The sequence below is a fragment of the Diceros bicornis genome, chromosome 15 (genome assembly GCF_020826845.1).
Source record: "Diceros bicornis minor isolate mBicDic1 chromosome 15, mDicBic1.mat.cur, whole genome shotgun sequence".
Lineage (NCBI taxonomy): Eukaryota > Metazoa > Chordata > Mammalia > Perissodactyla > Rhinocerotidae > Diceros > Diceros bicornis.
Window position 1 is genome coordinate 12,043,327 of NC_080754.1, and position 288,358 is coordinate 12,331,684.

The 288,358-nt window shown below is 39.2% G+C and overlaps 2 protein-coding genes and 1 long non-coding RNA gene across 4 annotated transcripts; 1 reads left to right on the plus strand and 2 right to left on the minus strand.

The window, feature by feature from the left end:
* Positions 1-33,277: 33,277 nt before the first annotated feature.
* GUCA1C (guanylate cyclase activator 1C) lies at positions 33,278-65,040 on the minus strand. Of its 2 annotated transcripts, none has more exons than XM_058555528.1 (4): positions 64,837-65,040; positions 45,254-45,403; positions 40,819-40,906; positions 33,278-33,447 (listed from the first exon to the last, which is right to left on the minus strand). In XM_058555528.1, exons 1-4 carry the CDS (start codon positions 65,038-65,040, stop codon positions 33,278-33,280), a joined length of 612 nt encoding a protein of 203 aa, XP_058411511.1. The 2 variants fall into 2 exon arrangements, with proteins under 2 accessions (XP_058411511.1, XP_058411512.1); XM_058555529.1 differs by having other exon boundaries at positions 33,339-33,447; positions 40,779-40,906.
* Positions 65,041-69,507: 4,467 nt separating this feature from the next.
* Positions 69,508-232,304, minus strand: MORC1 (MORC family CW-type zinc finger 1). Its single transcript, XM_058556516.1, has 29 exons — positions 232,236-232,304; positions 228,174-228,352; positions 225,006-225,059; positions 221,316-221,350; positions 216,102-216,170; positions 212,936-213,026; positions 212,185-212,293; positions 201,657-201,816; positions 199,801-199,906; positions 182,796-182,921; positions 172,245-172,324; positions 171,485-171,558; positions 169,265-169,329; positions 167,001-167,144; positions 164,620-164,774; positions 147,463-147,591; positions 144,106-144,211; positions 139,297-139,435; positions 112,040-112,105; positions 110,800-111,049; positions 110,528-110,586; positions 106,690-106,794; positions 94,188-94,257; positions 92,007-92,073; positions 88,673-88,819; positions 81,246-81,333; positions 79,365-79,418; positions 72,397-72,591; positions 69,508-69,645 (listed from the first exon to the last, which is right to left on the minus strand). The coding sequence occupies exons 1-29, from the start codon at positions 232,302-232,304 to the stop codon at positions 69,508-69,510; spliced, it is 3,129 nt and encodes a 1,042-aa protein (XP_058412499.1).
* LOC131414519 (uncharacterized) lies at positions 114,370-119,089 on the plus strand. The gene is made up of 3 exons (XR_009222189.1): positions 114,370-114,495; positions 117,513-117,605; positions 118,457-119,089. It is a non-coding gene; the product is annotated as an uncharacterized LOC131414519 (long non-coding RNA).
* Positions 232,305-288,358: the final 56,054 nt, after the last annotated feature.

A 288,358-nucleotide genomic window follows, 5' to 3' on the forward strand; every position in this document is an offset into this window, starting at 1 on the left:
ATTGATTCTAGGCAAAGCACTGAACTTAATTATCATAGATAAAGCTCTATCCACATAATATTTCATTAGGACACATAACAATTAATTATCTTATGTAACTACAGTAACAAGTATAGCTAGTATAATCAAGTTTGGGTATGAACTCCACTGACTCCTGGGAAGCATACAACCCTGGTGGTGGAAGAAATTTAGTAAGTTATAAGAAAGTAGTCTACTGGCCTGACTGTTTCTCACGCTGTGGTCAGTAGTCAGCATGTTTACAGAAGGAAAGGAGAGTGGTTCACATATGACGAGGCCAGTTAAAAAATCCACTTTACAAATCCAAGTCAACGTTAACAGAATGAATTTTTAGAACACTGGATGGGTCTCCCACACCCACAAAATCTTTACCACGCAAGCAATAGTAGTACCTGAAATTCTAACAATAGAAAGATTAAGTTTTGAGCTAAACACTACTATATTTTTGTAGACTTTCTTCAAAGAACTGAGAGAGAGAAAACTATTAAGCCAACAGGGGCACATTGCCACTTGTCTCCAATTTCCATTCTCCCATTCTTCCCTAGCACGAAATCTTGATTTTTAACTGGTGACCAAGGGGACCTTAATGTTCCCCTCAGCTTGACAAATTTTAGACAGATTTGTTCCTGACTATAGGACCCTGACCTCCCTTTTCCTAGATTATTTATTTTTAAATACTTGTAATTGTGAAATATTTCTCTGTCCCCTTTGAAATGTATATAAATTTCCTTAAAAGCCTCTTGCCAGTTTGATGACCCAGGGAATGTCTTTCTCAAGGACCTGGGAAGCATCTCTCAGAAATGCAAACATCAAAGGAAGATAGTGCCACCATTTCCCAGTCTCCTTAGGAGGGTAGAAACCTAACTTCAGTGGGTACCTTGCTCCATGTAGTAAAACTACCTCTTGTCAAGGAGATGGGAGAAACTTTACTTTTCCTTGGGGTAAGGTCAATTTTCAAACACAGATGGCCTAAGATTACCTCCCAGCTCTTAAAACTCTCCAGTCCTTTGTTTCAGTGGAGTTCAGTCTCCCTCCTCTGTTGCAATAGTCTTGAATAAAGTCTTCTTTGCCTGTTTAACTTTGTCCAGTGCAATTGACACCAGATGCATAGCTGCTGGAACAATGTTCCCCCTGAAGCCATGTGTAGCCTTCTTTGGCCCTGGTTCCTTCTAGCTGGAATAAAGATATGATGACTGAATTTGAGCAGCCATATTAGATCACAGGATCGAAGCCTTGGGCTGAGGATGGCGGAGAAATGAGGTAAGAGGAGCCTGAGTCTCTAACCCAAGGACCATCACTCCAACCTTGGACTGGCTCTCTCCAGCTTCTTTAAAGGGAGAAAGAAATTTCTGTTCCATTTAAGCCATTGTTTTCTGGATTCTCCGCTACTTGTGGGGGGGCCTAATGGAATTAATACATCCGCAAATATCTTGGTTTCATTTTTTAGTTAACTTTTCTCCAAGAAGTAATAATGAGTGCTAAAACGGTGCCATTTGCGAATGAGGTAGGGTTGGTGGAGTGAGATCTATTGCTATTTTCTCATGGACTGAGTCTGTTCCATACCGCTCAGAATATTCTTAGAGAGAAAAGCCAATTTTCGCGAAGATGAATATTGAAATTCCTTACAAATGCATAAACTTTTTTCCTCTCCATTAAAATTTAGAATTTTTTGTATATGACTATGAAAACCAAATTTGCATACAGTTATCAGTTATTATATTTACAAGTTCAGAGGAAATACCATCAAAAGAAAAAAATTGGGCTTTAAGGAGATTACTTAAAAGAGAATATTTGGCAAGAAATTTACAGATATTTTAAATAATATTAATCTGTTTTTTAAAAGACCAACAATTTATCCCTTGGTTATTTACACCTCATCCACTCTCTAAATCTTACTATCAAATTGTTAGGGCAATATCACTTACAGTATTTTTGATTACCAAGTTGACGTCAGTCTGACCTAATTCGCTCAACCTAGCAGGCCCTCCAGCAAAGATGCAAGCCAAGTGGCTTGCAGAGTTCAACTGGGATACAGGTTAGAGGAAAGGAGTGGAGAGGTGAGGCCGTCAGATTCTAACCAGGGGGCCGTTCTGCAGCCTCTTGTTGTAGGGGACTTAGGAGAGCAAGGAAACTTGCTCTTCTGGCTAGTGTCCCTGCTCTGTAAGTCTCTAAACCTTCGGTTACCTTAAGAAAGGAATACCTGTGCCTGTGTCTGTTGAAATCTTTTTGTCAATTCTACCACTCTTGTGACAATAGCACATTCCTCATTTGCAAAGTGAGAATGTGAAAGATTAATATGCATCTTCTTTCACTGTTAATAAGTAAAATCTCATTCATCCTTTATCCCATTTTTGCAAACAAAAATGAGATCTTCTACTTGCTTTTTACTTTTTATGCTAAGTAATGAAGTTAACAGAGACTCGCCTTAAAAGAAGTACAAGTCTTCACAATTAACAAAAAGAGTCTAAAAGAGATGAAGAGATGTCCCCTCTCTCGAAGCTGAAGAGATATAGAGAGATTTCTGCATCATAAAACACACTCAAACAGTCCGATTTGATAAGGTATTAAATTGAGAACATTCACAAGAATATCAATCTTGTTTCTAGTGCAACAAGGAGACTTGTGTGACTATTCATAACTGTTGCCAACTTGTACTGTTCTATCTATTAATATAAATTTGTCCTTGGAAGTAACACTTGAAGAAAAGATTCATGTAAGACTTTGAAGACTTTAGAAATCATTGCCATGCCCTACAACAATAACCAAAATAAACTTGCAATTATGATTGGTTATCTTGCTTAATGTGGTAATATTACTGTAACTGACATCTCACTGTTTTTAAACAATATTCTGTAGATATTTGTGATATTAGTAGGTCATATCTACTAATATGGCATTTTCTAATTCCCTGAAAGGCATGATGGAAAAACTTAAAGCCTACAACTGCAACTTTTCTTGTTTTAACAAGGAAATTGAGTCTACTAACTTATCAGGAATAATGTTTCACAAATATTATGAAAATGGAGGAATAATCCACTTATATGCTTCCTACAAGTAATATATCCAAAACATAAAGATATGAAAGTTGAAAATGAAAAGATGAAAAAAATATAATAAGCAAATAACATAAAAGAAAGCTGACATAGCTATATTAATGTTAGGTAAAATTGACATGAAAACAGAAAGTAATACTAGAAATAAAGAACATCACTGCACTTAATAAAGTTAACATTTACTAGGGATATATAACAATTCTCATTTGTGTGTACCCAATACCATATATAAAGCCAAAATTTAAAGAAATACAAAGAGAAAATATAAAATTAAGAGACTTAAAACACAGGTTTCTCTATAATTAATAGATTAACATGCAAAGAAATTAATAAGGATTTGGAAAATTTGGAAAACACAGTTGATATTGACCCAATGCAAATTTTATAAGCTGCTGTGCTCTGGCCAACTGTAAAAGGGTTAGAAGTCAGCCCAGATCTTAATTCCCTTTATCCTCAGGAGAGCTGACAGTGGGCTGGGTATTTTGAGCCTCACAGATCAGTCTCATCTGACCTCAAGCAGCTTCGTTCATTTACCCCAGTAAGATGTAATATGAAAATGTTTGGGAAGAACTGAGATAATGGACTTGTATAGAAGACCATATTCAATAAATGGGCATTATTTTCAAGAACACATGGAACATTTATGAAAATTATTGACCACATTCTAAGCCTTACACTAAGTCTCAATATATGTCAAAGAATCAGAATAACACAGACACATTCCTTGACAATTAAATTAACGTAGAAATCCATTTTTAAAAAAATAAGTAAAAAATCCATAAGTTTGGAAATTATGAAACATGTTTTTAAATAACCAATGGATTAAAGAAATAATAAACTTAAAACAACTATAATTCCACCTACTTGTCGATTGTAGTTAAGCAATACTTAGAGGAATGCATAGTCTTAAATGCTTATGTTAGAAAAAACATAGGGTTAAAACTGAAGTGTTAATTATCAATTATAAACAGGTGGAAAATAAACATTAATAAGTCTAAACAGAGAAAGAAAACAAATAAGGTAAGAGTGGCAATTAATTAAGTAGAAAAAGAAAAAATAGAATTAACAAAGCCAAGGTTCATTCTTCGAAAAGGCATAATATGGGGCCGGCCTGTGGCTTGGCAGTTAGGTGCGCATGCTCCGCTGCTGGCGGCCCCCGGGTTCAGATCCTGGGCACGCACCGACGCACCGCTTCTCCGGCCATGCTGAGGCTGCGTCCCACATACAGCAACTAGAAGGATGTGCAACTATGACATACAACTATCTACTGTGGCTTTGGGGGAAAAAATAAATAAAATTATAAAAAAAAAAAAGAAAAGGCATAATACTGTCTAGATCAGCGGTCCACAACTGAGAGAAATTTTGCTCGCCTCCTCCCCCAGCCTTTCCCGGGGCACATTTATCTGGAGACATATTGTGATTGGAAATACAACCTGGGTTGTGGGGTGCTACTGGCATGTAAGTGGGTAGAGGCCAGGGATGCTGCTAAACATCCTACAATGCACATGACACCTCCCTCCATAACAAAGAATCATCTGACCCAAAATGTCAAGGTTGAGAAACCCTGTCTAGATAGATGAATCAAGAATAGAGAGAAGCCAGTCGTAAACAACGTTAGGAATGGAAAGGGGGTCATATTGACAAATACAGAAAGAGATTAAGAAAGGTAATAAGAATATTATTAGCAAATATATGCAAAAATTAGTAAACATTTAGATAAAGAGCATAAATTCCTAGAAAAATAAAAATTATCAGAAGTAACTCAAGATGAAACAGAAAAACTAAAAGGTTCTATAACTGTTGAAATTGACTCAATAGTTTACAATCCTCCTACTGAAAACAGACCCTCTCCTACACTGCTGGTAAAGAGCACAACATAGTACACGATGGAGGGCAATTTGGGAATGTTTATAAAAATTACATATTCATTTGCTCTTTGACACAGCACTCCCATTTTCAAGAATTCATTCTATAGATACATTAGTATATATATGAAATGATATTTCTACACAGCATATATTGCAGCATTATTTGCAATAGCAAAAGTCTGAAAACAATAGGAATCTTATTAAATGAATTCTGGTACAGACACTAAATGGAATACTATGAGGGTATAAAGAAGAACAAGGACACACTGTACGCTGATGTGGAAAGGTCTCCACGATATATGTTTAAAAAATTGAAAAAGCACAGTGTGTAACAGGGTATAATGTATACTGCCTTTTATGTAAGAAAGTCAGGGGTAGAGGAAGAAGAATATACATATATTTGTATTTACTTGTATTTGTATGAACATGAGTATGAAAGACTCCCTCTAGGGATGTGGAGGGGCCTCCAAAAACACACTCAGAATTGATGTTGTGTGAAATTCACTGACAAGTGAAGGCATGACGCCAGAATTCACTTGACTTACACAAATAAAGCAATGTACCTTTCAGGCTGGCCCCACGGCCTAGTGGTTATGTTCGGCACGCTCCGCTTTGGTGGGCTGGGTCTAGTTCCCGGGCACAGACCTACACCACTTGTCGGCAGCCATGCTGTGGTGGCGACCCACATACAAAATAGAGGAAGATTGGCACAGATGTTGGCTCAGGGATAATCTTCTTCAAGCAGAAAAAAAGAGGAAGATTGGTAACAAATGTTATCTCAGCGCAAATCTTCCTTAACAACAACAAAAAAACAACATACCTTTTCTTGTCCCAGAGTGTTGTAGAACAAATTCATACCATCTATATCACAATGGTGCACCAATATTTTCAATAAGTGATTGATTTTACATTATCTTATTTGAAGAGCAGCCCTCCTTTGGAGTGTGCAAAGCAGAAACTGAGGAGTGAGAGAGTTGGTGTTTTCTCCAGGATCATGTAGTTGTTACCTGTTATGCCTGCGAAGACCATCTGCTCTACTCAAAACCGGCAACCCAAATGAACAGGGCTTCTCCTGCAGAAATAAATCGCACCACGTACTTTCTTACCACTGCCCTACTTTCCAGCCCTCCAATTTTATTCTAGAGAATAGATATTAAGTAAACCTTTCTTGATGGAGGAAAGATGTCAGAAGAGAAGACTGAGTATTATAATGTGAAATGAGAAATAAAATTCCTTCCTACATGTATTCACTTTTGTCCAAGTTGAATTGTTTGCCTACAATGTGGCAGGTACAGTTGTAGGGACTGAGGTCATGAAGAGGAATGAATCACATTCTCTGCCCTCAAGAAGCTCTGATTCAGTGCAATACCATCTACTCTGCGCCACTGAATTACGTCCAAGAAGACTTGGGTCCTTCGTTAGCAGAAGTTGACAGAGCTGCACTCGTCTCCCATTCTGACTGCTGGGTATAACTTGGTGTTGCATTTCCCAAGAACTTATAGCCTCAAGGTGTTATTAGAGCCAGAGGGAAGGGGGACAAGTAAAAATAAGGAGCACAACGTCTTTCAAGGCTTTTGTTTAATGATTGTCCCGGATTCACCGTGCCTCAGATGGCTGACAGTAAATGCACTAAATATTAGCAAAACAATATAATAAAATTGACTTTTTAAATCTTGACATTGTTGTGTCCTGATTATTTTATTTGGCTGCTGTTTGTCAATATCAGCTGTACTAACATGATACAAATTTCTGTCTTGAAAATTTTATTGGCCTCATTTTCTATCCAGGATAATTAAACAAGTAAAGATAATTGGGTAAATGAAGATGGAAAAAGTATGGTAAATGCTTGTCGTTTCTATTCTCATCGGCTGGTAATTCATCTAGCTCAGTCATGCTCCGATTTAATCTACCTCCTTTCGATTTGGGTAATGCCATACTCTAATCAGGGGAATTAAAAGCTTACTCAATTATAAAGGAATGTTCCATAGGTAGGAGAACAGAAAAAGCTGAGCTGTCTGTATGTGCATTTTGCTTAAAAGCGTCTGCTCATGTGTCACCAAAAAAGGCACTCTTTGGCACTACTTTTGGAGGTATTCAATGAAAAGTAAATAAATATTTGCTTAATAATCAATACCTTCTGTTCAATAAGGAAAAGGAAATGATTCTGAAGAGAAGTGAAAAGACTCTGCTGAAATTTTAAATTGGTCCCATTTCTCCAAAATTAAATATACTTATATTAAATCATTCCACCTGTTCTTTAGGCTTTAATAATTTTATCACGGTTTACTCATAATAGCTTTTTCATTTTATCTCCAGATACGGGGAAAAAAGCCCACCAAACCACAAAATAACAAACAGCTGTTTGGTGTGATAGAAATTTCCTAGGGAATAAAATATGCTTAATATTATTTTTCTCATCTTTTTGTTGTGTTTTGAAAGCTGCTTGTCACAGAACAGTTTGCTTATAATGTATTTACTGTACTATATAAAAAGTGAGAGATTATACAATGAGCCAAATTATGCACTGTGTTCTGAAAACATTTTTTCACTGAGTAGGGCCAGAGAAGAATTCTTACCAAAATCCAAAATCCACACCAATTCCAAACTGCTGTCCCTTACCTGTCATGCTGGGCAGCAGTTGGTTTTGACAGTTTTGAAAGCTGCTTGTCACAGAACAGTTTGCTTATAATGTATTTACTGTACTATATAAAAAGTGAGAGATTATACAATGAGCCAAATTATGCACTGTGTTCTGAAAACATTTTTTCACTGAGTAGGGCCAGAGAAGAATTCTTACCAAAAATCCAAAATCCACACCAATTCCAAACTGCTGTCCCTTACCTGTCATGCTGGGCAGCAGTTGGTTTTGACAGTTTCCCTTTGTTTTGGCACACTTCCAAGAGAGCTCAGAAAAGCACAGTGGTGGAGCTGTAAGTTCTGAGACACAGCACTCCCCCACCTTCAAGAACTCTCAAGGGTTTTATGGGGCCCCTCCCTCCAGGATATCCTGCAAAGCAAAAGGTTGTGTCACTTCTCTGACAATGTATAAACTCAAGAGGAAAGCCTTTCCGTTTGTTCTGTATTGAAATTCACTTTCATTTCAAAAATAAAAGTTGAGTTAAATCAAACTCTTTGCTATTTATTGTACAGATTCTTAAGTTCTTCAAGTAGCTAAGTCCTCTATTGGACTGTCAGAAAGTTCAGGGATCCCTTTCATAACTGCTGAGTCATGATTTTGTTTCCATTTCTCTAAGGTGTGCATTGAGCAGCTTGCATACAGATGTGATACTTAAAGAAAGGATTTGAGAATTTTATTTTTAAATCTTTAGAAATTTTTGCAAGTCTACAGAGTTGCCTAGCTTATTGGAGAAGAATATATTACTCCGTGGGTGTCTGCCTTATCCACTTGCTGCTTTGGAGAGAACTGCCCTAGGCAATTTGCCCAGTGGAAGTGGTCATATAGTATACCACTTGACTCATGGCTGACCCAAGGTACTCCATGGCTGCTGGCCTATAATGTGATGTGTTATAAGAATTTTGCCAATCCAAAGCATGATGACAATTCACTTGACCAATCAGATTCAATCTTGTTATTTTTTTAGGCTGGAGATTATTGAGAAAACCATATAATTGGTAGTGAGTCTGGAATGGGAAAGGTAGAAAGAAGCTGAGGGAGAGATAGTATCTAAGAAATTTAGTGGCATAACACTAGAACAGAGGTCCACGTATAAATGCATCTAAAAGAATATCTGCTAGAGTTCATAACGGGTCACCAGAGCTGCTGTCAATCAGACCAGCAGAGCTATTGCTGTGTCAAGAAGATATTTCTGTCTCAACGAAGCCTGGATACGTAGGTCATTTATTCATTCAACACATATTTTTTGAGCACTTGGTATATGCCAGGTACTGTTCTTGATGTGGACAACACAGCAGCAAAATAGCTGCAAGACGCCGTGTTGCTCATGGCGCTTATATTGTAATGGAGAGAGGCAGAAAATACACAAAATAAATTGGTAAATTGTATGATATATTAGAAGGAAAATTACTATGGAGAAAATAAAGCAAGAAGGGGGACATGGTGGGTAGAGGGAGTGATGGATAGTTGCAGTTTTAAATGTGGTAGTCGGGGAAGGCCTGAGAAGGTAGCATTTGAGCAAAGATCTGCAGGAGGAGAAAGAGTTATCCATAGGGATATCTGGGGCAAGAATGTTCCAGACGAGGAAACAGCAACTGCAATGGTCCTGAGGTGGCAATGTGCCCAACATGTGAGAAGAACAGCTTCGAGGACACCTTGGCTGCGTCAGAGTGAGTGAGGGGAGATAGGAGGAAATGAGGTCAAAGAGGTAAGGTGGGGTGCAGAATGTGTGGGGCCTTGTAGGCCATTGTATGGATTTTGGCTTTGGTGATGAGGAGGCCTTGAAAGATTTTGAGCATAATGATCAGACTAATATTTTAATAGAGTCTCTCTGGCTGTTGTAGTGAATATAGATAGTAGGGGACCATGGGGGAAGCAATCATGTGATCACTGCAATAATTCAGATGGGAGATGATGGTAGTTTAGACCACAGTGGCAGCAGTGATGAAAGGGAAAACTGTTTGGATTCCAGGGACATATTTTGAGTGTCCATGTTCCCTTCTGAGTTATTTAGACTCTTGCTTACTGAACTCAAGAAGAGATCATTTGTTGAATAAAAATGCATTAATCAGTGGCCGGCCCTGTGGCGCAAGCGGTTAAGTGCGTGCGCTCCGCTGGGGCAGCCCGGGGTTCGCCGGTTCAGATCCCGGGCGCGCACCAACGCACCACTTGGCAAGCCATGCAGTGGCAGCGTATAAAGTGGAGGAAGATGGGCACGGATGTTAGCGCAGGGCCAGTCTTCCTCAGCAAAAAAAAAAAGAGGAAGATTGGCAGAAGTTAGCACAGGGCTGATCTTCCTCATACAGAAAAAAAGCATTAGTCAAAAAAAATTTATGGACTGACTTCAGCTTTCAGGAAGATGGAGTAGACGTACTTTTCCCTATTCCTCCACTAGATATAACTAAAACCCCTGGGTATTATATATAAGACAAACATAGGAAGATTTGAGAGGTGGAGACAAAAAGCAGATCAAATAGAAAGCTAGAGTTCTAAGAAATAACAAAGTAGTGAGCTCTCGAGGTTTTCTTTTTACCTCATATATCCCAGACTTGGAACTGAAGGAGATAGCAGCCTGAAAACACCAACAAGAACAGACAAAGAAGCCTGCTCTCTCTAGCCGAAGGAGCAGGAAAGGGGCAGCCTAGCAAGACAAAGCTTTTAGATGATAACTCCTCAATACCAGTCAAATACCATAGAGAAATCTGTGGCCCCACCTCCACTCATGCAAGCAAAGGAAGAGTAAAAAGCCTAGACTTCCACACCCATGAGGCTGTAAGAAGCACCCCAAAACCCCCACTAGAGTGACATCAAAGAAGGCCAGTAGTGAGCCAAGATTTTTATCCCCCACTACCCGAGCTGGTAATGAGGTCCTCCTCTCCATCCCATAGTGTCAGTGGAGATTCCATGGGGAACGTGGACTTCCACTTCTCACCAAGCCATAATGAGGCATCGCTTCCCCTCACCACTTGACCAGGGGGAGGCAGGGTGTCAGAGGAGGCCTAGTGGAGAGTCAGGACCCTCAGTATCACCCAGCAGTAATGAGACCACTCTCATCCTAGTGCCAGTGGTGACCCCTTGGGGAACCAAAACTGTCACCAATCCAGTAGTAATAAAGACTCCTCACTCACCCTCAGGTGTCCATGCAGGCAGAGTAGAGAACACAGACTTACCTCCACCTAGTGGAAACCAGGCAGTGTCCCCCGGCCCCACCCTTGCCAGAGCACTAAGAGAGAAAACCAGTTAAAACAGAGGGTTGAAATAAGATCCAATGTCTCATAACATAGTACAAAAATGTCCAGGTTTCACTAAAAGATCCCCATCATACCAAGAGCCAAGATTATCTCAACTGAATGAAATAAGACAATCAATAGATATCAACACTGAGATGACAGAGATGTTATAATGATCTGAAAAAGATTTTAAATCAGCCACTATAAGAAAAGCTTCAATGAGCAATTATGAACATGCTTGAAACAAATGAAAAAATAGAAAGCCTCAGCAAAGAAGTAGAAAATACAAAAATAACCAAAGAGAAGTTTTAGAACTTAAAAATACCTCAAAATGAAACCTAAGTGGATGGGGTCAACAACAGAATGGAGAGGACAGGAGAAAGAATCGGTGAACCAGAAGACTGAACGATAAAAATTACACAGTAATTTTTGAACAAAACAGAGAAAATAGACTAAAAAAATGAACAAAGCCTCAGGGATCTGTAGGATTATAACAGAAGATCGAACATTAGTGTCATTGGTGTTTCCAAAGGAGAGGAGGAAAATGTGGGGACTGAAAAAAGCACTTGAAGAAATAATGGCTAAAACTTCCCAAATTCAGCAAGAGATGTAAATCTATATATTCAAAAAGTTAACTGACCCTTGTCAAACAGGATAAACTCAAAGACATTCATGCCATGAATGGGTGTTGAATTTTGTCAAATGTCTCCTCTGAATTGATTGATATGATCATATGATGTTTCTTCTTTGGTTAATTAATATGGTGGATTACATTCATTGATTTTTTGAATCATTACACCCCTGGAATAACTCACCCTTGGTCATGGCTTATAATTCTTTTAACACATTGCTGAATTCTATTTGCTAATATTTTACTGATGTTTTTGCATGTATATTCATGAGGGAAATCAAGATCCCTGCAATATTTTTTTTAGATATAGACAAGTTCATTCTAAAATTTATATGGAAAAGCAAAGTAACTAGATATAGCTAAAACAATTTTGAAAAAGATGAATAAAGTGAGCATAATTAGGCTACCCAATTTCAAGGCCCTTTTATATTATATTATTATATTATATTATATTATATTACATTACATTATATTACATTACATTATATTATATTACATTACATTATATAGTTAAAGTAATCAAGATTGTGTGGTTTTGGCAGAAAGGTGGATACATATCAATAGAACAGAATAAGGAACCCAAAAATCACACAAATATGCCCAACTGATTTTTGACAAAGTTGCAAAAGTAATTCAATAAAGGAAAGACTGACTTTTCAACTAAAGGTGTTGGAACAATTAGACATCAGTAGGCAAAAAAACGAACCTTGACTTAAGTCTCATATCTTATATAAAAATTAACTCAAAATAGATCACAGATTTAAATGTAAAATATAAAACTATAAAACATTTATGAAAAAACAAAGAGAAAATCTTTGGGATCTATGGTTAGTCAAGGAGTTCTTAGGTGACACCAAAAGCACTGTTTATAAAAGGAAAAATTTATAAATAAGATTTCATCAAATTAAAAACTTTGGTCTGTGAAAGACCCTGTTAAGAGAATGAAAAGATAAGTTACAGACAGGGAGAAAGTATTTGTTAAGCACATATCTGACAAAAGACTAGTATCCAGAATACATAAAGAACTCTCAAGATTCAACTGTTAAAAAACAATTAGAGAATAAGCTAAAGACATTTCACTAAGCAGGATATGCAGAAGGCAAATAAGCACATGAAAAGATGTTCAATCATTAGCCATTGGGAAATGCAAATTAAAACTCTAATGAGATATCACTATATAACTATCAGAATGGCTAAAATAAAAAATAGTGTCACCACCAAATGCTAGTGAGGATGTGGGCAAACTTGATCACTCACACAGTGCTGGTGGGAATGTAAAATGGTATAGCTGCTCCAGAAAACACTATGGCCATTTCTTTAAAAACTAAACATGCAATTACCTTATAACCCAGCAATGGCTCCTGGGCATTATTCCCTGTGTGTGAATGTTTATAGCTAGCAGCTTTATTCATAATCACTCAAAACTGGGAACAACTTGAATGTCCTTCAATGGATGAATGGGTAAGCAAACTGTGGTACATCCATACCGTGGAATACTACTCTGCAACAAAAAAGAATCAACTATTGATACATGCAACAACCGGGATAAATCTCCAAAGAATTATGCTGAGTTTAAAAAGCCAGTTCCAACAGGTTACATATTGTATGATTCCATTTATGTAATATTCTTGTAATGGAGAACAGGTTAGTGGTTGCCAAGGGTTAAGGAGGGGATAGGGGCAGGTGGGAAGTGGGTGGGGCTATAAAAGTACAAGATGAGAGATCCTGTGGTGGTGCAAATACTCTGTAACTTGACAGTGTCAATGTCAATGTCCTGGTTGTGATGTTGTACTACAGAGTTTGCAAGAAGTTACCACTGGGGAAACTGGGTAAAGGGTACACAGGATCTGTCTATATTTCTCTTACAGCTGCATGTGAATCTATAATTATCTCAAAATAAAAAAGCTTAATTAACAAAAAGCAAGTGATCTGTGAAAATCAAGATGGAAAAAGAAATGAAGTGGTAGTATCCAATCTGATTCCAAGATTTGAGAGGTTGTGCTGTGCCCAACACTAGTAAGTAATCGTAATTAATTAAAAATGAAATTGAAATATTTTTTCTTTCCAAAAACTTTTATTTTCTTCCAGATAATAGCAAATCTACATAATTCCACCTCCTTGTGCTTTTGTACCAATTCAACCACACAGCCTTCACAGAAACAAGCAAAGGCAATGATATATACCCTTTCCAAGATCTCAAAATGTATTCTGAAAGTGGCCAATGTATTGCAGGTCCACCGAACTAGTAATTGAATTACCATTGTTTGCAAAACGCTGAGCTGAACTGGCCTTGCTCTCTGTCGTAGTGCCTGACAAGAGTCGCAGTTTTATACCCATAATGTAATTCATATGGTTAATAACTCCTACCGGCCTATAAACTCTAAGAGGTCATGGTCCATGTCTGGTTGTATTCACTTTGTCTCCTTAGTGTCTATCTCAGAGTCTGGCAGATAATAGGTCTACAGGAGATATTTTATGAATTAAAGAATAAGTTAATGTATGACTCTGTGTCTCTGCACACTTCATCAAGTCCACCCTCCTAGCAGCGTAAAGCCTCGTGGACTTGTCTTTCTACCTAGAGAAGTCACTGGGCAGTGGGCTCGAGGGGAGCTATGGTTAGATAGATGAGGATGCGTCTTTCTCACTTCATTTCAGCTCTTAAGTTTAAGGAGTCCCCAACTCTACCTGGGGTGGTGGCTGCTGCCACTACCTCCTATTCCTATTAGGAGTGGTTAAAAAAATGACACAAAGAGAAAAACCTTGGTATGCACTCGGTCGGAAATAATGCAATTGTGCAAAATAACTTTGTACCCTAGTTCATGGAATTAAGGTTTGGTTAGGGACTTTCTTTTCTTTGACCTATGAGGCCATTAGTCTGGTTTTTGTTACAACTTCTTCAGTCAAAAGGTCAGCCTAACAAATCACAGAGAAAATAATTGATATTCTACTACAGTACATGCATTTTAATGTTTCATGATCCAAAACAAGTCACACATTCTATTTTTCTCCCTTGTTCTGACCTAAGCACTTTAAATTGCTATCCAGTGAGTGTACAAGGTATTCTAGCTGTGACCACACTAGCTTTGTTGAAATGTATTTCTCCCTAAAAGAATGTAGTTGAAAATACTGAATAATTTTCAAAATTGAAAACAGAGAGTGTGTGTTAATGGACAATCTTGCCCTATACAGAAAAAATAATGCATTTTCTAACTTTAATCAGAACAGAGGGCATTGTAGAGAGCTACTTATTTTCATTTGTATAGACACCAATTATTTTACCCAGGGAGGTCATTGAACTATCTGTAATATGTTAATTATGTTGGGCATTCACTGCTAATGCACAAATTTCACACTTTTTCAAAACGGAATCTGGAAGCAACAATAGCAATTTAGTGTTTTTATGTAGGAATTGCATTTCTCATGCAACCACCTTGATGATCAATGTCCCCTCCAACCTTCCCACTGTCTCCCGCAAAAACTCACTCTCCTACTTCTAGTCTTAACCTTGATGGCCCGTTCTAACTTACCTCATAATACATTGGAAGACAGACAAAAAACAGATGCAGTACATTTAAGCCCTCAAAATTCATGGTTAGATCACAAACTACCTGTACAGTTTACTTCCAGAAAAATCCAAGTAACGGAACTAATATTTTGAAGTCAAACTGTTGTGCTTTCAACAGTATCCTCCTCAAATTATCACTGAATAAATTGCCATGTCTTCCTTGTACATATAATATTTCATATTTTTTTGCTTAACAAAAACATAAACCACCAAAGCCTTTCCTCCAAACAAACAATATTGGAAAAAAATTAAGGTGACCCATTCTTCAGACAGTGACTTTATATCTTTTGTTTTTTGTGTAATTGAATTATTTGCAGACAGTTTTCCATATTCATACTTGTATGAGGATTCTTGGTAATACAGATTATGTTATCATAAACACAATGTCTGCATCATAAATAAAATATCTGTCTCATTTATTTTTTTTGTTCAGTTTCAAATAAACTATTTTTTTAACTTACTGTAAGTCATCTTACTATAAGTGTATGTCCTACTCCTTAGTTTTATCAGCTTTAATTATAGCTGTAGGAGATAAAGTTTGGATTGGTTAGATAGAAAACTGTTGATATTCAAATTGCCATCGTTTTTCAGGCTTAAAGTGTTTTTTTGTTCTGTTTCTTTTTTGTGACCAATATAACCAGATTATCATTTAAAATTGTGCCAACAGAATGTCTAATAAAACCTTTCTAAAGAGGCAACTGGTCAGAAGAAATATACCCTGAATATTAGCTCTTGGTAGGGTTTCTAAATGTGTGGTTGAAAAGAAATTATACTGAGAAAACATCACCAGTTATAAAAATTTAATCAAGAATTTGTTTAGGCCTGCCTTAGATGTTCAAATTAACATATCTGATTTCCATGAAAAATGAAGATATATTTCAGTAATGTTTTATGTAATCTAGTGGGCTACATCTGAAGAGAAGTTGTATGTCAAAGGATTTTTAATGACATCTAATCTGAAGATATGCTACATTTCAGATAGAGGATGTGAATAAGAGTAGAGTTTGTCATTATAAACTTTTCGAGGACATTCTGCCATTTCCCCTATTAATTGGTGGAATTAATGACAAGATATACTGTAAATATTACAAAGCAGTATAAATGACATTTGCAAAAAGAATTGTCTCCGAGTTTCTCTCTCTCTTTTTTTTTTTTGCAATCCCTTTGCAATCTTTGACTCAAACCCTGGGAAACAGCATCTCCCTGCGGATTCATGCTGCTCAGTAAACAAGCTCTGAGTGACTCCACAGGATAATCATCTCCACAGCCTGTAATTGGCCTTTAGGGAAAAAAAAAAACCAAACCTATTTATCCATCTATTTGATTCTAGTGCTTGCTGGAAGCAGGCACTGCAATTAAAGAGGAAAAGGAAACGTGGAGAGAGAAAAAGAAGTAGGAAGGAGTGGAGAAAGACATGCTGAGTAAGTGGGCTCGGGTATAGCTTTACGTATAGGTATGACCTTCTCATTCATCCATTCAAAAACTATTTGTGCAGGGCCTATCATCTGCCAGCTCGATGATAAACCATAAGGATAGAATGGGGGAAATAAATAATCGTATTAAAAACTGTAAACCAGTGACTCTGAAAAAGAGAAATGAAGGATCTTGTTAGGGGATTGGGAGAAGCTTCCCAAGGACATATCATTTGAGCTAAAATCTGGAGGAGGGGAACACTGGGTAAATAGGAGAAGAAGAATCTTCTGAGAGTGGTTACAGCAGAGAAAAGGCCTTGTGTCAAGAGTAAGCACGGAGAAAGAAATTGAAAGGCCCATGTCCAGTGTGGAGAAAGCACAGAGGCAGTGCGGTGTGAGCTGAGGCTGGAGCTGTGGACAGAGCCTGACAACGTAGAGCCTTACCGCGCCTCATATGAAGGACCTGTGGAGGGTTTTGAATCCCAGTGACCAATGTATTAACTCCTGCAATGTGCCCCTGGGCTTGAAATCCTTTCATTGAAAGACAAGTCATGCTGACCAAGAGTTGGCTGCCCAGACTGCTAATTGGGAATCCTGGGAGTGAATTTGGATGGCAGAAGAGCTACGCAAAACACTGTGGTTCCAAAAAGTCAACTTTCCATTCTACATACAGGTGTGGGGTCTTGCTTTGGGGTTATTGAAGTGGTGAACAGGACCGGATATCTGAAGGGAGGCCTGGAGAGAAATGATAATACAGGAGTGACTGGTTGTTTTTTATTTTTATTTTTATTTTCATACTCTTAGCAAAGTTACGCAGAGATAGATTGCAGACAATTATAACTTCCATTAGATTGACCTAAGACTGAGCAGGCTTTCAAGGGCGAAGACTGTCCTCGTGCTTGAGATGTTTCATGTAGACTCGACAGATGGGTCAGATGCCTGAAGCAGATCTGGTGGGTTGATACTTAAATACACAGTAGCCAGTAAGTTTGCCCTTCCTGACATTATTTATTATGCTGTGAACATTCTCCTGTTTAATGGGAAACATTTGTTGCCTCAGTGGGTATAAAACAACAAAAGAGTAGGAAAATGACCCTTGATTATCAAAAGCCAAACCAAAAAGCCTTGAAGGACTTAAACCATAAAAATTTTGTCCTAAACAAAATTTGGGGAATATATATGAAGAGCCAGGCTACAGTGCCCCCTATTAAATACAGACTCCTTAGGAGGAGAGTTTAATGTAACATAATTAAGTTAGAAGCTGAAATTTCTGAAAATTATTTGTGCTCTGACCATTGCAGGTACCTGATCCCTATCTCTAACCTGGTCCTAACCCAACTTAAACTTTGATTAGGAAGGGGAAATCAGGAGCAAGATAGCCCTCTGACACCAACCCTCCTCCTCCAATTCTTGAGTAGAATCCAGGAAGATGCAAGGCCCATAATTTCCCACATGTCATAAGGAGCAGTACAGTAGAGAAGACACAGTTTCTATGGCCAAAAATGAGACAGGAGTAGTACAAAGTATTTAATGCTCCTGGAAAACACTTGGATATGGCACAGAAACTTGACAAGGATTTTCTGAGGACAAAAAGATGTAGCCATGGCTTGGGGGGTAAACCAACAGTTGAAGACCAGAAGGGCAAGGTCATCATTATGCGCTGTTCACTTGTACTGATTAGTTACTACAGACATCCATTTCGATTGTCTGTGCCTGTGCTGATTTTTAGATATTTTTAATGTATTTTATGATTATCCCTGATCACTACAAAAGTCAACTGGATATACGGTAACATATACCAGATCCCATCCTCCCGCATATTGGTACTCAATAAGTTCCCTAGATAGGCAAAAGAGAGAATGGAAAAGGGTTCCTAAATTGAGAGTATATTTCCATTACCCAGAAGAATAGTAATATCAAAATAGAATTTAAATGCAGTTACAGAAAAATGATGTTGCATTCCCTGCACACTCGACTGTGTGAACTGAGTCATATAGCATATTATATATATATAGACATTATACACTCACACACACATACACACACTCCCCAGAGTTTGTAGCAACGTGAAATAGTGGCTTTTCATGCAAATTCACTTTTTGTGACACCTATCAATATGAGACAGGTAGTGCTAAATCAGAACTTTGTTTATCTTCTAAAACAAAAATCTCTTCCCCTCGAAGAGAAGAAAAATTACTGATCTGAGAGCACATACATTCAAAATATACATACACAGAAAATAGTGACAACAAAACACTGAGCCCAATCAACTTAAGACTCCTCCTGGTGAATAGCATCTAGGTGTTAAGACTCAGCTGGGATGTAGCTTGCTTTATACAAAGTTTCCACGAAAGTCATAACCCACTTACCCACTTCTCAAAGGCAGCTCAAGCCTAATGAACAGCTCACTAGAGTAGAGCAGCCTAAATATGATCCTTTTCAAAATCCACCGTAGTCACTTTAAGTGAGAGAACATTGGCAAGCTGTCTGCTGCCTCCGAGCCTGGCTGTCAGAACCATTTCAGCTAAAACACATCACCAAAGCAGTTACAGACATCTCTTTGTCCACATCTGGTTGGTCCCTGGTGCCCACTTCTACCGTTTTTAATATTTATTGTCTTACTGTTAAGTAAGAACAGTACTTACTTACTTAACTTACTGTTAAGTAAGTTAACAGTACTTAACTTACTGTTAAGTAAGGAAAGAAGTGTGGGAACAAGCTATAGAAGCTAAAATAGGAAAATATTTGGTGACATTTCAGGAGAACAGGCTGGTCGGTGGTTGGGGGATCACAGACAGGTGCATTCATCAATCTTGCTCATTTCATATTCGTTAATTACTTCGTGCTTGAGGCCACATTGTAGGGGACAGAGTTAGGAAAAGAATCCAAGTCTCTGGCTTCAAATCAAGGTTATTTCTACTGCACCAAACTATCTTTAATCATGTTCTGCAATGTAGGATGCTGGAGCAATTTTGAGAAGCCCAATAAAATGAAATCCTCACTCTGCTTGGTACACAGTGTTTTACCAAATGAACTGAGAATACAAGAACAGTGGGTAAGACCAACTCAGTTGATGGCAGATCAGTAAACCTACAAATAACGATAAATGCATAGAGAACAATTCTAATTATAGAGATAAGCATCTAAAGAGGCACAAGAACCAGAAAAAATTGTGTTGTAATCTATTATGCCAAGTTTGTACCAAAGTATCATTCTTGTACTTAGTTTCCCTTTCTCCAGTGTTCCTCCTTCAAATAGATACATTTTAGAAATTTAATAGAGATAATATGTAAATAGTCTCCTTTTTCAAAATCCGCCACAGCCTTCTCTCTATCAAGTCTTGTATTTGTAATGAGAATCAGGGATTGACGTAAGGGTGACACAGAAGCTGCATCCCGAATTATAAATAAAACTAGAGACTCCCAACCCCCTCCACCACAATTAATCATTCTTTGGGTTCTGGGTGCATCCTTCCAGACTTTTCTCTACGTGTTAGTTTACTCTTTTTCCTGTGTCTGTGTGCATGTTTGTGAGCGTGTAAATGGCATTATATCATAGGTTTTGTTCCATAACTTTTTTTTTTTTTTTTTTGTGAGGAGATCAGCCCTGAACTAACATCCGCCAATCCTCCTCTTTTTTTTTTTTGCTGAGGAAGACGGCCCTGGGCTAACATCTGTGCCTATCTTCCTCCACTTTATATGGGACGCCGCCACAGCATGGCTTACCAAGCAGTGCGTCTGTGCGCGCCCGGGATCCAAACCAGCGAACCCCGGGCCGCCGCAGCAGAGCGCGCGCACTTAACGGCTTGCGCCACCAGGCCGGCCCCCGTTCCATAACTTTTTCATTCACCAATATGACTTGGAGTTCTACCTACTGTGGTTCTTCTGGATTGAGCACATCACAGCAATATTCCATTTCTGTGAGTATTGTTTAAGGGATTGATATTTGCCAATCCAGTATCTATTCCCCTCTTCCTCCTGATTTTATTTAGGGTGACAATGTACCCAGAAAAATGTTGCATTCTTCAGGCTCTCTTGTAGCTAGGGTACTATGTGCCATAGCGTTGGCCAATATATGGAAGTGGAGGTCACTACGTGTGGGCTCCTATCAAAGCTCTTCAAATGCTGTTAACTGCGCTGTCCCGCAGATTCCCTCCTTCCTTTTAGAACACAGTTGTGATGTCTAGGGAGAGGTGTCAGGAACCTCCTTGTGACCAAGTGGATGGGGGCAAGACTTAAGGATAACAAAGCAGAAAGACAGAAGGAGCCTGGTACAGGGACGATATTGTGGATCTGTTGCACCAGCCTTGGACCAATTACCTCCAAATTCTACAGGGTGAGAAAAAAATAATCTATTTGGTCAAAGCACTCTAAATTGAGCTATCTGTTATATGTACCAGGAACCAATCCCTAAGTAATGCAAGTATACCAGTTTATTTACCTATGCCAAATTGATACACAATTTGTTTTCGACTCTCCCTCTTACAAACAAAGCTGCAATCGACATCCATGTATATGTCTCCCTGTGCATGCGTGTCAATGTTTCCCTAGAATGGATTCAGAGAAGAGGAATTCCAGGTTGATAACGTATGAACATGTTCGGTTTTAACCAGAGTGACTCTAAAGACAATGCCATCTCCTCTACCAGCATTGAATGAGAACTCCACTTACCTTCATCCACCCTCAGCACCAACCTTGATATTATTACCTTGTATTTTTTCCTAATCTGATGACTAAAACCTTATTGTTTATTTTGCATTTTCTTCATTACTAGTGATCAATGTAATAGTAGTAAAAAATACTAGTTCAATGTAATAAACATCTATTGAATGTATACTGTGCAAGAGACCCTAGCAAGACTTGCAGTATGGATGGATCTTGAGGGCATTGTGCTGAGTGAAATACATCAGACAGAGAAAGGCACATAGTGCATGGTACCACTTACATGTGGAATCTAAAAAAGCCAAACTCGCAGAAACAAAGAGTAGAACGGCAGTTGCCAGAGGCTTGGGGGTGGGGAAACGGGAAGATGTTAATCAAAGAGTAAACCCTTTCAGTAATAAGATGCATAAGTTCTGGGGATAACATGTAGCATGGCTATAGTTACCAATACTGTATTATATACTTAAACTTTTTAAGACACTCGATCTTAAATGTTCTCACCACACACACAAAAAGGTAATTACGTAAGGTGGTGGAGGTGTTAATTAACCTATTGTAGTAATCATATTGCAATATATATGTGTATCAAATCATTACGTTGTATACCTTAAACTTACACAGCATATGTCAATCATATCTCAATAAAGCTGGAAAAAAAAAAGACTATGACAAGGAAACATAGAATAAGAAGTCAGTTGCTAAATTATTGAAAGGATGGCTAAAGTAATTATAAGAGCTAAAATTTATTGAGTTCTTACAACCTACCGTTGGCACTCGGTATCTGCAGCTTCTACACCTGCACATTCAACGAACTGCTGATTGAAAGGCCTGTGATGGGCGTCTGTACTGAACATGTACAGACTTTTTCTTTTGTCATTATTCGCTAAACAATACAGTCTAACAACTATTAACATAGCATTTACATTGAATTAGGTATTATAAGTAATGTAGAGATGATTTAAAGTATACAAGAGGATGTGCATAGGTTATATGCAAATACTATGCCGTTTTATATAAGGGACTTGAACATCCATAGATTTTCGTATCCATGGGGGGGCTCCTGGAACCAATCCCTGCAGGTACCAAGAGATGACTATGTATCCAAGCACAGCGCTAAGTAAGAAGAAAGCAGCTGTAAATCAGAAATTGTCAATCAAGATACATATTTATCCCTGAGTTAGAATTGATCTCTAAACCCTCTATATGAAATTTAAAAGTCAGATAATCAAAATATTTTGCCAATTTCCTCTCCAAATCTCCAGCAAATTCCATTTTACTCTATGCTTAGTAAATAGTTTTGGGTCATCCAAATTTGAAAGTGAACTTCAGTTTTGCAAGGATGAACTGTTTCATAAATTCTGGATAAGCAGAGTCCAAATTAATGTTTACTGTATCTACGCCACTCATTTGGCCCTCAGCCAAATTGATCCTGAGTTTGAGGTCCTGTTTTATGGAGGCCAGGCAATTGCAAAGGGTATCAGTTAGCGGTAGGAATGGTTTGAGGTGCCTCAGGCATATAATCAGCACCATAAGAGCCTCAAGTTCTCTAGCTCTATACCCATTGCAACTTTTCAACATACCTCTCTAACTGTTACTGTCTTTTGGGGAGTACAATGTGTTATGATTGAGAGTGTGAGATTTAGGGGCCGGCCCTGTGGCTTAGCGGTTAAGTGCGCGCGCTCTGCTGCTGGCGGCCCGGGTTCGGATCCCGGGCGCGCACCGATGCACCGCTTCTCCGGCCATGCTGAGGCCGCGTCCCACATACAGCAACTAGAAGGATGTGCAACTACGACATACAACTATCTACTGGGGCTTTGGGGGAAAAATAAATTTAAAAAAAAAAGAGAGTATGAGATTTAGGATAAAGAGCATATATTCAAGTCCTGATTTGGGGACTTAATGACCTAAGATGTCTTAAAATTATCTGAGCTTTAATTTCTTCATCTATAAAGTAGGAATTGTAACAAAGCCTTCCTCACATAGCTTCTATGAGGATCAAATAGATAACGAGTATGAAAGTTCTTTGTAAACTGGAACGTCCAGTACCAATGCTATTATTTTTGTTGCTGAATTAAATTGAATTGAGTTGATTTCCTTTCAAGGTATTAATTTTGCCTTGGTGGAGAACAGAAGCACTGAGATCTTGTTCAAGTCTTGTTAAAGGTGTGATACATCTATATCCACATCTACAAGCATCTACGCATCAATATGTCTCTAGATCCATATGGAACCTAGCATCTCTGTGACCTATTCTGACACCATCACTCGAGAGAGATTTCTGTCTAAGGGAAAAGATCAGGATAGTGAACACATCTTGTTACTGTGAGGTCTTTATCCCAATGGAGAACCCAATTCCAATGAATCAGGCTATATTATGTAGAGAATTCCTTTTGCCCAGGTTACAGGGAGGCTTAGCACCTAGAATTGACGGTAAACTCAGATGCCCAACAGATTATTTTAATTAGTGAAATTGGCTGGGCATATTAGTAGAGAGTAATAGAAACTGTGACAAACTGGAAAGCACATTTTTTATCCAAAAGAGGCAGCTGCTACTCAACAGCTGGCCCATATTTCCCCTATCTTCCAATTTTTCAAGAGAAGATAAAAATCTAGATTTTTATGTGATTTTCTTTCTAATTTTTAAAATATACTGTGGATACCATAAATGATTGGATCTGGCCCATGAACTTCTTTGGGATTCATGGCCTACAACCAACACAGGCAAAGCTACTTCCTTATCCGTTCCCTCTAGAGTCACAACTGAATCTTAAGTCCTTGGTGTTTTAACTCCCCCGTGGTGAAGCAAGGCATGTCTAGGAGGAGGCAGCACGCAGGCGGACGTCAACCCATCAGTGGTACCAACCTCGCTGCACACTGAAATCACCTTAAGAGCTTTAAAAAACGCTGATGCCTGGGTCCCAATCTGAGATTCTGATTCACCTGGCCCGGGTTACAGCCTGGGTATGGGAATTTTTAAAAGCTTCCCAGAAGATTCTAGTGGGCAGCCCAGTTGTGGTCACTGAAGCGATGAAGGGAGATTGAGAGTTTGCCCAACGCCTAGGGTATTGGTTGTTAGTACACTCAGCCAGCTGTAGGCAAGTGCTGAAGTCTTACAGGGTCACATCAGCGATGGAGATAGTCCTGACCACTTACAGATTAAAATCCTGAAGAGGAAAGAATTTCCACAGTGTTTTTAGAACAACTTTAAATTTGTTTTATATTCCAGACAATGCTTAAAATTTGAATAGATTCTGCAAGCTTTTGTTTCTACAATATTTAATAAAGGTGTTTTGCCTTACTTTGTCATCCTCTTAGCTCCCTAAAGGCCAAGTGGTTGAAGGCTACTACAGGTGGTGGGAAAGGAGGCCCAGTACTTGTGTCACTTCATGACATGTTCTATGCCATAACTTTCTCGTCTGTCCAGCTTTCCTTCCTTTCTTCTGAAAACAGAACTCCTCCCTACTGTGGGGAAGCTAGTCTTAAGATTCAGGTGAGGCTGACGATGGTTGCCCCCACTGCCTGCCCCTCAATATACACCAGGTCAGGGAGGGTGTGTGTATGTGATCAGGGCTAGCCGAGGCCTCCATCCTCCTGGCCACAGTGACTGATGCAGGAATGACCCGAGCAGGACAATCAGTCTTCCCTCAGATACGATATATGGGTGCTTGGGGGGAGACGGGAGAGGGAAAGAGAGAGGGGAAGGGGGCTCTCTTCCTTTGGAGCGGAGAATTGTAAGAATATTTTAGGTTAGATTCATTCGTGGCCATCTATCCCAGCCTCAGGGAACGTACAGGCCAATGTACAGAGACAAGCAGAGATGAGAGATCCAGGGAGCTGCTGACATCCTTGGATCCCCTGTATCCAGTTGTCTCAATGTGTGTTACACGAGTGAGTGGACTCCCTTTTCTACTTAAGCTATTTTGAACTAGGTTTCTGCTGTTAGCTACTGCATTGGGATTAATTCTCATCCTTCACTCCTAAGCTCCTAAACTAAACAGAATCATCAATTTACTCTAAACTGTGACACACACATCTGCTAAAATGTGACTTAGTTTAGAAAACTGGAAGGGCGAGCCTTATTTTCCATACCAGATTAAAATTTTATCAGAAAGGAATACTCCAAGTGGAAAAATAAGCTGTGCACCCACCAGACCAGACAGTAAATCTGGAGGGATCCAAGCTGTGATCAAGTCCAGCTTTATCCAACACCCAGGACCTGGGAGAGGAGCTCAGGGAGCATGAACAGAGGAAGATACACACAGTGGTTGTTACAGCCCGAATCTTTCACTGTTAATTCTCTCCAATCTGCCCTATAAATTCAATGTAATTCTAATGGAAAATTCCAGCAGTGAGTTTGTGGAAACTGACAAGCTGACTTTACATTTTATTTGGAAACGCCAAGAGTCAAGAATAGCTGAGACAATTGCAAAGAAGAAGAAAGCAGATTCCAGATATCAAGACTTATAACATGATAGTAATTAAGAGAGTTTGGAATTGACACAGGGTTAGACAAATAGAGCGACGGAACAGAACCAAGCATCCATTCTTTTTTTTAAGCTTTGTGAACTAATTTTAGACTGACAGAAAAGTTGCAAAAATAGTACAAAGAATTTTATTATATCTATTATCCTACTTCCCCTAATGTTACCATCCCATAATCGATTTTTAAAAGAAACTTTAAATTTGACATGTGAAATTATTTCTAAGTTTTGTTTAATTTGTGGTGGGTTTTTTTCCTATTACCTGTGACCTTGAAAACTTTTCTTTGTGTTTGTTAATCAGTAATTAGTTATATTTGCTCCTTTGCGAATTTTCTACCCTGATAAATTCCCCATCTTTGGAGTGTTTTCTTGTAAATTTGCTGAACTTTCACATTTTAAATGTGTTAGTTCTTTGTCACAATTTTACAAATGAATTCAGTTTATTATTTGTCTTTTAATTTTTGATCCAATAGTTTAAAAAATCTATTTAGTATTTAAAAATCTATTTATTTTTTGAGGACCATTTTGCTCTCAATGGTGGCACATCATTCTATTCTTTGAGAATATATTTTGAATTCTGGAAAGAGCTATAAACCATTCGAAGTCAAGTTAAGTAACCTGAGCACAGATAGAAATATCATTTTGGTAAGAAAACGGACAAACCAAAAAACAAAACCATCTGGCAGCTGTGATGATAATATGATGATAACGTTACGATTTTCTTATGTGATCAAAAAACTGCTTAAAAGCCAATTTCAAAAGAATTTTTTTTTTTTTTTTTGTGAGGAGATCAGCCCTGAGCTAACATCCGCCAATCCTCCTCTTTTTTTGCTGAGGAAGACCGGCTCTGGGCTAACATCGGTGCCTATCTTCCTCCACTTTATATGGGACGCCGCCACAGCATGGCTTACCAAGCAGTACTTCGGTGCGCGCCCGGGATCCGAACCAGCGAATCCCGGGCCGCCGCAGCGGAGCGCGCGCACTTAACCGCTTGCGCCACCGGGCCGGCCCCCAAAAGCATTTTTTAAATGGCAGCATCAGTTGGATTATATGAGCTCCCACAGAAACTAATTTGAAGGATAATAGAAAATATTATTTCCACATTATGACTTTCGTGACATAACGAAGGAACACATGGAGTGGAAGAAAGACTCTGGAAAGAGAATAAGAAGAGCTGTTAAGTCCATCACTATTAAGATGTATAATCACGGGCAAGTTTTGTAAGTCCTCTGTTCATTCAACAAATATTTGTCGAGTGCTTGCTGTGTGCCAGGCTCTGTCTGAAGTGCGGGAGATCTGTTAATAAACCCAAACCAAAAATCTTGGCCTTGTGGAATTTGTGTTCTAATGGGGAGAGGCAAAGAATAAACAAATAAGCAATGACATAGTAGGTTAGAAGAAAACCAGTTCTATGGAATAAATTTACACAGAGAAGGGGCATTGGGAGTGTGGTGGTGGAGGGAAAAGACATTTGCAATTGTAAATAGGTGGTCAGGGAAGACTTCGCTGAGAAGGCGACAACTGAGGAAAAGCTTGAAGGAGGTGGGAGAAGCAGCTACGCTGGTATCTGGGGAGAAGCATCGCAGGCAGAGAGCTCAGCGGGAAGAAAGTCCTTGAGGATGGCTGGTGCCTGGGGTGTTGTAGAAAGAGGAAAGTGGCCACTGTGGTTGAAGCAGGGTGAATAGGGGGAAGGAGCAGCAGATGAGGAGAGAAAGGTGAGGGAGAGGAGCGGGACAGATAGTAAAGGCCTGAGGCCATCCACAAACTTTGGCTTTTATCTTGAGTGAGAATAGAAGCCACTAGAGCGTTTGGAATGCCATGATCTGCCTTATGCTTTAGTTGGCTCGCTCTGCTGCTCTCCTGAGAGTAGACTGTGGAGGGACAAGGCTGGAGGCAGGGAGACCAGTTGAGGGGTTGCTGTAACAATCCGGGTGAGAGATAAGGGCAGAGGGAGCAGGTAGTAGTGTGGGAGGTGGTGACTTGGTAGAGAGAGGAGTCAAGTTCTGGAAATACTTTTGCTTCATAATCTCATATATATTGATCTAAATAATTTATATTAAATGATGATCATAATATCTAAATTATCTTAATGAATTGCTATTAGTTTTAATATCATATTTCCTAAAATGCTCATTAAAAGTATAGGATGTTACAGAAATATGGAGTTACAATCAGAAAGAATGAACATATGTGCTGGAGTGGAGACAAAGTATGCACTCTAATTATAAGACTTTTGCCTGAAAATGGATGAGGGCTCTTTCTCATTTTAAGAACATGGGGAAAATCTTAAAAGTCTGTATAACTGAGAGTTTGAGGGCCCATTCTCTGTTGGCATTTTAAAGGTTTTGCCCATCCAGAGATAATAGTGTATAGATGATTGTATTCTCAGACCTCATTAGAAGGGCCAATTAATGTGTCTTGAGAACCAAGAGATTAAAGTGTCTGGGGCGAGTATATAGCCTTCCTCTAGGCCAGCTTGGGAACTATTCCTAAGAAGTACCCTTAGCTCCAAGTATCTGAGGCCTTGAAAATTCTAAAAGTTAGAGGAACAAACATGTACTAAGCATGTAATATGCCAAGTACTCTGCTAGGAGCTTACATATGTTATCTCATGTCATCTTCACAACAACTCCATGAGGTATTTTTAATCTCACTTTATGGGTGTGGAAACTCAGACTTACTGAGGTAAAATGATTTATCCAGGGTATATAGTTAGTGAGGGATGGAGGCAGGATTTAAATTAGTCTGCACGCATGCAAGTCTGTGACGTTTTTGCTCTATCTTACAAATGAAGTGTGGAGAACACCATGGCTCCAAGGTACTTAAAAGGTCAATGCTAGGGATAGAGCATGGATGGAGTCTGGTCTTTTCCAAGATGGCCATGGGGTTGGGTCTCTCGTAGAGGCGATGTGAGCCGTGGTTTTCACACCTGGCCATGCATTAGAATCAGCAGGGGTATCAGGGATATAAAAACTTTTATTTTAAAAAAGACTTTCAGGTGACTTCTGGGTCGGCGGCCTATCACTGGCTTGCCATTCCATATGTGACAGAGAGCAACTCAGAATGAGGGGTAGGGACAAAAAGTAACAACTAGAGACATAGAGCCCCTAGGAAGCAACCTGAAACCCATTGGGCACAAGAGTCTAAAAAAATCTGGGCTTCATGCAATTTATGTCAAATACAAACAATTTTTCTTAAATTTTGTTTCTAAGCAACAAATCTTTTTGAGGTGCTAAGGTGTCATTCCGTGCATTGTGAAGGTCTACTGGAATCATAGAAAATTAGAGGTGGAAGGGACCTCAGAGATTGGTCCCCTCCCTTGAGAGCTGAAGAGACCAAGACTCAGAGGGGTAAGTGGCTTGTCAAAGGTCGTGAGAGTCCAGATGTGGGTGGTAGCCCAGCGCTCTTTCCACCGAGCAATTCTGCCTACTTGAGTAGTTTTCTCAATGTTGTCAGTCATCCTACCAATAAAACTCAATATTCCCTGGGTTTGATTTGAACGCTCAATTTTGCCTCCCTACAGCTGTCCCTAGGAACAAACTCTGAGTATTGAAAAAGCTATTTCCTGTCCACACAGTTTTAATGATTTAGATTTCTTCAGCAAGCATAAGACACTAGCTTGGTTTTAAATGTCAGGACTTTTCTGTATTTCATTTTCATTTTTAAAGGTTATTTTAATATAAATGGGGGGAGGGGGGTGAGCAAGCGGGCTGTCTCCGACACACATATAGTTTCTTTAGTGCACTAGCCCTTCTTTTAGGCCTCTTCATTTGCCTCTCAGTCATATATTTAATTTTAAACAAACCATGTTTTTGCATTTATTTCTCCATTACACTTATGCCAACATATTTTGGCAAGAAAAATGAAGGAAATATTTGCCCCACCTAAACCATTCTCCTGACCCCAAAGCCTACTCTTCTGTTTTAAACAGCAGTTCTGTGTCAATAGACACGTCTCCAGGTGGAATATGCTCTGTGCCAGAAAGAGCAGATGGCCAGCACCACTGACTTGAGAAGGAAGAGAAATAACATTAGAGCTCATTCTTGTCCTGGACCAGCTGCTACTCATCTGTTTTCCCTTTTTACTTCCTTTCTTTCTTGATATTTTGGGCCAAAGAAACAGGTCATCTCCTTCCTGGTGCCCCTTCAACTATAGAGAGAGATGTGAGAAATATGATTTTAGTCTTTTTTTTTAGGGATGGGGTCATTTTTATAAAGTAAAAATTATTAGACACTTTAATGTCCTCCTTTTCATCCATCTCTCTTTTTAAGATAGTGTCTTTCCTTCAAAGCATCAAGGAATTACAGGAAAAAAGAGGAAAATATGTTGGAAGAGCTAGGTTCTCATTAAATGGTTATGATTCTGGTTGGGCTCCTGCCCTTTGGTAAATGGGAGTGACAGTCTGAGAAATTCATTAAAGTTGTTGAGGTTCTTCAGACACCAGGCCCTACTTGTCCCGGGATCCCTTACTTGAAATTTCACTGAAAAACCATTAGGGGGAAAACACATGGAATTCCAATTAAATACAATAAAACTGCAAAATCAAAACAGCATCACTGGGCAGTAGGTTCTGCCTAAAGCTTATCATGTGAAGGAGCAAGAAATTTACTTTAAAATATCTAGTTGGTTAAAGGTTAACATGGCTTAACAGGGCTGTGAGGACTGTTAGGATTAGGACTATTCCATTGGACTCAGCATCACGATGCTAAGTTGCAGAGGAAAGCATGGAGAAGAACAGGATTTTGGGGAGATATGACCTTAACAGATGGAGACTTGAGGGGAAGAATATAGTTCTGTTTTTCCAGCCTCTTTTTTTTTCTATCCTACCTAACCATGAAAGAACGTAAATTCTTTTGTACCTGAATTTCATCTCCTTCTTAGGACCACCCTCAGCAAAACTATGAAGTAGATATTTATGACTTGTTTTCTTAGGACAAACAACTAGCATCTTCACATTCTCCGTACTCACCAACTCATTTCCTAAGAAGCTGACAGGGGTATGCTATGTGGGCCTACCTGCCCTTCTTACAGATAAGAACAAGCTGTTCTTTGGAAGGGGAAGGGAGTAGCTCTTTCACCTCTCCCCTATGAGCCGGGGGTCAACTTGGGAGGAGGTAGGTCTGGCGTGAGCAATGGGTACAGCACATGGAGCAGAGCTTAGAAATCTAAGAGGCAGCATCTAGGGAAAAACTGACACCAAATCTGGGTCAACTACACAAACCAGTCATGATTCCAAATGGGCTGACGGGTGGAGGAGGATCCAGGTAAGAGGCGACTTTTGAAGCATGAGGAAGTCAGACGAGAACTACGGGGTTCAAAGCATAAAGAGGGAGGTGGGGCCTGGGATAAAGCAGAGCTTGGATGCTCTTACTATGGGACTTATGGGTGGTGAGGTGTCCTCAAGGTGTCTACTGGGCTCACCCCACCTTTCCCATCTGTGCTGGTAATTAAGCCATAAACTCTCAGCTCTCAAATCGTTCTTCCATATTCTGCTCTGTGATGCTGGGCTGGGGTCCTACTGACTACACTGCTTCTTTCCCAGCTGTTTCCCTGTTAGGCTCAGCCCATCAGGGGTGTTGGAAGGAAACTACCAGGAAGTACTTGGGGGAAATGATGCCACTTCTTTGAGTCTCAGCTACCAGATAGAGTGGGGATAACCCACATCACTGGGCTATTAGGATTAAACAAGCCCACAGCACAATTCTAGAGTAAGCACTCAGTGCATGTGGGCAAAGGAGGAGGTGGGTTCCCCATCCTAAACAGGATTCCTCTTTCAGTTGGTCAGGGCTCAGCAACAGTCGGGATCATTCAGGGAAACAGAAGCCACACTAGATATTTTAGCAGAGGGAATTTAATATAAGGAATTAGTTAAAAAGACATTGGAGGACTGAAAAAGGAAAGGGAGGACACTGAGTACACAGAAATGGCAGGGAGCAGCTACTAACCTAGGCTGGGGGAAGAAAGGGAAGAGGTTGGGATGATTAGAACATAAAGTTTGCAAGGGGGAGCCGGGCGCCTGTTTTCTGTGGAGAGGACGCTGGGTGTCTCAGAGGAATGTGGGTAAAAAAATGAAACCAGGGCCAGCCCCGGGGCTTAGCGGTTAAGTGCTCGTGCTCCGCTGCTGGCGGCCCAGGTTCGATCCTGGGCGCACACCGACGCACCGCTTCTCCGGCCATGCTGAGGCCGCGTCCCACATACAGCAACTAGAAGGATGTGCAGCTATGACATACAACTATCTACTGGGGCTTTGGGGGAAAAAATAAATAAAAAAATTATAAAAAAAAAAAAATGAAACCAATTGCCACTGCCAGGATGGGGCTGTTGCTGGGGCAAGACTGTGATGATATCTTCTTTTTCACTTCTACTGCTAGGAAGCTCAGAGTCCAATGAGTAGCCCACCTTTGGCACATGAGTGGAACTTTGTGACATTACGACTGCAATGATTTTTCTCATCTTACTTTATGTCTGATAATTTTATTTCAACATATTTTATCTTATATTGTGTACTTCTTTGTAAATCTCCTCAATACCTTTTGGAAAACCCCAGAATATTTCTACCTTTATCTATATCTTCATCTATACTTTCATCTATAACTTCTTTACCTCCATTTATACCCTATTTCTATTGCTATTTATGCCTCATTTATACCTCTAGCTATACCTTTATCCACAGCTGTAACTATGAGGGAGACAGGTCAGTCCAACTCTGTCTTTGTAATTTCAGTTGTGTTTTTAACCCCAATTTGCATATGAAAGCATAATTAGGAAGCTTTTAACACAAAGACAACTCCATCTGCTCTTCAACCTCCACTGTGTTTCCATGAGAAAGCCTTGCATTGACAGATGTACTAATGGGCCTGTAATACAGCACCCCAAACTTAAAAAGTTCTAACCCATCAAGAAATCTCATTCATCATTTCATTTTTTGGAAAGGATATAAAAAATGAAATGTCAGAGCTATAATGTCAGGACCGTTTAAAATGTCAAGTGCTTGTTGTTGCATAGCCTGGCTGTCTGCTGTTCTGATCAAACCTCCAACTGGCATAATAATTACACATGATGCATCACATTTTCATGCACAACTGGACCCACATTTATGACAAATCAGATGGAAACATTCTCATTGCCCAGCCAGAAATTTTCTTCTCTTACTACATAACTTAAGACTTTTCCTTCAGAGCAGAACATTATTACTAACTCAAGACAGCATTCAGGGTAAGGAATAAAAAAGAAGGGCAGAAAAAAAGTTTCTTGATAGAAACAGAACACAGTCATTTATAATACACAGTTGCAACGAGAGCCAAGAGGCAGCAAACATATTTGCTGAATGAATGTTTAATCCAAGAAGAATGCTAAACTGAGCAGACACTGCCAGATAATCCAGTTCTATTTCAGGATGCAGATTAATTTAGGTGTGCAAGGAAACATACATGGGAGCCCTATTTTGAACTGATACAGAGACAATCCTTCAGTTTAATCATCATTTTCTAATCTGCAGAGAGAGGACTAATGCATAAACAGAAGAGCAACACTTCTGTCTCGGATCTTTATGGATGCATCTGTGGGACTTAAGTGATGTATTCATAAGTTGATACCAATTACAATAAAACTCTGAAATCAATAGCATGTACATGGGGAAAATTTCATTTCTTCTCAACTGAAAGTTTTGCGTCCACTGAAAGCTGGGAAAGGCATTCCCACAGCCACATCATTTTCGCCTTCCCTAGACCCGCCTTCTCCGACGGTTTGGAGGAAGCCTCCCTCCTGTGTCCAGCTGCTTCCCATTACAGATGACTTTCAGTACACTGGAAAAGTCGAAGCTCTTGGAAACAATCTCCAGAAGATCCTGATCGTTTTCTGTGCCACTGATAAATTCTTTTAAAGACAATTCTCCTAGAAAATAATAAATGAATAATTAACAAGAAGCTTTGTCCATACCACTCGCCAGCATATACAATATATTCACTGATATTTTTATTGGTATTCTTCTTTTGATATCCTTTCACCTCAACCAGACTCTAAATTCTTTGATTGTCCTTATATAGGAAAGCATTCAAAGGAAGGGTTGCCAGTGAAAATAAATATGATGGATACAATCTGTTTTTATTTTGAGTTGAGAACATCAGGTAATGCACCTGTGTTCACTACACAGGTTTACTATTTGACCTTTAACCTTGAAGATATGACCAAGTCATAGGAGCATGAAGATTTCAGATTTCTAAGATCAGGAGGAAATGTCTGTTTGCAAGACTGCTTTCAACATTCTTTTCTCTGAGGAAATAATTCTAGGGACTATCTACACCTGTGAGGAAGGTTAAACATTTATTCATTCCACATATAATTATTGGTATTAGCTCTCCTCTCCTTTTCTGATTTTGGTTCCTAATTTTATCTCCTTGACTTAAGCTTTTGGCCTGCACTAGCCAGTCCAGTGCTATAAAACTATCACCTTATACCCACGTGTACTGGCTGCCATGTTTTTCCACGACCCTCATCCCACAAGATAACCTTCAACATCTTTGGGTGAAAGTGTTGGGGTGGGCTTCTCTGTTGACTTAAATCATTTGGATTGTAATTATGGGTGTATTCCAGTTGAGGGGTACAGATGCAGTTCCTGAACTCAAAGAGATTGTACCTAGTAGGGTTTGTGGCTGGGTGGAGGGTCAGCCCCACACAAGTACATTCAGTAACTAGAGAATGTGCACCTGCTGCTGGCAGAGAGTCAGCAGGAACGGAAATCACGTGTTATACCGTACCTGAACCTTTAGTGGATAACGACAAACATGTAAAACACCACGATAGTGATTCAAATATAAATAAGCCTGAATCATCACATTTTCATAAGATATGCTTTTATTTTCAATGGCAAAACACTAAAATACAGGTTTTAGAGGGAAATCTAATCTTTGTTCCTGTTTCCTTATGCCAGAGAAGTCTATGGAAAACCCCAGCTAGCAGCAGGTGGGAATAGAGCCCCCTATGTATCCTAGGGAAAGTGCAACCTGGAATAAACCAAAATGAAGGAGAGAAAACTGAAAATAAGGAGGAGTGGCAAGTGCGGGGGTGGGGAGGGTCATATGGGGGCAGCGGGGGGAGGCAGGGGGACCACAGGTAACAAAAGAACTATCCTTTGCAAAAAGAAATCTCAGCTGCTAAATCCCCAGCCCAAAAGACTTCAAATTTCTAGGGGCTCAGCATGACTGCAGTGGAGATGGAGGAGGGGAGATAGGGGGGTGGGGAAGGAGACGGGGGAGGGAGATGGGGAGCTGAAGTCTGTTTTGAGTGCTCAGTTACGACGGTGTGTTATCACTGCTGACAGGGAAAGAGGCTGTTTCTCAAGGCACTGGGGTAGAGTGGCCGTGGGGGTGGAAAACCAACGCAGGTTACTGATGTGGAAAAGAGAGAGAAGATGGAATCCTTTTGTTTTTTTTTTGAAATTTTTTTGAGATATAATTGACATATAATATTGTATTAGTTTAAGGTGTGCAACATAATGATTTGATATATGTCTATATTGTGAAATGAGTTTAGTTAACTCAATAAGTTTAGTTAACATCCATCACCTCACATAGTTACAAGTTCCTTCCTTGTGATGAGAACTTTTAAGATCTACTCTCTTAGCAACTTTTTAAAAGATGGAATTCTTCACTGCTGTTTTTTCACTTTCTTCAAAACACCTGTCAACTCTGTATATCTTTTTTTTCACATTACCTAACCACTCACCATAGAAAATTCTCTCCTTTTCAAATTAAGCCAATTTCTACCTCTAGCAACTTATAACATTTACTATTTCTATCTAAAGTACTTATTTTGAAATTTTCCTCCCTCTTTTCCCTCTAGCACTTAGCATTCATTCATTTATTCATCAGACATTTATTGAGCCCTAACTACAATTGTCCTTTCCTCTACTGCACGGCTACCACCTGTGCAGCCGACTACAGTGTCGTGAATGTGGGAGGTGCTCAGAAAATGATGTTGATGGATCTCTTTCCTTTATCTGATGTTCTTAAACATTGCTTCCTAATCCTCTTTAATTCGCCTGTGGATTTATGTTCCCCAAAATTAAAAGGATGATTTCTAGGTCTCCTTAGAAATGATCGTCTATGCAGGTCCAGAAGCTTTCCATCAAAAAATCTACCAGCAAAGAGCCAAAGCCGGTAAGAGATGATTGAGCTGGAGATCACAAGACTCTGAAGGACCTGAAGTTTTATTATTTTGTTTTATGTTTAGAGACACACTTCAAATTTGGTAGGGCATAATTCAGGAATTGCACAATTTTATTTTTATGTGTTGAAATACACATATGCACAGAATTTATATCTACATTGCTCAGGGCTGTTTGTTGTGTCCGCGGACGTGTTCTCCACTCCTGGGGACTGTGAAGGTCAGTGTTACAGGTGCTCCTCCATCTCACTACCAATTTCAGCAGTTTCACTGGTGACAGGACAGCTACCTATGAATATTTTCTTTAGTCCTGCTTTTGCAGTCTGATTATCCTGTCGATAGTCCTGGATCATGTACTTCTTCCCATTAACGTCTTAAGTACCTTTTATAACAAAACAAAAGTCACCCCCCCTCCAAAAAAAAAGCCAAAATTTATGGTGTATACCCATGGTAGCATTTTTGTTCTAAAGAAGTCAGCGTAGTTTTTTTTTTGGTGAGGAAACTCAGCCCTGAGCTAGCATCCATGCCAATCCTCCTCTTTTTGCTGAGGAAGACTGGCCCTGGGCTAACATCCGTGCCCATCTTCCTCTACTTTACATGGGACGCCACCACAGCATGGCCTGACAGACAAGCGGTACGTTGGTGCGCCCGGGGTCTGAGCCATGGGCCGCCACAGCAGAGCGCACGCACTTAACGGCTACACTACCGGGCCGGCCCCTAGCCTAGTTTTAAAAGAAATAAGCCTGTGTAAAGAAAAATTTTTTTTAATTCTTTTCAATTAGAACTTCATGAAAAATTGTGCTGGGGCTGGGAAATTACCAAAGATGGGAAGGGGGAGACTCAGGAGACGAGAACGACTACGTCTTCAAGGAAGGATGGTGGTGAAGGTGCTCACGACACCAGTTCTGTATTCGTTAGCAAGGTGGCAGCAGAGGCATTTAGCAGCATCTTACAGCAGAGTTTCACGGGCAGCAGTTTCTCCTCTTATCTGAAGAAACTCCATTCCCTCTGATCTCCTGGTAGGTCCCAGTTTCCCAGTTTGATTCACCGTGACCCTCGTGGCTTTCCACAATGTTCTCCTCTAAAACACTGGTCTTTCTTGTTAGTCGCTCAATAAAATCTCTTCCTTTATGTTCTGTCCCTGTCCTCTTTTACTGAAAATATCTGTTCAATAATCACCCTCTTTCATTTCCTCTTTGGCCTCCTTCTGTCTCTTTTCACTTTCACGGTTTATTATTATGAGCCACTTAAGTCTCCGTGTCCCTGCGCTATTTGGCGCTATGTTAAACTTGCCTGGACCCTTTCTGCGCTTGAGGCTATGAACAGCACCTATGAATCTGCCTAAATCGTGCAGGGAATGACTCCTTAGAGGCACACGGTAGAACGCGGATTGCTACTCTTCCCGTAGGAAAGGCTGTAGAATTCCATGCTTAATCGTTTATCCTGACTGGTCCTGCTGTCCTCTCTATTTGCATCCTTCAATAATATTGCATGTTCAGCTTCAATTTTCTGTCTTTGTGATTCTCTTCAAGCTTTCCCTCCTGGGTGGTTTTATTCGTAATATAAAAATAAAACTAACTTGTTGAATTGTAACAACAATACATGCTCATGGTAAAAAATTCACACATTAGAGAAAGGTGTAATGAAAAAAAAAAGAACCCCCTTTAACCTCTCTCCGGCCCCCCAGTTCCGCTTTCCATTGGTAATTAATTCCTGCCAATAAATCCACGTTTATATTTTATGAAGTTTGCAATGCATATGCCTATATATATTAATTTCCAAAAGAGTCTCCTAGATGCCTTTCTTCCTACATATAGCATTGCATATTGTGCTTGTTTCTTCTTTATTTCCTCCTTTGCTTTTCATATGACATCTTATCAGAGACTCATTCATTTTACAACTATTTATAGAGCATGTGCCAGGAAGTGTGAGCACAGGAAATACTAAAGGACATAAAACAGAAATAGTTCTCGCCCTCATGGAGCTTATAGCTCTGCATCTTTTTATTTTCCCAGCATTAATCTTACACGTCTCTTTTGACTAATCTTCTAACTTGCTAACTACCATGATAATTACGTATAGAATACTTCATAGCTGTTGTATACTTTTCTGTCCCAACGGATTTGATATTGGTCATTCTTTTGCAAACAATTTGCAGTCAAATAGGATTTTCATGTATGTTCCTGAAGTTTTTTTGGTTGTCTCTTGCACTGTGATCTTCATCTTTAGTTTCAATATTTGTTGGATCATCAGGTACCAATGGTGTGCTTGCTTTTATTTTGAGAAATCAAAAACAATATATGTTAGCACGTAGTCAACACTGTTCTGGTACACTTGATGGAACATCTCTATTTCTACCAACACTGATATTTAATGATGATAAACAATTTAAAAATCAGATTTGAGGTATATATACTTAGGCTTGTATAAATGTGAACAGACATCCTCCTCTGTGGTGCTAACTTCCCTTTATGTGAGTGAAGCACTTTATTCTTCTCTGTCAAATACTGGCAAGATCTTTTCACCCTTCTGCAAATATCAACCTTCTATGTCTTCATTACCTTCTCCTCCTTGTCTTCTGGTGCACTGGGCTGTCTCTGTCCAATGGTACAATTTTTTTGTTGTTGTTTTTTGCTTTTTTGTGAGGAAGATTAGCCCTGAGCTAACATCCATGCCGATCCTCCTCTACTTTTATGTGGGACGCCGCCACAGCATGGCCTGACAAGCAGTGTGTTGGTGTGTGCCCAGGATCTGAAGCTGGGCCGCCAGCAGTGGAGCGCCAGCACCTACCTGCCACGCCACAGGGCGGGCCCCCAATGATACGATTTTAGCATCTTTTTCTTGATACATGGAATGACCTAGCTGTCTCTTGAGATAATATAACAGCCTCCAATAATTTACATATAAAAGCAAATTCCATCATTTTTAGCTCTGTTTATGCATTTGCCAAGAAACAGTGGTTCAGTGATATTCCAAAGTGCAACTACTTTATTTGATATCTTCACTTTCTGAAAGTCGATGATATTTTTTTTCTTAAAATACAAGTTTTTATAACAGAGGAAATGATTTGTGTAGTTAGTTCTCTAAGCTATTCCAGAAACCATAATGCATGCTCCCTCTTCTGACGTATTCTTCCAGGTCAAAGAGCCCGTTTCCCTAACTGCAGGCAACCTCCCTAAGCGAAGCACACCTTCACTCTTCCAGATTCGCATCCTTTTCCATCCCAGATATTTCTATTTCTAGGCCACTTCCAACCACATTCCCCATTTTATTGGTTTCTTATACTTTGTTCTTGAGGAAACTGCTTGGATAGCAAACAAAGAGCCCTGCCTTATTTTCTTGTTTTCTGGAACACATTAACCGTTCCCTCAAACTAATAGAAACTGAGCCTCTTGTTAAGGATACCACAATCCTCAGACTGCTCCAAGGTGCGTCATTTTCTTCTATGTGCCCACTCCCAAGACTAAAAGCAGGATCCGTAGATATTTTCAAACATTCTTGACCTGCCCTTTTGCAATTCACTGTATATACTAAGTCTTAGACGTTCCTGATGTCCCATCTACTTCCAGAATACTCGTCCTTCGATCAATGATTTCAGCCCGAGCTGAAACGGTTTATCCTCTCTACTCCAATCCCTGCCATCCCGCAGCACCTCTAAGACTAAAAATTAAAACAAAACAGAAGAAAACCTACAGCATTTCTCCTGTTCGAGGGTCATCATTTTTGCTTGCATATTCTAAAGAGGGTTTATTGGCCTCAGAAGATCTTCCACTTCTCATTTCTCTGGTCCTTTTCTAGCTTCACTTAGCTTCTTTATCAGCCCCAGGTAGTCTGAATCTGTTCCTTGCAAGCTTTCACATGAGCTGACTCATTTTATTCTCAATCCGTATAGACTCAAATATGAGTGATTACATCAAATGGCTTTCATGGTAAACTTCTAAGGGAGCATCCTGACTTGAGATTGAAGTGAGGCAGATCTGGTACTGGGTCCTCAAGAGGAAGATTGATGCTATTGATACACTTCCAAGCTGTTTTTCTCAGAATTATACGCTTGCGCAGTTGTTTGGCTTGTCCGTAATGGTGATTTCATTGGAACTCCCTCCCGGCCTCCTCACCATCGCATCCTGCTGACTGAGCGGCCACATTTGACTATTGCAAGCTGCCCCACTCAACACGGGGCTGTACTGCCCTCTAGTGTCCACTAGAAGAAGTGACCTATGGCGGGCAGATTGATTCTGTGGCAAAAGCTACTTTGAATTGAAGACAACCACGGCTGGAATCCCAATGCCTCATATCCCTCTTTTTTCGTTTTTTAATCTCTTACTAACATCATATTTTCCACAATGCCAAACTTTCTGTTTTTTTCAGGGACTATTCCTAGATATGCTGCCTCAATCTCAAGTCAATAAGCCCACCTACCAGTTTACTGAGATCAAAGCCATTTGGTATAAGCCCTCTCCCTTCTCTTGGAATGTCTGTGTCTCCCCTTTTCATGCCTGCCTCTGAAGAAGTGCCTTCTCTGAGCTAAAGAGGAGCCCCAATTTTAGGGTAGAAAAAGCAGATGAAGAAATGAGCAGAAAGAGTAGAAATGTAGTAAAGCTAGAAAGAGCAGAAATGGAGGCAAGCACAGGCAACTCTTTCCAGAAACGTCTAGTGAAAGGGAAGGAAAAAAATCTGATAGGAGAAGATGGCATAATTGAAGGAATGATTTTGACAGTAGGGAAAACTTAAGTTTATTCCTAAGTTGATGAGAAACCTCCAGTAGAAAGGAATTAATTACTAGAACATATCTCCAGAGCAAACAGCAGAGGGTCCTTCATCTCATATTCTGCCAGTTTTCTTTTCTTATGTCTCCCTTCACTCTTCTTCATAGCTCCCAAAGTGTCAAGCGTCATGCATTGAATGTAAATCAGTCAATAAATATTTACTCAATTGAGTTGCACCAACTGGAGAACATTGGACTGCTCAAATTATAAAGCCCAAATGATTTCACAGCTAGGGCTCTCTTGAAAGGTTCATGCTTTTGTCTAAATGGCACTCCCTCCACTACCTCCATCTACTTTGTAAGAAAAGCGAGCCCGAGGAAAGCAGCCTCCTTACCGTCATTGTTTACATCGATCTTATGAAACACCAAGTTGGTGAATTCTTCGGGACTCAGGGTTTGCTGGCCATTGAGGGCTTGGACAGCCTGCAGAGAGAAATTAAATCAGAAAGTTCAACTTCGCTGGAAGCAAATACATTTTGTGACATTTCTACCCCAATGTGACAGAATTTGGGGATGTGTTCATGTCAGTTTTACTATCCAACCTGTTCTAGTTGTTAAAAATAAATAAAAAGATTGCATATCAGTTTTGGGTAATGAGGTTTGGACATCAAATTAACAGAATACAGTCTGAAGTTTTATTTTATACAGCACAAAGGGATCCATTCAACATATCAGGTCACAGAAGATGCAAAGAGCTCACTGGAGAAAAACTGCAGTGGTCGCTGTCACAAATGTTTTGGATTCAGGAAACAGTGTTCTCAATTTCAGACGAATTATCTTCCATCTTATGGTTGAACATGAAATGATGTTTTGTGAGCATCTAAGGCTTCTTCTGGCTCTGCCACTGGCACCTCTGGTCCTTTGTGCCCTTTTGTAGAATGATCAACTGGGAAGCCAGATATACACGCCTTAGAAGGATCCCGAATCTCTCTCACACTTTGCCAGCACCTTTTCATCATAAAAGTTCTCAGGGAACCCAGAGAAAGTGATATTTCCAGCTTTCCTAGAGGGAAGATTTAACAACCCTCTCCCTTGCCCCCACCAGGTGATTAAATTTAATGACCCATATTTAAGGTAGAAATTCATAATAAAATGAAAGAGAGAAAGAGAGAGGGGGAATGAGTCATCTGGGATTTTGAACATAACTATCTCGATTGAACACGAAAGGATCTTCGGAAAACCTGCTGGCAACATATTTCCATCAGAGGGCATGGTCTTAAATATGACTATCTCTTTGGCTGCTTCCCAAGCATCGCTAGTACCAAATCCAGGATTATTCATAATAAACAGTGGTAAAGCACCACTCTTGGCCTCAGCAAGCCGAGATCTCTCAGTTAAATATAGGGTAATAGCTATATTAGAATACTAGATCATTAGTCTAATACCGTTAGACTAATGGTTATATACATGTAGCATCCTATTAGATGAAAGTTTTTAGGGTTTCTCAGTGTTTTAGTAGAGGCCCCAAAGCCTAGAAAATTTGGACTGGCATCCAGTATTCCTACATCCCGCAGTGATACTAGACCACATATATAAGTCATAATAAAAGATCATGAAATTTCTCAGATTTGTCCATCACCCATCTCCTGGCATTATAAGTGAGCATGAAGGACTGATCGGAGGCCTGAGGGGATATATTTGGAGGAAGTCCTCACTGTACCTATATTTTCCCTCTTCCTCTTACAGGAGAAGCATGGTGGGGGTGGGCAAGGAGGTGTGGTCTGTTTCCTTCTTTCCTTCCGCATTTAGCATATCTGCTCTTTCTCTTGCATTTTGCCAAGCCCTTCTCTGACCATTCTCCGAGAAGGAGCAGGAGGAGGGAGAGAGAGGGGAGCAGGAGAGCTCTGACCTGGCAGGTCACAATTATCTAGTTCCAGAGCTCTCTGGATGGCAGATGTTTGAAGTCCACTCTTTCTCTGAGACGCCCCCGCCCCCTCTGCCCCTCTTCTGCCCCTTTCCCTCCGCCGCTTTCATTACCGAGACTCGCTCTCCTGCAATTCCCGAGACAGAATCATGCATTTTGATTCCAGCTGATCCTTTGGGGCTCCTGCTACAGGCTCCAGATCTGGGTTTCTCAACATCTGCACAATCGACATTTTAGACTAGAGAATTCTTTCTTGTTCAAGATTGTTCTGTGCACTATCGAATGTTTAGCAGCATCCCTGGTCTCTAACCAATAGAGAACAGTAACACCACACCCTCCCCCACTCCCCAGTGGACAATCAAAATGTCTCCAGGCATTGCCAAATGTCCCCTGGGGGAGGGGGAGTGCAAAATCGCTCCTGGTTGAGAACCACTTTCCAGATCTCCCAACCTCCAGCTTTCCTCTTCTGAGATTCCCTTGCCCCTCCAGGTGGCTCAGCTGGACAACATCCAAGATAATTCTATACCAGCTTCCTCTCACAGCAGGCCACATCTGATCCATGGAAAACACCCTGGCATCCTTTGTTCCAGCAAATTCTAGGAATGCAGAGACTTCCTGAACTTCATCTCTCTACTTTGCTGCCATGCTCTGCTTCTTTAGATTTCTCAAGTGTGACTCAAACACTGGAACGTGGTGTTCTCCCATTTGCAGAGTGCATCCACATCTCAATGGTCTCCTCGAATCCCCAGGCTACTGACTTGAGGGCTCTTACCCGTGAAATCCTCTCCAATAATCCTTCCCCAAAACCCTCCTCTTGACCATTTTATATCTTGAAGTGAGATTAAAATGTAGCTACTTCCTTTGTAAATTCTGCCTGTATTCATTGTCGTGCGTCTTTCAGATCTCTCCATGCCCGGGCTGAACTCCATTTTAACATCCTGTTATCGTGTGTTGAGAGAACTTATACATTGTGTATTAGTCCTTACCTTGCTGTTTTTTTCACTGGCCGTTATATAGGAAGTATGTTCACAGAGCACTAATTTTTTAATAAGTACATATTCCATTGTGTTCATTTATTTAAACATTTCCCTTTTTTATTTTTACTATTTTAAGCAATTCTGTGATTGTAAATCATAGAACTTTTATCTTTGATGACATTAATGATTGTTTTTCCTAATGAAAAGTAATGTTGACTCTAAAATGAAGATAAACTTTTGCCTCTTGCTGCAGATTACCGATTTCCAGGAAACTGATGTCTGCTGATAACCCCTCCATGGTGGGTAAGAGTGTCTTATTGTTTTTAATCTTTATTAATTCAACTGGAGACAAATAGTATCCAATTATTAAATGAATTTCTGCTCTGTGCTTTTATTATTTCAGTTTCCCTTCTTTCTTTTTGTTCTCTTTCTAAACACCTTAAGGAAAAACTCTATTAGCTGCTTAATATTTCTCTTTCCTTTACTCACTAATTTAAGCTATATATTTTATTGAATGACAATCTATATAAATTTTCCCATACGATTTAGACAAAATCAATTTTATCCTTTTGTTCTTCCTTATCCTTTTGAGACTCTGGTGAATCCTCTCCCTTCCCAGAAATGGATAACATACAGGGAAAATGTTGTCCTCAGTCTCAAGGGCTTTAAGGATTCCTGAAGGCCATAGAGCCAAAAACCCCGGGATAAGAACCCCTGCTCTGAATACTGCTTTGGAGGCATCCCCTAATATTTGTATGCTGTGTTACATATTAAATATTTTAAAAATAAGCATTAGTATATTTATTTAAGAGACTATTTGAAATTTACATGGGGTTGGGCACTCTATGTAGAATATTTTAGATTCCTAATTTTATGTTGCAACACATAAAATGTATACAGAATTTCTGAATTTTAATGCTTACAAAGTTCAGTTACAAAGTACATCTTAGTACTTGTTTCTGTGAATGGTCTTTGTGAGATTAAGGTTGTAGCAATATGAATATTATCATACCCTTGAATTCTTTCCATATGTGGCTAAATTGTAGCAATATGAATATTATCATACCCTTGAATTCTTTCCATATGTGGCTAACTCCACATTTGCTAAACAGCTTTAAATTTTAACAGCTTTGTCCATTTATTGAGAGGTTTAATTATAATTGTAGCTCTACCCATTTATTTTTTTCTTGCATTTTGGCTAGTATTTCTACTATGTATTATGTTTGTAACTCAGCTCCTTCATCTATAAAAGAAAGAATTTGGACCAGATCATTTCTAAGACAACTGATTCTAACTCTCTTTGATTCTACCACAAATTCAGTGCATTGCATTCGTAATGTTTATTTTACTACTTATCTTCATTTAGGTGCATTGTCCCATTTAATCACATTTTTACTCTGGGATCCATTTTATCTCAACCGTGATACCTATCCCACTCCATTGGCAGGGGGTGGGAGGAGATTTAGAACGGCACTCATTGAACTTTGGAGATGGAAATGATCTAAGATCCCTGAGCTATCCATTAGAACTACTTTAGTCCAGCTCCCAGAAAAATGAGTCACTGGGTACCTTCATTCTTACTCCACATCTCTTGGAATATAAACCATCTTGTATTTTAGCTGCTCCCTGCAAGACTGTCTGCACCAAGGCAGAGAAAAAGTTGCTTAAGAACATCATGTTTATTTCATTTTTCATCTCAATACTCTGCTAAATTTGTGAACTTCAGAGTGGACTGCATTGAGGAGAAAATGCTGATTTGCAGCTGCACACTCACTAACCAATAGGCTACTGCAACTTATATTCTTCAGCAATTCCAAGTGTGCATGCCGAGAATAGCCAACCACATAGGAGCTGTCACCAACCCCATAGGGAGGAAAACTGAATTAACTATATAATGTCCTGCAAAGGATACTTTACTACTTCACTTACCATGAAGATGTTCAGTAGTTCCTTTCTGTCAATAGAACCATTTCCATCAGCATCATACAGCTTAAAATACCATTTTAATTTTTGCTCCACTTTTCCTCGTACAACTAGATTTATAGCAGCAATAAACTCTAAAAAGTCAATAAATCCGTCCTATGGAAAGCAAGGTGGAAAGGGAAATAAATATTTAAGAACAATTGTTTTATATTTGAAAAGTCATCACTCATGAGCAGGACCTTGAGGACAATTTAATGCAACCCAGAAGGTTTCAGCATAGAATTTTCCCTGGTACTTCGTTAAAAAACAATACATGGGCAATATGTATAGAAACGAGTAACTTTAAATATATAAGTGCCTTTTTAGAGAAAATATCTACTTTTTATGCCCCTCAAAATGGTTCTGAAATGCCATGATAGAAGGCTGAGTCTTCACCACTGAGCACCTCATAGTGGTTGTCTTTTCCTGAATATCTTCAGGTTTTGTCCTCCACTCAGGAAGAAGACCAGGTACCAAATTTTTAATAGAAGTGAAACATATCAAGTAGCTAAATTCTGTACTCCTTTTTAGAGAACCCGGTTGATATTTTTGGACTGCTAAACTCCAGGATTGCTTTTAAGAACATCATTTTCAGTATGAATAAAAATTTATGAGCCTTTTTTTCTATAAATATTTTGTCATATTGGTCAATCTTAGAAGAGATTGTTTAAGAGTTACAAGCTTAGGTAGTTCCCTTCAACCTGTTTTAAATCGGTGAAATATTCTCAGCTGAAACAGAAACAGTCTGTGTCATTCTTAAGAATCATACACTTCAAACCTGGCTCAGCCAAATGCTCGACTATCTTAAGAGAGGTGGTCAGCTCTAGGGAGGTGTGTGACCCGCTCTCTGCTATTTTCCCATATGAGGTCAGATGCTGGTGGTAGCGCATCCAGCCCAAGAAAACATACTGTCAGCTGCATTCTCTTTGGAATATTTGGGATGTCAAGTTCTATTTACAAAGCAGGATGTGACATAAAGTACCTTTTCCCTTGGAAATAAAGGGCTTTAGACTTATTGATCTGTAAAGTGATATGTGTTTGCTTTGGGTCTCAAGCTTTTGTGTCTAGTTCTATCAGTTCTATAAGAAAATCACCAGTCTATGAGACCGTCTATGAGAGAGGGCTATGAGAAATCACCAGTAATTCTGGATCTGAAGCAAAGCTTATTTGACTGGTTAAGGGCTTTTTTTTTTTTTTAAAGACACCTACAGCATGTCAGATATTGGAAGCCAATGTGCTAATCACCATAGCATTGTCTTCAAAATGTTTTACACTTTTTAATTTTCTACACTGTGGCTATTTTATCATTATAGTCAAAAAAAAAAAATAATAAGAAGGGGCAGGCCTGGCTGTGCAAGAGGTTAAGTGCGCACGCTCTGCTGCAGCGGCTCGAGGTTCACCAGTTCGGATCCCAGGCGCACACCAACGCACTCCTTGGCAAGCCATGCTGTGGCGGCGTCCCATATAAAGTGGAGGAAGATGGGCACGGATGTTAGCCTGGGGCCAGTCTTCCCCAGCAAAAAAAGAGGAAGATTGGCAGATGTTAGCTCAGGGCTGATCTCCTCACAAAAAATAAATAAATAAATAATAAGAAGAAAATATTTAAAAATCATTTCACCACATTTAAGTATTAGATTTTTACACTTTACAACTCAAGCATCTTTACCTCATCAATAACTTTAATACTTCTTATAAGAGATAAGATTTCTAACAGATGGGAGTCGGACTGAATGGGTCTCCTAAAGGAAGTTTGCTCAAGTATACAAAACGCAAGTGGTCTTACCTTTTCTCCATCTGCTTTTCCTATGGCTTGCTACTACTTCACCTTATTAATCCCTAGCAGAGCTATGGCTGAGACAAGGGAAAAATGTTATTATAGAGCTGAAATTTACTTAAGATGACATCAATACATGTATATCTCCATTTCTCAAAAAATTAAAAATAGAAATACCATACGTTCCAGCTATTCCACTTTTGGGTATTTATCCAAAGAACACGAAAAAATTAATTTGAAAAGATGTATGTACCCCTATGTTCATCACAGCATTATTCACAATAGCCAAGACTTGGAAGCAACCTGAATGTCCATGAATAGATGAATGGATAAAGAAGATGTGGTATATATATACACAACGGAATACTACTCAGCCACAAAAAAGATGAAATCATGCCATTTGCGATAACATGGATGAAGCTTGAGGGTATTACGCTAAGCAAAATAAGTCAAATGGAGAAAGACAACTACCATATTAATTCACTCACATGTGGAAGATAAACAAACAAACACATAGATAAGGATAATAGATCAGCGGTTACCAGAGGGGGTGGGGGGAGGGTGAAAGAGGTAAAGGGGCACATGTGTGCTGTGACGGATACTAGACTTTTGGTGGTGAACATGATGCAGTCTACGCAGAAGGTGAAATATAGTGATGTACACCTGAAATTTATATAATGTTATAAACCAATATGACCTCAATAAAATAAATTTAAAAAAACAAAAATGAAGAAAGGAAAAAAAAAAGACATGTATCTCCAGATTCAGTGGGACATGACAATTATTTTTCAATAACAGGACTGGCAGATGCAGAGGATACAAGCTGGGTGGACAGCATCCAACCAGGAGTACATCCACTCCCAGGTCTTCCTCCTGTGTCTCTAGGGCTGACCAATCAGTACAGCTGTTCCTGTGTGGTTACTATGCATGTTCACCAGCAGGTCACAGAAGCACCCTCCCTGTACTGACTCAGCTGGCTTGTCATAAAGCTGATCCTCCAAAATTTCCATAAAAACCTTACATTTCATGATGGTTTGTTTCACTTTACGAGTCCCACTTCAGTGATCACAGTTTTCAGTGTCACCTGCATGATGAATGGCAACAGGCTAGACTGAGCAATGCTGCCTTTACAACACTTGGTATGTTATGATGAGGCACAGTGGGTGGGTGGCCCTAACACCTTCCAATCCAGGTTCTGAGAGCTCTGGGCATAACCTACCAGGAGATGAGCAGAAATATTCTCATTGCATGGTTTTAAAATGGACAACCTGGTTAATCTACAGGCAAAGATGATTATGGGCGAGGAAACTTTCCTACTTAGACAAGTGCAGCCTCTTTGAAAAGCTCCTGCAAGTAAAACCTTTCCTGTCTTCATTGCAGCATTCTGTATGCAGTCAGGCAAATGAATCCTTCCATTCCACAGCCAACTCTCCTTTCCTATTATCTTTCTGTTGAGATTTTGTAGATATTTACATTGGTGAGACAACTTCAGCCAATGTGATTTAATAGCTTGGGTTAGTGTGGGGGAGGGTTTTAGATAAACGCTTATTCTGTAAGTCAGAAGAAAAAATTATTATTGTCTTTGGCTCATCTACTGATTTCAAGGACAGGAAAGGGGGATAAGAGTCACAGAGAAGGTGAAGAAATGTCCCTGCAAACGTCACTGGGAGGAGCGTAATAGTGAATGTCCAAAAGCACACTGTGAAGTCCATATTTCTGTAGTTGAGCTATAGGAGCCCCTGTGGACAAAGAACTGTCTGGAGATGTCTGACACCAATTGACCTTGAGCCAGAGTGGGGTTCACAACTTCCCTGAGTCAGAATCACATGGGAAGTCAATCAGCATCACAATGACATATAGCATCCAGTTTCCTAGACACCTCCACCAAACAACAGCATCAAAACCACTCAGGATGGAGTCCAAGAGTCTGCATTTTAATATATTCCCCAGGTGAGTCTGATATATCCTAAGATTTGGGAACCAAATCTAAGCTGTTTTTCTTATCCATGTCTTCCTTTGTAGGCAATGTTATCATGCAGCCACCTTTCCAAGTGGCTATTGTAGTTGTGAGTTATTCTCACCTGAAGTTATGTAATTTTATTAAGACTAGAAAAATTATGACCCACATGGTTCCGTTTCAGAATAAGGACATAGTCACACGAATACAGTACAGCAATCAAAACTTCATTCAAAATAATGCAAGGTCTGTACTTGCATTTCTGGAATTAAACACGAGTTGCAAGAAATTTATGGATTTCTTCACAACACCCCCTTCCTCTCTCATCTGCTCCTCCTCATCCACCCTGCAGCTCAATCTTCAGTAATCTCCATTGCCCAGCTCCTTCACTGGCAGCCTAGCACAGGAACAGTTCATGTTTTTACCTCACCAATTTTTCTCATAATTCTGCATCACAAAATTCTAAAAACTTAGTGTGGCAATGGCAGGATCCTCCTTTGAGGTTGAGGGAGGGGAGGAACACACAAAGCCATTCTAGTGAGCCTCAGGAAAGGGGAGTTTGGGAGCATGTATACAAATATAATTTTAATCCCAACATGTTTCTAGATTTATACATCATGTTCTTAGGATGGAGCGGATTATAGGGAAGATATGGGGAAGGTTATGGGGAAGATGGAGTGGATTAAACGTGGGTCAAGATATAGAAGAATAACAGTTTCTCAGGCTCCTGAGGGAGTTTGGCTCCATTAATATGTTATAAATCATTTTGTAGGGGCTGGCCCGGTGGCGCAAGCGGTTAAGTGCGCACGCTCTGCTGTGGACGCCCGGGGTTCGCCGGTTCGGATCCCGGGCGCGCACCGATGCACTGCTTGGCAAGCGATGCTGTGGCAGCATCCCATATAAAGTGGAGGAAGATGGGCACGGATGTTAGCCCAGGGCCAGTCTTCCTCAGCAAAAAGAGGAGGATTGGCAGATGTTAGCTCAGGGCTGATCTTCCTCACACACACACAAAAAAATCATTTTGTAGAGTGGTCAAAAAAGAGAGAGAGGAAAATATATGGAGACTTCAAATTTAAGCTTTCTCATGATCTGCAAAATATGTGGAAACTACAAGACATACTTGTTACATCTATAGAAAATATAAAAAGATTTAAAAAAAATATCACTTTTTTCCTTTCTAACACTAAAGAGATGAAACTTTAGAAGTCTAATATACTAAAAAATAAGGAAAACAAATTCTGCAGAGCTTCTGTCCAACAGAAAATCCATAGGTGGAATATATGGTCTCCAGACAATGTTCATGATCCGCTACAAGTCACAGTTGTTTTTAGGATATGATCAATTTACAATGCAGGTAGAAAGTTAAATTATAAAGCTTATATTCACATGCAAATAATTATTTTATTATTTATTACTAAGTATAAGAGCTACCGTTAATTGAAAAAAAAAAAAAGGAAAAAGCCTATGTCCCAAGCACTGTTGTAGTCACTTGCCACTCATCATCTCTAACCCCAACAGCAGCTTTGCAGGTAGCCTTATTATTCTTATTTATAGAGGAGAAAATGGATTTTCAGAGAGGTTAAATAAACTCGTTAAAGTAATAAAACCGGGATGTGCGTGAATCCAGGATTTAAAGCCAGTCAGCTTTGCTCTAAGACATTTGTTCTTCATACCTCCCATATTGCCCTCAAAGCATGTTATAACCAAATTCTCTTTCTGGAAGAGATGTCCATAGCCTCGGGTAGATGGACACATTCACTGCTGCAGTGTGTTGTTCTGGATTCTTGTGTGTGGCAGAATTTGGTAATAGAATTATATAAAGTAAGGTAACTCGGGTTTTCTGAAGATGCTGCTTCTTGGAGCCTATGCTCCCTTCACACCTGGTGCTGCCCAAAGTAGAGCTGGCCTGTGTGCTCTAAGCGGCTTAGCCTCAGGGAGACTTGTGGGCCCTGAGGGCTCTCAGGGCCACCAATTCCAGGCCCTCCCTCCCCCCGCCCCATAGCCCTCTGGCTCAGCAGGACGAAAAGTGTTCGCTCTCCTCCTCCCCTCTCCTGCTCCCTGGCATCTTTGATGAACATTTCTTCCACCCATCTGGGAATCCTTAGCCCCTTTCTCCCTGTCCATGGGTTTAGCCTCCAGCACCCTATAGACAACAGTCTCTCTCAGCCCACAGTTTCCCCAGGAAAGTTTCCCAGCTGCCCCTCCGGGACCTGAGCTTACGTCCTGGTCCTGCTTCAGCCCATCCTGTTGTTAGTCTTCACCACGCTCTTGGCTAGGAATCGAGAGCCTTTCTTTGCTGTGCAGCCCGTCCTTGCTTTGGCTAAATATGTGCCCCCTCTTCAGGGCCTCATACTTACATTAGAGCCCTAATCAATCCCTTCATTCTTCCCACCCTGTGCGATCTCTGGGTAAAATCTCACTGTACATATCATCTGATATGCCCCATACGGTCCCACCATCACTCTCTCTCTGTTTTTCTGAATGACCCTGAGAAACAGATATTTAAATGTCATCTCAGCATGTTTCAGAGACATCTGCTTTGGGTTTTTGTCCCAATGATGGAGCCATGAATTTATAAACTGGGTAATGTCATTAGGGGAATTTGGCTTCATTTCATTGACTCAAATTGTAGCATTTCAGCACTGGAAATAGTCCATTTTGCACATGAGAAATGGACTGTACTAGTAATAATGACAATTATAATAATAATCATGATGACAATGACAACTGCTGGTGTTGATGTAATACTTGCCGTGCATGTAATATTTGCTGTAATACTGGCCTTGTAAGGCCAGACATTGTGCTTAACACATATGAGCTCATTTAACCCTAACAAGGCCTTACGTGGTATTAACGAAGAACCACAGCATCTAGTGTTCTAGTAACACTAAGACCATAGAAATAGAAATGGTTGTTATTACAACAACTCGTGATAAAACCCCATTTATTCTAGAGTATCCTCTTATTCAGGAAAACAAATAATCCAAATCCAACAAAAATTCACCAAATTATAGCCCCAGATTAAAACTATTTCCTCCCACACCATTAACTTTCTGCTACTTTTCACAGAAGCACTATCTGTGAAAAATTCATGAATTGTCACAGCCCCTAACCTGACGACATTTGCATGTTTTCATTCTTTCATATGTGACACTTTTCAATGACATTTTACCAGCTGTGGCAGGTCAGTTGCAACTGAATTATGAATTGAATTGAAATTTCTGCCTGAAAATGGTTGCTCAGATGGTTAGAAGGAAGGAAACTCAGAGCTGGTGTAAGCGTGTCCTATGATTGATCAGCAATTGTCAGTGGTATTTAATTTGCATTTAGGAACTGCAAAGAAAGTAGGCAATACAAGGCCTCCTCTACCATGTTAAATACATGTGAATACTTTTTAAATACTTTTGTGAATTTTAAAGGGAAACGTTATGTTCAGGATTTATGACCTAGCTCATTTGTACCTGCAGACATTTATATTAACAGCAAACATAGCCTCTATCAGCCATGGAATTGCTGGAATGTCCTGAGGAGAGATTCACCTCTATAAGACGAGGAATATACTGCTGGCTTGGTAAATTGGTTCTATAATGTGATCTTTATGCAGATCAGACACGGTTGCTCTTGATTTGAGCATGACTGTACAAAATTCAAGGGTTCTGAGATGAAAGGCTTTTCATAATATTGACCAAACAAGCTCCTCATTATTAATAGGTTTTCCGGATGTCAAGACTCCCTGACCATCTGCCCCCAGAATGCAGCCAGCTCAGCAGGTCTCTGGCCCACTGTGAATCAGAAGCCAGTCTCATGTGTGTTTGGGGAAGACGAGACAGTTGTCTGAGTTTGCTCACTTCTGAATGAACCAACCACTGAAGACCCAGCTGGGACTATAGCAATGGCGGCCTTTTGCAAGGAACGTCCTCAGATAGCCAATGTGGAAGCTCCTGTCTCCCTGAACGGATATAGCAACAGATAAAATAAAACCCAGCCTCACTCTCATTCAGTCAGCCTGTCTCCTAAGCGAGTTTTATTTCCCATGGAATAGCCTGGATCCTGATCCTTTAATGAAGAGAAGAGGTGAATAAAGGATGTAGAAGATGGTGGAATGTATATACCTGTATTACTTGCTACAAGGCTGTGTTTTTTGACTGTAACTAAAAGAACAGTCAGAGGAACTGCCTCTGATTAATAGTTTTGTGCCCAGAATCCCCTTTTTATATGTATACGTATTTTATATATCCATGTATTTTTATGTATCCATGTATTTTTATATATCCATATGTATTTTTATAGCCATGGTATACAGCTCTTTGGTGGCAGAAATGAGCCTAGAACCCAGTTTTCTGCCACTCTGACTGTGGTCTTGTTGATGTAGCAGTCGTGCTCATATCTGGCTGCACAGTTAACCACCCGGCAAAACATTGCTTTGATTCAGTTGGACTGAGGTGGAGACTCAGCCACTGGTATTTTAATAACAAGCCCCGGTGCTTCTAACCTGTAGCCAGCATTGAGAACCACAATTCCAACAGATTTTGTTAAAATACATGAGTCACAACAGCTTGAATTTAAATGTATGTCACGAGGTACAGTGGATGTCTTTTACAGGTTAAATTCTGTGAGAGGCTCAGCTAAAATGTTGATAAGTGATGGTATATATGAAAATACTTAATAAATTACAAAGTGCTAGACAAATATGAGGCGATTTACTAACACCAACCAATGCTTCCTAAGAGCTTCTACGCTGGTAGTTCTGAAGTTAGAAGCCTTGTCTTTACCTTTATGAGACTGCAGCCTAATGGATTACAATCTAAGAGATGGTCATTTGTTTCTAGTAAATGTGTCTTATGAATAGCGGCAGTAATTGCGGTCACCTTGTAGGCCAGGCAGCCCGATGCAGTGTTATAGGCTGCAGGGCAGCTGGGAGGTTAATGAACAGCAGCAATTATGACACAAGTTAAAAGCTGGGTTGCCTGCTCCAATTTATAAGGGCTCTCACACAAAGAGAAGCTAAGGAACCAGATAACCAAAGGTCACTTCTGAATATCAAGTAGAGCTGGGGCTCCCATGCAGGTGTCCTGGGTTAGATTAAGAAGGCAATTGAAACTCTAAAATGATTCTCATTTAATTAATTTCGTTCTGTGACTGGCACCACTGCAAGGGGCCAGTGTTGCCCCAAACAGCACGAATTTGTGTCTAAAACACTTGGATCAATTACAGATGAGAAATGGCGAGAAAGCCACCCTTGCACCTGGAGGCACACCCTTTCTTTTGCACATATAATTTGAGCTTGATAAAAAGTAGAGTTAATCTTCACTGCCACCAAAGCTGTGGAGGCTGAGGTCAGAGTTATCTGCATTTTACAGACAAACAGACCATCCCTTTGTGCGCTGTATTACACATTTTTTTTCAGTCTTCTACGTTATTTCACATGAGCTCAGTGGTAACGTATGAAGGATAGCTCTTGTCTCAGTTTTGGAATTGAAGATTTTGACACAGAGAGGTTATGAGCCTTGTGCAAGATTACACAGCAATAGGGTCAGAGCCAGGACGGGAGCCCAGCAATCCCACTCTTCCCAAGTGACTGCCTCCACCGTCCCCGTGGTGGCCTGTGATTCACATTCTAAGAGATTCACCGAGGGGCTCATTTAAAAATGGCAAGGACTTCCGATACACTAAAGCTAAGATTTGTTCTGTGCACATATTTATAGGTAAACTATCAGATAGATTGCAGTAATCACATACTACACCCCACAGCTTGCCGCTTATCCTGACTCTGCTTTCTGTAACAGGTGAATCAGCCAGGTTTCTAAGAATCACCATGCTCTCACTCTTGAGTCCCAGGATTTGTCTGAGGCTGATTTAAACAACCTGAGAACTTGCTTTGGCTGTTTGTTTTATCCTAGTGTTTAGATGTGTCCTAGAGCTGACAACTGTTTTTCTGGCTTAAACCATCACTCCATTTATGGTTTGAGTTCCAAACCCATAAATTCAGAGAAACCATTTTACCTCCCTTGGAAGACCTCGGTAAGTCCTACAAGAGGCAAATCTTCTGACAAGTCTTTTCAGCCCATTTTTCCCCTCTATTTCTTCTGCATCTGTAATCAGGCTTTTATTACCCCATTTCTGCCCTTGAGAAATGGCCTCATCCCTGCTCTCCTGCATGGGCATATCTGACAAATGATGATTCTTAGAGCACTTTTTGATCCAATTTAAGAGCTAACAATGGCACTCTGGGTAAAACCCAGATCCTAGGTGTGGCCCTGAGGGCAACCCATGCACTTTCCCACTATCACAGCAGCAAGAATGTGGACCAGGAGCCAAAGGACTGAGGGCCTTCTGCTCTGAGATTCTCCAAGCCACTCACTCCTGGCATCTCAGTGTTCTGGGTGCCTTGTTTCTCAGCTATGACGGAGGGGAATAACTGTAGTCTCAAGAACAGGCTGGTCATCTGTCTGGAGCAAAGGTACAGGGAGGTGCCTAGAGTGCGTGGTCTCTAGTCAGGCTCTCGCAGTAACCTTCTGCCTTAGTCAGGTCTCCACAGACCCTTCTCTCTCCTGCCTCGTACTTTAATTTGAGCTGTTCTTTGTTGAAATTCTCAACCCCTTTGTCAAAGGTGGAAGACCATGGCAGTTTAGGCTGCAGCCCTTGACGTCAGACTGCCAGCATCCCAACTCTGCTGTGTAGTTTTAGGCAAGTTACTTAACCTCTCTGTGCCTCAGTTTCCTCATCTGTAAAATGGGGGTGATAAAAATAGTACCTACTCATATTATTGTTGTGAGGATTCTATGAGATAACAAACATAAAGCGCTTAAAACAGTGACTGGTACAGAAGTGTTCAGTAAGTGTTAGCTTTTATTAGTAATAATCCAAGTTCTTCACATCTTTCAGGATCCCAAAATGTCTCAACTTCTCCAGAAAGCCTTTCCTGACTAACCGCACAACTTTGTTTTCATCGCATCTTCTGATCCCAGTAAGTGTACCGTGGACAGCACAGTCCTGCTGTAGTCTGTTATATTATACTGCCTTATTTGATTCTTGGAGCATTTAATCTTGACATAACTTTTATCCTAACTAGATTGTAAACTCTCTGGGGGTGCAGAAATCATGATTTTTACCTACCTATTCACCCCTACCCCCTCTAAAATCAGAGTGTGATTTTTCTACCATTACTGCCCTCCTGGGATGCAACCGAAGAGTCTCCCTGGCCCTTCACGTCTAGGAAGTCTGTCTAGGAAGAGGCCAGACCATCAGTACCATCACTGGACGGTGTTTAAAAGAAGCCCTATAACTGGCCCGATGGCATACTGGTAAAGTTCATGGGCTCCACTTCACCAGCCCGGGGTTCACGGGTTCAGATCCCAGGCATGCACCTACACATCACTCATCAAGCCATGCTGTGGCAGTATCCCATATACAAAGTGGAGGAAGATTGGCAACAGATGTTATCTCAGGGCCAATCTTCCTCACCAAAAAACAAAAAAACCCCAGCCTTATAATACCAATGACTCATCTGGAAGCTTGAAACTAGAGAGTACTATGATGCTTTGCCCTTTCTCAATGTTTGATTCTTTATTACCTTTTACTTTTTGAAGATGCATTAGTCATCCCACTAGATCGTAAACTCCTTTGAGGACAGGGACCAATTCCTATTCACCTTTGTTCCGACCTTCCCTCCACCATGCCTCCAGGTGCTCAGTCAGCATTTGCAAATGCCGTGGGATGGTAACATGGCCTGTCAGGATGTGGCTTTGCTCCTGGTAATGTCTTCTATCATCCAGCCCTCCTACATTCGGTAAAGACATTATTGCCTGAGAGACAGTTATTGTAGCAGAAAAGCAGAAATCAAGACTTCATTCTTAGCTCTTGAGTTTCAATAGTTTAAGCCATTTAGGATTCAGAGCATAAAATTTATGCCATAAACAAAAGATTTGGAAGAATACATCATTAGAGCCAGTTTCTCTAGTTTCTCCTGGCTACTCCCAAACTAGATACAGATTTCATAGGCTGGGGAGGTGTGGAATAGAGAAGGAAGAGAGAGTTGTAAGACACTGGCGGAGCGGGGTGTGGTGGGTTAGGGAGAGGATACTGCTCTGTGAGGGGTGGGTGCTAGAAACTCCAGGGGGTGCTGACAGATGTGAGAGCAGAAGCACCTGTGATTCCCCAACTGGGTGGAAAGGTAGAAACTCACCAAGTTCCCCTGAAGCTAACACAGCTTGGGAGGAAAGGATGTAAGGAGTATCTGGCCAGACAATCCTGAGCCAGCCTGAGATGCTGCCAGGCCTAGGCGTATAAAGTAGCCGAGAGAGAATCTGACCGAGGAGGCCTAGTTGTGCAGAGACAGCAGACTTCTGAGTTGATGTAGGAGATGAGGAGAGATGCCATCTGAGCAAAGACCAGTGTGGCCAGATGCTCCTCCGACCCCTATTAATACCTTGAGGTTTAGATGCGCCCTTGGGGTTTACATGCAACCCTAGAAAGTGGAGGGAGAACTCTCCTTGGTAAAAGAGAGACTCAAAATATAAATTAACTTCATTATGGAAAACTAAAGTTACATTTCTTGAATGCCTGAATATTTGAGCTGAAATTCTTGCCAGCTACACAAATAAAAAAATAAATTTTAAAATTTCCTTTGAGATAGTTACTCCAATTGAGCACGAAGTTAGAATTGGGAAGACACAGTGGCCCTCCTTGGTATAAATATGGAGGAAAAAGAGAGGGAAGGAAAGAGAGAGGAATGGAAAGGAAAGAAATGCATACATAAAAATGAAGGTACTAAAGTTGTCACTTCCCTATGACTCACTCAGTAAAGATTTGTTCAGCATCTACTTTATGCCACTGTGCTAGGTGCCTGGTCTGGAGAAACATGCAGGATTTGAAGGAGATAATTAATTCTTCATTTTTATTCTTCATATTTCTGCACTATTGCTTCACCAGGATGAATTCATGCACTAATTGCACTTAAAAGAGAAAGGAGAAGCCGGGCCAGTGGCATAGTGGTTAAGTTTGTGCGCTCTGCTTTGGAGGCCTGGGGTTCGAGGGTTCGGATCCCGGGCACAGACCTACACACCGCTCATCAAGCCATGCTGTGGTGGCATCCCACATACAAAGTAGAGGAAGATTGGCACAGATGTTAGCTCAGGGCCAATTTTCCTCACCAAGGAAAAAAAAAGAGAGAGAGAAAGAAGACATGAAGAAGAGCAAATTGAGGATCTAGTGTGAAGAAAGCAGGGTGGCTGGAGTGCAAAGAGTACAGGATGAATAGCAGTGCTGGGTGCTCCTTCATCACCGGGCTCTGCCTGCACTTTGGCAGGCAGAAGTAAGCTCAACTTCATACACTCTGTATTCAAAGAGCCCAGAGTCCAGGTTCATGCCTAGAATAGGAAGCAGTTTCTAGGGAACCGGGCGTTTTGCATCAATCTCCAGGCAAAGCGTGTGGATGCTTAGGTAAGAATGGTGCAGACCCTGTCCACCGTCACTGACTTCTAGGAACCAATAGCGAGCAATAATGTCTACGTTTCCACAGTGTTTCTTGTTTTTGAAATATCTGGGGCCCCAGACCTAGCTCCAATGCTCACCAGCTTCTGCTTTGGTAGTGAGTCGTTGGCAATGACTCACTTTCCCTAGCAAATCAATGGCATAAATGGTCTTGGGGGGGTTTAGAAAACTATTATAGTGGTGGTGGCACTGGTCAGTCCTTGGACCCCACCTAACTTCAAGTCCCACTCTTCAAGTCCCCCTGTGTGGGTCTACTACTGACCACAAGAGCCACACTCTTCCATCTTGTACTTTCCAATGGAGACTTCATGTTTTGATGAGATTCCTCACTACCACGTCTGGGCCAGGACAGACCCTCAGCTTTCAAGTCAGTAGGATTTCCATAATGAAATGGACAATTCCTAGTTATAGAAACTAAGGAATCTATGTTGTCTCTTGTGCAGAGACAGAACTTAATTGTGAGGAGAGCAGTTTCCATCACTCACCTCGCCTACAAAGATTTGCTAGTCTTTTGTGTTTCATCTTTAAAAAAATTTTTTAATCAGTTTTTATTTTTTATCACGTACATTGTACATGTACACAGTTAAAATTAAATGAAAAGGCTTATAATTAAAAACTTTGAACATTTTGGTGATTTTTTTCTAGCCTTTATTTACACGTTCGTAATTGAGATGTTTATTCTGTTTACGTCTTGATTGATCAATTTTAGACATTACCTATTTAATTCCTTTTGGAGCAAATGAGAAGTATTCAGTTCAGTGACCCTCACACACATCCCAGTGGCATCCTGGAGCCTATTCTACCTGCTGGTGCAAGCTGACTGTGACATTTTCAGGAATTTTGCAAGCCAAGTATAAAATGATTGGTAGCTTGAAATTCGTCATGGTGGGAGTATTTGTTTTTACATTTTCAGGAATTTTGCAAGCCAAGTATAAAATGATTGGTAGCTTGAAATTGGTCATGGTGGGAGTATTTGTTTTTCCTCCATACTCCCACACCTGTAGGTTAATCTAAGAGTCAGAGTTTCATTTTAATGACTGTAATAAATTTTGTTCTCTGCCTAGCCAATTGGTATACCCAAATTATTGACTTCCTTATTTCACAGGGAGTTAATAATTGCCTCATCCTTAACAGACTGACACCTCCTGAACCTAACGGACAACCCACTAAAAGTGAGACAACTAATAATTACGTGCTTGTGATGTATTTTTGCCAAACAAATGAATCTGAATCTATTTAAGCTTCTGGAGCTAAATACCAGTTTACAGGTAATATGAAGAACAGAAGGCAAGTTAGATGACACAATAAGAAAGCAATCAACTAAATCTAGAATGCAGGATATGCCACAGAACCAATAACTCACTTTCCCTGGAAAATCAGTGGCATTAATGGGGCTGAGGGGAGGAGGTGGTTAGGGAACTGTTATAGGAAAAAACAGACTTAAGAGTCATAAGCCCCAGTTTCCGTGTGTGGACCTTGTTTGGATCCAAACTCAAATCAAGGAATAATAAAAATGTATTTTATTATTTTTTTTTTTTGTGAGGAAGATCAGCCCTGAGCTAACATCCATGCTAACCCCCCTCTTTTTGCTGAGGAAGACCGGCTCTGAGCTAACATCTATTGCCAATCCTCCTCCTTTTTTCCCCCAAAGCCCCAGTAGATAGTTGTATGTCATAGTTGCACATCCTTCTAGTTGCTGTATGTGGGACGCGGCCTCAGCATGGCCAGAGAAGCGGTGCATCAGTGCGCGCCCGGGATCCGAACCCCGGGCCGCCAGTAGCGGAGCGTGCGCACTTGAACCGCTAAGCCACGGGGCCAGCCCTAAAAATGTATTCTTGAGACAATCAGGAAAATTTGCCCAAAGAATGGGTGTTAGATGACATTAGAAATTGTTACCTTTGTTATGTATGATAATAGTATAGTAGTTATGTTTAAAAAGTGTCCTTAGTGGTTACAGATGAATAATGAAGAATTTTCAGGAGAAATCATATGTTTATTTTCTTTTTAAAAAATCCAGAAAAAACATAGGAAGGACAGATGAAATAAAAGTGGCAAAATTTTGATACTTGTTGACAACAGGTGATGGTTTTATGAGAGTTCATTAGATTATCCTCTCTACTTTCGTACATATGTAAAATTTTCGTAATAAAAATTTTTAACATTGCCTCACTTTAAATTTCAATAGTTTCCCTTGTACCTAGCCTTGTGAATTTTTTTCAAAATGCATCATCAGATTGCTTAAATATCAATTAATACATGAATATTGTTTTTGAAATCCTCAAGCACAGTAGATAATCCATCAATGTCATTCTGTCAGGTCTTCCTCCCCGAGTCTCTCTTCTTCCTTTTCAGTCTGGATTAGCAGCACATCGGGCTTTCTGCCTAGCTGTTGATCTGGACTTCCCCTGTCCAGGACCCTGGACTGCCCATATCTGTTCTATGTTGGATTCACTCCCTCCCTCTTTGTTGACAGATTCCCTCATTTTGCTGGAGCACCTGCTCCAGTAGATTCCTAAGAAGAAATAAATGTGAAGTAAATTTTTAGTCCTTGAATGTCTTCACTCTCTCCTGACATTGGATCTGGCTTGCTACTTTTCCCTGAGAATTTTGGAGGCATTTCTCCATTTACTTCTAGCCTCCAGTGTAGGTGGTAAGGAGGTCAATACCATTTGGATTTCCATTTTGTTTTTTTTTTTTCCTTTTTCAAGGATTTTAGGATCTTCTCTTTATCCCTGTTGTTACAAAATTTCTTAGCATATGTTGTAGGCTGATCTCTTTCTACTTACTGTGCTGGGCCCTTGTGAAATGAGGGTCTGATAGAGCTGGGAAAATTTTCTGGTTTGTTTTGTTATAATCTTACATTTTCTCTGGGCTTTTTTTTGAGACTCTTATTCACAGGATATTAGACCTATTAATCCCAATTTAAGGATTTTATTTGGAGAAATGCTGCATGGAGGAAATAGGAAGGAAGTCAGAGAAGGCTGGCGAGCTGTCAGACCAGGATGCTACCCTGACCCAGGTGAAGAAGAGAGGGAGAGAACGAGCGTTGGGTGGGAGTGTCTGAGACACTCCTGAAACCTTCAGTTCCGAAAAGCCACCAGAGAATCCTCAAACCAATGCCAGCTGACAAAGGAGTCCCCTTGTCTCATAGGAATGGGTTGGCCTTATGATTTCTGTTGCACCCCATCATTGGTGGTCATCTAAGCCCAGGTGTGGACTCAGCACAAGCGCAGTGATGGATTTCAAAGCGTGCATCTCCGGCCCTGGTCAATTACCCTCTTGGCAGTTCTGAGAGGCCAACATCCTGGCTGCTGCCTCAAAGCTAGTTCTATTATCCTTGTGCTGTTGAAGGCATTAGTCTATGTACTGGGCCTAGAACAGTGCCAGGCACATCATAAGCACGCAGAAAGCGTTGACTATTGGTACTGAGTGCCAAGGAGAAGCCTGCAAGAGTGTGTGATTGGCCAAAGGAAATGTTATAAATTTTATGCTCTAAACTTCAGGATTTATTTACTTTTACTTTAAGCGCTATTCTAATAGGCTTGGTTAGCTGAAGCTAGGTTAGAAATGGCGAAGTAAAAAGAGATCAGAAGCTTATTAGCATTATAACAATCAGAAAGCTGGGAAAGGTGCATTTGACAGCAGGGAAAGAGACAGAAAAACAAAAAGCAAACATGACGAAAGCACATATTTTCAGGATTGTTAACATTAGGAAACTTAGCCCCAGCAACTTCAACAGGAATGAGTGCTTCATGGTATTTCATAAATGTAACAACCGATGTTCACAACAATGACTCCGATATCAAGAAAATGTATGACCGGCACTTTGAGGAGGCAGGAAAGTATGAAACGCATTTTAGACGGATTTCCATCCAGAATAGTTGAAACTGCAGAGGAGCTCCACAGAAAGAGTAAATCCTCCGGGATTCTGGACAGCTGGCACTTTTATGGATCTAATTAAATATATGGCTTTTTTGTTTTCCTGTGCATAATTGCCTATCATTTCTTACTATCCCTTACAATGAACAATCCTTACTTTTCTCATTTTATGACCTGGTTTTATGCTGAGATCCCACACCTTTCGTAGCATTAGTCATCGCTGCCTAGGTTCCTAAGTAAACATAAAATCTCTATGACGAATCATGATAAACCAGCAGACCTTCCAAGTGATTTAAAGTAAGCTCCTAGATGGGCTTGGCGGTCCCATGACCGTCCCTCAGAGGATTCTCACTCCGGTGGCACACACGCCCCAGGCTGCCTGTTTGGACGTCGTCTGCCCTTGCTCCTCCACAGGGGCTTCATTGTGACAGCACTTCCTTGCGTCCACCCAGCACTCTTTTTCACATGTCCCTGTTCCTGTAGATGAACCACTGACATACACAGCGCTTTCACAAACATTGGGCTAACAACAGACTTGCTGGCATGCGACAAGACATCACCACCTTTGAAGCATAACTAAAGAACTTGATGACAACTCATCTGCTAACGTCTCAGGAATACAGTCAGAGCCTGAGAAGCTGCTGCCTAGAGCAACAGACCTCCATTGTGAAACTGGGCTGCTTATAGCAGGCACTGTGGGACAGCAGCCACACAGAGAGTGAAACATAGACAATGACAAGAGAGACAGAAAGAGAGAGAGAACTGAGAGACACGTACACAGGCAGAGAGAAAGAGAGACAATATGCCAACATGCACACAGTATCCTGTCCTCGTCAGTTCGGGCTGCCATAACAAAAATCACATAGACTGGGTCGTTTAAACAACAGAAATTTATTTCTCATACTTCTTTGGCTGGGAAGCCCAAGATCAAGGCACAGGCAGCTTCTGTGTCTGGTGAGGATCCACTTTCTGGTTTATAGACAACTGTCTTCTCATTGTGTCCTCACATGGAGGAAGGGGAGAGGGAGCTCTGGGGTCTCTTTATAAGGGCACTAATCCTATTCATGGTCTACCTCATGACCTAAACACCTCCCAAAGAACCCTACCTCGTAATGCCATCACATTGGGGTTTAGATTTCAACATATGAATCTGGGGCACAGTCTATAGCATATCCGGAACATATTTCAGAGTTAAGAACAAAAGCAGAATCTGCCTCATTTTCCCACTGATTTGTAAGCTCCTTGGGGGCAGAGCTCTGTTTCCTTGCATCTACACTAAGTAAAATTTATGAGGAGGAAAACCATCATGCTAAGCAGGCAGTGCTTAATTCATGCTTGAAAACAAAGGACAAAAGACAATAACGTCCTAAAACAAATCTGTTCCCAACATTGCTACAAGGATGAAAACAGCTGTCCATTTTGCACAGGTTTAATTTTCCCCTGTACCTGTCTGTCACTTCCTTTTAAGTCACCTGGTTTTGGGGCTTTGGAAAAGGGCTCAAAAGGCTGCCTTTAATTCCATACATCCTAATGGACAGACAGTGCTTTTAATTATATTGAATTAATTATCCCTTCTTTCTCTTTTATTATCACACACAGCCTTCTAAAATCATCTATTTTCCTATGAGTAGTATTCCCCCTTCCCTTTTATTCTAGATGGAATCAGCACATTTTGAAACATACAGATCTACAGGTAAAACAACTGAAATGCACAAGGAGAAGCAGACAGGAAGAACTTGAGCCTGGTATTATTTCAGATTGTTACTTTTTTGTCTTATTTTTTCTATTCTGTATTTTCTTTTCTCTTCTCATCTTTATATTTTTTCAAGACATGAAATTAAATGTACTGCAGCTCCTCAGGAATGAGTAAATTCAAGACAATAGTTGAGTAACAATCTTTAGAAACTAAAATTTATCTGAATTTCAAACTGTAAATTGTTTTGTTTTTCCCCAAACTAAATTGATCAGATATGAAAAAAAAAGTACTATGAAGCATTCCAACTTTTGATTTGAGTACGAACAACACATTGGCTATTGATTTTATCTGCCAATCTAGATGCAATCACACTTTTAAAAGCAGATTCTTGTAATTTGCTTTTCTATAAAATGTCACCAACACATTAAATACTTTGAAAATAGTCTTTGTAAACCAATCTGTACTTATTAGATTTGTTTAAACGATAGCATTAGAATTCCATGCCGAGATTTAATTTGGTTTTAAAATAACTCCCTACATGCAGAACATTTCCAAGGGCAGAGAGGCTAGTTCCCAATTATTTTCATGCCGTCAGTGCTAAGTGTGTTTAATGACTCACTTACCTACAAGCTGTGGGTTCTCTGAAGACGTCCCCGTTCAGTGGGATGCACACATTTTACCTCAGGCTATTTTACATTTTAAAAAAGAGCAAAATGCAGAAACATAGTCAAACGAAAAGTAAAAGGTCTTACCTTGTTCATGTCAAAGGTATTATAGACTTGATCAATATGTTGATTGGCCTTCTGATCCAGACCCTGCAGACCCAAGAGTGTCTTAAATTCATGCAGTGTTTGCAGGCCGGATGGGTATTCCATCATAAATTTTCTGTACCACATATAGGTGTCTTGAGCAAGAACTGCTGTCTGACCACTACCAATAGATTCGCTATTCCCCATCGTGACTCACAGCCTACAGTTTTTCTCAGGCTGTTTTCATGTAATGTCTCTCCGGATTTAGTCCCTCACACGTCACTAAAACTTGAGGCTAACACATGCCGTTAGAAAGCTACTCTAAACCTCTTACAGCTATAGGCTAAATAAGAATAGAAAGCCAGTGAGATTAACCCTTCTGTACAGTTTTAAGACTAGGTCATTTATAGCTAACCAATGGACTCGTGCTCACAATTTTCTGTGAAGGGTAGAGGCAATATTTTAGAGAGGCTAATCCTTGCCATACTTTTAGCCATTAATTGTGTCTACATTCTGCAGTGATACAGCAGGGTCTAATGGAAGGAACTCTGAGTTGCAATCAGGAAGCCTGGGTTCTAGCTTTTGTTCACCACTTATTAACTACATTAAAACATTACTTAGGTTCTCCAGTCTCAGTTTCCCCATCTGTAAAACAGTAACAGGAGTATCTGCCTTTTCACACCTGAATACTGTGAAGATAAATTAGATGAAGAACATGTTTTTAAACCACGGAAAAATGATACATTCTGAGTATTGTTGAATTAAAAGGAAGTCTATGTATAAGAGAGAGAAATGGGTAGAGACAAACATATTAGTAGTAGTAAAAAACACTGTAGATGTAGCAGCCAGAAAAGTGTAGTCTGCAGAGAAAGGAACATATTGGGCTGTGCCTTCAGGCATTGTTCTTGCCTTTTTTTTTCTTTTTTCGCTGTTCTTGTCTTTTCTCTCTCTCAAGTCTGCATCTACCAATGCCCTCTGCTTGCTAGTTTTATCCCACTCCAGTTCCCGAGCCAATCTTGTCCAAGCCAAGCCCAAGTACAATGGACTTGAGAACTGAGTGAATGGGCCTAAGAACTATGCCCACGGTCCAGGACTGGAAATGAATTGCCCCATGTGGTCTACAAGCCATCTTGTGAGTAACACATGGGGAACCATACATAGGAGTAACAGAATCACATTATTTCACCTAGGGTCATCTGGTCCCAAGTATGGTTCTCCCCTCCTAACCTTTCTCCATTTTTCCCCCAATTCTCGTATTGACTCAGTTCATAAATCTGGTCTCTGCCTTAGTCCCTATTCCCTAGTCCTATCTGATTACCTGTTTAAAACCCCAGGTTCTCCTAAAACTAGAGCCACTGTGGCCTCAACGAACTGCCCTGACAGAAAGTGGGGGTGGGTAGGGTGTATACGATTAATTTTGTTTCAAACATACCAATGTAGACTTTCAACAGAAAATTTCTATTTCATAATCAGAGTTAAATAAAAGATGTTCAATAAGGTAATAGAAATTTGGAACTCATTCATTTGGAAGTAGGACTTGAAACCATTAGAGTAGATGAGATTTCTTATGCAAAGTAAAAAGAAAGAAGACGAGATGATGAGGACTAGGCCTGTGGATTATTCAGTCAGGACATATGAGGAATACCCTGTTAGAATCTTCGAAAACCATTCTCTGGGGAAGTCCCTCTTCAGATTTTTTTCTAAATGTCAGAAGGATGCTCAGAGGCATTGACTTCTTATCACCAATGACATTTATTAATCACCAATTTTTAGATTAAAGGAAGAGTGGATACTGATGATGGCAGAGAAAGGTAATGAAAGCTTTCAAGAGGCCAAGAAAATCCCTTGTGGAAGGAAAACTTTGGATAGATCAAGAATATGAGAACCTGAGATCCAGAAATTGTTTTTCTTCATATAAATTATGCTTTTTAAAAAATCTCCATAATGATTACTTCCTGATACAGAAAAAACTTTAAAACTATTACAAATAGTATGAGAATTTTTATATTGGATATAGTATTGATATCCCAAAATCAGGAGTCTTGCTATATAAAACATTAACCAGTTAGAAGACAATAAGAGAAAGTCTTCATTTATAATAGGCCAAAGAATAAATCTAATTACAATAAATATAAATAGAATGTGCCAGATGTATTTGAAGAAAAATTTTAAATGCTAATATAAGACACCAGTGAAGATTTGAACATATGGAAAGGAATATTTTGGTCTTGGGTAGAGAAACTTCATATAAAAAAAGACACAATTCTATCTTAATCTATAATATCACCACAAACCCAACAGAATACAAATAAAATGTGAGGGGTAGGGGCTAATTCTAAGTTTGAATGAGAATTGAACATGCAAGGGTACACAGGAAAATTCTGAAATATAATGTTATTGACTAGCCCTACCAAAACAACATGGGTCCAACACGAGAAAAGATGGAACAATCAATGAAAACTGGAGTTTTTTTTTAGAACTCGGCTCAACTACAAATAGGAATTTAACATGCAATAAAGATGGCACTGCAGATCAGTGGGGAAAAGATTGATTATTGAATTAATAATTTTGGGACAATACTGTGGCTACCTGGAAACACACACACACACACACACACAAAGCAGGATTTTTAACTTATTCCCTACACTAAAATAAATTCTAGATGAATAAAAGATTTAACAGTATAACTACTAAAATCATTATAAGAAAACAGGTAAAATTTCTTTATACCTTTAGCATCAGAAAGTCCTCCCTAAATATGACTACAAAACCTAGAAACCATAGACTAAACCAAAAGAAAATTTTTTTGTGTGAGGAAGATTGGCCCTGGGTAACATCCATTGCCAATCCTCCTCCTTTTGCTGAGGAAGATTGGCCCTGGGCTAACATCCATGCCCATCTTCTTCTACTTTATATGGGACACCGCCACAGCATGGCGTGAGAAGCAGTGCGTCGGTGTACACCCAGATCTGAACCTGCAAACCCGGGGCTGCTGAAGTAGAGCGCGTGCACTTAACCACAATGCCACCAGGCCGGCCCCCCCTCCCCCCAATTTTTAATCCCATAACTCAAAATACCATAAAAAATTAAAAATAAAAAATTATGAGAAAATATTTGTAATACATACAATACAAAAAAGATAATTTCCCTAATATGAAAATAGTTCCTATAAATCAGTAAGAAAATACTTAACACCAAATAGAAAAATGGACAAAGACCAAATTTAAAAACTCAAATGAATTTTAAACATGAAAAGATGTTCAACCTTACTCGTAATATAGGAAATATATGTTAAAGCTACAAGGATATGCCACTTTTCACCTCTTTGATCAGCAAGATAAGGAAGTTTGATAATTCACTGAGTAGGTGAAGGTGTAAGGAAACAGTCGCTCATATACTGCTGTGGGAGTGTATATTAACAACATTTTTATGAAGTGCTATTAGGCAATCTCTACTAATAATAAAATGTGCATACTCTTTGACCCAGCAACTCATCTTCTGAGATTTATTTAACAGATATAATTATACATGTGTGAAATGAATACATTTACAAAGATATTCATGTGCATGTAAATCCAAAAGAATGGGAAAAAATCTAAATGTCCATTGATAAGAGAATAGTTAAATAAATTTTATTTATGTCCATAGAATGGAATAATAAGGAGCACTTAAAGATAATGAGAGAGCTCTACATGTACTGATCCTGACATGAAATGATCTTGAAGGGATATTAAGTGGAAAAACATCAGCATCTTTTGGATGCTGTTACATTCATGTCTATATCTATATAAGGATTTCTGAGGTTTATATACATGGATTGTTTTGGATGGATCACAAGTACCTGGTAAAAGCATGCCTCTTGAGAAGAGTAATGAAGTGGCTAAAGATAAACATGGGGTGAAGACTGTTCCTCATATTCTATTTCACGTGGTCTGAATTTTGTACTATGCGCATGTACATAAAATTAAAATTATACAATTCCACAAACAAATATTAAATGTTTTATTGTTTTTGTCCAAAGTTGCAGACATTTCTAAACAAACAAATAAAATAATCAGTTATCAAGGAAACTGTAAAAATACAATTCCTTATATATATGTAAATATAAAAACACGATTCTTACATATGTGTGATATGTGCTCACATTATAGTTAGAAGATTTGTTCTTTTACTATAACTCAATAACAAAATTATATAAACTGTATCTCAAAGTTGTTTGAGGATTTATATTTTCTGCTGTACTGACTATTGGCTGTAGTGGAGAAAGGGCATAATGTCTTGTCTGTCTTTTTCAACACAAGTTTTAAGAGGTGATTCTGTTGTCCTTTGTATACTGATTTTGAAAATCACTGTTTTCCAGTTTTTACAGTCTTTTAAGTGGAAATAAAATTTAAGCCTAGATGACATTTCCGTCTTTCTTAATGGCTCACAGGGGAACTGGAGAACTCTAAAAATAGTTTCTGAAAGAACAGGAACAGTTAGAGGACTGGGAAATACGTAAATTGTAAATCAGCCTCCATTTCTAAAGTATACAATTTTCTTAGTGTTAAACGGGATGAACTTTACAAGAACTAGTATAAGGGGAAATATTTTTTTGAAAAGAATCTTCCTTTTACTTATTAGCATTTTTTAAAAGGGAATATCTTTTCTGACTCTTAATTTTGAGAAGTACTTTCATTTTTTCTCTAAAGGGAGACTATGTCTTGCATCTGTAGTCTCTTTATTTAAAGTATTCTGAAAAAGGAGATTATCTTCTTTAAGCAAAGCTTCTAAATAACTGTCAATCTGCTCCAGGCCTCCTGCTGGACGCCCCTGGAAAAGAGAAGCGATGATCAGAGTAGAAGACGACGCTGCAGGGTTTCTTCCTGTAATGTGGGCGGTCCCGAGTCTTCCCTGTAATTCATGGAGCAAAAAAACCCACCTAGCATTGGAATAATGCGTTTAACCTTTCAAACTGTTTTCACATTTCATCTTATTTTATGCTCACAAGAGGTTAGGAATTTGGATCATTTTTTCCTTCTTTAGTGGAGAATAGTTCAACTGGTATTTTTCCTTCTACTTAATTACTTGTCATATTCCTAAAGCACCCCCTGCCTTCTCTGTTATAGGCGCTCATCTCCCATTCTAAAAATTCATGAATCTTTGGCCTTACAGGCAAAATTGATGAGTAGGCAAATTTTGGCTTCCCTGTTTCTCCTCTTTCCTCGGTAGCATCTTCTCCCACAGCCCTTGGATTGCTACTCTGATCTGTCTCCTTTGCTCTGTTTCCCTCAGTTCTCTATTTGGGTAACTTCACGCTCTCCTGCCCCAGGCTTTTTGATCCATGAACAGCTGGACAAATGCTCCCTCTTTACTGACCTAAATCTCACTCCCCTCAGGCCCAACCATGGGATCAACTCACTCTCCAACTGAGCCAATGGATAAGAGAATTTTTAGGAAGGACCTTTCAGAAATAATCTTAATTTTATTATTGTTGCCAATAAGTGTCCGGCACCACCATCCTAGTTTCTCCATCCCCTATCTGGTTCCACTGAATGTGCTTCTGCTTTGCTCCCTCTGCCCTAGATTTGCTCTGTCTTCCAACAAGGCTGAACCGTACTGAGTCCCAACTTTGTGACCGGGGCCCAGGTCCTGCAGATGAGTTTCCACGATATTGATATTCACCTAGATTTCTAAATGTTCACTGACGCTGAGGAACGCCCTGTGGGACCCTTTCTGACACTGACCACTCTCGGTCTGCTTGGTCTAGTCTAGTCCTTTTGCTGCTCTCTACCTGGCAGACTAGACTTCCTCCTAGGACCTCAGGTTGGATCTGCCCCCACTTCTCCAGGTGCCTGCCTCATCTGTCTGCTGTGGGGCCACCTCATCTCACGTCTCTGCTCACGGCCACTGCAGTTGCTCTGGCAATCAGAAACAGTGAAAATGGAAATTTCAAGTGGAGGATGAGAGTAAACATATTCGGGCAGGAGCCTCTTAAGTATCTCTCCAATAACGCTAGATAAGATCTTTCATACTCTGCAGGCTAAAGCCCTTCACCTCCTTACCAAACTCTGTGAATAAAACAAATTAAATTAGGATAATTACTCTGGCTACTGTGAGGGAACCCAGGGGTTTGGCATACAGAGAAGAGTAAATTATTATTCTTTCATTCTTTTTCCTAGCCAAACGTAGATCTGCTACTACAAGAACCTATAATTTTTATGAATTTTTCAGATAGAGAGTGGTATTCAATTTCTATGATAGAGAATTTCTTTGGTCTCTCTAGTTTTTCTTGTTAGTGAAACAACACTCATCATTGAAACTCTACGGTGTGCCAGGTTCGGAACCAGACCTTTCACACATGAAATCACTTGCAACCCTTTACAGCCACAAGAACCAAAAAGAGCTCCACCCAAATCCCACTCTCACAGCAAGAAAAAAAATTGAATAATTGGCTTAGGTAGTATTCTTGATAGAAGCACAAATATAATTATCATTATGTGAAAACAGTTAGCAATAATTGTCCTTTTTTATTTTAATAATGAGACATTTTAACTGTTCCTAGACCATCCAAGGGGGACGGATCTTCTCTTCTGGCTATATACTTAAATTGAGCAAAAATATTTTCTGCATATTATTTTATATTTAATACAAGAGAAATCCCATAGAAACGAAAAGACGTATATTTTTTGAAGGAGCAATGGACTCTCGCCTTGAAATGTTCACAGCCAGGGCTGAAACCGAGGCAGCCTGACTTCAAAGTCCATGCTCATCACGTACCATATTGACATCTGGTGAGTTTTCTTGTCTCTCCTCCACTCCCTTCATGGGCAAGGCAGTCCTCCAGCGCTCCAGTCAGGGCTCTCTGCAGGGGACTCAGCTCCTGCCCTTTCACCCTGCACAGCCCAGGAAGGCCCTGGGTCCTGTCCCAGACTCAGGGCTACGTCTGAGTACAAAATGCCACATGCTTCCTAGGCTCACTGTTGATTTCTCAATTTATCTCTAGCATCTACAGAAAGACTTTTCAACTTTGGCTATACACATTTTAATCGTGGACGTATTTTATCCCGCATTTCTATGTGTTATAGTAGAACACGGTCCTTTCCTCATTAGCTCAATCTATCCTAGAAACTCAATCCTTTATGCATTCAAATATACAAACAAACAAGACAGATAGGAATTCATACTCACACGATGTTTCCTGACCTCTCCTCTGAGATTAGAAGAGTCTATTTTTATTTAGGTCTTAGAATAAAATTAAAATATTTCGTTGTCTGAAAAAATTAGAAAAGGTTTCCTACTGGAAATATGCTTTTGAGGAGACAGATGATCAAACTATACCAAGAGCACAAGCAAAGATTCTGATTTTTTTAAGACAAAAAATACTAGACTTTTAAAAAATGTTCTAATATATACTTTCAAAGTTCATTTATTTATGATTTCAATATCCTTACAGGGAGAGTAAGGGCTAGGTTAAGTAACTTGTCCGAGGTCAATAAGTGGATGATGATGTTAGAAGAAACTAGCCAAGTGCTCCTTCCAGAAAGTAGATTCCTACTGCTCAAATAAAATTTTGTTACTTACCAGGTGAAGTTTCTGCAACAATACTGGCAGTTTCACACGAAGATTATTCAGTTTATCTTCAGCAATTTTTCTTTTTTCTTCACATTGTCCCAGAGATATTTCATTAACCACTCCTCTTCTATTTGCATCATAGATAATGGAGTGCATTTTTCTCTTTAGTTTTTTTTCATATTGGACCATGTAAACATTCTGGATCTGGGAATGTTTTTAAAAAGTTTTAGTATATTTTTAAAATATTACTTTCCCCCCTAATATCAGAAAGGAATTTCATACTCCAATTCAGCACATATGTACCAAGAGTCAACTCTGTATGTAGAGTTGACAACTATGCATGTACTATGGGTGGTCTAAATTTAAGACATGTTGATACCTTTAAAGAACTTAAAAACTGATGGAAAGGGAAGAGAGAGGAAGAAAAATGTTCAATAGTCCAGTAACTCTAACATAAGAACAAGAAGGACACACCAAAGTGGGCTTGGAGACCCTTGCTTTGGAATGAAGAAGGAACCCCGTAATGGCTGAATTTGTTCTCCCACCAGTGATACCAGATCATTCAAGGCACAAAGTGGCAGGTGCCTGCGACCCTCTCCACAGCACCCATAGCTCATAGGCAATGACAGAAAGGCCAGCCACTCGGGGCTTTCTTGGCACATGATGTCCTGTTATTTATAACTCAAGTCTGTAGCATCCACACAGCACAGAAGCTAAAGGAAGAGAAATTCCTATTCTGTCACTCTCTTCAGTTGCTTATCCTGATGTAGAGAGTATGGTCATATACTTATGCACATAAGCTTTGCTCATTCAAGAGTCTTGGTTGTCTTCCAAGAGCTCATGCTGTCCCTGAGGCACTCACAGAGTGAAAAGAGGGAATGGAGAAGCCAAAAGCTTCAATTTCAAAATGACATTCATTGCTTGTATCAACATTTCAAAAGGGCCAGGGGATGTTCTGAGAAAAGAGATACAGGGCAAATCGTGTTTTGATAAAAATTTGACTGTTTCTATAATAAGGAGATTTCTGTGTTCTAACATCACTGGGTTGACAGGAAAACTGTAAGGCAGCCTCGTTTGTCTTCTGGGTCTACGCTTCCCCTCTTCCCCCTTCTCCACCACACTCACTAATACATACGGGCCCTTCCCAGACATTGTCCACATCATCCCCTTTAAGCACTCAATGACCTCATGAATTTCTCTTCTGTCTATAAAATCCTTTAAACAGAAAAAATCCCTAAACATATTGAGTTCTGTTTAATAGATATTCACCACTTCCTAAATTCAAGGCACTGAATTTTACTATAGGTGATATAAAGATATATAAGGTCCAGTCTTTGCCCTCAAGAAGCTTCTAGTCTACAGAATGAGATAATACAAATATGCAAATAGTGTATCTTATGGGAGAAAGTGCGTTGTGCTCCAAGTAAGGCACAGATATTGTTAGAGTTGTGAGGAAGGTGTGGAGTCTCCATTAAATTAAAGAGTACTAAAGTCCTGACTTAAAGTACTTGACTTGGATTTACACCAGCAACTTACTCTCCAATTATTTATGCTTTCATGTGCTATTAATTGAGGGGAATATGTGGGAGCAGGGACTTAAATATACTTCCTGGTGGCAAACACTGGCCCTACAGTGTGTGTCACACACACACACACACACACACATATAATGTTTCCTATTAAAGCTGAGACTTAATTGTGAGGTTTGTAGATTGCCATGTGAAGAAATCTTAGATTGTTAGAGTCTTAAACGGCCTGGACGCTTGTGTGAGGGCACCAGGAGTTAGACTCTGAAGTCTTGACCTGGCTCTTCCTATTCTTACCTTATTTTCTGAGTTCTTGGCCTCATTCTTCCAGGAATACACCAAGCTCACTCCTACCTCAGGCCCTTTGCCCTGGCTGCTTTCTCTGTGTGCTAAGTTCGACCCTAGATCTACACAAGGCTCACTCCTTGCCTCAGGTCTGTGTGGAAACACGGCTCAGACAGTCCTTGCTCACTCTATCTGAAATAGCCTTCCCCTTCCCCAACACACTTCACTGTCTATCCTCTGGCCCTGCCCAATTATTTTATGGCACACCACATTAGCATATATTTATTTACTTACGTAGTTAGTATCAATCATTATGTGACACTACACTATGTTTTATTTAAGTGTTTGTTATCTGTCTTTCCCTCTAGAATGCAACCTCAAAGTAAAAAAATTAGTTTTGTTCACCTCTATATTTCCAATGCCTGCCACACAGTTAGCACTAAATAGTGAGGAGTTAGGAGAACAGATGTGCAGTATTCACAGCAAGGGGATTTCAAACACATGGCCCAATCCTGCCTTGAAATCCAGATATTCTGAGATCTTGGAGGGGAATCCACTTTTGAACGTCTTCCATTCAATCTACAAGAAGTCGATGACTTACAACTAAGACAACAACCACTTCCTCCAGGAAGCTTCACAAAAGGTTCCTGTGGAGGCCTCAGTAAACCCAGGGAGTAACATCTCCCATGGCCTGAAGGTGGAGTAGGGTAAATAGAGTCAGCTCAGCTGAAATAAGGAGGGCAGGGCCATAGATAGTTCAGATGTCACCAGCTACTTATAGTTCTTAGTTTTCAGACCTCTAGAATTTTACAGCTTTTGCCATTCTAAACAATAGCCAAGAAACATTTTTTTATAAAAGAAACAACAATAAAACCAAAACAAATAAAATTAAAAATAAATATAAAATATTAAAAACAATATTATTTAGAAAAACAATAATGCTGCTCATCCGGAATAAAAAGGAACAGGCTTTGGTCACGCACTGCATAATGATGTTTTGGTTAACAACAGACCACATATATGACAGTGGTTCCATAGGACAGTGGTTCCATATAGCCAAGGTGTATAGTAGGCTATACCATCTAGGTTTGTAAGGACACTCTATGATGTTTGCACAACCATGAAATCGCCTAACAATGCATTTCTCAGAACACGTTCCCATCATAAAGTGAGGCAGGACTGTATTAATATACTTGAATGGATCTGAAGGGCATTATGCTGAGTAAATAAAGCCAATCATAAAGTGACACCTACTGTATGATTCCATTTCTATACCTTCCTGAAACGAAAAAATTATGGAGATACAGATCAGACTAGTGGCTGCCCCAGGTGAGGGGTGTTTGTATATGTATATGGGGTGTGACTAGTGCAGGGAGATCTTTGTGGTAATGAGAGTTCTGTATCTGGATTTTGTTGGTGGTTACACAAATCTACACATATGATAAAATGAGACACACACTTTACCAATTTCAATTTCCTGGTTTTGATAGTGTATTATAATTATATAATTATGTAATATATAAGCATTGGGGAAAATTGGGTGAAGGGTACATGGGATCTCCCTACTATTTTGTAATTTCCTATGTATAAAAAGTTCAGAAGACAACATTGTTAATATAGTATGACATTAAAAATATTTATATAGCATATTACATTGAAAGTCATATTCAGTCTCTCAAAGTTCACTGTAAAAAGTTTATAATAGCAAACTATATTTCCTTCAAACACTACCAGCTAGTTTCCTGATTTATTCTTCTGCCTTCTCAGGCTAACATCTCTGGGAGGTTTCTACAAAAGGCAACAATTTTGACAACTTTTTAAGCTCAATGTAAAAGGGCCTCTGGTTGCATTAACATTTTAATTAAGGTGAGTAGAGAACTGTAACAAGAGGAGAGGCTTAGTTCTGCTGATTAAACCTACTCTTGTAGAGGTATTCATGGCAGATCAAAAATGGAATTCTTTCCAACCTCCATTAATTTAGAATGGAATTAGGATTGAAAGAAAGGATATTCAACTAAGATTTTAATTTTTTGCCTTGAATTTAAAAGTCAGAGTCTAGCAGCTCTGGAGCTCCAGAATCCCAACAAGTTTGCATAAAGCAAGGCAGGCCTACAAGATGTATAGATTTTGTGCCCTGCTTACAGGGATATGCATGTGAGTGTTTATGCAGGCAGGCACTAGAGCAGAAAGAGCAGTGTGATTGTGTGTTCAATCACAGTGTTGAATCAACTGTGATTCAACACACAAATAGTAAGGTCCAGATGCATTCAAAGGTACTGACTGAACGTTGCCTGGATACAGAGTTTGATGAGAGGATTGCTAACTTCAAGGGAGAAAACAAAGTACAAGAAACTACTACAATACAAGGGAGAAAAAAATAATTAATGCTAAAACAGAGTTTTAAGGTTTCCTCAGAACACAGAAAGTCAAGATTAATTTCACATGGAGAGACTGAGGAAGGCTTGATGTAGAAAGTAGCACTGACTAGGCTCTACATTGGGTGGGCAGGATTTCAAGAGGCCGATTGTGGGCAGGGAGAGTGGGCAAGAGTATTCTGGGGGACAGCATGGGAAAGACTCAGAGGCAGGCCAGTCCAGTAGGTTGGAGCAACTCCACTTTAGATAGAGCAGATGGCTTGTGAGAGGAAAGAATAAAAGTTGGTGGTTTGGGTCAGGTTGTACAGGCCCACCGATGCTGTCATGAACCATCTGCTACTCTAACAGCAGTTATGAAAACCCACGGTGAGGTAGCCAAAGAAGTCTGTGACTTATCAAGAGTCCTCCTATGCTTTGATGTGGCTCTCGTTACTAAAACTACACACCTTAAAGCAAGTTGCATAGATTTGTCCTCTACACAGATTTAAAGGAATGATTTTAATAGTTAATAGCTACCAATCATTAATAAAGTCCTCAAGACCAAGCAGTTTCATGTTAGGGCAGTCATGATTCCAATTGTTCCGTATCTTGCTTGTAACATCTCAGTTTCAACAGAAACTCACAGTCCCCTGACTGTTTATCTTGCTTTGATTCTTTGAATCCCACTTTCCCTGAACATTAAGAGGATTCTACTCATCATCGATGCTAACACTGCTCACCTTGAATAAACACTTTTCTTATTCAGTCTGGCCTCCAAGACCCAACAACCTGGCTCCATTACCAATAGTGTAGACAGTGAAAAGATATCATTTAGAAACAGACATTTCTGGTGGGACACTAAACAACTTGCCTACCATACCTGTCCCCCCTCAACATCTCCCCATATACATCTCATCATGTAATGTCAAGGTCTCAAGTAAGTAAACAATAATTCTTTTATACCAACAGGCTGGGAAGGTGTAGTATACCTATTGCAAGTAACACGTGCAAACTCCATCACTGTCTGGGTAAGAATAAGATGGAAGAAAGTGGTGCAGAGAAAAGAGCTTTGGCGTGGGACAAATCTGGGTTGCAATCCTGAATCTGCTACTTCCTTGCATCATGACATGGAATATTATCTTTCTGACTGTCCTTTTCCTCATTACTAACATGGAGATGGTGACACCTACCTCCCGAAGTTGTGAGAGTTAAATGAAGTAACGTATATGAAAGTCCTAGTTCAGTGCCTGGTTCTAGCGTCTCTTGATCAATCACAGTTTTATATTCATTGATGAATATAATATTAGTGCTAGAATAGGGTCAAAAATATATTGAAAGAAAACTTTGTCTTTTATTTATTGTCTGTTAGGAAATATTCAAGTAATTCTTCAATACTGATTTTTCAACAAAACACTATTCAGAAAATAAACTCACTTTTCAGTTGAACAATGATGGGAAACTAAGAACTACAATTCTCCTTCATTTCCAGTTGCTTATCACAGTCCGGTAGCCAGTGTAGAAACATCAGAGGCAAATATATCAACAGGGGTGTTAAGTTTAGGCACATCCTAAAATTCAAACACTTGGTGATCCAGTCTTTCTAAGAAGGAATCTGGCTTAGCTTCTAATTTTCATTCCAAGTTGCCTAGTTGTGTCTTTGGGCACTTACTTCACAATTCTATTTCATTTATAAAACAAGAATATTCAAATATTCTCTACATTCCCTACAAAAGAGACGAGGCAGTGCCTCTGCTTACAGTTGTGCTTTGCACAACTCCAGGGGAACCATTCACCTCCCGGTCTTTATAGATTTGCATGTTGTTATGACAGTTTTCCAGAAGATGGCTGTAAGCATAAGCACACGGAAGAAATGCTAGTATATGTGCTAGCGATGGAGCTGCTATACCTGTTTCAGCAAACACAGGGAGAGTGTCAGTGAAGAGCTAACATCTCGATGTTGGTCTTGGTGCCAAGAAAAGTTCTAGACTGCTGTGGCCTCTATAATGAGTCTGGGAACCTCAACGGCTGTCCTGGTTCCAACACTAATCCTCTGGGTCAGCTTGGCCAAGTTTACATCTTGTAGTCTCAGTTCCCTCAAGTGTGAATTAAGGGATTGGAGGGCATATAATTTTTTGAGATACTTCTCTAGTAGAACTGAAAGACTCCATGGACTCTTTTCTACCTCCAGGAAATCTTTGAGAAATGGATACACAGTATTTCTTGAAGATTGTAAAAAACAAAAAAGTCTACCGAGAGAGAGAGAAAGGGTGTCATGAAATACACCAAAATATTAATAGCAGTGATCTTGGAATGGTTTGGGATTATGGATGAATTTCTTAAAATTCTTTTTACTTTCTTTAATTAGCATTAATTATTTTTATAACTACTTTTATAATGGAAAGTCATAAACTTAAAAATCTGTTGACAGGATACTAAAAAAACAAAACCCAGAGAGATATCAAATTGTCCAAAATAATTAAAACTTTAATCTACAAATGATTTCTGGTTTAGTCCAGTGTCTCAAGGATTCAGTGAATCTATTCCTTACAGACTCGGCGTGTCATGTTTCCTGTTCAAAATACAGTCCTACTCCAAGCGTTTCATAAGCTTTATGCTGTGGAAACATTTACATTTTAAAATTCAAAAAGATGTTGCTTTGTGACATCTGATATGCTACACATTAATCTAAGTCTTGATAAGTGAATGCAAATTTGATTTCCTTCCAAACCTCACATTTTGAAATGTATATTATTTCTCCTTTGGAATACAGGATCGTTTAGAATATAAATGACTATATTGAAAGGAAGCTTACCTGGTTGAAACATATTTTCAGCTTTTTGTTTGTCTGCTCTGGGCACTGCTCCAGCTGTTTTCACAAATGATAATAGAACAGGATATTAACTTTTAGAGAATGAACTGTCTACAACAGAGTTATAACACACAAGTATCTAGTATTAAAAAAGTATCAAAGCCTAGAACTGGCCAACATTGGTACTGTGGGTCTTTTAAGCCTGGGTCTAATTAAATTAATTACCTAAAGTACATCTCACCTCATTCCAAAAAAGGATTAAAGCAGCTTGCATCACTAATACAACATGGTCAAAAAAATATGAAGATGAAAAAAAAATCAAGGTGAAGGAAAAGTAAAGGATAAATAATAAATATTCAAAAGGATGTCTGGGGCTGGCCCAGTGGTGTAGCAGTTAAGTTTGTGTGCTCTGCTGCAGCAGCTCGGGGTTCATGGGTTGGATCCCGGGTGCAGACCGATGCACCGTTTGTCAAGCCATGCTGTGGAGGCATCCCATATGAAGTAGAGGAAAATGGGCATGATGTTAGCTCAGGGTTAATCATCTTCAAAAAAAAAAAAAGATGTCAAGAAGGTAGCTGGAGTCTGGTTTCTTGGATGGGAACACCAGAGAAATAGACTGGGGAGTCAGTGGCATATGGGATAGTATTGAAATCAGAGACGAGTTGAAGTCACCTGGAAACAGCATTTAATAGAGAGAAGAAAGTGGCCCAGGAGCGAGCCCTCTGACACGCCAACCTTTAGAAACCAAACAGAGAAATAGTGCCAGCAAAGATGGGAGGGAGGCAAGCAAGAAAATGAGAAGGGGGTTGTGGAAGCTGCTCAGAGAAAGTCTGCAAAGAGAAGCAAGTGCTTGGCTGAGCTGAAGGCCTCTGAGAGGTCAGGTTTATAAGTGACCGCTGCATTTGTGGGCATGGCGGTCACTGGTGGCCTGGCAAGGCGGTCCCAGTGAAGGAGTGGAGTCAGAAGCCCGATGGGAGAGGATGGGGCGAGAGTTGAAGGTGAAGAAGCAGAAACAATGACTGTAGGTTAGAAAACTAAGGATTTCACCCAGGATCAGAATAAGGCATATGGCGCTTCTGTCAAATTAATCATTTGGTGCTCTTTTCGCTGATAGCCTTTCCATGTGGATCCCTCCTTTCCACAACCAACGCTGAGCATGAGGGTAAGAAGTAGCCCTCCCACCCTCATGCCCTATGCAGGCTCTTCTCCTCCACCCCCGTGAGCAGCTCTGGTGGCCTGAGGCCTTACCTCCTCCACCCCCGTGAGTAGCTCAGTGGCCTCAGGCCTGGACACTTCTCTCAGCTCCACCACAGCCTGCGGTGACTTAGCAGCGTGGGGACTAACCACTGTGAGCCAGTGTGAGGCTCACCCTGCGAGCCCCAGGTTCACATCAGAGCTTTCCTTCCAATCATATATGGTACTGTCCTGTGAGATTTGGTAAACATAACTTTCTTCCTCTTTCCCGGTGAAGTTTTAGTGATTCTAATAAGACTAGTGCTTTGGGCACCTAACATGGCTGACCCACCCAGTCTTCACCTCAGCTCCTCATAAAAGCACGTGTTGGCTGAGGAAGTGTATCTAAGAGATAGAAACCCTGTTTTCGGTGAGGGGGAGGGAAGTCAGGGACTATGTCCTGTTTCTTTTCATCTCTGCAACCAACTGTTCTCAGGCTGTAAGATTTTCCCAAAGCTTCTTTAGCCCCTGGCCACATTGGTTTTAAAGGCAGCTTTAATTCTGAGCCACCCACTTGTATCAAGATCCCCATGTTCATTCACTTAAGCCATTCTAGGTCCTCTTACTGGTAACACTTTACATTTTTCTTCACTGAAGATGAAATTCAGGCCAGTCTGTCATTCCCTCAGAGTTCCAAAACAGCCAGCTTACCTCAGAACTTGCTAGAAGTTCCTCCACGGAGGTGCAGCTGAATTCTGGTGGTAGCTGATACTCAGGAATAAAATACAGAAGAATCTCCCTAGGAATATAAGCACAGCAGAGATGGGAAAGTAGCAGGAAAAGAGGCGCAGCACTCACCTGTCAGAACTGGCTCCATCTCCTGGGTGTCAAGCGTCTTGGCAAAGATGAGCATTTATGCCTGTCAAATAGTTTGTTTTTAACATCAGCATCAAAGTGTTCTTCAAAAAGCCTAGGCTGGGGAGAGGGAGGTGGGCATGGTAGAAAGGGCAAGAGGAGGAATCCGCACAGTGATGGAACTGTTCTGTGTCTTGACTGCATCAACGCCAATATCCTAATTGTGATACTCTTCATGGTTTTGCAAGATGTTACCATTGGGAGAAACTAGGTAAAGGGTACAGGGGAGGGGATCTCTCTGTATTATTTCTTACAACTGCAGGTGAATCTACACTTATCTTAATATAAAGAGTGTATCTAGAAATTCAAGCAAGCAAGCATGGGCTCACAATGCCCATCCACATCCAAGCAGTCCAGGAGAGCCCTGGCACCTACTGAGTATTCTCCTCGGCAGAGAACCCAGCATTGCAAAATTACTGGAGGAAAAGAGGCTAACTATGGCTTACTCTGACTTTTTTCCTAAGAAAACCAAAGAACTTAACTCTCCAGAGTAATTCCTCTCATCAAGGCCTCTGGGACTACTCCTAGAAACCATACATGGGCCCTGCTCCTTCCAAACAGTGATGGCCACTATTCTAACAGGTGCTTCTTTTTGCCAAAAGGCAGTAGCACCTCACTCTTCCAGTGTGATGGCTTCTCTAGGATTAATTACCTAGATGACACATATTACATTTCTGGGAGAATATGAAATCTAGAAATTTATAGCTATACATCTTAAAAGTGTATAGAGTGTTTTTATGCTGAAACGCTCCAAGAAGCTCATGGATATTATCCAAGGGATTTAAAAAACTTTTCAATTGTAAAATAACACGCACACAAAAGACAAAACAGCTGTTTGTTATATACTTTGCATTCCTAGTATTTTAAGTATATTATTTGTGTTAATATTCATTTACAGTTTTAAGGAGATTCAATTCGAAAAGTTGCACAACATCAAACATAACACACACACACACACACACACACACACACACGCACTCCTCCGAATGATGTGCCTGGCTAGTAAGAAGATGAGTGGGGTGCGGCAGGGTGAAAAGGGGCTTCCGGGTATTTGAGATGAGCAGAAATCAGATGGCATAGCTGATTTCAGCTGCAACTAGAGTCCCTGCGAAAGGGGCCTGTGGTCAACTTCGTGGTGGGTTTTGGGGGGCAGAAGAGGTGGGAGGTCTTTTATACAAACCACCCCTCTCTCTCCCTGCATCCAGTTTCTCTTCCTCCAACACAGGGTTGAAACCTCTTCTGAGCACTGGTCCTTTTCTTGGTGGGTATAAATTCTGTTGGGTTTAGATTGAGAGTAAATCAGCAATCTTCTAAGGAGGTACTTCCAGAAAAACAAATAGTAGGTAGTAGCATTTGTGGGGAGTAGGAGAGGGTGAAGCGGCAGGTTGGGGAGCGGAAAGGTTCTGGATTAGTCCTGGATTATTCTCAATCTATGGCATCTCTACACCAAACTTACACCAAACATCATCTATAGTCTGAATAATGTTTCACACATATGTCCTATTATTTCTAAAGATAGACAGATGGATGCTATTTTAAAATAAAGCACAACTTTATATAAAGGTTTTACTGGAATCACGGTAGCTTTTGCCCCGTTGTACTTTCTCAATATACTCAAGCTCATTAATTCCACAGATATTCCCTGAACCCCTACTAAAGCATAGCTTTCACCAAGTGGCACCTTAGAGAGCCTGGCACCATGCCCCCATGCTAGGAACCTAATGTATTCTTATTACACTGAATTCAGCCTAGTGGGGAATACAGACAAGGAAGCAAGCTGTTCCAACAGTGTGATGAATGCTAGGATGCAAACGAGAATGCAGCACATGGGTACCAAGAGGAGGGGCCCTAACCCCTATTTGGAGAGCCCCAAAGAAGAGCAGGAGTTTCAGCTGTGGGGGGCAGGGGTGGGGACATGTGAAGAAGTACTCCAGGCCAACGGCACTATATGTGTTGAGGAACTGAGTATTTTTCTGATGGTCTTGGGACCCCTGGTCAGATTCAACCACTCTTTATAAACTGCTAGAAATGTGCTAAGCGCTGCTACGTGCTTTATATACATAAATCTTTATGTATATCTTTATGGAAACTCTTTGATTAAGGAGTTGTTCCTATTTTGAACAGGAGTCTCTGGTCTCCTGATCATGAAGGACCCGCATCCCCGCCCCGACCATCAGCCCCAAGCAGGCTTCCTATACTCGCGTCTCTCTCTGTCCAGGACCCTGGTAGTCAGCCGTTTACTCTCTCCTCCACAGAGCTGCTGCTAAATCGCTTGCCCTTGGGGATTCTGTCCCATGAGACTGACTAGAGAGGAAGACAAATTACCTGGCTCCTGCAGTCTTCAAGCACAAACACACAGACTGTTTGCTCTTCCCGAAAAACTAATTCAGGAAAACTGTGAGACAATGTTAAAAAACCTAAGACACCAAAAATCACAAATGTAGGGTCTGAACGCAGATGTATAAGAATTCAAAAAATTCCTTCATTTATGGTCTTTAGTCCCTGTCTTCAATGGTTTTCTTCAGTGATACCGTTTTTGGTTCCTGAAGGTTTATCTTATCAAGCTCTCTCTGCCCTTAGACTTTGGGTTTCCTTTAGGGTGGACATGGTGATCCTCTAGTCCATGGAGATGAGCCAGGAGGCGCCCAGAGCGAAGCCAGAGGACTAAGCCAGTGTCCGTTCACTGGTGTGCATTGAATCAAGTGGATACTGTGCATTTGGGGGACTCATGAACCAAGTGCTGTCAGTTCAATGCGACTCTTTTTCCACCAGGAACCCTCCTTCCCTTGGAGCATTTACTCCCAATTCTACCCCCAGACTTGATAATAAAATCAGGAATTTGTCTTTGTTTAACACTGCGTCTCTTCTCAAGAATTCAAGAAATAACCCTACAGATTTTCCAGAGCTATTACTTGCCTCCAGGACCATAGCAGGTCTGTGGCCGTAATGTCCATCTCAGTCAAATTCATATCCGCAAGTTTGAATTGGAAGTTTTTATAGAGTTCAACCAGGTGAGCTAAAACACTCAATCAGCACTGTTTCCATATACGACAGCAAAGCTTTGAAACATTCCTTTTCACTTCATAGTCATATTCCTTTCTCAACAGAGTAATTTTTCCTTAAGAAAAATCTCCGGCTTGCATTAACACAACTGCGCTCTTTCTAGACGTAAGCAGGGATACACAGAGGTGCCTGTCATCCAGCTGTTCCTTTTAAACAGTAACCTCGTTAATTAGCTTGATCTCAGCTAAGGAGAAGAGCAAGCTCCTACTACAGGGAGACCGAAACTTCATCCCAGTGACAGAGAAAGACTAGGAGGGAATAGAAATGGCGTGGCTCCACTTTCTAACACCAGGAACCAGATCGTGGTATTTGACAGACTTCAATTGCTAGTGTATTTATTTCTGTGGCCTTTTCTTTTCTTTCAGTAATTGGCAGCTACCTGTAAAAAGTGACTTTTTTAAAAAACTTATTTTTGGTATTTTTAAAATTTAAGATAACACAAAGCATGTTTGTCCTTTTGCAGAGCTGAAATACATGAAGTCTGTTTTATTATCACGTTTACGTATACAAGAATAAAGTGAAACAAGGCATTACAGGTTAGCAGTTAAGAGCAGGCCTATGAGGCCAGACTGCCAGGATTCAATCCCAGCTCTCCCACTTAAGAGCTGTGTAGTGCTGGGCAAATTTCTTAACCTCCACATACCTTGATTTTCTCATCTGTAAAATGGGGACAATAAAAGTATCTATTAATAGGGTTGTTGTAAGGTTTAAGTGAGTTAACATACACAAAGCCCTCAGGACAGTCCCCGGCATATAGTGAGTGCATAATAAATATTTATTATTATTATTATTGAAAGTGATTTGAAACTGGATACTACTCCAATATTTAGGGCCATCTGATAAAATTTAATAGTTTGGATCCTAGTTTAGTTTATTTACTTCTAACTTAACACAATTAGTCACATCCCATTATTTTGAAAATATTTTAACATCCAGGAATACCATTCACTGCTTTTTATCCCTTTCAATTTAAAAGTATTCTCTGAATGTCTACGGATAAATATTAGACATGGTGTGGATAACCCAACCTGTTTTCAAGAAGTTACTATATTTGGGGATTAAACAAATTAATACACATAAGACAAAAAATAAGACAGGAAAACAATAAACTGAGCATAGTCAGGTGATGAAAATGGAGAATGAAAACTACTATTTCTTATTAATTTATTCCGTTAACATGAACTGAACAGAGGTGGCTACTTTGGCAGCATAGCAATGGATGAGGATGATGTCACGTCCAAAGTGAATCGAGTGGAGGAACATTCCACAGACTTCAAAGGGCTCTGACTACTCTCCTTATCATGTGACAAGCAAGCAAATCTGGTGAACAATTGTGAGTGTAAAGAACTCGGCGCCCTCCACATTGTACGCAGCCAGCCACAATCTCCGCGTCTTGAGGAATTTAAAGTCTAGTTAACACAGGGAATAACACGTGGACCCAGATACAGGATAGCCCAGCACAGGGAAAAAAACCATAACAAAGATGACAAGAATCTGTTTGCACTGGTGAAATGCGAGAAAACACACTATATGCTGCTAAAGGGAAAAGAGAAAATTGGTAAATGAGGAGCTCTCTTTGTTCCAGTTAAAGCCCTGTGTTCTGTGCAAGTCTTCTTCCACTGAATGTCTTTATAAAACGATCACCACAAAAAATTCAAGCTGCTACAGGAAAGAGCTGATTTATTAATGCATTTGGCTTTCAGAGTGTTCAGTTGAAAACAGTATGACGATTTCAAGCACTAAGTTCATTAGGGAGGTGGTTTCTGGGAAATTTTAATTTTCTATTGATGTCTGATTATAGAAGTGGATGGACTTCAAACTCTTGGTACACTCAATCAGATTATCTCCTTCTTGATCACATGTAACTCATTAAAATTAATGGTAATGATACACTTAGATGCAGAAAAAAAATTAGCCAAGTAAAAAATAAGAAAAATGATGATACACAGTGGTGCATCCACACCCTGCTGTAACATGGCCAGACGGGTCTCTCCAGGCCTCACAATGTGGAGAGTAGCAAAGAGTGTGTGTGTGTGTGTCTATACATATATATACACACTCTTCCATAAGTACACATACATATATATTTTAACCTGTGTGTAGATATATGTATATGTACATGTAGATATATACATACATATGGTGGATAAGAGCACGAGATTCCAAATCAGGGAGTGTGGGCTTAAACCCAGCCAGTCCTTAGTATCTGGGTAATTGTCTTTGTGACTTTGAGTGTGTTACTTAGTTTTCCTAAGCTTTGATTTCTTCATCCATAAAAAAAGGTTAAAAATAATACCAACCTCATAAGTTTGTGGGAGTAAGGAGCTAATGTATACAAAGCACTTGGGTGAATGCCTAAAATATAATAATGGCTCAAAAATGACAACTATTATCATCAAGAAGGCCTGCTTCACTTTAAGCAATGTCCCCATCATCGGACATGTGGTCATATAGATGCATTTTTAATAATATGCACACAATTATTCAGATATACACAGGCACATTATATATATATAATTTACCACATACTACCATGCCTTAGTAACTGACTATATGCCTGAATCTTAGAACTAGTAAGTAACAAACCAGGATGAAAATTTATAGCTACGCAGCTTCAAAGCTGAGGATCTAACATGTTACTTCTGGACAGACACTGCCAGAAGGTAAGAAACTAGTTGGAGAATCCCCTTCTTTAGGGCCTGTACTATAGACCATGGCAGTACGAGACTGACATCTATCCAGACCATTGGACAAGCAAACTTTTTCAACCTCATAATATCTGTACAACACTGAGGGCTGACCTGCTTCTGTCGCATTCCGAGGCTAGCGTAAGCTTGTCAACCCAGGCCCTGTGGCAGATTTGGTGGACAGAACTTAGTGTTCAGGAATGTAGCACTCTGGCTTCATTTCTTGGTCAACAGCTTGTTTCTGGATCCCTAGTATCATAGTGAAAAGTCCAAGGTAGATCCCCCTACATATAACCAAGAGTGCGTCCTCCTTTCTCCTGGGGCAGGACTGGCATTAGGAGTGTGTTCATAAAGGACAGTAGGTGGGGCCTTCATACCCACGTACGCACAGCCCCACAGCCCCGGATGCTGCCACAGAAACTTCCACAACGTCCAGGGCAGCTGCAGACTTGAGTTCACGTCTTACAGTGGTTAGCAGCCTCCTTTCACACACAGAACCACAGCCTGGGGCCTGAGTAGAGGCTGTGGCTCCTATGCCCCATCTCTATCTTCTCTTTCTTTCCACCTGCTTCTACTCTTTACCAACTCTCTTCTTCAGAAAGATTTTGTCAGTCAGTGATCAGAAAGTCAAAGTGACTTTCCTAAGTGAAAACACTTCTCCAGCTAGGGCATGTGTGTGTTCTCCTTGGCCCAGAGCCTCTGATCTCACACAGACCCCCCCCAGTCTATGAACCCCAACCAAACCAAGTGGCTGCACTAGGTTAGTGGTGTCACTGTTCCTGCCCCCGCCCTCCCACATGACACCTATTCTAGAGCATTCTTCTGTATACCAGCTTCTTTGGCTTGACCGCAAAGCCCCTCCCATCATCAGCCCCTATTTGGAAAAACTCTGGATCCTGGACTTTATCTCCTCTCTGTCTCCATCTTTTGAGAACTGAGATCCAGACATCTAAATTCCTCAAATAAGCATGCCCACTAACGTTAACATTCTACACTGAACAAAAAAGTAAAACTCAGTTTCCCTTCATAAGTTCAATATCTAAAGCTACGAAAAGAGACTTTTTAGAAGGCCATAGAAATGTCGGGAGGGTCTTTGTGAGGCAACGAGAAGGAGAAGGAGAGAAGGAGGGAAAGATAAAAGGAAGGAAGGAAGGCAGGAAGGAAAGAGAGAGAGAAAAGGAAAGAAAAGCAAATGACAAATTCAGTAAGAATTCTTCATTACATTCGAGAGAGGACTAACATCCACCATTTTGCTGGCCTATGTAACAATAGGCAGTCAGCAACTGTATGTCTATTCCAACGAACATTTAACCCATGGTGTATCTAAATCAGTGTAGTTAGGAGACAAGTCATAAAGTCATTCTATTGAATTTTCTCAATAATGTTACTACTGAACAGGGAAAAAAACCAGGAGTTGTCACTGCTTAGAAAGTTCAACAAAGCATGAAGAAATATGTTAGTAAATATGTTTACCTTAATTTAGACATCAGTTTTCTCACTGTTTCCTTGACAGACGTGCTTTGAGAAGACACTGCCTGCGAAGAAGCAACTTTACAAGCACCACTCCCAGAAATTCTGGCTTTGCATCCAGAGCTTGGATTTAAATCTTCCATGAGCACACTGGGCAAAAACAAGCCACGGTTTATAATTTCAAAGTAGGAATCATATTAGATACTAAAAAATTCAGAAATGTTCGTATACAACAAATGAAACGTTAATACACAACAAATGAAAGCAAGGACATACATGTAATGCTGAAAATGGTCCTTTATAGAGTTATATAAAATCAATTCTCAATTAGAAGAATTACTATTTATTCCTGACAAATCTTGTTTCAAGGTTTTTGGGTAGCCACAATGAAATGAAATTGGTGGTAATTTATGCCTAACAACAGTAGTCATACACCATTTATCTCTTATTTGCTGAAAGCAGCTTCTAAATTAAAGTTCTATTTTAGCATGAGAGGGGGTATGTACAGAAATAAAACAGGGACGAAGTCAGTTGAGAGGTATCTTGAGTCACGATCTGGAGGAAGAAGCGTTCCAGGTGAAGGGTAATGATCTCGGAAGAGAAACGAGGTAGGGCTGTTCAAAGGAGTGAGCAGGCCAGAGCTGTTGGAGTGGAGCGCACAGGAAGAAGAGGGAGAGAGATGAGGTCACGGTAGCGGGGGATCTGGGTTTTATTCTAAGCAGAGCAGGCACTACCACTGGAGAGTTTCTTGCCTGGGAGCGAGGTGATCCGATACACGATTTAAAATGATTACTGGCTACAGCATAGGAAATAACTCTCAGTGAGGATTCATAAAATAGGGCAGCATGTTAATGAGACCCAAAGCTTTCAGGATTACAGGGACAAAACAGTAGAAGAGGGCTTGGGGACGTGCACTGTGGGAGACGAAGCTGGGTAGGAAGGTAGGGGTCAGATCATGCAAAGTTTTGCTTGCCAAGTAATAAGGAGACTTTTGTGATCCTTTCATGCTAACAGCCATAAATTAGGACCACAGCTCCAGAGAGTTTTATATGTTTATATTGTACAGGCCTTTTAAAAGTTGGATAATAGTTTATATCAAATGGAACGTGCTTCTACTGTCAACAGTTCTTTGCCATTAATTATGCTGTCCAATTTCAGCTGATATTTTATTTAAGATTGAGAACATTATAACTAATGCTTAATTGTCTGTTAAAGAATACTTGCACAATGTCTGAATGCCCATTAATTATAACCTCCTTTATGCTGAAGTCCTCCTTTATGCTGAGTCCATTTTTTTTTTACCATTTTAGAGATGCTGGAAATTCATGCTGGGGGGGTGGTGGGGAGGGTAAAATAACTACACTAGAGCACAGAGGATTCCTCTCTGAACCTCTGTTTCTTCTTCTGCAAATAACAATAGTGCCTACCTCATAGAGCTGTGCTGAGGATTAAACAAGATATACAAAGAATTTTGCTCAATGCCTACTATTAGTAAGCACTCAATAAATAGTACCTAATTATTATTATTATCATCTTTATCATCACTACCACTAGCAATGCATTTGACAAGATTCTTCCATTAAGATTGTTATAATTGGATCATAGTTCTAACATTCATATTGTAGTTACCATTCAAAGATGATTAAAAAAACACAGCCTCATAAAAACCTAAAAATAATATATGAAACAACACACAAACACATATATATACACACATACACCAAAAATATGTTTCAAATTTTGAATGGATTTTAAATTTTAACTCAAATTTTAATAAATAACTCTAGGTTAAAGCATTGTCCATAAAATGGCCTAGCAACAGAATTAGAAAAAAAAAATCAGATCATTTACTCAATTAACAAATATTATAGAGTGCCAACTTTGAGTCAGGTGCTATTCTGGATGCTAGGGACACAGTGCTGAGCAGGACAGTGTCTGCTCTCATAGAGTAGTCAACTTCTACAGGAAAATACACAAAACAGGCAAGCTAGAATGTAAAACGTTAAAAGAAATAGATGATTGAATAAGATACTTTAAAGTAATAAGTGCTGTGAAAAAATAAACAGGATGACGTGATTTGATAGTGTGCCTTGTCAAAAGTCAGGTGGGTTATTTTAGATGGAGTAGTCAGGGAAGACCTCTCAGAGGCTTAGTGTGACGAAGAAGAAAAGATATGGCCCCCGTCCTTAATGAAGCTTATATGCCACGGGAAGACAGATATTCAGACAGACAACTCCACTTAACTATGAAATGTCACTCACCATTGTGTGTCAGAACATAGTTGGTATTTAACAAGTAATTACTGAAATTTAATGACTTATGATGCAATCTGATTCATTGCAACAGTGGCTCTGTGAATACCTGAGTTTGCCTGGGAGAGCCGGGCGACCAAAGGAGAGAACACTTGACCTGAGCCTTGAATGAAAGGGTAAGAGACTGGCGTACAAGTTGCAGAGGGCATTCAAGCAAAGGAAGTAGTGTGGAGAAAGCGATAAAAGAGAACTATAGTAATTTAGAAACTGGGAAGCAAAGTGGGGGCTAAAGAAGAGGCAGAAATCAAGCGGACTTGAGCTATGCTAAGGATTTTTAACTTATCTTAAAAGTGACGGGCTATGAAAGACTTTGAGTAGAAGAGTGAAGTGATGGGATTAAGTGTTAGAGTGACTCCTCTGTCAGCAAGTGCAGCAAAATAAAAGCTCCTCTTGGCTTTTTCTTGCATTTAATTCACTGTGCTCCTATGCAAAAAGAGCACAGGATTTGGATTCAGATGCTGGGTCTGAATGCCTGGAAAGCAGCTTAGACAAGTCTGTAGCCGAGCAAAGGTAAGAGTTTGCTTCCTTGAAAACATTCTTTTCATTCTACTGGGTATCCAAAATACTCAGCTGATTTTATTTTAAAAGTGACAAAAGTCTCATGTCAAGAAAATTCTAGCATGCAATGATTATTATAATTACATACGTATATGACAATAAAATAATGATCCACACAATAAACTGGTTCATGATTTCATAGTCATGCCTTATATATATGTGACATTTTCAGTTCTTTGATTACATTATAGTCATTTGAATTAGTTGCTCGCTGTGAGTAGGAAGTTAAGCCTGTTCTATTTCATTATTCCCAAATTCTCACAAAAGAAAATGAAAAGGTTTGAGAAAAAGGTAAGAAATCTAGGATATTCTATTCTTTCTTGTCTCCTTTGTAAAATTTGGTTCCATTCTTAATTGCCTTTGCTTGTTGCTATTATTTTCTTTCTTCTTATATTTAAACACTGATAATTACTTTTCAACAGTACAAATGAACTCACTTGGAATTTGTATAATTGCAGCACATGCACCTTTCCCAGTTAGGTAATGAAGAGTTTCTCTTTCTTTCTGGAGTATCACTGCACAGCTCCTCTTTTTCTTCAAAAGAACACAGACAAAACAATCACATTTTGGTGATCACACAATAAAGTGAACTGAAAGAAATGTTAGCAGCTCATTAACTACTTGTACATAATTTGGCTTTGTATTCAAACATCCTTTTGTAAAATTGCACCAATATGTTCTTAAGGCAATTTATAATACCCATTTAATAAAGTGTATATAGTCTATATAGTAATCCAAGAGCCTCTGTAACTTGTTTCTTTGTAATTTCTTTTTAATGATGCTTACTCTCTGCTATTGGAGTGCACAGGGTGACTGATCGGGACTGTTCAGATTCCCTTCTCTCACCTGCCTCTGCCCAGACAGCCACCTGTCTTCCCCTAGTATCCCACTCTATTCCATTTTGGGTTTGGGTTCAAAGACATTCTGACAGATCCCAATCAGAAATGTGTCTCCAGTAGAGAGTTGAACTTTAAAGCAGGAAGAGACCTAGACTCATCTAGTTGGTCTTCTTACTCAGTGAATCTCAGAATTGTAGGTTCAGAGAGGCTAGTGATTCGTTTACAGTCTACAGTGAAGCAGAAATGCCTCGATCCCCTTGGATTGGTTTTAAGAGTGTCTTGAGGACAGTATAAGCAATAAGTCAATGTGTCCTTCTTCCATCTATCTCTAGAATTCTTGTGATAACTGTCCAAATATTTTGTTCCACCAAGTAAACTTTTGCCAACAAGTTTAGGGGCATTGAGGGTCAGCTGGAACAGAACAGCAACAAGGAAAGTTTTAGGTGAAGGGTAAATGGCTGAGGATCTGCCTGACTCCTTTAAGGAAATATAAAAGAGAACAGAAGAGAGAGGTTTTCCAAGCACACGGCAGGTACCAATGGTTTTACTCACTGACTTGCATACAAAGTGAAATTTTTTAACCCAACAGCCAAGTAATCCATAATTACAGTTATTTGAAAATATTTCACAATTTGTTCCTTCCAAACCCAGGATGAGTATTTGAAATTAAATATTAATTTTAGGATCAAAATTGTATTAACAATTTTTCCATTACAATTTGGAAATCCAACAGGCACATACTTGAAGGCATGTCAATAGTTTGAAATTTCTGTAAAAGATTGGCTTTATAATTGAGACCCTTACAAAAGAAATCCTGATTGTGTAATTGCAAATTATCCTAATTAAGATAAAAAAGAAACTGTGTGATTTCTTAGGGACCGCACTAATGGGTTCAAATATAAAGATGTGAATGAATGACTGATTAGGTTACCTAAGCAACAAAGTATGAAGGCAGGGAGAGCTCACAACCAAAGCAAACACAAAATGATGGCACAGATCAACACAAAAAGGATTGGCAATGATGAAGCCAAAATGAACTGAGATTTGCTAAGGAGACTAAGGCCTTAAAACTTATTTCAGAATAAAAAGATGACAATGAAAACAATGGACTTGTTGCTTAGGCCCAATGGTACAATATTAAAATAAAAGAGAGAACAGTAGAATATAACACATCATAAAAGAATTATAGTAATAACAATGAATGGACACTAAGAAAATAAAATTTTCTGAATCCAGTTTGTTTCCAGCTTCTCTATCCATGGAAATTGTCTTTGGATTGAATATTATAAGAGGGTAACTTTATGTTTTAAAAAAGTTCAAGCATCTCACCTGAGACAAATTACATCCCATGGAAAAGGAGGAACTAATAAATGTGTTTGCTGAACTACTCTTAGTGATCTCAGAAGAATCATGAAAAGCAGGAAAACGACTAAGTGATTGAAAATAGGAGAACATCATTATAATTTTCAAAATAGATTCTGAAAATTATAGGCCTGCTGTCAATCCTCAGCAAATTTCTAAATAGAATTCAACGCAGATGGTGACATGAGTCTATGGTTGGGAACTGCAGGCAGTGTGGCAGTGTTGGGGGCACTATTCTTGGGCAGGAAGTGTCTCTCTGCCCCTTCAAAACACGTGAGGTTGGCAGCTCCGCCCCTCCTCCCACCTCTGGAACAACAATTTAATTTTTTAAAATCCAAACTGCTGCCAAACTTCTGATCTACACCCCACATAAGATATGTCACATAAGTCATATGGAAAACAACTCAAACATTACAGCTAAAATACGTAAACTGAAATTTTTTTTACCTTTTTTCATAAGAGAAATTTCCTTTTTTTCTTCTTTCAATGAAACATCAGCGTCACTTTTATCTAAAACCTGAAAAACAAACTCTTTATTTAAAGCTGTACAAAAACATAGGACATAGTATAGGGTACAAAAATGACCTTGAATGTCAGTACCCATATCAGAGGAGAGAGACCACAGTGTTGCCAGAAGTACAGTTTACGCGTGTGTTATGAAGGGAGACAACCACACGTGTTGTAGAAAATTATACTGGCGTGCATCTCAAGGAGGATTGCATTATCGTCATATTTACTTCTATCATTTCTTTAAAGGGATTTTTTACATTTCCACCAATATTTGGACAGATTTTTTAAGAGTCCATATCTTACATGGATGTAACAATGACTCCAACAAACGAGCCAAGTATCTGATTCCCCAGGTACAACCATGGAGCCCCTGCTGTTCTGAGGAGGCTCACCACATCCCTGGTTGCCACAGAGCAGACGCAGAGCATGAGCCCAACATCAGTGCAATGAAAACTTTGGGGAGGTTGGGGCCTGAGGCCTGAGGACTCGAAGCATAATGCGAAAGCGTATGAGGATGAGGATGGGGAGCGCACTTGGAATGTTGAGGGATGGGACACCTTGTCTTTGGACAGAATCCCAGGAAATCTGCCTAGAAGGTGTTGCAGAGTCTTAACGTGCTGCATGCAGGAGCCAGGAGGGTTGTTGGCACCTGAGAGTGAGGGGATGTGTGTGTATGGTGTCGGGGGTAAGGGACAAGAGAGGATGGGAGAGTTGTACCGGGGAGTGTGCCATTCAGAAGCGAGGTCTACCACCACTTGCGGAATCCTGTAAGACCCATTTTACAAGGCTCACACAAAACAAACTTACATTTTGGTAATGAACTTCTTTAGATCAGAGTGGGGCCCCGGGGAAATAGTTTATGCCCTTCAGGAAAACAGACCCAGAATGCTCTCTTTATGGATTTTGTAAATCTGTGAAAAGGTGGGGGAATGTGCAGTAAAAGAAGAAAATGGGAGAGGCAGGGGTAAGGCAAAGCTCCTGTCTGCCCCTTGATCTGAAGATCCCTGAACATGCACTCAGATACAACCGTGTTCCCAACTTCCATCTCCTGGTGGGACGCGTGGGGCTGTCAGTTTCTTGGAGCCCACCCAGGGTGTATGTGTCCTTCGCCTCTCATGTCCCCTCTAACTGCTAAACCAACGTGGAAGGGAGACGCTACTAACCCCTCGTTTCCCCCCTCCAGGAAACACAGTCATATTTCATATGGCACCCTGGAAACTGTGCTCTCAGGATGCAGGTTAAATGGGCACACGCTTAGCTTAGCAATGAAAGAGCTGTGAGGCTGTCCCTCATTGCCGTTTGCTGTTTTACCCAAATCTAGAGAAAGAAAGCCTTGTAGGGAGGGAGAAAGAAATAAAACTGATTCTAAGCTACTCTGGTCCATTTCAAAATATTTTTACTTATACTCGAAATAAATTCATGCTCCAGGAAGTAAATAAAATGCACAGAGTTTTTAGAAGTTCATTTTGCAAAATGAGCTTAAAATGTATGTCTTATCTATTTCCGATATGACATAAAATTTAAAGTTTTCTTCTGATGTGCTGATACATAAGGAAAATCTACATACTTTGTTATTCAGTGTCTCTAACTTTGGGCTAAATACTTTTTTGACCAATTTATAAGCAGCATAGACTATTTATCCACGACAGTTAACGGTAACCTCAAGATAAGCTTACGAAAGGAACTATTTATTGCCTTTAGTTATAACCACTTTGTTATAATCCAGGATGATCCTGCTCAGGATGAATTCATTTTCTTTGGCATCTCCTCCTTATGATGAAAATCAGACAAAATGGAAGTATCCGAGATTAATAAAAATGACAGCGCTCCCAGCAGGGAACTTTTGTTGGTGGTGTTAATGAGCCTCATGAAATTAATTAATTTTGCATGTTACTGTTTAGTTCTCTGCTTTGAGCTCTGCCTGGGGACTGTTTCCATGAGGATCAGATACGTCCCCTCACACCAACAATGTTATTCATACAAAGCTTTACCATCTCTCTTGCAGGAGAGATTTCCTTCTTTTCTTTTTCTTTCCTGGATTTTCTTTATTCTTTGGCACAGAAATGTTTAAAAGATTTTGGATAAACATTTCACAGCCTACAGTACTTCCTTTTAAATAATATCGTGTAAATACCTCAGTTCATAGGATGCTCCCTTCTATTACAATGTACTTGTAGCTTTGAAGGTCTGAATTTTTTCAAGCTGAGACAGGAAGACAGGCAGTTGTCTTTCCAATGACATGACTTGGGTATTTTGATACTATTCACAGAGCTCTTTCCCATACATCTCTTCATTATAGAAATGTTCTTCAGTCACTCAGGCTTAACTGTGTTTCATATTCAGTTTGGGGATATCTCTTTCCTAAGATTTTACCTCCGTCATGAAACAGATAACACCTTCCACACAGTAAATGAGATTATAGCTAAATCTTAACATGGGGTTTTAGATACCTTAATTAAAACTATGTTAACAATGAGCAGAGTGGGATTTGTCAGTTCTCCAAGGGATGCGATGGATCAGCATAATACCACATGCTCAATTTTGTGAAGTATCTATTTAAGAGGATAAATAAACCATAAATATGTTAGAGAGAGGAAAAGAACAGACCACGGCCAGCTGTGTAACACTCGTCTAATTCAATTGCTATTAAGGAAGTTTAAGAACAGGTTGACATCACTTTATCTGGTCCTTTCCTTTTATTTCTTTGCCCCTCCACTTCTGCCCCAAGCATTTATTATTATCAAGGGCCCAGAAAGGCCATTAGACCAGTAAATGCCTTCCTGCCAAGTTCAAAGGCCCCTCCTGTCTCACTCTCCCATAGTTAATGTTAGTTCTAGGCTCCTCCCTTCTGTTCATTAACTTATTCAACAAAATTGAGTTCCCAGTATGGGTCAGATGCTGTTATGGTGAAGAATACAAAGTCTGGCCTTTATGGAGCTTATTTTCTAGTGAGGGAGAAAGAACATTAAATAAATAAAAAGATATGTAATATAATATCAGGTAACATAAGTTCTATGAAGAAAAATAACAGAGGTAGGAGAAAGAGAATGTCGTGAGTTCTTGCATAACTGAGCCCAGGTGCCTCTCAGGCCTCACTGCTCTCCCTCTACACCCTCATTTCTCCTCTCTAGACACTTTTCCACAAACACGCCAGGGACTCTCCTCTCTCAAGGTCTCTGACTAGTTTGCCATTGATTTGTTTGTTCCCCTAACTTTTTTCTAGTCTTTCCTCAAAGATCCCCTCAGTAGGCCGTCCTTGGCCACTCTTCATAAAATGACATCTCACTCTCACCACACCCAACACTGACACTTCCTGTGCCCTTCCCCTGCTTTATTTTTCTCCTTAGCGCTTACCATCATCCACCACACAACATATTTTACTTATCTGTCTTGTCTATTGTCTGATTCCCCCACTAGAACGGAAGCACCATGACGACTGGGAGGATTGTCTATTTTATTTCCTGTGCATCCCCAATGTCTAGGACAGTAACTGACACTCAATATACTCATGGAAGAAAACAAAGTCATGAAAATACATGTGTGTTGCTGGGGTTGGGGTGGTGGTGAAGTCCAGGCATTACGCGCAGCGAAGGAAAAGGCTGTGAAGCAAAAATAAGCTTAGGGTGTTGGAGGCCACGGAAGGTCAGGGTGGCTACAGTGGAGTGAGAGAGGGGATGAGTGGTAGCGGGTGAGGACTTAGAGGAGGTCAGACCAGAACAACTAGGGCCTTGGAGGCACAGTAAGGACACTGACTTTTGTTCTGTGAACAGAAGCCATAGGAGGATTCTGAGTAGGAGAATGGCATCATCTGACTTATATTTTAGATGGAATACTCAGATTTTTAGACTATGGAGGGCAACAGAAGCGGTGAAACCATTTACAGGGATATTACTGTAGCCCTGGTGAGAGATGTTGCTGAATTAGCCAGGGTGGCAGCTGTGGAGGTAGCAGAACAGGGCATATGTTTAAAGGTTGATTCAGCAAGACTGGTTAATGGGTTCAGTGCAGGGTGTGAAGGAAGGAGAGAAATTCAGGACGACCCCCAGGTTTTGGTCTGAGTAACTGTGAATGGAGGTACCATTTGAAATGGGGAAGCATGAAGAAGGCTCTTGGAATTCTTTCTTCCCCTGATTTCTATAACCTTCAGTGTCCCAAATCTCCCTGGGTAATTGTTATTTCTCTGTCTACATTCAATCCTCAAGACCTATTAAAATTTCAGACGGTCCAACTATGACCTTCATGCAAACAATGGCTCCATCAGCATCACCAACCCCAACCTTCCATCTTTTCTCCAGTTATCTCCAACTGACTTGAGGAAACTTACACTTGAATATTTTGCTGAAACTTCAAATCAGTCCCATCTTTGCCCACCTAGTCAGATTGCCCTGGTCAACTCTCCTCTTTTTATTTATAATGACATTTTTGTTCCAGATTGCCAACACAAAACTGCTCTCGTTGTTGAGTCTTCCATACTCCTTACCAAATTGTGCAATTTTTCCTTCAAAATGTTTCAATTTTCCTTATCTTCTTATACTACAATTTCAGGCAGCAGCGTCCTACATTGCCACAACGCCGTTATCACAACCCAAGGAATTTTTTTAAACAAAATCTCCACAATTAAATGTTGCTTCTCAAAACCTTCCCACAGGTCCTGACTGCTTACTACCTTTATCTGCCTTTCAAAGCTCTTCTCAATGTGATTCTAAGTTATCTGGACATAATTTCAGTATTTCTTAACAAACATCCTCTGTTATAACCAAAAAGTTCTCTTCAGAATTCCTTAGAGGCACTATAGACACTTCTGTCCCCACATCTTTGTCCCTGCAGTTCTCTGCACCCGAAATGCCCTCTCCCTTTCCCTCTTTTAAGTCTTTCCCACTTTTTAAGACAAATATAAGTCCTACTCTTTCCAAATGTTTTTTAATCTACTCCAGCACATACTGATTTCTTCCTTCCTCTGAAAAACTATTAACAGTAAATTACAAACAGTTTTTATTATTATGAACAGCCAAGCACCTTATCTATGTGACCAGATAAGGCTGGGATCCTTCATTCTTGCCATGACGCTTCAAAGCAGAATTCAAAAGTTGGGTCCATCGCCCAAAAACAAATCCAACTCTACAAAGCATTAATCAATATACAGATTTTACTGAAGACTGTGTTGATAAATGGAGGAAATGGTTATATAAGGCAAAAATCTATTTAGAATCGCCATTAAACACCTTGATTTCCACTTCCTCCAATGTAGCTGCCTCATCTCTCTCTCTCCCCTCTCCCCTCCAGCCTCTCCACTTCTGCAGCACCAGGATTTCCTGCTTCTGGGATACTCTCCTCTTTCCCCTCCCCGCCCCTCCAACCCCACACACAGGGTCACCCTAGAGCTCTCCCGTTTCTTCCACAAAACAATTTCACACTCTCCATTTTCATTCTTTATTCCCATCTCTAGGCCCAACCAATAAAAGCTGAATTGTCCCTCTTTAGAATTACAGAAGGTAGTTTTAAAAAATGTTTTTCATAACACAAAGAATTATTTTCATTCTGTCACAAATCATCCCATTAATCCTCATAACAACCTGGAAAGTTGATGATATTACTCCCATTTTATAGACAAGAAGACAGAAGACTGTAAGGTGATGCAACCGACAAGCAGGTAGGTCTGAATTTGAAGCTAAGTCGGTCTGCCAGAGTGCAGAGCCTGTCTCCTTTCCATAAAATAACACTAACTCATGGTTTTGTAAAATTGTCTTCCAACTTTCCTGCTCCTTGAGGGCAGGGACCATATATTTTATTTTTTTGGTGTCCCTCAAAATCTCTACCACAGTATTGTTCAATAAATTTGTCTGAATTGGTGCATGGTCGCTCTTGGTTCACACATTGGCACTTGAGTATTTAAATTCATTATAAGTCACCCACGAAATTTCCCTTAGGTCAGGGACTGTATCACATATTGCTTTTGTGTCTGTCTGTAAGTCTGTTGGTGAGTTGATGAATGATGCTGTGGAGGGTGAGTATAGACAACTTTTCCTCCAAAGCCCTTGGGGCAGCTCTGGTTTGCATCTCAGAAAGGGGCTGGCTCTGCCTGTGAAATGTCTGATACTGTTAGCAACAATCACAGCAATCTACAGGTGCACATGGAGGCAACAGTAACACCATCAACCAGGAAAACTGACTAAGAAATGACCTGTTTTTGAAATTAAGGCAGTTTCAACCATCTGAAATAATGTTATTGCAATACCAATGCAGCTGCCTATAAAAAAAGTAGGAGTTAGAAAAATTATGTGTATTTAAGGCGAATGCAGCTGGTTTAGGGACTGGCTATGCAGGTTATTTGCTTTTCTTCTTTTTTATCTGCCTTTGGGTTACTGAGCCATTGTTTCACTTTCATTGTCATATAGTACAGATACCAAAACAGAGCACTTGTAGTTGTTTTTGGTTTGGGTTTTATTTGTTTGTTTTTGCCCACCATAGAGCATAAACCTAGATGCTGGAAACTCATCGGCTCTTCCAGACGTTCTTCAGCTTTTATAGTAGACCATGGAGGTCCTGTCAATGACTCTAGGGATTCAGAGTGGGTTGACGTCTTTCCTGGGCTTGAATCAGCCTCTTTTGAAAGATGCTCCAAAGAGCTAACCAGGTATAATTGGTAAAGGACTTAACTCAGTACACCAAGACAGGGAGATGGTTCCATCACTATTCCTTTATTTATATATCTTTCCTGAGCCCCAGAGAGTGCCACCCTGAGGGCTAGACACCGGAGGTTACATCTTTCATAGTAGATACTCAAGGCTCCATTGCCAAACTCTTAAAATACATCTGTCAATAGTGATCTGGTCATCAAGTTTTTTAAAATGCCTGCAGATTGGGAAAATGAAATAAATCCATCTGTCAGTCCACTCTCGAGGCCAGGTGCAAGCCAAAGAAGACCTAAATGACCACAGAGGTCAAAAGGGCTAAAGTTAGTCTAACCAGAAGGTAGTACAATTCCTGACTATTAATATATTGTAACCTTAAAGTAACCACATCACAGATATCCCTGCACTGTCTTAGCAATCTGGGTTTGCCACTGATATATTCAGAGCAGTACCTGAAAGAAGATTAATATAAGTTATGGAAAGAAAACAAATACTTGGCCTTTCTCCTTTAGGAAAAAGGTAAATGTTGCTTCATATTAGAATCAGAAAATCTGCATAAAGTCAACTTGGAGTATGTGTTCCACCAAGATGAAGGACAGCATGGACATGTGTAATAAAAAGTTAGTACTTTTATTACTCTGACCTGAGTCTCAGCACATTATTCCTACCCAACTTCTCTCACTTATTGTTGGCATTGTTAATTTTATTCCCCTGGTGTTCCTGAATTTTGAAGCTTTCTTCAAATTGATCATTTGCTTTCCTGACCATTTGTTATGGTCTGGCAACCCAATTTTCCCGGTCACTTTCAGAACAGCTCCCTCAGGACATCTAGTCGGGATAGTCGCTTCTTATATCACTTCTGACCCCTCTGTGACAGGATGCGTGCTAATCTAGTCCCATTGCTTCATTTTTCTCATTATTTTATCGATTCTATTAAGCATGGTATAGTGACAGCTGATCAGAGTGCCTCACTTTGAGGGGCGCTGGGGTGGTATGGAGCTCCTATACCAAACGTTTGCCTGGAGTAAAGCTGAACCGCCAATTTATCATGCAGCAGTGTGCTGGAGTTTTTAACTGAACTTAGACAAATCCTTAATTACAACAGGACCACAGGGCACTGCTCCAGTAAAGCAGAACTGTAGAACCTTTCCTCAGACACTGATTCCTCTGACAGGTACATCTATAAGGGATGCTATAAAAGAATATCTACTTCCTTCCCATCTGGAGTTAACTGGGACAAATTTGAACTTTACAAATGGATTTGGAAATGCCTGAGACAGAAACAGTTCAGAATATCCAGTAATTGTTAAAAGAGAGGGCAGGGCATGTGTTTTGAGCATATAAGATATGAAATAATAGGATTTTCTGGAGGCCAAAGGTCAGGCAACACCAGCTCATGGGAGGGGTTGGTGGTAAAGTTATGACCACAGTCCCATTACTAGAGTGATAGTCTTGGGTAAGGAGAAGACTCTCCTTTCTAGGAATTAGTGGAGAACCTGAGATGATGATCCTGATGACTATAGTGAGTAGGTGACCGGGAGGAGAAGAGCCAGGTCTTGAGCAGAAAAGAACTTTATTGGATGGGTCAGATTTAGGGTGGATAAGGGGAGAAACGGGGTAAAGGGAAGTTAGCTTAATCTCGGCAAGGAGTGGATGACAGTTTGATTTTTTAAAGTGTATTCAAGACTCTTGGCTGGAGAATGCAATCCACGGAACTCTGCAAACTTGTTTAAGCAAAAATGCTGAGTGTTAATCAATGCAGTCTTTATTTGTACCTTGAAATCCTCACCCCTAAGTGTATTTGTGTACTACAACTGACCAGTGTGGAACGGGCTGAACTGATGGAGGGGAGAGGATATGGAGACAGACGATAAAGACAGAAGTCATAATGAGCTGTGGTTAAGAAAGGAGGAGCTGAAGCCAAACAGCTAGGGTTCAAGGTGACCACTTCCTGGCAGTGAGCAAGTTTACTTTCCTCATCTGTAAAATGGGGATGAAAAGAGTACTTACCACTCAGGTTATTCACAGGATTAGAAGAGATGACACACATGAAGTACAGTACCTGAATTTCATCATGGCCACAGAGAAAGAGGAAAGGCTAAGTCCACTAAAACACACAAGTGTGTGCACCACACACAGCTGAATTTCAGAAAAATACAGTTTTACAGGGTCAGAGATAATAAATCTGGATCACACTGGTTACCCTGAAGTGGTGGAGGGAACAGGAGCTGTGCTAACAAGATTGTGAAAAAGAATGAAAGAAGTTTGCTGCAGTGCAGGCTGAGAGCCCCACGTACAACGTCTCCGAAGGTCCACCTGGGAGGCCATCTGGGGCATTCTGAAGAGATTAAGATGTCCTTAAAAAAAACTCCTCATTATTTTCATGACAGTTTTTTAATAGCTAGAAAATGCCCGGAGTTTTAACTGAATCCCAGTTGGAGACTTCCACAGCTCCAAACGACACACAAGGTCTTACCAAGAACACTCTCATTGCATGGACTTTGAAAATGAATGGGCTGTGCTGGCTAAAAGGCCAAGCATAAATTAATATCAAAAAGGAAAAAATGCCATGGAAGTGACACGAACAAAGGATATGATCAGAAGCAACCGAAGATAAAGAAAATGAAGGCCAACACCACATGAATGATTTGGGAGCGTGTTAAACGTGACACACAGCGCAGGACAAAGAGACAAACATTAAAAATGACTAGAAAATAAGGATGATCCCACTGGGACACGAAAAAACAAAAGAATGTGGTTTTAACAAAAGGCTTCAATAGACTGTAGGCCTTGGAGAAAGAGGAATATGGAGAGCATTCAATCAAGAATTAGGGGGCAAGGGAGGAGGAAGAAGTCAGGAAAACAGACCAAATTGTTTAAACACTGAGGCACGGCAGAGGAGGCAATTTTGGAAAATAAATGATAAATACTGCTGAAACAATCAGCAATGGTCAGATGCAATATAAATCTGAAAAGTAATCAATACGCTTATCACGTCACTTGAAATTGCACAACCGTCAATATGAGAGCCAGAGTGACGTGTACCTGAAACTTCGAACAGAGGGCAATGAAGTGCGCTAATATGGAAAAAAACCCTTTCAAAAGGCAGACTGACAGACATTACTCACACAGCAAAAGAAAGAATGTGCTGATCAGAATGGAGTCGTTCTCCCTACAACGAGAAAAATCACACTCACAGGAGCACAGGTAGGCACAGGGCGAGCGTGCCAGGCTCTGCCCTTTGGGTGTTACAGTCGAATTGGTAACATCGTCCCTTGTGGGGAGGTGGACACAGAAGGCTGTCTCAACTGGAAGGCTTTTAAATATCCAGATGCACAGCTCACCAGCAACTGTCAGATGTAACGGGCCAACCCACGCAGACTGGCATAAAGGGAGAGAAGACACAGCCTAAGTCAACATGTATCTTCCAATCGGCCAGAGGATGTATTTATCCTTTAAGCGACTAAACTGCCATTATGCTAGTACACAACAGTCTCACAGGTTTGGGTAATGTGAAATCATCCCGGTGAGATAGAGTTTCTTTAGTGTGCTAAACATATATGTCTGAAACTATTACACCAGAAATAAGGCCCTGTGCGCCAGTAAATTCACAAAAATAATGAAACCGCCTGGTTGGGGGTGGGGGCAACAGGAGGGTGTCCTGTGTGGTAGCTAGTTGTTGTTCCTTAAGTGGTAGCCTCTTGCAGCATTGTTATCCCTGAGTGCCTTCTTTCTTTACATTTGACAGGTACAGGGTCAGAATTAAAGCATGTGCATGCATGTGCGTGCCACACCCACACACACCCACACACACAAGCACTAGAGTTAGAACATAACCGGGAAGGAGCCTAGGGGTTAAGAGGAATTATTTTTTAATTTCTGAGTTTAAGAAAGTACAGACAGACAAACATTCAGAAGCAATTGTTTCCTACTGGAATTATGGCAACTACAGCCAAACAGAGAAATTAATGTGCATCCTAGATAATGCATATTTATCCAAATTAATTAGACACCATGAGTTTGGAAACAGACTTCCTTCTAGGATCACAGGGACATAAATAAATCATACCACACACAAACACACAAGTAACATAAGAACTTGAGAAATATTACATAAAAAGACAACAACAGTTTGAACATAAATGTCACATCTAATTTATGAAAAAGCACTTGCTAAAAGCTGGATGCAAAGCTTAGAGAGGTGACAAAGCAATGGCTACATGAAAATAACACGCCAAGACTTTGAGGATTGTGCAAAGCAGGTGGGGACAGGTAGCACTCCAGGTACAGCTACATGGCATGTGCTTCAAAGAGGGAAACAGGTGGCGTTCTGTACAACACTGGTTGTACTCTTTTCTCTTTCTGGCTTCTGATTAAGTTTTGACCCTTTTTCTTTTGCAAATGCCTTGGTGTTCTCTTTCTTCACATCCTGATTTTAGTTGTTCCTTATGGTCAATATGAAGGGGTTTTTTCTGCTCCCATTCACAAATCACTCCTAGACCTTTTCACCATCCCTTCTGATGGCTTCTTAAAACAATGATAATTATGGATGAAAGGATATGATGCCCAGGAGTAATGGGGGCAGGGAGGGAATAGCGACCAAACAAGACTGGCCATGAGTTGATCATTGTTGGAGCTGGGAAATGGGCACCTAGGAGTTCATTGTACTATATTTGAAATTTTCCATAATGAAAAATTTTTTAAATAAAACCCCCACTACTGTTATATCATATACCACGTGACAACGCTCGTCTGCCGAAGGGCACATAACTTAGGCTAAAGTCAGAAGATACTATACATTCTTTATTGGCTCATTTGTAATTGAAACCTAATCCACAATTCCAAATACTGCATTTTGAGGTTCCTCATCTAAAGACAGGAACGATGAGGCCAGGCCCTTTTCTAAATATTCTCACTTATATTATTATGTCAAAAAACAGCAAGCATCTAGGCAACTGTAGTTATTCTTATTTAGATTAAGGTTTAGCTAGCAGCTTCTTGGCAATCAAGGTAAAAAGAGAACTACAGTGAGTAATAAAATTCATATTCTGATAAAAGAAAATATCAAATAGATTTTTTTCCTGACATTAAATTCTAATGTCTAAACAGACTTTTCTATCACAATACAAAGGGCACTACAGAGCATAATGGACAACGTTTTTAACATGGCTTCACAGAGGAAGTGCTCCTCATATGGCCAGACCTTGAGTCAATTCTTCCTAAACACCAAGGGCTTTTACACTTGTTCAGTGAGGGAAAGCGACTCTCCTGGGGTCTATGGTAGAGCAGTCCAGGTATGGAGGTCTTTAATATTGACTACCAAGTTAGGATCAGGGATACATAACCTAGAGGACTAAATGGAAAGTGTGTCCATATTTCTTGAATAGACTTCTCTCAATAGGGCTTTTGGCAGTGGTCTAGTTTAAGTCAATTTAGAATTACACTTTCTGGTGAGAATCCATATTACGAACTACAGAAAGGTTAACATGCTTTGGATTTGGGCGTGCAGGTTTTGGGATGACCCTCAAGTTATAATTTATATATATTTACATAATATTAAAGCTTTCTCTAAAATGAAAAGCATCATGGACTAGTGGTCAGGAGGTATAAGTCCCAGTTGTATTTTTTACTAGGTTGTGTACCCTTGGGCAATTCTGAGTCTTATTTCTTCACCTAAAAACTAAGTTATTCAACTAAATGTTTCATTTCCTTTGAGGCACTAATGTACACTGCTTCTTGGATTCTTTTAATCTTTACAAAAGTGAATAAATCTCAAGGTGTCATTTAGTTGGGAAAGTTTATCTCACCAGGATTATATCTGGATCGCTGTTGCTGGTTTCAACTTCCATCAAAGCCTCACATTCCTGCACAAGGTATGGGCTCTGCTTCCTTCTCACCTCCCAAGAAGAGGCCTATAGCAAGGTATTAACAAAAAATATACAAAGATTAGTAGCAATCAATGGTACACATTAAACCACCTTCATTCAGCCTCTAGTAACTTCTGTACAGAAGCAGACTTCTGTAGGATTAAGAAACGAAATTCAATTTCTGATCTTTGCCCTCAAGAAGTGTATGATTTAGATAAGCACATGTAAAGGTTAAATAACAACACATAATAAAAAAGGACTATCATAAAGCAAATTAAGTATGAAATGAGTGGTGTTGACTATGGTGCTCAATGGTGAATCAAAGAGCTCACAGTATTTTGCAAAGGATCTGCATGAATTATTGTCCATAAACTGAATAAATGATGTCTCATGTGGATATGCACATTGTTGTTAAAATTTATGTAGATGTTGCCACGGGGGATAAAATATACATTCATTTCAAAATATCTATGATGGCTTTCTCCTCTTACATCGTTCTTAATCAATGGATACTAGACATACCTAATATTATGTGAGATGTCTGTAGTCATTTTTTGATATTGAAAAGATTTCCTCCTCCTTGAAAAAGTGAGAAACCACTGAAATGGAAAATTTATGATGCAGGGAAAGGTCTCCTTTGATTGGAATGGCTAGAGGTAGACTCAGCTTCTGGAGGGAAAGAATTGTGTCCATCTCTGAGTTCTCAGCACCTGGTCCAGAGTAAATGCTTAATATACGTTTGTTGAGTGAAAAGAATTAACAAAGGTCATTGAGGGAAAATTCAAAGGAATTAAAAGTTGCAGATGTAGGAAACAATAAGTGTATTATTTTTATTGGGAGCCCTGTTTTCAGGAAATAGGGGGGAAAGTTGTTTAGGATGAAGAAAGTGGAATCTCCTGAGAAACAAAAGGGTCTAATAAAAACAATTCTCCAGGAAGAACAGTTAATTAATTAATTCCCTGTATTAATAGAGCTGAACTGTGGTACATATAAGCTAAAACATTAGCTAATTCCAGAGCCATTTTTATCAAGCTTTTGGGGAATATGACAAGATTTACTTGGAGCATATCTGCCTTCCTAATTCCATCTACTCAGACTAATATTAAAATTAATTACACTTCCTGCACCTCCTCTGATAGTAGTAATGCCTAGCGTTGTGCTTATTGGACAAGATGCTAGAAATTTACTGTAAATAATCCTCAAGTAATTGAAAATTGTTTCAATTGCAGTTTAAAACTTGATTAAATTCATTTTTCAAATGTTTATAAAGAACTTCACAGTCTCCTATCTACCTCACTTCTAGATTTTTATAAGTATAGAATATCTTCTGAAATAAAATGATCTTATCTTTCCAAGAACTGACATACAACCTGTCTCCATTTCCTCACCTTCCACTTGGTAATCAATCCATTCTAATCTGCTTTCTACCCTCTTCACTCCAACAGAAACAATAAAATTCTTCCTGAGCTCATCTCTATTACCTCTAAAGTCATTAAGTCAATGGACTTTTTTAGGCCTTTGGCCTCTCAACAGAATTTAGGCTCTCTGACCATATCTCTTTGAATTGTCTTTTTTCCTTCTTAGCTTTAATGATAAAACAAATTCCTGGTTTCTCTTCTTACTGCTCTGGCCATTCCTTCACAATCACTGTGCACATTTATCCTCCAACAGCTGGCCATAAGATGCTAAAATCCCTCAAGTTTCTGTCCAGTCTTGATTTTCTTCTTACCCTTCCTCCTTACTTGGCATGTCCTCTTGGAAGTCTCACACCATGTAAGCTGAACTCATGTTCCAACTCACAAGCCCAGACACCTTCTAGGATTCCCTATTTCAATGAATGGAATCACCATCCAACCAGATGCAAGAGCCAGAAATTCCACAGTCATTCTTGCCATATCCCTCTGCTTCACCTTCTGTATCCAACACATCCTGAAAACAGCTCAGTGTTCCCTCCAGACAAACACACAAGGAACAAATGTATTTTCCCTTCTCTCCACTCCACCACCGTCACCCTAGCCCACACTACGGTTACTTCCCCAGGAGGCCACTGCATAGCCTCCTAAGTGCTCTGCACACATTCACTCTGCTCTCTACTAACCTTTCCTTCATACTCAGCCAAAGCAATCTTTTCTAGAGGAAAATCTGATAACGTCACTTTCCTGCTTGAAACCCTTCAATGGATTGCCATTGCTTTTAGGACAAATGCAAAACCCCTTATCAACGCCTGCAGGACCCGCATGGTTCTGGTCACTCCCCACTCATCTCACGCCACAGCCCCTTTTGATCTCTCTGCCCCGTCATAGCTTAGTTGTCTTCTTAAGGTACTTGGTATTCACTGTGTTCCCTCTTGGGAAAATGTTGTTTGCATTGCTTGGAAATGCTTTTCCTCATCTTTTACCAATTTAATTGGAATTCAATCCTAAAAGTTCAGTCATCTCTTTTTCAGGGAAGACTTCCCTGTCCTCCCATACAGAGTCAAATCCCCTATTATAAGTACTCACGCTAGTAAGTTATAAAAACTGGCCAAGTAGCAGTTTGCATTTGTCTGTATAATTATTGGATTATCTGTCTCCATGGAAGTTCGATGGGGCAGGGACTGTATGTGGTTTTCCTCACAGGCGAATCCCCTGTAGCTGCCTGCCATACTGAATAGCACATAATAGATGATTATATATATACATATAAGGGAGATGTGACTGTAAAGTGATGAAACTACTTTTTATATTGAAAACATGCTGTATTTTGGACACAGCAAGGGTTGAATGAATATCTGCAGAATATATCAACTTGTACTTATAAGATACAAAATTAAAAGTAAAATTTTGACAACTGCAGACAGATTCAGCTTGGCTTCTATAGTCTCAAGGAAAGATTAAGGGCCAAAACTTCAAAGTGATAGGGAATTGGACTTCAAATATTTTAAGAGAATGAGCTACCCAAAAATGGAATGAGAAAAGGCGGAGGTAATGAGTCTCCATCACTAAAGATTTTCAATAAGAGTCTATACGCCATTTGCCAAAGATATTACAGAGAAATGTGAGATATTTCTGTAATGTAACTATTGTTCAGAATAATTCCTTTTGAAAGAACCATGCCTAACATATCTTGTCTCCCACAATGCTTAACACAGTATGTTACACAGGGCAAAAGTTCAGGAGATACATGCCGATCAAATTAGTTTATCACTTTCAGAGCCTATGGCAGTTCATTTGAATATTTCTGTGGTGGCCCATATCCACCCTTTAAAGATGAGTTTAATTGTTGGAAACAGTAAAAAGGCATTGGCAATCAAATTTTATGAACAAGGCAGATAAACTAGGCAATAAATTTTGGCTTATGAAAGATTTAAAATGGTAGTGAGATAATGTCTGCAATCATTTAGCACTGAATCCGGCACAAGGTAAATGCCCACTCAATTGTAGGTATTGTTATTTAATAACAATAATTCAACTGAATCTAAGGGCAAATTCTCAAAAGGAATTAAATAAGGGTAACATTGTAAGAATGAAAGTGTAGTGACTCTCTTAAAAGAAACAAACGCATTTGGATATATGGAAATTCTGGGGTAGAACATTTGTTAAAATCAGTGTCAATACTTGGTTGTATTATCGACATTATATCCCATTTTTCCAGAACCTTGACTACAGGGGTAACTACCTACTGTAGAATTTGGCTAAGCATTTTTCTATAAAGCATTGAACGCAAAATGCTCAAGATTACAGGTTTATCCTATGTGAGTATTTCTCTCTTAAATTCAGATTTAAAATCCTTTTCCCACCCAGGCGTTCTTTGGGGGCCCTTCAGTTGGCAGAGCTTCCCACACACTGTGCTGATGTGCTGGTATTAGCAGTCTGACTTTTCCTCCAAAAGAGAGAACACTGAAGAAAAAATAAAAATTGGGACCTTGTCCAGGAAACTCAGATGACAATGTATATGCTATAATTAGAGTACTTGAAAAGTGTGAAAATGACCAAACCATTTACCAAATGTTATTTTTTGAATAAGGAAATTACTATACATTTTGTGAATAAGAAAAGAAAAAAAAAAAACCCACCTGGGATCTCTCAGCTAGTTTGACACTTGCTGGCAGGGCTGTTGGACATCTCTGCTGTTGAGGGTACCCTTTCTTCTGTGTAGACCTCCTCACCATTTTAGTCTCTGAGATGTACTCTATATCAGAGTCTGTCTCTTCTGTGCTTCTTTTCCAGCCCCCACGGCTGACTGAAAGCTCAAAGGATGCAAGAGACTCAGGCTTCAAGTCATCGCCCGAAGGCCTGATTTTCTGAGTTTTCGCCTTCTCCTTAAATATCAAAGAACGTGTTTTTATTTTTTGGTAGCCAGTTTGTTTATAATTAATTACCATTCCCCTCAAAACCTTATGACATTAGGTAATATTTATTATGAATAAAAACTTTAAAAAGCAGAAGCTTGGAAAACAGACAAGCAAATGTGTACCACTGTAATGGCTCATTCAGAATTTGTTTCAACAGAGCTGGGCTGAGTCAAGATATCTGATCTTCTTTACGAGGCAGAAGAGCCCAGATTGAGAACACAATGTGCTTCCTGACTTCCTCCCAACAGAGATTACTTGCCTTTGGCTCCCTGGTGTATATATATCAGTAATCTATTTATCTAAAGTTTAGCTGGGGTTTATCAATCCCATCATCTGCCTGTTAAGAAATGTGAATAACTAAGATTGTAGAGTTTTCCACATTTTTTGTGTGTGATTGGTAAAAGTGAAAAGCTCTACAGGTTCAAAAATTTCCCTTTAAACTTTAAATTTTAGATATTAACAGATATTTGAGGAATGTAATATAATATGACATTTAGCAAACAAGCAACAATGTTGGAATTACATACACAGCATACTTCTAGGCAAATAGATAACCACGGACTGAATCAACTCTCTTTTTCTCTCCCTTTCTCTCTCTCTCTCTGTATTTATATACACACACACACAAATATGGATGTATATACGATTAAATATATACACACACATATATATCCAGAGAAAATATTAGAAATATACTAAAATATTTAAAACGATCATCATCTTCAGGCAGTTAAGACAAGTGATTTGAATTTTCTTATTTATATTTTATTTCCTGAATTTTCCCTAATAAACATGTATCACTCTAATAAGAAAAGAAAAATGATGGCAGTTAAAAAAATGTATTAGTGCTTCACTTTCTGAACCTCATAAACCATGGTGACATTCGGCCCTTGGTAAGTCTTATCCTTCATATGGGAAACATGACACCAATGGCTCAATCCTACTTTAATTACTCACCTTACATGCTGAAGTTTGGCAGGTGGTAGTGACCTCAGGGATCCTACTTGTTGGCATGAACTGAAGCTTTCATGGGAAAAATCATTAGACAAATGTAAGTAAAAATAACTTTCAATTGGCATATTACAATACTTCAATATTCTTCATTTCTTAAAGAAGAAGTTCCAACATTGGATACCCTCATGGATAATTATTTAAGTGGTCCCTTTCAGTTTAGATATACTGCAACGATGTTCTGATTAATGGGGACCGGACAGTACAAGAGAATACGATGGTTTGTTGAAGGATTACAGATCAACTGTCTTACGAGCAATTTCAGGGTGCCACTGCATCAAATGCTGTCCCCACAGACCCCATCCCCTCTCTCCGGAGAACTTTGTCCCCACTTGCAGGTCCCAGCATCTGGAACGAGTCTTGACCTTCAGCAACAGCTCTGTCTAGTTCAGAGCCCTGGGCCTGAGCTTCAAGGCATTTTTGAGAGAAGACTGGCCTTAACTGTGTCCCTAAAAACTGGATGCTGCCTTATCCCCATCATCTAAGTTGCTGCCTTGTCCTCAGAGGCATAGCTAGAGAGAGAGGAAGCATTTGCCTTCCCTAAGAAGAAGCACCTTTTAAGCTAATATTTTGATATGATAACTGTTACGCTAAAATGATGAGATGTTAATGAAACACAGAGAGAGAAGGTGAAGAACCTGCAGCCCAGGTCCAGGTTCACTCCCCTTGGGATGAGACTCTGGTTAGGGGTCTGCTTGTACCTCCTTTTTGGTGCACACATTATCTTTATTGTGCCATGACACCATTGTGGTGTCCAGTTCAGTGTCCAGAGTCTCTAGGACAGCAAATTCACCCGGTGCTTGTAAGTACCCTACTCTCAACACTGGAGTCCTCACTCTGATTAAGGGTTGGATCTGCTCTCCGCTGAAAAAATTTCCAATGTGGATGGCCTGCCTAGATTTTGAAATGGTGCCTTTTCCTCTGTCCTGAGATCCAAATGTCCCTTAGCGCATCTTATAAACTGCAGGTACCTTTCAGGCAGCCCTTCCAAAACTGAATTCATTATTTCGCCTTGTACCTGCACCCACCCCCAACCAGTACTTCCCAGTGCCTTCCCTCTTTTGACTGGTGACATCACCAAACCCAGACATCCAGGCGAGGTTATCTTTGGCTCATCATCACTCTCCTTCCCCTCCACCTAATCCATGATCAAGCCACATGGATTTCTCTACTTAAGCCTTTTAAATTCAAAACTCGGCACTAGCCTCAAGTCACTATACTCTTTAAAGGACTTTATCATCTCTTGATTGAACTATTTTCTTTTTTTAATTTTATTTATTTATTTTTTTCCCCCAAAGCCCCAGTAGATAGTTGTATGTCATAGCTGCACATCCTTCTAGTTGCTGTATGTGGGACACAGCCTCAGCATGGCTGGAGAAGTGGTGCGTCAGTGCGCGCCCGGGATCCGAACCCGGGCCGCCAGCAGCAGAGTGCTCGCACTTAAGTGCTAAGCCACGAGGCCGGCCCTGAACTATTTTCTATAATCTCATTTTCTTGCTTCTAGTTCAGAGACTTCTCTAGACCCATGTCACAACCACTTTCTACACAGTATTATTCCCTTCATTAAAATAAGGAGAAAGACAAACACCGTATGATTTCACTCACAAGTGGAAGATAAACAAATACATGGATAAGGAGAATAGATTAGTGGTTACCGGAGGGGAGAGGTGTAGGGGGAGTGGGAAAGGAGTAAAAGGGCACATGTGTATGGTGACGGATTAAAAACTAGACTACCAGTGGTGAATATGATGCAGTCTACACAGAAGTTGATATATAATAATGTACACCTGAAATTTACACAATGTTATAAGCCAATATGACCTCAATAAAATAATTTAAAAAATAATAATAAAACAAAATAAGGAGGAGGAGGAAAGAGGCAGGGAGCAGGCATTCTCAAAATTGGATGCATGTGATTAGAATCATCTGGTGTCTTGACATGAGTACAGCCATGTTTGGCCACTCCATTGACCTACAGCCACCAGCACAAAAAGAAATACAAAAGCTGCTTTCTGCGTGGTGGAAACTGGCCCTTCTCCCATGGAGATCGTTGCAATGTGTAAAAATTTCAAGGCCCTTCAGGCGCCGCAGCCTGGGGCAGACTGGCCATCTGTGCCTGGCTGGGACGATAACCAGGGTAAACAATGCACGTACACAACTGCTGGGCTGAGATGATAGCCAGGAGGCTCAGTGCACGTGTGCCACTGATAACCATTTGTGCATGGGAACACTAAATGCTTGCTCTGTAAACTCTGTAACTGCTTATATAAACTGCTAAAAACTGAGGCCTGGTGAGAGTCTCACCTGTAGGGGGGACGCCCAGCCCAGGACCTCTGATGATCAGATTCCGGCCCAGCCGTGTCAATTGAAGGGACTCTCCCCGGCAGTGGGGCGTGGATGTTGTGAGTAACTGATCTGAGGTGTTCTCTTTTCATTCAACCTGGTGTTTCTCTTTCCGGTTGATTTGTGTCATTTCCCTTCAGTCGATTTGGCTGTTTTCCCTTTCCAGTCAATCTGATGTTTTTCCCTCTCATTATATGTCCTATATTAATATTTGACCTACTCAGATCTGTTTGTGGACTATCGCCTTTACTATCCTCTATGTAATAAAATATACCTTCAGTCCATTTGTTTGGAGTGGAAAGTTTCTTTTACATCTCCGATCAAATCCCCAAACCTCTCATAATGTAATTGGCACTGTGAGCAGGATTTGATTAAGGAGATGGCTTTCCTGTTCAAACAAAAGGTAACTGAAGCCAAGGTGGAAGAAATTCCAGGATGGGAGGACCCTCCCTCTTACACTGTGGCTGGGGAGTGGGCTCGTAGGTCAGGATTATGTGAATCTTGGGATGTTCGTCTTCGAGATATGAATCATTGGACGTGACTAAAGCTTTGCAGATGGTGGGGGGAAAAAAGAGAGAGATGATGTTTCTTTTCTGGCACAGCGAGGTTGTTGTTTATTGACTGCTTATCATCGGGTTATAGAAGATGGGGGTAAAATACAAGGGAGAAGGTACTCTCGGAAAAAAAAGCTTCAGATTTACAGTCCCGGCTGATGTCACCCAACATAGGAACTCTTTCCTTGCCAGGAGCCTGGCATTCTAGTTTTATTTGGCCCCTCTTATGTGACAAATAGAGAGCCAAAATATGTATCCAATAATAATTTGGCGAGCCAGATGGGAGGCTCCTTGCCCGTGGCTCGGCGGCCCTGGGCTGTCCTGGGAAACAGTCCAGCAGCTGCCTAGGTGATTTGCCTTAGGGACTGCTCCCAGTGCTTTCCATCTGACCCTGCACCGCTGACCCTGGGCATGTTTTCTTATGACAGGGAAACAGGCTCCAAAATTATTTGTTTGTTTGTCTGTTTGTTTGTTTTTGCTTACACCGAGAATTCTCTTCCCCTCCATCTGGGGTCCTATCTCTTTAAGAGGCAGGGCTATCCCTACTGGAGAGGGAATAGTTGTAGGACTTTTACCCGGAATCTGTTAGATACACCTATCTGTTCTGTTTGGGATCTCATTTGACTGTCTGTTCTGTATGTTTGTAATTTTGAAGGGGGGGAATTCCATCTGTCCCCAAGAAAAGCCCCCTGGGCCACCTCTTGGCTAAATGGGCTGACCTCAGCTAGGAGCCCATGTCCAAAAAGAAGATAGTTTTTTCTTGTAACACCACATGGCCACAATATTCCATAGACTCCAGAAAAACAGTGGCCAAAATGGGGCAATTTCAGTTTAACAAAACTGATGTATTTGCTTATGCAATTAAAAACAGCCAGCTAAAAAGTTAAACAACTAGTGGGAAGCCTATTTTAATCTTTTGAGATTTCTAAATAAAATGGGGAATACTGTACTGCCTCTTTAAGAAAAAATAATTAAGTAATTAAACACGCCAGCAGCCGAAGCTGAATCTGCGGCTCCTCTCCCCTCTCTCGCGAGCTTCCCTGCTTCAGCTCCCCCGGAATTCCTGATCTGAAATTAAGCAAGTAAAAATAAACAAACTTTTGAAGTAATTTGAAATTCTGATGGCTATTCTGGAGAATCTGTTTCAGATGAGTTCACCTTAAGGGTCACCCTTTAAAAGAGAGGATTCGAAACCTCTCACGATGAAATGCAATCTTTAATTAATACACAGAGACTTCTAAAAGACAAAGTTATTTCAAAAACAGCTTCCAAAATCTTTTTGGTAACTTGAAACTTTAGAGTTTTGCTAAATTAAGTTAATAAAAATTTATTGAGTCCCTGGGTCATTTCCACATAAGATAAAACATTAAAAATTGGTTACTAAGCATAGATTTGTCTGCCTTTGGTTTCTTATCTCAGAAAAACTAAAAAATGCTTGCGTTTATTGATAAACATGCTCTGTGCATGTTAAAAAATTTTCTATAAAAAAATACACATTTCTAAAAAGTTTATATACAAAAAAAGCAAAATATATATTGTCCATAAAAAAGATATAAAAAATAGAGATATTTTTGTTTGTTTTATTAAAAAAGATAAATTTTTCCTAAAGTACTAAAAAATAAAAGACACAGGACAAATTCTAAATACAAAAAAGTAAGTAACAAAAAGTTTATAAAAGTAAAACCCTGAGGAGTTTTGTACATAATCAAGTTGGCTAAAGTAGGCTGATAAAAAATTAGGATTTGGCTTTCTCTCTTATAAAGGTAATTTTCTTAAACTTTTGGTCTGCTCTTTATATAAAAATTAAAAGGTGTTCCTTTGAGTAAGTCTATGTAAAAGACAAAACACCTATGTTTTGTTAAAATAATTTCCTATGTTCTAAAGGACTAAAGTCTCTCTCTTAAGGTTTTTGTTTTTTGACTGTTTTAACTCTCTGTTTGCCTTTGACTGTTTCTGCTGTCAACTTGATTAAATGAATAACTAGACATTGTTTCCTATTTGACCAAGTGTTTTAAAATCTTTTGATATTTTTGATAAACTTCTGCCACAATTAAAGTCTTTTGTTTAACTTAAAAAGAAATTACAAAAAGACATATGATTATGGTGCCAAAATACAACTGTTACTATATTTCATGTTGATGCTCACAGTTCTTTAATTTCTACAAAACAGAAGTATAACTCTTATGCTAATCAGCTGATGCAAAGTCGTACAACACACAATCCAGGCTTAACAGGATGGGTCCATAAAAAGAGTGGACTCTTGGGAAAACAAACTTCATACAGGTGGGCACAACAAAGGGGAATCCTTGTCATCCATGATGATATTGCCACTGCAATACAACAATGTCAATCATGCCAACAGTTAAATAAATGGGAAGTTCCACACCCCTACTAAGGTCATATTCAAAAGGGATTATTTCCCACCCATACCTGACAAATCAATTTTATTGGACCATTGCCAAATTCTTATGGATATATTTATGCCTACATTGCTGTTAATACATATTCTGGTTATTTATTAGCTATGCCAGCTAAAGCAGCCACCCAACAGAGTGCCACAAAATTCTATAAATCACCAAGGCAGATTCAGAGTGACAACAGTTCCCACTTTACAGGTAAGTTGACTCAGACTTATACAAAAAAAAAATCATATAAAATGGATTTATCATACACCTTATTACCCCCAAGCTACAGGCCTCATAAAACAAATGCATGGATTGCTTAAACAACAATTGAGAAAACTCAGTCATGGCTCATTAAAGGGGTGGCACGACCATCTAAGTACTGCTCTAAATATATTAAACAACAGGCCACTGGGCCCTAATGAGACTCCTCTGTCAACCAGCAAAGATTACAGAAGTGACAGCCACTACCCATGAGCTTATGACCTTAACCTATTGGCCATTGACCCAATCTGCTAAACCGCCTTTTCGTGCCACAGCCAAAGCGGCTGGATTGGACTTACCCACTGTTTATTCTATTCAATTGCCCCCTAAGAAGCAATGTATAGTCCCTACTGGGATAGGGGTACAATTTCCCAAAAACATTTTTGGTTTATTCAAGAGATGCTCTGGACTAACAACAAAAGATATTCATATACTAGGAGGAGTCACTGATTCAAATTACCAAAAAAAAAATAAAATTTATATTATATAACGGTAGTGACACAGTATTAACTATAAAGTCTGAAAAACAAATGGGACAATTATTGATACTTCCCCTCCTGATTCCAAGTGTGTCACAAAAACAACCTCCAACTAAATTAACTAAAAGAAAAATACAAGGATTTGGGTCTACAGATGGATGAAAACCTAAAACAAAGGTGTGGGTGACCCACCCACCCAATGTGGCTCCCTGCGCCACAAAAGTAGCGGCCCAAGGGCCCACTACAACACTCATAGCCATGTATCCAAAAAGCAAACAAGTATATCATGTTCCTAAAAACTCTGTTTCTTTACATGAATAGATATTCCTGCTGTGCTCGCTATGCTATGCTGCAACTCCATGTCTGCTGCAGACCTCCACCCCAACTATAGTCTCCACAGGACAACTTTTGACCCTGCACTGCTGGAGCAACTGCTCTACATCAGTGGGACCTATAACCTGGACTACGATTGGCCGAGAAATTTGGTCTCAAAAAACATCAAGCAACTTCTCAGTATAAGCCTATCTCTGATCAGTCACACAAAACTAATTATAATTTCTCTATTACCCTGCCTTCTGCTACTCTCCGTGATGGGGGCTGGTCTAGACTTCTACAAGCTAATTTGTTGCCTAGGTATTATCTTAGCTAATGTTATCTTTGATGCTGTACATGATTTACAAAATCAAGTTAATAATACTTCATATTCTAAGGGATTATTTGATTAGCTACCTTGGGGTTTGGGTCCTTTATTACAAAATAGTTTTATAATTATTATAGTCATTAAATTTAGGGTTCTTGGATGTGCCTTGTGTACTTATATACAAAGTTCATTGTCTGTACATATGATGTCTTATGGTTAATAAAAACGGCCACAGACAAAAATGTCTTGACATGAGTACAGCCATGTTTGGCCGCTCCATTGACCTACAGCCACCAACACAAAAAAATATATAAAAGCTGCTTTCTGCGTGGTGGAAACTGGCCCTTTTCCCATGGAGATAGTTGCAATGTGTAAAAATGTCAAGGCCCTTCAGGCGCCACAGCCTGGGGCAAACTGGTCATCTGTGCCGGGCTGAGACAATAACCAGGGTAAACAATGCACGTACACAACTGCCGGGCTGGGATGATAGCCAGGAGGCTCAGTGCATGTGTGCCACTGATAACATTTATACATAAAAACACGAAATGCTTGCTCTGTAAACTCTGTAACTGCTTATATAAACTGCTGGAAACCAAGGCCTGGTAAGAGTCTCACCTGTGGAGGGGACGCCCGGCCCAGGACTTCTGATGATGGGATTCCTGCCCAGCCACGTCAATCGAAGGGACTCTCTCCAGCAGTGGGGCGTGGATATTGTGAGTAACCAATCTGAGATATTCTCTTTTCGGTCAATCTGGTGTTTCTCTTTCTGGTTGATGTGTGTCATTTCCCTTCAGTCGATGTGGATGTTTCCCTTTCCAGTGGAGCTGATGTTTTTCCCTCTTCATATTTGACCTATTCAAATCTGTTTGCAGACTATTGCCTTTACTATCCTCTATATAATAAAATACACCTTCAGTCCATTTGTTTGGAGTGAAAAGTTTCTTTTACATCTCCGATCAAATCCCCAAACCTCTCATAACACCTGGTAAGCCTTTTAAAAAATAACTGATGTCCTTACACTCTAAAACTCCAATATAAGTGTGTGGGGTGGAGCCTGGCATCAGTATTTTTTAAAGCTCTCCAAGTGATTCTAATACACAGTCAGGACTGAGAACCACTAGCTTAGAAGATAGAGTCCTATGCACCCAGCACGCGGACTGGCACAGAGCAGACATTCAATTTGTTTATCAAATGGAACCAACAGCGCCCAGCATGACATACAAGCAGCTTGCACACGATTGCACCTAAACTTTCTAAATTCCTCTTCTGAGCCATTTTCCATCCCTCCGACAGCCCCTGTTGCCCTCATAGACCCAATGTCTAATCACACTTACTAATCCCTAGGTTCACTTTCATGTTCTCCTGCCTTTGTAGAACCTATTTCCTTTGCCTGCAATGGTCTTTCCAATCTTCTCCATTTGTCAAATTTCACTCATCCTTTGAAGTCTCGGTTCAAATATTACCCACTCTGAATGCCTCTCCCAATGCCCCAAGGGAGAATTAATTGCTTTATCTTCTACGGCCTCATGGCATTATTTCTTTTTAGATGTTTATATAGATAATATATTCACATGGAACAACATCCATTTTAAAAAGCATATTTTTAAAAAGTCTCCTTACTACTCCATTCTCCATTTGTCCAGTTTACACTCCACAAACAAGTAACCTCTGATGCTACTTTTTTATTTATCTTCCCATAGATTTGTTTATACATTGTTTACAAGCATATATAAATACATTTTCCCCACTTTTTTATTCTTTGTGGCGAGGGAGATTGGCCATGAGCTAACTTCTGCTGCCAATTTTCCTTTTTTTGCTGAGGAAGATTGGCCCGGAGCTAACATCTGTGCCTATCTTCCTCTATTATATATATGGGACGCCACCACAGTATGGCTTGATGAGCAGTGTGTAGGTCCATGCCAGGATCTGAACCTGAGAACACTGGGCTGCCAAAGCAGAAGGTGTGAACTTAACCACTGCATCACCAAGCTGGCTCCCTCCCCACTTTTTCTGAGATAGGGAAAATGGTAGTATATTATACATACAGTCTGCATCTTGCTTTTTCACTTAAGGATATATCCTAGAGATCTTCCTCTATTAGTACCTAAAAAGCTTCTTCACTTCCTTTTACAGCTGCATCGTATTCTAACCTATTGTACAAAAATTTATTTACCCAGACCTTTTGATAGACATTTAGGTCTTCTCAATATTTTACTACCCAAAATATTTTGCAATGACTTGTAAAATAGGTAATTTTGTAAATAGGTAATTTCATATTTGCGTGAGTACATCTATATAATCAATGTCTAAAAGTGAAATTTCCGGGTCAAAATGTATATGCATTTGTAATTTTGATAGACACTGCTAAACTGTCTCCACCAGACTTTTTGGTGGGCCAGCATATAGTCATTCTTGTGACTATGCCAAGAGCACTTGATTAAAAATACATTCTCTATTTTGAGAGTACAGAGTTTGATATATATCAATTATATATACATTATTATTTTTTGTTATTGATTATTTAGGCTGAGAGCAAACTAAAGTTTCCTATTACTAGAATGATTATTTATTTTTCCATGTATCATTTGTAGGTTTTGCTTTATGGAACTCAACACTACATTAGCTGATATGAGAGATCTGCAACTGACACCGCTTCATTGTGAACTGAAGACTTTAGCCTAATTAAATGCCCTTCTTTGCACTGTTTAATGTTTTTTTTTCCCTTGAATTCCAATTTGTCTGATTGTAGGCTGGACCTCTATTTTATTTTTGTACATTTTTTTGAAATAACATTTTCAGTCTTTCTGAATTACCATTTTAGATGTGTATCTTGTATATAGCACAGGCTTGATCTTTGCTTTGTGATACAACCTGAAGTTCCTTATCCTTTATTAAGGTAAGTTTAAGCCATTTATATTTATTGATATCATGTATATATTTGATATTAGTTGACATTTTATTTTGTTTTTATAATTTCTCTTAAGTTTTTAAAGACACAGTCCATTTTCTTCTCTTTGTTTTGTGTGGGTACTTATTCTGATATTATGTATTTTTTTCCCTAGTGATTACCATTATAATGATAACTTCACATAATACTCTTATTTTTAGTTCTTTCTATCTTTAGACAGTATCTATAAGTTTCCTACTCTGAATGGTGACAAAATTTGTTTATTTTCTCTTCCCTCTTTTCTTCCACTGCCTGATATTTATTGATAATATTATCTTTCTCAGTGCTTACATTAGTACCAAGAAGTATGCTTAAATTGCTTAAATGATACCTCCATCTCCTATTACAAATTAGACAAGCAAATAACCTTTCACCTTGTCTCATTCTTGACCTCTTTTTTTTGTTAGTTGAATTATTTATACATTGCCAGAGCATTTATATTCAGTTTCGTACCTAACGTCACCTAAGTTTTAGTCTTAGTTCTATAGTTAAATACAAACAATGCTTATTTTCAGTTCCTTGCTGTAGAATTTTCAGATGTCTCTTGGCAGGTTGAAGTTTGACTTCTAGTTGTTTCTTGAAAAAAGGATCATGAGAACAATATTTCCTGAATTTTTTTCCTATTTTCAAAACGATTTATTATGGGCTTTATATTTGAAGAATGATACAGTGGATATACAATTCTCGGTTTACATTTCCTTTCCTTGAGGATCTTATTGTTATTACTTCACCCTCCTCTGGAGCTGAGTTTTTTGTGGAGAATTTGAAGCCAATCTGAATTTTCTGGTCCCTATAAATGATTTGATCTCTATGCCTCTTCTTTTTCTTTACAATTGAGTAACTTGACTAGGATATGTCTTACTGTTGACTATTCTGGGACCGTTTCCCCTACCGTGCAGCATACTGTTTTAAATATGTAGCTTTATTTTATTTTGTGAAAAGTTTTCTTAATTTATGTCTTTAAAAATGTCTTCTTCCCTTACCTTTTCTTTGGGTATTCCAATTACGCAACTATTGTATCTCCTTTTCCTACTCCTATTATCATTTTCTTTGTAATTTTAAGCAATTCATTCTTAATTTCTATTCATTTTATTTTTCACTTTTATCCTCTATAGCAGGGGATAGCAAACTTTTTCTGTAAAGGGCTAGATAGTAAATATTTTAGACTTTGCAGGCCACATACAGCCTCTGTTGCATATTCTTCTTTTTTCCAACCATCCAAAAAAGTAAACATTATTTTTAGCTCAAGGGCCATATATGAATAGGTAGTGGGCTCATGGGTAATAGTTTGCTGACCTCTGCTCTATATCCCCCTACGTTTACCAGAGTGATAATTTGCCCTGGTGCTCTTTCCAATTGTATGATTTCATTTATTCTACCAAATCAGGTTTCATTTTCATCATTTCCTGCTGTTTTGTGTGTGTGAGGAAGACTAGCCCTGAATCTGTTGCCATTCCTCCTCTTTCTGCTGAGGAAGATTGGCCCTGGGCTAACATCCATGCCCATCTTCCTCTACTTTATATGGGACGCCGCCACAGCATGGCTTCACAAATGGTGCATCAGTCCATGCCTGGGATCCAAATCTGCGAACCCTGGGCTGCCGAAGTGGAGTGTGTGAACTTAACAGCTATGCCACCGGGCCAGCCCCCATTTCCTGTTGTTTTAACATCTCTTCCTGAATTCTTGTATTTCTTCTTTGAGATTTTTCTTCATAAAAATGACTTTGTTTTCGCTTGAGTTCTTAAAAATTTATGTATAAATTTATATGTACAATTTCCTTTTGCTTTGTGTCAACATTTTTCTTTTTCAAAATTTACAGCTTTTTTGAGATATAATTGACAACTCACTGAACATAATTTGAGTGTACAATTTGATAAAATTTGGCATATGTATGGGGCCGGCCTGGTGGCACAAGCGGTTAAGTGCATGAGCTCTGCTGCAGCGGCCCAGGGTTCGCTGGTTCAGATCCCGGGCATGCACCAACACACTGCTTGTCAAGCCATGCTGTGGTGGCATCCCATATAAAGTGGAGGAAGACGGGCATGGATGTTAGCCCAGGGCCAGTCTTCCTCAGAGAAAAAAAAAAAAAGGAGGATTGGCAGATGTTAGCTCAGGGCCAATTTTCCTCAAAAAAAAAATTGGCACATGTATAAACCCATGAATCTATCATAATAATCAAGATAATGAACATATTGATCATCCTCAAAAGTTTCCTTGTGCTCTTTTGTGATCCCTCCCTACCCTTTCCTATCCTCAGCCCACCCATGGGCATCGACTGATCTGCTTTCTCTCACTTTTTTTGCACTTTCTAGAATTTTACATTAAGTAGAATCATACAGCATGCAACTTTTTTGTCTGGCTTCTTTCACTAGGAAGAATTTTGAGATTAATCCATATTGCTTTGTGGATCAATAGTTCACTTCTTTTTATTGCTAAGTAGTATTCCACTGAAATGGACATACTAGAATTTGTCCTTTCAACTACCGATGGTCATTTGGGTAGATTCCAGGTTTCGGCTACTATAAACAAAACTGCTAAGAGCATATGAGATTTTGTGTAGACATATGCTTACAATCATGTGTTTGTTTACTATCTGTATATCTCCTTTGGTGAAGTATCTGTTCAAATATTTTGCCTATTTTTACATTGCGTTGTTTGTCATCTTATTATTGAGGTTTTAAAGTTCTTTATATATTCTAGATACAAGTCTAGTGTCAGATATTGTTTTGTAAATATTTTCTCCCAGTCTGTGGCTTGACTTTTCAATTTCTTAATTGTGTCCTTTGAAGAGAAAAAGTTTCTTTAATTTTTATGAAGTCCAATTTGTTAAATTTTGCTTTATATAGCTCACGCTTTTTGTACCATATTTAAGAAATCTTTTCCAAACCCTAGGTGGTCATTGAAATTTCTTCTTTTATTTTCTTCTAGAAGGTTTATAGTTTTAGCTTTTACATTTAGGCCTACGATCCATTTCAGGATAATTTTTGTATACAGTTTGAGCTAAGAGTCAAGGTTCAAGGGGGGCATAAGGTTATCCAAGTGTTTTGGTATCATTTGTTGAACAGATTATTCTTTCTCCCATTGAAATACATTGATCCCTTTGTTGAAAAACAACTGACCATATATGTGTGGTCTATTTCTGGACTCTAGTCTGTTCCATTGCTTTGTCTGTCTCTTTTTACACCCATAACACACTGTCTTGATTACTGTAGGTTTATAAGAAGTCTTGAAATTAGGTAATGTCAGTCCTCCAACTTTGCTTTTTTTCTAATTTATTTTGAGCATTCTAAATCCTTTGTATTCCATATGAATTTTAGAATAAGTCTTTCAATTTCTAACAAAAAAGCTTGCTTGAATTTTGATCGAGGTTGGGTTAAATCTATAGACCAAGTGGGGAGAAGTGACGTCTTAACAATATTGAGTTTTCTTACTCATGAACATAGGTTCTCTCTCCATTTATTTCTTCAATTTTTTCAGCAATGTTTTGTAGTTTTCAGTGTATAGGTCTTGCACATCTTTTGTCCTATCCCTAAGTATTTCATATATTTTAATGCTATTGGAAATTTTTTTTTTCTTTTTTTTTTTTTGGTGAGCAAGATCGGCCCTGAGCTAACATCTGTGGCCATCTTCCTCCATTTTGTATGTAGGACACCTGTCACAGCACGGCTTGATGAACGGGTGTGTAGATCCATGCCTGAGATTCAAACCTGCAAACCCCAGGCCGCCAAAGCGGAGACGGCAAACTTAACCACTAGATCACTAGGCTGGCCCAAAGGTATTGTTTTTTAATTTCAATTTCCAATTGTTTGCTGCTAGTATGTAGGAATAGTCTTTTTTATATATACTGATTTTATATCCTGCAACCTTACTATAAGCTCATTTCACTAGTTCTAGTAACTTCTGTATAGATTCCATCTGATTTTCTACGTAGACGATCACTTATGAAAAGAAAAAGTTTTACCTCTTACTTTGCAACCTGAATGCCTTTTATTTATATTTCTCTCTTTCTTGCAGTGTCTAGAACCTCCTGTACAATGCTGAATTCGAGTAGTGAGAGCAAATCTCCTTGTCTAATTCCTAATCTTAGGGGAACAGACTTGAATCTTTCACTAATAGGTACAATTTTAGCAGTAAGTTTTTAGTAGATGCTCGTTATCACACTGAGGGAGTTTCGATCTGTTCCTAATTTGCTGAGAGTTTTTTTTATCTGAAATGGATGTAGTTGCTTCTTTTTTTAAGTGGATATTTTCCCCTTGTTCTTATGATATCTTATTTATATGTTATACATTTATATGGTGTTTTATTTATATTTTACTGGAATTTTTTTCTTTTTTTGTATGATATCTTGTTTAGCTGCTAGTTAATTTCTTAAACACATCATTTTAAGAGTTAGGTTTTCCAGGACTAGCTCTTTGCCAGAGGGAGGGTAGATGGAGAATAAGATTCTAGGCAGGTTTTTCCGTTTTTCCACAAGCAAAACTTCTTTTCTCCTCATCTTTACAAAAAAACACTGTATCTGCAAATACTTTTTTGAGTACTTTCATGTGCATTCCACACCTTCTACTTCTGTGAACCACAGCAGGTCCAGTGAGGTTCCTGTTGCCTCCTGGCTATTGTAGACAATGGCCATAGCCTTTCCATCTCTAGATGTACCCTTCTTCAGCAAGTGTCTCTGTATTGATTCTTTAGATGTGCTGCTGCGGGCTCTTTCTTCCATTTCGTTTCTCTTCCTCCTGTGGAGTTCCTGCATTATCTTGACTGCTCTGAGCAGCCCTGAGTGATATTTTGGCATATGTCTCCTAGTGTGACTGAAATTTGAGTTTACGTCTTTGTTTTCTATTTTCCTTATTGCTCTTAGAAGGCTTCCAGAAAAAGAATGGGAAGATGCTAAGTCTATACAGCCACATTTACACCAGAAGTCTCCTACAACACTTTCACCTAGCTTTACCATGGTATATATCACACTGTCTTAGTTATCACTGACACGACGTGTTAACATATGTGTCTCTCTCAATAGATTGTGAACTTCCAAGCTCATTTTTTATCTGTAGTACCTAGCAAAATATTTAGCACTTTATGGGTACTCAATAAAATGGTGATGATTGACAGGAGAAACAGATGCTCCCAGAGCCTGTTGCTCACCTCCTCCACAGTTGAATACACTGCCATGAGTCTATTCTGGATCCATAATGTGACTACTTCTCCACCACCTGTCAGATATTATCACATCTTGAGATGCTTTATATAAAATGCCAGTGTATACTCTCTTGTGGTGACTGGATCACCCTAGGATGAGTCTTGCTTCTGATATAAGTGGATTGAGCCTAGCCTAGTAATGATATATGATATAATTAAATTTTTGGGTTTGTATCATTTTTGGTGCTAGCTTAAAGATAATTACTTTTTGCTATATAGTTTTATTGTAATGAGTTTTGACCTGAATAACTAACCACATCACTAAAGTTGTGAGTAAATAAAAATTTTTATAAATTCCATAAATGTTCCTCTTTTACGTTAATTTCAGAATTGCGTTTCTAAAGAACTTCAGACATTACAGAAAGACACAGCAAAAATGTCTACACTACACTTTGAATAGAAAAACATCAATAATGATGGTCAAATAAAACATTTTAAGGGAATCCAGAAGCCAATACCAGGGACTGAAATGACCTCCAGTAATAATGCCTCCACATAAAGGCAAAATTCACTTACCACAGGAAGCACACAGCAGTAGATGGGGGTAGAAGCATTCAAAGATAGCTGCACTGGACACTTTTCTCCCCTTATTTCTACACTCAGGAAGTTTTCCTACAGTCAGTTAATTTCATTATATTTACGTAAAGGTGCACCATACCCTTAAGAATATTGGTCCCAATTTTCCTACCCATCCAAGTCCTGTTTATCTTTTTCCTTAATTTCATCAAATATCTGCCTTTAACTTGTAACTCCAGGGATTGCTCAGGTTAAGTCAATTTATGCCAGTTTTTCCATCTCTTAAAAATTATCCAGCTCTCGGGGCTGGCTCCGTGGCTTAGTGGTTAAGTGCACGCGCTCTGATGCTGGCGGCCCAGGTTCGGATCCCAGGCACGCCCCAAGGCACCACTTCTCCGTCCAACCTGAGGCCGAGTCCCACGTACAGCAACTAGAAGGATGTGAACCTATGACATACAACTATCTACTGGGGCTTTGGGGGGAAAAAAATGAATAAATAAAATCTTTAAAAAAAAAAATTATCCAGCTCTGAAATCCTTTTACTTCCTTATGATTTACAGTTCTTCTAATCTCTCAGGATTATTATCAATGCTCTTCACAGCTTTTGAAACTTTTATTCCCTCAGTTCCTCTCTTTTCTCTCAATTTATCATACCCTTTGTCACTGTCAGAAGATGGCCCTGACTCTTCTCTAGAGAAAATGAAATGTGGTTATTAGGTGTATGTGAACACCCTTAACTTCTCTCCCACAATCTCAGAGGAGAAAATGTCTCCCCTCTTACCCTAACGTAAACACTCTATCTGGCTCCTAGTAATCCTTCCTTCCTGTCTTTGCTGAAATCTTTCTACATCAATCAGGCCTCAACTCTACTGTGAAGTTCCTTCAAGTTCACTGGCTCCTTTCTCTTAGTTCAGAAACATTTTCAAATCTCTCTCAACCACAAATTTACCTGAACTCTACCCAACTCTCTAGATACAACTCTATCTTTCTCTGCCTCTTTAATACAAAATTTCCTAAAGTACCTCATTTCTCATGGCTCCCACTTCTTTCCTTTTCATCGACCCTTCAACCCACCTGGCTTCCTCTCAGAAACTTTTCTTGCCGATGTGAGCAACTTCTTTTAAGTTATAAAAACCAATGGATCAAGGCAATGAGAAGACAAGCCACAGAGTGGGAGGAAATATTTGCAAAAGAAACATTTGATAAAGGACTGTTATCCAAAAGATACAATGAACTCTTAAAACTCAACAATAACAAAACAAATAATCCAATTAAAAAATGGGCCAAAGACCTTAACAGATATCTCACCAAAGACGATATACAGATGGCAAATAAGCTTATTAAAATGTGCTCCACAATATGTCATCAAGAAAATGTAAATTAAAACAATAATAAGATACCACTACACATCTATTAGAATGGCCAAAAGCCAGGACATCGACAACAGCAAATACCAGCAAGGATGTGGAGCAACAGGAACACTCATTCATTGCTGATGGGAACACAAAATGGTACAGCCACTTTGGAAGACAGTTTGGCAGTTTCTTACAAAGCTAAACATACTCTCACCATATGATCCAGCAATAGCATTCCTTAGTATTTACTCAAAAGAGTGGAAAATGTATGTCCAAACAAAAACCTGCCCATGGATGTTTATAGCAGCTTTATTCATAACTGCCCAACCTTGAAAGTAACCAAGACATCTTTTGGTAGGTGAATGGATAAACTGTGGTACATCCAGACAATGGAATATTATTCAGCGATAGAAATAAATGAACTATGAGGCCATGAAAAGGCATGGAGGAAACTTAAATGCATATTACTAAGTGAAAGAAGCTAATCTGAAAAGTCTACATAATGAATGACTCCAACTATATAACATTCTGGAAAAGGCGAAACTATGGAGACAGTAAAAAGAGCGCTGGTGTTCAGGGGTTGAGTGGGGGTGGATGAAGGGACAGAGCACAGAGGAAGAATTTTTAGGGCAGTGGAAATACTCTGTATGATACCATAATGATGGAGATATGTCATTATATCTTTGTCCAAACCCATAGAATCTACAACATCAAGAGTGAACCCTCTGGTAAATTATGCACTTTGGATGATTACAATGTGTCAATGCCAGTTCATCAATTGTAACAAACATACCACTCTGGCTGCAGATGCTGATAATGGGGAGGATATACATGCGTGGGGGCGGGAGGTATAGGAGAAATCTTTGTATCGTCTTCTCAATTTTGTTGTGAACTTAAAACTACTCTAAAAAAAATAAAAAGTCTTTAAAAAAACACAAAAAAACAATGGATTTAGTGTAATGACCAGATCGTAATAAATACAGAGGTAATACTTGCAAACTTAATAATCTACCAGAATTGAAAGGAAAAGACCAAAGCAAAACACTAAAAAGTAAGATTAGGAGAAAGTTTTCTAAAGCATTAAGACAAAAAGCGAGATATTTCAGTTTTATCTACTGAAACATCTTCTGTGGAAACAAGGATACACATATAATTAGTGAACTAAAATGAAATGGCACATGTTAAGTGTACCAAAGGAAGTTGCCCTTAATGAAAAATGTTACTAGTTCCTCCAAAAGTTTTCCCTCCTAAATTAGTTAGTTCCACCAATAGATACATTTCTACTAACAGATAGATGGAAATTTTCAGCACTAGTTATGCAGTTGGCCTATAGTTTTTAAATTATCTTTTTAAAAATCACTTATATGCTTTTTTATTTGAGGAACACATTTTTACATCTTTGCATTTTTTGTAAAACAGAAAACTATATAACACAGTTAATCTGCTTCAAATTCTGTCTCTGTTACTTAATGAATAGTTGTTTACTAATAATAGCACCTTTTCTTATCACCACCATCATATTTTCAGATTTCAAAGAATCATCATCACCCCAGAAAGCTTGCTAATATCAGTATTTATTTTTATATGACACTGATAAACTCTCCCAGCAGGACTGTTACATTTTTTTACATGTTTGGGAAGTCCTGAAAATTGCACACTGAATCAGCAAGAGCTGCATAAAATGAAGTACTTCTGGCAACAGAAAATAGGGATCCTTAACCTAGGAATAAAGGAGAGAATATCTGTGATGCAAAATAACCATCTGGGGAGCTGGGCAGAAATGCAGACTCCAAGGCTCCAGCCCCAGAGATTCTTGTCCAGTCAGCCTGCTGGAGATCCCGGGAATCTGCATTTCCACAGACATGCGACATTCTCATACAGTTGGTCCAATCATTATAGACTCACAGCCCTGGAAGGCAGGGGATTCTCCCTTCTAATTCTGCATCAGTGCTTTGTGGGACTGTAGAGAAAATATTTTTACGTTTCTGTACCATTAGGGCTTTCTGACCAAATTTTACTAAAACTTGAGACCTGGACTAGAAGAACAAATCTTGGAATTTAATTTATGATTAATTATCAGTGAGAGAGCATCACAGAGATGTACCTCCCTGGAGGTATGTGTTTACATTTTAAGAGGGGAATGAGATCTGGGACCAGGGAGACATCGCTTGGGTTGTAAAGCTGGAGAAGCTGGTCTTATCTTCCCCCCAGAGATTTATTTATATTCCAAAAGGTAAGAATAAGAACCTGGGATCCTTCCCAAACAGCCAAGAAGTGTGTGTGAGGAGGGGCGTAGGGACGTGACTGTCCCTCACCTATTTAAACATCCGAACTCAATTTTCACAGTGTTCCTTGCCGGTGGTACAAACCCCAGTACATGTAGGATAACATCTGATCTCACTCATCTCATCTGTTGCCCCGGGGGTACAAAGTGGGACAAAAGGGAATCGGCATGATTATTCACTATAATTAAATAATAATCTGCTCTGTTCCAGAAACCTCATGTTTACATTCAGAATAAAATTAATAAATATAGATATTTAAAACTTAACAGCTTATAAATGAAGATGAGCAATACACACAGCCTTTAAAATTTGGATGGGTCTTTGCAAATATCTGGTTTAATCCCCTTCTTTCTAGTGGGCTGGGGGGTCACTAGGATCAAGGACGAGTGACATCAGACAGGTCTGCTGCTTATACACAACAGAGCCAGGACCTGAAGTCAGGGACCCTGATCCCAGGCAGGGCTGTCCACCACATCCCGGTGCCTCTGCCTCCTTCTTTCAAGAGCCCCTGAGCATCCGTCCCTCTGTACAGCTTTCCAAAACAACCACCGCCCTCCAAATCTGCCTCATGTAGACAGAGCTCTTCAAAAGGAAAAATTCTGATTACTATTAGGCATTAATTTCTCAATTTCTCCCACACTGAAGAGCTATCAATCCAACTGAAAGCAGGATAGCAGAGTAGTTCAAACAGCTCTGATCTGAGACGCAGTGTCACATTTTAGATGCAGCTCCATGCCTGCCTTCTTTCTGCGACCTTAGCTGGAGAGGCAGTATGTTCAGCAACAGAGCAAGGAGTCTGCAGCCTGCCTGTGTCGGGGGAAATCACAGTCCTGCGGCTTCCTAACTCCACCCTTGGCAAGCTACGTCTCTGTGCCTCAGTTTCCTCATCTATAAACCAGGAATTGCAGAAATCATAGGACTGTCCTAAGGATTAGATGAGTCAGTACATTTAAAGCACCTCCAGCGGGGGCACGTTCTGAGTGCTGTATTATCCTTTGAGCCTTCCATTCAGCCTTCTCACGTGTGTCTCCTCATCTGTGTAATGTGTACAGTTACAGCAACCATTCAGGGTAGTTTTAGAATTCACCAAAATACATATAATCATGGAAATCTTGGGGAAGAAATTTCAGAGAAGAAGGGAACTGGAAATATGAAAAGTATGCAATTATCTTTTACTACAAAAAACCTAATGGCGATCAAATGGCATAGCGTACGCAGAAACGAGTGGCAGATAAATGATGAAGCAAATGAAGCTTCAACTTCAGGATCCCTTTCTTACACAGGCCCCTTCCATGGCCCTGTCCCTATCTTAATATTTACAAATTTTGCATTTTCTTTTTTGAAGGGGATCCCCAAAATTGTATAAACCTCAGGCTCCAAAAAAACTAGTTCTGCCCTCATTCAGAAACATTTTAAATAATACTTGGTTATTTTCAAATGTCAGGAACTATTACTAGTGGTCTTGGTTAGACCTTCTTGTAGATTCTCTGAATAGAGGAAGGATGATTATAGATCATTGTGAAGCAAAATTCATGGACAAACATCAGATCAGGGTCCCCAGGTGTGTCGAGAGACCGCCACCACCTTCGTTAGAAGGCTGGGCCTGGTCAGGCAAGACTGACGGAAGGAGGAAGAGGGTCAAAGCTCTTGTTAGTCCAGGGCGAGGTGGACAACAGAACTCACATGTAATAGAGTCTGAACATACTAGAGGAAGGAACCAGACTCAGACCAAAAATATGATCAGGAGGCAAAGGTTTAACAAGGATAAATCAAAGCACATGAGACATGGGGTTCATGGAGTTCAGGTGCTTAAAGGAATTTTTGTAGGGCAAAGATCAAACACGTATATTTGCATTGAAACCCAAATTAATATTCCCTGTAGTGAAAATCATTTCAGGCAACACACCTGAACCTCTGCTTCTCTCCATCTCTGCAAATGTGAATAGGAATGACTGACATGCAAATAGAGGGATATAATGTGACAGGACTGCCTGCCACTGTCAGAGCTACTCTGTCTTTCTCGGAAGGATGAAGGATGAGTTCATCCAGATTAGAGAGGACTTGCATTCCTATTGCCCCTCAACAGCAGCGTTCAGTCACTTCTGTGACACCCAGGAGCAGAAAACAGTGGATGGTATTCCTTCGTCCCAACCTCTAGGGCAGAATAAGTTGACTTACGAAGCCAGAAGCAGGGATGATCCTGGTCTCCCCACACCACACTGTGCCCTGAATGCAGGCTGTTCTGATGTCCCTCTAACTGCTGGTGCTGTCCCTGTTCGTTTAGGAAACTACAATGCTGTTCTGTCAGGCAGTGTGACATCAGCTCCTCAAGAAAGCATGAGTAACAAAGTAATCTGGACAAGTCATCAAGTTAAGAAGTTGAAGAGCTTTTGTTAGACCTCCTGTGCCCAACACTGAGCCAGGTGTGGTGGTGGGAGGTACACGGGAAAAAGACCACATGACAGCTGCCTTCAAGGAACTTCTAAACTAGTTCATCATAAGCAATTCTTTTCACATCTCATTTGCCATGCTGTGAACACAGGACCCACAGTGTGAATATATTATGCATTATCCCTTTTGGAAAAGCAATGCATCACTATAGAGAAATGAGATCTTTGCAGCAAGAGAAATAAAGTAAAATATTTCAACTACAGTGAGTATAATAGCCTCTTGTTAGACGAGGGTGTTTAGATGTCATAAATTTTAGATCATGGCAGTTTACGTAAGGAAGCTGAAAAGTATGCTTGATGAATAAATATATTTTCCAAGGCGTCTGTCTCTGTAGTTACACACATTTGAAATCTCAGCATCCTACACAACAATGACACATTGAAAAGATTAAATTCTAAATGGAAAAATGTATTCACATTCTTCATTTCAAGGTTGTACTCAGATATGCCATTTCAATTTGAAAAACACAGCTAAAAGTTCATCAAGCCTTCTTTGCTCTACATTTACTGCTAAAACAACCAATGTGGGAATTGCCAGATTAAACTATTTCATATTTTTGTGTCCACATGAGCACTGCAAAAGAACAGAATGCTACTGATGGAGCTCCTTTTCAACAGGCAGGGACTTTTACAAAGGCTATTCATTTTATACAAAGACTATGAACATGACAAATGAAATCCAAACACAGTCTCTGTACTCCCATTCAAATGCAACACTTTATTTTGACCAAGTATGAGAACACTGTGGTCTCCAATAATATAAGCAGAAGATTTTAAGTCTAACCTATATAGAGTCAACCAATCCAACCAAAAGAAAAATATTCATTTTTGTACCTATTTGTGAAGAATTCTGCATAAATCAAATTATTGCTTCAATCCTTCACTCATTGTTTGGTAAATACCTATCATGGGAAAGGAGCAGGGTTAGGTGTTGTTGGGAATGCAAAGTTGAATAAAAATGGTCCCTTTTTTCAAAAAGCTTATGGTCTAATATAGGAGACAGATCAGATACACAAGTAACTGTAATACCAGGTAGAAAGTAAAACTTGTCCGAAGAAAGACAGGCATCCAGGTCAAAGGGAACTGGAAGGAAGGAGATGTTTTTACAGGTGGGGAAATGGGAGAAGACTTCATACAGGAATGACATTAGTGTTGGATCCCGAAGGACTAGGGAAGGGGAAGAGGCCACTTTAGACAAAATGGCAGCAGCGAAGGCTCTCAGAACAGTGTGAAGTGGTGAGCACACATAAGGAACGTGGGCAGCTCAGTGAGAGAATCCTGCAGAAGAGAAGAAACTAATGCAGAAAAGGAAATAGTGTCAGATTAGAGAGAGCCTGGACTGTAGGATAAGAAATTAATATTAATCAGAAAAGATTAACCCACAAAGACCTAGAGAATACAGAAGCAATACAGCACATTTGCACAAACATATTGATTATATAAATATACTACCCATTAACATTACTAATGTACAAATGGGTGAATACAGAGTAGGCTTCATTCAGGGAATCAAGTTATCATCTGTCTTGTAATGACCAAGGGCATCAAGTGGATTTAAAGTGGTACCAAAAAACCCTGAATGAAATGTACCTAAAGCTGTATTCCCCGTGCATGATAATGACACAGTCCTCCTTGCCATACTCTAGAAAGTAGAAGAGAATCTAAGTTGTGAGTTAAAACTGAGACAGGGGCAAAATTGAGGACTGGAAAGTTCTCAAATGCAGAGGAGTTGATTTTGCAACTCTAATTTATGATTTTAAAATTATTGTCTAGGTTTACTGAAACGCAGAGTAGCAATTATCCAGGTAATACACAATTAGTAGCTGAGCAATCAAGAGAGACACAACGAAAATGAAAATGCTTCATCGTTTGGCCAGCAGGTGGCACCTGTCACTCAGAATAGAAAACAGCAGGTAATGAGGAATGAGCTGGAAACAGGGTTAGGAACCGATTACTCATTCATTTCTTTAGAAAGGAGAAAGAGGGGAATGGGCTGTTTCAGAAGCACGATTTATAAACGGAGTCTTGGCTTGCTGACACAGCTTATCAGTTTCATCTTGAATTTGTGCTGTCCCAATAGGTTTACTGAACTTATGTATTTCCCTTAACAAAAAGGATTTGCAATATATCAGTTTGTTGCCTTTGTAAATGTTCTCATGTTCTTTCTGTCTGTATTTATCCTATGAGACTGTGAACAGCTGGGTGCTGGAATTAGGCAAAAAGGAAACAAATTCCAATATCACCATTTAAAGATGTGTGACTTGATTCAAGTTATTCAAGTTCTTTGATCTTCACTTCCCTCTGTTGTTATAATTGATAGAACTGCTGGAACATTGTGGGGATTAAATAAGATACCATCTGTGGAAAAGCTAGCTTGGACCTAGCCACTTCATTCTCTCCTAGAGGACCAGATCTGCTCGTTGCCATGCCTCTTCCACCAGAAGAGTTTTCTGACTCACTGGGAGCATTCTCTGACAACGGCATCCTGGGTGGTGCTCCCAAAAGTTAGACTTTGTCATTCTACACACCCGCAGGGTGTACGAGGGGTGGAGAGGCTGTAGCTGCTGATTTCTGATACTGGTACCATACTACCTTCCTATGGGTATTCTCTCTCTTGGTTGTCAGTGACAGAAAACCCAGAATCACAGAATATAAGATCCAGAAAGGTCTTTGCTTTACCTAGTCAGCTCTTCATTTTCCAGCTGAGGATGCCTTCTGCCATTAAGCTGAAATGCAAGAGAGTAAGAAATGGGGTGTGCAGGTTTAGGTCACTGTTATATCTGCTCCCCAGGTCTGGTCAGTGGGTGGGTGGGCATTGGTAATGGGAGGCAGGAAGAGAGAACAGAGAGTGGACAAACCACAAGGACTTGGCATGTGTCTTATTATTTCCTGATACTAAGAGAATGGGCACCACCAACAGACACAGTGAATGATGGTGACGCGCTAGTCGGTTCTTGATTTTCCCATGGTGTCTACCCTACACCTGAATCACATCGGCACTAAACCGGAATGGCAGCAATGCCCTGTTTTTCTGGCTTTGTGTCGTATTCGAAGAGTGCTTTTTCTAAAAGGCAGTCAGGAAGAGAGTCAATTCACACTGAACGTTGGATGGTTTTAAGTCTTGTTTCTGGCATTAGGCAGCTATCACCAAAATAGTTTTTGAATACTTTCATGGATTATTTTTGTGAAAGGGAGTTGAAGTCACCTTTCAGAGGTCTTCTATTCATTAATTACCATATTAATGAGTTACACAATTTTTAAATGACAGATATGTCATACAAACGCTGAGTTTATTTTTAAAAATACGTAAGTTTAACATGTAATTTAGAAGATGGGTTCCAGGAAGGAACAAGCCTGTGCTCATCCCTAAGTCTTCGTTTATAATGTGTTTCTCACCTGGAATACTCTGTTTTTTCCCTCTGTTTACCCCAGATGGACTTCAAGATACAAGTTAAGTGCCACTTCCTCTATGAAACTTTTTTGACTGAAGCTGCCCTCAATATCTCCTTGTAATAAATTTCTATTGTAGCTTTAGTTATGATGAGACAAGTATTGTACTAGTATTGTCTTAGAGTAGTTGCTAATTTTTAAATAGCTATTAGACTTGGTCCACAAAGGGACTGCGTATTACCTGAGGGCATGTTTTATTGATTGATTCCACAACCACCTATTGAGTACGTACTATATGGCAGGCACGGTTTCAGGTAATGCAGATTCACAGCAGACAGAGCCAAGACTATCCTTGCACTCATGGAGCTTACATTCTGGTATTAGACTTACTCTGTATTCCTCACAATGCCTAGCATGCGACAGACCCAAGGGCAAGTGTGTGCTTAGTGACCACCTCAAAATTAACTGGTTGCCCATGGTTGGGTGGACCCTAACCAAACTTGTCCTTGACTACCACAAAAACAGGGTCAGTTAAGGGCACTGAGCGCTGGAAGTGTGTTAAAGATGTTCGGATTATTTTCACAAAAGAGGGCAGGGGAGGATGGTAAGGAGTCTTATGTCCTTTGAACTGGTGGGAGTAGGTTTCTACTTAAGGACTGCTCAACTTCTTTGCTTATATTTGAAACAGACTAATTTATAAACCTGGCCCAAATTTTTATGAAAAAATCAACTACCAAGAAAGAAAGAGTAAGCAGAACAGATGATCCAAATCTGTTACTCCATCAGCTACCATCAAAATCTCTACCTCAGTGATGAATAAAACATCCAATCCCAAGCAAACACAAAGGTAAGTAAGACTTTGTGATTGGCACTATCACTATCCAAGGGGCAGCCCTGACCTCTATGGGGAATAATGTATCCAGAGATTGCCATAAAGATAAAATCAGTCCAGGATGTGCTGAATGCCTTCACAAAGCTACAAGGAGTGGTAAACAAAAGAATAAACAAAACAAATTAAAATATTCCACATTGGAAAGCTTTGACTTTACCTCATTGTTTATTAAAATAACCATAGTCTGCGATACCTTTACTTCTGACCTCTGTTATCAAACCCACGTCTAGAGGCTCTAAGAACTGTAGGAAGTTGAGCTGTTTTTATGGGATGGGGATGCTGAGGAGAATGTGTTCCAAAGTGACTCAGTATCTTCCCCAAAGAAACCCTGAGACTCCAGGCTGATAGGGAGTGTCAGGTGTCTTTGGTTGTGATCCCAGGCGGTGGCTGACTTGCATGGCAGATCCCCAACAAAGTGGGGGAGGTAAGAAGGTGAAGTTGGAGTAGAAAAGAAAGTTTATCTTCTAAGAACCCAAGAATACACATCATAATAAGGTGTTAAGCCTGGGTGTCTTAACTCCTGCTCCGTAAGGGAATTTTCTATTCGAATGAGCATTATTATTTCCAGACACCTACAGAAAAGTCAACACATTTGGACATATGCTGCTGACCTCCTCATGTTCTATTTGAGGAAGCTGACAGGCTGCACAACTATAAAATGCTGAATTTGGGTGCTAAGTCTACAAAGTAAACTGAGATCTAACTACTTCATGAGTTAAGAGAGTAAAACAATATTTCTGCATGCCACTTTTTCTTTCATTTGAAATTGTCATGGTTACCTACATTTACTGACAGTAATGCTTTATTTATTGAATTTTCTTAACAATTAAATATGACTTAGAGTTTCTGTACTAATAGGCTAATCTTTTTGGCATTTAAAAAAAGTCATGTTTATTGAGGTAAAATATACATACACTACAAAATCCATTTTTTAAGTATAGAGTTCAATGATTTTTGACAAATAGATTTCTGTAACTATTAGCACAATCAAGACGGAAAGACTACTTCTAACAGATATACTTCTTTTAAGAAAAAAAGTCTAATATTTTTTAAAAGAACAACTCATTACCTCAAAAATCCACCCTCAGGGAAGAAGCCTAATGAAAGAGAGCCCTTGGGGTCCTACAGACTTGTGTGTCCCAGTCTTGACCACTGATCTTGGACACACCTGCTGACCTCTATGAGGCTCTATGTGCGTCTGCAGAGTGGGAATAAACTCCCCTATTCATCACATGCACCGTTGTGTAGGTGGACTTAGATATCACACATATGCTATTTTCTGAAGAACTCTCCTCCCTTCTCTGGAGCCCTAAAGTACTTGTGTTCACTTTTAGAATAGTCCTTAGATCCAAAATTAAAAGGAGGTGACAAAAAGGATGGAAAAAACAGGCTACACATTTTACTTGGGTAAACCACACTAGTCAGTTTGCACACATGAAACCAATAGCTCAAGAGTCAGGGAGATTTGGAAAGAATTAAGAACAGCTCACCCGGGGCTGCTGTTCTGCCAGTCGATTCTGATACCTTTGGATGGACTCTCGAAGTTGCTTCTCTTTCTCACTTTTTGATGGTGATACTGTGCTCATCGTGCCCAAGGGGATGGAAGGTAGACATTCTGTCTGATGACAACTTCACAATCAACAAGTACAAGAGATAACATCAGGAGAAAATATAAAACTATTTACTGTGTGTAAAACATGATTTACTTCTACAAGGAGTTACTTTTTATGTCTTCTACAAAGGAAGAGCACTGTATTGATGACTTTAGGTAACATGACCTTAAATTTCAATTTGCATGGAAAGGAGCTTAATGGGAAAAAAACAAGCTTAATGGCAAATGTGGAGGGTGCTATATATTTACAAGAATGGGAGAATATTCATTATTTACTCATGCTTCATTTATCCTGCATTATCATAAAATGAGGCCTTTTGCATACATGTTTTTTAGATAATTGAAACTTATTACTGCCAAACATTTTTTTTCCCAAAACATTTGGGATAGAAATCTATGCATCTTTCTAAGATACACGGAATAATCCTGCTTCTGAAACACGCGGACCCTTTGTTCGAGGACTCAGGATCACTGTGACGTGATGCAGTTCTCAGTGATAGTCTCAGGGGTTACGGAGCCGAGTAGTGGTGCCCTTCATCAAATAGCCCCCGATGACCCCGCCTGCAACATGCTTCTCTCCTGGATGCTCTCAATGCATCTGCTTCTGGTGGTCCCTCTGCTTCCCAAGCTTACTGACGTGCTGTTTCTAATCACATGTGGGTTAATACATGTATTATATAATCAAGTAAAATTGTATGCAAATGACAATAAACAGCCTGTGGATGAGGGCTTCCCTCATTATGGTTACAAAAAATACTAATGACTTCTGAGACATATGGTTTGGAAGGTTTGAGGCCTTTTTTTTTTTTTTTCTAACTTTTGGTTTTGTGGCTATGCTCTGGGGAGCTGAATTAACCAAAGTGTTGAAAATCTAAGACATTACATTGTTCACCTCGGCAAGGATAAGAAGTTAACCCTCACTAGGCATGGCTTTGATTCATGGCTGGGGACATGCAAGAGTGGGGCAAAAAGTTAAGATCAATTCTTAGAGGCTGCTTTACACAAAAGTTTTTCTATAATTGATAAGTACCAAAAAAGGGGGGGAAGGGACAAATTTTGTATAAAATAGACATGTGTTAGGCTAGGAGAGGGAGCAGGAGGCTGAGAACAGAGAGACAGAGGGCCTTCTCCCAACTGAAACAGTGCAGGAAACGTGAAGCAGATCAAACCCACAATGTCTCTGTTTTTCAGTGCCGCAGCATGTATTTTTCCTGCCACTACGGACAGAGAAGAGTGAAGAACTACAATCAAATTCAACTACTACTGTGGAAAAAAACACTTAATTCCACCCACATATGGTATTTGTTGTTATTGTTATTTTCAAAAAAAGGTGGCAGATAAATCAGGGGACACCTACGAGATACACAGCCACCTGCAGTGTTCATTCGAAGACCTCTGTGGGGCGGTGCCTATCCAGGTTTCTATTTCACGTGAGAAGAGAACCTTGTGGCAGCTTCAAGTTTTTATTCGGGAAAGAGAAACCTCAAGTAGTTTATTAAAAGCAATCCATTCGATTGTCTTCAAGATTTTTGGAAACAAATTAAATTTTAATAGGCAATACAACCCATAGATATTTTTTAACATCCTTTTCAAAAGTCAGACTTTTTGGTTCAGTCAAATGATATGTATCACTTTTACCCTGCTGGTGATCCCTATTTTCAATGCAGACATATGCATAGCATGAGTGTAGTGGAAGAGTTCCTCTATCTATTTCTTGGGTACTGTGACAAAAATGTAGTCTGTGCTCAAACTAGAAAACAAAAGGAAGCTTCGGTGGTCTGGAAAAGAATGGCTCCATTTTACCCTGCCTGGGTCACCAGCGAACACTACCAATTGTAAAATGGTATATTTGTCTCCACAAAGTATTTGACTGGAAGTAGGCTTCATGAAATGTAAAAGAACGCCTTCAGAGATCGGTGTGGTAAGGCAGAAAGAGTACAGGTTTTGCATCAAAATGCTTGGCTTCAAGTTTCCGCTGTAGGGAGGAATCCTGGACAAGTCATTGGAACTCTCTTAGCCTCACTGTTTTCTCCTCTGAGAAATGGAGAAAGCTCATATGGTTATTAGAAAGATGAACTGAGATTACATATGTAATTGCTATGTAAGAGAGAGCTATTATTATGTTTCCTGCCCAAGTTCTGGTTATACAGACATTGTTTATTCAAATGCTGTTCATTGGCATTAACCCAGCTGACAATTGGCAATTAACTGCTGACAATAAACTATATTTTCTGTAAATATAGACAATGCCACTTTCCACCCCATTACTCTGTTCTTCCTCTCATGGAATGTTGCCTAATAAATAACTATACTTCACTTGTCATCACTTAGATACACTTATTTTATGTGATTCTATCCAAATTCAATGGCACATCTATATCAGGGTTTTGCTATTTCACGGCATATTCTCAAAGTATGCACAGCCCATGCTACTACACTGAATCAGAGGACTGAGCGAGGTCATCAGATCAATTTCTCTTCCCCGGGTAATCTTCCTATCTACATCCCTGTTAATGATCTCCCACAAAGGAAGTGTCAACTCTTAAGTAAGTGCCCCAGTAATCAGGAGTTTTTCTTTACATCTCCCCTAAATATTCTTGCTGTCACTCTAAGCAAATTTTTTGTCCTAATCTTCTCAGTGGAAATGAAATACAGATGGTCAAAATTACGTCAGTATATTTAAAGAATCAAAGACTTAAGAAATTATAAATATAAGAAGATTTTTTTGCATTTTAGGCTTTTCAGGTCCATCAATTTTCTGTCAACATGGCTAAATTTATCTTGCCTGTCGTCACAAGTGTTTTGCTGTGTAAAAGAGACAGAATTAATGCAGCTTTGAAACTAATTTTACAAGGCTCTGTGATGGCGTCACCACCGTTCAAGTAGAAGAGGGTGAGAGTGTGCCAGTTCAAGGGCAGTGGTGAGCCAGAGACAAAGGAAGCTATAGAGGACAGATTCTCAGTTCTGTGGGTTCAACAATTCCTAAGACTGGTCTAAGAAGTCATAGATATATGGTTAGATCTGTGGGGAGGGGCCTAAATTCTCCTGGCTTGTTATCAAGAGGTCCCTAGTGATCAAGGACTTGGCAGATTGTCCTTACAAGGGGCTCAGCTGGACCCAGAAAAGATGCCAAAGGTACTATTATTACACTTCATTCTAGGTGACGGGAAGCTGAGTTAAAGAGAGGTTATACCATTTGTCCATGGTTTCATGGCTGATGAAGTCAGGAGTCAAACCCAGGCAGTCTGGGCCCACGGTCTGAACTCTAAACGCTACCCTACTCTGTATGAAAAGTTCTTAGCTCACAGTAAGTGATCAATAGCATTAACTATTCTTTTTTTTTGTTGAGGGATGAGGACTTGGACCAATTTTATTTACATTTCCAAGCACAAGCCTTTCCACACAGAAATTGAAAAAACGACAACAACAAACTTCTGTTAAACAGCACTTGGGTGAAAATAATGACAATGACAATGACAACACTACATATCAGACTATTCTTCATATAGAAACTGAGGCAACACTTTGTTCCTATTTGAGAGATATTTCAGTTCCAAGTCAGGTTAGGCATCAGAAGACCTTGGCCAGCGACATCAGGAACAGGTTTCTTAGCCCCATTTGGGCTTTAGTTTTCACTTCTCTAAAAGGAAGAAGTGAGACTAGATTCATGCTTGTAGTCACGCTCCCTGGAGCTCCAGGCTTTCTGCAGAGTCGGGAACAGCAATGAGAAGTGGATACCTTTGGCCCCCAGATTCCCAGCCTCCAATTCAATCAGGACAGTTCTGTATTTATCTATTTTATATATTTGGGGTCTGAGACAAATTTTATTTGGAAAAAATACAAAACAGGCTCCACAAACCAAGAAGGGGAGATTGTAAAACCACTGGGCCATGTGAAATCTAAGGGCCCTTGTCACCACTGACATTTTTCCTTAGTCTCCAAATATGATTAACCTGGGGACTCCAGGTGGAAGGGGTTTTAGTAGCAGTTTCTGAATATTTTCTTCTTTTTTATTTTTTTTATTTGCTCTTTTCTTTTTTCAAGGCTGGATAAAAATACGCAAATAGGAATTATTACCCTAATGTCTGTATTAGCAATATTGATCCACTTATCCAGGCCAAAGGACTTAGAACAAACTCTGTGGAAAAGCAATGCCTGACTTAGGGGTGCCTTTGCTAAAGGGGAGTACTCACTCTCTTCCCACCAAGGAAAAGAATGTAAGTCTAAAAGGGCTTGTAATAACACTGACATTCATCAATATTTAATCAGTCTTTTTTCTGTTTTAGTCTGAACCTCTTCCTCCAAGAGCACAAGCAATGAAATCAATATATGCTTTAAATAGAAAAAGCACATGGTCTAACAGTTTAGTGCCCCTGGAGACCCTCTGGATTAGACTCCTGTATGATAAGGTCGCATACTGTGTGAAAATGAACTGGAAGGCAGAACTCCTAAACACCGGGTCATGGTCTCCTGCACACCACAACGTTTGCCAACAATTACATCCAGTTCTCTTTTATCTTGATGAAAAAGCACACTAACGAAATACCTTTCCACAGGTGGCAAGGGGCCAGAAAAAGTTTGAAGGGATGATAGCTACTAAGCTAAAACTGACATTCTCCAGTTTCTTACATACATAATTTAGGAATTGAAAATGGATAAAGAATTTTAGAAAACTATCAAAAACTACCTGTTTTCCAAGAGGTTAGGATTATTAGCGCAAATCCAGATGTCAAAAAATTCTTTTTCCTGATAATTTGTAGAGGAAGGCAAGACTCTCCATTTAAGGCAAAGATCTGATAATCAAAACAAAATCACACACAAGAGAGGCCACATTAAGATGTGAATGTATCACAGTAAGATGTCAGGTTGCATGTTCCAAAAGGAGGAGCTTTCGATTCAAAGACAAGCGAATTCTTGATCACATACCATCATATTTGATGGCACAAATAGTCTAGAATTCTATGAGCTCCCCCAGGACACCACCAATAAATTATTAGTATTTTTGTTATTGTTATCATTATTATTATTATTGCTTAAGTTCTTTCCAGTTGGTTTCTGCTACTTTCTGCCAAAAGAATCTTCAGTAATAGGTCGTCCCTCTCTACCTCTTCTTAAACCACATGGAGACTTCCAGTGACTTGACTTCCATTTTCTCTGACCTGTTATCTATCTGCTGACAACAGGGCTTTCCATCTCCAACCACATGGCTAACATAACAAGGAAAGCCAAGCTCTCTGAACACAGTTCCTTGTTCTTCACTTTTCCCCTCCTCTTATCCCACTCTACAGTCTACAGTTGCTGACTTCTTTGTCCATTTCTCCCTTTCAGTGCCTCCCTGCCTCTAGGGCCAAGGCACTGTACTCTCTGCAGGCTATTCTCAACTTTAATCCTGGATTCCCTCCAGACACACTCTAATGGCTCTTAAGTAAACACTTCTCTCTGTTCATCTAAGATAGAGGCAGTTTGCACAGTGGTTAAGAACCTCGACAGCTCCACCACTTACTACTCTATGATCTTGGACAAATTACTTCTTTATGTTTCAGTATCATCATCTGTAAAAAGAGATTCATGTTAGTACTTACCGAAAAGAGTTATTGAGAATTAAATGACATAATAATAATGATAAAAACCAACACTGCTAGACATTATCTGTGATGGTAATTTTATATGTCAATTTGACTGGGCCATGAGGTGCCCACATATTTGGTCAAACATTATTCTGAGTGTGTCTGTGAAGGTGTTCTGGATGAGATCAACATTTGTTTTTTAAATTGACAGCTTTTTTTTTTTTTTAATGAGAGAGTCTTTTTTTTTTGAGGAAGATTGGCCCTGAGCTAACATCTGTTGCCAATCTTCATCCTTTTCCCCTTTTTTCTCCCCAAAGCCCCAGTAGATAGTTGTATGTCATAGTTGCACATACTTCTAGTTGCTGTATGTGGGACGCTGCCTCAGCACGGCTTGATGAGCGGCGAGTAGGTCCTTGCCCAAGATCCAAAGTGGTGAACCCTGGGCCACTGAAGTGGAGTGCATGAACTTAACTGCTATGCCACCAGGCCGGCCCCTGAGATTAACATTTGAATCAGTAGACTTAGTAAAGCAGACTGCCCTCCTCAATGTGGGTGGGCCTCATCCCATCAGTTGAAGGCCTGAATAGGACAAAAAGGCTTAGCCTCTTGCAAGTAAAAAGGAACTTCTCCTTCCTGACTGTCTTGAGCTGGGACATCAGTATTTTCCTGCCTTCAGAGTCAAACTAAAACATTGGCTCTTCCTGTACATGGAGCCTGTCAACATTCACGTTGAAACTATATCAGTGGGTCTCCTGGTTCTCAGGCCTTCAGACTCAAACTGGAATTGATCATTGGCTCTCCTGGGTCTCTAGCTTGCTGACTGAAGATCTTGGGACTTGTTACCTCCATAATCATGTGAGCCAATTCCCTATAATAAATAAATAAACATCTATCTATCTATCCTACTGGTTCTGTTTCTCTGGAGAACCCTAATACACTATCCTAAGCACTTAGCAAACTTTACATACGCTAATTCATTTCATTTTCACAAAACTGTATGATGTGGTCACAAATACTAACCTCATTTTATAAATAAGGAAACTGAGGCTTAGAGAAGTTAAGGAATTTGCCCAATTTCATACAGCTCTCAGGTACTGGAGATTGGATTCTGGCAGTACCTTGCACACATCAAAAACACAGTAATTTTTAGTCATTATTATTTTCATCCAATAAGTTGCTGCATACAGCCATCAATTTTCTCAATTTTACCTTCTAAATACCTGTCATGTATGTTCCTCTTAAATCTCACTGCCACGGCTTCACTCAGACATTTACAATTTCTCACCTGAACCTGGATTATGCCACTAGTCTCTGCTCTAGCCCTCCTCTAGATCAGCCTTCACGGAGCTGCCAGAGCAACCTTACTACGAGTTACACCTGACCAGGCAGGTCCTCTTTGGACGACCCCATGCCCAAGGTCCGGCAGGTGTTCCCCTGGCACTGTGTAAATAACCGCCGCATTTGACACACCACCGTGTGCTTTTCTGCTTGTCTGCCTTCTTCACTGGATGGCAGATTCCTTGCAGATGGTAGAGTGCCTTTCATTCTCTAACCCTTTACACAGGGGCTAGAAGATGTATCCGAGGCACACAGTAAGTGTTCAGTGCTTCAAAGGCGTTATTCTCCTACTGAAAAACTCACACTGCCTCTCCTCTGCTTATCACGGTAAAAACTCCTTATCCTGGCATTCAAGGCCCTCTAACATGTTTACTTAACCTAACATTTTTGTCTTTCATTATGTATTCATCACTCATTCATTCAGTAGTCAATTACTAAGTACCTACTACACATTTAACAAAGTGCTAGGTATTAAAAGTAGAAAAATGACAGTTTCTATTAATCTACCACAGAAATTCTAGCTGAAGTGTACACTTGATAACACACAACTCCTGCTACATCTCTACGAAAATCCTATTTTAAAAAAATGACTATGGCAAAGGCTACCTCTGTCACGAGGCCTTGCCTCAACTTCCTCCTCCTCCCTTTCTTTGTTTACCCTCAAAGAACTTTATGCCTCTTTTACATCATTTACCTTATGTTCACCTCTATTGCAATTATTTTCACACTTATCTTAACCACTCTCCTAGACTCTAACCTCTTTGAAAGCGAGAACTCTGGGGGGCCGGCCCGGTGGCCTAGCAGTTAAGTTCACGTGCCCCGCTTCAGCAGCCCGGGTTTCGCAGGTTCGGATCCCAGGCACGGACTGACACACCATTTGTCAAGCCATGCTGTGGTGGTGTCCCATATAAAGTAGAGGAAGATGGGTATGGATATTAGCCCAGGGCCAATCTTCCTCAGCAAAAAGAGGAGGATTGGCAACGGATGTTAGCTCAGGGCTAGTCTGCCTCACAAAAAAAAACAAAAAGAGAACTGTCTTACCCAGCTTTGTCTCCCTCATGCCTCATTTTTTAACACAATGACTTGCATGTTAGGAACTCACTAAACGTTTGCTCATTACAATGGAATTCAACACTCACCACACTGAATGATGAATGGGATGGCCATGGCTTGTCTTCTTTGATACTGAATAGAATCTAAAGATTTCTCCATGTCCTTGTTATTCTGGCATCCAAATTCATTCCAAAACAATGTTAGGTTTCTATTACCTAAAAAAAGAAAGCAGGTAAAGAATAATGAAAGAAAATAAAATCAACAAGATCAAGACGGTAAGCAAAGGAAAGTTTGGATATAAATACATGTATATACAATATGATCTCAACTACGTAAAAACTAATGCATATACAGAAATAAGAGATTAAAATAGTAATATTGGTCTTCTCTGAGTATGGGTGAAATCTGTTTTCTCCATTACACTTTCTTGCATTTTCCAAACTATATATAATAAATATGTAATATCTTTATAATAAAACTAAACACAATAGCAGTTATAAAAATATATACATACTTTTATCGTGCAATAAAATACCCTGACATTTAAAACCTTCCTCTTAAATACTCCCAGGAGGAACAGTACTGATTAAACTTAAAGGCCACCTTCAAGACTTTTGATACAAATATTTACCATCTTGTCTCACAGCCAGAGTTCCTTCACCTTTATTTTATCTCTGGTTCCCTTTCCTTCCAGTCTTTATTGTTTCTGTCCTACCCTCACGTCAGATTCCCTACTCCCTCCTCACTTAGAAACAGCACTTGTCATGGAGGACCATTCAGGAGTCCTCTTGAAGAGGTGATGTTCTTATCCCTTGATCCAGCGATTGCACTGCTAGGAATCTTCCCTACAAACATACAAAACAATGGCTCTATATACCACAGCACTGTTTGCATAGCAAAAAAATTGTAAACAATGTAAAAGCCTAGATAGGTAACTGATAAATTCCATTTCCAAACAAGGGAACGGTAGGCAACCTTTTTTCTTTTTTTTTTTTTTTTGTGAGGAAGATGAGCCGTGAGCTAACATCCATGCCAGTCCTCCTCTTTTTGCCGAGGATGACCAGCCCTGAGATAACATCTATTGCCAATCCTCCTCCTTTTTTCCCTTTTCCTCCCCAAAGCCCCGGTAGATAGTTGTATGTCATAGTTGCACACCCTTCTAGTTGCTGTATGTGGGACGCCGTCTCAGCATGGCCAGACAAGCAGTGCTTCGGTGCGCGTCCGGGATCCGAACACGGGCCACCAGTAGTGGAGCTCATGCACTTAACCGCTAAGCCATGGGGATGGCCCCCCCAGGCAACCTTTTAAACAGGGAGTTAGAGCTAAATGTATTGTTGCTTCAAGATATCCAAGAGAGAGTTTTAATTTAAAAAAAATGATGTAAAGTAGCATAACTAGTATAGTCAATTTTTGTAATTTATAAAAAGCATATACATATAAAATTTTGATGGACACATTTTTCTTTTCCTGAAAGGAGAGAAAAGAAAGTTTTAATAGTGGATGCCATTGGCGAAAGAGACAGAGGTTGAGAGGAAGGCAGGGGAAGATACTTTTACTTTTCATTTTTTACTTTCTGAACACTTTGAATATTTTTTACATATCCATGTATTACTTTAAAAATATTTTTTTAAAAAAAGAAACCATGTTTACCATTCTGTCCAACAGCGTAACAACTAGCAGCATGTGGAAATGTAGCAGATACAAAACATTTCATCAACGTGTGCAGTTCAAAAAGTGAGGTTCTAAAATATACATCTTGGAAATAAAATATATGAAATAGGCCCAGCCTTACATGAACATGTGACTGCGTAATCCATGAAAAGTACAAATAAACTTCCTTACACCTTACTATTCCTGTTAAAATTTAGGTTCAGAATGCTATGTGCCTTGAAGACCAGCAGCGAAGGGACTCAGCCTTCTAAAGGGACTTTGCAATCGGGCTAGGCTGAAAGCTGCCCTCACAAATTCCCAGGTGTCCTGCCTTGTCTCCTCACAAAATCCCTAACAGCTCTCCCCTCAGATTTCCCTTCAGATTCTGCTTCTTGGGCTTTTCTCAACTCAGACTTTTGGTTTTCTGCTCTTTGCTCAGCATCTGGTCTTGGCCCAGCCCAGATCCCACTGCTTCGCTGCACACCAGATCCTGATATACTCCTTGGCGTCTGGATGGGGCTCGTGAGGCCTTGTTCTCTGACTTCCACATGAACTACTCAGTTCAACTATGTTGAGGCAGGAGGTGCTGTAGATTAAAGTCAGGTGGCTTTGAGGGCTGTCTCTGCCACACTAGTGCAATTATGGGAAGCCACTAATGTTATCCACAAAGTAAATTTTTACAGTAACCTGCCTTACAGGGTTATCATAAAGAGTAAATGTGAAGGCGCATTAAAAACTAGAGTGTCCTGCAGAAATTTAAGTTGCTGCCGTGTCGTATTTGTCCTCTAAATGTTTCTTCCCTGAGAAGACCGTAGCTTTCAAAGGAGGAACCGTGCTTTATGACTCTGCAGCCCTCAACACACAGCTCAGCAGCCTGCACCTATCAAACCCTCAAATGATACTGCTGCTACTCTTGACAAAATACCTCATTAATCTGTTGTCCGGGATAAAGTGAAGGTGAAACAATGTCTCTCCCTGAAAACATTAACTAAACACAGTTAACACAACACAGACAGCTTATAAAACAGTATCAACCATGAACCCCAGCACAAACGTTTTAAGAGTGGTAAAACTTTCCAACATCTAGGATGCTAGAAACATAAGCACACACCCCACAATGACCGGATGATACCTGCTCTGTGATCACACCATTCTTATAACACTTACACATTACTTTTTAGTTCACTTTACGCCTGTTTTTCCTTTTGGATAGCGAAATCCTTGAAGACAATGGCTATGTTTAGAACCTTGTTTTCAGGAGCTGACACACAGAGCTTAATGTCTACTTATGGGACTAAATAATACTAAAGAATTGCTGGCTATCAAAGGCAGAAATGAGGACACTCAGTAGCCCAAACATCTAATGACCAGGACTGGTAGAAGATATTATACTATTCAAGGCCAATATCAGGACAAAGAAAACAACCAGAGTTTTTCACTCAGGGGGTCAGAAAGGGCTTTCCTAACCGCCAGTGGAATTTCAGCTTTTTTTCTTCAGAGAGAAGCTACTCCAACATACACAACTTGAATGTGTTATTAAAACAAATTTCCATGGGGTGGAGCCTCAAGAGTAGATAGATGCTTCAGCAAGTGGATAATAAGTTGGCCAGAGGGACGGCACTGGGAGGAAACATATCATGTCAGTTTCTATTTTCATTTATACATTACTCAGTCTGTAGATATTGATAAAACTCCCCTGAGAAAAAAATTCCTCCCATACAAGGGAAGCCGCATAAGTCTATCAGCGAATTTTCCAGCAGACACCTTGCAAGACAGGAGACAATGAGATGATACCATCAAAGTGTGGAAAGAAAAAGAAAAAACCTGCCAAGCTGTCCTCAGGAATAAAGAATTTCATACACAGAATTTTCATAGATAAAGAATTTCATACACAAACAAAAGCTGAGGGAGTTTATTACCATTAGACCTGCCTTACAAGAAATACTAAAGGGAGCTCTTCAAGCTGAAATGCAAGGACACTAATTAGTAACTTGGAAACATGAAAATATAAAACTCATTGGTAAAGGTAAGTATATAGTCAAATTCAGAATACTCTATAATGTAATGGTGGTGTATAAATCTGTTAACTCTAGTATAAACATTAGAAGACAAAAGTATTAAAAAGAACTATAGATACAATAATTTCTTAATTAATATACAATATAAAAACATGAAAACTGTTAAATAAAAACATAAAACGTGTTGGAGGAGGGAGTAAAAACATTGAGTTTTTTATGTGACTGAAGTTAGGTGGTTATAAGCTTAAAATAGACTGTTATAACTATAAGACGTTTTATGTTAGCCTCATGGTAACCACAAAGCAAAAACCTACAGTAGATACACAAAAGATAAACAGACAGGATGCAAAGGACACCACTATGGAAAATCATCATATCACAAAGGAAGACAGCAAGATAAGAAGAAAGAAACAAAGGAACTACAAAGCAGCCACAAAAAAATTAATAAGATGGCTATAGTAAGTCCTTATCTATCAATAATTACTTTAAATGTAAATGCATTAAATTCTCCAGTCAAAAGACAAGGTCGCTGAATGAATAAAAAATAAGACTAACTATATGCTGCCTACAAGGGACTCACTTCAGTTTTAAGGACACATATACGTTCAAACTGAAGAGATGTAAAAAGAAATTCCATGCAAATGGAAATCAAAAGAGAGTAGGGGTAGCTATACTTACATCAGACAAAGTACACTCTAAGTCAAAAAAAGATAACAAGAGACAAAGAGGGTCATTACATAATGATAAAGAGGTCAATTCATCAAGAAGATATAACAATTATAAATATATATATATATACCCAACATCAGATATATTTAATATTTTTATCTAAAATGTTTTAAATAAAATATATTAAGCAAATACTAACAGATCTGAAGGCAGAAATAGAGAGCAATGCGATAATAGTACAGGACTTCATTATACCACTTTCAACAATGAATAGACCATCCAGAGAGAAAATCATATGGAAATAAAGGACTTGACCCATGCTTTAGATCAAATGGACCTAACAGACACACACACAATATTTCATCCAATAGCAGCAGAATATACATTCTTCTCAAATGCACAAGAAATATTCTCCAGGATAGATCATATGTTAGGTCACAAAACAAGCCTTAACAAATTTACAAAGATTGAAATCATATCAAGTATCTTTTTTAACCACAATGGTATAAAATTAAAAATTAATAACAGGAGAAAAGCTGAAAAATTCACAAATACATGGAAATTAGACAAAACACTTCTGAAAACCAATGGGTCAAAGAAGAAATCAAAAGGGAAATTTAAAAATATACTGAGATAAATAAAAAGGGAAACACAGCATACTAAAACTTATTGGATGTAACAAAAGTAGTTCTAAGAGCCAAGTTCATAGTGATAAACACCTACATTAAGAAACGAGAAAGATCTCAAATAAACAAGATAAGGATGTCTACTCGCACCACTTCTATTCAACGAAGCACTGCAAGTCCTAGCCAGATCAATTAGGTATGAAAAAGAAAAAAAGGGCACCCAAGTTGGCAAGGAAGAAGTAAAATTTTCTCTATTTTCAGATATGATATTAAATATGGTAAACATAAAGACTCTGCCAGAAAACTGTTAGAACTAATCAACGAATTCAGTAAAGTTGCAGGATACAAAATCAACATACAACAATGAGTTGCATTTCTGTACATTAACAATGAACTATCTGAAAGAGAAATTAAGCAAGCAGTATCATTTACGATGGCATCAAAAACAATAAAATGCTTAGGATTAAATTTAACCAAGGAGGTGAAAGATCTGTACACTGAAAACTGCAAGACACTGATGAAAGAAACTGAAGAGGAAGAAATAAATGGAAAGATATCCTGTGTTCCTGGATTGGAAAAATTAATATCTTTTAAATGTCCATACTACTCAAAGCAATCTACAGATTCAATGCAAGCCCTATGAAAATTCCTACGGCATTTTTCACAGAAGTACAAAAACAATCCTAAATTAGTATGGAACCACAAAAGATCCTGAATAGCCAAAGCAATCTCGAGAAAGAACAAAGCTGGAGGCATCACACTTCCTGATTTCAAACTATATTACAAAGCTATAGTAATCAAAACAGTATGGTATTGGCATAAAAACAGACACATAGACAAATGGAACAGAATAGAAAGCACAGAAATAAACCAACACATATATGGCTAAATAATCTTTGACAAGGGCACTAAGAACACACAATGGGGAAAGGATAGTCTCTTCAACAAATGGTGCTGGGAAATTTGGATATCTGCATGCAAAAGAATGAAACTGGACCCTATCTTACACAACTCATAAAAACTAACTTGAAATGGATTCAAGACTTAAATGTAAGACCTGAAACCGTAAAACTCCTAGAAGAAAACAGGGAAAACGTTCCTTGATACTGGTCTGGGCAATGATTTTTTGGATATGACAATAAAAGCAAAAAAAAAAAAAAAAAAAAAAACAGGTGGTACTACATCAAACTGAAAAGCTGTACAGCAAAGAAAACCAGCAATGAAACGAAAACGCAGGGCCAGCCCTGTGGCTTAGTGGTTAAGTGCGCGCGCTCCACTGCTGGCGGCCCGGGTTCGGATCCCGGGCGCGCACTGACGCACAGCTTCTCTGGCCATGCTGAGGCCGTGTCCCACATAGAGCAACTGGAAGGATGTGCAGCTATGACATACAACTATCTACTGGGGCTTTGGGGGAAAAATAAATAAATAAATAAAATTAAAAAAAAAAAAAAAGAAATGAAAAGGCAAAATACAGAGTAGGAGAAAATATTTGCAAACCATATATCTGATAAGGGGTTAACATCTAAAATATACAAGGAACTCATACAATTCAATACCAAAAAAATAAATACTCTGATTAAAAAATGAGCAAAGGACCTGAATACACAGTTTTCCAAAAAAGACATACAAATGGCCAACAGGTACACGAAAAGGTGCTCAACATCACCAATCTTCAGGGAAATGTAAATCAAAACCACAATGAGATATCACCTCACACTTGTTAGGATGCTATTATCAAAAAGAGAAAAGATAAGTGTTAGAGAAGATATAGAGAAAAGGGAACGCTTGTGCACTGTTGGTGGGAATGTAAATTGGTACAACTATTATGGAAAACATTAAGGAGGTTCCTCAAAAAATTAAAAATAGAACTACTATATGATCCAGAAATCTCACTTCTGGGTACATATCTGAAGGAAATGAAATCAGTATCTTAAAGAGATATCTGCACTCCCGTGTTCACTGCAGCATTATTCACAATAGCCAAGATATGGAAACAACCTACGTGTCTATTGGTGGATGAATGGATAAAGAAAATGTGATATATATATTATTCAGCCATAATTATGCTAAGTGAAATAAGCTAAAGACAAATACTGTACAATATCACTTCTATGTGGTGAAATCTAAAAAAAACAATAAAGTTTAACTCATAGAAACAGAAACAGAATGGTGGTTATAAGATGCATAAGTTCTCGGGCTGGCCCCGTGGCTTAACGGTTAAGTGCGCGCGCTCCGCTGCTGCCGGCCCGGGTTCGGATCCCGGGCGCACACCGACGCACCACTTCTCCCGCCATGCTGAGGCCGTGTCCCACGTACAGCAGCTGGAGGGATGTGCAACTATGACATGCAACTATCTTGGGGGACTTTGGGGGGGGAAAAAAAAGGAGGAGGATTGGCAATAGATGGTGGCTCGGAGCCGGCCTTCCTCAGCAAAAAAGAGGAAGATTCAGCAGGATGTTAGCTCAGGGCTGATATTCCTCACAAAAAAAAAAAAAAAAAAAATGATGCATAAGTTCGGAGGATCTAATGTATGGCATGGTAACTAGAGTTAATAATACTGTATTGTATACTTGAAATTTGCTAAGAAAGTAAATCTTAAGCACTCTCACCCCACACACAAGCAAAAAGGTAACTATGTGAGGTCATGGATATGTTAATTAACTTGATTGTGGTAAATATTTCACAATGTATATGTATATCAAATCACGTTATACACTTTAAGTATATATATATATTTTTTGTCACTTGTACCCCAATAAAGCTGAAAAAAATTCTTGTCTATCCTAGTCTGGCAAGAAATAGTAAAATTAATAATAATAATAATAATTCATTATATTAGGTTGGTCTTCACTACAGAGTGGTATATAATTATGGATATTTTTAACATATGGTTTTAATAACTGATGTTATTGTTAATGTATCTTAATGAAGGTTTTAAAATTGCCCTTTCATCCAGAAGTCCATTAAGAGCAAAGAAGTGAAATTTCAAAACATGAAAAAGTACTTAATTGTTTACAATACATCTTAAATAGTTCCACTCACCTATGAAGAAAGTTATGTAGATAACACAAAATTTATTAATTCCAAAATTATATTAACATTTTCACGGTATTCTGATTTAAAAATCTGGTTTACTTTTGTAAACAGGAAATGGCTGCAAGCACAGAGGTAATATTCGAAATTACAAAAGACTACATATCTTAAGACTTTTGTTTGAATAATCAGCAACCTTGTTAAATTAGTAGAAAAATCAGAGATTAATGCACAGAGAATTAAAGTCCTAATTTCTAGAACAAGTATCTGAGAAAAACTGTGAAAATTTAATGTACTGCTAGCTATGTATGGAGTACTTTATTCAGAAAATTCTTCATGTTTAAATTAATCTGATTAATTTTTCAGGAGCCTGAAAAATTAAGAAAAAATAATGGGAACTACTACAATAACTTACTAAAAACTTGCCCAAAATCAATAACTAAAAAAGCAGTTTAAAGTTAGATTTCGCCTCTTAAAAATAGGAGAAATGTAACACTCTCCCAGATGTCATTTTCATATCTGTTCATAGAATGTACAACGACATCCAGGGAGTCAATTAGCCATAGGGAGAAGTAATAAAATTCAGTAGCAAAACACCAAACCAAAGCACTGATGGTTTCAATTAAAATAAGGAAGCTTAAAACAGTTTATGAAATCAAAGCACCAGGAAAATTATAAGATGGAGAAGGTATTTAAATCAGGTCCCTGCCTTCAGGTAGTTCTGTGCCGAAATAGATGATTATATTCTATTTTTAAAGATCTCCTGAGATAGAAATTACATATCCATTCTCGGAGGACTGTAAATCACACCTCCTCCTCTGTTGAATGTTGTCTTGTTTGTTATTACCCCTCTCATTCTTAGCTAAGCCAGATATCAGGCCCTTCCTAAGTTGATCCATGGTGTGATCGTTTATGGTCTACATTCTCGATGGAATATCTGCATTGGGGATGGGAAACTGGTTTCAACTGACATGCCAACTCCAACCGGTTGGTAGTGATGTCTGTACATTCTCAAGAAGAATCATGAGGTTAATCGCCACTTATTAGGAAGAACCGCCATGATGACTTAGAGAGTCTGCAGTGCATGTGAGATGAGAGAAGCCCTATAGAATCACTTCCCAAAGTACTCCATCTGAATTGAAGGAAAGCAAGGCAAGATGTCTTCAGTGGTGGTGAAGCTGTTTACAGCCCCATTCTTCCTCTTGGCTCCTGGGTATGGCAGAGTGGCGTTGGACCAGTCTCACGCCACAGGTACAGTCAATGGCAGAAGTAGGTGGCAGCTGCAGTCAGAAGGTCTTCATTTCTCCACTCTACTGTGAGAACAGTAGGCTCCAGGCCAAACTCTAGGAATCTGCAGATTTGGTCCAACTCGCCTTAAGGGTCAACTTCATTACTTCACCTGGCAATGGAGCATGATTTTCTCTCATGCCATATCAGTGGTTTCCCCATGAGAGCCTCCTTAAGCTGAAAAAAAATTTCACAACCACCACCCCCGAATCTGAGAAATACACGATGACCAAAAAAATAAACTATGAATTTAATAACACATTTGTGTGATTTTACATTTTACTGCCCACAACTACATCTATACATCTTTGAAACACTGTAGCATATGTATGTATGAGGCATAATGCCATTTTAGACAATTATTGGTAGACATGGATTCAAGGACTCCTAGCCATACTCTGAGATTCCCTCGGGCTTCCACAGAGTTCTATGCACTGGAGACTAGAAGGAAGAAGGTTAGAGACTTCACAATGACAAACCTTCAAAAACAAAATCGAAGAATGTCAAGTTTCCTCTGGTTCTTTCCTCAGGAAGAAATAACTTTATCCTTTTTTTAGGTTATATTTTTATTTAGTCATTGTTGTTGCTATTTTTTGGTATACTCTAGTTTTTCCAATTCTCTCTAAAATGTGGAAATCTAAATGAGACATAATAATATAATATGCAGCATATTCACAAAGAGTTCTGTGTTATCCTGGGCAACAACCTAGTGAGCTACCTCAGTCTCCCCATTACCTGGGTTAGCACAGCTTATCTTCCCTCCAGGACTTCTCCTCACTTGAGTCAGACATAGACAAGCCCACTGACTGACTTCATGTTCTCAAAAGTCTAAAAAGTCATATTTATTTTTTGTTAATATGACTTACATTTAATTCTGATTGCATTGTTTTAAATTCAGAGTCATCAGATACAACTTACTCTTCTTTACTAAGGGACACATACGCAGACTAATAAAGAGAGTTTTGAGGTCTTGCTTCTGGGTAAAGCAGGGAAAAATCAAATAAGAATCAAAGGGTATATAATTCCAGACAAAAGAAGGGTGCTAGGCTTTTCAGTATTTTATTTGCAATATAGGCGAGATCTTCAGAGATATTTTAGCAAGAAACTTCATTGTAGAAGTAAAAAATGTCATTATCATGATAATAATACAAGTGCAGTCAGAAAGGAAAGGAAGCATAAGTGCTGTCAATGGTGATAATTTCAATTAACAGGTGAAAGCAGTATAGATGGGTAAAATCTAAGAATATGATTTTTTTAAAACAGAAGTCAATCCAATGAACTCCTGAACCGTTCTGCTATTTGCCAGGAGCTGGCATGAAGTAACAATTTCAGAGTACCTATTTATGCCATATAAATCAGTTAGGCAAAATGTGTATATCATTTTTTAATGTTTTAATTTTATCTCTAATTCCTCTTTCATCAAGTTTTTATCCAATGCAATTTGTTTATCAATATAGAGTTCTACTGTTGCTTCTGTCAAATAGGAAAATTACCAACTAACATGGAAACCAAATGGTAGATGAAAGGAAGTTTTTCTTTACAGAGGTTTTAGAGGTAGTAAATGATGAAAATATAATGTAATTAGAATATAAGATTTTGGAAGTCCTAAGGGATCTAATTATTAACTGTTAATATCATTAAAAGAGAGACAATCTATGCCTCCTGATGGAAGAACACACTACCACCTATGAAGCATCTTGACAACAAAACCACATCCGAATTCTATCAACCTGCTAGATTCTAATAATTTACAGAAAAATTAACAGAATGGAAGAACCCGTTAAACTACACCCAGTAACGCAGTGAGCAAAATTTAGACTGTGTGAAAACTACAAGACGACCAACCCAGTTTTTCCTACAAATAAACTGCAAGGAAAAACAAGAGAGAAAAAGAGAAATATGGGGATGGGGGGGGGCTATGAATTATATTACAAGAGGAAATAATCAGAAATGTAAACAATAGACTATATATTTTATGATATTAAAGAAGCATTGATAATTTTTTAGGTGTGATATTTGTACTGTGGTTATGTTTCTAAACAGAGTTCTTTCTTTTAGAAATACATGCTAAAATACGTATGAATATAATTATATAGTGTCTCGAATTTCCTTCATAATTCAGTTGTGGGGGAGTAGGTGGGAGTACAAATGAAACCAGCTTGCCCAGGAGTTGATAATTGTTGAGGGTGGATGATGGCTTTATGGGTTTCATTACAATGTTCTCTCTTTTTTTGTGTGTGAGGAAGATTGTCCCTGAGCTAACATCTGTGCCAATCTTCCTCTATTTTATATATGGGATGCCGCCACAGCATGGCTTGATGAGCAGTGTGTATGCCCACGCCCGGGGTCCAAACCCGAGAACCCCAGGCCACCGAAGCACAGTGTGCAAACTTAACCACTACACCACCGAGCTGGCCCCACAATGTTCTCTTTAATTGCATCTAATATACAATATCCCATATATATTAGTTTGCTAGGGCTGCATAACAAAACAACACACACTGGGTGTCTTAAACAACAGAAATGTATTTTTTCACAGCTCTGAAGCCTAGAAGTTAAAGGTCAAGGTGTTGGCAGGTTTGGTTTCTTGTGAGGTCTCTTTCCTTGACTTGCAAATGGCCGTCTTCTTACTGTGTGCTCACATGTTCTTTTCTCTGTGCACACCCATCCCTGGTGTCTTTTTGTGTCCAAATAATAAGGACATCAGTAAGATTGGATTAGGCCCACCCTAATGCCCTCATTTAAACTTAACCACCTCTTTAAAGGCCCTGTCTCCTAATACAGCCACATTCTGAGGTACTGGGGGTTAGGACTAAAACATATGAATTCAGGGAGACACCATTCAGCCCATAGCACCATAATAAAAAATTTAAAAATAAAACATAAAATATAATATTGAAAATACAATATTTTAAAAATAAAATAAATACATAAAATCCATAACTTCAAAAACTAAATAGAAAAAGATACGAATTGTTTCTTGGCCTACATCTTCATAAATACTTGTCTCACAGTCTCACCTTTTAATATTTACACAGGCCTCCTCCCTCAGTGTGTACCCCTAGCAGAAATGGCGTATTTCATTTTTCTTGTAATGCCTTCCTGAGATCTTAGATATTAAAGAGCGTCATAAGGAAAACAACATTTTGTTGTGAGCAGCTAGCTATATCCAGCTACTAGAGTGTTATGGACTGAACATCTGTGTCCCCCCTAAATTCTTATGTTGAAACCTAATTCCCAATGTGATGGTATTTGGAGACGGGGCCTTTGGGAGGTAACTGATCATGAAAGTGGAGCCCTCATGAACAGGATTAGCGCCCGTATAAGAAGAGACAGAGCGCTAGCTTACTCTCTTTGCACCATATGAGGAGACAACAAGATGTCACCATCTGCAAGTCTACAAACCAGAAGAGGGCTCTCACCAGATCCTGACCTTCCTGGCTCCCTGACCTTGGACTACCAGCCTCCAGAACTGTGAGAAACACATTTATGTTGTTCATAAACCGCCCAGCTTATGGTTTTATTACAGCAGCCCAAACTGACTAAGACATAAAGCACTGTCTATTTTTTAAAGGAACTATTTATCTAACAAATATTATCCCTCACTTTCAAGATTATACAAAAATTGAGAAGTAGATATGAGCTCGGTGATAGCATAATTAGGAAGATTTGTAATTGGTTAATTTTCCTCACCCAGTATCCCATTCTACCTCACTGGAGGTCATCAGTGGAGGGCCATGTGCTTGATTTCCCTGTCCTGTGCAACAGGATTTACATGAAATCATAGAGAAAATACTGGCCAAACTTAACATCTCTGGAAAAGCAGCACATTAATTAGAAGTCAACATTAGATTCCCAAAAAGGTTCCGACAACCTGAAAGAATGGACCTAATAGGTGATAAAATGATAATAGGTGACATGTATGATTTTACAGTAGGGTCCAAAAACAACTACTGGTAAAATATGAGAGGTACTGCTTAACAAGAACACATATTAAAAATTTTATTAAGAATTTTAATTGGTAATAAAGACACTCAGGGTCAATAATGTGCTTACTGAGAGTTAATTTATTAGGCTGCATCAAAAGAATTACAACTTAAAAGAAAGAGATGATGATCCCATTTTATTCAAGGCTATTCGAGTTTCATCTGGAATTTTCGTTTCTGGGTGATACACTTTATAAAGTATAATGTTAAAATGTTGAATATATTTAATGCCATGTCAAATGAAGAATAGCAATGCAACTTGGATGTTAGGATAAAACAAGACTGGAGAGAGAGAGAAAGCTTGTCTTCAAATATCTGGAGGGCTGTCATTTGGAAAGGCGTTAGGCCAATCCTTCGTGGCCCAAGGGGGAAGAATTTACGTTGGCCTGGCTAACGCCTCCTCATCCTTCAGGAATATCGAGAGGCCGTCTCTGGCATCCAGACTCTGAGCTCCTGATCACCGGCTTCTGCAGCTCTCATTCTTCTCTGTGGGGTACCAATTCTACTTCTAATTTTCAAACCTTTAGCCCTGCTAGACTGTAAATTCCCAGAGAGGGTGGACCAGGTCTGATTTGTTAGTCCTATAACACTCCGCGCCTACCACAGGTGAATGAGTGGAAGAACACGTGAGAAATAGATTTGATTTTAATATGAAAATGTATTTTCTTTTTTTCTATTTATGTATTTATTTTTAATTTTTTGTTTATTGCAGTAACATTGGTTTATAACATTGTATAAATTTCAGGCGTACATCATTATACTTCTATTTCTGCATAGATTACATCATGTTCACCACCCAAATACTAATTACAACCCATCACCACACACATGTGCCGAATTATCCCTTTCGCCCTCCTCCCTTCCCCCTTCCCCTCTGGTAACCACCAATCCAATCTCTGTCTGTATGTGTTTGTTTATTGTTGTTACTATCTACTACTTAATGAAGGAAATCTTACGGTATTTTGCAAAGTGAAATAAGTCAGAGGGAGAAGGTCAAATATCATATGAAAATGTATTTTCTAATACAGTTGTGCAGAGATTCACAGGCTGCCTCAAGAAGTAGCGATTTTTCTTTCATGGGAGGCCCTCACTTGGGCTTAAAATAGTAGTCCACTTGCCTGGGGCAGGAGTGGGTGAGGAAGAGCGGATTAAAGCATCAGAGGGGTGACTGGATTAAGTGATTTTTAGCCTCCTTGCCAGCCTGAGGCCCTATGATTTGAGCTCTGCTGGGAAAAGTTATGCTTATTACATCATAGACTTCGTCTTAACACATCAGCCATATTCCGATCCATTTTGGAAAAGTTTAGTAATAAATTTCTATAATAATTGCTTCTGTTCAAACCCAAATCTCATTTGATGTTTCTCTCTTTCCCTTCTCCTTCTCTTCCTACTCCAGAAAGCTGGTGATTAATATTTCCACTTTACTGTAAGGATGCATAAAGCTTCAGAAAACATAGTAGGAGACAGTGAGGTGAGGTCAGACTTAGAGAAAAAAAATATTTCTGAGATTCTTAGCTTTAACTGTGCCAAAAGTAAATGCAGATTTGACAAATGACACAAAGTCATTACCTCTCCATTTCCCTTTCTGCTGATTCAATTTTTACATGGGCCCAATTTTCCATAGAAACAGATCAGATTTACAGCAAATACAAAGATTACATCTTTTATTTATGAGGCAAAAACATCTACCCAAGTACTTTTCATTAAAATTGTGTGCCCTGTGATACTGGCTTTCAGAGTATTAGTCAAGCCTTACATAACATTGGTTATTCCTGTGGGAATTAATAAGCAAAGACCTTGACAGTCAATCTCCTCAACACAGTTCCTGAGACTACCAATTCTAACCTTGATCACTTGACTCAGTTTGATAATGAAGTTTTGGGATGCAGTTGTGAGACGTGTGAATGAATACACATGCTCACCATCTTTCCTTCACTCTCCGCCTTCCTTCTAAAGGAACATCCCTTGTGAGAATATCCTCTAGCCCTAAATCAATTCACAGACATCTATGGAATTAGGAAAACAATATGCTATTAACCAGCAATAATTAGAATGCAAATAGAAAATTTATTTTGAATCTTATTTCATCCATCAAGAAAGTGTTGAAAAAATTAGGTAGATAAGATAGGGAGTTAGAGGGTGCAAGGCTGGCAAGTGACATCCTAGAGTTGAGAGTACAATCATTGGGAGGGCACCCACACACCAGGCAAACGAGCAGGGAGAGCTGTCCCCACAAACTGGACTGAGTATGACTCTCCTAGGAAGTGTGGGCTGGATGGAAATAATTCCTATCACCTTTAAATTCAATGCCTGACGCTGAGGACTTAATTCCTTATTAAGTTCCAAGGATGAGCAAGACAAGGGATTAGAGAGAGAATATGAGACAAATGGGGAAAGTCACACAATTTTCAAATGCTTAACATTTTCCTTTTGTACCATGGCACTCTAGCATTTAAAGACCAGGGAGTAGATGCTGATTTATCTCTCACTGTACATTCATTCTCACATTTTCTACAGCTTTAAGCAAACCCTGCCAAACAATGTAGTCATTCCTAAGTTCAATGTAACTTCAAACATGTCTCTGAGAAAAAAATACACGTGAAAAAAGGATGTGTACGCTAAGCAAAAATTACAAGGACGTACTCTTCAGAGCTGTGCTGCTCAAACTTTAATGCGCATACAGATCACCTGCAGATCTTGCTAACATGCAGATTTTAATCCAGTAGGTCTGGATGGGGCCTGAGATTATGCATTTCTAACAAGCTCTCAGGTGTTGCTGTTGCTGCCCGTCCACAGACCACACTCTGAGTAGGTTTTAGACCATGACATGAAAATTCAGCATTGGCAGGAAATCTGTGCCCTTAACTTCATTCCCACTTGTATTTTTTTTCTGAGTCTCTGCACTCGTTCCTTTTTCACCGGTATGAGAAAATTTTAGGACCAAGCAGAGTGGGTATAAAAGAAAAGAAAATATTCTAAAATGATAACTTCAAGTGGAGCTGTAATAAGATTTTAAGTGGTCTCAAGGGTAGAGACATAATTTTTGATATGCATGAATTATACATACTTCATGCAAATCATTCAAAAAATACACAGCAGCCTATTTCCTTCCATAAATGAAGCCCTGTGTCTGCCTAACTCAAAAGAAGTCCATGTAATTAATGCACACCATACCACCTCATCGTGCAGGTATCTCCGGAGAGTGAAGTGATCTGAACAAGTAAAATTTTCCAGATAGGTTCATCTCTTTAAGTTTCCAAACACATTATTTTTAGTGATTTTTAATGGAAATCTTTCTGCAATTAACATATTCAAGACCTGTTAGATATACAAAACAAGGTTTACACATCTATAATTATCCAGGGTCAACACTGATTATTCTATGGCACGATGCCACAGTGCTATGGGAGCGCCTCAGGTCTACGCAGGACTACGTGTTTCCACACCGTAGAGTCTTAGAATGACCTTTGGGGGTTTCTCAGCTTATCTGAAGCAAACGTCTGCCTCCTTCCTCCAGGATCAGCTGCCACTTCATACTGCTCTCTGATTGCCCTCCTCTTACAATTTTTAATCTGTTGCTTTATTTATATATATTTTTTGCTGTGGAAGATTGGCCCTGAGCTCACATCTGTGCCAATCTTCCTCTATTTGGTATGTGGGTCACTGCCACAGCATGGCTGATGAGTGGTGTAGGTCCACACCCGGGAACCAAACCCGGGCCACCAAGCAGGGCATGTCGAAGTTAACCACTAGGCCACCGGGCTGGCCCCTGCTTTATTTTTCACATAATGTTCTGGGAAAGATTCTGTGACTGGCTCCCTTCTCATTCCTTTTTTTTTTTTTTTAATGCAGGAGCTCCCTTTCAGGGCTCTGGGTTACTGGTTACCTGAATCAATGCAATCACTCCACCTTAAAGAAATCACACAGGCTGATCCTCCATTAAGCATCTCTTACTACGACTATCGAATACTCACTGATGCCGGTGTCCTTACAGTACTGGACCAAGTACTGTCCCATGACTTTTAGTAGGTGATTATACTCCTGGACATTGAGAAATTCCTGCTTATTATGGGATGGTTCCATGATTTCCAAGGGTATATTAACAATTCCAACCACACCTGCACCAAGTCTGGGGGAATAAATATATACATAAATTTTGTGAAAATTAGCTAAGAAAAAAGAAAAAGCAAATACACCCTGATCTTTGGAATCCAATTTTTAAAAATATAAATTCATTCAGTTTGTCTGGACTGTGTCAACGTTTAACAAGTTACACTTGTATTTTGTTAACATTAATCTATGGTAATCCCATGTGTGTTTGGTCCCATAATACAAAATCTCTTAATACATCATTACTGAAGGAATATGACTCCTTTTCCAAACCTATAATCTTACATGCGGAGTCAGGGCGGTGGGAAGAGAAGGCCTTTTAGCATTCGACACCACTAACATGCCTTGCTGCAACAAACTGACATGATCCTCCTAGTGCGACTGGCCAGGCAGTCGGTTTCTTCACCCTCACTTCATCTCTCAGGTTGGATCTCTCCTCCTCCTTACAGAGGTGCATGGGGTGCTCAGCGAGTTCTACTAAAGGAACACAGAGATGGATTATCCCAGAAAATGACAGGCATCTACCTGTTAGCCTGATGGATAAACTCATTCTTCTCACATTTTTAGCAGCTCATGACGTCCGTAACTGGGATATTCTGCTTAGTGATATAACCTGTTTCGGGAAAGAGCATCTGGAGTCTAGCCCTTCAGGGGCTCCCCAGTGCCCTTGGCATGGCACACAAACCAAGCCTTCTCAATGTGGGGCCACTGCCCATCATGTTTCTCATCACTTTCCCCTTCCACCCTGCCCTCCCTTCACTATTCATTCTGTAAGTCTAAGTTGGGACATCGTTTCCTCTAGGAAGCCTGACTTAACTTCCCCCAGTTTGGTTTACTGCCCCTCCTAAACGCTCTTTTTGCACCTGATGCTTGCCTCTAACATATATTCATTCATTCATTCCTTCATGCTCAGGACCTGCCCCTATTCCAGGAACTAGGAATACAGTAATGAACAAGAAAGACAAGGTCCCTGTTTATGAAGTTTCTCTTCTATTGAAGGGTGACAGGCATTAAGGGTGACAAGATCATCTCAGATGGTGATAAGCAGTAGGAGGGAAATAAAGCAGGTGCCATAATACGTGAAGAGCTAAGGTGGAGGGGGGTGATGGCAGAGACTAATTTTAATTAGTCCAGGGAGAGCTTCCTGGGGAGGGGACTTTAGTGCCGGTGCCTCAATGACATGCTAGGACCAGCATTAAGAAGATCTGAGGGCAGAAGGTTCAAGGCAGAGGGATTGCAAGAGCTGAGGCCCTGAGGCGGGAACGGGAAGCCCGCTGGTGTGAAGGGAACGCAGTGAAAGAGTATGGGCGGGGCAGTCACAGAGCTCAGCGGAGGCCAGATCACTGGAAGACTGCTGTATCCAGTGCTATTCTACATGCATTGGGGTTTTAAGCAAGAGAGGAAACTGATTCATGTTTAAAAGGTCGTTCTTGCTGTTTCCACACAATATATATTATATGTATTTATACGCTTGCCCCTCTCATTGGTCTCTGAGCTCCGCAGCAAACGGCAGTAGGTCTTCACCATCTTGTCTGCAGCACTGAGCACAGAGCCTGCTGCATAGCACTGCAACACAGTGCTTGCTGAATGAACAAACACATGAATTGCTAATTCCTTCAGAGTGAGGAAGCAAGATGAAAAATGTTCCCCTGAGCCATCCTACTGGGCACGGTTATCCTGTCTGACTCTGCTCTTCTAGGGTCTCTCATCAGGACTCAACACAATGCATGAAGGCAGCTTGTGGAGTCTCAGACCACTGGGAAAGCACCAGAATGTATTACTCCAGAATCCAAACAGGCTGGAGAGTGTTAATAACAGACACGCATGCAGGTAACTGGCAAGAACTCACACGTGCAGGGGCTGCACAAAATGTTAACAGGGTTGTTTTATAAGACTACGGATTTTTCTTTTCTAAAATTTCTTTATTATCCTTGTATTATTTTTAAATTGGCAAAATATTAAAAACTTAACCCAAGCAGGTGGCCCAAGGAATGGTGAAACATCAAGTTGCTCAGGAAATGCATTGAAAAAATTTCCCAAAGTGTGCTTTTTCCTTAGAGCGGGCACGCTGCTCCTCTGATATGATCAATTAGGCAGAAGAACGCCTGCGCACTGATGGGAAGGGTGAGCCAAGGATGCGACACCTGCTCCCATCATGATGAATCACTCCTCGAGCTCCACAGACAGAACCTGACTGCCACCTCCCTTGTCCCGCCTGTGCCTCTGCAAACAAGAGCATACTTACAAGGACTTCAGTTTCAGTTGTGGGCCCACCTTCTCATGCATTTTGATCAGGCGGTTATTACTGTAAATGAACACCCCAGCTTGGCTTCGGTTTTCTATGTTCACTCCAAAGAACAGGGAGAGTGTCCTCACTTTTTTAAATTCTCTAGCATATTTAGAAAAGTTAAAAAAAAAAGTTTTTATTAAACAAAAATATACAGTTTACAAACTGCAAATAGTTAAACTCAGAAGGTAAACATCAAAAGAACCATATATATAAAATATCCAGGCATTTTGCAAAACCTAGTGGGTACACTCAGTATTTCTGTATAGCCAAGTACTTTGCACGAGCATGACGGCCAATAACTGTACCAGTCAAACACAAGCATTCCTTGATATAAAACCAGTTTGCCAGTTTAAATGAATAAGAACTAGAAAATGCCAAAAGAGTTGTAAGATGTTAACTAGTCTAATATGTACATTGCAGCATTTTGGCAAAATGAGGATTTGACTATTTTAAAATTTAGGCATTTCTAACACTGGATGTGATTTCTATCTTTCAGCATGTTCTCAAACCTCAAATATCCTACATAGATCGGAATGTACCAAATAATATTCTTTAGCTCTCTTTTTCCAAAATCAAATGTAAATCAAAGTTAATAAAGCAAGTTTACAAGGGCAACAGATAATGAGCTCCTGTTTTTCTGACTCTGTCCTGCTACACTATGTTTTATGTTACTTTTCTATTAAAAGCATAAAAATAGCAAAATATGACAGGAACAACCAGAGTAACAGGAGGCTGCTTGGAACTATGAAAAGCTCCTGGATGTAAGAACCAGAAAGACAGACCTGGCTTCAACTACAAGCCCATCTTTGCAATAACCATATGACTATGGATGAGTCAATTCAACTTGCTGCCTCATCTGGAATAATACATACCTAGTCTCTTGGGATGCTGTGAGGACTAACAGAGATAATGTTAAATATAAATTTGGACCAGGTGAGGCGTTTAGCAAATGTTATTTTCCTTTCCCAACCAAGAACAGTACCAAATATAACTTTCCCTCCACCATCTTGTAGCTCCCCGCAAAAACAGCTTTTTCTTGTCAAATTCATGAGCATGTGTTATTACAATGGGCATAATGTGCTGATTGGACTGCCCATCATTAAAGGGCAATGATAAAGTTCTGTCAGTCCTTCCACGTGGACAGGATATACAGAGTACATTAGACTTTCTGAGGAAGTTATTGACATTGGTTAATATATTATACATTTTTTAATGTGTGTACATCTAGGGTTAACCATATATGAATCAAACTTTTAAAAATAAATGTCTACTCAATAATTAGATCCCAGCTCTTCACCAAAAAGGAATACTGACTATGAAAGGGACTCTGAAACAGGATGTTAACAGGATATGATATAAGCCTTTTGCTATAAAAACAAGTTCACACCAACTGGTATTATTATTAATAAAATAGGCTGGTCACCTTTCAGGCATTGTGACTACCAGCTTTTTCTTTCTGAAGACTTTAAAGAGGCTTTTGCTTTTCAGTGAGGATTTCTATGACATTTACTTAATATTTATTTTGATAAATGCATAACTAACATTTCAAATTTAAGTTTTGAGGAAAGTTATGGTTGTATAGCACTTCATGGTTCACAAAAAAATAATGCTGAAAACTAGTAATACTTCCCTAAGAATTTGTTTCTCAAAGTTATCACAGTTTTCAAAATCTGACTTTACTTGGACAACAGTGATTATTTTCAGTTTAACTTATTTAACATCTGAGCTGCAGAGCAAGTTAACTGTTAAAATAACGGTTTTGTAATATAGGCTTGCTGTTTTATTTTAACTGCATAGAAGTGATACATTTACTTGAAACATTTTCTATCTTAAATTTTAAGCAGTGCTAGAAGAGGGAAGAAACAGGGACCCACCCTCCAGAGTTTAAATGGCAAAGGACACAGAGAAAGTGCAGTTGTCAGCTGATCCCCTGGGCAGTTCACTTCTTCATCCAATCAGACACTGAACTAATTTTTCAGTCTGTATTCAGAAGTTTTAACATTATGTAAACACATCTGTATATACAAATACATATTTATAAACACTTTACATTGATTATGTTCGTTGGGGGATTTTGATCATATTATGCTTAATATCGTAAGATGTCACAGGCTGAGAAAGAGAAACTACCACAATAACCACCAAATCTGCCTACTCAGAAATCAAAATTTGTTTAACATAGCACAGAGGATTCCGGCAAACAGAAAATCTTCTCTTACCTCCGTTTCTCTTTAAGAATATTATGCTTCACTTCTACATCTTCCAAAGCTTTCTTTAACACATCCTGGAGAAGTACATTTGGTTAGGAGCAAATATAATGCCATTAAGTTAACAAAAGCTGAGCTGATACTTATTATCCTATTATCCAAATGTTTCACTGGAGCAGCAGCGATAGTTCACATTGCCTGATGCAATTCTACCAGGGTAGATAATAAATACTTAATAAACAATTAAGTTCCAATACCTAAGAAGACAAACCAAATCCCAGCCCACAGTTCTCTTTTTGCACATACTCTGATGTCCTCTCTGCCTTTTAGAGAAAGAGCCACTGCTCCCTGTAATGTCACAACGGGTTTCACACAAGCTATGTGAAAGTTTGGGAAAGTCATTCAATGTACTTAGACTCTGGCTTCTGTCTATGAGAACAGAAAATGCTGAATCATGTGACTTCCTTCAAGAAAAAAATTGTAATTAAAAAATTCTGTCAGTAGCCAAAAGAAATGTCTTCTTTATATCAAGTTCCAGATACCCCTAACTAATACTCCCCAAACTTTCCCTTTATAGAATATCCCGTCCCTCTGCTTTTTCTCTTTAGGAGTGCTTCAGTACCACTGCCCACCTGTCTTTCGTATCTTCTCTTTTAGTTTGATATATTGGCTCATTCACTGTTCTCTCTATAGTATACTCCCTCTAACCAGGCAGAAAAAAATAATGTAATATTATTATTTCACAAATAAGAAGAGACTTTTAATGTGTTCCATCCACCTGATGTGAAAGATGGGCATCTTATTTGGTGGGTATACCACTGGGAATGAACATTATTTTCACTGACTTTAAAGTAAAGGAAAATGGTAAATGGTTGGTAAGTATTTCACTTCATACGCAACCACTCAACTGCCTAGAGGAATTTAAGAGGTCAAAAGCCAGGTCATTCTGCTTTGCTCTTTTCTCTGCGTTAAAGAAACCAGCGTGCATCAGAGCAACAAAGCAAGCTGGTCAAAGACTTCCCCGCCCTTCGTGTCAAGGCGCTCAGAGCACAGAACAAAAAGGCGGAGAGAGGTAACTGGCCAAAATAAGAAGAAAGCAAGGTCCCGACCCATTAGAAAGAGTATGTTTCTCTTGTTTCTCAAATACATAAAGCCAGGGAAATTGATTTCTTAGACACAAAATTTAAAAAGCTTAAACTTTTCTTTAAAAATCGATAACATAGGATAGGTCTACCTTTAACATAAAAAAACAAGCAAAAAGAGAAAAGTAAGAGAATTTTGGGAAAGCCACAGATAGGGCACTGCCATGTACTACTCTTTGATCTCATCCTCTACACATGACTGTCAGCTATAAGAGCTCTTTATCAGACACAGCCCTGGTCCTTGAAAGTTTAAGGGCAAATCACAAAAAAGATTCATATATTGAGTCTGTAGAAGAGGATAAAGGAAAGGTGAAATGAAGCATTTATTTCTCCATACACCTACTTATCCCTTTGTACACAAGCCAATAAACGTGTAGCTTAATGATTCATCGTGGTAGAAAGCTTTGTACCATATTTTTGGTAAAAGCTAGCAAACTTACAATACATGTCCTGCAGCAATATTTTTTTCATCTTAGTTGCCATGCATTATAATTAATAATAATAGTTCTTTATAACCCATCTTACTCACGGGCATATTGCAAGGATTACAGAGCATGTTTACGAACTGTGTGGAGCAACTCATAAAAAAAGAGCTTTGTAAGCTGGGAGCACTGTTATTAATATTCATAATTATAGTACATAATTCTCAGCACGAGTAAGAAGGATTGCTTATTAGTCTTCTCCTCACTCTCCCCATTTATCTGAGTCTGTAGGGAGCTAAAATTTGAAAAGATATTTTCAAGGAGACTTGATGGGCTAGTTTTTCCTGCTAGATTTTCATTATTTCCTCCTTTTCTTACATTATTTTTCTTTTCATTTTAAAGAAATGACTTGTGATGCTCTTCCCCACTGTTCCAAATTCACTCCGTGTTTTGTTCGTCTCTGCTCTCCACCTCAGCCTTCCCCCACTTGCTGAATTCCCTTCTCTCTCTGCACTCATCTATTCTGTTTACCTGTGTTAAAATCAACTTAATCTTCTGAGCTTGTCTGTGTCTAAAAGTTTAGGAAGTAAATGATAAGAGACAACCGTGTATGGGAAAGAGCAAATGACACTGTTTGCCATTTAAGAAGACTACTCTATATGTCATACCTTAGCGGGAGAAGACAAAGCAATTCTGTCAGACTGGTTTACTTCGATTTGTGCTTCTTTCAGTGCAAGCTCAGCTAGAAGCAGGAGCAAGATAATTATAATAGAGTGAGATTCCTTCAAGCAATTGTAAGAGAGCATTACATACCTCTACAGCCAGGACCAGGGAGAACAGCTTACAGATAATAATCTCAGAAAATCCTATATTCCTTCCAAAGCTCTTACATTCCAAGTCTCTGTAGCCATACTGGGCTTCCTCTTAGGCAGGACAATTTATAGGCACAAATATATACACACAAATTCACAAGCCATGACTGAGTGTTTGGCTGATGGAAAACTCTCTAAATCCATGAACTATGGATGTAGAGCTAGTCCTCACTCCTGGATCACTGGGAAAGGATGGCTTTGCTCCTGCTGTGGGAGGAATGAACGTGTAGAACATTCTTTCTTAAAGTGGATGCAATGCTAGTCTCTAAAATGATCTAACTCAGCATCATGACAACCAGAGTTTCTAATATCAATCTAGTTCCACATGTGTACTTGGAACTTGGGTCATACTTATAAAAATAAATAATATCATAATTAAACAAAACCAGAGATAGAAAATATGTTATGAAGTTCCTTAGAGATAGGAATTGCATTTGATTAATTGTGGTCATTCCCACACTGCCTAGAGCAGTGTATATCTCAGAACAAGTGCTCAATTAATGTTTGCTGAATGAATGAACAATAATGACGTAGCCACAGGTAATTAATTACACACCAATCTTTACTGCTTCTTCTGCCTTTTTAACTTCATTTTTAAATGCTCCCTTAAAAGAAGATGTGACATACAGATACTTTCTGAAAAGGAAAACAAAAAGAACATCATAATCAAGTCAGATTATCATTTTAAAGTACATAATATGAGAATATTCTTTAGAAAGACTATATACTCCAGAGACATGTAATTATTAAGGAAGATTCATCAAGTAAGTTGCATCCAGCTGGTAAACCAGCAAACTTTATACCTAAGAATAAATTCCTCGCCTTTTAATACTTGGCAATTTTGCTTTTGTCAGGGAACTTCAGGAGAGAGATAAGAAAATCTCTGCCCACACAAATGTTCACTTACACATATAAAATAGGTTAATTTTCTTAAAAAGAAAATTTTCTATGCAACTGCTCCATTACCAAAGTTTCTGGTTAACATACATAGCCCTCTCACCCAGATCATCATTGACAATGGATAAACTGCTTCTCCCAGTCCCCAAACAATTATCTCTAAATGAAACCTTCAGAAACCACACATTAATATACCATTTTAAACTATTAAAACACATTTTCTACTTTATTGCTCAAGAAGCCTGTTTTCAAGGTCCATTGTTTTGGTGAGAGCAAAGACACTCTAGAAAAATCAAGGAAATAGAAAAAAATATATATATGTGTATGTGTGTGTGTGTGTGTGTAACTACATAAATTTCAAAGTTTATAAAGCAAAATATAGGTGAGAAAAGCTCTGTAGAACACAGGTTCTCTAAATGCAGTTGATTCCTGGAACCAAGGATTTTACATGTTGGTTTAAATCATTGCAGAGAGAAAAATTCCAGAACATTATTTGGCTTGAGATGGCTCAAAGCTCTGGACACCTCATTCTATAACGTTTGCCTCATACCCCTATAGACTCAGGAGTTCACCATCTCTGATATCTTCAATGTTTAGGAAGGCATAAAATTTTCAGCGAGAGGTAGATGGAGACCTGTAGAACATCTCCTGAAGCCAAAATGTCTTAAGACACATAAAAAGGGGCATTTCCTCAGGCAGAGGGAAGAGTCTAAATCTATATGCCCCAATGAGTTTATGGCCAAGGATTGGCAAAATATGGCCCATGGGCCAAACTGGGCTAGCGACTTGTTTTTGGTACAGCCTGAGACCTAAGAGTGGTTTTTTATTCTTAAAAGATTATAAATAATAATAATAATAAAGGAAAAATAAGAATAGCAAAAGAGATTGGATGTGCCTAGATATTTACTATCAGGCCCTTTACAGAAAAGGTTTGCTGATCCCTGGAATGTATGCTAACGGCCATGGCTTTTGAATGATAGTTTGATCTAGAATTGCCTTTATATGTTCTGACTTTTAAACAATGTAAGCAAATTCTTCACTATACAAACAGGTCACATGTAATTTAAGTTTTGTTAGCTGGAGTCTGTTTATAGTTTGGTTAAGACTCTCTTCCGTTATCTCAACAGAAGCAGTACAGATATACTCAAGACAGAAAAACCTTCATGATGAAGTGTTAAGAGTCGGGCTTCCTGGAGCCCATCTGCCTGGGTTAAAGGACTTGGTGTGCCCCTTACTAGGAGTGGAAGACTAGGAAAGTTACTGCATTTTCTGTGATTCCATTTCCTTACCTGTAATGGGGATGATAACAATGGTATATACCTCATAGGGTTGTTATGAGAATTAAAGGTGTCAATACAGCTAAAGAAGCTAGAACAATGCTGGTTCACAGTAAGTACTTGATATGTGTTATTATTATCTAATAATAATAACATATTAGATATGTTAAAAATATTTTCTAAAAAATCAAAATGAAATCAAGGAGAAACTGTTTGAACAATGAGGTAATCCTTTAAAGAGGATATGAATTAAACTATTCAAGCATTTTTACAGACTATCTGTTTACAGCCATAGAAAGTAAAGGTAGCACAAAAGGTGCTAACTCTGCATTAGTGCTTAATTTTAAACAACAAAGACTAAAAAAATGTGCTCTTGGGCTGGCCCAGTGGCGCAAGCGGTTAAGTGCACGCACTCCGCTGTGGTGGCCAGGGGTTCGCAAGTTCGGATCCCGGGCGTGCACCAACGCACCGCTTGTCGAGCCACACTGTTGGGGGCGTCCCATAAAAAGTAGAGGAAGATGGTCATGGATGTTAGCTCAGGGCCAGTCTTCCTCACAAAAAAAAAAGAGTGGATTAAAAAAATGTGCTCTCTTCATAGTCTGTGTCATTGAGATAACCTGGTCCCAGATGATTTGCACATCTCAGATGAACTGCCTACCAGCTGACAATTTAAATTTTACAGCTGGGGGCCAGCCCAGTGGCATAGTGGTTATTAAGTTCATGCATTCCACTTTGGTGGCCTAAGTTTGCTGGTTCTGATCCTGGGTGCGGACCTACTCACCACTCATCAAGCCATGCTGAGGTGGCGTCCCACATCGAAGAATTAGAAGGACCTACAACTAGGATATAAAACTATGTACTGGGGCTTTGGGGAGAAAAAAGAAAAAGAGGAAGATTGGCAACAGATGTTAACTCAGAGCCAACCTTCTTCAAAAAAAAATTTTTTTTTACAATTGTTCACAACAATTAAGAAAGGTAACTGCGAAACATATGTACCTTTGTAAATCCAGTGTAATGAATCTACCCATTCTCATAAAGGAAAGAATTTTCAGTCAAATCTCCATCCATAATCGGGAGCCTCCACCAGCCTGACACATCTATTTTTTTCCTCCTAGTATACCCTTGAAGACAAAAATGCCCTTGAGAGCCAGAGTAATGCATCCACTAGAGGACCAGGACAAGAATCCATCCAGCTCTGTTTGTTCCTTAGTCCTTGCAACTGATGGCAAGGGAAGGGTGTTCCCTCCAGGACTGGGCCTCCAGCTCCTCAGTGATTAGAATTTTTTCCAAACTCATCTCCCAAACTTTGCATTTACCTTACCTCTGCCCAAACCCTAGGCTGCAGCCTCCATCATCATCGTGTTTCTTCCTTCTCTGTAAACTGTGCCTTGTTTGGCCTCCACTCTTCCTCACACATTTTACTTTCTACCTCCTACTCTTTTCCATCAATGCAATTGTATTCAAATATTTTGTTTATGTTCACTTTCTACATAAAACGACTTATTGAATATTTTCTTTCTAAAAGAGTTTAAAAAACATAAGGTCAATGAAAAGTATTGAGGGAAATGAAAACTAAAACGATATAAAAGTTTTGTTCCTTAGAATGGCAAAAATGAAGAAAATACTGTTAATAACAAGTGTGGATTTAGAACCAGACAAAGGCTCACTCTGACACACTGACGGTGTACAAATAAATTGGTATCTACTTCTTGGAGGGTAAATTAACAGGCATCCATCAAAATCCATGATGTACCTATCTTCTAATCGAGAAATTTACTTCTATAATCTGTTCTACAGAAATAATTGCATAAGAGCATAAATATACTTATGTCCAATGATGCCTGAGCATGTCCAGTTTAGCATTGTAACAATAAAAATCCTAATAATCCTAAATATACATCAACAAAGAAATAGTTAAATAAGCCATAGAGTACTATACAATATATTTAACAATGACAGAGAAAGATCGCCAAGAGATAATTTGTAAGTGAAAAGAGCAAGGTACATACAATTTTATGTTTTAAAAAAGAACTCTGTGTGTGTGTGTATGTGTGTGTTTGTGTGTGTGTATCAATGTGCAGAAGACAATCTGGAAGAGTATTTATTAAACTCCTAGCAGAGGTTCTCCTTTGGGAAGATTAGGGATTGCCAGAGCACAGAGTGAATGACAAGTGGTAAAGGGGGCTTTCAGTTATTTGATTTTTTGCAATATCTAACTCTGTATTGTTTGAATTTTTATTAATTCTACTATTTTAGGAGCAAAACAGAACTCCTCCCCCTCAAGAGAAATAAAAATATGAGAAAATATTGAGTAATTTTTAAGGTTTTATGTTGCAGAAGTGGAGAGGATAACACAACATAGCATTTTGAGTGATTATTTTGATCAGAACCACCTGCAGAAATTGAAACTTTCACTGGCAAAATTTGTCTAAAATATTTTGGCTAATATAAAATACAATATTTTAAAATTTTAAGTTGAAAAACCAGACTACAAGTAAAGAAAACTACAGTTCTGAATTTTTATTTATACAGAAAAAATTAGCCCATGGTTATGAATCATAACTACATTACAGTATTCACGACCATAGTTATTTTTTTTTAACTATGAGTTTACCTGGCTTAGTCATACTGTAACATAGTTATAGTCCTTAATTATTCATCAAAACATGTGAAGAGGCATGATCAAGAATTTTCTGGCTAGTATAATTTGACAGCTAGACCTGGACGTCAAATAGACTCTCAAACTTAGTATGTCCAGGACAAATGAAGAGAACGCCATTCACCATTACTCCTAACCCCCACACCTGCACCCCCACAATCATTCCCAAGTTGTGTTCAGGGAAAAACTCAGAAGGCATTCATGACTCCTCACTTTCTCTCCACCTCACATGCAACCCATCAGCGTGTTGTTGGCTTGGAGTCGTGTCGGTTCTCTCTTTACAACATATCTGTAACCTGAACCCTTATTACTTCCCCCACTCCCACCCCATCTCAAGTCACTGAAATTTCTCAACTAGAACACAGTAATGGTATCCTACCTAATCTCCTTCCTCCCTCCTTGCCCCATAAGATCAATTCTCCACTCAGCAGCCAGAGTAATTTTTGACAAACATAAATCAAGTAATGTCACTCCTCAAAAGTCTTTACACTCTCAGCACAAGTGCCTCTTCTTGTCCTGTTGTTCAAGGCCCTATAGGATCGGCCCCCATCTCCCTCATCTCTTCTCAATCACTGTGCTCAGCTATACTAGCCTTTCCCCTCTGCCTTTACCTGATCTTCTCTTCCTGGAAACATCTGCCCATAAAATTCCTGCATGACTCACTGTGGTATCCACCCTCCAGGATGTCCTCTAATGGTTCTCACCTTCTGATATTCATGCCTCTGTGTACTGCCCCCCACAGTGAATCCAGGCTGAGCTGTGTGACTACAAGAATACAGAAGAAGTGATGGTGTGTGACTTTTGAGGCTAGGTTCTAAAGGATTGCAGTTTCTACTTTGTTCTCTTGAATTGCACACTCTGGTGGAAGCTAGTCCTTGTGCCATGAAAATACTTAGGTAACCCTGTGCAGTGGCCCTTGTAACGAGGAACCCACCTGCCAGCCGTGTGGGTCAGCCACCTTGGATGCATATACTCTAGCTCCCATCAAACGATCAGCAGCTCCAGCCAAAACCTCTCAGCAACTTCATGAGAGATCCCAAAACAAAACCATCCTATAGAGCCACTGTCAAATTACTGACCCACAGAAACTGAGGGTTAAGCCAATGAATTTTGGGGTGATTTTTTACACAGGGATAGAGAACACATTCACTCTCTCAGTTTATCCAACTCTCTGCTCAAAAGTTATTCACTTAAAAGTAACTTTGGGCCAGCCCTGTGGCACAGTGGTTAAGTCCAGGGCGCTCTGATTTGGTGGTCCGAGTTTGAGCGTTTGGATCTTGGGTGCGGACATACGCCACTCGTCAAGCCATGCCGTGGAGGCGACCCACATACAAAAAAATAGAGGAAGATTGGCACAGACGTTAGCTCAGATTGAATCTTCCTCACCAAAAAAAAAACAAGTAACTTCCTTCCTTGATTTCCTATCGAAATAGTCATCTAATCCCCCCATAAATCTCTATTTCTTGCCTTAGTTTTTTAAATAGTACTTAGATTTACCTGCTATTTTATCAGTTTTCTTTTTTTTTTTTTTTTTTTTACTAATATTCTTTTCCCCAACTAGTATGAAAGCTTCATGAGGGCAGGAAATTTTCCTTGTTGCTTGTGCTGCATTCCAAAAGCCTACAAGATTGCCTCGCACAAAGCAGTCATTCTATCCACTCCTTATTATCCATTTGTATAATAACAACTACTATTTGTTCACAAACATGTTGGGAACCATGCTGAGCATTTTTATGTTTAAAATAAAACATATTTTTATTTTAATCCTCAAAACAACCGTAAGGGGTAGAGGCATTCCCAATGCACAGTGGAGAAGAGTCAGGCTTTGCTGAAGGTCCACAACTAGTAAATGACAAAACCGCAACTCACAGCCAAGTTTAGCTGATCGAAATTTTGCTTTCAACTACTTTTGTGTATTGAAAGATTGAATAATTTAAGATTATACAAACTCGTGAAGGGATACATAAAATACACAGCTTACAAAAAAGATGCTTTTAAAACCTTATTAGTCTATCTAGGTAGGTGGGATGTGAGAGGGTGGGCAGCATTCCTAAAAAATGAAAAGAGCGTCCCAGAAGCACAGCGCTGCAGAGTATTCAACAGCAGACCATAAACTTAGTGTCCCTGAATAACTTAAAAAGGATCATGCTGCTCCTATGAAAGTGGGGTGACTCCAAGTCCATGTCACTCGGGCTGCTGTCAGTGTTATGGGCTAATGGTAAAGCAGTGTTAATAGAGAAAGGAGATCTTCAGACACTTTGGCTCTGTCTCTCTTAAAGAGCTTTCAAAAGTGACCATTTTATGTCCTTCTTTAGTCCTAATGTGGAGAGATTTGATGCCTGTATAAATCTGAGAGTTATTTCTCTACGAAAGCTAAAGAATTCAAAGCTAAAGAAAATCAGTAACATCTGTGGCCTACAATCAAGTTATGTAGCCATATATTAACTTGTCTATATTATATAGATAAACAATATTTAAGATCCCAAGAATTATAGACTTATAAAATCAGCTGAAATTCTTCCCAAAGTGATCATTTCTTCTACAATCTGGACTCTTCTATGGACAAATCTGTCCTCATCTTGGATGGGAGTGCTTTCCACTGCTGAAGAGCACGAACTTCATTAATCTCATGCCACACTCATGGCCCTCTCTGAGTTGCTATACCTTGTGACAAGTGTGTCTGAAGACACTAAATTTGCCATGCTGGATACACTAGATTTAGGATTCTGGACATTAAATCTGCTAACTGGATCAGGAACTGGTGTTCAACCAGAAGAAGCTATATGAGTGATCAAATCCCCTTGATCTGTGTTGTCCTCAAACTCTGTCCAATAGGGAAGCTTTGAATTTGATGGTGGAAAACCCACTCTTAGAGGAGCAAGTACTAAGTACCTCCAGCAAGGACAGCTCACTAGAGCCCAGGTGTACCCTAAGCAACACGGGGCTGTTGTTTCTGTTCTCTAGAATATCCCAGTCGTGGAAACATTGTGGCAAAGGTGACAGTGAGGGGGCTGTATGGTGTCCTGCTACTTGACTTCTCTGAATACCCTTATACTAAACACCAATGGAAAAAGGTTATCTGTGTGTCTCTGCCTTGCCAAAACAGCCTAACACTCGCATGCTGAGCTAGCTCTCTCTTCTACTTCTATCCAGCTATCCAAGTTCTGCCTTTCACATTTTCACTCAGGCCTTAAGTCTTCTCTCCTCCATGGAATGATGCTCAATTCCATCAATAACCCCCTACCAGATAGTTACTTTCCTCTAAGCTAGTAAATCTGCATCTCTCCTAATGCATTCCCATCTGAATAATGCCCTCCAGACATGGTATAAGTAGGACATGGCTTATTGGTACAATCACCATCTTGTTCTGCTCACTAAGTTTCATAAACATTTTTTGCAACCCTGTCACACTATCCACTTATACTAAGCTTGTGGTCAATTAAAACATCAATGCTTTTTTATGTAAGTCTGCCCGGTCTATTCTAACACAATAGATATTTTTAATCTAAATGCAGGTCTGTACATTATCTATGCCACATTTATCTTTTGGACTTCAACTCTTTCACATCTTGTTTCTGTTATGCTTGAGAGAAGATATTCCTCCTAATTAATGGTCAACTATGAATTCAAACATGTTTGTTTTTTATCCAAGTTACTGATAAAAATTCTGAACAGAATATGATCAAGAAAGGAAACCAATGACATGACACCAAAAATTCTCCTCTAGTCCTCTCTGAACTTGTTAGAGACATTAGGGTGAAGCAGCTAAAACAGCTGTAAGTCTACTCAAACGGTTATAATCTAGTCTTCTTTTCCTCGTTTCATACAAAAATACAGAAAAATAACTGACCATGAAGTACAGTCATGTATGCTCATCAGTAATATTTCAGGGTTCATTTTTAGAAGTTTATTGGAGCCTGGGTGGCCAAGTGGATGGAGTATTTAATCAATTTTAATACCTTTTAAATGCCTCTACTTTGGTCAAATAGGGTCATTCCCAGCTCTTAATTTGTTCTGATATAGCCATTAGAGCTACAGTGCCTTTTAGGAAAGAAAGAAAGTAAGGGTTATCCCACTAGAGGTTAGATAATGTAGAGGGAACTCCACATAGTTCTTACACAAAACTTTTGCCACCAGAGAACCTGTGAGGGAAATTATATGCAAGGAAATATGGCAAATGGAGAGAGAGGTAAGCCTAAGGGATAAAGCCATGAAAGATTAAATCTGTCCATGCTGTAGATACCAAATATCAGATTTAAGAGTTTATCAGAGCCCCATATGAAACTTGGCAAAGGTTCAAGCCTCCTTAATATCTTTTAGGGAACAAAATAAATATTTACATTATATCTACTTCCTGGTAATATATATCTAAGAATATCACTTTGAAAGGTGAATAAAAAATATGCTAGAATGGGAAACAGCCATCACTTGATATAAGTAATTTAGGTAGATGTAATTCAATTTACTATAATTCCCTCAGAAAAGAGAGACAAATCCACATTTTTCATTGGCTTAAACCACTTTTTACCCAAACTCACTAAGAGAGGAAAAATTTAATTTGAAAAGATCAGCCTTATTGATTGATCCAGGAGACCCTTGGTACTCCCCAGGAGAATAAGACTGATGAAAAGGAAGCATCACTTTGATATGAATTAGGCAATGAACAGACAGATTTCTAGAGTAAGTCTCAGGCTTAGTATACTTCATTTTTCAAAATACGATCTGCAGTGTAATCAGAAATCAAAAGTAAAGCTTCTGAGGCCTCCACTAGTGGTAGTCAGGGCATATAATCCAGAGATCTACTTTTAATTTTAATATCAATATGAGTAATTGCAAGGCCCCAGGACAGCAACCACTTTTTCATGAAAATAAGACAACACAACAAATGAAGGTCTATTATAAAGAGATAGTGTGATATAGGGAAATGAGCACGGAATTTGAATTGGTAAAGAATTTGGAGCCAGGAGAATTGAACTCTTGCCCAGTTGTGACATTTCTTTATTTCTAAAATGGTGATATAACATAACCCACAGGGTCACTGTAAAAATCAAACAAAATAATGCATATAAAAAGGCATTTACAGGGGCCAGCCCGGTGGCATAGTGGTTAAGTTTGCATGCTCCACTTTAGCGGCCCAGGGATTGCGCGCTCGGATTCTGGGCGCAGACCTACACACCGCTCATCAAGCCATGCTGTGGCGGCATTCCACATACACAGGGGAGGAAGACTGGCACAGATGTTAGCTCAAGGACAATCTTCCTCAAGAAAAAAGAGGAGGATTGGCAATGCATGTTAGCTCATGGCCAATCTTCCTCACCGAAAAAATAAATAAATAAAAAGGCATTTACAGTCATGTACTGCATAATGACGTTTTGGCAATGACAGGCCACATATACGATAGTGGTCCCATAAGATTAGTACCATGTAGCTTAGGTGGGTAGCAGGCTACACCATCTAGGTTTGTGTAAGTACTCTATGATGTTCACACAATGACAAAATTGCCTAATGAGTCATTTCTCAGAACATATCCCCCTCATTAAGTGACACATGACTGTATATAGACAGTGCACAAGCATTAAATGTTTCTCCCAGTAAATAGTAAGCTCCTCAAAACTAGAATTAATCTTGTCTTTTTTATGCTTTATACTTAGCACAATCTCAGACAAACGGATTTTGATAAATGTTTGGTGAATAAGTGAATGACCACCCAGGAACCACACACCACAAACATGACTGTTCTAATTGTATGCATAGTTTGGCAAGGTAAGGTTTATAATATGCAAATGTCAACTTTAAAAAGTTTATGCTAAAATATAAAATATAAATAACCAGATGTGTATTTATAAATATGTTGGTTCTATACATAAAATATACATACACATATATGTATATGATTTAATAGTTCAAATATATTGTGTAAACAGAAAATATAAGTGAACTGTGATTTTTTTTAATGGAATCTATCACAATTAAAGACCTAAGATTCACTAAAGTAAAAAACAAATTCCTACTTGGGGTGATCACCTAACAGTGTTCACTGCAGTGTTGCTGTTATGGCCAAATATTTGTTTCACATGATTACGCTTTAGCAAACCTTCCAGAATGCAGTTTGAATTTTATTTACAATTGTAAAATTCTTACTATCAAATTGTAAAATCTTACCATCAAACTGTAAAAATCTTACCACCAAATCACTTTGACAATTTGGGGGAGGGTTGCATACTGATTTTATAAATAAAATCTCTATGAAAAGAATTGAAGGAAGGTGAGTTACCTGGGTCTGTAGAGGCAATAACATAGGTGTTTTGTATTAACTCGTTTGGCCTGAATAAATATTCTCATCCAGGGTTCAAAATACAGAACAGATGTGTAGGCTCTGAATGACCATCTCTCCGGAAAACTAGAAAAGAGAGCAGCAAAGCACACACTGTAGAGGATGCAATAACGACATGTCTTTGAGAAGAAAAAAATCAGACTACCAGGTCACGATGGTTACTACTAGCAGCTTCAGGAACTTTCCCGATAAACCTCATGAAGAACAAACACCAGTGAATCTTGCAACACTCACATACTTTATTAAATAGACCTTTAAATACAGGGGCCCACATGAATAACCTACACTTTGATTAGAACTGAACTTTGGTTGGCAACTAACGGATTCTAAGTAGACTTACATCAGCAACAGAAAATGTACTTTCCATTAAAGCTATTGGCCCAAAAGGACAAAACCCAGTCAAATAAACAAAACAATTCCCCCACTCAAACATAACAAAAACACTCTAGGCCCACATGGATAAAAAACACTTCCATAAAGTTATTGTAAACAGGGAACTACAATAGAAATGTTTCATTTGCTTTGGAAATTATCAACAAGAAACATAAAACTTCATTCTGTAAGTGCAGTAAGTATTAAAATAAGTATTTAAGTCCAGCTGAGGGGAGGAATCTGACAACATAAGAGAAAACGAGGGGGAAAGAGAAAAATAAAGGATGGGAAGGCAACAAAATGGGAGCAGAAACAATGTAAATAGCTTATGAAGGAAACTATCCTTGTAAAACTGCGCGTTGTTGGGAAATCACTGTGTGGCTGTATCCTGACAACTCCAAGGACCTTCTATATTAAACCCCATTTATGAACTTTAAACCCTCTCCAGTTAGACAAGAAATAAAGATCAAAAACAAGCCCAGCCATGCTTAAGAAGTAGTGCTCTTGATCTGCGGGGTCCCAGAAAAGGCTACTATGAAGGGCTATAAGGTCACAGAGAAAGCAGAGAGCACTAAGCCCATCATTTTTACAATCCTACCTCAGTCCAGAGGGACACAAAGATGATGGAAAGGAAATACAGAGCTTGTCTAAAGAGGACTGCTCAACGGGGTCACTCCACTGCCAGTTACTCATAAGAAAGACAGAACTCCAAGGAATTGACAAAAATGAAGATGAAGCCCATATGAGGGGCTTCATCCAAGGATTTCCTCGTTGGTTATAAGTTCCGTCAGGCAGGATCTGAAGCTCATTAAAAATTAAGGAATTACTTTTAATTGTTTAAAAAGAAATTCTTTTAAAGCCTTGACTAGAGTGGCCCAATATAAATTATCTGAAAGTATCTAGTCCATGGCTATTATTCCATAAATATTAATGCATTTTTAATGTGACAAGAGAGGCTGTCTGCATTAGGGTGTGGCGCTACACTAACATGGTTGACTTTTACTACACCAGAAGTTGCACAGTCAAGTAAGTCCTCACCTATTCAAAGAAAGAAAAGTCAACTTGGGACACTATAAACATCCGGAGAACTTTTGTTCAAATCCTTTCTGGATCTCCTGATTTGAAATTGTTCTTATAGCTAGTAGCTCTTTCTTTTGACTCTCCTCAAAGCTAACAGAGCTCTGTCATTTGAAGGTAAAAGTCAAAAGTAATTCAGGGCCAAGTTTGAGAATTTGAGAGATACGGTGAGAGATCAAATTGGGTTAGACAAGTTTGGTTAAAAAAATATATATTATACAAATACAAAATAAGGACACTAATACATCTACCTTTTGATCAATTTTGTTACACATTCAATAAATATTTATAGGTAAATATTCATAGCATGTGTGTTGAGGATCCTCCTCCATGTTAGGAGATTTGCTGAAAGGTCTCATGGGATTTACCATATAATAAATGAGAACATGGATGAATGGGTTTATTATTATGACTAGCTTTACAACTTTAATTTACCTTGTATAACTGGAATTTTATAGTTCTGAAAGTATGCAGTCTTTTTTTTTTAATTTTTTGTTTATTGCAGTAACATTGGTTTATGACATTGTAAAAATTTCAGGTGTACATCTTTGTATTTCTATTTCTGCATGGACTACATCATGTTCACCACAAACTGGTGCAGCCACTATGGAAAACAGTATGGAGATTCCTCAAAAAATCAAGGATAGAACTACCATATGATCCAGCTATTCCACTGTTGGGTATTTATCCAAAGAACTTGAAAACACCAATTTGTAAAGGTACATGCACCCCTGTGTTCACTGCAGCGTTATTCACAATAGCCAAGAATTGGGAGCAACCTAAGTGCCCATCAAGGGACGAATGGATAAAGAAGCTGTGGTATATATATACACAATGGAATACTACTCAGCCACAAGAAACGATGAAATCCAGCCATTTGTGACAACGTGGATGGACACTGAGGGTATAATGCAAAGTGAAATAAGTCAGAGGGAGAAGGTCAAATACCGTATGATTTCCTTCATTAAGTAGTAGTATGCAGTCTTAATTTAGTTAAATTACAAAAATCAAATCAAATGTTAGAAAATAGTTAATATGATAAAACCTCATATATTTTACCTTATGTTTATTTAGCCACTTTAGCAAAACTTTTTTCACATAAATCTTAGGCTTACTTACCCATAAGGTTGGTTAAAAAAAGATATTATTATCCCTATTAGATGTGGGTGAAGGCAGAGATCTCCACCTTACAGGCCCCTTGTCTCGGGCCTTACAATGAATTAGAGGATCTGTCCTAGAACCGCAATGTAGTAAGGATATACAGTGGATTATATGGGAAAAGTTAGGTGCAGCCTGGAGGAATCCATGTGCAGCTTTCTTATGTTCTCTCCCTCTCATGACAGGTCACACAGAGGTACACTCTTCCTCCAGCTATGAAAATGCAGCAACATGTGTGTTTCTGCCCAGGGAAGCCCACTAGAGACTCAGCACTGAAGGTTTTTACTGGGGGTTGGTCACATAGGCACCCTCTGCCTAGCATATATCAAAATTCCGGACTCCCAGGAAGACAGCAGGCTTTCAGCATAAACCATATTGTTTGCATAGTCTGGACATAGTGAGCCACCCTTATTTGTTATGGAAAGTTTTAAATCAGTGCAGGGAACTGTTTACCAGCCAAGTTCTCAGAAGCCAGCCAAGGACCAACCTTGCAAGCAAGGCTTTCTGTGGACAGAAGCCCTCTATGTTAACCCTTTTCTACACACATATCACTTTTGAAAGTTCCTATTTGTGACAAACAGAATGGCAATACCTCTTATGCTATGGTGATGTCTGTGATAGGAAGACTAAATATAAAATCTGTATATGAAATGAGCCACCCAATGTAACTTTTGAACTTCTTTATGGGATGTGTAAGGTCCTTTAGGATCTGGCCCCCACTTACCTCTCCAGCTTCGTCTTTTGCCAGCTTCAGTCTAGCTGTTTAGGACCACCCTCAGTTCTCCAGATACGGGCTCATGCTTTCTTATCCCCAAGCCTTGGCACATTCAATTCCTTGGCCACTTTTAGTTACCTCCTCTTCACCGCTCAAGATGCAACTTGAGATCTTACCTCCCCTCGAAGCCTTCCCTCACTCCTCAAGTGAATCACTCTCCCCTGTGCTCCCTTTCTCGTTCTGTTTCTCCCCATCAGAGCACTTGCCACGTAGTGGTGTCACTGCCTGCGTATTTATCTGTATCCCCATCAGGCTGTATACTCCATGAGGCTAGCATCCTCATCAATAAATATTTACTGAATAAATGATAATTATTCAGGACTTCCTGGGCTTGATTTAGAAAGATTTATAAGGGTTTATAAGGGTTCCTTATACAAGAAAGACTTTTTTGTGTGTGTGTGAGGAAGACGAGCCCTGAGCTAACATCTGATGCCAATCCTCCTCTTTTTTGCAGAGGAAGACTGGCGCTGGGCTAACATCCGTGCCCAACTTCCTCTACTTTATATGGGATGCTGCCACAACATGACTTAACAAGCTGTGTGTCGGTGCGCACCTGGGATCCGAACCGGCGAACCCCGGGCCGCCACAGTGGAGCACGCGCACTTAACCGCTTGCGCCACCAGGCAGGCCCCCAAGAAAGACGTTTTAATGACTGATCATCTTCAGTGATAAGAAATCAGTCTTTATAAATAAAGCCATTTACTTGGGAAACAAACATAAATGTACTAAGTAATCAGGGTATATTCAAAGATCTAAGAAAAAAAGTACTGCTACTCTCCATCCATCAGGAACTACTTCACATATCTTTTTCAAGTGAGGTTCTTCTCTTGTTCACTCCTAAATACCTTTCTTTTTTGTCTTAAAGTTTGCCAGAAGGGTCCATATCTCTATCGTTGTCCATCTCTCTCTTTATGCATTTGTCCTCTGCTCAGCATTGGGTATTTGTTAGAAGTCTCTAATTCCACCTCCAGCTGTGGCTGTGGCCTCTTTCTTCTCCCAGTCTAGCCACGTTGTTCCGCTGTTGTTTTAAGTGTTGCTCCAAATGTGGCTCATCATGGGTGGAGTGCTGTGCTGTGGTCACCAAACTGTGTTAAGCACAGGAGGGGGACCAGAAAGAGGGGTCCCACGGCCAGTGTCATAGCTCCTTTATCTACAAGTGCAGATTCTCTGTGGCTGGAGTCTGAGAATGTGACTTTTTTAAAGCTACCCAGATGATTGCTTTAACTCTGACAGTTTTGAGAACCACTGCCTGGCAGACCTAGTGGACAGGGTGGTACGTAAGGCAGGTTGCCTGAAAGAGAGGAGAACAATCTCTCACAGGTGTTCAGACCTAGGATGCCCTCTACATTTATCCCTACTAGGTACACAGATAACAGACTCCCATCAGCCCAGCCACTGAGCTACCTTTACAAGGTCCATGGTGAGGAAAATGACTCTACACTCCAGGCACTAGAATAAATTAGATCCCTTTTGAAATATCTCAGAAGTGCCATGATTTTATTCATGAAAATACTGTATACTATGACCAAAATTATTTTCTAAATTTATTGCTCAAGTCCCTACAAAATCTCTGAAGATTTCTTGAAGTTGAAATTAACAAGGCCTATATTACCTTGAATATAAAGAAGCACATAAAGATTTTTAACTAGTTTAAATTCTGAACTGTGAAGGGGCTAACCAAACTTAATCTTGGGTAGTTTATACCTAAGGGAAATGTCAAACTCAAAGAGGTAATTTAAAAGAAAGTTATAAGCTACGCAAGGCAATGAAAGTGCTTCTGTCATAACCACGGTATGGCAAGCAGCACATGATAACAATGTGAAGCTGTAAATTTTCATGTGTTCCCTGCCAGTTAAGACACAAACTAGAGACATTATGAAATGCTGCCCAATGACTGTCAATTTAGAAACACGCTGGCAATGTGGTACCTAATTTCAAAATGTTACTTAGCACAAAATTTCAACTCTGTTACTCCATACTGTATCATCACTCCCACGGCTGGTTTTTTGGATAGGTTCCTCTAGCTGCCTGAGATCCTGAGGCATGATGGATCCCAGGGGCACAACAGGCCCCTTTGATGACAGCCAATTCCACGACATGCCTTTTTTACTAGAGTCTGTCCTTTCTTCCATTTTCTCATATAGTTCAATATGTAAAATATTTATAATGTTCAGAAGATAATAAGTCATTGAAAGCAACACGGGCACAAGGAAATTACACACATAACAGACCAGTTGAAATGGTCACATGGTCCTGACCCCCAAAAAGGGAATGAGGGAAAATGCTATCATTGGAGTGATCAAGCCTTCACAGTTTGGAACTCAAGAGAGATCTCAAAGGTAACAGAAGCACTTTACAAAATTTCCTAAAACTCCTTCTCTCACCCTAAAAGGATCCCAATGATCTCCAGGAATGGAGGACAGTAGAACCCACTACTGTGAGTGCCAGCACCTTCCAACGAAAATATCTGCAATATCCTTAGAAAATTACCTCAACATTGGCATTCAGTTCAGTTTACTTTAATTCAATTCATGTGTTGCTTGCTATGTACCAGACACCGAGTTCGTTTTCAGAGCATTATAGTAAGTGCTAGAAAGAAGTGTTGTAGAGAAAACTAGAATGGAGGGAACTAAATTGCACTGAGAACTTCCGGGTGCCAGGCACTGTGACTATTCTATTTCTACAGCATTCGTGTTAAGTATGTGATGTTACAGCCTCACTTCACACATGAGAACACTGAAGTCCAGACACTATAGATACATCACCACTAGAATGAAAGCTCTCCCAAGATAATTCAAGCCACTCGAGGGAAGAGGTACTTGTCTGTTTTGTTCCCTGATATATCCCAGCTCCTAAAACCAGGCATGACACTCAATAACTATCCACTGAACGACTGAATGTAAAATGAATCTATCTACAGTCAGACAGCTACTCAGTGGAAGAACCGGGACTTGAGACCAGCTCTAAGCAACTACAAAGTCCACTTGTTTTATAATGCACCACCCTGCCTCCAAGGTCGACTGGTTTGAAGCCCAGCGCTGCAATGAGACTTGGAGTGGTGAGAGGTAGAAGATGTGCTCAGGCAGCACCACCCTCCACACACTCTACCTGCCTATAAGCCTGAGGTTCTGGTTCCTTCAACTTAATCCACAAAACTGGACTCAAGGATCTGGTGTCCATGTTTCCCAGTTCTGTATGTACTTTACTATACACAGAATAAATTATACGGCATTAGACTGCAAATACCTCCCAGCCATTCAATTAACCCGAATGTCTCTGCTGACAGACCATGCCATTATGTAAAAGAATATTTTTTTAAAAATCCAAGGCATAGATAGAATCAGGTTGGTAGACAAAGAACACATATTAGTCTCCTGCTGAAATCCAAGGAGGAAGAGTAAGGAGGACTGTGTGCCTAGAGAGGAATGAGAGAAGGGAAAAGGAGGTCAGAGAGATAATAGGTGACTGTATCATGCAGGATGCCACAGAACATTGTAAAGACTGGCTTTTTCTCCAAGCGAAATGGAAAGTCACTGGAGAATTTTGTACACAGAGTTTTTGAAAGACTGCTCTGTCTGCTAAAGAGGGACAAGGGTGGAATATTTTTTACAGAGACAGGGGTGGAAGCAAGGAGATCAGTGGACCAGTGGAAGGACTTTTAGAACAATCCAGGTGAGACATGATGGTGGCCTGGACCAGGACCACAGCAGTACAGGAGATGAAAAGTGGCTGGGTATGGATCTATCTGAAGGCAGAGCCAATATGAAACAAGTAAGTTAGAAGAGTCCTCCAACTGCTGAGTATGAAGAATCAGAAAAAGACAAGACTCACAGATAGACACATTGTGGGAATTATTAAACATTACAAAAGTCCTTAAAGCTATCCAAGGGAAAAAATAAGTAATTTACAAAAATTCAATGATCACATCTGCATCAGAGTTCTCATTAACAACATGCATTCAAGAAGTCAAATGAGCAATAAGTTCTGAGGGAAACTATTTTTGAACTGATATTTCTTTATCCATGTAAACAAATACTGAGGTGGAAGGGGAAAGTAAAGACACTTTTAAGGACACAATGCTTCCAAAAGTTTACCTCCAACAGACTCTGAAATAATTATTTGGGAATATAATACAGCAAATGAACTAATAAATAAATGAAGAAGATATGGGATGGAAGATATGTGGTAAGCAAAAATAACAAATCTTATAAATTAATCTAAATAATTATTTACACAAGGTGTGATACAACGTTGTAAAAATCTGTAAATAAATCCTAGATAAAATAATCAATAAAAGGTGGAAGTGGTAAGGAAGAGAAATAAAAGCATACAAAGGCTGTGACTTATTTATGACACGATACAGGTACTAATTAAACCTACACTTTGATAAGAAAACTATAAGTTTAGACATGTTTATTTAAAATGTAAAAGTAATCCACTGAAAGAACAGAAATAAATAAATAATTTCAAACTACTGGAATAAAAAAATGAACCTTCCTCCTTGGAAAAAACAATCACAACTCAACCAATCTCACGAAGGGGGAGAAAATTAAAAATAAAGCAGAACAAAATAAAACAAAAACCAGTAAGTGCAAACAAATAACCAAAGAAGCAAAAATATAAAACATAAACTAAGAAGGCCAAGTAAATCCAACCATAGCAGATGTCATAATGAGTATGAACTAGACAAATTTCCTATTAAAAGACAGAAGCATTTAGACTGAGTCAAAAATCTAGTTATATGTCATTTATAAGAGACAAACCAAAGCCAAAACAGCACTGTTAAAATAAAGCAGTGGTAAAATATATAGTAAAAAATGTTAACCAAAAGAAAGCAAATATAGGTTAATATTAGACAAAAATAGAAACAAAGTTATTGGAAAGCATGAACTAGAACATACAGAGATATTTTACATTAATAAAAGGTTCACTTAAACAAAATTATATATGTGCCACAAATCTAACAACTCAGAAACATATACAGCAAAAACTAGTAGAAACACGGACACATCCATAGGCACTGTAAGAGATTCTAACAAACTGTTCTCAGAAATTGAGGGATCAAGGGGGAAAAAAAGATATGGAATATTTGAATAACTTAATTCAAAGCTTGATGTAACAGAATTTGTCCTTATCAGAGATTCACATTTTTTGCCAATGTTTAAAACATTAGGCCATAAGAAAATCTCAACAGATTTCAAAGAGCAGATATAATAAAGGCTACATTCTCTGATCACTATATAATAAAATTAGAACAATAATAAAAGGATCTTTGACACTTCCCCCCAAAAAACCCTATGTACTTGTAGATTTTTAAAATATTTTTTTAAAGTAATTCTTGAGCTAAAGAGGAAATCAAAATGGAATTTATAAACAACAATGATAGTTCTACATTTTGAAACCTATAGAGAATATAGCCATAATACAGGAGGTCAATAAGATCCTCAATTGTTTAGATTAGAAAATGAGATTAAAAGTAAACAAGTAAAATATATAACTAAAGAAAGTAGAAAAAGTAAAAGAAAATAAATCCAAAGAAGTTAGAAGTAAGAAAATAAAGAAATATGTAATTAATATAAACCTAGTGGACTTAATAAAAAGAATCCAAAACTGTCTTATTTTTAAAGACAGTTGAAACAATCAAAGCTCCCTGGCTAAGAAAAAAGAGAAGGCATAAATACATGATAAAAGAAGTAAAAAGGGACACAACCACAGGACTGGAGGAAAATAGAAATTTTATAAGAATATTTTATGTAAAACTCCATAACAACAAATTTGCAAATCTAAACAAAATGAATGTTTTTATAATTATAAACTATAAATTTATAAATGACAAATTTGGCCCAAGAATTTAAAAATCTAAATAGATTAATAGTTATAGCACAATTGAAAAGTAATAAAAGTGAAAAGGAAGTAATAAGACCACAGATTTTTCAGGGAAGTTCTACCAAACCTATAGGTAAACAAGACTCATTTTATATAAATTCTTTCAAATCAACACAAGAGGTGAAAAACTTCCCAATTCGTTCTACCATAATCTATATACCAACACTAAATAAGGCAAGGATAATAAAAGCATAATTACAGCCAGTCTCACGTGTAAACACAAAGTCAAAAAACATTAAATAAAATACTAGCAAAATTAACTCAGTGAATAATACACCATGAATTAGTTGGGTTTGTTTGAGAAATGCAATGATGGTTCGACATCATAAACTCTATTATAATAATATTCTACTTTAACAGATTATTGGAAAAAAACAAAACTAAATCACTTCAACAAATGTCAAAAAGCATTGACTAAAATTTAATACCCATTTCCTGATGTGAAAAATAAATAAAAGGGACTCAATAAACTAGAAATAAAATGACTTTCTTAGTTTGACAAAAGGCATTGATTAAAAGAAATAATAACTAGACAAATATCACATCTAATGGTCAAACATAAAAGAATTCCATTAAGACAAAAACAAAGCAAAAAAGCATGTCTATTATTACCACTTCTATTTAAGTAATTAGTTAAAACAAGAAAACAGAAATAACAAGTATGAGTAACAGAAATGAAGTCACAAAACCACCACTATTTGCAAATAAAAACTATATAGGAAATCTGACTGAAAAGTATTAGAATAAAAGTATTCAGTAAATGGTGGGGCATAAAATTAACAAGCAAAGTCAATGGCCTTCCTATCTGTACACTAACAAACAAATAATTAGAAAAAGCAGAGGAGAAAAAATCTTATTTGAATGCCAACAAGAGTTTAAAATACTTATGAGTAAACCTAACAAGAAATGTACAAGACATACGTGAAGAAATAATAACAGCAAACAATTATTGAGTACAAACTATGTGCCAGGTACTTTAAAAGTACTCAGCACTTTTCACGTCATATATCACCTAATCTTCACAACGACCCTGTGATATAATACTATTATTATCATTATCATTTTCAGATGAGTAAATTGAGGCTCTGTCAGGTTAACTAACTTCCCCAGAATAACACGGCTTGTGGAACTATAAATGGAACTCCGACAGTTTAACTACCAAAGCCTTGTTCTTAATTACTATCATGTACTATGATGTTGTAAAACTCCACTTAACTATATAAAAGAAGACTGGAATAAGAACCAAAACATAAATATGTCAGTTCTCCCCCAATTAATCTATAAATTCAATGGACTACCAATCAAAATCCCAAGAGCATCTGTTATAATAAAACTTGAAAAGCTGATTGAAAAATTCATATAGAAAAGAACATCTGCAAGAATAACCAATAACATTTTTTAAAAGAACAGTGAAGGAGTTCTTGTCCTACCAAATACCAGAACACATTATAAAGGCTATAGCAATTAAAAAGTTCTAATGGGGCAAGAATAGAAAAAAATATTTGAAAAGGAATAGGTCGTTAAGAAACAGATCCACGTATGATGGGATTTTAGTTTATATTAGGATGCATCTCAAATAAGTAGAAAAGGCTGAACTATTTTAAAAATGCTATATCCATTAGGAAAATATTAATCTGTCCGCCCCCATGCACACATACTTCACACCATGTTCAAAAACAAATTCCAGATAGATTAAAAGGCCTACAGAAATATACTACAAATATTAAAAGAAATGATAAAATATTTTTGATTAAGAAAGGCATATCTGAGCTTAGAAATGCAAAAGTAAGAAGCACATAAAGGAAAATATTGACAGATCTGACCCCCCAAAATCAAAATTTTCTGTAAGACGAAGGACAATATTAACAATGCTAAAAGTCAAGTGCGAGGAGAGGAAAGGAGGTGCGTGTGGTTATAAAAGGCAACAGGAAAGATCCCTGTACTGATGTACTGGTGGATTTGCATCAAACGTGGTGGCCTCTATCACTGTCAATATCCTGTTTGCAACACGGTACTATAGTTTTGTAAAATGCCACCAATGGGGAAGCCGGGTAAAGGGTAAAAGGGCTCTCTCTGTATTATTTCTTGTAACTGCATGTGAGTCTACAATTATCTCAATAAAATTTAAATTTTTATTAAGATTTTTATAAGAAAATGTCAAGTGTCAGATTGGAGAAAATATTTTCCTCATATTTAACATCCAAAGTAATAACAGCTCTAGTGGTGTTGGTGGTATAGTGGTGAGCATAGCTGCCTTCCAAAGTAATAACAGCTAGACTGGATAAAAAGTTCTTAAAAATCAATAGGAAAAACTACATAATAGAAATAATAAGCAAAAGACACGAGCAAATTATGAAAGCAAATTAAGTGTCCAAAAAACAGGAAAATATACTCAGTACTGTCAACAATCAGGAGAAAAATAATTCAAGTGCAGAGAGATATTTAATCTACCTGGCAAAATTATAAAAGATTGATTATATCACATCGTGGTGAGAACAGGGGCATTGAGAAAACTCAGACCATTGGCTGGGTGCATAGACAGTTTAAGCTTTTTGCACAGCAATTTAGCACCATCTATTTAAATTTAAAATTACTACCACTTAATCTAGCAATATTATTTCTGAGAATCAATACTAAAGAAATACGTGTGCATGTACCCAAAAATATAAGTATAAGGATCAGCATTGTTAAAATAGTGAAAAAGTGAATCAACCTAAGTGCCCATCAATAAGGGGGTATTGATGTATATCAATGCATAATAAGTGAATATTATGCAAAAATTGTTAATACCAATGTATGTTAATTATTATACAGACATTTAAAAAATGAGATATACCATTTAAGAAAGTCATTTAAAAAAAATGAGATATAGCATTATCCAATAAAAGGAACCAGGGTTCCTTGGAGAAACAGCTGATTATAGTGTTACAGCAAGGGAAGTATAATATGAGCCTGGAACATCTTGCCGTGCCAGAAAGTACACCAAGTGATATAACAAAAGAACACAAGAGCCAGCTTTAACAGGCTCCCCCTAGCCAAATCTAGGACAACTTTAGCCACAAGATTAATATTCACAGTGATGTACGATAACCCTTAGAATAAAAAAGAATCCATGGGTCTATGCCATATACATAAAGAGAGGAAGAGGCGAGGACGAATGATAAAGTAATTGTGGTAAAACACCAACATTTGGGGAATCTGAGTGAAAAGTATATTGGAATTCTTTGTATTATGTTTACAATTCTTTTGAAAAGTCAATTATTTCAAAAGAAAAAGTTAAGAAGAAAAAAGTATGAGTTAAATCTAATATATACTGACAAATACTGAAAAGTCTAGATGATATATTTAAAACTCAAGTTACAGAACAATTTCTATGGTAGGAGAAGAGAGATTGAGGGCACTGGGGTGGAGAATGAGAAAGCACAATTACATTGATTCACGTATTTATGCAGGTTGGAATAGTTTTAAATAAATTAGTATTTCTGTCATCCTTGAAGACCCTCTCTGCACGCTCACCCCACCCTCTGCCCCAAAGATGAATGGCCTTGGGACAGGTGCTGGACCACCAAGTAAACAGTAAGGAAGAGTGAGGTATAGGAGAAAATAAAGAAAACTAATGCTTAGATCCAGGAGTCAGTGGCATATTTTAAAAGAAATTTCAAAATCTAAATTATGAAATTATAATTCCATACTGGTATTCACATAAAGAATTCTATGTCCTATGAATGAAATTTAAAACATCAGAACTATAGAATTGTAATTCCATACCTGATATCTACATAAACTCTGGGTAAGGAATGCCAATGCAGAATTACAACCCCGTAGGTTCTGCAGATGCCAATCTATACTAACCACACGTGGGGTAATGATGGGCACTGACTCACTTTAAAACCCTCCACTGGCCTGTCATCTTCCATCTGCTCAGTCCTACTGTGCTCAATCAATATGGACCTTTGAAAAATGACTCAGTTTTAATCATCTGTATGACTGTGATTGAAGGTTACTAACAGCCACCAGTGAGAAGGAGAAAATCAATTAACTAAAGATTTTGTTTTGTACAAATGGACTACTTCAAAGGAAAAAAATTCCAACTTGGTGGGGAAAAAAATATACAAAGGTTTGAGATGTGGGACTTGGTCTCGAGTTTCAAAAATCATCACATCATAAATTAGTAAACAGACATTGTCTACGCTAGACTTGAAGACACATCTTGTTTTCTATTAGTTCACTTTTATTTTAATATTCAGTATTCTCAGCTCTTTCTCCTCCACCTTTGCCCCAAACTCTTGATTTTTCTTTGATTTCTTACAAAGTTATTTTTCATGTCATCTCTTGGGGAACTTTGCCTAAGTTTAACATGACATATAATCCAACATGACTCTCCCCCTGCAGATACAACCCACTTTCTGCACATCCCCCTGGACCTATGCATGACTCCCTGGCACTCTCCACATACCACATTCACAGATTCAAATCCCAGTTTAATACAGCTCACATTAAATGCAAACTTCTGCTTCATCTGCATTCTGAAATTCTGAGATGACTGTTACCTATCCGCACATTTTTTAAAAATTTAAGTGAAAACAGGTTGTCTTTAGAACAATATTGCCAAAGCACAAGCCACCACTGCCTGTGTGCTTGAACATCACTCCTAATGAAATTTCACGAGGTTATTGTCATCTGGAAACAAGGCCCTGCCAATGGTCTGATCACTACTGTTAGAGCCTCAGCCCAAAGCAGAATGATAAAGGGTTTGGACCGCTAAATTTAAAACTGATGCCAAATATTCACAAGAACTATATGAAAGTTTAGACTCTGACTCACTACTTCCCTTCCTGGGAATCTGTGTTAAGAAAATAATTCAAAAGAATAAAAAATCCATCTGCATAAATATGTTTATTTCAACATTACTCATAAATAATGTGAAACACTGGGGCCAATGCTAGTATCCAAAAATGCAAGAATAGTTGTGTAAATTATGATGAATCAATTCCATGGACTATTATAAAGCCACTTATAAAGAAATCATTATGAAATGAGACTTATCAAGACTACATAGTAACTTGAATAAAGTTTAGAAGCAAATCATAAATGAAGAAAGAAAAATGAGAAATTGCACTTATGAAACACTAGGATGGAATAATAAAAACTAATAATCAATTATGATATGTAAATTCTTTTCCTAAAAATTTTTAAAAATATTGTTTCACTTTTGATTTTTATGATAAACAAAGTGGAAGAAAATAAATAATACCAGAAAACCTCTTCTCTGAGGCCAAACAAAAGCCTGAAAGCTTTAATATACCTATTTCTACGTAGAAAATGAAATTATTTTCAGAACCAGCAGGACCACACCATCTAAGACCAAAGGCGAAAATTACACAGTTCTGAGGTTTGAAATTTGTTTTGGGCAGATGTAGAATCATGCCCAGTGGTTCTAAGGGCATATAATAACCACAAGGAAAAGAAATGGTAAAGGAGTTGTTATGTTACAAACCACTTGTTCTTGAAATCAAGCTTATGTAAACTGTACTTGATTAGAAGTTCAAACATTAGAAGTCATAAATAGAAGAGGTGTCAGGAAAAGATCCATCTTGGACCAGAAGTATTCTTTTAGCCCCAAGAGTTAACGCTTCTCCAGTCCCTTAGTGAAGAGGAATAGGGTGTTAATGTCAGAACCCACTGACTTTTTAGAGGAGAAAACTAAAACGGCATTACTAACCCCTGGAGGTGGTATTGCTGCCCCGTCTTGGCCCCGCCATGGTACTCATATCAGGAGCCATGAAATGTATAGCATCTTTGGTACAGAAATTATGTCTCCTCTTTACAATAATCTTTACTCACAAAATCCCATCCCTATCTTTAAAAGACTTTTCTTGTGATTAAACTATGAAATATTTTTCTGAAAAATCAAACAAAAAAATCCAACGTAGTCAATCTTCCAAAGTGAAATTGTACACGTCTTTGGTCTGATCCATTTCCTTTATTTTATAATTAACTGTCTAAATGGCTCAGGAAGCTTCTGGCTTCGTTAAACAATCTGGAAACAGTAAGAACAACTTCCCAAAGAACTAGCTGTCAAATTATTCCTCTAACAATGTATTGTTTCCTGATGCTAGCAGTGAAATGCCAAGGCCCTCTGACAGATACTTGTTTGAAAGTTTGTACTCAAAGCTTTTAAATAGCATGAGGTATTGGCTTTGGAATCCGCTGTGAGGCAGAAGGGCAGGGCCAGCAGGAAAAAGGGAGATAGATGCCAGGAACAATTCTGGGCCTCCTTTCTGGGACTGGCCTACGAATGTTGGCAAAAGGGTTCCCCGCATTTGCACAACATTAATCAGGCTAGATTTTTTCTCCAAGAGAAAACCTCCATTTCTGTGTAAATTAAAAATTTCCCACCTTGGAATGAAATGATAAAATATATATAAATCAGAAAAAAGTAGAAAAGATAATCTAAAAGTGTGTTTCCAAACATTAAATTTTCTAATTGTGGAAGGAACTTTCTAAATTTCACCTCAAAGGCAAAAAAAAAAAAAAAAAAAAAGTAGTTCTCTGTTAAGCTGATGTGTGTACTTGGGTCTTAATATCTTAGTCTAAAACTGTACTGTCCAATATGGCAGCTACTGGCCTCATGTGGCTATTGGGCAAGAGTTCAAACTGGTATGGGCTATATGTACAAAAGACACACTGGATTTCAAAGACTTAGTATGAATAAAAGAATGTAAAATACCTTATTAATATTTTTCATATTAAAATTGAAATTATAATATTTTATATATTCCAGACTAAATAATAACATTATGAAAATTAATTTCACTTGTTTATTTTACTTTTCTTAATGTGGCTACTAGAAAATTTAAGATGTGGTTCATATTTGTGGCTCTCATTATATTTCTATTGGACAATACTGGTATATAAAATGAATCAGATGGGGTTAAATTCCTCTAAAATCCCTTCTAGCTCTAGGGTTCTGACACTAAGAAACTGCAGGCTCAAACTAATAAGTTTTATACAGAAAGCTATTTTAGAGAAACCTAAGCTGAGTCACTATTTCATTATTTTCTCCACATTTTCACCCTGCCCCTCAGTGCTTTCTCATTCTTGTCCTACGGATCCCTAATTGCCAAGCAAAATGAATGTGTTTATTTATTTATAAACTGCAAATATGCAGTTGATAGCGCCATTCTGAACGGTCATTTAGTCATATTCCTTCTTGCTTCACACCACAATGATGTCCATTTCTAACGATCTGTAATGAATAATGAACTCTGTGTTTTTTTTTCAGTTTTAAAATTCATAGCAGAAGAGTTTTGGAATTAGAGACTGATAGAGATCTCATATTCCACTGGTCCCCAAACATGCTGGCACCTCTGAATCACCTGGAGAACATATGAAAAATATTGATTTCTAGGCTTGATATCTGGGGATTCTGACTCAGCAGGTCTAAGATGAAACAAGATCCTACACTTCTTAAGAAGCTGCCTAGGTTACTCAGAGGTTCAGCAGGTTTGGGAATCAGTGGTCTTTTCTAACTTACTTCATCTGTAACTGGGGTAGAATGAATTGCCATAGTGCTAAGGCCCACTGGCCTCAGATCTGGAACCAGGATGTAGGGCTCCTAACTACAGCTCACTGCCATTGTTGAGAGACGCTGTGTCAAATGCACACATTACTCACTCCTCGAGAGCACCAGCTATCAGTATATCTTCCTTGTCAGTTTTAACATCCAACTCCGGTTCTCCACTAAGCAGAAGCTTCAAGTTATAAATAACCAGCAAAGTACCTAGTGAAAAACAGACGTTTGACTTGTCAGTATTTTAACTACACTAAATAATAGTCATGGTGCTATTATCTCATCTGTGGAATTAAGCCTGCTATAGACCAAATTTCCTTTTGTACTTCAGTAAATAATGTACTTGGATAAGTTCCAAGATATATGTTTTATAGCAAATTCTACTCTTTGCCAAAGAGTGTTGAGTTTCTACAGTATAGTGCTTCTTATTACCACTCAATTCGTTATAACTCTCTCAATGTGGATTCTTAAACTTTGGCACTCTTTTCATAATTTGCATAATGAACACTGTTAGGTGCCTGAGCCAAATTTGAATTATAGGTAAAGCTCTCATTGGTGGAACTGAAATCAATGCACAAAAGAACAATGAGGAGTTTTAAAAATTTGTACAAATATGAAGTATTGCTTTTAGACCCTATAAAGGGTGTTGGCAAACTTTTTCTGTAAAGGGCAAGGTAATAAAGATTTCAGGTTTTTCAGGCCATATGGTCTCTGTCACAACAACTCACAACTCTACTGTTGTATCATGAAAGCTGCCATGGAGAATACATAAATGAATGAGTGTGGCTGTGTTTCAATAGAACTTTATTTTCAAAAACAGGTACGGGGCCAGATTTGACCTGTGGGCCATAGTTTGCTGACCCCTGCTCTAAAGCACACATAACAAAAAAGTCCAAATTCTTTAAAAAGTTTATCATGATATGAAGACAAACAGGATTGTCAGAGAAATTAAAAAAAACAACCAATTACACTTTTTTTTTGGTAGTACTTAAACACAAGGGATAAGAGCACAATAGCTAAGAATTTGGACTTGGGAGCCTAAATGCCTGTGTGTAAATCCTGGATCAACCATTTACTAGTGCAATGACCTTGGATAAGTCTCCTAATCTCTCTGAATCTAATTTTTCTAATCTGTACAACGGAATTCATGAGATACCTTTATAAAACACAGTGCTGTCTTGAGGAGTAAATGAATTAATTTTCATAAAGCATTTAGAAAAGTATGCAGCAAATAGTGCACCCTTCATTAGTATTTATATGAGTATTTCACAACTAGAAGTCAAGTAAGAGATCACATTAACTGTCCTTAAAGTATACTGTGTATATGTTAATAAAATGAATATTTATTTAATTGCCACTATTTTACCTCTATGAGAAAGGGAAAAAGATGATATAAAACACCACTTTTAAACAAAATGCCACAGGTTAGAGAAGAAAATTTGAAGAATTTCACTATAAACATTACATAAATCAAGGAGTTGCAAAAAGCAGACTGCACAGAGCTTTCTCTAGAGTAGGGTTCTTTATGCTTTTAGATATGAAAAGTGGTGGAAGTCTGGAGAAAGACTGGCACAGAAGCCTGGATTCATTACTTTATAAGTTGCCAACTTATAAACCTGGAATCATCTAATCTGAGACGCTGCAATAAGCATCTCCTAACTTTGTTATCTGGTGCAGGGACTGTGGAGTCGCTGTGGTAATAGCCTGTATCATCCTCTTCTCATCGAGTTTCACCAAGCTCATGCCAGTAGAAACCTTTTTCCCAGTGTCAGGGAGTTAAGAGTTATTCATGTTTGGATTCTCTTAAGACAATTCTTATATGGGTAAAATGAACAACTGCCCCATGGGAGATTCCACATGATATTACAAATAGAAAAAATATGAAAACATATTTATATTGTTTTTCATAACACTGCAAGCAAATACTTCCATCAAAATTTCAGAGTTTTGATGATCTTACCACATTTCCCATAGATCACATCAAATTGCTTCATCAATTCAGCTTCGGTTTTAAACGGAGAATACTTATAAATTATAGACAATTCCATTGAGAATTTCTGAGGATCATCTGTGACAGATTCTCTGGTTCTTGTTAACCATGAAGGTATTGGAACCACAACCTATAAAAAAACACACATCAATTTACTATGAAATACACAAATAAAAACCATCATCCTTTTGTCTGATCCTAATTCAGTCCATTCTTCATCCAGCCAAATTATATAACACAAAGTTAAAAGTTTACTTCCCCCCTGTATTCTAGTTTTATAAGGAAGAGACACAAAACAGATGTGTACCCTCAAAGTCTTATTCTAAAATGCTCCACTGTAGATTGTGGCGACAGAGGGACTCTACTCCAGCTCTCTATTGAAATATGGATAGAATGAAGAGGAAACACAGTACCAGCATTTTAGAAGTTGAATAGATGACAGCTAATCCAAGAAAACCAATCTGAAGCCCATGCCAGAAAAGAGAAGAACCAACCTGATTTATAATTCAGAATCCCCCAAAAGGCTTATAAATTGATGGTCTGAATTAATTCTGGAGGTGGGGTAAAGGGGGAAGAGAGCTAGAGGAAGCATCTAGATCTCCATCTGGCGATAGCTCCTCCCTCCACCTTCACAGGGACTGGAAGCTTATTCTCTGGAAAGTGTGGAACAAAGCATTTCTGGATTAGAGGACATATCAGGCACAGTTGTCAGGGGACTTTACCGAGATTAGAGGGATTAAGTGAACATAGGCATACTGGCGGCTAAGAAGCCCAAATCTCTTCTTCATTTGGCTCCCAGAAAGCTGGAAGCTAGGACTTCAGGCAGAAGCCTGCAGGAACTTTCTCTAAGAAATCTGACCAGCCCAGAAGGAAAGACATAAAGAAAATTATGTTGAGTGTTTCCCAACAAAACAGCCCAGCTAGACCTCATTCTTGTAACACTCATAGCTGCCAAGCTCCACCCACACTCTCAGAGCTTTCAATCAGCATTTTATTGGACTAACATTTAAATTATTCAGGATTAATAGCCATCTCAGGAAAGCCTCTAATGTGATAAGTAGAGACCAGATAAACAAGCATAAACAAAGCAACTCAGTGGAAACAAAAACCAAAAGAGGAAGATGAAAATTCCAAGGGAAAAAAATCGATCATTGTTAATATCTTTGGAGCTATAAAAGGAAATATTGCATCCATGAAAAAAGAACTAGATATCTTTTTAAAAAGAACACTGAGAGAATAAAAAAGACTTCTTGGAAATTAAGAATATGACTACATAAAAAAAAATTTCTATAAAAGAGTTGGAAGATACATGTTAGAAAATCACTCAGAAAACAAAACAAACAGAAAACAGGAGAGAAAATATAGGAAAATTAAAGAATGAGTTCCAGAACTCCAAGCACTAAGAAAGGAGTTTCACAAGAAGAAAAAAGAATATGGCTGGAAGAAAATCATCAAATGTTGCAGGAAAATATCCCAGAATTGAAGGACGTTGAGTTTCCAGATTGAAAACATCCAACAAGAGCCCTCCACAATGGATGCAAATAGACCCATCCAAAGGCAAAACATTGAAATCAGAACACTGGGGACAAAGGAGATTCTACTGACCTTCAAAAAGAAGAGGGGAAAAATAAAAGAACGGGTCACATGCAAGATTCAGAAATTAAAATGGCTTCAGACTTCTCAATAACAACACTGGAAATTAGAAGATAACGGATGGGCCGGCCCCGTGGCTTAGCGGTTAAGTGCGCGCGCTCTGCTACTGGGGGTTGGGATCCCGGGTGCGCACCGACGCACCGCTTCTCTGGCCATGCTGAGGCCGTGTCCCACATACAGCAACTAGAAGGATGTGCGGCTATGACATACAACTATCTACTGGGGCTTTGGGGGAAAAATAAATTTAAAAAAATAATAATAAAAAAAAAAAAGAAGATAATGGAGCAATGCCTTCAAAATACTGAAGGAAAATGCATTCAAACCTAGAAATAACAGCAAGCCAAACTATCATTAAGAGTGTGGGAAAGATAAAAAGATGTTCATGCATTTGAGGTCTCAAAATATTTTACCTCTTACGCACCTTTGCTAAAAAGGTACTGGAGAATATGTTACACCAAGAAGAGGGAGCAAGCTAGGAAGGAAGACATGAGATTTAGTATATGAGATTTGACACAGAAGAGAAGTGAAGAGACTCGCCAGGATGGTGGCAAGGGCAGATCCCAGGATGGGAGCTGAACGCCACCCTTGGAAAGCAGGAAGGTGAGCTGCTGCGCATGAGAAGACAACAGAGCAGAGTTCTTCAGGAAGGTGAAACTGATAAGAGGGCAGTTTGAGACTGGAATTAACATAGTGATAAAGACATAGAAAACCAAGCAAAAATTCAGTGATAGTGACATGTACATAGAACACTAAGCAGACGATTATTAATTCCAGGGAAAATAAAAAGTTGTGCAAGAAAGGGAAAAAAATCATAGTTTATAACACGGTATGATTGTGAATAGTATTTATATAGTCTTGTTAGGCAAATACTAAATATTGGCATAACTAAAATTATAATCAAGCTATGTTGAGGGTGGAGAATTAGAATGGTGTGTATGTGTGATAGGAGCAGAGACAAAAAATAGATAAATCTTCCTCTTTTACAGTAGGAGGTTAACAGATAATGCCTAAATCAAATCAAGCAGTAGCAATACAGCATGTTACGTAGAGGTATCAGGAAAATATCAAGAAAATCAGCTAATATTGTTAAAGAGATTACATTTATGGAAATGGAAAGCAGCAGGGGTGGCTGGTTTTAGTTAAAAAAAAAAAAGGAAATGGTCCATTTTAAGAAAACTATAACCTCAGCTTTAGCCCAATTTCCCATGCTCTTAACGAACATATAGAGCAACATAAATGCTTAAAGCATACTTTTCCTCAAGTCAGAATCCCACTCAGCTATTTCCTGTTGCCTATAAACTGCTCCTGCTACCCAGGCCCACTCTGCTGCTGGCAATGGGACTGCTGGGCTCCTGCTGAACAATCTCATGTCTCCACACTGTCCCTCCAAACCCCATACTCATCTCCAGGTCAGAGACTTGCTGCACGCCATTTCTCTCCACATACCAGCCCTTCCAGCTGCAAGTTGTACTCTCTCCATAAAGCCCTCACTGACCAGTCAAGGCTCTCTAATCTCTCCATCCACATCATTGCTTTTGACAATTTTACAACAGCAGGAACACACAGTCATTGAACAGCATACTTTTTAAACACCTTCATTTTGTTTTCTATCCAATTCATAGGCGTCTGCCTTATTTTGTGACAAGGCTGAAAACACTTTGATGGTCAGATGGTCTCCTCCTAGTTTCCTCCCTTCCACAGGTCTGTCCAGTGCTAGGCAGAGAACAGTTCCTCAACATATATTTGCTGTATTGAATTATAACTGATGTTCATAACAGCTCAGACACTACAAATTAATAAAATGTTTTGGGTCATCAAATGGAGTTGAAATTATGGTCACTAGAGTTATAGTATTAGGTCTATTTCACATTCAATTTCTTTAGATTTTTGTATTTCAAGTCTTTGAACCCAATATTCTATTTATTTTTAAAATGATAATCCAGAGTGATATCAGCATCATGGCAGAGTGAGTTGTTCCCTTTGTCTCTCCCCTCTAAGTTACAACTAAAAGGACACTCATTAACCAACTGAGGATTCCCTTCACAGCACAATAGGAGGCCTGAGAGATCCACGCAGCCACACATCTGAAGGTGGGTAGACTGGATCCCTGGGAGGTGGTGGAACTAGGTGAGCAGACCCCTCCGCATCCCTGGTGACAGCAATCCATGTTGCGGGTCCTCACACAGCAGCCGGTGTGACTGTAAGAAGAGGCAGGGGCAGCCCAGCCTACACATGAATGCTTTTGGAGAGATAGCCTGCCCTGGGGGAGCACCCACCAGGCCACAGTGCCCCTGACCGTGGGAATGCTCCCCACCGAATGCCGGTGGCTCAGCCCCTGCAAAGGAGCCCCGCCTACCAAGCCAGCAGGTCAGCTGAACCGCCCGCAAGTGCAGAGTCAGCACACATGTGGAAGAAAGCGCCTCTCCCCTCCCACCTAGTACAGCAGCTCAGCCAGGCCCCTGATGAGTGCAGCAATCCCAGCCGCACAAGAGCAACCCACCAGCAGAAGACAGAGGCCCTGTGTGCGCATGCACGCATGACCCACCAAGCAGCTGTGGCCAGGCTGTGCAAATGCAGAGCAGCCCTACTGGCACAACTTCCAGCAAGGGGGGCGGGATCAGAAAACACAGCTCCTGCACCTCCTAGCAGTGGCAGGTAGAATCTACAACCTAATACTGCCACAGATGAACTGGCAAAGGATCAATTAATCAAACACCATGAAGAACTAAACTAACACTTCAGAGCAGAGGCAAAATGACAGGTCTCCAGAAATCAATCCTGAAGTCACAGAAATTTACAAATCTAAATGACAAAGAATTCAAAATAGTTGTCATAAAGAAACTCAATGAGTTACAAGAAAACTGAGACACAGTTCAATGAGCTCAGGAATAAAAATAATGAGCAGAAGGAGTACGTGACTAAAGACATTGAAGCCCTTAAAAAAATATACAGAAATTATGGATATGAAGAACACAATTAATGGGATAAAAAATAATTTGGAAGCCATAAAAAATAGAGCTGATCTTGTGGAGGAGAGAATAAGTGACCTAGAAGATAGAAATCTAGAAATGCTTCAGGTAGAGTAAGAGAAAGAACTAAGATTTAAAAAAAAATGAAGAAATTCTTTGAGAAATATCTGACTCAATTAGGAAAATCAACATAAGGATTATAGGTTTTTCAGAGGGAGAAAAGTGGGGGAAAGGAGCAGAGAGCTTGTTCAAAGAAATAATAGCTGAGAACTTTCCAAACCTAGGGAAGGAACTGGACTTACAGGTACATGAAGCCAATAGAACTCCTAATTACATCAATGCAAAAACACCTTCTTCAAGGCATATTCTATTAAAAGTGGCAAAAGTCAATGACAAAGAAAAAATATTAAGGACAGCAAGGCAGAAGAAAATAACCAACAAAAGAACCCCTACCAGGCTTTCAGTGGATTACTCAGCAGAAATCTTACAGGCTAGGAGAGAACGGAATGATATATTATGAATGTAATGGAATGATATATTCAAAATACTGAAAGACAAAAACTTTCAGCCAAGAGTACTCTATCCAGCAGAACTATCCTTCAGATACGATGGAGAAATAAAAGCTTTCCCAGATAAACAAGAGCTGAGGAAGTTCATCGCCACTAGGCCTGCCTTACAAGAAACATTGAAAGGAGCCCTCCCATCTGAAACTAAAAAGCAAAGGTTTACAAAACCTTTAGCAAGGAGATAGACAGACAGATCAGAAAATTACAGCTCTATGTCAGAATAGGTTAGTAAACACTTAATTATAGCATAAGAGATAAAGGAGCCTGTCCCTTCAATAGCTCAGCTGGTAGAGCAGAGGACTGTAGTTGACACCCTGACTAAAAGAAAAAGGGAAGGAAAGCATCAAAAATAACTATAAACACTTAAATTTAGTCACAAACTCACAACACAAAAAAAGAATAATTTGTGACACCAATAACTCAGAAGGCAAAGAAGAAAAGGATAGAACCTGCTTAGGCTAATTGAGATAAGAGGCTATGAGAAAATGGAATATCTCATCTATGAGATCTTTTATACAAACCTTGTGGTAACCACTAAACAGAAAATCAGAGCAGAGGAACAAATCATAAACAAAGAGAAAATTGAGCAAACCACCACAGAAAACCACCAAACTGAAACAGCAGTCAGAATTACAAGAGAAAAAAAACAATGGAAATATAGAACAACCAGAAAACAAGAGATAAAATGGCAGTATTGAGCCTTCATATGTCAATAATCACTCTAAATGTAAATGGATTGAATTCTCCAATCAAAAGACACAGAGTGGCTGGACAAATTAAAAAACAAGACCCAACAATATGCTGCCTCCAGGAAACTCATTTCAGCTCTAAAGACAAACATAGGCTCAGAGTGAAGGGACAGAAGATGATACCCCAAGCAAATGGCAAACAAAAGAAAGCAAGTGCTGCCACACTTAGACAAAGCAGACATCAAGATAAAAGAGACAATGAGAGACAAGGAGGGGCAGTATATAATGATAAGAGATATTCCACTAAGAGGACACAACAATTATGAATATATATGCACCTAACACAGGAGCACCAAAGTACATGAAGCAACTATTAACAGACCTAAAGGGAGAAACTGACAGCAGCACAATAATAGTAGGGGACCTCAACACTCCACTTATATCTATGGGTAGATCATCCAGACAGAAAGTCAACAAGGAAATATTTGGCCTTAAACGAAACACTAGACTAGATGGACTTAATAGATACACAGAGAATATTCCACCCAAAAACAACAGAATACACATTCTTCTCAAGTGAACACAGAACAATCTCAAAGACAGACCATGTGCTGGAAAACAAGGCAAGTCTCAATAAATTTAAGAAGACTGAAATCATATCAAACATCTTTTCCAATCACAATGCTATGAAATCAAAATCAACTGTAAGAAGAAGGCTTGGAAAGTCACAAACATGTGGAGACTAAACAACATGCTACTGAACAACCACTGGATCAACAAAGAAATAAAAGGAGAAATAAAAAAACACCTGGAGACAAATGAAAACCAAAACACAACATACCAACTCCTATGAGATGCAGCAAAAGTGGTACTAAGAGGGAAATTTATAGGAATACAGGCCTACCTCAACAAATAGGAAAAATCGCAAGTAAGTAACATTAAACTACACCTAACAGAACTAGAAAAAGAAAAACAAACAAATCACAAAGTCAGCAGAAGGAGGGAAAAAATAAAAATTAGAGCAGAAATAAATGAAATAGATATTAAAAAAGCAATAGAAAGAATCAATGAAACTAAGAGCTGATTCTTTGAGAAGATAAACAAAATTGACAAACCCTTAGCCAGACTCACTGAGGAAAACACAGAGAAGCCTCAAATAAATACAATTAGAAATAAAAGAGGAGAAATTACAACAGATACCACAGAAATACAAAGGACTATAAGAGAATACTATGAAAAACTATATGCCAACAAATTGGATGACCTAGAAGAAATGGATAAATTCTTAGACTCATACAACCTCCCCAAACTGAATCAAGAAGAAACAGAGAATCTGAATAGACCAGTCAGAAGTAAAGAGATTGAAACAGTAAATGAAAAACTTCCCAAAAAACAAAAGCCCGGGACCAGATTGGTTCTCTGGAGAAGTCTACCAAACATTCAAAGAAGATTTAATACCCATCCTTCTCAAACTATTCCAGAAAATTGAAGAAGACAGGACGCTTCCTAACTCATTCTATGAGGCCAACATTACCCTGATACCAAAAGCAGACAAGGACAACACAAAGAAGGAAAATTACAGGCCAATATCGCTGATGAACATAGATACAAAAATCCTCAACAAAATATTGGCAAATCGAATACAGCAATACATTAAAAGGATCATACACTGTGATCAAGTGAGATTTATACTAGGGATGCAGGGATGGTTCAACACCTGCAAATCAATCAATGTGACACATCACGTAACAAAATGAAGAATAAAAATCACATGATCATCTCAGTAGATGCAGAGAAAGCTTTTGACAAGATCCAACATCCATTTATGATTTAAAAAACTCTCAATAAAATGGGTATAGAAAGAAAGTACTTCAACATAATAAAGGCCATATATGACAAACCAACAGCCAACATCATACTCAACAGTGAGAACCTGACAGCCGCCCCTCTGAGAATAGGAACAAGACAAGGGTGCCCACTTTAACCATTCCTATTCAACATAGTACTGGAGGATTTGGCCAGAGCAATTAGGTAAGAAAAAGAAATAAAATGGGTCCAATTTGGAAAGGAAGAAGTGAAACTCTCACTGTTTTCAGATGACATGATTCTATGTAGAAAACCATAAAGAATCCACCAGAAAACTATTAGAAATAATCAACAACTACAGCAAAGTTGCAGGGTACAAAACCAACTTACAAAACTCAGTCGCATTTCTATACATTAATAACAAACTAACAGAAAGAGAAGTCAAGAATACAATCCCATTCACAATCACAACAAAAAGAATAAAATATCTGGGAATAAACTTAAGCAAGGAGGTAAAAGACCTATACACTGAAAACTATAAGACATTATTGAAAGAAATCGGAGAAGACATAAAGAAATGGAAAGATATTCCATGCTCATGGACTGGAAGAATAAACATAGTTAAAATGTCCCTATTACCAAAAGTGATTGACAGATTCAATGCAATCCCAATCAGAATCCTAATGACATTCTTCACAGAAACAGATCAAAGAATCCTAAGATTTATATGGAACAACAAAAGACTCCAAATAGCCAAAGCAATCCTTAAAAAAAAGAACAAAGCAGGAGGCATCACAATCCCTGGCTTCAAAATATACTACAAAGCTACAGTAATCAAAACAGCATGGTACTGGCACAAAAAGACACACAGATCAATGGAACACAAGTGAAAGCCTAGAAATAAAACCACACATCTATGGACAGCTAATCTTCGACAAATGAACCAAGAACATATAATGGAGGGGCTGGCCCAGTGGTGTAGTGGTTAAGTCTGGCGCGCTCCACTTTGGCAGGCTGGGTTCGTGGGCTCGGATCCCAGGTGTGGACCTACACCACTCGTTAGCCATGCTGTGGTGGCGACCCACATACAAAATAGAGGAAGACTGGCACAGATGTTAGCTCAGGGCTAATCTTCCTCAAGTAGAAAAAGAGGAAGATGGGCAACAGATGTTAGCTCAGGGCAAATCTTCCTCAGCAAAAAAAAAAGCACACAACGGAGAAAGGAATGTCTCTTCAATAAATGGTGTTTGGAAAACTGGACTGCCACATACAAAAGAATGAAAGTAGACCATTATCCTACACCCTATACAAAAATTAACTCAAAATGGGTTAAGGACTTGAATGTAAGACCCAAAACCATAAAACTTCTAGAAGAAAATACAGGCCGTACACTCTTTAACATTGGTCTTAGCAGCATCCTTCCAAATACCACATCTACTCAGGCAAGGGAAACAAAAGAAAAAGTAAAAATTGGGACTACATCAGACTAAAAAGCTTCTGTAAGTCAAAAGAAACCAGGAACAAAACGAAAAGACAACCCACCAACTGGGAGAAAATATTTGCAAACCATATATCCCACAAGGGGGTAATTTCCAAAATATATAAAGAACTCATACAACTCAACAACAACAAAATAACAACCCAATCAAAAAATGGACAGAGGATATGAACCTTTTTCCAAAGAAGATATACAGATGGCCAACAGAGACATGAAAAGATGTTGAACATCACTAATTATTAGAGTAATGCAAATCAAAACGACAATGAGATATCACCTTACACTGTCAGAATGTCTATAATTAATAAGACAAAAAAACAACAAATGTTGGAGAGGATGTGGAGAAAAGGGAACCCTCATTCACTGCTGGTGGGAATACAAACTGGCGCAGCCACTATGGAAACAGTATAGAGATTTCTCAAAAAATTAAAAATAGAAATACTATATGATCCAGCTATCCCACTACTGGGTATTTATCCAAAGACCATGAAATCAACAATTCAAAGAGATTTATGCACCTCTATGTTCATTGCAGCATCATTCACAATAGCCAAGACATGGAAGCAACCCAAGCACCCATCAACTGACGAATGGATAATGAAGATGTGGTATATATATACAATGGAGTACTACTCAGCCATTAAAACAGACAAAATCGTTCCATTTACAAAAACATGGATGGACTTGGAGGGTATTATGTTAAGCGAAAAAAGCCAGATAGAGAAAGACAAACACCATATGATATCACTCCTATGTGGAAGATAAACAAACAGATGGATAAAGAGAACAGGTTAGTGGTTACCAGAGGGGAAGAGGGTGCAGGAGCAGGTGAAAGGGGTAAAGGGGCACATATGTATGGTGACGAATGAAAACTAGACTATTGGTGGTGAGCACAACGCAGTCTACACAGAAACTGATATTTACTAATGTAGACCTGAAAGTACACAATATTATAAATAAATGTGACCTCAATAAAATTAAAAAATAAAATGACAACCCATTTATGGCACAGGTGGTAGAAATGTTTTTCAGGCTTCTTCCAAAAGGCTCATTGAACCAAAGTGAGCCTCTTATTCTGGGAGATTTGGGTACATAGATAATGAAAATAAAGTTCTGAAAACTGCCTGGGAGTTAAAAACCCACTCTAAAAAGGGTCAATAGAACAAAATGGCCAGCCACCCTCTCTCCACTTCCCAAACATATTCCTAAATTTCTAAACCATAATCAGAAAGAGCCCATGATAGACTTTACCTCCTGAGACAGTAAATGACAACAGCACCATTGCCATGGAAACTAAAGGAAAATCTCAACTCTTACCTCACTCAGACCTTCTCTTTCACAGAATGTCTGAGAAAAAAACACACAGGTCATCGTTTCTTCCTTCTTTGTAAAAAGAATAAAGTCTTTTCCAATCCTCATGGATCCACTGTATTAAAAATCAAGAACGTGATGGTTTACATCTCAAATACTGAAAAGAAGGAACAGGAGGGCAAGATACTGTGTCCTGTAACAGGTTGTTCTTTTCATAGAAACAACTCCACTGCTTTGCTGACCCATCACCAAAAAAGGTACAAGTGTGATTTTTTTCCTCAAAATAGAGTAGATGGATTTGAATTAATCCAGCCCCACACTCTTGCCTGAGACATGACTGTTGGAGATAAGGTGCTGTCTGGGGCTCAAGAAAGAACAATCATTTGCCCCTGGCAGGTGCCACACAGGTGGACACAGACAGCCTTGTGTCCTTGCCTTTCAGTGAGGCATACTAATAAAATAAGCTGTGGACACACCTAACACCTACGCTCAAAGATGCTTTGAGAAACAACAGAACACAGAGATGCAATGAAGCTCTAATGTACATCAGTTTCTATATCATCTATTTGAGAATTAAATTTAAAAAGGTTGTAAAGATCCAAGTCAGTTATGGGAATGGAGACTCCAAAACAAGGTAGCACTCCCAATTCTTTTTTAAGTTTTACAAGCTTGGACCATTCTGTATAAGATTGCCTTTAACAATATATTGTTTCCAATATCAATAACGTATGCCTTCAAGGAAAAAAAAATTTCTCACCTTTTAAGACCATTGCCATATTGCCCAATGAACTTCAGGGTCGATAACCGTTTCTTGGATGTTCCAAAGTAAATAATATCTGAAGATTCCTCTGCAATCGACAGAGATGTTTAAAGTGGTTAGGAATTATGAGTCGTTGACAGTGGCTGGAGGTCCAGTTGTCAAGATGTCACAACATATCTCAGGATATTAGGACAAATCCATACCTCTTGGGTCAGCTCAGAAACAAGGATTCTTGTCAGGCTGCATAATCTCTGACCCGGATCTTAATGGCATTATATTGAAGGAGGTCAGAAAGACCAAACCATGTGACTTTGGCTAAATAAGAGTTTAAACTCTGAGTTTTAATTTCCTTGTCTCTAAAAGGGAACTACTGATACTTATATCACAGAGTTGCTGATGAAGATAAATGAAATAAATGAGATGATGCATTTGTGAAACCCTGAACACAATACATGGCGCTTGATAAATGCTAATAAATTAGTGTTAAATATATGTATATATGTACCACTAGTGATTTTCCATGGATTTGGCCCTTATCCAGTCCCATGTGAGACTGAGAAGACAAGAATGGCTTCTGGTCTGATACTACCCAGGAAAGGAGGGCTACTTGTTTCAGACTTTCAGAGTTATTCTCCTCATCTCTCCAGGGCATTCTGGAATTCTAGAGAAGAATCCTCTGGACTTCAGAAAATACATAGCTTCAGAAACAGGAATGCTCCCAAGGAAACAGGAAAAGATAGAAATGGGTCTCCCAATTGGCCTACCTGAATACATACTCTAGAATTTCCCTGAGGACCCTGTATCAATCTGGGGGCAGACATTCAGTTGCACCTGGTATGGGGTATATAAAGGCTACCAGACACTCTGCACGTCACAAGCTAACTGGACCTTTTATCACATGTTCCTATAAGGGATTGGGAATTAGGTGAGGATATCCATAATGACAGCATTAGCTACCATTTATTGACTGTTTAGTATGTGCTAGACACTATATTATATACTGCATTGACTATTAAATATTCATAACAAACCTAAAAGGAAGATACTATCATGACACACATGTTACAGATGAGGAAACTTAAGTTTAAGGAGTTTATGTAACTTGCCTAAGGTCACACAGCTGATGAACGCTACCACCAGGATTACAACCCAGAGTTGTTAAAAACCAAATCCCATGGTTTTCATCACACACCACATAGACTCCCACATACGGTGGCCAAAGTACTGGGTACAGAGACAGAACACTGAATAGGGCAGACACGACCCCTGCGCTCAACAACTCTATGTCATGGTGGGAGAAACAGATTGAAAGAAGTAGACAAACAAGATCCTTTCTGAGAGTGTTAAGTGAAGGAAACAAAACCAGGGTAATGTGATAGAGAACTGGAGTATGGCCTGCAGACAGAATGACCAGGAAAGGCCTCTTTCATAAGGTGACATCTGAGATGAGATTCAAATGATAAAGGGCCAGCAGGTGTGGATGGAGTGCTATAAGCAAGGAAGTGAGCAGTAGGAGCAAAGGTCAGAGGTGGACAGAGGCCAAATAAGTGAAGAAATTGGAAGCATTACTGGGGAGTATGAATTTTATTCTAAAGTAATGGAAAACCACTAAGAGTTCTAAGCAGGAGAATGATACATGATTTATATTAAAAGAAAAACAATCCACTCAGGATTTCTGTGTGGGAAATGGACTGTAATGGGACAAGATTGGAGGTGAAAAATTTGGAAATTTCTGTAGTCACCTTCCATGAGTCAAGACTGATCTAGCTCAGTTTGGACAACAGATAGATTCTATTTTCAGTCATTGGATAAACTCTTCCTTCTAAGTTAGTATTAATTTCCAATCAATATCAATAAAGAATTGCTCTCTCAACACAAGTGGGCTTTTTAAAAACGCTACTCTATATGTCAACTGAACTGTGAATTCCTTCTGGAGATCTGAATATTTGTCACTTTGTGTTTTGATCATTTTTTTTGTGGATTCATATAAAGAAGTCGCTTCTTTTTCTAAAGAACTGCCTTAGAATATATCACATATTCCGTTATTTATTTTAACAATTCAGGAAAATAAACTTAACATTCAGCCTAGAAGTAAAAAATGAAACTGTTTTTTCAACATGGTTTTCTCACAAACTCTGTTCTTTCTCTTATTTAGTTAAACACTAAGGAACCAACAATACTTTTAATCAAAATGACGTGGAAAAATCAAAATGATCCAAAGTCAGAACAAGAACTGAGTAGGATATTTGAACATTTTCTACACTTGCTAATAAATATTCTTTGACTATTCAGACCAATGGGGAACTTTAGAGATTCAGAAGAAGCTAATTGCTTTACTTTGTATTCTTAGCTTCCATCAGCACCCGTGAGCATTTCTTCCCTCTGGTGTGGAACTGACCAGAACAGCTCCATATTACTTGAACTCCCTCACCGTTCTTTAAACCTAGTGCTCACAAACCCTGGCTTGTGGGATATAGCAAGTGCTATAAGAATTCAGAGATAAGCTATTCCAAAGAACTCAAAGCCCTTATCAGAGGGAATAACATTTCAATTCCACAGCAAACAGGTTTTGTGCACCTACTATGTGCTGGCTTTTTGCCAGCCTTGATAATACAAAGGTAAGCCATGCAATGTATTGTAGATGGAATCATTCCGAGGGGAACATTCAATTGAAGCAACCAAACATTTGAACATGCAGAGAAAAAACACAAACTGCTAAGAACAAGGAGAGGTGACCTCTACCTCAAGGTTAAGCAGAAAACTAAAAATAGCTTAAAGGCAGTGGAAATTGCATCCTGACTCTTGCAAACAATACCTGAAGGGGGGACTGAAAACCATCTGAGTCCATCCAGTTACTGTTTGTTTCCCATTCGTTCCCAGATGTTTTTTCTTACAAGTAATCGGTACCTTCTGCCTTTCATTTTTCTGGCAATATTTATTTACATTCACTTTTTGTCTTGGTTTAGATGATCACAATGAATTTACTCTGTCAGCAGGAATATTTAAATCTAAAAAGTTCAACAATATGTGAAGTCTGGGGTTTATTTCCCTAATAGCTCCATACCTGTTTTTGCATAGATAGCCCAATTTACTTTTATTTATTTTATGGGTTTTCAGACTGTTTCCTCTAACAGCCAGTTAGGCATCTAGATAATTAACTTACCAGGACTCATACCACATCCATCATCCAGGAAGCACAACATGAATCCACCCTGCAGTTTTTCATTATCCACTGTAAGAGAAAGCAGTTATTACTAATAAATATTGGGCTTAATTTGTTTGTCAGAGAATCATGCTGCTCACATAATTATTTGTCCTCCTCAAACGCAGCCACTGAGTGACAGAGTTATGGCACAACGATGGAGCTCAGAAAGGCGTCTTGGCTATAGTTTCACAAGGAACTGCAGGGGGGAAACCATCATGCAACAAAAAGGCTTTAAACTACATAAAACATCTACACATCAATAAATTACACATACAGCATGACATGCCCTGTTCTGGAATCGGACTGGTCCTTTAAACTTCAGGCATTTTCTCCAGAGGGAGGGAATAGGTGGATGGTGATGGGACCCCAGGATCCCTTTATCAGACTGATCAACTTTTATGCCCTTCCACCAAAGCACTAATTCTAAAGTCAATCCAGGCCATTCTGATTAAACCCATCAGGCTCTCTTCTAAGTGGTTAATTCCCATAAGAGCCGTTTGTGTGTGCTTCTTAGTGGCAGCAAATATTTGCCTCTTGAAAACGCATTTGATTTTTGAAAATGGCTAAGTTATTTGGAATCCATTTCGATGATTAAGAGAGATCATTAAGTTACATAACATAATCTCTTGTTAAAAAAGTTTTTAAGGTGTAACGAAAACTAATGAGACTAATTTTAATGCACAGTTTGTAACCTAGCTCTGAAAGTAATTTCAACATTTGGATGTATGAGTTCTAGCTCATCTCTCTCTCTCTCTTTTTTTTTTTGATAATAGCTTTATTGAGAAATAGCTTACATATAAAAAAAACCTGCATGTTTAAAGTGTGCAATTTGATAAATTTTGACATTTGTATATACCCACGCAACCATCACCACAATCAAGGTAGTGAACACAGCCATAGCCCCAGATATTTCCTCCTGTCCCTCAGGTGTGTCTCCCTTCTGCCCCTTCCTTGCCTCATCACCCCCACCCTGTCCCCAGGCAGCCACTGATTTGCTAATTCTGTCCCCATAGATTCATTTCTAGCAATTTGTTAAGTCAACTCTGTTCGATGGTCACCTCTAATCCACATTTTAAAAATTAAATAATGTTCTAGATAATCTATAAATAAATATCCAAAAAGCATATCTAAGTCCTCTGGGTTCATAATTTTATAGTATGTGCCCACTTCAAATCCCTCTCCTCTCTCTAACTCACCTCCTGTTTATAATCCCTCTGGATCTCCCCTACCATCTCATTTTCCCAGTTCTTTTCTCTACGTGGTCCTCTGGTCTGCTCACCTCAACTTCTGTGTCAGAATATTCCTCCCCCTCTAGGTATCTGCTCTGTTCAGCCCTCCCTCTGACTGAGGCTAACATTTCTCCACTGTTCAACAAGGGGAACCCAACTCTTGTTGAGTTCTTAGCACAATGCAGTAGTTCTCAACCTTGGCTGCACATTTGAATCATCGGGAGATATTCTGAATTAACTGGTCTTGGATGGGGTTCAGGAATAAAAGCTCCCCCCAATTATCTTAATGTTTATCAGGATTGGGAACCACCTGATCTAAGCCTTAGGCAGCTCTGCATAGCTGCAACAACTGATTTTGCAGCTCTTAGTATATAGTTCTCATGTAAGGAGCTTGCACAAAGAAGGGCTTTTCTTCAGCGAATAGGTGGAAAATACTCAAAATTCCCAAGAGACATACAGTGCTTACTTTTGTCTATAAATCTCAATGAGGGATTGCAGACCATCATAGCCTGAAACTTTAATATTCTCTTACTATCCACCCTGAAGATTGGCCTTATTTCAATTCCTTAAAACTATGGATTTCAGGTAGATTTCTATTATCTGTTAAGTACGCATGTCCAAAACAAACCACAGCACCTTCTCCCTCATCAGACTTACTCCTCCCGGTGTTTCCTGTTCAATAAATGGCATCACTCTACCATTAGGCTTCCGCTGCCCAAGTCAAAATCTCAGACCATCAAGTTCCCCATCTCCTCACCCCACATACAGACATGTCTTCTCAATCCCACCTCCTTAATGTCTTTCAAATTTGACACTTCTCCATCTCCATGACACTGCTTTAGTTCAGGAACCATCATCTCTCTTCTGGATTACAGCAACAGCTCCCTAAGTCCTCGCTCCCACTAAAATCAGAGAGCACAGACTGTTTGCAACCAGCTGTGCATTTTGCTACTCTCCAGCTTACAACACTTGCACGGCTTCCCACTGCCCACAGGATGAAACCCAAGCCAGTTGACAAATCTTGTTTGCCTTTCACGACCTGTCTCTTCTACTCTGTGATGGTTAATTTTGTGTGTCAACTTGACTAAGGTATGGTGCCCAGCTGTGTGGTTAAACATTAGTCCAGATGCTGCTATGAAAGTATTTGTGGATATAATTAACATTTACAATCAGTTGACTTTAAGTGAAGCAGATAACTTCCATAATGTGAGTGGGCCTCATCCAATCAGTTGAAGGCCTTAAAGGCAGAGACTGAGGTTTCCCAAAGACGAAGCAATTTTCTGCCTCAAAACTGTAACATAGAAACCCTACTTGAGTTTCCAGGCTGCTGGCCTTCCCTGAAGATTTAGAACTCAAGACTACAACATCAACTCTCACCAAGATTGGAAGGTAATTCAGGGGCCTCAGTAAATAATTTGAAAACTAGCCCAAGGCTTAGATTAATTACGCAACCCCATACCAATTCTCCTTATTGGTGTATAAGCGCTGGCTCTGGTTTATATATTTGTATTTTTTTTAAGAAAAATCAGTTTGGTAAGTTGATAGCCATATTGTGGTTTGGTGCAATAAAAACATTCTATAAGATAAATAGGTAATTTAAAACCAAAAACCATAAGTTCAGTTTTTCACAAAACACATATAACCTACATAAATAAAGAAGTGTCACCTTCAACTCAAATTGCAAAGATTCTTTTTTATTTTTTGTGACAATGCCAAGTGCTAGAGAAAGTGGGGTGAAAGGATCACTGTCGTGCCCTGCTGGTGTTCTGCTACAAACCCAAAAGAACATAACATGTGAATTCTGATTACATTTGTTATACTTTGTGATTCCAGATAATTCTTCTCAACCCTTCAACTCTTCATGAATAATATACGTATGTGCTGTGAATGAAAGGCAGCTTAAATCTTTTCTCCCTTCTCCATTTCTAGGAACACTGCCCTAGTTCAAATTCTCATGAAATCTTGCCTAAGTCATTTCCATAGCTCCACTTCCTTGTTATTCCGTCTTCCACACTTCTACAGATCATCTACAGACCGTCCTGCACACTATTGCTGGAGTATCTTTCTTTAAAAAAAGAAAAGAGCACATTTCTAATTTGCCAGATGACATTGCTCAAGTCTTCAACGGTCCTCTGCCTAGAGAAAGAACCTCAGCATGGTATTGAAGGTGCTCATCCACTTGGCTCTAACAGTTAGCACTAGTCAGCCGTGCCCAGTCATTGTCCCCTGAATGCTTTTTCTCCAAGTATCTACATGGCTAGCTCCCTAGAGTCATTCAAGTCTTTGCAAGAATATCACCTATTTAGAGAAACTCCCTGATAACCCATGAAAATACTTTCTTCCCATCACTCTGTTCTCTTATCCCACTTTTTTTTTCCTTTTAGCATTTATCATTGCATGGTATATTACTTATTTGTTCATTTCTTTTCTGTCTCTCTCTCCCTATTAGAATGCATGTTTCAGGGGAGCACAGACTTAGTCAAACATAACTGGTCTGAATTTTGCTCAATGCTCTATCTCTAGCACCTAGAATAATTGCTGGGCTCATTCATAATAGACACTCATGAATGAATCTCTGAACTACTCTGCCTCCAGTCTTTTTCTCATAATATTTCTTTCTATACTACTTGACAAAAACCACATCCGTATTTCAAGCCCTGGCTCTTTAATATGAGGAAGGCATTCTTTCTCCATGTTCCCTCTATACTTTGAGTCTCTCCTAGGCAAGAGACACTTATTCTACTTTACTCTATATAATTGGATATATAAGGAGATCACATTTTCTCCACTCCTAGTGTTTCCTTCTACGTGGAATGGAGCCCAGTTAGCATTGGTAAAGAGGCCCTTCTCAGTTCCCTGACTCACTTTTCCCTGCTGCAGGGGGCTCACTCATCTGACTGGTAATTTCGGGAAGAATAACCTGGGACTGCTGGGTTCAGATCGCTCCCGTTCCCTCTTGGGAGTGAGCTGCCTGCAGGGAGCATGAGTTCCTTCCCTCTCCCCAGGGCTGCCCAGTTTCTCGTGGAAGCCTGACTCCACAGGTGGCTCAGTGACACTCTCTCACTGAGCTCCATTCCACGACCCAGCATTTATCAGCAATAAAGACTCTCTTGTTTTATTTCTCAAACTCTTGGGAACCTGGAGAGTACAAAGGTGAAAAGCGTGTCATTTATTGTTTTTCCTCAGATATCTCAAGACGTCCATGTCTCTCTCCCTCATGAACCAGAAGCACCCCCCAGCACAGGATCTTACACATTTACAAAACTGAATTGAACTGAGTTGCTTTATAAACACAGACATGGATTTACATCAGGGACCATATCCTCTCTCTGGCGACCAACAGCCAATACTTACAAGAGAGCTGACAGAATCGGGGTTGGGGATCAGTTTTAACACCGCAGGTGTTTCTCTAGGTGGTGTTAACTACAGGACTGGATCACAGAACCTAACTTCACTTGCATCGTATTCTAATGAAATGAACTAATAAATGCAATAAATAATTGGTGACTAAAAATGAAGTCAATGAAGAAAACGTATTTGGTTTGAATTTCACAGCCCTCAAACATTCATCCTGCACACTCACTTACACATTTTAAAACTGCGATAAGTTGAGAATGATGCATACTTAATTATGAATAACCATTAAGTTAATATGCTTTTTAAAATAAAACGGTTTTCTCATGGTAGACAAATCACTCTGACGCTTTCACAAAACCCTGGAAGAGCTAATTTTGTAAATGGGTCCTCTGACGAGTGAACAATGTCACTCTCAGAGTGTACTTTTCTCAACCTGGCTCCCACAGGGACACTGTACTCACAAAGCATTTAGATTACATTAAAAATCTATAGAATGTGGTTTGATTTCATCAAACAAAATAAAAGCAAAGTAACTACAGGCTTTCTTATTAGAAGAAAAAAAAAAGAAGAAAGCAAATCTGCTCACCTGAAAACACATCAAGTCTTGCAGCCCCTGCATCTCTGGAAACAATACAAAAATATCATTGCTTCAATATTAAATTACGCTTTAAAAAAATTACATCAATCTGAATAGCTTATGTGAGGTACAACCTATTGTCAGATAGCAAACAATAGAGAAATCCATTTAAATGGCTTCAAAAACAATTACTAAAATGTTTCACTCTGCATTTATACATAAGACCTATGATCACTCACAATTTGAGAATATTACAAAGCCTGAAACTTAGAAATTTAAAAGAAGAGGTGGAATTTAATGGCAGTTCGCAAAAAGCTCAACAAAATGGATATGAATAGTAAAATAAAAACTGGTTGGAAAATAATCCAGAGGTCATAGAAAGATTTTCATGATATAGTTCAAACAAAAATGAAAAGAAAAAGCAAATTACTAAGTAATATGTACTGCATGATCACATTTTTAAGAACATATATGGTATACACGTGCATATCTGTAAGGAAAGAAATCAAAATGTTTCTCTAGGTCAAAGGTTGGCAAACTATGGCCCATGGGCCAAATGTGGCCCACCAACTGTTTTTCTAAATAAAGTTTTATTGGAACATGATCATGCCCATTCATTTACATATTGTCTATGGCTGCCTTCAGAATACAACGGCAGAGTTGAGTAGTTTCAACAGAGAACACATGGCCCGCAAAGGTGAAAATATTTCCTATCCGGTCTTTTATAGAGAAGTAGCTGACCCCCACTCTATGTGATGAGATTACTGATTACTTTTCTTTTTTTCTTATTTTCTCAGTTTTCTACAATTCACAAATGTTATTTCTATATTTTTAAAAATTATTTTTCAAGTAAAAATTGAAAAAGGAAAGGAGAAAGAGCCAGAAGATCCTGTGTTCAATACCAGGGGTGTGAGAGGAAGGAGGAAGACAGTGAAGAATGAGATCTTAGCTGACACAGAAGAGGGTATGTTGAGGGCAAGAGTGTAAAAGAAAGCTCAGAATAATAACAACCGGTGGTACTCTGATGGGGAAATCTGAGTCTCCCTCAAAACTTCCATCAGTCCCAAGCCAAAACTACCCCAAATAAATCTGAGAAGGTACGCTGAACTTGTTCTACAAGCCTAGTTTCAAATTTAGTCCCTTAGCTCCTTCCTCCAGCCAAGTGCTACTTCTAAGCTCCTCCTGTGTAGCAATTCTGGGGTTACCACTGCCACTTCTTGAGCATTTTCTGGGTGTCAAGTAAGCAGTGAATGAAGTATTTTTGAACCTTCTCTTCTAATCTTTACTATAATCTCATGACATGTAGGTATCATTATCTCCACTATATAATTACTATATATTATACAAAGTATTATGTACACAATAGGTGTTCAATAAATGCCACTGTACTGAAATGGAAGTTTTCAAAGAAACAGTTTCTTCATACAGAATCTCCATGGGATAGGGCACAGAACAACCATTCACCTTTACAGGATATTAAGACATTTTAGAATAAGCTTTGTACTCCGGCCCAGGTACTTTCTCTCACAACAGCTGCTGCATTAGGAAGAGGCCTCCAACCAGCCCCTCCTATACTGTAACATTTTTCCTCCTTGCTCTGTCGCACTCTTTTAACATCTTCTAGTTCTGACTTTGACAACTACAGGAAACTATCAAGATCTTGAACACAGCGATATAAAACAACTTCTTAGAATAACACAAGGACTTTACAAAGACCTTCTTCATGAGACTAACTGAGCATCTTGAGTAAGTCCATTAAACAGCTTCATTTGATGTCAAACACTAGCATCTAAGCAGTGGCGGCAAACTCAAGTCCACTGAAGACAGAACTGAGGAGTTCAGGTGGGCAGTGGGGAACAGTGGGATAGCAAGGCTGAAGGCACAGGCTGGTCCCAAGAGGGCACCTGCTTCTCACCTCCAGCACCTGATCCCATGGAGCAACGTGGCCTCGAACTGCTACTTCCAATCTTTAAAAAAAAAGTAGAAGATCCAGATATTTATGTGGCACCTCCTGTTTCTTAAACCTTACAAACGATTCCTTCTTTTCTTCCTTTTCTTTATGAACACTGGGCAAACTTTCACCATGAGTCAAACAAACACGAGACAGGCTGGACGTGGCCAGGGAGCTGCCAGCTCACCAACGCTGCCCTAAGAACTGCGTTACTGATCACACTGCTCTCACGCCCTGAGTCTGGAGACAGTCTTCGCCAATCACCCACTCACCTTCCACTACATGAACTGTTCCCATTGTTTTATTTCTTCTACATTCTGATTTTATCTGCCCTCCTTTGTTGTATGAAAGAGTGAAATAACTTCGGAGGAGAAAAGACAGTTGGCAAAATAGGCACCTGTGTTCTTACAGAGTTACAGATGTCAGGTTGCTGAGAAGGGACATTCAGCAGGAGGAAGGACGAATGGATACACGAGGAGCCCTGCTTCAGAGCTCTGAGCAGAAGCAAATAGAAGCAACCCTGACCTCCTGTAGAGACTAACCATGACCATCCACGTGTCCTGGCCCCAGCCCTGTCAGCTCCTTCTAAGTTGAGTTCATGGCTCTCCTGACCAACCAACTTTATTCTTTTACTCCTTTTCCCTCCCTTTCTGTGATAACTGTGATTCCATCAGCTCTGCAGAGAGAGAGTTTCCTATAAGGAGGAGCCAGTGACTTGTCATTTAGTGCTGGGCGCTGCTCTGCAGGAAGTTCTGGGGCTAGTGAACTGACCTGACCCTGTGGTCACACTCAGTCATCTCCCTTCTAAGGCCAAAAATGGGGGAAAATGAGGAACGCTGAAATACAGTCATCAATCAGTGCCAGAGGATTTAGGTCTCCCTACTGACGATCACATACGAACAATCATGTACTACTTCCTGGGTGGACTTTGCTTTCTGCAGGAAAAGTAGGTAAAATCTTCTGTTATAGGGAAATACGAATATAAAAGAAATCAAATGCCATATTCAACCAGCTGAAAAAGTGACTCCCACACAAGCCGCCACAAATACACAATTGAGTGGGTTTTAAATTGTTCAAGAAGTTTCCTTAAACATCAGTAACCTTGTCCGAGACAGTAAAATGGCATGGGCGAGTTCTGTAGCCCAACAGCCCGAATTTGAGTTCTAGCACTGCCAAATATCAATTTTATGACCTTAATAAGTCATCTCACCTCTCCATGCATCAGTTTCCACATCTGTAGAAATGGGATAATAACTCCCACCTCAAAGTGTTGTTGTAAAGATGAATGAGTTAATACCTGTATATAAAATGCTTAGAACAGGGTCTGATACACAGTAAGAAATCAACAACAGTTAGCTATATTCTCCCTAACTATGCAACTGGATTCGGCGCAGACTTCAAGAAATGCCCAAACCCAAATCTAAAGTCTCAAAACACAGTATATAAATTGATATATAACTCAAAAAAACATCCAAATGAATAACTGCTATTCCACGGTTACTAAGACAAAATCAGACATCCAATTTACCTGCAGTTCAATTTGGTCATAAATATAAACTAAATAAAGATGAATAATTCTTCCTCTCACGTGTTCTTTTTCCTATAACACCTTGATTGTATAGAAAATCAAGTCACGAAACATTCCAGGTGGGAAAAAAATGACATTATCTTTTCATCTTTAAATATAGCTAGGCTTGCTTTATGACACAAAGTTCCCACGATAATCTCTGTTCCCAGCCAAGCCTTACCTCGCATTGTCCAGCAGTTCAGCCAGAGCCCCAAAAAGGAAGCTGTGAGTGGTGCTGAAGAAGAAACAGAGGGAAAACCAAAAGTTAAACCAACTCTGTACTCAGTGTAAAAGGTTCAAGTCACTTGGCAAACAAATGTTCTCTAGTTCTAGACAGATAATCAATTAAGAGTTATTCTAGAAACAACTTTCTCGGCACGGTCAAGGTTCTAAAGTGGATGTGTTCCACTACAAAGCCAGGGCTAGAACGTGATTGCCAAAATATCCCGTCTACTCCTAACAAAACAAAGACTTCAGGGACCTTACTGTAGTTAGAGCAAATTTTGATGTTTTTAAATTGCTTTATAAGCATTCATTCAACTTTTTTCAGAGAATTTTTCATTAAAATTGCATTACTTAAGGCCAAACTATTTCTGAAAAATACTGATCAAAACCCCGGTCCACTAAAAGGCCATCAGGCGCCATCTGCAGGCACAGGATGGCAGGGGACCCCTGTTTGCTCCACTAATCTTGTTTTTTCTGTGGAATCTTTTCACCTCACAGATAACCTCACAGATTACCTGCGGTCACTCTCTCCTGTACCCCCCAGTGCTGGGTTCCAGGCAACAGAACACACCAGAAACCATCACTATTTACACGCTAAAGGCTGACCGTTCTTCTGTGGGTGAAAGCAGGCTGCCTTCAGTGTCCTACACTTGCTTTTCATTTCCTGATGTGGATATTTCAATCAGCAACTTTATCACAGCATTGAGGGCAGATTCAGTATGTAAGTCTCTTTTTATATTTAGTAACCATGTAGCAGAAGCAAGAGAGACCCATTGATCAAAAAATGTCTGCTCGTTTGTACAAGAGGAAAGATCATGTGCTGTATCTCAGAGACTCCAGACACCTCAGGCCACAGGATTATATGTTAGCTTAAAACTCACAATTTTAAAAAATAATACATAAATCCATTCCTTATGGAATTTTAATCTCCTAAATACTATTGTAACAAAAAAATGTTCTTCACTCAAAAGAAAGCCAGTATATAAAAATCTAAAATAGGGCAAAAGAGAAGGAGACATGCTTTACAAAAGCACCACTTTAAACCACAAGCCTTTCCAGTGAATTTAAAACACAGGATTCAATATACAAAAATTCAATATATAAACAATCCTTCAGGAAAGCAATTGCAATCATTCTGACATACACAGAAAAGGCCATATACGTCTCTGTACTATATCTTTTGAGAGATTTTTACTGACTGCCTGTCATGGGCCAGTGTAGACAGACGTGGTCTTTACCCTCTTGGGGCTCAAGGCAGTGGGGCATATGGAAAATACACAAGTAAACAAACACATAGAGATGACATGACAGGCTGTGATTAGGTGCTATGAGGAAGGATGATGGGGAACAGTAGCCGCTGAGGAGGGGCATGGCGGTCAGGGAGAGCCTCTCCTCGTGGAAGACATTTACACTGAGCTCTGAAGGATGAGGCGATCTCAGTCCCTTGCAGAGCCAGTGTGGAAACTGTCCGGCAAGAGCAGGAGGGGCAAAGACCTTGGAGCAGAAAAGAGCCAAGGAGGCCAGGCTGCTCTGGCCGTGGTAAAATGGGGAGATCAGGTTGAGATGTGGCGACTCCACAGTTAGGAGTCCGTACGTGGTCTACATGCAACTGGAAACCACTGTCATGTTTCAGGAAGAGTGACATATCTGGTTTACTTTTTAAAAAGCTCACTCTGGCAGCTTTCAGGAAAATGGGCCATAGCGGAGCAAGAACAGGAAGCAGAGAACGCAGTTTAGAGGCTGTGTGGAAGAGTCCAGAAGGGCGATGGCAGCAGTTTGGACTAAAGTCATTGGCAGTAGAGATGAAGAGAAATGGATGAATCTGAGACATAGCAAGAGACAGCATGAAGAGGAGTTCATGACGGATTGGATGTGGGGGTGAAGCAAGGGAGAAATAAAAAATCACTCCTGTGTTTACCGAGGGCACTCGCAAACAAAAATCTAGCTGAGGGAGCTGAGAAGATGCCAATTAGTATCTGATTTTGTTGCTGTTGCTTCATGTGGCTGCCACTTTTGTTACTAAGTTACCAGACCACCAACTGATAATGGGGTGCAGGCAGGGGGGACCTCAAGGTTGTTTGGAGGAGGAGGAAGCTGGGGTGCAACAGTTGCAGAAACTATAAAAAATTGAGGCTGAGGAAGTTTCCTGACATAAAATTCACAGTCCTTCTAGCACTCCGCTTATAATTTTTATTAAACTCACTCAAAATGGCTGTTTCTTCATTTGTCTTCCACCTCAGTTAACTTTTACCTACTTGTCCCAACCTCTCCAGCTTGAAATCTTTCTCCATGATAGAGAAAAACTATCTGCTGCATATCGCCTGTTTTACCTTGTTTTCTGTAAAACTTACAGTTTGTCCCACACAGCAAGGCTGGCCTTCCCCGGCTTTCTTTACACTTCCGTTTCTGTGGTTTCAAATCTGGGTGCATCCCTTATATCAATTGGTACTTTTAGCAAATTCAAATTACTAAAAGATTCCAAAAAACCCACATACCACTGTGCATTATCTAGAACTCACTGCTATGCTTTGCTGTGTTGGACATGACAGATGGAACAGAAAACCTCTGTCACCTGCCTCTGCAGTCTGAGTATTTGAAATAACTCCTAATGAGCAACCAAGAGGTCTGGGCAGGACAGAGAAGCAAGAGTGCCCTAGTAATGACTAAAATGTGAGAATTCTACCCTCAGACAGATTACATTTTTGGAAAGACTCAGGAGGCCACAGGGGCTAGAATCAATAAATACAAATTACTCTCTGGAGGGGAACTTTAATCTTTAAAACGTCAGTGTGTTGGGCAGAGAAATGACTAGAGACGGGCAAGGCTGGTAGAATTAGGGTTCTGCTGGCCACAAAGTTTTGTTGAACGTTAAATGTGGGGCCTTCCTAACACTTGGTGTAAACAGAACACCAGAAGGGTTTAGTCTGGTCTAGAATATGTATCTTTATCATTTTTCCATTCTTTTTTTTAAAAAGCATAAACAACTTTAAATAAATACATAAATAATATTTCCATAAATCAATGATGCCAAGTTCATTTGTTTTAAAATTGGGTATTTCCCTAGGAGATGGACCAAACTCTGTGTGGCGACCCTCCCCGTCCCTGGGTCTGCCCGGGCACTCACGAGTTGGCGTGGATGAAATCCAGATGCAGCTGGGCCCTTCGCAGACTAGCGTACTTGTCGCCCATGTCCTCGCACGCGACCCGCGCGGCCCGAGGAGACACAGACGACCCGCCCCGCAGCTGCTCGCCCACGCCCACCCACGCCCACGCGCACAGGCGCTCGGCGAACACGCGGGCCCCCTGGCGGCCGCATTGAGAAGCTCAACCTGCACTGCAGGCCCGGGTGTAGGCAGGATAGGGGTATTGCGGGTCTTGTTTCCAGACTTGGAGAAGGAGGCATCTGAGCTAGGCTTCTCCTCCCGAATTGAGATTTGTATACCCTTCCTAGACAGTTGTTCCTATCGTTCCCCATCTGGGAAATGGTGCCCAAAGCTGTCAGAATTTGACCAGAAATGATTACACACACACACTCAAAGATTGTGGAGAATCTCGGTCACGAGGACGGAAGTGTGGGGAAGGAAAATGGGTAGTTCCCCTTTACGTGTGCGGTTTGTTACACAGCAAGGAGGTACGGGCGTTTGGTGTTCTAACCCCAGCCCCTACCTTCCGGTATCTCTTGGGTTAATCCTATTTTCTCCAGTTGAAGAAAAGAAAGGAGAAAAGAAATCAGCCAGACAGAGAAAGGAAGGAAGAACTAGAGGCAATGAGAACGAACTTTGGACTTTGCTGTAATGTGGAGGCTTGCGTTCTGTGAGAATCTTTTTCATCTGTCAACTGACATTCAACTCTTTAAGGTGCTGACAGGGCTGAAGGAATAGACATTCTGTATTGTTCCAAAAGATAGAACTGGGACGTGGTGGTGGTGGGGGCAGTGATAAATATAAGAAAGGGCTGTGTACACCAGCTGTCCCAATTTAGTTACAAAGCACTGAGTACCAAGTCACCACAACCAAAGCTGAAACAGGATTTGTCAAGGATGCTGTATGGAAAGGTCCTGGTTGGGATGAGAAATTAGTTGATGACCTAGTTGACCTCTGAGAAGTGCTCAAACTCATACAATCTCAGGCTGTGTGACTTGCAAACTAAGATAGTTCAGTAGTTCTCAGCAGAGATTTTACACGATAGTTTTAAAATCAGAAATGAGCACCTCTTGAATAAAGAACTTGAACTGGATGTGTTTGTGATTTCCGGGTGTCATACAAGCGATAAGCCTCTCAGAAAAGAAAAAAAAACTTGTCAGTTTTGGGATAGTCATTCTACTTCTAAGGAAAGGAGTTTATCAGCTACTATATTTATAGGAATCAGGAAAGGAAGAGAGAATTTGAATGACAACCCAAAGGAACATGATGCTCTATTCTAATTTGAAAACTGGAAGTAAACATAGACATTTCAAGTAATTTTCCTGATTGCATTTTTGTTTTAACAGAGGCTGATGTGGTGGTGTTTTGATAGCAGAATTCTCTTTACTAAGCAATTTAAGCTATCTTTCCAATTTTTCCTTCCATAGAATTTCACAAATATGATATTTTATTTTCATTTTATGGGCAAGAAAAGCTTGATGAGCCTCTCCTGGATTTGCTTTACTGCCCCAGCTTCTATCTCAAAGCACTTTACTATTGGGAGGGCAGCGGAGCCACTGGCCTGTAATTGGTAAAGGCTGTAATATCTAATGTCTACCAGAGGGAAGGGTGTGATTATCACAGAAGCTCTTCTAATAATCCGAGCAGAGCCCTCCGACAGTAAGTGGCCAGCCCCAAAGCATGAGATAGTCCTGGCTGCTCTGGATGACAAGCACACAGGGAGATCTGTTAGATGGTGCTAAAAAAGGGACCTAAGAGTCATTGCACACAGTCCACCAAAACCCTTTTCCCCTTCCCCATTTCAGCTCTGCTTGGCCACCCTCTGGTTGTAAAGGCAAATCTTGTTCCTCTTCAAGGTTACTTTTGGGATTCCTTGTCTTAGCCACCTCCCCCAGCCCTGCCTTAAGATTCACTTTAACTTCATTTCATGATAAAAATACTGGGGCAATAGCAGGAAGGGAAAATTTAAAATGAGAACACCATCTGCTCATCTTATGGTCGATCCTGATTTTAAGGAGAGTCAATTTGGGACAAGAGACTCTTAAGCTCTTCCTAACTTAACATTTCAGTCTTGCCACACTCATGTACTGGTCACAAACGAGGGCTCAAGTCTTTCAAGCTGCACTGTCTCCTTTTCATTTAAATAACTTTTTATGAACCAACGTTTCATTACTCTTCACAAACGTGGTTAAACTCAAGACAGACTTTATAAACATAAGAAATGGGTACTTATACCTACCAACAATGCACAATGGTATACCATTTCCTAAGAACTATAATTAAGGAGTGACACTGGCATATTCTAATAGACACAGAAAGCAAATGCTATTAAGTTGATAATGTTGAAAGAGGACAGTGACCCTTCATTGATAATGGTGAAATGTCTCTGAAAGCAACTCACACTCCTGTTGCTCGTTTTCCTGCTTTTGTGCATGACTGAACCTGGTTGGTGTTTTCATCTCTTCCAATCTACTCCATGTTAGACGTGGTGGGGTTTTCATTACATCACTTGTCAGTTATCCATGCCACTGGCAGTCTTTATACTCCAGGTACATAGCACTGTGGTAAGCACCTCTGGAGACTGGAAAACATGAGGCCTAGAGCTTGCCCAAACAATAATGATGGTGTTAACTGAGTTAGAAAATATGGTAGTCACTTTGACTTGGCTACCCTGCTAGCCATTTTCCCACCTTTCCTCTTTCTACTCTCAAAGCTGAAGACTTGCTTTCGTAGACTTCCCTGTAGTGAGGAGTGGCCATCTGACTCAGTCCTCATAAATAAGAGAGAGGTAGAAGTGTGCTAAGTGGTGTTTCTAGGAAGCCTTCTTCTCTCCTGGTAAAAGGCATGGACAGGGCTCTGTCTTCCTCTTTCTTGTCTCTGCCTTGAATACATGCACAATACCTGGATTTTGCATCCATGAGGGAAAGGTCAAGAGAATCGCATGAAGCTGTCCCAAACACTCTTTTTTTTTTTTTTTTTTTGAGGACGATCAGCCCTGAGCTGACATCCATGCTAATCCTCCTCTTTTTGCTGAGGAAGACCGGCTCTGAGCTAACATCTATTGCCAATCCTCCTCCTTTTTTTTTCTCCCCAAAGCCCCAGTAGATAGTTGTACATCGTAGTTGCACATCCTTCTCGTTGCTGTATGTGGGACGCCGCCTCAGCATGGCCGGAGAAGCGGTGCGTTGGTGCACGCCCAGGATCCAAACCCCGGCCGCCAGTAGCGGAGCATGCGCACTTAACCGCTAAGCCACAGGGCCGGCCTCCAAACACTCTTAAACTACTAAACCAAAGCTAGCAGTCATTCACCTCCAGATTTTTCATTATGAAACAAAACTTAAAATTAATCTTTATTAGTTTGAGTAATTGTAATTGGGTTTTCTTTTACTTGTAGCCAATTTCTAACCAATAGAGAGAGACAAAGCGTAATTCCAGAAAGCATCAGAAGCATACTTTCTTTCCATCATTGGGCATCAGCCAAAGATTATTTGTTACGGACTATGATTTATAAGCCTTTTCTTGCCAGATGTGGTAAATGTGTGTTGAGAGGAAGGAAGATACTGCAGACAAGAGCAGCCATCAGAACAAAGAGATAGAGGAAGAGGCAAGATATATGTATGAGTACAGAATATAATAACTAGAATCATTAGACTGAGGCACAGGAAGAGACAAAGTTGGCCAGATAAGGCAGGAGAGCATTACAGAGGAGTTGGAGTGTCAGAGTGAAGTTTATGTTTAGTGTGACACATAATTTGGAGCCATTATTGGTTCATCCAGTGAATGTGTCATTTATTTGGTGAAAGCCAGGTCTATGGTAGGTTCCAAGAATACAAAAATAAACATATCTTGTTTCTGCCTTCAAGGGGTTACAGTTTAATAGAGGTTGACTGTATAAGGTGTCAATATAGGAAACAGAAACCATTCCAGGTACCTTGACACAAAGGCGTATAATACAGGGAAATGGATATTTACAAAACCCCTAGACAGGATAGAAGGGCTGAAAGCAGGGGCCTGCCAATGGACAATTGAATTGAGCCTCACACCATGACGCTGCGGAACAGAGGGCAGCAGTCTGCTGATGCCACTGCCTCCACTGTCTCCAGTGGAGACATCCTGCGAGGATGGTTTCCATATCCGGGAGTGCTGAGGCCAGCCCTTGCCTCTACATACTCACATCCCATGGCCTGCATGGCAGCAGCAAAACAGAAAAAACCAAACAATCTCACATCCAGAGCCTCGCTGGTCAAGTGTGTAAGTATAGTTTCTAATTTCCCAACCCCTCTACCTGAAGAGATTAGGGAAAGGGGTCATGGAGACGAAGGGAGACAATATACGGTTTCTACAACATTGATGGACTTTTAAGGCACCAATTAGTGCATTACGGTGTTACAGGTTCTCTGAGAGAAGTCCAGACTCCATGGAGGGAAGTGGGTTAGAAAAGATTTCAAGGAAGCGATGACACTTGAACAGTGCCTTGAAAGATGAGCTTATGTTTGTTAGGTGAACAGAATTGGGACTGTCATTCTAGGCAGAGTGCTCAGTTGAAAAAAGGGAAAGTGTGACTGCATGGACATTCAGCAAGTAACTCATCATGTTTAGAGTGTGGGGTGCAAAGTGGGGCAGACAGGAATGGGGTGCAAATTTAGAGAGGACTGCAAAGGAAGTGAGAGTCAGATCACGGTGGGCCTTGAATGCTGTGCTGAAAAATTTGGAAAGTATCCTGTAGGGAGATGGAAATCAGAGTCAGGCCTTAAGCAGTGGAGTGCGTGAGTGAGTTTATGCTGCTTAAGGATCACTCTGAATACATGTGAATCCTGGAGTGGGGAAGTTCAAGACTAGAAGCAGAAAGGTCAGTGAGAAGAGTGTTGTAATAGAAGGTCAAGAAAAGACTCTTGAGGGGCCAGCCCGGTGGCATAGTGGTTAGGTTCATGTGCTCCACTTCGGCGGCCTGGGGTTCGCCGGTTTGGATCCTGGGCGCCAACCTATGCACCACTCATCAAGCCATGCTGAGGCGGTGTCCCACATAAAGCAACTAGCAGGATGTACAACTATGACATACAACTATTTACTGGGGCTTTGGAGAGAAAAATGGAAAAAAGGAGGAAGATTGGCGACAGATGTTTGCTCAGGGCCAATCTTCCTCAAAAAAAAAAAGAAGCTAAAAAAAAGAAAAGACTCTTGAGCTGGGGAAAATCTTGATGTTAGGGGGAAAAGATGAACTGGATGCCCTGATAGCTTAGTTAGGTGGAAAGGTCACCTCTAGAAGACTTGCAATTTAAGGGGACAGGAGACAACGCAGAAGAGGCCTGAGTGGTGCTGACGGAGAAAAAGAGATGGATACGAAAGGTCTTGATCAGGAAAACCTGGGAGTGGGCATTTCTAAGTGGGATCAACAGATAATAGTAAATATAGTAGGGAAATACAAGTTTGGGTGGCTTACTTTAGTTCTTCAAGGGACTGAGGGAAACAGAAAAGAAAGAGAGGGCAAAAGGCACTCCATGCTTTTAAGCTTGAAGTCCTGGGGAGATGGTATTTCCTTTGACCGTCTTGGGCAGGTCACAAACAATCACCAGTTTGAAAGGTAGAAGAGAATGAGTTCATTGTCATGTTAAGGTTTAGCATTAAACAGCACATCCAAGTAGAGAATTGTCAATGCACTTTAAATAAATATGTGGTTTTCTTGTCTTCAGTGGAGTTAGCTAACAACAGGCTGTTTTTTCAATAAAATATCATTTTGTGTTTTGGAAATGATTAGTGAAGTTATTGAGCCTTTTTGCCACTGAAGTAAGAGGCAGAGAAGCTCCTAGGAATGGGAGAAGCTGGTTAAAGGTACCAGGAAAGAGAGAGACACACACAGGTGAGTAGGTGGGGAAATGCAAATTTTGTGGATTTAAGTCAGTATTTGTCATGATTGACCAAAAACGAATCTGTAAATAAAAATTTTTTTACGGAACCCCCACTTAGATACTAATGTCTAATTTCTGAATTGAGGCTATGTATCAACTCAATAGGCTGCCGAGCGTTATACACTAGCCTCAACGTGAAAAGACAAGACAGCATTTTCTGTAATTGTATTTCCTGGCATTTGTCTGTAGAAAATGAAGGGAAAATAATGGGGCCAAGTCCCTCTCAAACCTGTTCCATCTTCTTTCAATAAAACCCTTTTAAAACCATTGCAAATAGTCAAATTTAGTGCGTTATTAGAACGCAGAGTGATGAAACAAGGCACATTGATGTTTGGGGCACTCTGTAATAGAAGTCCTTTTAAAAGTTCAAAGGTGAGAAAACCCTCACACATGTAAGGAAGACTTGTACCCTGACCTTTGCACACAGCGCTTACAGACGTGAAATGAATCACTGGTAATTCAAAAGGGGAGGTGAGCACATTTTTCCTGCTGTGGCAAAAAGAACCACCTCTTAAAATGTCTTATCTAACTCAAACTGCAGACCTTTGAAATGAAACAAATTATCCTGTATGTTCTTCAATGGATAATTTTCAGTTCGAGGACCTTTCTTGCCCATAATTGTATTCTCTTCCCCTCATATCATAGCACAACAACATCCAAAAAATGTCTGGCATAGTTAAGACGCTCAAACAAACTTTTGTTTCTAATGTAAAATTTGCTATCTGATATATATATTTTTACTATTATCACACTCCTCTCATATCAAATTGTCAGACTTCTGTTATTTGAGGTAAGCTCAATGAATGTTGTAATAAAAACAATTTAGATCAAGCACAGCTTTTGTCTATAACGAAAGCTGCACAGCAGCTGTAGAATAGTTTTTGATTTTATTTTATTGATAAATTTGAATTGTCTTTGTTCCAGTATAAATATAACATGGCAATAAAGGAATGGAAAAAATCCAACTGGTAAAAGAAATGAGCCTGCGATGTGAGGTCAGGGATCCTCCACCATCAGCCCAACACTCCACCGTCTTTCCATTTGTAGCCTGGAATTTCTTCAACAGGGCATAAAGCCTTTCATTTCACAGATACCACTGGCAGAAATAATAGCGTGTGGCGGAAGAGAGTTACTGAATGTGGACCGAATGCAGAAGTAGCAAGTTTCGAGGTTCCGAGTTGAGACACTGATGCTCCCCTGCTTTTCTGGCTCAGTGGTGTTGCTGGATATCTTTATCTTGGATGGGGACTGCAGCCCTGTCCAGAAGGGGGTACTTGTTCCTAGACCTTATCCTGGTGGTGAGATAATGACAGAGCATCTTCCTGGATCTGCTTACTGATAACATATAATACTATTGGAACACATCTAATCAACAAAAAATGCCAACAGACTTTGATATAAAGTGTGCATATGGGGATTGAGAGTCCACAACATCTCTCAGGTTTCCAAATTCCATCACCTTTTCACCCAAAAATCACTCAGTTTTGGTGTGGCACAGGAAGGTTGGGGATGGGGAGTGAGGTGTTTGTTTAGAGCCTGAATCCTTTCCACAGAGGCATCCTGACTCTGCATCGGTCTCTGTAACATGCTTCTCTCAGTCTTTCTTTCTTTCTTTTGGGGCTGTCTCTCTCTCTTTAGTTCTCCCACTTGTCCCTCCCCATTTCTAGAAGAAACACTCTCTGCCCTTTGATCACTAACCACTGAATTGGTAAATTCAGTTGCTGTCTCTATTCAGAACATCACTTCCTGCCGAAGCTAATCACCCCATCGTTTAAGGGATCCCCAACCCTAGATAACCTCTCACCAATGAAGAGTGATATTTGGAGTGGATATTACCACTCCAAAAGTGATGTTTCCTTTTCTCTTTTATCTAACTCCTACAGGTAAAAACCCCCATAAATACCAGAGGTGATGACTAATTATTGTTATCAACTGCCCACTGGCAGGATTTTCCCCCAGAAAGAGGCATGCCATCATATGCCAAGGGGTTCAAGGGACTAGGCTTGTTAGACTTGGCTGAATTTATTAAATTTTGCCTCACATTATTTTATAATTTAGGTGTTTAAAACTTTCTTCAAGACAGCTAGGTGCATGATAGAATGGTATATAGTTGGTCATATACCTACACCCTCTTCTGTTTTTCACTTTCCCCTAGAGCACAGACATACCCCCAGTATCTATCATGGTCTTGTCTTTGTAGCTGTATCTCAATCAGACCATGAAATGTTTTTGTTTAATTATCTTAGACTGAGTCCTAATGCTTTTTTTTTTTTGAGGAAGATTGGCCCTGAGCTAACATCTGTTGCCAATCTTCCTCTTTTTCTTTTTTCTCCCCAGAGCCCCAGTACATAGTTGTATATCCTAGTTGTAGGTCCTTCTAGTTCTTCTACATGGGACGCCGCCTCATCATGGCTTGATGAGTGGTGAGTAGGTCAGTGCCCGGGATCCGAACCTGCGAACCCCGGGCCACCGAAGTGGAATGCATGAACTTAACTGCTACGCCACCGGGCCAGCCCCCACCTAATGCTTATTCTTTCTGGATTTATAATGTCTTCCTTTTTCTCTTCCTCCTTTACAGGACTATCCTTCCTTTCTTGTCCCCAACTAAAGTGCTCTTGTTTATAGCATTGTAATTCTCGTCTAGAGTAACCAAAGGATTGTTAATCCTGAGCAGAAAGTCTGATGGTGACAGTGGAGAACATGGCATCCTGCTAACATCAGGGGACTGGAGTGTGGAAAGAGATTCTGTAACCATTACACCTCTATTAAAAGTGAAATCTCCAGGGGTCGGCCCAGTGGTGTAGTGGTTAATTTTGCGCGCTCTTCTTTGGCGGCCCGGGGTTCACAGGTTCAGATCCCGGGTGCAGACCTACGCACTGCTTACCAAGCTATGCTGTAGCAGGCATCCTACATATAAAATAGAGGAAGATGGGCACAGAAGTTATCTCAGGGCCAGTCTTTCTCAGGGAAAAGAGGAGGGTTGGCAACAGAGGTTAGCTCGGCAAAAACAAAACAAAACAAAAAAACTGTTAAATCTCTATTCCTCATAGGAACCCTCTGTATGGGAATAATCACAATTTCAAGAGCCTTGGAACGTGCACTAAATTTGATTTTCTAGTTCCAAAGGATAATATTCTCAGATTTGCTTAAGAAATATATTACAATGGATAACAAAGAAAAAGGACAATAATAATGCATTTTATGCCTAGTATATGACCAGGGATAAACCAAATAATCTGCTTTTACGGCTCATGAGAAATTTGTAAATTCTATCTGAGTAGCCCCTAAAAATCAAACCAATGCTGCCATGGTATAGAAGGTCTCTTGCCAAGTCCCCTAACTCACTCTTGCCCATTTATGCCTGCCCTGGTACATCTTCCTTCCATGGAAAAGACAGGAACCCAACAACCTGTTGGTCAACCTCAGCGGGAACAGGAACTAAAATTTTACATTAGCATCAACACGTTGACCCAGAGATACACATCATTTAACAATTCTTGAATTCTCAGGATGGAAACTGAATGAGGGGAGGTAGAGAAGGAGGATTGTAGGAGAGCATTTCTTGTCTTTCTCAAACCTGTCTTCTATCCAAGAAAGAAAAGCAATCTCACCAAGCAAAAGCATCATCAGCTGACAGATCCTCATGGGGCTCTTCCTCTCTCTACTGTTCCCTGTCAACCTTCCAAACACTCCTATTCGTGGAGAAACAAGAGTTGGCGAAGCAAAACTACCCACATTTGAAGGGTTGTCTCTTTGCTACTTGTTATGGACTGAACTATGTCCCCCTAAAGCTCATATGTTGTTTCCCCAACCCCCAGCATCTCAGAATGTGACTGTATTTGGAAATAGGGCCTTTAAAGAGGTGATTAAGTTAAAACGAGATTGTTAGGATGGCCCTAATCCAATCTGATTGGTGTCCTTATAAGAAGAGGAGATTAGGACCCATGGAGAAACATCAGGGATGCTTGTGTGCACAGAGGGACAACCATGTGAAGAAGCAGTGAGAGGGTGGCCAAAAAAGAGCCAAAAAGAGGGGCCTCAAAGGAAACCAAATCTGTTGACACTTTGATTTTGGATTTCAGCCTCCAGAACAGTGAGAAATTAATTTCTATGGTTTACACCACACAGTCTGTGGTATTTGTTATGGCAGCTCTAGCAAACCAATACAGCCACCCAACAAGAATTAACAGAAAGCAATTTCTGCCATTCTTATACAGCCACTGTGCCATCCCTATGTTCTCCTTTTAACCTCTTGCCCCTTCCAACTCAGGACTCAGAATTCTTGGTTTACTTTCCCAAATTCCCCTACCCACCCATGGCATTTCATTTTCGTATGCCTTTCTCCATAACATTCTCCTATATCTTCATTCTCCCATCTTTTTCTCAAGGAACCAGGAATTTCAAGCAATACTTTTAATCCTTTAAAGCTAAGCCTTTCCCTGGAGAATCCAGCTGTTGTTTTTATATGCACTAGACTGAAACACGTGTACTTACATTTTGATCCTGAGAAAGTCACACTGGTTGAGGGCTCAATTACAGGTTGCAGCAGGAAAAAAAAGTATCATAAAATAATAGAACAGGCTTTACTTCAAATCTATACTAGATTGTCAAGTTTATCTTCTGAGATTACCAGAACCATGGGAAGAGATTGCTTCCCTATGGAACTGATACTAATGCCCACAGAGCTACCTGCAGAGAAAATCTTACCCCATTCGCTTCTGCAGGGAATCTCCAGAAATGTTTTCTTTGCTTTTAGTTTAGTGAAGCAAGGAAGACTTAGCAAATGACAGACTGCACTTTGATAGTGAGCCAATTGGGCAGGGTCCCTTGATAGTTCTGTGCTCTACGAATAAGCTGGCACATTGCTGATGCTCAACAAATGTCACATATTGTCAACTATCAATTATTCGGTGTAAAATGAGGAAAATGCCTTGGCATACATTACCTCAAAGCTTAATCAAGAAGTTGTGTGATCCCAACACCATATCATAAAGCAGATTGGCATTTTTACTTAAACTGTTAGACTGGATACATTTGTATTAATGCCACATCTTTAAATTACTTCAATTTGTTTATAGTGACAACCAATAGAAATCACTGAAATTACTGAACGTCAATTACACAGAAAATTTTTAAAGTAGGACAGTACAGTCTTCACAAATGTGATTGTGATCGCCTCAGATGATGGCTGACTAGTGTATTGTGTCCACTCAAGTGCCTTGATCTATGCCCACGCTGTTTCCTTTCCTGGCATTTTCTTCCTCCCCTAACTGGATTTGTCCTTCCTTCCCTAACTGGATTTGTCCTCTTGGAAAGCTCCAACTTGCCTCACTGGGAAACTTTCCCTGAAATTATCTTCTCCCACACAAGAAACTTTGTTTGTTATATCTTTGTTGCTCTAGTACTTGGAACAATGTATACTGAACGTGTCCAAAATAGATGGATTCTGAAAGTGCCTAGAACATAAGAAGTGCCAATTAAACAGTTGTTGAATTAATGAATAATAACTGAAGGATAAGTAAATTCCCTGTTGTCTGTCTTTTAACACCGCTTTGTGGTGGTTGTACAAATTAACAAATAGGAAAGAGGGAGGAAAAGGAAACTCTGGACAATACAGGTAGCCCAGATCTCAAGATGACAATGAGCCCCCATATAATGGGAAGCTCCCCTTCTCTCCAAAGCAGGAAGGACCAGTTCAATCTTCCAAGGACCGTGAACTATCTACATCTAGTACAAAAGAAGTCTCTTATGCAAGTCCTTAAACTGCATTTCCAAACCACATTAAACCTAAGGCATCTCAGGCTGTAACAAGCTTTTAAACCTGCAGCAGTCACACTAAAAGTGAATACAAAAGCAGAATACATTTCTCCAACATTTAACTAATTTCTCCAAGTGAATCCAGCTCTTATTGTTAATATATGGTGGGTGTATGGCCCCAAGTCTTGGGAACAGCAGCGTTTAAGGCTCAATAGTCATGATGATAAGAGGGAATACAGTGTACTTCAATAGAGGGGAAGATTAAAGAGAGACTATACCTCCTGTTTGCCCTCAGCAAGACTTCATTTTATTCACAAATTGAGAAAAAAATAAAAACAAAAACTCCAGCTTCCAAGGCAAAACCACAGTCTCCCTAGTAATTCAAGAGTAGTTTCTACATTATACCAACTGAATCTGATTCTGACATCCTGTGCTCACTGAAGAGATCCTCTGCCTGTAGCACTTTACAGAAACTGTTATTCATCCTTGGGATGTATTTGCTGTGTCACTCTCTGCCTGAGTGTAAGCCGATAACCGGGGGTGTAATGGGATAGTCCCTCAGTCCTAGGAGAGAAACAGCACCCCTCAGAGGTTTGACCTGATCATAATGACACGTTATACTCTTAGAATATGAGCTATAACAAACCCATCTGCAATCAAATCAGTTTAAAACTGACTCATTTACCAGGTGCTATGGCAACATTATATTATCACATAGCAACTCTTCGAGAATCTCAAAAAACTTCACAAAAATAAGTGCTATCATCAGCTTATTTTCCATACGTTGAATACTGTTGAAAGTTCAATACAACGTTTATAAGGGTTAGTATCTTCTGCTCCTCCAACACATTGGCTGACATTCCACCTTTCACTGATGTTGATGATGTCATTGAACCACGCCAGGCTGCCTCTTGCCCTCCATCGCTTCTTATCAGAATTTTATAAATGAGCATTGCATTCTCCAACGCTTTGCATTTATTGGGTCTGATTACACTGGTGGCATGACTCAGGGCAGAAACTAGGTTCAGTTTGCTTCTTGGTAAGTTTTCTTTCTTTTCTTTTTCCTTCTTTACAAAATTTTTTTTGTAATATTGGACCTGATTTCACACGTGTTTCTTCTAACATTTATATTTCATTTATATGGAAGAAACCATTGGAACTTACTAAGGTCTATCATATCATATTAAAGTGATAATTTCTAAGTATACAGCATCAAAGTTGTAAACAGACTCCATTGATGAGCTTCATTAATTCATGCCACTTGATCTTTCTGTTTTTCAAAGACATATTCCAATTTCATTTCAAAGAGCATATATCTTTATAATTAAGATTGCCAATTTTCGTGAATCCAATTTTTTCTTTTATAAATCATAAGAAGAGACAAGCTCTGGGGAGCATTATGTAAAACCAAAGCCTCAACATAAAAACAAATTTGCTACGTTAGACTTGTTTTTTGCAGCCAGTTGGATAAGACTGTATACTGATAGACTAATGCGGGAAAATACTGACTCAATTTAATGCAGTTCAATTTAATTTGAATCAATTGATTCCATTAAATTCAATCATGTTCATTGAGTGCTATTATCTGAGGCTGTTATATAACAGGCCCTGTGCTAGGCACAGAAGGCATACAAAAAGAAGGAAGATGCAGTACCAGCTTTCAGGAAGCTTGTAATCTACTGAGGAACATCAAAATGTACATAAGTAATCATAATACAGGGAGACATGGCCTAAGTACTAAAGGTATGCAGATGTAAGAAAGAGCAGCCAAATCTGATTTGGGGGATCAGAGAAGGCTTCATTCACCAGGAAGGACAACGTTTTCTGGCCCATGAGGGATCTTGTATTTTACTTATAACTCCCCTGTGAAACTGAGTTGCCCAGGCTACATTCACCTGTGGGCCAAATTGGGGTCACATTCACCTAATTTGTTTCATTTCACTAGCTTGTGCCTCTCAGCACAAGCAGCCCCGCTATGTCTACTGCAAAGTTTCACCCTGTAATTTCTGAACGCTCCTTGGAAAAGTTATGAAACCTCCCTGAGCCTAAGTATACTCATCTGTAAAATGAAAATAATACCTTCACCATTGATTGTCATGAAGATTAAACGAGACAACATGTATAAAATTCACAGAATAACTATTATTATTTTATATTTGCATTATCCATCCCACCCAAAATAACTGACTAGTGACCCATTTTGTGAGAGAAGTAAAGTAAAAGAGATAGGATGCAATCACGCTCCCCCCGGCCCCACCAGACAAGCCTCACTTTAGGTCCAAAAGTTAAAAAATGATGGAGGCAAGAGAAGAAGAGAGTAAGATGAATTTCTCCTTTAGTTCTGTGAACTTCAAGTAACAAAAAGTATTTTCCCTTGATTTTCTTGAGATTCTTCTAGTCTGTCACACAACTGCATATTTATACTTTTCCGCCAAATGAAAAACAAGGGGGACTTACAGAAATGTGGTAATGACTTGCAGCAACAAAATTTCTTATAGATGGATACATGGGATAAGCTGCTGAAATTGCGTCCTGCTTATTCCCAGACATCTGTCTTCCCAAGCCTCCCATCCGTAATTGGAGGCATGACTCCCAGCTGGGTAGATCCAGGTTTCCAAACACCCCCTACAATTCAGAGATAGACAACAAGAAAGTTGTCTTCTAACACTTTTATATCTCTTTACCTACTTGTTACAGATTGCATAATCTTGATGAGACAGGCTAATAGAGGCATAATTTACCATTAAGAAAAAACTGTATGATGACAAATTTTTTCATTTAACTGTTATTCATGACGCTGAAAAGGGTAATTGTTTGAAAAATCCAAATGAAAAAAGTATTCTGGTTCCATTCGTTACGTACTTTTGTTAAAAACAAACAAATTTTACCATAGAGTTAAACATTCCTTTGTTTATAATTAAACTTTTTATTTTGAGATATGTGGAATCACATGCACTTGTGAGAAATAATACAGAGTGAGCCCGTGTGCTCTTCACCCCAGTTTCCCCCACTGGTGACATCTTGCAAAATTATAGTGCAGTGCAATGGCACAACCAAGGTATTGACGTTGATGTAATTGACTGATCCTACTCAGACTTCCCCAGCTTTACGTGTGTGTGTGTGTCTGTGTGTGTGTGTGTGTGTGTAGGAGATACACGTATTTAGTTCTGTGCAATTTTATCACAGGTTTATATTCACATATCCACCACCACAGTCAAGACACAAAACAGTTCCATCACCACAAGAGTCCCTTGTATTGCCCTTTTATAACCACATCTGCCTCCCCGCTCCATCCATAATCCCTAGCAACTAGTAATCTGTTCTTCATGCCTATAATTTTGTCATTTCAAGAAGGTTATATAAGTGGAATCATACAGATATGTAACCACTTGGGACTGGCTTTTTTCACTCATCATAATTCCCTTGAGATTCATTCGAGTTGTTGTGTCTGTCGATAATTTCTATTATATTATTATTGCTGAATATTAATCCATGGTACAGATGTATCTCAATTTGTTTAACATTTAGCCATTGGAGGACTTCTGGGAGGTTTCAAGTTTTTGCCTATTACTAATAAAGTTGCTAGAAACAGTCTTGCACAGGTTTTTGTATGAACATAAGTTTTCTTTCCTCTGAGATAAATACCCAGTAGTGCAATCGCTGAGTTGTACGATAACCGCATGCTCAGATTTACAAGAAACTGCCAAACTGTTTTCCGAAGTGACTGTACCATTTTATATTTGCACCAGCAATGTATGAGTAATCCAGTTTTTCCACGTTTTTTTTTTTTTTTTAACGTCACATTAGTCTATGTGGTGATAAAATTAGCAAATAAATACATGACCCATATAAGAACCGCCCGTAAAAAGTCAGTCCAAAAAGTCCAAAGGGTAAAAAAGGCAGGAGTTACATAAAAAGCCATCTCAAGCAAAGGTCTCTCTTTGACTTGTCTCAGTTCATAGGGCTTCCAGGTATGCAGTAAACGCTTCATACTCCTGGAAAGTACCAGATAAACCTTAAAGCTTTGCTTGGTTTAAATTAAAATAAATAATTCTTTTCTTTCCAAAACAGGATCATGGCCTATAACATGCTTCAAATGGCTCTGTGTTCAACGTTGCTCATAGGTAAGAACCTGCTTCTTTTTTATTTATCATGTCTTTTATAGCTGTTAGGTTGATAGATAACCCCTTCTGACTTTTTAGAGAAATGAACAAACATATTTTATCCATATCCCAATTGTAAAGCATCGGGGAAACCAAACTCTTGTGTCATGCTGTGGTTTTGAATGTGTTAGTGTTAATTGCATGTGTGACCATATTATTCCTAATTATGTTTTAACATATTACCATTTTAGTGTTGCTAAGAAATCTATTTAACTGCTGCCTCCAAAGAAGTGCTCTGGTGTCCTTGAACAGAGAATAATTTTAAATGCCATTTAGAAACTGTAATATTTACATGCACCATTATGTGGGGACCTCAAGGTACTTTGAGAGTGTGAATTCGTTAACCTTTAGGGCAAGCTGTAGCTTGGAGAAGTGGTGTTTTCAAGACAGATCAGGGAAGGCACCGAGGCCAGATGATTTGCTGCCAAAGTGACCCAGTAACTCAGTGGCTTATATCTGAATTGAGCTGAGAGGTCATTTGTTTTTCTTGTAACCCAAACTGAAAATATTTACGAAGGTATGAATTATTTTCACAGCTAAATCTCTACAATTTATAAATACTTCTGATGAAGATGCTTAAATCAGAATAAATTTCATCTTTTATAATAAGCTTGAACCCATGTAAAAAAGTTATATGTGTGTTATGGGCACACACACATATACACATACATACACACAGTGATAAATAAATAGATTTAGATATCTATCTACAGAATATAAATCTAGATATGTGTGTATATATACATATGTGTGTGTATAATTAGCCTTTTATTTCTAAGCATATGAATAACTTTAATAAAGAGTTTTAATCGTCTATATTGTACTTTGCATTTAGGACATGTTTAAATAAAGGATTTAGAAAATTTTGGCCAAATTATTACTAAGCAATTATCATCAAGGCATATACGATTACGCTCAGTTACAGCCACATCTCCAGATGAAGAAAGTGAAGCTGGCTCAGTTTAAGGGAGTGTCTTAGGAGCACACTGTAAATTGAAGTCCTGGGCTGGTTATACTCCAGCAGTATAATGCTTTGCCTTGATTGCTGATCCATGCAGTTGACTTTAGAGGGGGTGGTGGTAGATGATTGCAAGGCTAAAGGCACCTTGGCACCTTGGCTAGTCCACATTTACCTGGGAACACTGCAGGGTCAAAAGTATCTGGCAACAGGAAAATGGATCTGCAAAATGACTTTTACAGACTTTCTTAAGAAACAAGTTGGAACTAACTTTAAATCCAGCTGAGATGCAAATATGTCTACCCATAAAGACAACTGGTTTGACTGAACTCACTTTAAAAATAAATAAATAAAATTATGTAGTTGAAGTCCATGAAATAAGTTGAGAACCAGAAGTGAAGGGCAGAGGAACGCTGACACTGCTGGGTTAGCCCTTCAGATCTCAGGAAAGAAGCATTCACTGCTTGCAGGTTGAAGAGACGGAAGCTTTGAGGCCAGATTCATTCATTAAACTAATAACCAGTTTAACTGACATTTTCTAAATCATATAGCTCTAAAGTAGAAAATAATAGCTTGCATCAATTTTTTTGCTTCTCCCCCAGCCCTTCTCATTGAAGAATGTAGGCTATTCATCTGCACTGGAGCCCTTCTGCTTATCACAAGAAAAAACCATTTTAAAAAGTTTGTTTTTATTATTAAAAAAAAGTTTTCTCTGCTACAGATTAGTTGTCTAACAAATTACTTTTTTCTAAAACTTAATTTGAAGTAAGTAGGGAAAAGATCTCATTATCCATTTTCCTAATGGGAATGCTGAAGCCGAAAAAGATGAAGAGCCTTACTCAAGTAATTAAATTTATGAGCCGAGTCCCCAAGTTATTTTATTGATTTTCTCAAAATAATAACTTATACACATTGGCGCTGAGTTCTTGGTCAGAGAATTAGAAGTCCAAATGTCATGATTTGATTAAAAAACAAAACAACCATCTCTTAGTATTTAGGTCGAGAATTGCCTTCTCCTGTAATAAAACAGCAAATATTAATACTACTGTGTTTTCTTCATTATGCTTCAAGGGCTTTCCATATGTTACCTTAGTTCAACTCCCATAATCACTGAAGATGGGTGTTATGATTCCCATTTTACAAAGAGGAAACTGAGGCTTAGAAAAATTAAGTGACCAAGCCACAGAGTTAATCAATGGTAGATGCTGGATTCATAGCCATATTCTACATCCGGGTCTTCTGAGAACAAAACTCTTCTTTCTGCTACACCAACTGTCCCCTCTGGCACTGCAATGCTAGATATGGGATATGCAGTTATGGGATATGCAGATAAGGGATAGGCAGCAGAGCACACAGCAAGATCTCCTTCTGAAAATGTAATAGAGCCAATATTGTAGCCATTGGTTCCACAAGAAAAGGTCAGGACTTAGGGAACTGGGTGACTTTATCTGAGAAAATAGAGCCAAACCAGGACATAATCAAGGACAGTCTCTAGTTGTACTGATGGAAAGGGAAGTCAAACTCCACATGTTCCACCTCAATAAGGCACTTACTAAAATCAAACAGTCCTATTTCATATAAAAAGGAAAATACACAAATTTGGAAAGTGTTTCCTTGAGTACATAAACCAATCCTTGGAGTTGACCCATATTTGAAACAATTTGGGGGTTCAAATTGATCAGCTCCATCCATATACGCAAGTATGTCTTTGGTCTTAGGGAGAAAAATAGACTGCCTTTGGCCTGTTTCCCTAGCAAAGGTCCAGCTCTTGTTTTTCACTCCATGGTTGGTAAAAATTGGCAAGGTCAATTTTTCTAGAAGGTTTTTTGCTGTTGTTTTGGTTTGTTTTTCTGACAACAGCTTTTAAGCTCACATTTTCTTCCCCGTAACCCTGTCAGCACCTCCAATCCCTCCCGTTTCGCCTTCCTTTCTGCCGTAGAAGGAATGGTCCTTCTCAGCCATCCCTGCAGCCCTCCAATTCCTTAGGTAATCCCTATTACCTCACACAGTTCTAGCTTATTTTGTACGATTTTGTTCTTAATTTTACCTACTTACTTGGTTTACAATTAATTGTTCTTGAGAAAGTGGGTAGTGAGAATAAACTGGGAAATAACTTGTTTGGTGAAAAAGTGTCGTTGCCTCTGACTAGATTCATTGAGAACTCTGGATGTGGTAGACAAACTGTCTCCTTTCCTATCCACGTAGCATCATTTGCCCCCCAGAAGGGATCACTCTTGAATCATATAAGACGCTGCCTTTCATGAGCTATGAATTTCTCTGTCCACAAGATTAAAAACTAATAAAAGATCTGCCAGCTCCAAAAACACATCCCAGGGAATTCTGTGGCCGTGCCTGTGAGCACGGATATGGGTGTATGTGTGTTGAGAGCACATTATGACAGATTGAAGTTGAACTCAAGTACCAGTTTCTGTTTACTTTTCAAAGTCCTCAACACGTCAGCAATGGGAACTAAAGCTGAAGTTCCCGAGTTAAAAGTTCAGTGATGAAAGCGTTTTATTAACAGACAGTTTAGTAGGACCATGGGGACTTGAGAGCTGCTGCCACAGGTCAGAGCCTCTTTCTTTCCTCCCTGTTGCCCTGTTCCTTTTTTCCATGGCTTTTCACCTTTTGTGACCTTTTGTCTTTTGTAACCGCCTTTCTTTAATCTCTCCTTCCTTTGATTTCTTTTCTTGATTTCTCTCTTCTTCTTCCTTCACATTTTTTCTCTCACAACTCAGATTTCTTCTCTCTTTCTCACTAAATTTTATCTGAGTTACAGCAAATTGGGAAAATCCTCTGTACTAAATGCAACTCTTTTATCTTTCACCATAAAGTTTTGGGTCAGTAACCAAAATTTAAAGTGGGAAGGAAAAAAAAAAACTTTCGTTATTTGTAAAAAAAAATTATTTACCTAACATAGGGAATAAAATATTTAAGTCTAAAAATATGAACCTAAACATGAGTATTTTAATCTCTTACAAAATTATAAAATTTCTCCTATATTTAGAGAGATCTTTGAAAATTTTACCATATTGCCAGGACATCTGTAAATCCTTTTCTTCTAACTCTGTTTTGACTTAATTCCTAGTGGCCATTTATACTTAATTTTAGTACTTAATTTATGTGCATGCATAATTGCCTGGGTGCTTATTTCATCTTTTTTTAAGACATAAACATTTTAAGGGCAGAGACTGAGACTCAGTCCAATAAAAATAGTGGATAATACATGTTGTTCTTTCACCACTCATACTGAGTGCTAAGTGCTTTACTTCCAGTATCCCATACGTAAGTATTTTAAACTTGTGGCAGGATTGTAGTGCCTGTTCTCCATTCCCAGCACCAGGCATCAGGTAACACTATAAACATCAGTATCACCCAGCACTGAGGGAAATAGCTAGTTGTGGGCCTGTCCTGTGATCTGCAAGATCCTTTGTGTCTTCTGCCCCCACTGAATCCCAGCACGTTTATTTCACAGATGTTGAAAGTTACACCAACGAGGAATTCACAGCTGAGGCCATCCAGGTGTGACAAGCTCCTGCTGGTTGGAGTGCCCTGGTCTGTGCTCTATTTTTTTTCCCCCATGTTTCTTAGTGAGGCTCTGAGACAATAGACCTAATGGGTTCTCTGAGCCACCTTCTGACAAATAGCACCCCCCTTCTTTGTCCTGGTTTTGATCAAGTTGAGAAATAAGCCAAAGATGATTATGGAAGGCAACCCATTTCCTTGATTACTGAGAAAGGCTAACTTGGAAGATGTAGCGTCGTATAAGTACATAAAGGGGGCCTGCCCCATGGGTTAGCGGTTAAGTGCGTGCGCTCCACTGCTGGCAGCTCAGGTTTGGATCCCGGGCGAGCACCGACGCACCGCTTCTCCGGCCATGCTGAGGCCGCGTCCCACATACAGCAACTAGAAGGATGTGCAGCTATGACATACAACTATCTACTGGGGCTTTGGGGGAAAAAACAAATAAATAAATAAAATTATTAAATACATAAAGGGCCTGATGACCCGACCTCAGAATTTGGCAAATTTCAAACCCAACTGCAGGTTGCAGAAACAGGACAGAAAGTGTGCCCTCTGAGGGCAGCTCACTCTCTAGAGGAAGAAGGAAGAGCTAGCTGGACATGCCAAGTTATGCCTGTTGGATTTACCAGTTAAATGAGGCGCTGCCCCTTCCAAGGGACAGGGTACACAACGGGGAAAAGAGAGGCCTGGGATTACCCTAAATGAGTTCCCTCTACGTGGAAGCTACCATCAGACCTGCCCTTTCATTCTGTACCTTAAGTTTCTCATTAGGCTTTCTGATCTTTTCAGTGTGGAGGTTCCTACCATAAATATCATTCCATGGTGGTGTGCACAGTATACAGACTATTCAGTCATTTCCCCATCATCGAATTTAAAGACTCTTTCAACCTTCCCTGGGTGATGGCAGGATGGGGAGTCTTTCTGCTTCTAATTATACAACTTCCATTACTCCCATACTGCTCGTCAGCCCGTGATGGGCACTCATCTCTTTGTGCGTAATGTGAACACATTTTTATTTGTTTTGCTTTAATTATTGGCTAGGTCTATTTTGACTTCTTTTTCACTTATTTCTGTCTGTCTCAGTGCTGAATTTCTCATCGTGTAAGTTTCTTGAAGGCAGTAGGAGTTGTGCCCACTTAGCATATTCTATATGCTTCTGATGACATAATACCATGCAGAGAAAGTAATTTCCAGTTAATGACCTATTTGTTGTGAATACATTCCAGTTAAATATAGAGCTGGAAGAGATCTTAGAGATTATATGATCCAGCCTCATTTTACAGAACAGAAAATCGAGGTGCAAGAATAAGAAGGGGCTTGGTGACCCAACTAGTCACTGGCAGGGCCAGGTTAAGATCTCTGATCCTTCTTGGCTTGTGTGGGGAGAATGTGATCTCGAATATCTTCATACTCGGTAGTGTCTGCCTTATTTCTACTGTACAGAATCCTCTGCAGAGGATATTTGAGAAATTTTTAGATGTAGAATTAAGCTTGACAGGTGCTATTAAAACTGATTATGATATGGGATGAAAGGAAGGAGGGCATGTAAGGAGTTGGAGAGAAAGAAAGGAAGATATTTTTTATACCTTATGATTATAAAGTTTGAATAAGGCATTAACCTATCTGATATTGCCTATATATATATATTAAAAAAACATTGAAAAACCAACAAAGTAATAAAACTCAAAGAGTTCAGTTTTCAAACTCCAACAGTATTACATAGGCTTACAAACACAAAACTCTGATCTTGCTCTCACTAACATTCAAGGTTGACCAGGCAAAATGAAAAAGGGAGGAGAAATTTCTCAAGCAGAGAGGATAACAGCATGCCCTTCTATGGTACTTGCATTTTATTCCCAGCCCTGCCACTGACTTATTATGTGACCTTGAGTGAGTCATTTCCTCTACGTGTGTCAATTTTCTCATTTGTAAAGCAGGACAATAAATGCTACTTTCTGTCTCCCTCATGGCTGATGTTATTATCACCATCAATTAATATTTATTGGATGCCTGTTGGGTGCATAATGCTGAGGTAGGTGCTTTGCTCTGGGAGGTGGGGGGAGGAGATTGTATCAGTGAAATATTTTCCATGAGCAAAGAAATAGAAGATTTACAAAAGACTTATTAGAGCTTAAAATAGTTACGGCTTTTATTTTAAAGCATGCTTCTCTGCCAAGATTTATGTAATAGCATTTTTTTCTTAGTGATTATACAATGCACCAGGATAATTATGGTGCAGAATATTGATTTCACTTCTGGATGATTCCAAGGAACACTATCTTAAGCAGTTACTGTACTTTCTTTATCTAGCTGTAAATTATATTCTAAGCATAATTTATTTAGAATATTTTTTAGATATTGGTGGTATTGGATCTGCTTTGCCTAGCCACTCCCTTTGTTTTGAAAAACACCTTTTTCCTTTAACAGAATAAGTACACTTTAAACATGTAACACTGTAACTAACACCTTTTCTTCAAAAAGAATGAAGAGACGGCCAGCCCCTCTCTTCTTCGGTTAAGTGTGCTGAACTTAACCATGGTGGCCTAGTGGTTAAATTCAGCACACTCTGCTTCAGCAGCCTGAGTTTGGTTCCTGGGCGCAGACCTACACCACTCTGTCAGCAACCATGCTGTGCTGGCAGCCCACAGACTAAAAAACAGAGGAAGATTGGCATGGATGTTAGCTCGGGGTGAATCTTCCTCAGCAAACAAACAAACAAAAGAATAAAGAGAATTCTGAAAAGTCACCTATTAACACATGTCAGCTAACATTAAAACTTAAATGTTGGTCTGTCCACACTTGTCAGCCCAAATGAATGCCAATTCCCTCTCTCTCCAAATCAATCCTGTCTTCCCATTCCCGCTGTCGCTTAACCTGATTCAGGCCCTACTAATCTCTCATCTGGGCTATTCGAAGAGCCTCCGACCTTGTGTCTTTCACTCTGCTCTCTTCCTTTTACAGTCTGTCCTCCACACCACTGACAAAGGAGTTTTCAAAAGTAAATCTGTGGGGCCGGCCCCGTGGCTTAGCGTTTAAGTGCGTGTGCTCCACTGCTGGCGACCCGGGTTTGGATCCCGGGTGTGCACCGACACACCGCTTCTCTGGTCATGCGGAGGCCGCGTGCCACATACAGCAACTAGAAGGATGTGCACCTATGACACACAACTATCTAGTGGGGCTTTGGGGGAAAAAGTAAATAAATAAATAAATAAAATTACAAAAAAAAAAGTAAATCTGTGAATGGATAAGCAAAACGTGACATATACATACAAAATAGTATTCAGCCTTGAAACAGAATGAAATGCTAACTTATACTACAATATGGATAAACCTTGAAGACATTATACTAAGTGAAATAAGTCAGACACAAAAGGACAAATATTGCATGGTTTCTCTTATATGAGGTACCTGAAATAAACAGATTCGTAGAAAATAAAGGGTGGTCACCAGGAGCCGGGGGAGAGGGAAATGGGAGTTATTATTTAAATGGTACAGAGTTTCTATTGGGAATGATGAAAAAGTTCTGGAGATAGTGGTGATGGTTGCATAGCACTGTGAATGTCCTTTATAATACTGCATTGTAAATGCAGTATCTTAGTTCTGTGATTTTGATTAACCATTGAAAATGGTTAAAATGGTAAGTTTTATGTTATATATATTTTATGACAATAAAAAAAATCTTTAAATCTGGTCCTATCATTTTCTTTTTTTTTCTTTTTTTTTTTTTTTTGTGAGGAGATCAGCCCTGAGCTAACATCCGCCAATCCTCCTCTTTTTTTTTTTTGCTGAGGAAGACGGCCCTGGGCTAACATCGGTGCCTATCTTCCTCCACTTTATATGGGACGCCGCCACAGCATGGCTTACCAAGCAGTGCGTCGGTGCGCGCCCGGGATCCGAACCAGCGAACCCCGGGCCGCCGCAGCGGAGCGCGCGCACTTAACCGCTTGCGCCACCGGGCCGGCCCCCTATCATTTTCTTGTTCAGAAATGATAATTATTTACAGAACGAAGTCCAAACTCCTTGGTATAACAGTAATAATCCTTCAGAATCGAGCTCCAGCTTAACTTTCCAATGTTATCTCTGACCACATCTACTCCTCAACCCTACCTTGCAATGACCTTGGCAAAGTAAGGGTCACTGAACCTCAGGCTTCCTTTCTGCTCTGCTCCTTGACTCTCCAATCTCCTTCAGCCTGGAATCCTTGCTCTTTGCTTCTACTCCTTTCCTTCTAGCTGTGGAAACCTTACATGTCCTTTGAAGCTCAACTCAAAACCAGTTTCTCCGTGAGATCTCCATGCCAATATCAGAACTCCCCCGTCACATGGTCTCGTCACAATATGTCTTCTTATAATTATTTATGAACTCTGAATATAATGTAAGTTCCCTAATGGCAAGGGTTATTTTTTGCTTACCTTTCCATGCAATGACGATTATCAGAGCAGGGACTAGGGTGAGGCAAGTGGAGGTCTTCTGGCACAAAATTTGCGTAACCCTGAGAGTGCATAACCTAAGAGCTCCTTCTTAGGTTTCATGCCCTAGTGGCCTCACTTGCCTTGTGCTAGTCTCAACTCTGGTGATTGGCCGTTTACCTCGACGTTAGTAGTTGTTTATAATGCATTTGTATTAGTTATCTACCACGGCATAACTTATTTCCCCAAACCTTAGCAATTTAAAACAATAAATGCTTATTATTTCACAGTTTCTGAAGGTCAGGAATTTAGGAGTGGCTTAGTTCTGTGATTCTGAATCAGGATCTCTCATGAGGTTGCAGTAAAGATGTTAGTGGGGGCTGTGGGCATCTGAAGGCTTGACTGGAGTGAAAGCATCAGGTTCCCACGTGGCTTGTTTATATGGCTGTTGGTGGGAGGCTTCAGTTCCTCGACATGTGACCCTGTCCCTCAAGGCTGCTTGAGTGTCCTCACAACATGGCAGCTGACTTCCCTTAGAGCAAGCGATCCAGGAGAGAGGCAAGGCAGAAGCTGTAATGTCTTTTATGTCCCCAGAAATCACACACTGTCATTCTTGCAGTGTCCTGTGGTTACACAGGTCAGTCCTACTATGTGAAAGAGGGGACCACACAGGATACAAGTACCAGGAGGCAGTGATCTCTGGGGATCATCTTAGAGGACAGCTTCCGCAAACATGATTGTTTTGATTATATTGAATTAGGTTACCTAGCAGCAGGCCAGTATTACTTCTGGCATCTGTTACCAACATTTTGTGAAGCTGACTTTTGTCTATTATTTTTAAATCATTGAATAAATAAAATTGCTAACTTTTTATAACTGGAGACTATGTTTATTCATTTTACGAACCTGCATTAGTAGTAGAGTGTTTTGCACCCAGAGGCAACCTGATTGATGTAGAATGTCCAGAAAAGCTGTTATTTTCAGTAGATGCCCATTTAGAACTAGAGCTCACTGGGTTGACAAATTAAACCAGAAATAATACAGCTAATAACTAGAACCCTGCTTAGAATCCAAGACCATACTTGGAAAAGCATGAGATCCTAGGGAATGTGTAATAAAGACTGTTTCCTCTTTTCTATAAGTGCAGAAGAGTTCTATCAGTATCCTTACTGTTATCTCACCCCAAGCATTCCTGTCTCTTAGTCGCAATATAGAGCAGTGGCTCTGAAGAGAGAGCTCCATTCCCCGCCCCCTCACTAGCTGTGTGGCCTTAAACATGTTACTTAACTTTTCTGTGACTCATTTTCCTTGTCTGCAAAATGAAATGATTAACGTTGCTACTTCTTGGGTTTGTTGTGAGTATTAAATAAGATGATTTAGGTAAAGTATTTAGCACAATGCCTAATAAATGTTAACATTATTATTGTTGTTTATTTATAAAACTCTTATCCAGACACCTCTAACCGTTGTTTTCAGACCTTGGTCTTGTAGGTTCCCAATGCCACACTTTGCTCACATCATTCTTACAGCTTAAAATCAAAAGTCTTGTTCCTTCTCCCATCCTGCTAAATTTAAGCTTTTCTTCAAGGAATAGGCTAAGCAAATTCCTTGACTGTGAAAATGTCTGCTTGTGCCCCAGTGCCTCAATGCTTAACAGCAGCACTTTCTCCTAAATGCCCTTAGCACCATCAAATCCTGCATTGCCTTGTTTTGTTTTGTACCTTGGACCTTTCATCCTCCTCCCCTATATGGGATAGCTCACTGTAACCCCAGTGCATACAGAGTACTGGTCAACAGAGGCCTGTTGATGATGAAGCTGTAGCGTGCCTAACATAACGTCACTTATGATTAGATTTTGTAGTAAATGCTACTTTATCACACGCAATGAACAGATTGTATTATTACCACAAATAGGTCAAGAGTATGTTCTTCCTTTATATTGATGACATGATTGTGTTTTATTTAGGAATGAAAATACGATATAAACTGTTAAAATTTCAAGAGCCTAAAAAAGTCTGGATTTAATGTGATCTTTCTTCTTTCTTTTTTAATCCTGGAGTGGAAAGGAGGTAGAAAATGCAAGCCTGTTCAATTTAATGATGGATCTGTCAATACTAACAATTTTAACCAGAGTGCCAGATTTGTGAGCAGTCTACTTCAGACTGAAAGCTATGTTCTATTCCGGAAGACTAGGAAAGCAAGAGTAAGATTATTAACTGCCTGGTTTGAGCTAGGTGGTTTATAGCCATTTATTTATCCAATTCTTACAGTAATCCTTTCTTATTGTGTTGCTGTGTTGTTATTATACCTCTTTACATACAAGAAAACTAAAGCTCAGAGAAATTAGGCAACTTGCTCAACAAAGTGATAGAGCCGGAGTTTGAATCCAGGTCTCCAATGCATGTACAGCTCTGAAAATCTCCATCCACCACACAGCACTGGTTTTTGTGCTGTACAAATGCAGGTCACATAAAGTGGTGACAGTACAATAGTGGCAAAGTTCTGAGAAGCAGCCATCTCTCTCTGGCATAGCTTTTCCAGGGTTTCCTTTTCAGGCTCCAATCCTCCCAAAGACCATAGCTATGTCTCTTTAAGTGGAAACATCGAGATGTACACGATTGCCCTAAAAGATACTATGCTCTTGGACTCTGAATTACAGGAGCATTGGGAGCGCCATTTTTGTTGGAAGACCCAGCAAACCAGTTCCTACGTCTCAAAAGACACATATATTTGCAAGATTACTGGGATCCAGATTACAATCCATCTACGTGGGGAAACACACTGGCTGATCAGGTATTTCCATTAAAAACAAACAGCCCTCATCATCTATCTTTTTAGCATCTCATCAGCTGGTATCAACACACGCTAGCTTTGCTCTGATTTTTCCTCTCTAGCTGCCCTGAGCTATACCTGCCCTTTCTTCCCTATAAAGTGGCTTTTGTCCGGTAAACTCCACCTCCTCCTTCAAGACTAAGATCCAATGCCCCCTCCTTTCTGAAGCCTTTCCCTTCTTTCCAGGGAAGCATTTGTCCTTCTTTCTTCTCTCCCATTTGCATGCTGTTCGCATGTGAGTAGCTCACATGATGTCACACTGGAATTATTTGTTTCGTGCACCCAACCTCCCTACCTAGACTACAAAGGTAAGGTGCTTGTCTTATCCATCAAAGTAATTATCCCCAGGACCTAGCAAAATGACTGTTGTGTAGTTAAGTCTCAGTAAATTATTACATGTTTGGATAGGTGGATGGATGGATCGTGGTCGCGTTTTAGTTCCCTCTCAGTTGTTCAGCAGCTAATTTCCCTCCGTGATAATTATCTGAGCCTTTAATGTCATTCCCTCATTTGCTTGCCTTTTTTACATTTTCCTATTCATTTGTAGTCTCAATCCAAGAGGAATAAAGAAGAAACTCACATTAGCCAGTTTTATTCTATGTTTACTTTTTTGATGGAAGAAGACATTGAAACTCTGGGCCAAATGAAATGACTGAATTATTGGAGGATTTCAGTTATTCTTGGTTTCCCTCTTACAACTTAGCAAGTTAGAAAACAGAGATGTACAACAAATTAATTAATTCCTTCATTTGTTTGTTCTTTCTTTCCACATGTATAAGGCTCTCACTATCACCAGGCTCGAGAGATATATAAATCATAAAAAATTTGAATGTTCTTGTTTTTCTGAGGCCTGGTCCTTTCCTTACTCCACATGGCTGAGTTTTAACTGGTCTACTAGGATTGGCTCATTTCTGCCTAGCATTTGCTAATGAAAACTATCAGCTTGAATAATGCACCTAGTTTTATGCCTGTTTTTCTCTAACAGACACCATTTAGAGGTATCAAAGCAAGACATTTGTTTATTTGGCAAATTAAATAATACATACGCTGGTAGACTGTGTCTTCTTTATGGAATATTGAAATTTTTAAGTACACTCGTGCCTGTAATTGCGGACCAGTGCTGTGATCAACTGACAGATACTGTAATGTAACAAGATGCTACTGCATCGGTTCATACTGTGGCCCCACAAATACTGCAAAACACTTGAGCATTGAAATAAACAGATCACTAAAAGTGTGAAAACCAAACCTTATTGATATTATCCTTCCATTGTATTTCTCTCAGTCTTTTAGGAATATCTGTACGATAATCAGAATAATTGATGCAACATGTGTTCTACATACTCAGAGACTGTGACTTGAGTTTCCTTTTGTTGCAGGTTCGTGAAACATGGACTGCTCTGAAAACAACAGCACAGTATTATCTGAATGTGAATCCCTTCGCCTTTGACACGTCTACCGCCCAATAAATGTGCTTTGCTGGTTAAACCAGGAAACCTAAATCAGTGGAAGTCACCAAGGCAGTGTACCAAAACCATGGGTTTTGGAGACCTGGGGGCAAATCCATGCCATTTACTAGGTTATTTATTATATCTGTCTCATAGAGCTCTTGAAAGGAGTAAATATGAAAATCAATGTAGAGTCTAAGAATTAGAAGTTCTCAGTAAATGGCGGCTCTTAAAATGAGAACTAAAATAAAGACTGTAGTAATAACATTTACCAAAAGGGGCTTTTATGAGAAAAGGAAATCAAAAACAAAAAAGCAGTGTCATTAAAACTCCCTGTTCATAGCTCTTACTTTCTATTGCCTCTTCTTTGAGAAAGTTAGTTCACTTTTTTATTGAGGGAAGAGGGATCTCTCAAATGGAGCTGATCCTCTTCTCTTTTCTTCAACACCTGTCACTTTCTAAAGCCAGTCTATTCTAAGACCATGCTTTTGAAACTTTTTCCATCAAAGGTATACTGATACAGGCAGTAGAGAATAAAATCTTAACTCATATTGAAGAATAGATGATGACTCGGAACCCACTAGAAGCCACTCATTTGTAAGTGCAAACTTCCTGAGAAGTTTTGTAAAATTTATGCAAGTTTTGCGTTCTGGTCCATAATGTATTGATGTTTGTTTCAATATGAAATAAAAGTTTTAAAGAAACTTCACACCCATTACCAGTCTCTCCCCATTCCCCCATGCCCCAGCCCCTAGTAACCACTAATCAACTTTCTGTAGCTATAAAAAAAAGAAAGAAAGAACACTTTTAATTTACTGGCCAAGTACATTTATTAATCTTTTCCAATGAAACTGAAAAATTGACTCTAAAGAAATGTGGACTCCTTTCATCCCACAGTTTTCCATATATCCATGGAATACCACTTCAGTACGCTAGTTTGAGAAGTACTGAGGAGAAGATATAACTGATCACCAAGATTTTCCCCCCAAATCACAGATAAGTGAAATTTTTGTCTTCAAAATCTATTTATCTATATATACCTAGGTCAATTGTTCTCTGGGGGGTTTTCCTTTAGTAAATAGAAACATCCCTCCCCCAAGACCATAGTTGATCTTATGTGGTATTAAAACAATCGTAAGCACTTTTTCAGCAGCAGGTATATCAGAAAAATCAGATGTCAAGAAGCTACACTGTAAAGACTTTGGCCCAGCTCTTTCGTCTCCAACAGGACACTGGCAGCTACTCAGTTCTCCCCATTTCCTATCCCATCCCTTAGAGGCATTTTCAGTGAGAAGTTTGAGGCTAATGTGTAATTTGTTATGTTAACTGTTATCTATTTCCGATACATATAAACATAGATTTTTAAATCAAAACACAACTGAATGGACAAAAGAAAGAAAATAAGTCATCTTGTTTTGCACTAAGAAATAAATCTGAAATTGTACATAAACACATGTTCAGAGTTTCAACAATAATATACATTTTGTTACTACTAAGTTCCACCCTTTGATTGTTTAATAAAAAATTAAAGAATGCCTGTGTATTGGTCAGTGTTCTCTAGAAAATCAGAATCAGTAGGATGTGTATCTGTATAGAAAGAGATTTATTTTAAGAAATTGGCTCATGTGATTATGGAGGCTGACAAATCCAAAAATGCAGGGTAGGCTAGCGGGCTGGAGACCAGAGAAGAACTAATGTTCAGTTCAAGTCCAAAGGCCAGCAGGCTGAAGACCCAGGAGAGCACTGATGTTGCAGTTCAAGTCTGAAGGTCATTGGGCTAGAAAACTAGGGAAGAGTCAATCCTAGAGTTCAAGTCCTAAGGCTGTCTGCTGGCAGAATTCTCTCTTGCTTGGAGGAGGTCAGTCTTTTGTTCTATTCAGGCTTTCACTCGATTGGATGAGGCCCACCCCCACATTATGGGGGGCAATCTGCATTACTCAAAGTCCACTAATTTAAATGTTAATCTCCTCCAAAAACACCCTCACAGAAACATCCAGAATAATGTTTGACCACATATCTGGGCAGGCACAGTGGCCCAAGCTGACACATAAAATTAACCATCACACCCTATTTTAAGTTATTTAGATTGTCTATACATACTCACACATACACACACTCACACAGCTGTGATGAGAGCAACATATGGTGGAGAAAAAGAAAAGGACTTTCATTCATTCGCTTTGTTCAGTATAATACAAGGAAGAAGCTTGGCGGAATGTGGGGCCACTAATAATGTGAATTTGTAAATTAGCTGCCAAGTTGATTTTGGTTTAGGTAACACTCAGAAGCAATTTTGTAATTAGGTTCTTAGCTGATCAAACAAGCATGGAATGGAGGTTTCTTATCCAAAAATAATTTCATGAGAAATTATTAGAAATTTATATGATATCAGAAAACAAACAACACAAAAACAACCTAGGTTTCCGTAAAATAATTTATCTAGAAATCTGGTGGTTAACTTCCATGCAGCTGAGCAGGAAGTGGTGCATATTCGGTTGTTTACATAGGATTTAAGAAAACCCAAGCACTACATATTTAGCGTCTACATACAAAATTAGCTTAGACCAGGACAACTCTGAATTCAGTGTTTAAAAAATTGATTATATTGAGGTACCAATTACCTGGCTGTCTCACTTTAAAGATTGTTTTCAAAATGGCATGTGAGTTGATGTAAATGATTTTTTTTTGGTGGTAGGGGGGTGTCCTCCAATTTGCTTTAAGTCTTTATCTAATATATAAACCCTACATAAAGTCTGCCTGTTTGAAGACTCATTCAACATTTTTAAGAGCCCCGAACAAACTTCAGCAATATGGACGATATTAGGAAAAATAGAGAGGATCAGACTACTCCTTTCCTCACTTACTCCCTGAGACTCCACAAGACCTCTGAGGCTGGGGTGTCCACATGTTCTACTGCAGGCTTAACAGCATAAGTACTGTGGTGACTGTGAGTCCTTCTGAAGTAGGAGGTTTCCATTCTAAGGTCTAAAGGCAACTGTGTTGATTTGCCCTCTTTGTCTGGTTGAGTAACTAGGCCCACAATTTAAGTGGAAGTGATTGGTAATGATGTTCCCACTAACTTCAGACTCCCCCAAAACTTCGGTGCAAATTTGAGGCTCACCAGCCTCACTCACATAAACAGTATTCTGTTAAGTTTTTCTGCATTTTTATAGAAACAGTCAACAAATATGCCAAAGATCAGGCTGACACTTTTCACGGTCTCTTGGAAACTCTACCTTCTAGAATTCCCGTAATGCTGATTCACGTGGTTTCCCAGTGGACCTTCCAATGCTAAGTTAGTCGAAGGAAACAATTCCAAATCTTCCTTCAATGAGATTAATGAGAAGCGTGATTGTAATCTTGTTATATATCCTGCTTAAAAACCTGTTTTCTTTTTTAAACTTTTGACTGGTGAAGAGAGGAGGAAATAACATTTATTGAGACATAGACTTTTCTGTCCCCTATGGTAAATATGTAATACTATATAAATATAATAATAATAAATGTATATATACAAACATAAAATAAGATAATATATATAACCTCTGTCTAGACAGTTTGTATATTTTATCTTATTGAATTATTAAAACATTCTGATACAGTAGGTTCTGCTGATCCCATTTTAAAGATAAAAATTAAGGCTTAGATAGATTACCTAGATACAGGTAACTAGAGGCAGTTCAAAAACAGCAATTAGACTGTCTAGACTTAAATCCTGGCTTCACTATCACCAGCTGTGCGGTCTTGTGCAAGTCACTTACTTCTCTGTGCTTCAGTTTTCTCTTCTGTAACATGGGAATAATGGGACCTACTTAAGGCGAGGAATACATAAAATGATACACATAAAGCTCTTAGAACAGTGCCTGGCATGGAACAAAACACTCGGTAAAAGTTAACTGTTATTATTAGCTTGCCTAAGGTCACATGAAAGTCCGCGCTCTTTTTGCTGTATCACAATGTAGCTCCAGGATGTTGTTATCCAGAACTCAAAGCTCCCCATGATCTGGCCCCTTTCCTATTGTTTCGTCTACTCCCCTCAAATACTCTTGCTACCTTGCATCATTTATTGGCTTATTTAACAAACACTGCTCCCAGCTTTCCCTGGCCTAGACAAGGTAGAGGTACAGAGGACTGAGACACAGTCCCTTCTCCACAGAGCTTTAATTCAGCAAGCCAGATAAGCATCCACTGTATTTATATAGATGAATTACAGAGATTTAAATTACAAATCGTGTGTGCACAGAGGATAGACAACTTACTCAGCCTGGGGGAGTCAGGGAAGCCTTCACGAGGGGGCTTTAGATTTAGGTTTCAAAGGATGCATAAGAGTAATTTGTGCTATGACTATAATTACGGCTTTTATATTATAGCATATTTTATACTTATAGTATATACTTACACTAGTATTGTTATAGTATATATTTATACTATTATAGTATCAGCTTTTTAAGGTCAGGATTTACATAAGGCTTAAATTTAGAACTTCACAATGCCCAGGACGGTGCCTGGTATGCAGCAAGAATTTGATGCATAAATGGGTGCTGTTGAGGAGGGTGCCTGTCAGGGAGGTGAGTGGTATTCATAAGATTTACTTCCTACCTCTTACCCTTTGCTGTAGACTAAACGTCTGCATTCCCCCAAAATTCATATGTTGTAAACTAATCTCCACTGTAACAGCATTTGGAGGTGATTAGGTCGTGAGAGTAGAGTCCTCATGAGTGGGATTAGTGTCCTCATGAAAGAGACTCCAGAGGGCTTCCTCTCCCCCTCTGCCATGTGAGGACGTAGTGAGAAGGTGGCCATCTGTGAACCAGGAAGGGGGCCCTCACCAGGCACCAAATCTACTGACACCTTGATTTTGGACTTCCCAGCCTCTAGGACTCTAAGAAATAAATTTCTGTTTCTTATAAGCTACGCAATCTATAGCATTCTGTTGTAGCAGCCCAAACAGACTAAGACACCTTCTTATAGCAGTTGCAGAGCAAACCAATAAGATGCGATATAATTTATCCATCTGCTGTCCAATGAATCAATCAGGGAACTGTATCAAAACTCAATAATTCGGGCCGGCCCCGTGGCTTAGCAGTTAAGTGCGTGCGCTCCGATGCTGGCAGCCCAGGTTCGGATCCCGGGCACGCACTGACGCACCGCTTCTCCGGCCATGCTGAGGCCACGTCCCACATACAGCAACTAGAGGGATGTGCAGCTATGACATACAACTACCTACTGGGGCTTTGGGGGAAAAATAAATAAATAAATAAAATCTTAAAAAAAAAAAAAAACTCAATAATTCTTTTCACTTCTGGTCTTTAGTTTCATCCACACAGCAGACCCAATCTCAAAAGACATCCATCCTCCTGTGCTAATTTATTATAATTTAAATAGAATAACTAATAGATGAAAATATTGTACATATAGAACAAATTAAAAACAAAGGTATTTATTTTCATGTGTTGATTTTATTTATTCCATTTATTTTCCTCAGATTGATCTAAAACATCTCAGGCAACTGAACCAGGCAGAGAATATATATCTCTCACACTATCTTCAATGATAGCAACAGCCCGAGTGAATTGTATTGAAAGTAATTTAACATTGACTGGTTAAATATGCAAGCTACCCATCTGAAGCAGAGATATTGCCAGACTCTTTCAAACTAAAGACAGAAAATAAATGTTTAGAGATTACCTCACAAATAGGAACTGTCTTGGAAGACAGTTCAAATGCAAAAATGAAATAAATTATCTAAATTCAAAATATTTTATTCCATCCATCACAGTGACAAAAGCAGCTGCATTTTCTCCTTCTGATCATAATGTTAGAAAACTAGCTAATTATTTTTTAACAGACAGTTTCAGGAAGGGTATGCCTTCTTAGCCCTACCCCCTTTTGCTCCATGAAAAGTATATTTTAAAAGGAGTTCTTCGATGGTCTTTAGTCAAGGCAGTAACTATAGAGAGGAAAAAAATGACTTGTAGTATAAATTTTAAATGCCTTTGAATACCATACATAGACTCTCTGACATTTTCTCCTGAGAGGCTTAATGGTTAATTCCTGGTTCTGCCCCATTCTTGGGGGAAGGGAGGGCTGTTGCCTGGTATTTAAGAATGTAGCCTCTGAAGCCAGAAGCCTGAGGTCATAGCCCACTGGCTAGCGTTGTCTCCTTGAGCATGTCACTAAACCCCACTATGGCTGAGTTTCATATCTGTGGAATGGGAGTGATAAAAACACTGAACTCGAACTCATGGGGTGGAGTGTGGCTTGCACTTGATGACCTTCTGGCTCATTCTAGGCCCTTTACAAATACTTGCTTGCAGTGACAAAATGCACATATCTCCACTTTGATTTCAAAAATAGATTTAATTGTTAGGAGAATTCTTAATCTTCTAAACACTCAAGGGCTACTGTTGTTTTGTAAAGCTAGAAGCATACCTGATTATCATAGCAGTGTTGAAGAAATTTCCACTAGGGACCCCAGTCAACAATTTTGTTTTATCACCTAAATTTCTGCTTTTTGATTCACATACCACCACAGATCATTTTCCCTTAATATACCCAAATGATGACAAGCAGGAAGAAATAAAAATTCAGGGAGCCCCCAGGAGTTGGTATTTCCAAAGCAACAGAGATTAATCTTACCATTGTTCTATTTTTCTAAAGACTATCACACATCGACCCCACAGCTATACATTTGTGAGCTTGCAGTGTTTGAGGCCACACAAACGCTTTGTGCTGGGGCTTAAAGATGAAACGGACCAGTCCTTGCTCTTAAAGATCTCAAGGGACTCATTGTGTAAAGAGGGGGCTCCTATGTGTACAGTATGATGGTGAAAACCACAGGGGAAGTTATGGCAGCAAAAGGCTCTTGATGGCCTGGTGTCTGTCTGGAGCTCTGATCTCATCCTGGGTGTCCTTGATCTCCCTCTCACTAAGGTGGTCCAGCCACCTGGGCCTTCACTATTATTTTAAAGCATGCCAAGTGCTTCCCTCTGCCTGGGCTCTTCTTGCCCATGAGGTTCACAAAGTTGGCTTCTTGTTATTGTTTAGATCTCAGCTCAAGAATTCCTCCTCAGAGAAAGCGTCCCCCACCAACTGGTCTTAAGGAGCTTACCGTGTTAGTTTGCTCTTGCTGCTGTAACCAATTACCACAAACGTAGTGGCTTAAAGAACTTGAATTTATAATCTTCTAGTCCTGTAGGTCAGAAGTCTGACCCCAGTCTCATAGATGTCAAATGTCAGCAGGGCTGTGTTCCTTTCTATACAATCTTGGGGAGGATCCATTTCCTTGCCTTTTCCAGCTTCTAGGATGCATCACTCCTTGGCTCATGGTCCTTTTCCTCCATCTTCAAAGCCAGCAATGTTGCATCTTCTGCCCCTTCTTCCATCATCATCATCATTTCTCTCTCTCTCTCTCTTTTTGACCAAAGCTGGAAAAGCTGATCCTTTTTTAAGGACTTGTGATTACATTGGACTCACCTGAATAACCTAGCATACTTTCCCCATCTCAAGATCCTTAACATTAATCACATCTGCAAAATCCCTTTTGCCAAGTAAGATAACATGCTTACAGTTACCAGGATTAGAGTGTGGACATCTTTGGAGGCTCATTATTCTGCCTACCACACTTAACTCTCCCCTAGTCTCTCTCTATTATGTTGCCTTTTTCTTCCTTGTTATTTTTTATAGCACTATATGTTTGTTTATTTACTTATAATTCATTTATTATTATGTATTTCTTTATTATATGAAAATCTCCCCTTCCACTCATTTTCCCTACACTATTCTGAAATCTTCTTCAGTAAGAATTTGCCCTACCTTGATCACAGCAGCATCCCCAGCCTCTAGAGAAGCATCTGGCATCACAGAGGCCCTCAATATGTTCTTGCTAAATGAATAAATAAACTCAACTTTGGTAACTGGTATAAGCTTTAAAGAAGAGGTGCTGTCTCAGTTAAGTGTTGAAGGTAGGTAAGGAGATTATCAGATAAAAATCAGGGAGTGGACTTTCCAGTGTGTGCAAGAGAGAGCAGAGTCACTGTAGAATGACAATAGTGCTCTTGGAGGAGTGGCCAAGGATGAGAGAAGCTAAGAAAAATGGGTCAGAGGCAAGTCATCAAAAACTTTTTAGACTTCATTTTGTAGGTTGTGAGAGACATTGAAGGATTTTATATGGAGGAGTAACTTTATCTTTGCATTTAGGAAGACACTATGTCACTGGTATCATTGTCAAGGAAGATTATTTGGAGGAAGGCCAAATGGGAGACTGGGAAGTGAGTTTTATCCTATCTTCCAAGATTTTAGCTGGCTAATCTGATAAACTAATGACTTACAAAGTGTTAATAGAAAATTGTTGGTAGAAAATCCCCATCTCTTCCTCTAGGTAATGTGTATTATAATAGTCGACCATTGGAGATAATTTTTTCTTTCCCCTAGCAACAGTGGGAAGTTTTTGGAAGCATATTGGGCTGCCTTCTTAAGATTTTCTTAAAATCTTAAAGAGGACAGGTTATATAAAAGACAATTGTTATAATAAAAAGTATGGGAAGATTCAGTTTTATATGTTCTGGTCCGGCAGTGTCATACGAAGTTACCTTTGGTAAGATATTCCAGCTGTCTTTTTCTCATTTGCTCCAACTGTACAATGGTACAAACAAAACAAAACAAAACAAAACATTGCCGTGTGATGACGGCTTATAACTAAGCAGTAAGAGCAAGAAAAGAGTCAAAGATGACATCAAAGTTTCAAATGTGGGTGACATGGGTAATGAAGGTTTCAAAGACAGAAAAGAGAGATGACAGCAGGAAAATCTGATAGGTTCATGACGTCAGGAGATGACGTATTTGGTTTTAAACATTTAATTTCATGCTCTATTTTCATTTTATTCTACTTTCTATTCAGGTCATATTACGCACAAATGCAGGTGTTAGATTTTGGAAGTTATAGAGTCAATTACTAATTGAAGATTTTTATATGAAAAATACCATCAGCTAGTACTACACTGGCAAAAAGAAAACAGACAAGATATCAAATAAGTAAATAAACAAAAACCCACAATATTTGATAAGTTGCAAAATACTTCTCTCACCTCTCTCGTTTTGTCTTTCATTTCTCCAGTGACTATTTATTTATTAAAAATTTATTTATTATTTATTCAATAATTGATAAATTAATAATTATTTTATTTATATGATAAATAAAAATTGTTTATTAAAAATTTAATAAAATAAATGACAAATTAAATATTAATAGTTAGGTCCTATTATTTTCCAGTTTAAAAAGAAAAAAGTATTTCAAAATAATAGTTTTATAGACAGCAGTAAATTTTTATGTAATTCTTTATCTGACCAAAAATAATCATGACCTTCTTACTTATTGTTGATGTTTAAGACTGTTTCTTTCTTTTTTTTTTTTATAATTTTATTTATTTATTTTTTGCCCTAAAGCCCCAGTAGACAGTTGTATGTCATAGCTGCACATCCTTCTAGTTGCTGTATGTGGGACGCGGCCTCAGCATGGCCGGAGAAGCGGTGCATTGGTGCGTACCCAGGATCCGAACCCAGGCCGCCAGCAGCGGAGCACACGCACTTAACTGCTATGCCACAGGGCTGGCCCAAGACTGTTTCTTTAGATTAATTATTATTGATACATTTTAGGGGACCCAAGCTGGGGAATATGATTCAACTACTTTGACATAAGCACAAAATGATTTAAATAATTAAGGAAATTCTGGTTGTATATTGAGACCTGTGTGAATTAGTGATGATCTGAGAGAAACAAAAAGAATGAAAAAACTGCCCATATTGAATGTTGGCAAGGATGCAGAGCAACAGGAACTCATTCGTTGCTGGTGGGATTACAAAATGGTACAACCACTTTGGAAGACAGTTTGACAGTTTCTTACAAAGCTTAAACATAGGTATTTACCCAATTAAGTTGAAAACTTACATTCACATAAAAATCTGCATTTGAATGTTTATACCAGAATTATTTATAATCACCAAAAATTAGAAACAACCAAGGTGTCCTTCAGTGGGTGAGTGGATAAACAAACTGTGGTACATCCATACAGTGGAATATTATTCAGCAATAAAACAATCTGAGCTATCAAGCCACGGAAGATATGGAGAAACCTTCAATGCATATTTCCAAGTTAAAGAAGCCAGTGTGAAGACTACATGTTGTATGATTCCAACTATATGACATTCTGGAAAATGCAAGACTATAGAGAGAATAAAAAGATCCATAGTTTCTAGGGAGGGATAATTAGGTGTAGCACAGGGGATTTTTGGAGGGTGAAACTATTCTGTATAATACTGTAATGGTGGATATATGATGGTGTGCATTTGTCAAAACCTATAGAACTATACCACACAGAGCAACTTCAGTGTAAATTATGTACTTTAGTTAATAATAATGTATCAATATTGGTTCATTACTTGTAACAAATTACCACACTAATGCAAGATGTTAATATGGAAAATTGTGTGTGTAGGGGTGGTGGTATATGGGACCTCTATGTACTATCTTCTCAACTTTCTGTAAATCTAAAACTGTTCTAAAAAATAAAACCTATTAATTTTTTTTAAATGGAAGAGAAAAAAAGCACTACTCTGACATTACAAAACTTATCAGTGCCAATGCCCACCTACCTTCCTGAATATTTTGCTAAGAGAAAGGATGATCATGTACCCGCTTTACGTGGGGTGTTCCCAGTTTATATTGATTGTTCAGGTATAATTATTAACTGAGCCTCTCTTTGTTCTCAAAAGTATTCCATTTGGGATGATAAATTGTATGGTCACAGTACATAGAAGGAAAAAAGGAAGTAACATCTTTTTAACATCTGTCTTTGAATGCAAGTAACTGGACTATGCCCTTTGCTTAGTGTCTCATTTAAGCCTCACAATGTTCCATGATTATTTTGTGTTCCCCAATTTACAGATGGGAAAACTGAAGCTCAAAAACTCATTTATCCAAGACCATACAATTCAGCATTGGCAGATCCCACAGTTAAACCTTAATCTCTATGCTTCCAAATCTCATGCTCTTTCTACTGTAGTGTTTGAATGCTGGAGAAAACCCAGGTGATCTTTGGACATTCTTTCCAGATTTTTAATTTTTGAAAGAATTCTATGGTAGCTACACCTAACAAGCTCATATGCATGATACTGAGCTAGTAGAAAGTAGAGATTATATGTAAAGAGAGTTTTATTAATAAAACTCCTGAAGAATTTTTTCAGTAAATTATCATGATGTCACAATTATCATCTGTTCCATCCCTGGTCATCTGACAGTAATGGCATCCATAATGTATCGATTATTTCCCATAATTACAGTGATGGGTAGCAACCAGATCTATCGTCTAATCTCAGCAGAGAAAAGCTATTAATTTGTGCCACCACATTTCTGCAGCCAGGAAGGAATCTTTGGGGAAGTAGAGTCCTACAGGCCATGGCAGCTCACTGTTCCAGCTAACTGGAAACACCAAACCAACCTTTTCCTTTTTTACTCTCAATACAGCTGGGCTCATTTCAAACAGTACAGTTTCCTGGCCATGTCCTCTATACACATTTGTCTACTTCACTTCCAAATTCTCCGAGTACATCAGCAAGCCCGGCCACTTGTCATCATTCCAAAAAAGAAAGGCCTGCCTTGGGATAATATTTTCAGTTGTGGCAGAATAATAGTAGCAGCTACTGGATGAGAAGTTGTTTTGTAAAGGATCTCTTCAAAAGATGATTAAACTTTCCCATCTAGGGGGCTGGCCTGGTGGCACAAACAGTTAAGTGCGCGCGCTCCGCTGCAGCGGCCCGGGGTTCGTGGTTTCGGATCCCGGGCGCGCACCGACACACTGCTAGGCAAGCCATGCTGTGGCGGCGTCCCATATAAAGTGGAGGAAGATGGGCTGTGGCGGCGTCCCATATAAAGTGGAGGAAGATGGGCACGGATGTTAGCCCAGGGCTGGTCTTCCTCAGCAAAAAAAGAGGAGGATTCACAGATGTTAGCAAAGGGCTGATCTCCTCACAAAAAAAAAAAAAAACAAACTTTCCTATCTAGGTGGAACATTTAACAAGTAGGTAATGAACTTTGTTCTTTGTGTGGTGTTTTGGGAGGCAGGTTGCTTGATGGATACAAGCATCATCTGTGGAATCAGATACACCTAGATCGGATACCAGCTCTGCGAATTTGCATTCCACCAATAATACCTCAATATTATGTATTTCTCTGTTCCTTGGTTTCCTCATTCAGGAAATGGAAGCAATACAACTAGCTATCTCATGGGGTTGTTGTAGGCTTAAATAAGGCATATAAGAGACTAAATCTTACAATGTAAGTTCCATGAGGGTGGGAGAGGTTTGACTTCACGCTTAAATATCCAATTTAGCACAGTAATTTTTGATTCTTTTGTTTTTTGGGGTTTTTTTTGGTGAGGAAGATTAGCCCTGAGCTAACATCTATTGCCAATCCTCCTCTTTTTGCTGAGGAAGATTAGCCCTGGGCTAACACCCGTGCCCATCTTTCTCTACTTTATATGTGGGATGCCTCCACAGCATGGCTTGATGAGCGGTGTGTAGGTCCTCTCCTGGGATCCAAACCTGCGAACCACGGGCCACTGAAGTGGAGTGCTTGAACTTAACCACTAAGTCACCAGGCTGGCCCCTGTACAGCGGTTTTTAAGGTGTGGTCTGGGGACTCCTTGGGGTCCCCAAGACTCTGGCAGGGGGCCCATGAGATCAAAACTATTTTAGTTAGAATACTAGGAGGTTATTTGCCTTTTTCATGCTCACTCTTATATGAGTACAAAATGGAGTTTCCCAGAAACTACCTATGAGAGATACTGCAACAGCGAGAATGAAGAAGCAGACATGAGAAAATCCAGCTCCCTTCTATTAAACCAGACATTAAAGAGTTTGCAAAATTATAAAAAAATGTCAGCCTTCTCACTAATTTTTTTTGTTTTGGAAAGTATTCTTTTACATAAAAAATGTTATTCATGTTAACATGTAATGGGTTTATATTATTATTGTTAAATGATTTAATGAATACATATTTTTAAATATCCCAGTTGTAATTTTTAATACAGTAAATATCAATGGCTATAACCCACACAAGCAAAGCTCTTTGAAGCCTTAAACAATTTCTAAGAGCATAAAGGGGATCCCAGGACCAAGAAAACGGAGCACCACAATCTAGCAAAAGCCTGGTGCATAGTAACCACTTAGTAATAATTACTGAATGACCGGCATAGGGCTTGGCTTATGGTAACCGCTCAGTAAATGATAGTGCTGTTGCTGATGCTGGTGGAGCTGTGTCAACAGTGGTGGTGAAAATCACGATGTGAAGTATGCCAAGAGCTTTCTGTATGATTGGAGTCTATATATTGGTAATTTTTGGTGGAAATCTTACCTCGCCTTAGGTATGGCAGATGTAAGTTAGAGTTTAATAAAACAAAAAATTATTTTCAGTGTTTAGACTCTCTTTCTCTTAGCTTATTCTTTTCCTGGTGGGGATGCTCATTCTCTTCCTACCTGAAGCACTTTGGAATTGAGCCAAGGTCTGAAAAATTCAGAATGCTATATATGGCACCAGATTGAACGATCTGGAAGTTAGGATCTCTGAGGTCTGCAAATTAAGGAGCCACGGACATGCACTTAATATTTACTGTGAAAATTGGATGGGAGAGCATGCCTCGAAAACTTCTCAATAGACTGGCTGGTGGAGGGTCTCCTCTCCCCAATCCTCCTCTCAATTTCTCCCTCCTCCTGCAGGGCCTCGTCCAGCTATTGGAACGTAGGTCTTCGTTTTGTCTAGATATGCTGGTACACTGGCTCTCCAGGAAGAAAAAAATTCCTGGTTAGTAGTGTTTGCTGATTTCCATGATGTAAATACTCCCACATGGCCAGTTTCAAGCTGCTGATGTGATGTCACTAAACTCCAAGCTGGGACTAGGCATGTAATTGGCTCTCTCAGCTGGTCTGAGCTGGTTCCCAGCACACCACTGGTTCTGGCTCTATGCCTTGCACTATGACACTAAGTTCAACTTAAGTTCTGGCATTAGGTTCCACTGCTTGGCTGGCTTTCCTAGATCTTTGATCGCTGGCCCCACCATCTTACCCAATTTTGCTGCCCAATACTTCTGGCTCGTCACTAGTCTCAGGTCCCTGGATTATCTCCTGCCACTGCTGCTTTCTCGCTTTGGTTAACATTGCCACCTCTGGGTCCTAAAACCCCTACTTCATCCTTCTGCTTATTCATTTGCTACCCAATTTTTTACGGACAAAACAGAAAAATCTTCCCACATAAAATCTCCAAACACACAAAGGTATCATTCATGCATCTCCTCTAAAATGACAGGGTATATTGAGGGATAATATTTAATCTTAGTGACGGTATATTACTGGTTTTCCAAAATGTATCACCACAGTGTGGTGGACACAGCTCAGGACTGCATAGAGAGGACTGCATTCCTGCCTCTGCTGTTAACACACTGAGTGGTCAGGGCATCACTTCAATGCTCTGAATCTTGGCTTTCTCATTTGTAAAATGAAGGTAATGGAATACCTGATTTCAGAGAAGGCTTTCCATTCCTTAAGTCACATTATTCTACAGTCAAGGTACTTTATATAAAGAAAAATCATACGACCTACTCCTAGTGTTAAAATTCAATGCCATTTTGATTTTGAAACAAGTCAACTTCACCAGGTTCTGTTTTATAATTAACCTTCCCTACTATTTCACGTTAAGAATAATTCTGTTCATCACCAGCTTTCGTCTCAATTCCTCTGTAAGATCAACTGCACGCCTTTCCAACACATAAAACAATATGTAAGTGCTTGTGATGAGTGGTTAAAGTGAATATTAAAGTAATAAATTGTAACTAACTTTAGAAAAGTAATCATGTCAGAGAATTAAAAGTAAAAAGTACCTAGGCAGAAAACTCCTCGAAATGCAAGTTTGTGATTGTTAAATAGTTTTAACATGCTGCCGGTGAAGTATTTTCTGTATGACCATATCCTCAAGGTCTAAAAGGAGCCATTAGGAAAAAATGATTTGAGAAAATATTTTGTTGGCCGGCCCTGTGGCTTGGTGGTTAAGTGCGCACGCTACAATGCTGGTGGCCCGGGTTCGGATCCCGGGTGCGCATTGAGGCACCACTTCTCCGTCCATCCTGAGGCCGAGTCCCACATACAGCAACTGGAAGGATGTGCAGCTATGACATACAACTATCTACTGGGGCTTTGGGGGGAAAAAATAAAATAAACAAAATCTTTAAAAAAAAAAAATATTTTGTTCACATACAGCTTCATGGGAATTATATGATGATGTAGTGAGATTAAGTTGTATATCAGTGAGAAAGCCAAACTATATTCTTTTTTTAAAATTTCGGCTTTATTGGGATATAATTGACATATAAAATTGTAATATATTTAAAGTGTACATTGTGGTGATTTGATATATGTACACATTGTGAAATGATTCCCCCCACTGAATTAATTAATACATCCATCACCTCACACATTTTTCTTTTTTTTTTGGTCAGAACATTTAAGTTCTACTCTCTTAGCAAATTTCAACTGTACAATACAGTGTTATTAACTACAGTGACCACGCTATACATCAGATCCTCAGACCTTATTTATTTTATAGCTGAAAGTTTGTACCCATTTATCAACCTCTCCCCGTTTCCCTCAGCCCCTGGCGACCACTTTTCTACTCTCTGTTTCTATGAGTTTGATTTTTTTTTTTTTTTTAGATTTCACGTAGCTAAACTCTATTCTTAAACAAAACAAAACTAATCATGATTAAAATCCCACAATTCTTCCCTTTATATCTTTCTTTATGGAGAGAGCAAAGTTTCTTTTATTACTAGACTCAAGTCTAGTTCCCATCTTTTCAGAGTTGTTGTGCTAATTTTCTCCTTGCTCCTGTTAACTCACAGTATGTGGTGAGGTAATTGCAAGGCAAAGAGCTGCCTATAATCCTTTTTTTGCCTGGCTGAACTTGGCATTCTGGAATGCACAATTTCACGAATAGGGACAAGCAAAATGACTCAAGCTGATATTGAATGTAAATTTTCAGCCTGTTTTCTCAGCATGATAAATAGTAAAATCAAAGAACTATAGGCTGTAAGTAAATTTAGAGGTCATCTATTTCCTTGCAACTTACAGTGTGGTTAGGGACCAGCAGAATTAGCATCATCAGTTTGTTCAAAATTCAGAACCTCAGGCCTCATCTTAGACCCGCTGAATCAGACTCTATATTTTAACAAGATCCCCAGGTGATTTGCTTACCTGCAATATACCACCTCCAATTAAGTGGCAAACCAGCCTATACTTGAGTGTGTGTGGTTACGGGAACTCATTCCAATTCTTTTTTCCTCTAAAACAGCCTAACCAGTACTTAAGATTCATTTGGAAACATTGCTTTAATGATAACTTTCTCTTGCTTAAATGAATCCCTTGATGTCCAGATTTATTAGTCCAGAATTTGTAGCCAAATGCAATCTGAACCTTTCCATCCTTATTTTCCAGTCTTCGTTATGTAGTGCCTCTTCTCCAACAAAATTGACCTATCTGCGTCATGTAACAACCCCAGCAGTCAGTTCTGTCAGTAGCCTGCTCCATATTATGCTTCCTTTCTAGAAACCTCTTTCCTTATCTCTCTACTTATGTAGATTCTATTCACCCATGGAACCCCCTCTTGGTTCTCTCCAGGGGACAATCCGAATCACCTGTACTTCTGAAGACATTCACTAGAGCAGGACCATAGGCCAGTATCCTGTGACGTGTTCCATTTAGCCTGTATGAGAGTTTTAGAAAATTAGAATTTCAATGTCTTTAAACGGGACATGCACTGTCTGGTTTGATCACAGTCCTCACTATTCCCTTTTGTATCATCCTTGAGCAGATACAGTTCATACAATTACAATACCAGCTTTTCACTTAGCATCGCTTGACTTATTAATTCTCCCATAAATAGAGGGCTCCTCTAATGCTTTTAGTCTAATTCCCAAGTTATACACAGATTTTTCTTTCCACACTTAATCTTTTTTTTTTTTTTTTTTTGTGAGGAGATCAGCCCTGAGCTAACATCCGCCAATCCTCCTCTTTTTTTGCTGAGGAAGACGGCCCTGGGCTAACATCCGTGCCCATCTTCCTCCACTTTATATGGGACGCCGCCACAGCATGGCTTACCAAGCAGTGCGTCGGTGCGCGCCCGGGATCCGAACCAGCGAACCCCGGGCCGCCGCAGCGGAGCGCGCGCACCCAACCGCTTGCGCCACCGGGCCGGCCCCTCCACACTTAATCTTTTGACCACAATCTTTTATTATCTGTATTAATCTGCCTGGGCTGCCATAACAAAATACCCCAGACTGAGTGGCTTAAACAACCGAAATTTATTTTCTCATAATTCTGGAGGCTAGGACTCCAAGATCAAGGTGCTGTCAGGGTTGGTTTCTGGTAAGAACTCTTTTCCCGGCTTGTAGACAGCCACTTTCTTGCTTTGTCCTCACATGGTCTCTTCTCTGTGCACGAATACAGAGAAAGAGATCTCTGGTGTCTCTTCCTCTTCTTATAAGGGCATCAGTTCTGTTGGATTAGGGTCCTACCTTCATAACCTCATTTAACCTTGGTTACCTCCTTAATGACCCTATCTGCAAATACAGTCACATTGGGGGTGAGGGCTTCAACATATGAATGGGGTGGGGCGAGGGGGTGGACACGATTCAGTCCATAACATTATCAAAAACACATTTATATCTTGAAGAATCACACATGATAGTGTCCAAAGTTTCTCTAGGACTTTATCATGTAAGACATTCATGAAGACTTGAGAGCTGAACTGAGGGCAATATTAGGGTTGCTTTCCACACTAGTGGCAATTCACAGGAAATAGAGCAAGCTGATTTAAGTTTAGGTGTCACTGACATAAAGACAACCACAACAATACCTGCTCACGTTTACTGAGCGCTTGTTATGTGCTAGACATTGTTGTAAGCATTTTTACATATACTTACTGATTTGGGGCCTCATGACACCCTATGATAAAAGTACTATTTCTATTGTTCTCATTTTACTGGCAAGGAACCTGACACATACCAGGTAAATGGATTGTCTAAGGTTACCCAGGTAGAACGCAGCACAGCCGGGATTCAAACCCAGGCTGTCTGGCTCCTAGGTCTGTGCTCTTGGCCACTGGGCATACTCTGCTTCTCAACAATGGAGATGAATGGATGGGGTGGACTTTATCAGAAAGGATTGCAGCACGGCCCCAACATAATCTTGTATTCATTTGTAAATATTTATTCATTTCACATATATTTAGGTAGTAATCAGCATAAAAAGTTTAAAAATACATTTGTTGATAAGACAATTTATTGTCTAAACTTGGAACTTTGGGGAGAAAAGGTGTGCTGTTAACAATTATTTTAGAACGATAGGAATAAACAGAGTGTCCCAAGCAAAGTGGGATGTACAATTCTACTATTTACTGAGCATCTACATATGCCAGTACTACACCAATAACTTTACATATGTAATCCTTATAAAGTCCCTCTAAGATGTGTATGGTTATCCCCATTTTACAGGTGAGGAAACTGAGGCTCTGAAAGGTAAAGTAACTTGCCCAACAACACAACTAATGAGTAATAGAGCTAGTATTTAAACTAGGTCTGTGTGAATTCAAAACAGTGCTCCTACCAGCACCCAGTACTCCTATCCTATTCCTACAGACAGCAAACAAGCTATGGATGCTCAAGACAATCATATGTGATTAAAAGTCCAGGGAAATAATTCAGTATTTATTAGGTTTATAAATTTATTTGTTTGAAGAAAACACTTGGGCAGGTTCACAATTTTGGGCTCATCACAGTCATACAAAGTGATTTGCAAAGAGAAAATTCAGAAAGAAAAAAAGTAAGATCTCTGTGAGTTTGGGGTCAAATTTAGTAATTTACATCTGTTCATTCATTCATTACTTCTTGTTGGAAGACATTGAGAATTATACACCTGAGAAATTATACTCTAAGGAAATTTATGTTTTAGAAGAATAGGATCATACACAAGAAATTTAAACAACAGATATAGGGGCCGGCCCCGTGGCGCAAGCGGTTAAGTGTGCGCGCTCTGCTGCAGCGGCCCGGGATTCGCCGGTTCGGATCCGGGTGCGCACAGTCGCACCGCTTGGCAAGCCATGCTGTGGCGGCGTCCCATATAACGTGGAGGAAAATGGGCATGGATGTTAGCCCAGGGCCAGTCTTCCTCAGCAAAAAGAAGAAGATTGGCAGATGTTAGCTCAGGGCTGATCTTCCTCACACACACACACAGAAAAAACAGATATACGTTATTGTAAAGTAACATGTCTAAATGTCAAATGAGGGTCATAGGCAATAATGCTGGATATTCATGGAAGAGTATGTTCATTTTTAAGTTGATGAAGCCAGGAAAATCTCATGGAAGAACCACACCTCAAGAGATGGCCTCTTGTGATTTGTCACTCAGTATAGCACGCTTTCCCTGTTTCAATTGGTTTTATTATTATTCAAGTATGGTAAAGTTAACAGATCAGGAGAAGATTGCCATTGAAATGACAGTTTGTTACTCATAGTTCCCAAGAGGAGGGGGCATAGTTCTCAAGAGTAGGGGGTTCCACATCCTGGAGCCACGTGGAGAAGCCCCAGGGTCAGTCAGGAGGCGAAGGGAGCAGGAGGAAAACATGGGCGAGAGTCTTTATTCTAGTTTTTGTGGAAAAGAACAAGAGAGGCAGAGTAAGCAGGTTTAGGATTGGCTAGGTTGAATAATTTCAATGGGCTCTGGGGCATAGGGCTGTCCCTACTTGTCTGGTACCTGGCCCTGGGGTGATTAGGGCTGGAGGATAGTGGCCCAGAGTTTGACAGCCTGATTAAGGAGGTGATTGGGGATATGGGGATAAAGGAAGTGATTGAGGATAGAGCTCTGGATGGATTGGTTTGCATTTGAAAGACATCCTCATGGGCGAGTTGTTTACTATGTCTAGGAATTGGCTAGCCCTGGAAGGGGCAGTCCTTCCAGGATCAGCCAGTCCCCAAATGTCAAAACATCAGAATACAGAAAATAAAGCACATGGTTAATGCACTTCTAAGAAACTCAGAAGTGTTTTTGTCTTAGTCTACAGCGGGAAAAGTCTTTGTACTTTCCATAGGAGGCTAAGAGAGGGAAATTTGAACAAGTCAATCATCCTGCAGGAGTACCCCCAGCTCACACTCTTAAAGATAACAGTGCACAAGGACATCGGGGGCACAAAGGAAGATGAATGGGAAAGCCAAAGCTGCCCATAAGAAAGTCCTTCTCCAAGCATTTCTCTCTCTCTCTCTCTTTTTCCTACAGTAAAGCTAGAGATGCTCCCTACACATTGTGTCCAGGCTTTAATTCATCAACCAAGATGTTCACTGAGGACAAAACTTGTAGGATGCTACTGAATGGTGACACAGATGGCTCTGAGCTCAGCAGACAGGGCGTCTCCTCTGGAGTTCTGGATGCTCTGCCAAATTCCTGATTTCTCAGGTAGAAAAGCTAAGGTGCACCAGCAGCCTGGTGCATTTCTTCTCAAAAAGCTTGACAGTCACTCACTGGTTTACAGTGGAGCATGGATATGCGTGTATGCATAGGTACACAGGTACATAGGCACACACACACGCACACATGCACGCACGCTCAAAATACCAGATGACGGAATACTCCAACCTAGATCCCAGTCAGGTCGTGTATGAACCAACTGCAATTATCTCCCCTTTCAGTCCAGCTGGAAGCCCTGCATTGTTACAGGAGATTCCCAGCTGATGGTGATATGATGAGGGCAGGCCACCTGCTACAGAACTGAAGTCAAAGGAACTCATTTTTCCTCCATATTTAAGATCCAGTTGCTTTTCTGGAGGGAACACTTATGAGATATTTTTAGCCAACTAGATACCAGGACATTTTAATATCTAATATTTAATATGTCACTATTAATATGTCACACTATTAATATTTAATATGTCACTATCCAGAGGTCTTTTTTCTTGCTGTGTCTGATTCTCCAACGTCCTAACTGGGGGGGTAGGTGTAGGTAAAATCCTAGTTGATATGGTTCTGAGATGAAGAGGGAAAGAGGAGCTGACGAGCTGCGCCATTTCACATAGACTGGTTTTCCCTATTCACCGGCTTTCAGCTGGCCTTCCTCACATTCCAACCAAGCATGATCTTGTCCTCCTCTCTAGAAAGTAAACTTCTCAGCTTCCCTGACAGTGAAAGAGGGGATGTTGCCTGACTGCACAGGTTGGAGGAAGAAACCCAAGACTTTATCTCTTCCTTGAGCAGAATTTCAATCAATCAATCCCATTTCCAACTATACCTGCAGCCCTGCCTCCAGACATACCTGGTGTCTCCTGTTGCTGAGTCTGTTGAGCTTCGATAGCAAGAATCAGCTTATTTTTTGCTAGTTTCCCCCCTTGCAAGCACTGATGTTTCAAATTTCTCTGGTCTGCTAAGACAATTATCGCACTAATCCATCTGCTATCCCAGTTGTGAAATTCTGTTGTCTTCCCTTGAATGCTGTCATCACCACTTTTGTTTTCCATGTTCTTATGGTATTTGGGAGAGGGCAGGGAGAGGAACATCTGTTAAAGAGGGATGAGTTAATCATACTCCTCAATTCACGACCCATCAACATTATTTTCCAATACAAGGGTCCTCTCTGGTTTATTTTTCAATATGTATATGTTTATTCTCTTATATCCTTTTTCCACTTGCCTCTCTTTCCTTCTCCAAAGGCAGTGATATCTTGTATGTTTAGTGGATATGTTTTTGTTTAGTTGAGTTCTTAGAAATATGTATTTTTGTTTCATGTGTACGAATTTAAACCCACACCTATGGTATTGTGTTATAGTTCTTATTCAATGTCTTACTTTTTTCCTTCAACATCATGTTTTTAAGATTCAACCACATTACGCTCTCTATAGCTAATGATTTTTATCTTTTCTTATTCTTTACTTGAATTTCCTTTAAAATGGTTTTATTGATTGCAGTTCTATATTATTTTTCTTTCTTAAAACATATGTATAATTCACCTCTAGTATTTCCAGTTTTAGGTTTTTTTTTAAATGGAACAAGAACTTGAAGATGTTTTTCAAACAATTTGAGTGCAAAATTATCCCAGATTTCTGTTACTTCACCCCAATCTTATATAGCTGCTTGCCTGCATCTAAATCAACAGTAATTATTTTTGAGATTCATTTTTATATTCCTTTCCTGAGTATTCATAGCTTTTATTTGGAAAAATAATTTTCTTTCAGACTTATATTTTAATAATTTTTGGCACAACTTGATCAAATTACATCATTGCAATAAGTAACACAGCTAGCCTAATCCAGTTTGAGGGTAAACACAACAGGATCTTGGTAAACGTACCACTTAACTAGAGGGAGAAGTATGCCAGCAGAGTGGAAAATGGCGAGTATCCAGCAGACCTCAGTGGGCATCACTTGGGATATTTTACACAGTGAATACAAACGTTGGTTAATCCCGAGTGTCGTATGATAAAACTTCTACTACAGTTTTTGTTTGCTTGTCTTTGAAAACATCTTATCAATTTGATTCTTTTTTGTTTGATTTATTTAGGTTCTTTTGTGCTTAAAAAAGAGTAGCTTTAATAGGATAGGATGGAGAAAAGTTAAAAGTAGGTTTCTGGAAAGCTGAAGGAAGATACAGGTACTCTTGAGAGATGTATTTATCTTGAATATGTGGTATCAAAGTTCTTCAAATCAGATATCCTCTTTCACCTAGGATTTAAAATGAGGTCATGGTTGAAGAACAACTAAAGAGATATTTGAGCCAAAAAGCAAATAATACAAGGCTTTGGGTTGTTCATGATCATCAACCACCCAGGCAGGTTCATTTTCCAAGTCTGCGTTCTCAGTGGCCATTCCAGGACCATCTCAGGTGAATCCTCCATCCTGTTCTTCCAGAAAACTTACCCTTAAAATGCTACAAAGACCGTCTCTTCCAAGAAACATAAAACAACACTCTGTAGGTATAATCTCATTCTCTCTTCAAATGTCTTCCAAAAGCGACAGGTAAATGACAAGTTGATGCTGTGTTTACAAGAAAAGAAACTGAGGCTCAGAGAGGAAATTAGCTGCTTAGAAACTGCACCACAAAGGTGACCGGAGTTGACTGACAACAGCCTGGGACCACTCTTTAGGGAAACTCCTCTTCTCATTCCACTTATAAAAACCAAAGGGAAAATAAAGCATGGATAAAGTTAAGCACATTTGTGATATTGGTGCCACAATCCTTATTGTTTTAATTTAACATCAATAAGCTAAGAGGTGTTTATTGAATTAATGTTGAAGCCTCTTTGTCTTCTAAGCCAAAAGAAGACATTACTTTGTTGCTGTTTTTAATTGACACTTGGAAAACAGAAATGGAGTGATAAGCTCAAATGAATAAATAAACCAGTTGCACATGGCAAGGTTTTTATTTTTCCTGTTTCTGGCACTCTAGAATATGTCTTGGCATAAGGAACCTTTATCTACCAATGATAAGCTAGCAAACAACCAGCCAAAAAGGGCACATGAATTTAAATGTCAAAGGCAAAGAAAATATAAATGAAAAATAATCATCCTCCCATATCCAAGAAATTTTTATTAAATTTTACACTTGATAAGGCCTGGAAGGAAATTTTCAGCAAAGAGGAAGCAAATATTTATACTTTTGTTCTATTCTAAACCAAATTGAGATAAAATTAAATAGAAATCAAATTTATTTTCATGTGTATCAGGGGCCTCAGTTTGAGTCTAAACTGTGTTCGTCTTCGGAATCATTCCTTTCCTGGAGAGCTGAAGAATCTGTGTCCCCAGTCTCCCCAGAGTCTCTCTACAGACAAATCTGAGGACCTCCATCCTGGGAGGAGGAGGTTCCTCATCCTAAGGGAAGACCCACATAAAGTGCTCCCTTTTGGTTCAAGAGTAACGGGTCAGGGGGCCGGCCCCGAGGCATAGTGGTTAAGTGCGCGCACTCCACTTCGGTGGCCCGGGGTTGGTGGGTTCGGATCCCGGGCGTGCACTGATGCACCGCTTGTCGAGCCATGCTGTGGTGGCGTCCCATATAAAGTAGAGGAAGATGGGCGCAGATGTTAGCTCAGGGCCTATCTTCCTCAGCAAAAAAGAGGAGGATAGGCATCGGATGTTAGCTCAGGGCTTGTCTTCCTCACACACAAAAAAAAAACACAGAAAACCTTTAAAAAAATTAAAAAAAAAAAAAAGTAACGGGTCAGGATGTCAGAGGATGGAGTCTCCCACCAGTGCCAGGCCAGACACTAAGATCAGAGGAAGGACAAGGTCACGATGGCTAGAGAGAGAGCCATCATCTGCCATGGCAGTGATAACTCATCATCAGTTGAAACTCACTTCTCTATGCTTTGGTTTCCATCATGATGAAAAATGCAAGATTTTAATATAGTTGCAGAACAAATAGAACTGATTTATAGTTTACAATTACATAGTTCATATTGTGTGCGGCTATATTTCCCATTTCTAATTGTTGCATTTGTTTTCCCCCTGGAACAAGACTACACAAACTCCGTAAAGGGACAGAGAATAAATATTTTAGGCTTTGTGTGGCACATGGGTCTCTGGAGCATATTTTCCTTCGTTTTTCGTGTTTACAACCTTCTAAAGGTGTAAAAATCATTCATAGCTCACTGGTCAGACTGAAATAGGCTGTGGCCTGACCCTTGCCTGCGCCAGGACATTGGGAATTTGGGGGGCATGTGGTGATGGGGCTGGGGGCTTGGAAGGCCTCCTTTCCACCTCACCTCCTCCCTATTCCACAGTGATGGCTCTCGGTCAGACTGTACAGTTCCCTCTCACCAATCCTGGAGAATCATGTCTGAGACATCAGGTTGTAGTTAAGAATAAATAGATAATTCTCCTTCACTCCAGAAGCACTGGGCAGCAAAGCTCTGTCCTCCAAGGTCCAGGACATGGTGCTGGAATTGAGGAGGTGCAGGAGACTTTCCTCATTTCAGGTACATATGGGAACATGGACTCTACGCAGTGGCTCTGGACAGTGAGCTGACCGGTGTACAGGGATCCTGTATAAGAACGGAAGAGCCCTCTGAGGCTCTGCAGGCATGCCAAACCTGTAGACGTGCACCCGAGAAGCCCTGGCTGTGGGCATCATGCTAGATGTTGAAGCAGAAAAGGAATATGGTGATGGGTGCTATGTGGGGGCTGGCAGGACTGTGTTTGCAATCACATGTAAGACGCCTCCTGGAGACATCCAGGAAAAAAGGCAGCAGGAACTTTATAGGAGGGTGGGGACAGAGTCAAAGAAACACTGTTTCGTATTGTTAGTGTTAACAACAGGAATGTTATGTTCCATATTTTAATCCAGAGGCTAAAGTGGCCTGGAGAAACACAGGTTTGGCAGTTTGGTCCTGCTGTTGTTTTCCTCCCACATAAATGGAAGTCACTGTTTTCAAATAAGAGAAGAGCACTGTGTGATCAGGAAACCAGCGTGCTGGGTCTAGCCATGCATCTCAATAGCTGGCTGTTCTTGGAAAATCCCTTGATATCACTTGGCCTCAGGTTGTTCCTCCATATAGTAAGGGGTTAAAACAAAAACATCTAAGGGCCCTTTTGTTTTAAATGTCATACAATAGTTTAATATTAAGTCCATTAATTAATTAACAACTGTTTATTAAATCACCTACCATGCCCCAAACATGATGCTAGGTAATGAGGCCACTGAGCTAAGAGAGTCTGTGTCCTCAAGAATCTCCCTAAAAGTAAACCACCAATCACAACGCAGGTTATTAAAGGTTAACATACAGGTGTGCCCTAGCTGCTATGGGACTTGGAGGACAGACCCTTCGGTAGAAATCAGAACCTAGGCCAAAGCTCCTCTGTTAACACTTTATTGAGCAGTAAGAAGGAGACAAGGAGGGAAAACAAAGATATGCATTCATGATAATCACAGCTGATATCTTGGTCCCATGAGACATCTCCAGACGGCTGTAGGGAGGGAGAGATAGGAATCTATCGTCTCGTCGGTCAAAGTTCACATTGGAAAAGGAATCCCCACCCTTGCATTTCTGGATTATATGGCCTGACCTCAGGCCTGGGGGCTTCATCTCACTCTGGAAGTGGTTGGGGCAGCTGAACCTCAGGGCGCACCCGGGTTCAGGCTTGGGCACCAAGATCTTGGCAGTGGCCACGCTGAGTGTGGTGGAGCCATGCCAGAGCCATCCTCACCTGGGAAAGGCTGAGAAACGTGGCAGGGTGAGGAGTCATGGTGATGGTAGAGAAGGGGCTCTCCACTGAGCAAATGATTGACCTGCAAAGTACAGGAGTCCCAGTGAATCTGGAGAGGTGCAAAAATTGGGACCAAAACAGACTAAGGCAGAGTCAAAAAGGCTTCCCAGGGGAGGTGATGCTTAAATTGCTGCTGGAAAGAAAGAAGGAATTTCCAGATGGGCAAGCTAGAGGCGGGTGAGAGGTAGTAGGGATGACAATGAAGGGTTGGCAACAAGCAATTTTCAGACTGAGAGAATAGTATTTGCAGAGGCACAGGATGTGAAACAAGATCACCAGTCTAGTGAACCGCAAGCATTGCCTGGCTGGGGACTGTGGTGCATGAACAACCAGAGGCCTCTTCATTCTGAACAGCCATTCTATCATTGCCAATTACTAACCAGAAATTGAACCTACGGGGGGCAGGGGAAATGGGAAAGACTTTGATACGTACAAATGTCATATTGGAGAGGCAACTAGTCAGCATCATTTATTTATTTATTCAATGAGATGACTAGTCATGATCATTTATTTATTCATTTATTCAATTCATTGAACAAGTGTTTGTTTTATGCCTACTGTGTATGAAACATTTTATTGTACTCAAGGTTCAGAACACAGAAGAGAAGTCTTCTGCATTCTGTGTAAGCTGCTTTATTTAGATATTCTAACACAAGGATATTTCCAGTGACTGTTCCTCAATCTTTTTAATTTCCTCTGTTTATAGTTTTGATTATCAGGGTATACATATATTTTAATTCTCATGTTTTCCTGATAGAGATTCATTAATTCTTCATTCTATAGATAACTCTCTCATATGGTGCCATCTGTGAAATGAGCACAGCAATTTGTTAATTAAATATTGACTCTTGGAATATTTGTAAGCACTGACACATTTGGTCTTGAACAGATTGTTGCTTTTTTCTTGCCTTTGAGCATTGATAATGCACGTTCAAATGTTGTTCCTTATAAGAAAAAAGTAAAGATATTTTTATTCATAACTTTCAATATTATCACTTGAATTCATGTGAAGGATATTTCAATGAGACTTGAGGTTTTTTCGTTGTTGCTGTTGTTTGTCTTTTCTGAAGGTCCCCAGACCTTCTTTACAGAAGTTAGTGGAAAGTAGTATTTTCATATTTCTCTACATAATGTGATGAACCGTTATTTTTTTTACTCTTAACTCAGTAAATGATCTTAAATTTTGTTTATTTGCTTTTTATTGAGGTATAATTGACATATAACATTATATTAGTTTCAGGTGTACAATGTAGTGATTTGCTATTTGTCCATATTGCAAAATGATGGCCACAAAAGGTCTAGTTAACATCTGTCACCATACATAGTTACAAAATTTTTTTTCTTGTGATAAGAACTTTTTAGAGAGTTCTTAGCAACTTTCAAATATGCAATAAAATATTATTAGCTATAGTCACCATGCTTTACATTACATCCCCAGGACTTATTTATTTTATAACTGGAAGTGTGTATCTTTTGACCTCTCTCACCTATGTTGCCCACTCCCCACCTTTGGCAACCACCAACCTGTTCTCTGTATCTAAGAGCTTGTTGCTTCCTGTTATTTATTTATTTATTTTAGATTCCACATGTAAGTGGGATCATCTGGTATTTGTCTTTCTCTGTCTGACTTATTTCACTTCGCATAATGCCCTCAAGGTCCATCTATGTTGTCACAAGTGGCAAGATTTCATTCTTTTTTATGGCTGAATAGTATTTCATTGTGTGTGTATATATATATATACATACATACATATATATACACATACATATACGTATATATATATATACATACATACATATATATACACATACATATACGTATATATATACACATATATATACATATATACACACATATATACACACATATATATACGTATATATATATACACATATATATATCACATTTTCTTTATCCATTCATCTGTCAATGGACGCTTAGGTTGTTTCCATATCTTGGCTATTGTAAAAAGTGCTTCAACGAACATGGGGGTGCATATATCTTTTTGAGTTAGTGTTTTCATTTTCTTCCAATAAATATAGAGAAGTGAAATTGCTTGATCGTATGATAGTTCTACTTTTAATTTTTTGAGGAAGCTCCATACTGATTTCCATGGTGGCTGCACCAATTTACATTCCTACCAACAATGCACAAGGATTTCTTTATCTCCACATCCTTGCTGACACTTGTTATTTCCTGTCTTTTTGATAATACCCATTCTAACAGGTGCAAGGTGATATCCCTGATGATTAGTGATGTTGAGCATCTTTTCATGTACCTGTTGACCATCTGTATGTCTTCTTTGGAAAATATCTATTCAGGTCTTCTGCTGCTTATTTCTAAATTGGATTGTTTGTTTGTTTGCTATTTGCATTATATGAGTTCTTTATATATTTCAGATATTAACCCCTTATCAGATATATGATTTGCAAATATTTTCTCCCTCTCAGTGGGTTGCCTTTTCATTTTGTTGATGGTTTCCTTTGCTGTGCAGAAGCTTTTTGGTTTGATGTAGTCCCACTTGCTTATTTTTGCTTTTGTTGCCTTTGCTTTTGGTGTCAGATCCAAAAAAATCATTGCCAAGGAGCTTATTGCCTATGTTTTCTTCTGGGAGTCTTATGGTTTCAGTTCTTACATTCAAGTTTTTAATCCATGTTGAGTTAATTTTTGTGTATGGTGTAAGATAGTGGTACAGTTTCATTCTTTTGCATGTGGCTGTCCAGTTTTCCCAAAACCATTTATTGAAGAGACTGTCCTTTCTCCATTGTATATTCTTGGCCTCTTTGTTGTAAATTAATTGATCATATATGTGTGGGTTTATTTCTGGGCTCTCTATTCTCTTCCATTGATCTATGTATCTTTTTTAATTCAAATATCATATTGTTTTGATTATTATGGCTTTGTAATATAGTTTGAAATAAGGGAGCATGATGCCTCCAGCTTTGTTCTTCTTTCTCAACATTGCTTTGGCTATTCAGAGTCTTTCATGGTTTCATAAAAATTTTAGGACTGTTTGTTCTATTTCTGTGAAAAATGCCACTGGAATTCTGATAGGGATTGCATTAAATCTGTAGATTAGTATGGACATTTAAAAATATTAATTCTTCCAATCCATGAGCATGGAATACCTTTCTATTTATCTGCGTCTTCTTCAATGTCTTTCGTTAATATCTTCTAGTTTTCAGTGTACAGGTTTTTTACCTCCTTCATTAAATTTCCTCCTAGTTATTTTATTCTTTTTGATGATACTGTAAATGGAATTAGTTTCTTAATTTCTCTTTCTGATGGTTCATTATTAATGTGTAGAAACACAACGGGTTATTGTATATTGATTTTGTAGAACCTGAGTTTTTACTAGGCCATTTTATGCTATTGGATTCAGATGTCTTGGGATGAAGCAGAGTTGGTATGCTGCACTGCAAACTTGTGCTTTTCCTGTTTTTCTAGTTCACTACATCTAGTTCTCCAATTCCAAAAATTCTTTGATCTCACCTGGGTCTACAGTCCAGTGACCCTAACATTATTCACTGTGCTTCCCTCCACTCAGGTCCTTTCTTCTCTCTTTACTGGGCTTAGAGGTTATGGTCCATCATTGTAACACTTCCTTATATACACTCACAACTCCCTCCCACCACACACTTTCCTGGTCTACTTATCTGAAAAAAATTTCCAATTCTGATTAATCCAACTCTCTGCTTACTCTGTACCTGTACCAGTCTTGTAGTTGGAAAAAAAAACACACAACTCTGCTGATAGATTTCACTTTAAATGCATGACTAGTAATCCCTCATACGGGCCCTTGGCACTGCCTAGAAAGTCAACTACATTTCTCTAATCTTTTCCACCTCTCACTTTTCTAGACAAATATTTAATACCCTCCCCTTTGACAAATCTCCAGTATCTCCTCCTCCATCCTCACTCTTTCTATTTGTTAGTATCTTCTTTATTCCTTTCATTGGTGTTTTGTAGTTTTCAGCTTCCAACTCTTCCCTTTTTAGTTAAGTTTATTCTTAAGAAGTTTTTTATTCTTTTTGGAGCTATTATAAATGGGATTATTTTCCTAATTTCCCTTTAGGTAGTTTGCTCTTGATGTATAAAAACACAACTGACTTTTGTATGTTGATTTTGTATCCTGTAACTTCACTGAATTTGTTTATTAATTCTAACAGGTTTTTTGTGTGTGGAGTATTTAGTGTTTTCTATATATCAGATCATGTCATCTGCAAACAGGGATAATTTTACTTCTTCCTGTATGATTTGCATGCCTTTTGTTTCTTTTACTTGCATAATTGCTCTGACTAGAACTTCCAGTAGTGTGTTGAATAGACGTGGAAGAGTGGATATCTTTACTTGTTGCTGATCTTAGAGAAAAGTTTCCAGTTTTTCACAGCTGAGTATGATTTTAACTGTGGGCTTTTCATATATGGCCTTTATTATGTTGAGTTACTTTTCTTCTATTCCTAGTTTGTTGCAAGTTTTTTTATCATGAAAGGGTGTTGACTTTTGTCAAACAAATTTTGTTTATTGAGACAATCTTGTCATTTTTATCCTTTATTCTGATAATGTTGTATATTGTATTAATTTATTTGCATATGTTGAACCATCCTTGCATTCCAGGAATAAATCCCAGTTGGTCAAGGTGTGTGATCCTTCTGAAGTGTTGCTAGTATTTTGTTGAGGATTTTTGCATCTATATTCATCAGGGATATTGGCTTGTAGTTTTATTTTCCTGTGGTATATTTGTCTGGTTTGGTATTAAGCTAACACTGGCCTCATGAGATAAATTTGGGTCTTTCCTCCTGTTCAATTTTTTGGAAGAATTTGAGAAGGT

Excerpts from the sequence above, each read along its gene's own strand:
- GUCA1C (XM_058555528.1), bottom strand. The coding sequence starts at position 65,040 with ATGGGGAATAGCGAATCTATTGGTAGTGGTCAGACAGCAGTTCTTGCT. Across the intron at positions 45,404-64,836 it reads ATACCTTTGACATGAACAAG|GACGGATTTATTGACTTTTT; the intron begins GTAAGACCTTTT and ends TGCTTTCCATAG. Across the intron at positions 40,907-45,253 it reads AACTACTGAACATCTTCATG|GCTGTCCAAGCCCTCAATGG; the intron begins GTAAGTGAAGTA and ends TTCTCTCTGCAG.
- MORC1 (XM_058556516.1), bottom strand. The coding sequence starts at position 232,304 with ATGTCTCCACTGGAGACAGTGGAGGCAGTGGCATCAGCAGACTGCTGC. Across the intron at positions 169,330-171,484 it reads CTTTGTCTTCTCCCGCTAAG|GATGTGTTAAAGAAAGCTTT; the intron begins GTATGACATATA and ends GTACTTCTCCAG. Across the intron at positions 111,050-112,039 it reads GCCAAACTTCAGCATGTAAG|GAGAAGGCGAAAACTCAGAA; the intron begins GTGAGTAATTAA and ends TTGATATTTAAG.